Source organism: Canis lupus, chromosome 5, assembly GCF_011100685.1.
Source record: "Canis lupus familiaris isolate Mischka breed German Shepherd chromosome 5, alternate assembly UU_Cfam_GSD_1.0, whole genome shotgun sequence".
Lineage (NCBI taxonomy): Eukaryota > Metazoa > Chordata > Mammalia > Carnivora > Canidae > Canis > Canis lupus.
Window position 1 is genome coordinate 40,656,638 of NC_049226.1, and position 288,358 is coordinate 40,944,995.

General features: G+C 45.6%; 4 protein-coding genes, 2 long non-coding RNA genes and 1 other non-coding gene across 21 annotated transcripts; 3 read left to right on the forward strand and 4 right to left on the reverse strand.

Moving 5' to 3' along the window:
- Positions 1–25,278: 25,278 nt before the first annotated feature.
- On the forward strand, positions 25,279–33,315 carry ALDH3A1 (aldehyde dehydrogenase 3 family member A1). The gene is made up of 11 exons (NM_001082420.1): positions 25,279–25,305; positions 27,007–27,173; positions 28,663–28,894; positions 29,389–29,474; positions 29,683–29,891; positions 30,281–30,398; positions 31,066–31,207; positions 31,835–32,001; positions 32,362–32,461; positions 32,879–33,009; positions 33,110–33,315. The coding sequence occupies exons 2-11, from the start codon at positions 27,012–27,014 to the stop codon at positions 33,122–33,124; spliced, it is 1,362 nt and encodes a 453-aa protein (NP_001075889.1). The 5' UTR covers positions 25,279–25,305; positions 27,007–27,011; the 3' UTR covers positions 33,125–33,315.
- A 17,033-nt stretch (positions 33,316–50,348) lies between these two features.
- On the forward strand, positions 50,349–76,791 carry SLC47A2 (solute carrier family 47 member 2). Of its 10 annotated transcripts, none has more exons than XM_038537041.1 (22): positions 50,349–50,616; positions 50,976–51,030; positions 51,353–51,559; positions 51,727–51,894; positions 52,823–52,883; positions 53,619–53,720; positions 53,997–54,065; positions 54,996–55,144; positions 55,738–55,780; positions 56,190–56,276; positions 58,824–58,868; positions 59,106–59,203; positions 59,647–59,816; positions 60,710–60,823; positions 61,563–61,630; positions 63,166–63,274; positions 64,065–64,140; positions 64,572–64,641; positions 70,239–70,371; positions 70,452–70,546; positions 71,361–71,472; positions 72,908–76,791. In XM_038537041.1, exons 4-22 carry the CDS (start codon positions 51,821–51,823, stop codon positions 73,126–73,128), a joined length of 1,896 nt encoding a protein of 631 aa, XP_038392969.1. In that variant the 5' UTR covers positions 50,349–50,616; positions 50,976–51,030; positions 51,353–51,559; positions 51,727–51,820; the 3' UTR covers positions 73,129–76,791. The 10 variants fall into 10 exon arrangements, with proteins under 10 accessions (XP_038392969.1, XP_038392968.1, XP_038392974.1 ...); XM_038537040.1 differs by having other exon boundaries at positions 51,353–51,470; XM_038537046.1 differs by having other exon boundaries at positions 51,353–51,866.
- Positions 74,809–199,892, reverse strand: ALDH3A2 (aldehyde dehydrogenase 3 family member A2). 4 transcript variants are annotated; one of them, XM_038537035.1, is made up of 28 exons: positions 199,797–199,892; positions 199,534–199,635; positions 191,829–191,897; positions 188,902–189,050; positions 188,013–188,055; positions 187,393–187,437; positions 185,123–185,220; positions 183,380–183,477; positions 171,947–172,060; positions 170,551–170,618; positions 149,944–150,052; positions 149,287–149,362; positions 141,380–141,449; positions 140,107–140,239; positions 132,032–132,126; positions 130,908–130,965; positions 130,337–130,422; positions 97,610–97,771; positions 93,946–94,177; positions 92,638–92,723; positions 90,893–91,101; positions 89,383–89,500; positions 87,336–87,477; positions 84,764–84,930; positions 83,222–83,321; positions 80,073–80,308; positions 78,844–78,964; positions 74,809–76,373 (listed from the first exon to the last, which is right to left on the reverse strand). In XM_038537035.1, the coding sequence occupies exons 2-27, from the start codon at positions 199,618–199,620 to the stop codon at positions 78,887–78,889; spliced, it is 2,928 nt and encodes a 975-aa protein (XP_038392963.1). In that variant the 5' UTR covers positions 199,621–199,635; positions 199,797–199,892; the 3' UTR covers positions 74,809–76,373; positions 78,844–78,886. The 4 variants fall into 4 exon arrangements, with proteins under 4 accessions (XP_038392963.1, XP_038392965.1, XP_038392964.1 ...); XM_038537037.1 differs by lacking the exon at positions 97,610–97,771; XM_038537036.1 differs by lacking the exon at positions 78,844–78,964.
- A 179-nt stretch (positions 199,893–200,071) lies between these two features.
- Positions 200,072–201,373, forward strand: LOC119876296. Its single transcript, XR_005359585.1, has 2 exons — positions 200,072–200,197; positions 201,082–201,373. It is a non-coding gene; the product is annotated as an uncharacterized LOC119876296 (long non-coding RNA).
- A 524-nt stretch (positions 201,374–201,897) lies between these two features.
- SLC47A1 (solute carrier family 47 member 1) lies at positions 201,898–238,418 on the reverse strand. 3 transcript variants are annotated; one of them, XR_005359584.1, is made up of 18 exons: positions 238,273–238,418; positions 231,643–231,744; positions 230,111–230,179; positions 229,070–229,218; positions 227,891–227,933; positions 226,236–226,280; positions 223,133–223,230; positions 222,775–222,872; positions 222,558–222,671; positions 222,407–222,474; positions 218,147–218,255; positions 217,960–218,035; positions 214,672–214,741; positions 214,270–214,402; positions 205,707–205,801; positions 204,759–204,828; positions 203,718–203,790; positions 202,365–202,501 (listed from the first exon to the last, which is right to left on the reverse strand). XR_005359584.1 is itself a non-coding variant. In XM_038537050.1 (17 exons), the coding sequence occupies exons 1-17, from the start codon at positions 238,393–238,395 to the stop codon at positions 202,248–202,250; spliced, it is 1,716 nt and encodes a 571-aa protein (XP_038392978.1). In that variant the 5' UTR covers positions 238,396–238,418; the 3' UTR covers positions 201,898–202,247. The 3 variants fall into 3 exon arrangements, 2 of the variants coding, with proteins under 2 accessions (XP_038392978.1, XP_038392979.1); XM_038537050.1 differs by lacking the exon at positions 203,718–203,790 and having other exon boundaries at positions 201,898–202,501; XM_038537051.1 differs by lacking the exons at positions 202,365–202,501; positions 203,718–203,790; positions 204,759–204,828 and adding an exon at positions 204,858–205,259.
- A 25,341-nt stretch (positions 238,419–263,759) lies between these two features.
- TRNAW-CCA lies at positions 263,760–263,831 on the reverse strand. Its single transcript has one exon. It is a non-coding gene; the product is annotated as a tRNA-Trp (tRNA).
- A 6,614-nt stretch (positions 263,832–270,445) lies between these two features.
- Positions 270,446–271,787, reverse strand: LOC119871863. The gene is made up of 2 exons (XR_005359586.1): positions 271,636–271,787; positions 270,446–270,568 (listed from the first exon to the last, which is right to left on the reverse strand). It is a non-coding gene; the product is annotated as an uncharacterized LOC119871863 (long non-coding RNA).
- Positions 271,788–288,358: the final 16,571 nt, after the last annotated feature.

A 288,358-nucleotide genomic window follows, 5' to 3' on the forward strand; every position in this document is an offset into this window, starting at 1 on the left:
CCAAGTGTCCCCAGATGGTGAGTCCCCCAGCTCAGAAGAGGAAAGTGGATCCCAGAGCCATGGGTGTCCTCTCCCTGGACGCCTGTTTGCGCGCCTCCTTCCCCTGGGTATGCACTGTGACATGGGCCCTGCCTTCCTGGCCTGTAAAATGGACATCATACTAGAACCGGCCCATCGGGCTTATTGTGTAGACGGAGCGTGTAGTCCCCGGGGTGCTCACACCAGTTCCCGACACGTGGCGAGCCCTGAGTAAGGCAGGTTAGGGCTCCCGGCGGGCTCCGTCAGAAGCCACATCTGTTTCTTCCCTCCGTCCGTTGCACGCTGTGTTCTCTTTGGCACATCTGTTTCTGGGAGTCGAGCCTTTCCCCCAAGAATGTGCTGAACTCACACTGTTTAGACAAGCTGGTCTCGGGCACATGTCAGCATTAAGTCGCTAACAAGCCGGCAGCTGGCAGAAAGCAGGTCAGTTCAGAAGATGAAAACTGGCGCATATTTGGGAAACGGGATGCTTCTTGCATAAACAGCTTATTGTGGAGACCAGAGCTTCCTTTCATATGATCACAAAAACACCAGAATCTGGGCCAGGCCAGAGTGGTCGAAGATATTAGGTGCTCACGAACCTTCTGTACATGACCAGATAGTAAGTATTTCAGGCTTTGAGCACCTCGCTGTTTTAACACCGAAAAGCATCCATAGACAATACACAGATGAACTTTATATCCAACAAAATTGGATGTCCAATATCCAATAAAACTTTATATCCAGACATTGAAATTTTAATTTCATGGCATCGTCATGTGTCACGTAATAGTCTTATTTTATTTTTTACTTTTCTATCCATTTAAAAGTGTAAAAAGCACTTTTAAGTTGTACACCTAGTGCACAGGTGGTAGTTTGCTGGCCGCTGGCATGTCGATTCATAACAGAAGAGGTGGGGATGCCTGGGTGGCTCAGCAGTTTAGCGCCTCCCTTTGGCCCAGGGCATGATCCTGGAGTCCCAGGATCAAGTCCTGCATCAGGCTCTCTGCATGGAGCCTGCTTCTCCCTCTGCCTGTGTCTCTGCCTCTCTCACTCTATGTGTGTCTCTCATGAATAAATAAATAAAATCTTTAAAAAAATAGCAGAAGAGGCCAGCATCCAGGATGCAAATGATAATGACAGAGATATGTCCGTGGTGTCCACCGAATGACAAGTTTTCCTTGCGCATCCGTGGCGTCTGCTAGGCCCAGTTAACATGGATGAGAAATAGTGTCGGTGGGTCAGAAGCAAAACTCAGGTCACACTTCTGCTTTATTTTTTATTTTTAAATGGATTTTATAAAAAATAAATAAATAAATGGATTTTTTTTATTTTTTTATTTTTTTATTTTATTTTTATTTTTTGGATTTTTTTTTAATTTTTTAAATTTATTTACGATAGTCACACACACACACACACACAGAGAGAGAGAGAGAGAGAGAGAGAGGCAGAGACATAGGCAGAGGGAGAAGCAGGCTCCATGCACTGGGAGCCTGATGTGGAACTTGATCCCGGGTCTCCAGGATCAGGCCTGAGCCAAAGGCAGGCGCTAAACCGCTGCACCACCCAGGGATCCCCCACACTTCTGCTTTAAAACAATTCACAGGGATGCCTGGGTAGCTCAGTGGTTGAGCGTCTGCCTTCAGCTCAGGTTGTAATCCTAGGGGTCCTGGGATCGAGTCCCGCATTGGGTTTCCACAGGGAACTTGTTTCTCCCTCTACCTGTGTCTCTGCTTCTCTCTGTGTGTCTCTCATGAATAAATAAATAACACCTTTTTTTAATCTTTAAAAAAATAAAATAATTCATGAAACTGTTAGTAAATATACAGAAGGCAAAATTTTCACTATTCTTCATTTTGGAACATTTTGAGGGAGTGACTTTGTTTTTCTTGGTTCTTTGACAAATGGTGCTCTCGGCTGCTTACTCTTGCTGTGTGGCCTTGGGCAAGTCACCTCACCTTCCTGAGCCTCCATTTCTTTTCCTCATCCACGGGAGAAAATCGAAGTAGTACCTGCTAAAACAGCTTCTGTGGGAAAGATGCCCTTTGCACATTGACTGGCACTTAGCAGGTGTTCAATAAATGGTGGTAGCTTTGCCTTTCATTCTAAAAATAGGCAACGCTATGCTCTCTTAGGCTGGGCTGCATACTCTGTTCCTAGAAACTGCTGCCTGGAGTTGTTCTAACTGCTGAAGTTAGCATCCCCTCCAGGACACGTGCCAGGGAGCCTGTCCATGGGCCCCCGCTGCACCTCAGCAGGGTGCCTGGATGTGCCCACTACACAAAACCAAGCCCCCCTGCCTTGTTGCAGGGCTGGACCTCCATAAACAATTTAGTGCTATTTTTTGGACGTGTTTACAATATGAAATAAGTGTGTGTATGTAAATTGTAACAAATAATTCCCTCTCAAGTCATGTGTCTATGGACCCCCGCAGCCCACGCTGTGTCAGCCACAGCAGAGGGTTCCACCTCAGGCCTTCTCTGGCCTTGGAGAAGGGACTTGTGACACAGCCAGAGCCCCCTAGCCCACCTGTCCCCCCGGCGGCCCTCCCTCCCCAGCCCAGGGCTGAGAGCCACCCCCCCAATGAATCCTGTCCCCAGCTGACAGAGGGCACCCAGCCACAGGAATGATGAGGCTTCCTGGGCGCCCATGGGACCCTGGGATGGGTCTGGGTTCCTCAATGCACCCTGAGAGAGGACAAAGTACTCACGGCGGGGGTGGGGTGGGTGGAGCATAGGGGAAGGTAAGGGAGGCCTGGTAGATGGGAGCAGATGGCAAGGTGACGCCTCACAAGGGGCCGCTGTCAAGGCCCTGTTGAGAGCGCAGGGAGGACCTTAGAGAAGGTGCACTAGCTTGCAAGGACGGCGCTCAGAGAAGTCCCCTGGCGCTCTCCAGAAGCCCAGCTCCCTTCCTCAGGGGGGCAGTGAGGTGAGTCCTTAGCCAACCCCCTTTCCCCCAAGGAAACTTTTTTTAAAAAGATTTTTTTATTTATTCATGAGCAACACACAGAGAGAGGCAGAGACACAGGCAGAGGGAGAAGCAGGATCCCCACAGGGAGCCCAACGCAGGATTCGATCCCAGGACCCTGGGGTCACGCCCTGAGCCAAAGGCAGATGCTCAACCGCTGAACCACCCAGGGGTCCCAGAAACTCTTGCCCCCAAAGATTCAACTGCCTCCTGGGGTTGGCCCCAAAAGAGAGACGGAAAGCCCCAGGGGGCGGGGGTGGCCCTCGCTTGTCCCTCTGACTTCTGCTTCCCGGGCTCCTCCATCGCAGCCGGGCAGCGGAGGCAGCTGGGAGAGGACAGCCCGGAATAAGGAGACAAACAGACGCCCTGTCTGGGCTCAGCCTGGCTGGTGCTTTGTGTGGCTCAGGTGGCCTGGTCGTTTGTGTAGGTTCGCCTGATGGTGAGCTGGGGCAGCAAGGATGATTTGGCCACCTGTCGGTCATCACCCGCGGGGCGGGCCAGCCCTGACTGTGTCCCAGGACACCTGCCCTCCTCGAGCCCCTGCCGAGCCATCTCTGCTAATGTCCCATCGGCCAAGACCCGATTCATGGAATTACAGCAATGACATATCGCGAAACCACCTGCACACAGGGGTGGGGAGGACTCCTCTGGCCATCGCTGTCATCTACCGTAAGCCGAAAGGACTCTGGCCGATTTAAGCAAAAAGGAATTTGGAGGTGGGGGCGGGGACAAAAAAAGACCATGCAAAGAATTTGGGAGAAGGCCAGGAGAGCTGGGAACAAAATCAGAAATCTGGTCACGCAGAACCGGTATCAGAAGGACATCCTTGCGGTGCTGTACGCCTGCATCCGCCGCTGCTCTGGGCGTTTGAGCCGGTGACAACCACGGCTGGTGGCTGGTGTCGGAGAGGAGGCTCCCGGGGCAGGGGGGGCCCACTTCGCTCCTGCTTTAGGATCCAGACTGGTTCTGTCCGACAGGTGGAGCCAGATCACACGCAAGACCCTGTTTGCCGGGTGGCCAGAGGCCTCAGGAAGCGGGCCTGCTCCGTGCGGAGGGCGCCGAGGCCAGAGGCGAGGACACACGCAAACCCCCGGTCAAGGGCTCTGCGGAGGGGCTGAGGGTCCCGAACCAGCGCGAGGTGGGGCAGGGGCCGCTGGATGACCCAGGACGCGCGCACACGTGTTGTAGTTCGCGGCAGTGGCCACCAGAGGGGGCCCTAAGCAAGCCGGGTGGGCGGGGTGACCCGCCCCAGGCCCGGGCTGACCGCGCGCCGCTCCCCTGAGACCGGCCGGGCTGCCCCCGCGCGTTTCGTGGAGGCCGGTCCTCCGAGCTCCTGCAGGAGCACCTCGGCAGCACCTCGAGCCGTTGCCCCTCCGTCCCCGCCTCACTCGGGCTCCCCTGGAACCACACACCCCGGTGAAGGCCCCGCATGCAGCAGGAGCTTTATCTCCGGCCCTGCGTTTTGGGGTGCCCAGGCCGACACGGCGCTTTGAGCACTGCCCGAAGACGGGGCGCGGCGGGCTGCTCGCGAGTCCCTCCAGCAGGGCCTGTGGGAGAAACTTTCACACGTCTCTTCCGAAACTTAGGGAACATTCTGGAAAGGTGTCTGACCCCTGAAACATCAAACGGCCAAGAGTCCATCTGGCCAGCAGCTCTCAAACACGCGGTAGGGCTAAAGGATGAGCCGGGCTGCCGTGGAGGAGGCCCGGGGGCCTGACAGCAAGAGCCCGGGCCTGTCCGGGTCCGCGGAAGGGGACGCTGGGGCAAAAACTAGAGGTTTTCCACCCGGCCGGCTCAGTGAGGGGCCGCCTTCGGCCCAGGGCGTGACCCCGGGGCAGGATCGAGTCCCACATTGAGCTCCGCGTGGGGAGCCTGCTTCTCCCTCTGCCTGTGTCTCTGCCTCTCTCTGTGTCTCTCTCATGAATAAATAAATAAAATATTTTTTAAAAAATAAAATAAAATGGAAAAGAATGAGGTTTTCCATCAGAGGCTAAGGGCAGGGGGACAGATGGAGTCTCCGGTGTCACGGGGAGCCAGGGGTGGATGGAGTGTGGGAAGCTCTCCAACATCTTAGCTTGGAAGAAAGAGAAAGCTTTTGGCTCCTCCCTCAGCTTTCCCTGATCCCTTCCCTGTCTTCACTCCTCAACCCTGGCAAGGCCGGAGGTCACCAGGTGTCGGGGAGGGAGGGTGGCTGAGAAGTGACCCCTTCCCACCGGGAGATCTGTAGTTGAGGGCCAGTGCGGGCACCGGGTGGGGTGGGGTGCCCAGCCTGGCATGGCTGTCACCCACAGACAGCTAAGAGGTTCTGATGATCACCGGGGCCTGGTATTTTCTGCCTCAACTGAAACTGGATAGTGGGCATCATCAGTGGGGAAAGAAAGCGGGTTTTCCGGAGCGCACCCTGACACCCACCGGCCCGCTGTGGTGAGTGAGTCACCTGCTTGAGGGAGTGTCGGTGGGAATTCGAGAAACCATAGCCCCGATGCTAGCTGGTAGGAACGCAAACCAGCATGGCAGGTGCTCAGCAAACTAGCCACAGAATTACCCTACGACCCAGCAATTCCAGTTCCGGGTATAGCCCCCCAAAGAACCGAAAGCAGAGATGTGAGCAGATCCTTGCAGGCCTGTGTTTGCAGCAGCCTTAATCATGAGAGCTGACATGGAAGCACCGCAAGTGTCCATCGATGGACGGATGGACAGAATGTGGTACGTGCATTCAAGGCATATTATTCAGTCTTCGAAAGCAAAGAAATTCTGGCTACGACGTGGGTCAGCCATGAACACTTCACATCACGCTGGGTGAAAAAGTACTGTATATCTCCCGTACGAGGTGGCTTGAGTTGTCAAGTTCGCAGAAACAGAAGGTAGGCCGTGGTTGCTGGGGGCTGGGGAGTTAGTGGGTTTCAGTTTCTCAGGATGAAGAGTTCTGGAGGTGGATGGGGGTGATGGCTGCACATCAGCATGAACGGGCTTGATGCCTCAGGATGCACACACTTGAAATGGTGAAGCTGGTAAAGTTTGTCAGGTGCACCCACCTCTCTCTCTCTCTCTCTCTCTCTCTCTCCCCCCCTCTCTCTCTCTCTCTCTCACACACACACACACACACACACATCAGTGGGACGAGGGGGCCTGTTTGCCAGCATTGGCCCCTTAGTTCCCGCCTGGACCCTCCCACTCCCAGGCAGGAATCATCATCAGTTGCCAGAATAAAGCATATCTTTTCTTATTGTCCTAGTTTTCACAGTGAAAACAATAAATACGTAAAAGTCCAATGTAGTTGCGTGATAGGGGGAGGCAAAGATGGAGCGGAAGGAAGGCAATGAGGTCCAAGAACAGAAAGGCCCTGGGGCTGAGTAGTGAGTGACCACAGTGAGGGGCACTGAGTGGATCCCCACGTGGTGGCTGTGGTGCTGTCAGTGGCCCAGGGTCTTGGAAACATCAGGAAGGGGAGGGAGAGATAAAAGTGCTGACCTGGTCTGGAACCCTGAGGTCAGGGACTCAGGAGGGAGGGGGCCATAGGAACCACGTTCCTTGTCCTTGTCCCTGTCCTTAGGGGCAAATTGGATTTCCAGTTCAGCCAGGGAGGGTGGAGTGGGACTGTGCTTTCCAGAAGGCCCAGGGGAGGGATTCGGGAGGATGCAGAGGGCAGAGGGGTGGGCAGGGCTGACCAGGTGCAGTGACAGTGGGTCGTGATGGGATCTGTACAAGAGCAGCTCAAGTGGTATGTGTCTTGCTTTTGATGGTAAGAGGATCTGAGAGCAAATGCCTGGTGTAATGGAGAGCGAGGGAAGGAGGGAGGAACAAAGGGAAGCTAGTCCCTCCACAGGGGTGCCCGGGTCCTGGCCCCAAGCCTGAAGCTGGTCCCCAGATCTCTCCCACAGGTCCACTGGGCCCCTCCCAGTTGGGAAAAGTACCGTCCTCTTTTTTCTCTCGAGGTCAGCTGTGAGTTGTCCTTTGTACTACAGCTCCTGCCAACATGTGTCCTCCTCAACATTCTGTGGCTCCCCATTGCACACGGCCCCGCCCAGCTCACCAAACTGGTACATCTGGGCTCCCTGAACAGACTTGGTCAGTAGTGCCTTGCCCCTGACTTTGTCCCTTGAAATGCCCTCGCTGTCTGGAGCCCCTTCCCTGCCACTCACTCCACTCCTCCCAGCCTGCGCCTGCCCTCTCCTGCCCGACAGGGTTGCTCCTCCAGCCCCCAGCGCTGCCCAGGGCCCTTTAGTTTCCCCTCCCCAGATACTCTTCTCCCAACTGCCCTGAATTCTTGACCCAAGCACCCAGGCCCTGCTGCTTGTGGAGGACTGGTGCATAGTGGGGGCTTGTGGGGAACTGGTACGTGGTGGGGGCCTGGGAAATACTTGCTGCCCTTCAGGGGGTGCACAGGCCCCTGCCCCTCTCAGCAGCTTCTCTCTCTCAATGTTACAAATGGAGGGAACCCAGAAGAACTCACTTCCCTGTGGAAGACCCCTCTCCTCTTTATAAGTGTTTTGTCTTCAATGCAGAAACCTCTTTTTTTTTTTTTTTTAAGAGAGGGAGAGGAGAGGAGGGGCAGAGGATGAGGGCAAGAGAGAGAAAAATCTTACAGACTCCTTGCTAAGGAGAGCCCCATGTGGGCCTCAAACTCAGGACCCTGAGATCATGATCAGAGGGGAAATCAAGAGTCAGACGGTCAATCGACTGAGCCACTAGAAACATCTTAAAATATAAATAAGCAAAAAGAGAACAAGTCTCCCATAAACCAGAGAGTAACATTCTAGTTTGTCCTGCCCAGGTTAGTTTTTCTCCTCCTACACAAAATCTTTTACCAAAACGAGATGATAGAAAATATACAATTTTAAGACTTGCTTCTCTTATGTGTGAGTATATTATGAACATCTCCCCCTTCTAAGGATCTGAAGACTTTCATCAAATGGTCGCCCCATCACTTATGTAGCTGGTACCATCTTGTCTGGTCCAAGGCTGCTCCAATTCTATGCTTATCACAAGTGATGCTGAAGTGAGTACTAAGTAGGTCATCACTCACTCCTTTGGTTCGTCTGATGACTGGCTCTGTCGGCTGCTCTCCCAGCGGCCACCATGCACCAAAGTCCACGGCACTGCCGGCTGGCCCTGGTGTGCCTGTCCCCCTCCACGGCCTCTCACCCTGCTCTACCTCAAGAAGCTTTCTATCTCTGCTTCTGTGATTCTTTTCTGTTTTCCCAGGACCTCAAGCTGCCCCTCCTTGGCTTCACTCCACAGTGTAGACCATGTCACTCAGCAAACACTTCGAATACTATTTCCAGACAGTTGGGTTTGGATGTGCCCCAGAGACCTGGAAATCTACATTTGTGTTCTTTAAGGTCGTGAAAACACCCTGCGTGAGACTACAGTGAGTGGAATCGTGTCGTAATTCATCCAGACCCGTAGAATGGACACCATCAAGAGTGAACTCTAATATAACCTATGGGCTTTGGGTGATGATGATGGGCTTTGGGTGGTGATGATGACTCCAACAGTGTGGAGTCACTGTTGTTATCAAATACTCCATTTCACTGGGGGATGTTGATAGTTGGGGAGGCCACATATGTCAGGGTTTGGGGAGATCTGGGCAACCTCTGCACTTCCTGTTCAATTTTGCTGTTCCTGAAACGGCTCTAAAAACTAGTCTTAATTTTAAAAATGAAATGTTTCAACTGTGCAAAAATGTGTAATAACTACATCTGTATTCCCTCTACCCAGCTTTAGAAATTAAATAAATAATAAATAAAAAGCCTGCTGTGCTCCATCTAGTCCTCTCACTGCCCCGTAGATGTTTTCACTGTCCTGATTTGGCTTTAGCGTTCTCCAGGGAGGTCTTTCGGCAAGTGCAACCTTACACACGCAAGTCTGGGACTGGATCAACCAACCTCAGTGCATCCCTCCCATCTTGGGTTTCTGTAATTAAGCTCACTGGCCATGTGGTTCTGGTTGTCCATTCAGTCCCCATGAACCTCTGTGCTTGTTACCCCAGCCACTGTGCCTTTTCTGCTGGGTGGGAGCTCTGAGACAGCAGGGGCCACCTCTCTCTCTCTCTCTCTCTCTCTCTCTCTCTTTAACCAGTATGGCTATAGCACCTGGAACCCAGGAAAGTTAGTTAGTAAAACGTGTTGACGGGTTGCTGTATTCCTGGGTCCATGTGGACGGGTCTTTAAAGATTTTATTTAGTTAGTTATTTTGAGAGAGAGAATGAGAGTGCGAGGGGCAGAGAGGGAAGGAGAGGAAAAGGGAATCCCAAGCAGACTCCCCACTGAGCGGGGCCTGGGATCTATCTCACGACCCCGAGATCATGAGCCAAAACCAAGAGTTGGAGGCATCATTGACTGAGGCACCCAGGTGCCCTCTTGAGGACTTTTTTTTTTTTTCAAGATTTTATTTATGTATTTGAGAGAGAGGAGGCGGAGAGAGGAAGAAGCGACCTCCTCACTAATCAAGGAGCCTGACTCAGCTCCATCGGATGTGTCCTGTGACCGGCTTATTTCACCCAGAAGAATGTGCTGACGGCTCATGGGTGTCACTCATGGGTCAGATCTCCTTCCTTTTTCAGGCTTAATACTATTCTGGTGTATGTTCATTGTGCACATAGTTGGAACAGGGCCAGGCACTGTGCATCTCAATGGTCCCGAGAGCAGCTGTCGGCCCCTCCTCGGTGTCACCAAGGGTGGACACAGCTGGACACGGCGTGAGCTCCAAGCTGGGGATCACCTGGGGGACACCCTGGAGATCCCATCCCCGGGGCTCTGTGCTTCCTTTGTGCTTTGGTCCTCTGTCCCCGTGGGGGCCTCCCTCACCGGGGAGGGGTAGAGCTGCCTCCACAATCTCCTCCACCATCTCTTTGCCAACAGAAACAAGAGATTGGACCATTGGTAAGAGTCAGGGAGCCTAAAAGGAGGTGTTCTTTCCAACCAGACACCCCTCAAAAGATGGACTCCCTGCCTCTCCAAGCCAACCAAGTGGGGCCCCAGGAGAATCACCGATAGAGCTCAGGGTGTCTGCAACAAGGAGGGTGGCGATTCATTGTCCCTTGGGGTGCATCCTCCTGCAGGAGACTTGCTGAGCTAGCCTGTGTGAAATGTGAGCTGGCTGAAATAGAGAAAAAGGAGCAGAGGGGCACCTGGGTGGCTCGGTGGTTGAGCATCTTCCTTTAGCTCAGGGTGTGACCCTGGGTTCCTGGGTTCGAGTCCCACATCGGGCTCCCTGGAGGGAGCCTGCTTCTCCCTCTGCCTATGTCTCTGCCTCTCCCTCTGTATCTCTCACAAATAAATAAATAAAATTAAAAAAAAAAAAGGAGCAGAGAGAGGTGTCTGGGCAAAGGGAGGCAACCTCAGGGTGGGGACATGTGAAGATGTGTGGTTTCCTCTGTGCTAACTGCTTGTTGGGTGAACTGTCTTGCCGATACCAGGGGAGCTGCTGGCGAGAGTAGGGGACCCCTGTGGGAGGTGCTGGGTGGTGTGTCCAGGAGCCATGAGGAGGCAGGAACGGTCTCTCCCTTTCCTGGGAACTGTACCGCGGGCAGGTGCGGGCCAGTGTGGACATCTGCCCACAGAGGGCATCGGGAGCCCAGCTGAGTAAAAAGACCCTGCCCTTTGTCCAGTTGCTCCCTGCCAGCCCCAGCGACCAGGGGTAAAGGGGCTCAGGAGACGTGGGGTGGCAGAGGGAGTGAGACCGCCACCCCTTCCTTGGGGCCACAGGCCAGTCCTGAGCCAGGAGGAAGAACATTCGCTGGGATCAAAGTGTTAAATTAGCCTGCACCGAGCTTTTGATACAGGAAATTAACCAGGAAGTGAGAGGAGCTGTTCGGAATGTTGGAAGAGGTGGGGGAAATGAAGATTTGACGGAGCACAGTTGGAGGCAGTAATTGAAAACAAACTTGAAAAGCCATTTTGTATTCATACTCACTTGGTCCAAACGCTGGTCTAAAATCTAAAGTACACAAGTCTCCAAGGGGAGAGGAAAACCGAAGGGTACAGATGCTGGGGAGGTGGAAAGTAAGACCAACGTACATGGCACAACCAAGGCCTGGGGGTCCACGGAGAGAAGAGAGGAAGTGAAAGGATCCAGAGTGCCTGTCTTGGGGCAGGAGAGGGACAGAGCAGCTTAGAGGGGGAAACAGTTGGAATTTTGCTTTCAAATAATTGTAGAAAAATATGCATCTGATGATGAGAGTAGGGAGAGAGCAGGGGGCCATCAGTGCCACGGGAAGGTGGAGAAGAGCTTGCAAATTAACAAGGAGAATGGAAATGAATAGTAACCATCTGAGAGGAAAGAACATTGTAAATCGTGAGCATGAAGGAAGTGGAAAGAATAATATCGAGTATTTCGGTCATTATAGGAAGTCAGAATGGTATAGAAAACAAACCCTAGCTAGATGTTACTCACAAGAAATGCATGCAAAACATCCAGATAAAGAAGGGCTGGAAAGAATTAGGTGTGCAGACACAAAAAAGTAAGGCAGGACCAGTGATATTAACATCAGATAAGGTGAATGTTAAAGTGAAAACATAAATAAAATAAAATAAAATAAAGTGAAAAGTGTGAAAATGAAAAGCAAAAAGTAAAAGGAAGATCATAAACCTATGCTCACTTTAGCAGCACATTACAAAGTGTTGTAAACCCATACGAACTAAGCAAAATGTGATTAAACACACAAAGCAAAAGTACCAGAATTGTAAGGAGACTTGGATAACAATGAGTTTACAGTGAGAGATTTCATTCTTTTTTAAAGATTTTATTTATTTATTCGTGAGAGACACAGAGACAGAGGCAGAGACACAGGCAGAAGGAGAAGCAGACTCCATGCAGGGAGCCCGATGTGGGATTCGATCCTAGGACCCTGGGATCACACCCTGAGCCAAAGGCAGATGCTCAACCTCTGAGCCACCCAGGCGTCCCTATAATTCTCAGCATTTGGCCCGGTAAATAAAAAAGGAACAATATTCAGGAATACTCAATAAATTTGATTTAATTGTAAGGATTCTTACCTCTATGAACAGAAAACATACATCCTATTCATAGGTCACTGGAACTGTTGCAAAAATGGATCTATTTGACCACAAAGAAAACGTGAACCAGTGCAGAAAAACAGGAAAAGGCCATATATTTTTAAAGATTTACTTATTTGTGTTAAGGAGAGAGAAAGAGACACAGAGAGAGAGAGCATGTGCATGCGAATACCTGGGGTAAGGGGCCCAGGGAGAAAACCTCCAAGCAGACTCACTGCTGAGTGCAGAGCACCATGCAGGTCTTGATCCCAAGACCCATGAGATCATGACCTGAGCCCAAACCAAGAGAGATGCTCAACCAACTGAGCCACCCAGCTGCCCCCCGAAAGGCCATATTTTTATCATAATCGAATGAAATTGGTAGTAATAAAGGCATGATGACTATATTATTAACTATTTTGATATTAAGAAGCACACTTCTAGAAAATATTTAGAGTAAAAAGGACATAAGAGGGAAATTGAGGGATGCCTGGGTGGCTCAGTGGTTGAGTGTCTGCCTTCAGCTCAGGGCATGATCCCAGGGTCTGAGATTGAGTCCTGCATTGGACTCCCTGTGAGAAGCCTGCTTCTCCCTCTGCCTGTGTCTCTGCCTCTCTTTCTCTGTGTCTCTCATGAATAAATAAATAAATAAATATTTTTTTAAAAAGAGGGAAATTGAATTAAAGACCATTGGAAAGCAAAGGAGATTAGGATACTCCATTCCCAAATTTCTGGGACACAGCAAAACCACATTCAGTGGAAAATTAAAACTTAAATGCCTTCGGTCTTAACATAAGAAGACAAAAATGCACCTTTTTACCAAGTTTAAGTACCAAAAGAAATTAGGAAGTTGGAATTGATTAAGATAAAAGCAGAAATTAATGAATTAAGAAAGCAAATCTGCAGTCACATTCATATTTCTACTGGAGAAGATAAGCGTGCATTAATTGGTTTTTGCAAGCTCCAATGCACAGAAAAATCCGAGCTCACCATGACTTGCACTTTGTGCAAATGAGGTCGGAATATACAAGGGCAACAGGGAGAAAGGAGACATAAGTACAGATTCAGGAGACAGCAAAAGAATTTGGAGGAAACCGTATTCGACACTGTGGCAACAGGTTTGAAAACCTGGAGGACAGAGATGAAGTAGAAGTGCATGAACCTCTGAACGGGGGGGGGACACTGAAGATGCTCTCGGTGACACCTGGACCTGTCATTTACTACCTGTGTGACCTTAGGCCAATCGCTTAACCTCTCTGTGCTTTAGTTTCCTCATCTATAAAATGGAGGTAATAGTAGTTCCTACTTCTTGGGTGGTCATGAGAATTAATGAGCTAACACAGGGAAATGCACATGGTAAATCAGTAAGTGCTGTTGTTATTGTTGGTGGCAGGTGTTTTTTGTTTGCTTTTTTGGGAAGTCTTTTAGATCTACATATTATTTGAGAGAGCGCGACAGAGAATGTGAGCAGGGGGAGGAGCAGAGGGAGGGGAAGAGAGAATCCCCAAGCAGACTCCCCGTTGAGCAGAGCTTGACTCAGAGCTGATCCCAGGACCCTGAGATCACAACCTGAGCTAAAATCAAGAGTCAGATGTTTAACTGACTGGGCCACCCAGGCGCTCCACTGTTGGTGGTGTTTTTATTAAATGGTGTTGGCACAACAGGCTATCCATCTGAAAGAAAATAAACATAGATTTCCATCTTCTTATGTAGAATAATTTCTTGGTGGCTCAGATTAAACAATAATAAAAATATTACTAGAACATCTACAGAATTAGATGAACAAGCTAGGACTGGGGGATGGGGGCAGGGACACCTTCCTCATCCAAACTAAAATGGAAACATTCTAGTTGGCCATATAAAAATGTTTGAATAGCAGGGGTTGGCTCAGTGGTTGAGCATCTGCCTTTGGCTCAGGTTGTGATCCCGGGGTTCTGGGATCGAGTCCCACATCAGGCTCCCCATAGGGAGCCTGCTTCTCCCTCTGCCTGTATCTCTGCCTCTCTCTCTATGTCTCTCATCGATAAATAAATAAAATCTTAAAAAAAGAAAAACTTTTGGTTAACAAAAGTCCCTCTAAATAAAGCCCACATACAAATGACAGATTGAGGAAAATACTAGTAACTCAGATGACTATAACACACAGAGCTCTTAAACATTGACCGGGAAAGCATGAAGCAGGGCAGAAGAAATGAGCCAAGGAGGCCAGGTCCCAGGGCATGAACACAACTTGCCAGTGCATGTGTAAAAAATGCCCCAGCTCACCTGCGGTCAGGAAATATGGATCCACAGATAAAGCACTTTGCACCCATCAAGCTGGCTGAACCTACAACCCTCTCTGACAGTTTCGCTGGCCCGGAACAGGGCTGCCTTTGTAGAAAACCATCTGGCAACACCTCTGCAATTGAAGAGGCAAATATTCCTGGGAATCTATTACAAAGAAATAAAAAACAGCAGTGATCAAAAACTGGAAGCAGGGGGACCGGGTGGCTCAGTAGGTGAGCATCTGCCTTCAGCTCAGGGTGTTATCCTGGGGTCCTGGGATCGAATCCCACATCGGGCTCCCTGCATGGAGCCTGCTTCTCCCTCTGCCTGTGTCTCTGCCTCTCTCTCTGTGTCTCTCGTGAATAAATAGATAAAATCTTAAAAAAAAAAAAAGGAATCAAAGTGGTTTCCCATCAACAGGGAGCATTATGGCCAAATGCATATTAAACATGATCAATATGAATATTAAACACCACAGGAGTGTACAGGGGCCTGGAAGGATGGATTCGGGCTGGGCCAGGTGCGTTGGATGGATTGTGTCCACACACCACTGAGTGAGAGGCAGAAACATGTGTTTGAGAAGACCCTAGTTTTTGAAACAGTGGCAACTCCCTTTGTGTCATGTACATTTAATTTTATCGTATATTATATCGGTGTTGAGAAAAATACCCGCAATGTTATGGGGTGCTGATATTGAGGGTGAGGTAAGCCCGGGAAGTATGAAAGAAAAAGATTACTCTAAAATATATATATTCATCTCCTTTATGCACATTTGTAGAATTTTGTTGTGTCATTATTGCGCAGAAATAAAACAGAAGATTTGCTTGCCATTTTTTGAGTGGATGTTGTACTTCCTGTGTGATGGGGTGCCCTCGGTCTGTTTGTTGGTTATTGGGTGTGGTTTCCCAGATGCAGAGAGGCAGGAGCTGGGAGCCAGCATGTCCTGGCGAGCCCTCCCGAGCGCGCAGGTGTCTCCCTTCCGATCATGGGGGGTGGGATGGGGGGAGGCAGGTCCAGCTCACCGTGACCTGCACTTGGCGGCCCCCTCCAGCCGCAACGCTCCCCCCCGCCCCGCTGTGCTGTACCACCCTGGCCCTGACTCCCTAGAGGCTCCCCGGGAGCCCTGATGCCAGGGAAGCAGGATGAGAGGAGGGGGCCTCTCAGCACCCTCAGGGGTCCCCCTCTGCTCCCACTGACTCCCTGGGCTGCAAACCCGCAGCTTCTCCCACCCAAGGCATAGCGATGAGCAGCAGATAGAGAGGTGAAGAGACCCCGGATCCTTTTCCACCTTTTCCGGGGAGGTGCTTTGCAGCTGGGGAGGGTCCCCAGACAGGGCCGCTTCTCATTTCATCCAACCCCAAGGAGAGGCTCTGCAAACAGTAGCCGACTGATAAAAACCAGTGTCCTCTCGTGGCTCACCATGGAGCATTTAAGACTTGCTGACCAGGAACATGCCTTGGCCAGTACAGGGACTGGAGGGGAGTCAGGAAGAAGGACCCCTAGGTCAAAAATTATGTGCAGGTGCCGGGAAGCCAAGTTCAGCCTGGCGTACTCCACCCCTCATCATCCTCACTCCAGCCAAATCCTGGCAGTCAGCCCTCTAGGTCAGCAAACCCCACTGTTGGTGCCTCATCCTGAGTTTACCTTCCTGCCTGCCAGCTTGGAGGGATGCTACAGACCCATCTCAGTGGGGAGGTGACATCCATGGATGCTGGGGGGGCATCCACCAGGCAAAGTGGAGAGCCGACTGCAGGGAGAGCCACTGCAGGCATTGAGGGGGAAGGCTGTGTGTATGGGTGCGGAGGGAGAGAGAGACCCAGCCCCCAGAGGCTGAAGGGTCTATACTAAGGTGGCCAGAGGCAAAGACCTAATGATCTACCATTGACCCTTTTGGATAACGGGAGGGGTGGGGGAGTGGGGGCACCGTCCACTTTCCACCTCTGCGGTGGAAAATCCCTGTACAACTTGACTCTCCAAATACTTGACTAACAGCCCGCTGCTGACCTGAAGCCCTACAGATAATATAAACCGTCAACTAGCACGTATCTTGTACATGTATTATATACTGTATTCTTACAATAAAGTAAGCTAGAGAAGAGAAATTGTTATTAAGAAAAATCATAAGGAGGAGCACCTGGCCCAGTCAGTTAAGCGTCTGCCTTTGGCTCAGGGCATGATCCCCGGGGTCCTGGGATCGAGCCCCACGTGGGGCTCCCTGCTTGGTAGGGAGTCTGCTTCTCTCTCTCCCTCTGCCCCTCCTCCTTTCTCGTGCTCTCTTGCACAGTGCTCTCTATCTCAAATAAATAGATAAAAATTTTTTTTAAAGAAAATCATAAGGAAGAAAGAAAAACACAGTACTGCAATATATCAAAAGAAAAGAAAAGAAAAAGCCTGTGTAAGTGGACCTGAGCAGTTCAAACCTGTGTTATTCAAGAGTCTGCTGTATATTAAGTTAGGAAAGCAGAATGTTTAGAGAATAAAATGTCTACCATGAGTAGATTTTGTAGCTAACGGAAGCTTACCCTTGCAGGTGGGTTATTCTGGAAGAAATTTCACCTTCCAGAGTTCTTCCGTGTATGTTACCAAGTTAGGATCCTACAACTGTTGGAGATTTGGACACAATTATTTTAACTGTTGGGGAGATCAGGCCCAGAGAGGGTAAATATCTTTCCTAGGTCACCCAGCTAGAGAGCTGTGAAGCTAGAGCTCATTTCACCCTGCATGCTACCTCCCAATGAGTTTTTCAAATAAACCTTTTACTTTAGTGAATTTTCTATTTACAGACAACTCTCAAAGATAGTTGTAGAGAGTTCCTATAGAACCTGCACTCTGATCACCTTTATTAACATGTTTCATTAGTGTGACTCTTTTGTCACAAGTAATGAACCAATGTTGGTGTGTTATTATTAATGGCAGTCTGTGCTTTATTTGGATCTCTTGAGTCTTTACCTATGTCCTTTCCTGTCCCACGATCCCATCCAGAAGACCATCTTATTATACTCATTGTCATGTGTCCTTAGACCCTTCTTGGCTCAGACTTTCCTCGCTTTTGATGACCTTGACGGTGTTGAGGAGTACCGGTCAGGTATTTTGTAGAAGTCCCTTCATTTGGGTTTGTCTTGTGTTTTCCTCATGGTGAGACTGGGGTTCTGAGTTTCTCTAGGGAAGACCACCGAGGTGGAGTGGTCATTATCATTATGCCATATCCAGGGGACATGCTGCTACCGGAGCTCTTCGCTGGTAACAGTGACCTTGACCGCCTGCTGAGGTGGTGTTCGTTGGGTTCTCCAACTAAAGCCACTCTCCCGACCTGTCCACACTGTCCTCTTTGGAAGGAAGTCACCACACACATCCCACACTTAAAGAGATGGGGGTTATGTGCCACCTCCTTCAGAGGGCATTACCTATATATGTTATTGTGAATCCTTCTATAAAGAAGATTCCCAAAGGGATTCAATTCACTTTCCTTTTTCATAGAGTGAAGATACTGAATGTAATAGAAATGTTTTAATAGCTTTATTGAGACACAACTACATCATATCATTCACCCATTTAAGTGTACAATTCAGTGTTTTTCAGGGTTTTTGTGTGTGTGTGCACCCATCATCACAATCTAATCAGGAACATTTTTGGTCCCCCTAAGAGAAATTCTCACTCCCATAACCCCCAATCCCCTTCCTCAGCCCTAGGCTGCTCCTAATCTACTTTTTGTCTATAAAGTTGTCTTTCCTGGATGTGTCATATGAGTGGAATCATATACTACGTAGTCTCATGTAACTGGCTTCTTTCACTTGGCATAATGTTTGTAAGACGCATCCGTGTTGTAAGGTGTATCAGAACTTCATTGTTTTTTATGGCTGAATATTATTCCACCGTATGGCTAGACCACGTTTTGTTTCTCCATTCATCAGTTGATGGACAATTGATTCAGTTCCATCTTTTGGCTATTATGAAACATGCTGGTGTAAGCATTCACAAAGAAGTGTTTCTATGCACATACATTCTCATTTCTCCTGCGTATATACCTAGGAGTAGAATTGTCGGGTCTTTTGGAAACCCTATGTTTACCTGTTTGAGAACCTGCCAGACTGTTCTCCAAGAGGCTCTGCAATTTTACATTGCTGCCAGCAATACAGGAGGGTTCCTATTTCTCCACATCCTCATCAACATTTGTTATTGTCTGTCTTTGCTGTTTTTTAGGTTTTTAATTAAACTCCAATTAGTTAACATACAGTGTAATATTAGTTTTAGGTGTACAATATGGTCACTCAACACTTCCATACATCACCCTGTGCTCATCATGACAAGTGCCCTCCTTAATTCCCATCACCCATTTAGCCCATCCTCTGCCCACCTACCCTCTGGCAGCCCTCAGTTTATCCTCTATAGTTAAGAATATATTATGGTTTGCCTCTTTCTTTCCCCGCCCCCTGTTCATTTGTTTTATTTCTTAAATTCCATATATGAGTGAAATCACATGATATTTGTCTTTCTCTGGCTGACTTACCTTGCTTAGCATTATAGTGTCTAGCTCCATCCATGTTGTTGCAAATGGCAAGATTTCCTTCTTTTTGGTGGCTGAGTAATATTCCATTATATATGTATATATATTTATATATATATCTATAAATATAAAATATGCCACCTCTTCTTTATCCATTCATCCATTGATGGACATTTGGGCTGCTTCCATAATTTGGCTGTCATTGATAATGTGCTGTAAACACAGAGGGCATGTATCCCTTAGAATTTGTATTTTTGTATTCTTTGGTTAAGTATCTGATAATGCAATTGCTGGATTGTAGTGTAGTTCTGTTTTTAACTTTTTGAGGAACTTCCATACTGTTTTCCACAATGGCTGCACCAGCTTGTTATTGTCTGTCTTTGAAAAAAGAAAAAAAAAAAGCCATCCTAGTAGGTATAAAATGTCATTTCGTTGTACTTTTCTTTGCCTGTCCTTAATGACTAATGATGTAAGCATCTTTTCATGTGTTTATTGGTTATTTTTATAACCTTTTGGAGAAATGCCTGTTCAAACCCTTTGCCTATTTTTAAGTTGGATAATTTATGTTTTTGTTATTGAGTTGTACTAGTTCTTTATATACTCTGATAGAAGTCCTTACCAGTATATGATTTGCAAATATATTCTCCCATTCTGTGAGTTTTCTCTTTACTTTCTTGATGGTATAACCTATGACACAGAAGTCTTTAATTTTGATATAATCCAATTATCTTTTTTTCCCCCTTTGGTCATTTGTCCTTTTGGTGCTGTATCTGAGAAATCATGCATAGCCTAACCTAAGAACATGAAGATTTGCTCCTATGTTTTCTTGTAGAAGTTTTATATTAGTAGCTTACCTTTAAGTTGGTGATCCATTCAGAGTTAATTTTTGCATATGGCTTGAGGTAAGGGTTCAATTTCATTCTTTTCATTTGGATATCCAGTCATCCCAGCACCATTTCTCAGAAGCCTCTCTTTTTCTCATTGAATTGTCTTGGCATCCTTGTTAAAAAGCAATTGACCATACACATAAGGGTTTATTTCTGGACTCGTGGTTCTATTCCATAGATCTATATGTCTATGATTCAGTGCCTGTCAAGCATGAGTTCAAATCCTGGTTCTTCCACCTATGAGCTGTGAGAGCCTCATAAGAGCCTCTGTTTCCCCTCCTATAAAGTGGAGGTTATAACATCTTTTTTTAAAAAATATTTTTATTTATATATTAGAGATGGGGGGGCAGCGCAGAGACACAGGCAGAGGGAGAAGCAGGCTCTGTGCGGGGAGCCCGATGTGGGACTTGATCCTGGGTCTCCAGGATCACATCCTTTGGATGGCGCCAAACCGCTAAGCCACCCGGGCTGCCCTAATAACATCTTTTTTTGTAGAATTATGGTTAAAGGACCATGCTTTCAGTTCATGGCATACACTAAACACACATTAAAGGGTGGCCATGACAACATGACACTGGCCATTATCTGATAGCTTCACGTTTGCCACTAAAACATTTTATTTGCCTCTTAGAACAGTTTCTTATAAGGTTTTTAGGCTGTCACCCTAGCTCCTGGCTACTTGAAAAATATAAACTGAATTCTGTGTCATGTACCAATATGGAATCTCTTACATTCACGTGATTGCCATGAATCTTCCTGGCTTTATTTAATTATAAAATATAATTGTGTAAATACATATATGTACAAATATACGTAACACATAGCAGATGCTAAACAGTAAAATGTGATTTTCTCACTGCAATTTCTTAAAGGAATAAACACACAGATCAGATGGAACTCTTGCCACTGGACTGTAATTAGTAACTGTTTAAATTAGTGGTTCTCAAGCTACCTGGAGGCATCAGAGTCACCCGGATGACTTGTTACAGCACCAATTGCTGGGCCTCACCCCAGAGTTTCTGCTTGAGTAGCAAGGGGCAGGGGGCCGGGGCCTGAGAATCTGCATTTATAACAGGTTCCCAGGTGATGCTGAGGCTTCCGGTCCCGGGGCTACAGTGGGGAGAGCCACTGACTTTAGTCTTGTACATTTTAAGAAGGTGATGTTGAAGCCTGAGGCCATCAGATAGGTTCCGAGGAGGTGGCATTTATTTGCATCAGCAGGATGAGAGCTGATGTCACCTTCTTGGGCAAGGTAGATGGTACCTCAGCCCAAAGAGATGACCCCAGAGCCCACTGCATTGGGTTCACAGGTGAGACGCTGTTCACCAGGTGAGTCAGCCTAACAGTGGGTTCTACACGTGTGGACAACCTCGGGGGCCGCGGACAGATGATCAGACACGACACCTGTCTGCTCCAGGGCTCTACTGTCCCAACCTGGGCAGAGAGGGCTCTCCCCACCCTGGCCTCTGAGGTGCTCAGAGCCCCTTTTGGTCATGTGGTCTTTCTCCAAACAAGCGCTTAACCACATTTCCCCTTCTCAGGGTCACCTGTCAGGCCTGCATTCACAGAGAGAGAGCTCTATTTGAGCTGGAGCTTGAGGTGTTCCAGAAGGATCCTGTCCCTTCACAAGAGGCACCATGCATGGGTTCATGGTACAGCTTGCAGTTTCAAGTTTCCGGAGGGGACCTCAGGATCTTGTCACAGAGTTTTCTTCAAGGTTCTCAACCCAGGTGGCTTTCCTACCTCCCTCAGAGTACACCTCTCGTACACGAGTGTGCAGCCTTGGCACAGCCAAGTGTCAGAACCCCTGGTGACACTTTGTTCTCAACCTGCCTGTGACCTCAGCTGCATGCAAGGTCTTCTTGTGGTTCCCAGGCTGCTCCAGGTCAGAAACAAAGCCAGGACTGTTTCCTCCATGGTCTGTGCATGCAGAATTCCGCAGGCCCGAGCGCCCATGGCTCTCCTTCCTTCCCAGGAAGACATAACAGCCCCACATAGTCACTGCCTAACTATTGCTCATCTGCTCTTTTTTTTTCTTTCTAAGATTGTATTTATTTATTCATGAGAGACACACAGAGAAGCAGAGACACAGGCAGAGGGAGAAGCAGGCTCCCTGAGAGGAGCCCAATATGGGACTCAACCGCAGGACCCCAGGATCACAACCTGAGCCGAAGGCAGACAGTCAACCACTGAGCCACCCAGTCACCCCGCCTATCTGCTCTTAAAAAGAAAGTGGTCTTTCCCTCCCAACAGCTGTTCTAACCTATGGTGTTCCATAAAATTTAAGCAAAGTACCTCTTTTTTAAAATGCACTTCCCACTAAGCCAAGTAACTTTTTTTAAAATAAAGATTTTATTTATTTATTTGAGAGAGAGAGAGAGAGAGAGATAGCGAGAGAAGGCACAAACAGGTGGGGGGTGGCATATGGAGAAGCAAGCTCTCCGCTGAGCAGGGAGCAGATGTGGGGCTGAATCCTGGACCCCAGAATCATGACCTGAGCTGAAGGCAGATGCTAACTGACTGAGTCACCGGGCATCCCTCAAAGTGACTTTAAGGCCAATTTTTTCATTCATCCAAAAATGTTTTGCTAGCTTTAGGTGAATTTGCTGAAAATCATCTTGTGAAGTGATTGACAATTTCTCTCTGTCTTAGCTTGGACCCCGCCCAGCCCCATCTGCTGATTTGGGATAGTTTGGTACATTGGCCTCTCCATTATTCTCAGAGGTCTTCTTATATGCCACACGCTAGGGATGTGGTGTTGAACAAAAGCTGAGTTCACTACTTTTATGGAAATGTGAGTCTAGGTGCAGAGCGACTGGGGGAAGGTGGATAAGAAGCAAAGAAAAATAATCCACAAATAATCACACAAACAAGTATATGATTGCAAGTTGTAGCAGGTTCCTGGGAGTAGGGAAGGTGTTATTTAGGGGTGAGGGTGGGTCAGAGAAGCTGAAATCAAAACAGGAGTGAGAGTTACCCTGGTAATCAATGTACCACAGAGGAAGAGGAAGTGTTCCAGGGAGTAAGACTTAGCATGTGCAAAGGCCCTGAGGTGGGAAATCACCTGGCGCATTTAGGACTGCCGGTGGACTGGAATCCAGTGAAAATGTTGGAAAGTGGTACAAAATGAGGCTGACAAAGCAGCCAGGAACCAGACCATGCAGGTCTTAAAGGTACCACAGAGACGTGAGCAGGGACTCAGGAGAGCAGGCAGGTGGTAGGGGATCCAGAGAGAGAACGTGACAATCTGGGCATTGGGATGGAGTAGCAGGGAAAAGATTAAAATCAAACCCATGCACCTGCAACTCTGTGATAACTCAAGCTCATGCCAGAATTGCATCTCTTTACCAACAAAACTCTAAAGATTTTTCCATCATTTAAACAAGTTTCAAGGCTCCTTGCTCTGTTACCAGGTGAAGGCTGCTACTTCTAACAAGAGCAATAGCACCCAGCATTTGCTCCAAACTTTCTGTGTGCCGGGCACTGTTTGTCATTGTTGCCTGTGCTTGCTTTTTCCAGTTGCTTCCATGGTTCTCCTCAGGGAGGTCAACTTCATGCTAAGAGATGAGAGAGGAAATGAGACGGATGAAGGCAGCTTAGAGCCATGAAAGCCGCAGAGGAGTCTCACGAAAGGCGGGTGGACCCAGGGGGCTCATCTCTCCATTTCTTTCCACCTCGTTTTTCAGATAGGGAAACTGAGGCCCAGAAAGACTAAATAGTTTGTCTAAGGACAGCAGCAGGCAGTGTTCAGCAGTCCATGAACATTTCCACTGAACTCATTAAACAGTGGAGCTGACGATCAGACCTCGGCAGGTGGGTTGGGCAACTGGCTCCAGGGAACTGCAGTCATGATGAGCCAGCACCAGAGGCCTTGCAGCCTGCCCTCCACTCAATGTCCAGTTCCCGGGAGAGCGTGGGGGCCCACGATCCCCCTGGTTAGGCTGCAGCTGGCGATTGCACCGAGTCTATGAGCAGAGGGCAAGGGGTCATCTGCAAAGATAATCAGGTGCCAGCACCCAAGAAGCAAGGGGGAGGGTTCCAGGTCAGGCACAAGAGGCCTGGTGCTCCCACCTGGTCACTTCCCATCTCAGAGCCCCCTCCCCTCACCTTCCACCCACCACCCTGCGCAGGCACCCTGGGCACCAGATCAAGCCTATGTTCCTCCTGCTATTCTGGAAGGTCAGTCTGGCTTGGAGGTCTTGTAATTCCTGGCCTGCATTCCTGCAAGCTGCAGCTTCCAAACTGGACCTCATCAGGACTGTGCCCTATCCAGAGGCATTCTGGAAAAAAACAAGGTCTGATTTGGATGAGCTATGATAAGCTCCCTCATGCCCACCCAAACCCACAGCCTGCGCAGCCCCTGGGCCTCCATGAGCCCGTGGCCCCTGGAGCCTCATCCATCCCCTCACCTCCTGCTGGCAACAGGGTACACACCACAGCTGCTGATTAACTGCAGCGGATGCATGACCTTGTTCACTGCCTTTGTGCCTTTGCTTTTGCTGTTCTAAGCCCTCCTTGCTTGGATACCGCTCACTAGGCACAGGCGCTGTCTCTCTCCCGTTCCCCCAACCCCATCCGAATCCCTGTACCATCCTGTGCACATTCCAGCTGCCACAGTTTTCATATTGTTTTGAAATTTTCTGCTTATGCCATCATTCAGGAGATATTTATTGAGCAGCTACTGCATGCCAGACACTGTTCTAGGTGTGAGGATTACGGCAGCGAGCAAACCCAATTCTAGCTGGAGGGCAGCAGGTCGCAAACAAAATTAGGAGACAAATAGCATGTCTGGGGCAATGAATGCTCTGGAGAAGAGCCTGCAGGTGGGGAAAAGTGGCAGCAGTAGGGTAGGAGGAGGCCAGGAGTCTGCGGCCCCAGGACAAATATGAGAAGTGACAGCAAGTAACATCTGCTGCCTTGGGCTGGCACAGAGGAGGTGTCCAGCAAACATCTGGTAAGGAGCAGAGGAGGGGCTTCCAGATTCCTTCCTTCCCAAGCATCTCTGCCTTCCTGGGTGACCACATGGAGGAAGATTCTAGGCAGTCATTACTGGTCCTTGGCCTGTCTCTGCCATTCAACAGGAGGGCAAAGCCACACACAGAAAGCGCCCAGCCTCTAGTTCCCCGGGTTGGACATGTCCACCTCGGTGGACCCCTGACACCTGTGCGCCTGGCGGAGAATGTGCCCATGCCCGTCCTGCACTTTGGGGGAGCTGTGTGCACACTCATCATGACTCGTACCTCACCCTCTGCTGACCTTACATAACAGGGAAATTGGGAGAACAGCCTCGGGCGATTGAACTTCGGAAATCTGGAAGAGTTACACGCCAGGCTGAATCAATCAGGGCCCCCTTGCCCAGCCCAAACACAGAGGCTCCTTTTGAAGATTGGCTGGGAGCCCCACCCAAGCCTTCACAGACGCATTCTTGCATTTCAGAATAAGAAAAAAAATAAACAACCCAAGGCCTAATCCCCAAAGCTGGGGCTCAGAGGAAGTGGAGGTCCGTTAGCTAGAACCCATATTTGAACACTGTTTTGTTCTTGTTACACGAACTTCCTGGGCAGGGACTCCCAGGCCAAGTGGGCGGGAAGAAGGGTCCTTAAATGTATCCCCTCTAGGCTGCTCATTCCAGAAGTTCAAGCTGCTGAGAAAGACTGTGTCAAAGGTAATCCTCTCCCCCATCCCTCCATATACCCCCGACCCCGTTCTTTTTTTTTTTTTTCCTAGGTGGGAATATCGAGCATCTTTTGGCCTCACCTTGCTCATCTGTAAAATGGACTCCTAACAGTTCCTTCTTCGTGGGCACTGCCATGGAGTTTTTGTGAGGATCCAAGGGAATGATGGAGGGGGAGTCGTCCACGGGGACACCTGGGGGCAAAGTCGGCACAGGTGAGGCAGGTGGGATGCAGAGGTGTGGAAAGGCGGACCAGTCCCGGGAAAGGAATTTCATCGGCTTGCTCCCCTTGGGGTGCCAAGTGCAATGTTAGATGCTTTCCAGCCCCATTAATGTCTGTGATAACTGAGAGGCGATGCCTTTATTAATGCCATCCATAGAGGGGGCTCCTTCCCAGATACCACATGGTTCTGAGTGCTGGACCTGGGGTCACACCAGACTCTTCCACCCTGAGCCGCCCAGCCTTGGTGGCCACTGGCCAGCGGCTGCGGCCCTGGGTTGACCACCCAGATCTGGGGAGGGAGGCAGAACCTTCCAGTAGAGCTGTGTGGCTGGGGTTGTGGCCAGCTGGGGTGCCCTGGATTCCAGCAGCGCAGCGCCTCTCCTGTCTGTGCAGAAGGCCTGAGATGGGGGTCAGCACCAAGGACAGGGTAGGCAATGGAAGGTCCCAGAAACCACTCGCTGGAATTTGAAAAGGATTACACACACACACACACACACACACACACGCACAGACCTATTTCCATTTTGAAAAAATATATATATATATACACACATCATATATACATAAATTTATGTATATATATAATATATACAGTATATACAATTTTTTGCAAGGTAGAAATAGCCTTATTGTTTTTTTTTTCTGATATTAGTTCTGCAGTGTCTGAAAGTGGTAGGATATCTCTGGGAGGGACAGTAAGGAATTCCTGAGGGAAAAGGGAGAAGGGAGACTTTTCCCTGTGCCCCTTTTGTCTCTTTTACTTCTTCTATCATGAGTGTGTGTTACCTATTCAAAAAGTTACAAACATTTTTTAAAAATGCAAGCTCTGTTGCAAAAGAAGTCAAACATCACAGAAGACGAAAGCAAAGATCACTACTAATTCCACCCCTGCCCGTTGTCACCATGTTGGGGGTTATCCTTCTGGTCTTTTCTGGCAGTGTGTAAGAGAGCACACACACACACGCACATGCACACACCTCCAGGTGCATGCCTAGTGTTCCTGCTGTTCTGTAACTTCTTTTCTTTTTTATGTGTCATGCTATGCCTTGTGCCCGGGACACATCTGGCACAGAAAGCAAGGGAGCTCTACCTCCCTCCTAAATCCTGCACAATCATTCACTGCATAAGTGCTATATTCATTTTGATTGCTGATGGACATTTAGGATGTTTCCAGTATTTCTGTGTTATATACAACCTCGATAAACTTTCTTAGCCACGAATGTTTAGGAGCACTGTAATTTCTGTAAGCTCCTGAAGGTTGAGTTTATCATCAGCTCAGGGGGTATTCAGAGAGTCTGAGGGTGCAGGCATCTGGGTTAGGGAACCGAGAAGGCAAAAGAATGCTATTTCCCTGTGCTCCTGGAGACATCTTCTTCCTATAAAATTAACGCGGTGGAGGAGCAGTGAGGGTGCTGCCCCTGCAGCGCCCAGGTCGTCCTCCCCTGCTCCAAGGTGCTGTCTCCCCCCAGGCACCATGAGCAAAATCAGCGAGGTCGTGCAGCGGGCCAGGGCCGCCTTCAACTCGGGCAAGACTCGCCCGCTGCAGTTCCGGATCCAGCAGCTGGAGGCGCTGCGGCGCATGATCAAGGAGCACGAGAAGGACCTGGCGGGCGCGCTGACCGCGGACCTGCACAAGGTGCGCCCCCCACAGTCCCCCTCTCCCCGCACACCCCCCCCCCCGGAGGCGAGGGGCAACAGAAAGGGTCGCTGCTCGCCTGTGGGACATCCGCTGCGCGCCTGCGCTCTGTGCCCAGCTCTTTGCATGGAACCGCAGCTAGTCCTCGCAGCACTGTGCCAGTGGCAGGACCCTTTCTAGAGGAGGAAAAGTGGAGCTCAAGCCATCAGACGCTGCGATGCCGCGCTCAGGCCACTCCTCCCAACCCATTCCGAGCCCCACGATCCCCCGCAGCCCAGCGCAGGGCCCGGCAGCTCCTTTCCCCCATGTGCCTGCCATGCCCTCCTGGCTTCACTTCCTTCTCCATGCAGCCGGGAGCACGAGGCCACCCTTTTTAGCCATGTGCTGCGGACCCGACACCCTGGACTTCTGATCTGCTCGTTCCCCCAGGCCTCAGCCCCATGCAGGCCACCTGATTCCCGCCCCGCCCTCCTGCGGCCCCACCAGAGAACATCACAGCTTGGCATCCCAAAGGGGTCCCCGCTCTGCGGTATCCTCCCTCCCTCCCCATCCATCCTTTACCCTGAGCAAAATCAGACCCCTCCCAATTCTCAAATCCTTCACCTTGCTGCCCTCAAGTCCCCCAGCCTTGCTTCCCCTGTTGGGTTTTGCCCTGGAGAAGAGCAGAGGGGCTTTGGAGCTCATCCTCCTCCTGTTTCCAGGCTAAATCCAAACAACAACTTCACAAGTTCTGTTGTGCTCTTCACAGCCAGAGTTCCTGGAAGAGTGGTGTATTCCACGGCCTGCTCCTCCTTTCTCCTCACCCCTGCACAATGGCTTCCTCCCCACCCACTCCAGGAGGATCCCTTGAGCCCTCTGCCCACGCCCTCCTTCTCCAGCTGAGGTTCTCCTGGATTTTGTCTTCTCTTTGGCAGTCATTTTCCTGTACCTCCTCAAAGGGGCCTTCTTAGGGCTCCATCCTGGGTTCAAATCTTATTTTAATCTGTATGCGTTCCTGGACACACCTCTGCTCTGTTCTCCCCTTGAATGACCTACAGATCACTGCCCAGGTCTGAGGTCTCCTCAGGCAGCATGAACTTGACCTTTCCAAATCTCCCTGGTCCTCCAACACTGTCAGAGAGGGACCCTCACAGACCTACCACCCCAGCGGCAAAGCCTCAGCTCCGCCAGCACCCCCACCACGTGACTTCTCTAGCTCAGGCCCCGGGGAGCCCCCACTGAACACTCTCCCATCACCCTGGCAGCTGAACATGCTGGGCTGTGGCCAACATGCCCACCGGCAGTCCTGCGAGGTCCAGATCATGCTCCGATTATTTAGATCAGGAAGCTGAGGTTAGGAGAGGGTAGGCAGCTCATTCAAGGTCACAAATCTAGGGAACAGTGAGCCAGGACAGCCAGCCCTGGTGACTCCCTGATCAGAGCTCCAGCTGCACGGCTGGCCCTGGATCTCCCAGCAGCGAGCTCACACGGAGCCCTGTTGCCACCACAGAATGAGTGGAACGCCTACTACGAGGAGGTGGTGTATGTCCTGGAGGAGATCGAGTACATGATCAAGAAACTCCCCGAGTGGGCTGCAGACGAGCCCGTGGAGAAGACTCCCCAGACCCAGCAGGACGAGTGTTACATCCACTCAGAGCCCCTCGGCGTGGTCCTCATCATCGGCACCTGGAACTACCCCTTCACTGTCACCATCCAGCCCATGGTGGGTGCCATTGCTGCAGGTATGTGAGCTCCGTTTCAGGAGGGAGTCACCGAGGATCAAGGTCCCAGCCCTGCTGAGTGTGGCCAGAGATGAGGGGCAGGGCAGAGCTCAGCGAAGATGGGGAGAAGATGGGGCCTGGGGTCAGATCGTGGTCTGATGGATCTTTCTTCCACCAGAGGCTGTAGGGACCAAACTATGTAGCCAGACCCCTGGTGCCCAAGGCCCAGTTGGGCTCAGATGCCCCTGCAGCCTGCGTCTCCCCACTTGCAGTGTGTGCCGGGCTGGGGTGCTCTCGGCTTAGAGACATCTGAGCTCACCGGTCTCGCCAGTCCAGGGCAGAGACTTGTCCCTCTTCTCCCACTCGGAGGCAGCTGCAGGGAGGTGGGGGGCAGCTCCTTCGGGCAGGCATGTGCCCTTGGCTCCTCTGTCCACTCCTCCAAGGACACAGAGAATGGATGGGGCTCTGGGCTTGGTTACTGGCAGGGCAGGGCTCTGACTCTGTGCGCCTCGCAGGGAACGCAGTGGTCATCAAGCCCTCGGAGCTGAGTGAGAACATGGCAAACCTGCTGGCCACCATCATCCCTCAGTACCTGGACAGGGTGAGGTGCTCTCCAAGTCTTTGGGGGGTTGAGAAATAGTGAATCTGTGCAGCAAGTGGCTAAACCTTGGGGCGAGGGCAGCCAGCCTCTCCCATAGGGGTGAATGAGTCCCTGGGTCAGGAGAAGGGGTCTCTTTGATGGTGGCTGGCTGGGCGGGTGAGGAGGGCTTGTGGTCTTTCCTGAGCCGTGGCTCCTCCTTGCACAAAAGGACCTGTACCCGGTGATCAGTGGGGGCATCCCTGAGACCACAGAGCTGCTCAAGGAGAGGTTTGACCACATCCTGTACACGGGGAACACCGCCGTGGGGAAGGTCATCATGATGGCTGCAGCCAAGCACCTGACACCCGTCACGCTGGAGCTGGGGGGAAAGAACCCCTGCTACGTGGACAAAGACTGCGATCTGGACATTGCCTGCAGGTGAGGGGTGCGGCACCTGTCTGCACCGAAGCGGCCGTCCTGGCTGCCTTCCAGCTCTGGGTCCGGGCATGCTGGGAAGGCTCCCACGGGGGAAGATTCTTCCAGAATTCTAGTCTGGCCAGAATTCTTTCATATCCCATGTGTGCAGCCTTCCAGGTGGCGGGGACCCCAAGCAGAGATGATACCTGGCCATGCCTAGAAGCCTGTGGGATGCTTCCACTGGTGGGAAGCTCACAGCCTTTGGCTTCTGTCACCCGAGAGCTCCCCCCAGAGCTCCCCCCCAGAGCTCAGCTCCTGGTGCCTTGATCCAGAGCTAGCAGAGTAAGATGCTTGTCTCCAGGAGCCTCCCGTGCCTTGCAGAATGCAATCTAATCTGCAACTTTTCGCAGACGCATTGCCTGGGGGAAATTCATGAACAGCGGCCAGACCTGTGTGGCCCCTGACTACATCCTCTGTGACCCCTCCATCCAGAACCAAATTGTGGAGAAGCTCAAAAAGGCTCTGAAAGTGAGTGTGGGCCCCTGGGGCTGAGTGGGAGGCTGCGAGGCAGTGAGGTGGGCCTTGTCTTTAGAGAACACTGGATTTTTTTTCCTGATCCTAAAAACAATCTATACTCTCTGTAGATAATTTGGAAAAGATTATAAAACAATAAAGCATAAAGCCAAAAAAGGGGGGGGCATGCCTGAGTGGTTTAGTGGTTGAGCATCTACCTTTGGCTCAGGTCATGATCCCGGGGTCCTAGATGGAGTCCCACATGAGGCTCCCCACAGGGAGCCTGCTTCTCCCTCTGCCTGTTCTCTGCCTCTTTCATAAATAAATAATCTTTAAAAAAGAAAAACAAAAGCTCCACCCAGAAACCCACCACCTCAAGACAATGACTGCTGCCTTGTTGGTATGTTCCCTCCCCGTCCTCTCTGTGATGACACATATTTGATCCTATCGCGATGTCCACACAACAGTGTGTATATTCCTTTCAAATACTGCTGTCTCACAGCTCTCCATCTGCCACGAAAGTTTGGAGTGGCCCAGATGTCACAGCAGCTCGGCAGCCCCCAGTGTCGCTGTGCATCAGCTGGGTGGTGCCCCTGTGCCCCCAGGCCAAGGACACCCCTCAGCCTCTGGCCCTGATGAGGGTCTGCATCCTCACCTGAAGCCTGCCACCTCTTCCCTACAGGAGTTCTATGGGGAGGATGCCAAGAAGTCCCGTGACTACGGAAGGATCATCAACTCCCGGCACTTCCAGAGGGTGATGGGTCTGATGGAGGGCCAGAAGGTCGCCTATGGAGGCACCGGGGATGCGGCCACCCGATACATAGGTATGTGTGCTCACCCTTGGTAAGAGCACTGCCCACCCCACCCCATGCCAGGGGTCCCCGCAAACTGGCGGCAGGTGGGCACTGATCCTTGGAGAGTGGGTGTGGGGTGGGCTCTGGGGCTGCAGGCAGGCAGGGGCTGGGAGTGACTCCTGCAAAGCCCATCCCCAGCCTAGAAGCCTTCTGCCCACAAGGCCCGGGGGACAGCTTCATCTCCTCCCCACTCCTGCGGCATCAGCAAGGGGTATGAGGAGCAAGACCACAAGAGCGGCAAGTGGCCAGCTGGAGGGGTCCCAGTGCCTAGGCTTGAAGGTCACCAGATGCATCCCCACTTTGCCCCCAGTTTGGCAGGGAGTGAAGAGCTCTGGCAGGGGCTCAGGTGGCGGGCAGGGCACAGTGCCTGCCCCCTCGTGATGTGGACCCTGTGTCCCCCAGCCCCATATAGGTTATACATAGTTCTTCCCACAGTCTGCCAGGATGGAGCCCGGCAGGTGGAGGGCTCATCCAAGCCCCACCTGAGCCTCCATGGCCTCACCTGTGCGGGGATTGAAGGACGAAGTTAGATGCCTGCACTGGCCAGGCAGGCGGGGCCCTCGGCACCTGCTGACTCTGGCCTGTTTCCTGCCTCAGCCCCCACCATCCTCATAGACGTGGATACCCAGTCCCAGGTGATGCAGGAGGAGATCTTCGGGCCCGTGATGCCCATCGTGTGCGTGCGCAGCCTGGAGGAGGCCATCCAGTTCATCAACCAACGCGAGAAGCCCCTGGCTCTCTACGTGTTCTCTCTAAATGACAAGGTGGGCCCAAGATCCGCTCTCCCCAGGGTCCTGGGGTCCCTGACACAGCATTATGTGAACAGGATCCAGGGGGCCACAGGCCCTGATTCAAATTCTAGCTTCAGTGCTCACTGCTGTGTGATCTTGGGCAAGTCACTTAACTTTTCTGGCCCCTTTCTCCTGAGCTCCGAAACCAGTTGTTTCCCACAAAGTACTTGACTTGTGGGGAGAATGGGAGACCCTGACTGGGGTTCAGACTGTGGTGCGGCTCTGCCTCTACCAGCTTGGCCCTTGAGGCTCTGGGATGCACCCAGACAGGGTGCGAAGGGGCCTGAGGTGTCCTGGGAAGGAGACTGAGGCAGAGGCTGGGTGCCATTGCAGATGATTAAGAAGATGATTGCAGAGACATCCAGCGGTGGGGTGACAGCCAATGACGTCATCGTCCACGTTTCTGTGCACTCCCTGCCTTACGGGGGTGTGGGTGAGTCTGGGGCTGAGCTCACTGCCCGCTTGCCCCCCTAGAAATGTCCCCCCTCCCCACCCCTGCTTTGGGAGTTCAGGAGCGGCTGGAGCAGCCCTGGGCCTCAGACCCCCACTAACCTCTCCTGTGTGGCTCCTGTCAGCATATTCAGGAGCTGTGTTTGACCTCAAGACCTCAGCGGCCATGAAAGGTCCCCTGGTGCAGCAGGCCTGCTTAGAGGCCCCGAGAGAGGGGACACAAGCCAGAGGTCACATGGCCATCGGGTGGCATAGCTGACACTGAACCCTCCTGAGCACTCTCTATGTCCCCAGGGTGGAATCCCTGGGGGATGCTCCAGGGACTGGCCACCCCTGGGTTGCTGAGGCAGGGGCTGGGGGGTCTCCGGGCACCCGGGGCTGAGCTGGCTCCTCCCTGCAGGCAACAGCGGCATGGGATCCTACCACGGCAAGAAAAGCTTTGAGACCTTCTCCCACTGCCGCTCCTGCCTGGTGAGGCCTCTGCTGAATGACGAGTCTCTCAAGACCAGATACCCCCCGAGCCTGGCCAAGGTGAGAGGCGGGGTGGAGGCTGTCCGGGAGGCTAGGCTGCTGGGAGCCCCTGGGCCACACAGGACCAGGGCCTTCTTGCCCCCTTGTGTCCTCTTCACAGATGACCCGTCACTGAGATGCACCTGGCCTCTCCGCGCTACACCCCTGCCTCTGTCCGGCCCTAGGAGGATTGTTCCTGGGCCCCCCCTTTGCTCCTCTGTGGATCAGCGCATGTCCCCACTCCCATCTGGGCCCTGGGCTTCACTTCCCCAAGTCCCCGCCCCTTTGCTGGACATAGAAAAGACCAATAAAAGTTCATCAGCCGGACAGATGTGTGCGTGTGCATGCTTCCTTTGCAGAACACCCCCCATCCTCTCCAGTCCCATCCACACCCCCACCCCAGCCAGTTCTTATCCTGATTCACAGTGAAGGTCTCCCCAAAGTTCCCCATTGGCCCCTGGGGCCCCGAGGCAGGGGCACTGGTGAGCAGGAGACACTTATCTTGCATCTAGACTGTGGGAGTCAGCTCCATTTGTGGAGTGTACCCAGGGAAGGGGTGACCATCGGGAGGCTGTCTCGAGAGCAAACGGCTCAGAAACTGGAGGCCAGTGTGCTCCTCGCAAATTAGGTTTGACACCTAGGTCAGGGATCCCGTGGTGAGACCGTGCAGTCGTCAATGCGAACCCCCCTGGTGACTTCCGAGGGCAGCCCCTGGGCAGAAGGCCAGGAAGCCAGGTCAGCCCCCTCGGACCCACAGTGCCTGATCACTCTGGGTCAGGCGGCATCCAGGCCCAGGAGTCTGGACTTAGAGACCTGAGGTGCTAGGACAGTGTCTGGGGAGGATGTTCTCAGGTGTCCCTGTTTCCAACAAAGGCCAGGCCCCCACTGGGCCCGGGACCCCTGCCTCTCTCAACCTGGCCTTCTCCTGACCTTGACTCATGTCATTACCCGCCTTCTCCTCCATCCTGAATCTATTCCTAGTCTGTAGTATCTCACATCTTATTTATGCTCCTCCCCCAAACCCTAAATACAACCCCAAATAAAAGCCCTTAAGCTGTTCCTTGTGCTTAGTTCCCTCTAGTGAGGGGAAGGGGTGGGACCAGGTGGAGAGTGGCACAGTTTTGTATTGGCTGGGTGCTTACCCCATTTACTTATTTTGCAAATATCCAAATACTTGAGTAACAACAAAACCAAAACCCTCTCAAAGTCCACCGTCCCTAGATGAGCAAGAGACTCCTCTGGATGGTGGACTATCTGCCCTCGGACAGCACTTTGCTCCCATACACCCTGACCCTGCCAGGTGAGCCTCTATCACCTTCACTCTGCAGACACTATTCCTGCCCGGGCACCGCCAAGGGGCAGACTCCCCAGCCCATCACCCCATGAGCCTCCCCAGCCCCACTGCCTGAACACCCTTCCTCCCAACACTACCTCACCCTCAGGGGTCCTGGGACTCCACACTTCTGTTCTTCTCCTACCCTCTTTCCAAATTAAAGTCTCTGATTCAGGCCCTGAGCTCTTGACTCATAAACCTAACTGCCTACCTGACACATGAACTCGATTCCTACGGAAATGTAGTGCCAGCACGCCCAGGACAGAGCTCTTGTTTTTCCTCTAAGCCAACAGGGCATTATCCCCCAGAGGAGTGCTCAAGCCCAAACCTCGGAGGCACGGTTGACTCCCTGCTTTCATTTAGAACCAAGATCTCAGCATGCCCCCCCAGGGGGGTGCCTCCAGCTGGCACCCAGAGGAGCCCAGCTCTGTATTTTCACCATCACGCCCGCAGGCTCAGAACCACAGAAAGCTTCCTGAGTGGTCTTCATTCTTCCCTGAGCACCCAGATGAGATTCCTAGAACAAAACTCAGATCAGGCCACCAGAGGAGAAAATAATTTTTAAAAGAGGCCTAATCCCCCAGCCCCCGTGAAAAATAAAAGAACAGGTTTTTCTCCCCGTAGTGGAGACTTCCTTCTGAAAATTTGTCATCGTATGTTCTTTCCCTGTCTCTTTGAAACCTGTGTGAATCTTTTTAAAAACTAGAATAGGCTCTAGCCAGCTGAATAAGCCAGGGGCTCTTTCTCAAGGACCTGGGAAAACAGAGGACCTTTTGGAAAGAACATCCGTGGAAGGAGCGCCCCCTGTCGCCTAAGGTGGGACCCACATTTTCCCAGCACTTGGCTTGGAGTTGCCACACGACCTACCTCCTGTGGCACATATAGACGTCTGTCCCCTGGAGGAAGCCAATTAGTTAACACAGACACTGTCCCCAAATGCCAGGTGAAGTTAGGATGAACTCTGTGTGACCAACGGTGCCGCCGGGTCCCATTATTGGGGACTGGTTGTGCTCCACCTGAGAATGTGTGTGTGACCGAATGCTCAGCCTGGCTGGGAAAGGGGGTGGGATTCCTTCTGCCTTTGCCATCTCCCAGTGATTGCCTGGGGGTGTGCACCCCATTCCGCTTTAATGCTTCCTCGATCATAAGACTGTTTCCTTTCTCCACTACCTTTGTGGTGAGATTTCCTGGGTTGTAGGATTCGGGTTTTCATTTTATTGCCGCTATACCACCCTCTGTTTCGTCTTCCTGTGGCTTCCCTGCTGCACTCAGAGAAAGTCTTCAGGTCCATCAATTGCCCTGCAAGGGGCTGTATGATCTGGGCCCCACCTTACTCTCTGACCCTCGCTGGTACCTCAAACTCCCCCCATCCAGCACATACATTGCCCCAAGCTTCATAGTGGGCGCTTCTCAGCACACCTGTCTCTGCCCAAACCTCACCTTCCTCATTCTTTTTCACTCACCCTGCTTTGGGTCTCCAAAGCACATGTTGTCATCTTCCTGCCATCTTCTCACCTGAAATCACCTTACTTTAGATGACTACGGGCTCATGGGCGCCAATTGTTGGGTGAGACAGCCCACAACTTGAAACTGTATGAACTATAAAGATGACATCCTTTTTAAAAATTGTTTTACTTATTTATTCATGAGAGATGCAAGAGAGAGAGAGGCAGAGACACAGGCAGAGGGAGAAGCAGGCTCCCCACAGGGAGCCCAATGCCAACTCAATCCCCAGACTCCAGGATCACAACCTGAGCCAAAAGCAGACGCTCAACAGCTGAGCCACCCAGGCATCCCTAAAGATGATATCCTGATCAAAGACTTCCTGCCCCTTGTCTTCCCGGAGCTGAGGCTTCACAGGCATCGCTCTGCTAAAGTGAGAGAGTGGAGCCCCCTACCCAGGCCAGAGGTGGGAGGAAGGAGAGAGCCTGAACTGGTCCCCACTTCCTATCCTCCTTCACCACCACCCACCTTCACCACCACCCACCTTCACCACCACCCATTCGCAGATTAGGAAACTGAGGTTGGAGAAGTACTGTCATTTGGTCTTAGGTCACTCAATCACAGTACCATGTCCCTGGAGCATCTGCTGTTTCTGATAGCACAGAGATGTCACCCACAGTGATGTTTTGAGTGGCTCTTGAAACCTTTGCAACAAGGAGCTGTTGAGAGAGCTGAAGTACCCAGCTCAGAGAAGGGATGGCCCAGGGTTTCCAGAGACTTGACCTGTGCTATTCCAGAGGGAAAATATAGAGCAGACCTGATTCTCTTTGTCCTTCCTCTTCCTTTCTTTCCTGCCCTCCTTCTCCCTTTCCTCTTTACTTTTTTTTTTTTTTGAAGATTTTATTTATTTATTCATGAGAGACACACAGAGAGGCAGAGACACAGGCAGAGGGAGAAGCAGGCTTCCTGCGGCGAGCCCGATTCAGGACTCGATCCCAGGACCCCCGGATCATGACCTGAGCCGAAGGAAGATGCTCAACCACTGAGCCACCCAGGCGCCCCCTCCTTACTATTATCAAACATACACCTTGCAATGTAACCTGTTTTAGGCCGAACGTCTCCCAACCTTACCTGTTCTGGTCTAACCCTATTTCCAAACTGGATTTGAACTCAAAAGAAAACAACTGCGGGGGAGGGTAAGGAGGAAACAACTTGATCTTGTCCCAACACCGTGATTCAATCTACTGTTTTTCTTTCTACTGTTTTCCTTGGATGAAGAAATGGGCCAAAAAACAATATTTGCACAGTTATGATTCAACCTTTCCAAACAATTGCCATTGTCCCGAACATAAACGGCCAAGAATCGTCACAACTCATGTGTTACCTGGCAAAAGCAGGTGACATTTCCCGGTTGCTTGTTGCAATCCACACCACGCTGGACAGAGTGCACAGAGGACATCTGTCACCTTCCAGTTCACAACACAGTAGCCACATGAGCAAAGCACCCTTCGCTTCCATCGTTTGGTGGCCTCTAGTGTTTATAGATTAGCAGATTAAACAAACAAACAAAACAAAACACAATTTGTGATAGTCATACCTTCTTCCAAATTACAAACTTTTGTTGTTATAAAACAGAAGGGAAGAGACACCTGGGTGGCTCAGCGGTTGAGCATCTCCCTTTGGCTCAGGGTGTGATCCTGGAGCTTCTCCCTTTGCCTGTGTCTCTGCCTCTCTGTGTGTCTCTCATGAATAAGTAAATAAAATCTTAAAAAAAAAAAAACAGAAAGGAAGAGTTCATCTTCAACAAATATTTATTCTGGGTGCTGGAAGAAACGGTAAGGTCTGTGCTTTTGAGGAGCTTATGGCTGATCGGGCGCCGGTGGGGCTCTGCTCCCCAGAGGCAATCAGAGCCACTGCTAACGGAGGCCTCATCTCCGTGCAGGGTGTGGGGTCCACCCCGAAGTCGAGGGAGATTGAGAAGATCACACCACAGATCACCGCACCCCACAATCCGTAGGCCAGAGCCCCACACATGATCCGGGTGCAAGAGCGCTGGGAAATGCGGTGCAGCCTTGCGATGTGTCCAGCAGCAAACGTGTCTGCCACGTGCATGGGGACAGGCAATAAACACATGAATCCACAGACAAGGAAAACACCTGAGAAAGAGCAGTGCTGTGCAGATAAAGGAAGAACCTGCTGGCACATAGCGTGAGCATGCGAGGGGTTGACAGAGGAAAGGCACGTCGTGCACCCCTCCTCATAGATCCCAGAGATCTGACCCTGACCTGTGGGGGCTCTCGAGGCCCTCCCTCCCTCCAGGTTGGCACTGCTGCCATCCCAGGCCGTCCTCCCTCCGCCACCGTTCCTGGGACTCCACTGAGTCTCTGGCCATCTCTGAGGTCAGGCAGTGGGGAAACCCACCACGCATCCCTCCCAGGGTCTGGAGGGATAGCAGGTGGCAGCTGCGGACGCCCAGCTCCAGCTCTGCTCCTGGGGTCCCCTTGGCCCTGCCTTTTCCGTGGGCCCCCATCACCCTCAGGCCAGCCCCTTCTCCGTCCTGCTTCCCCAGAGTTTCTCGGCAGTTTGGACCATGAGGACCTCGGTGACTGTAGCAGATGCATTGTTGCCTGCGCAAAGCCCGTCCCCTCCATCCTTGCTAATAGAATTCCGTGTCATTCAGATGTTCACTCCAGGAAAGGTCACTTTGTCCCCAGCTCAGAGACAAATATCACACAGTTTAAACCAATAGTTCCTCAACTCTGGTGGCATGTTAAATTATTTTAATAGCTTTAGGAAATTAAAAATAAAAAAAAGACTAATGCCTGGGATCCTGATCTTTAAAAAAAAATTTTTTTTAATTCTTTTTTTTTTTTTTTTTTTTAGAGCAGTTGGAGGTTCACAGCAAAATTGAGTGGAACGAGGTGCCTGGTGGCTGCCTTTGGCTCAGGTCATGATCCTGGGGTCCTAGGCTCGAGTCCTGCATCAGGATCCCTGCTCAGCGAGGAGCCTACTTCTCCCTCCCCTCTGCCACTCACCCTGCTTGTGCTCTCTCTCTCAAATAAGTAATAATTTAAAAAACTGAGTGGAAGGTACAGAGAGTTCCCACATACTCACCCCCCCCACCCTTCTACAGCCATCCTGTATCAGCATGTGCCTTTGTTACAGTTGATGAACTTATGCTGACACATCATTATTGTGGATCCTGAGCTTTTGATTCATGTTCCAGGGTAGAACCTAGGCATTTATATATAATAATAGATTTATATAAATTTATATATATTATAAAATATATATTTTATATCATATAAATTGCACATATAAAATTTTATATTAAATTATGTATATTATAATAGACAATATATTTTATATTATATAAATAATATATAATATATATTGTTATATAAAAGTGTAAAATTATATATTATATATAAAAATATAAATGTTGGGGATGCCTGGGTGGCTCAGCAGTTCAGCGTCTGCCTTTGGCCCAGGGTGTGATCCTGGAGACCCAAGATCGAGTCCCACGTCGGGCTCCCAGCAGGGAGCCTGCTTCTCCCTCTGCCTGTGTCTCTGCCTCTCTCTCTCTATGTCTATCATGAATAAATAAATAAAAATCTTTAAAAATTTAAATATAAATGTTATAAGTAAATGTATATATAATCTCTCTATATATTTATATTATAATTTTTGCATATATTATATATATATATAATTTATATAAAAATTTTTAAGTGCTCCAAGTGATTCTCACACTGCCAGAGTTGAGAGCCTCTGACATAAGGCAATAATGAAGTGTGTTTTCCCAGCCAGAGACTGATTAAGGATGAACATGTGACCCAGTTATGAGCAATAAGGTCTGAGAGGAAGTCTACTGGGGGATTCTGGGAAAAGGTTCCTCCCCTGACAAAAACAGAAGCACAAAAGGGATGACTTCTTGTCTTAAAGGTTGTTGTTTCTGGATGTGGCATTTGGAATAGTGCAGCCATCTGGTGACCATGAGAACAGCACCCCGAGGCAAAGCAGACCTACCAAGAAGGGTATGGTAGAGAGATGGAAACAACTCGACCCTTCAAAGACAGTATTGGGTTTATGTAGATGCCCTGTCTTTGGAGTCTTTGTTATATGTGGTAACAAATTGTCCTTAAAAAATTTTTTTGAAGAGTGTTTTCAGTTATTTGCATGTGAAAGCATGGAGGAAGTCAACCATTTACCCCACAACATACTCCACTCTTCCCCACCCCTCAGCTGGTGTCCATCTCTCTCCTCTTGGCTCTCAGTCCACTCCTTGTTCTAGCATCTTCCAAGCAGGGCTGGCTTGTTCCCCTGTCTGAGATCCCTGTTTGTGATTTCCAGCAATTCCTCCCTCCCGGTCTCCCCACCCTAACCCTACAAGCAAGTACCAGCTGGGCCTCCTGATTCTAAACACCCATGGCCATGGGCCCCCCACTCAGGCTCCTGCTGCCCCAAGCTCCGTACTCTGAACCAATGAGAGAGATGGTTGAGAGTGTCTGGGGGCAGGAGACCCTGGTGTGGGCCTCAGCTTTGCCTCTCATTTGCTTTGGGACTGTATCAGCCTAGTCAGAACAGGAAATGAAAGTCCTGGCAGGTATTTTCAACAGACAAAGATTCAATAAAGGGATAAAACAGAGGAAGGGCTAGGGGAGCAGGGTCCAGCTAGGCCTCCAGGGATGGCTCCCGGGGTGCAGGAGAACTGTCCACCAGGAGAGTTTCCTCTCTGCCTTGGAATCAGAGGTCATCTCGGGAACTCACAGCCATGGATTGGGAAGTGGCACCACCATAACTAACTCTGGCCCCCAACGTGGTGAGTGAGCATGGCTCCACGCCCTCGCTCATCCACCCAAACGGCCAACACCTGCACAGGTGTATCTGAAGGAAGGAACCTAATTCTCACCTGGAGCCCTGGCTGCAAGGGAGTCTGGGAGTCAAGTTCTAGCTCTCTGACCACTGCTACACAGAACACTGAGCAGGAAGTAGGCATGCTTGCTGAGAGTCAGCTGAACTTAGGGCAGATTCCTGAGCCCTCCCAGCCTGTTTCTTGATTTCCAAGGGCACTGAGCTCCAAGGATCAGCATTAAATGAGATAAGGCAGATAAAGCACTTGGCATGGTGCCATATGTGGGGCTAATTGACTTTAGTTATTATTTTTGTTACTTTCTCCTATGGTTCCCTGAGCCCGGGCAAGGCCCCTTCCACTGAAGGAGGCACTGGAGGTCACTTGTGTGGTGGAGTTTGCAGGGAGGTTAGAAGGAATGGCCTGAAGAGGGTGGCCCTGGCAATGGCCATGGATGACTTCATTCACCCCCAGCCCTCCTGGACACACTGCCCTCTGGGGTCCTGGTTGGCCCCTCGCCTGGCCAGCAGCTCTTGCCTCTCCAGCCGGGGGTGTGATATGACCTGCATCTTTTACTTTGTTTATAGGAAATCTTGAAAAACACCAATTGGGTGTGGCTCAAAGTGCTTAATTCCTTAGAGGCAATGCAGATTGTTTGGGCAGGCGAGGCAGCCACGTGTAAAGCAGCTGCCCCGGCTCAGAGCCAGTTCTAGCAGGACAGACGCTGGTGGCCTCTCCATCAGCCCCTCCTTTCTGGGAGACTCAGAACCGAGTGCCTAGGGGCAGCCCTGTGCCCTGGGATGTGCTGCTCCTTCCAGGGGTGCTCACCCTCCGACAGGCCTCCAGCTCCCTGCCGGGTCCTGAAGCTCCCACCGGGCGGCAGGCCTCCACTCTGCCACCTGCCAAGTCATGTGGGAGCTCGCTCTAGCTTCTGTCGACTCTTCTGACTGGCTCGGGCCTCTGGGCAAAGCAGGAGGAGAGGGAACTGTGCTGGGCGGGGAGGAAGGACAGGGATCGGTGGTGGGGAGAGGTTTTCACCTCTCTGGTTTGATCCAAGACTTTTAAACAGCTAGATGGGGAGAGAGCTCACATCCTTTGTTCCCTCCCATGACAACAGTGCTGCGCAGGTGCCAAGCTTCCCAAACGCCCACCTTATCCATCCTGGGAATGCTGCCCAAGCCTGGTCCCAGGGCACAACATTCACAGAACATCTTCCCTTTGGGTCAAGACCAGACATGAGCTCACAAGTCCTCATGTGACCTTCTGGTAAATCAATGTTCATGCTGGTAGCTTTTGGGCCTGAGAAAAAAACAACAGCTTTCTGTTCCCCAAAGCTTGTAGGCCTGGTAGGAGTTTACAGGGTTGGGGACTGGAAGAAACAGGTGTGACAACTTCTCTATGTCAGGAAGCCAACCTGTGGCAGACATTGTGAGTTGATCACCACACTCGCTCCTGCCGAACTCTGGATCCCAGTAGGGAAGTGCGCGGCAATGTGCCCAGTGGAGCAGAGCTGGCAGCTGGAGAGAGGCGCTCACCCCAGATGTAGTGGAAAGAGCACGCACTTGGGGTATAATGCAGATCCGGCCTCACACTCTGGCTCTGCCACGTTAGCTGGGCAAGCACTGTGCCTCTCTGGGCTTTACTCCCTCCTTTGTAAAACCGAGATAAGCATGTCTACCTGAAACGGTTGGTAGATCAGATGAGATGACGTGCCTAATGCAGCTTGTTCATCCGCACACGGTCAGAGACACTTGTTTCCACAGACACCCTGGCATCGACACATACACGCCTACACTCCAGGCAAACATATCCTGCGTGAAATCTAGAGGGATGTAAATGCCACAAGCCCAGCTCAAGCTTTCTCCCGAATCTTCTTCTTCAGCTCCTCCTCCTCTTTCTCAAAAGATGTGTGACACCACACAATTTGTTATGCGGGTTATGGAAGCTACTTAAGAAACCCAAGAACTTTGGCCATGTTCACTGACACAAAGGTAAAGTCTGGGCTATATATGAATTAGCCTCCTCGAGTCTATAGTATGTTAGTACAACAGGAGTCAAGGACCAGAATTTGAGGAAGAAAGAAGGAAAAAAGACCCTGACATCTATCCAATGCCTACCATGTTTCAGACACTTCTGAATCAACACCCTCTGTGAGGTTAAAATTTTTTTAAATTTTTAATTGTGGCAAAATACACATAATATAAAATTAATCCTCTCAGGGGCACCTGGGTGACACAGTGGTTGAGTGTCTGCCTTCGGCTCATTTCATGATCCTGGGGTCCTGGGATCAAGTTCCACAGGGAGCCTGCTTCTCCCTCTGTCTGTGTCTCTCATGAATAAATAAATAAAATCTTTTTTAAAAATTAATCATCTTAAACATTTTCAAGTGTGTTGTTGGTTGTTGTGCACCAATCTCCAGAACTTTTTTTCATCTTGCCGAACTGAGACTCTGCTTCCAGTAAACAACAACCTACCCCCCCACCCACTTCCCCTCCCAGCCCTTGGCAACCACCCTTCTACTTTTCTGGCTCTGTGGATTTGACTACTCTAGCTACCTCATTTACGTACCTCATATAATACCTCATTTATCTTTTTGAGACTCACTTATTTCACTTAACACAATGTTTGTTTAATGTTCTCAGGGTTCATGTGTTGTGTGGCATGTGTCAGAATTTCCTTCCTTTTGAAGGATGATCGATTGCTCATTGTATTTGCCACATTTTGTTTATTCGTTCATCCATCAGTAGACATTTGGGTTGCTTCCACCTTCTGGCTATTATGAGTAATGCTGCTATAAACATGAGTGCACAAATGGCTGGAGCGTATGGCAATTCCACTTATGTCACGTTTTGTTACAAAGGAAATACAAGCCAAAGAGAAGAAATGACTTCCCCGACGAGAAAGTGGCAGAATAAGAATTTAACCTACTTTAACGGAGCTTCGCTTAAGCATTTCGTTTCTAACCTATTAAAAGATAAACTGAGACAAATGAAAAATGGTTAAGAGTTTGAGTAGAAATCTGTTCAAATCAGGCAGTGATGAGGAGCACTCCAGCGACAGGGCCAGGGGAAAGGCTTTTTATAGATAAAGAGGCAGACACATGAAGGTTTAAGCCTTTGCTCTATGTGGAAAGGCCTAGTTGACTGGGATTGGGTTGTCCTTAGGTTTTGATTTAACCTTGAAGCATTCACAGGTTGAGGTTTTGATTTGCTTAAATAAGTGACTAATTTGTTTCATTGATTTCACACTCCCTCGAGCAAACAGTTGGGTTCAGCAAACTACCTCAGGACAGGGATACAGGAGTGAGGAAGAGTGGGGATGAACTCTTTCCCCTCAGGCTGGCATGATCTGATAGGTCAGGCTAGGTCTTGCTAAATGGTTTGGGAGCTTCCTCGGCCCTTCCAGCTGGGCCCGCGGCCTCCCCGCCAAGACCCATGTGACGGTGGGCAAGGCCCTGATTTACTCAGGAGGCGTCAGGGGCTGGGGGTGGGGAGCTATAAGTGCAGACCCACAAAAGTCAGGGTTTCAAGGAACAGGCCTCCACTCCAATCATCTCAAGTTAAAAAATAAGGAGGGAAAGATAGGGCATCATCTCACACAGAAAATGAATAGCCAGGCCACACAGTGACCAGAAATGGGAAAATGTTGAGAAAAAAAAGGAGTGAATGGGCCACATTGTGGCCCCTTCCCTCGGGTGGCCACAGGGTCTCCCATCTCTGCCTCTCATTGGGGTCTTCTCTGCTCTCTTCTCCTTCCACATCGGCAGCCTCCGCAGCCTATGCCCCCGGTACCAGCTTAAGCCTGAGATTTCCTAGCAGGTACCAGCCTTGCCACACTGACGCATCTCCTTCCCACCCATCTCTCATGCTCCAGGGCAAAGTCCCAGGAGGGAGAATCTGATTTGGCCAGGCTGATGAGAGGTGACCACGTAGCACACAGGACCTCCCCGTCCAGTCACTGTGCCAGGCATGGGGACCCCACAGGAGGCCTTTCCAGGGCACGGTCCATGTGCTGCCCCTGCCCGCCAGTGTGATCGAGTGACCAGGGCAAGAGTCATCCCCAGCTGGGTGCCCCCGGACTCAGTAATCCAGGCCATCTGCGCACAGGCTGGGCTGAATTATGGCTTGTTTTTAAATAAAGGTGGGTTTATTACCACCATTTGGCCGCCCGGAGCCAGGGCCCAGCTTCCTGTTTGCGCTCCCGGCCTGTCACGCTCCAGCGCCTCGGGCAGGCAGGTGCACTGGCCCAGCCTTGCTTTGACCTCTGAGCGTCCCTTGCTTCAGGCCAGTTGCTCCCTGCCGGGGTGCTGACACTGGGCCCAAGCTTTGGGGTAGCCCTTGGGAGGCACCCCTGCTCCCAGGATGGCCCCTTCTCATCCAGCCAAGCTGGGAAGTCCCTAGGGCTCCCGCCTCCCGCATAAGCAGCTGCCTCCTGCTCATGACCTCCCCCAGGGGAAGCCTTCCTGGGAGCGGAGATCTCCCAGCCCACCATGTGCCTTCCAAATCCACAGCTGGGGGGACCTGGCCAAGTTGGGGGGCAGGCAGTATGGTGTCACTCCCTCCCTCCCTGTTCCAGTAACATGAGACATCTCAAAGGTGTGGCTGCTGGAGTCTGGGTCTTGGCTTTGGTCATTCCTTGAGTTCGAAGCTGTGGAGGGCTCTGGGGCAGAGCAGATAGGTCCTGGTGAAGAGGGCCTCGGCGGGGAGTGAGGAGGAGGCCCAGGGGCCCCATGCCCAGCTCCCTCACCCATGAGGAGCTGCCACTACCTCCACTCCAGCCTCCTTGGGTGGCTCTTCTGGTGCCACAGAACACCAAAGTCCTGATGACATGTCCCAGCCGTGGGGCATGGCCCCTTCAACCTCTTACCTTTTGTCTTCCCACCCCAGGAAGAGGCAGCCTTTGCTTCACCCAAGGCAGCTCCTAGAACAGTCCCTGGTAGGTAGAAGGACTGAAGAACAAATGTGCTTGACAGTGAATGTCCTTCTGCAGGGTCACGGAACAGCTCCTGGGGCTCGTCTCATCGAGTACCTGCTTTCTCTCCATCCTCCGGACCCTCAAGCGCACCTGCTGGTCTTGGTGGCACCAGGTGGAAGGACCTGAGGTTTGACTTAAGTTCAGCCTGGCCCCAGGGTGGGACCTTGCCTGGTTCACACAATGTCTCAGAGCCTCTGGCCTCGGTTTAGCAGTTTAGCGCCGCCTGCAGCCCTGGGCGTGATCCTGGAGACCTGGGATCGAGTCCCACGTCGGGCTCCCTGCATGGAGCCTGCTTCACCCTCTGCCCGTGTCTCTGCCTCTGTGTGTGTGTGTGTGTGTGTGTGTGTGTGTCTATGAATAAATAAATAAAATCTTTTAAAAAAATCTCTGCTCTGGAAAATAGTTGCAAAGAATATTGTACCCACTTAAAAACCCACAGGTAAGGGAGGATGTACCACTTGACCTGCTGGATCTGGAAGCTTCCCTGATGTGGACCTCCATGGGTGGCAGCACAGCTGGAAAACCAGCCAGGAGACCAAGCCCCAGGCATTTTCCTCATGGTAAGGAGCTTACTGTGGCATTCTTTGCCCTCATTTTAAAAGAGCTTTATTGAGATATTACCCACATATCGTATAATTCACCCCATTCAAGTATAGAACTCAATAACTTTTACTATATTCACAGATCTGTGCAACTACTACCACAGACAACTTAAGAACATTGACATCAGCCCTGAACTCCTTAGCTGTTACCTCTACTTTTTCTTACTGCACCCCATCCCCCACCCCTTGAATGCACTAGACTACCTTCTATTTGTATGGATTGGCTGCTTCTGGACATTTCTTATAAGCAGAATCATATACTATGTGGTCTTTTGTGACTGGCTTCTTCACATGTTTCCAAGCTCAGCCACATGGTAGGCTAGATCATTGCTTCATTCCTTTTTATGGCCAAATAAAATTTTGTTGTTGGATAGACCCCACTTTGTTCATCCTTTTATCAAGTTGATGTACACTCGAGTTGTCCCCACTCTTTGGTGGCTGTGAAGAGTGCTACCATTGCATTCTTAAACTGAAGGGACAGGAAGGATCGTGTTTTCCTTATAAATCTCAGTAAAAAATAAATCTTAAAAAAAAAAAAAAAAAAGTGGATCCCTGGGTGGCTCAGCGGTTTAGCGCCTGCCTTTGGCCCAGGGTGCAATCCTGGAGTCCCGGGATCGAGTTCCACGTCGGGCTCCCGGCATGGAGCCTGCTTCTCCCTCCTCCTGTGTCTCTGCCTCTCTCTCTCTCTGTCTATCATAAATAAATAAATAAATAAATAAATAAATAAATAAATAAATAAATAAATAAATATTTTTTAAAAATTAAAAAAATAAACCTCAGTAAAGGAGGTTCCCCTTTATTATGATTTTGTCTACCAGTGTTTTTTTTGACTCTAATATTATTATTAACTAGGCTCCCCAGAGAGCATGGATCCCAATGCTAGGCTTGAACTCATGACCCTGAGATCAAGACCCAAGCTGAGATCAAGAGTAAGATGCTCAACGGCTTGAGCCTCCCAACCATCCCTTCACGGACTTTATTTTTTAGAGCACTTTTTGGTTCGTATAAAGATTGTATAGAAAGTATAGAGAGTTTTATTTCCACTCTCCTCTCCTGCTTTCTACTAATATTAATCCCTTACAAGAGGATGGTACATTGATTATGATGAAGGAACCAATATGGATACAGATTACTAATTAGAGTCCATAGATTTCAACAGGGTCCACTCTTTTTTAAGATTTTTTGTTCAGGGATCCCTGGGTGGCGCAGTGGTTTGGTGCCTGCCTTCGGCCCAGGGCGCGATCCTGGAGACCCGGGATCGAATCCCACGTCGGGCTCCCGGTACATGGAGCCTGCTTCTCCCTCTGCCTATGTCTCTGCCTCTCTCTCTCTCTCTCTGTGTGACTATCATAAATAAATTAAAAAAAAAAAAAGATTTTTTGTTCATTTATTCATGAGAGACAGAGAGAGAGAGGCAGAGACACAGGCAGAGGGAGAAGCTGGCTCCCTGCAGGGAGCCCGATGTGGGACTCGATCGTAGGACCCCAGGATCACACCTTGAGTCAAAAGCAGATGTGTTCAACTGCTGAGCAACTCAGGAATCTCAGAACAAGGTCCACTCTTGATGGCGTATGTTCTAGGGGTTTTGGCAAATATATGGGAATGTGGATCCACATTCTACTATCATACAAGGTAGTTTCACTGCCCTAAAAATCCTCCTTGCCCACCATTCATCCCTCCCTCTGATCCTATTACTGATCCTATTACTGTCTCCAGTAAATATCATATAGTTGGAATCATACAGCATGCAGCCTTTCCAAATTGGCTTCTTCCACTTTGCCATATGCATTTCAGGTGCCTCCCTTTTTAAGGCTCGAGAGCTTGTTTCTTTCTAGTGCTGAGTAATTGTAATCATCCTTATGCCTGCAGACTCATTCCCAGTAGGAAATGCCCCCACCATCTCCGGGGGGCTTTCGGGGCCTTGCCCTTGGCAGGAGTCGCTGTTCCATCTGGCTCTGTCCCTCCCCTCACCCACAGGCCTGGGGGTTCCTTAAGGTTCTGGCAGGATGGAGCTCAGGGCCTTGCTGTGGGGAAGGTGCCCAGTGAAGCCTTGTGGGATGAGGTGGGGAGGAAGGCAGGAAGGGGTGAGGCGTGGAGGAAAGAGGTGCTGGGTGGAGGCAGGGAGAGAAGAAAGCCGCTGCCTTGGGGGTTCTGGGGTGGCCTTGGGCATTTCGGTAGGGGAGATGTTGGTCACCCCTGAGCTGAAGGCCTGGGGACAGGCAGGAGGCTGACACCGTATCTTTCCCAGCTGTCCTCTGTTCTGAAGATGTATGTGTAGCTGAGGGACCAGAAGGCCAGAGTCCTCCCTCCCCAGTGGATAACTGGAAGGTTTTCTAGTCACGGGGCAGTGAGGAGGGGTCATCGAGAGAGAAACTCTGGCCACTCGGCCTGGAACTGCAGGGCTTGGGGGTAGCCAAAGGGCAAATAGTAGGTTCAGGTCTGGTGAAGTGTAACCAAGCAGAAAAAGGTTAACAGAGGTGCAGGCATCCGCTGTGTCTGGCAGGACCCCAGGCAATCAGTTACCTGAGGGCAGGCCCAGGTCCTCCGAGTTCTGCAGGAACTCTGTGTTGGCTTTTGCTCCTGCTGACCTGTGGCAGGGGGGAGCCTGAGGCCTCCCACTGAATTTTCTGAGCCACATGATTTACCTAGGCCAGTGGCTCAGGGTATGGTTCCAAATGTGTCTCCTGACCCCATGATTATGAGCTCTTCCAAGCAGGCTCCAAATGCCTTGTGGCACAGTGAGGCTGCCAGGCACAGGGAATCAACTATCCTGGGGGCGGGGGAGTAGGGGAGAGGCTCCCCCTTCTTGGTTGAAAGCTTCTTTAACCTCAGGATTTGTTGGGGGGTCTTGCAAGGACTCCCCCTTCCTCTTCGCCCTCACCCCACCTCCTACCGTCCCCAAGACTTTGTGGCTTTAGGTCCTTCTTCCGTGTGAAGGTCCCAGGCAGGCCTGAGCCCCCTCACCGCTGTGCACAGGAGCCTTCGCCTGTTCCACCCTTGCTGGGCCGGACAGGGGAGAGCTGCCCAGAGGAGCAGAGAGGGGAGATGGGAGTGTGCCCTTGGGGAGTCACGGAAGCGCAGGTTGCCTGCCACTCTTGCCTTCTGGGAGCAGAAGCTGTTTAGTCCAGGCAAGCCCTGTGATTAGCTCTGGTGCACTGGTGGAAATGACCCGTGTAGCATCCCGGGCCACGTCTTGACACAAACGCAGCTTTCTCTTGCCCTCCTGGAATGTTCTCGCTTCAAGCCAATCCCTTGTGGTGAGAAGCCCAAGTGGCCCAGGGAGACCCCGTGGAGGAAGATCCAGGCACCCCCTTGCCAGGCCTGGCGAACCTTCCAGCCCAGACCGGTCACAGCAATACCCGCTCGCAACCAGAGTGACCAGCTGATCCCAGCCACCCAGACTTGTGACATAAGCGGTGGCTGATTTAAGACACTAAGTTTGGGAGTCTTTTCCTATACAGGACATGTAGGTGTTACCATTTTTTTTCAAGAATTTTTAAAAAAGATTTTTATTTATTCATGAGAGACACAGGGAGAGAGAGGCAGAGACACGTGAACCTCTGGGCACCCTAGTCCTCCGAAGCAGCTGGAGGGTAGGGGGTCGGGACCTGCCCCAGCCCAGGGGTCATGAACGATGTACAGGTGCAGAGCTATGCTCTCCTTTCCTTTCCTTTTATTTTTTTTAAATTTTTATTTATTTATGAGAGTCACACAGAGAGAGAGAGAGAGAGGCAGAGACACAGGCAGAGGGAGAAGCAGGCTCCATGTACCGGGAGCCCGACGTGGGATTCGATCCCGGGTCTCCAGGATCGCGCCCTGGGCCAAAGGCAGGCGCCAAACCGCTGCACCACCCAGGGATCCCTCTCCTTTCCTTTTGGAAGCAAAAAGAAGGAAAAACGTGAAAACAAATTAAAGATTTAAAATTAAAAAAATTTTTTTTTACCTGTGCAGCATTCCATCTTTGGGGGGAACCCACTGCCGCACTCCAGGTGGCCACAGCTCCCTGCTTCCATCCTGCTCCACTTCCCTTCCCAGAAATGACTGGCTCCTGCTCCATCTTCCAAGAATTGGCCTCTGGGATGGAAGATGTTTGGAGCTGAGCCATCTCAGGAGCTTGCTTGTAAAGCTCAGAGTCCAAAGTCCCTGGATCCTCTGTTTTCCAGGCTGGCTGCTCAACTTGCCTCTGCCAATGTTCATCTGCTCATAATTGTTCCCTTCCCCGGCCCCCTTGCTTTTCAGGCATTAATCTCAAGATAGTTTCTACTGTTTCCACCAAGAACAGTGATGGACACAAAACTGGCATAAGGGGAGGAAGGACATTGTAGGTCACAGGATCCCAAGGGGAAGGTCACCCGAGAAGTGAGAGGCTTCAGAAGTCATGGGGATCCATGGTCCTGTTACCAGGAGCTGAACTGATCAACGTGGTATGTGCTGTCTGAGGCCGCAGGGGATGCGGAACAGGAGGGTGGCCAAGCTCCCAGTAGCACTGGGCCGACCCCCGAGCTCTCACCTCCCCGGGGACAGTACCAGGCCTCTGCTGTGCTACCTGACTCCACATTGTCCCAGAACACCAGACCGGGGCTGGACGGGCAAGCTTCGGAACCACGGCCCACAGTGCAGGCCTAACTGCAAAGTACAGTCACCTGGGAGCCCTCGGAGGACTCGAGATCCAGAAACTCCTCACCTGGGGTGGGTGGGGGGGCAGCTCCCAGCACGCCCCATGCCTGCAGCAGCACCCACATGGCCACTGGACCCTAACTAATCCTTTGTTCCTGATCCCCAGGCCTGGATCCCAGAACTCACCTGGGGCCTGAAAGAATAGCTGTCTGTATCCAGAGGTAAATGTAGAAATTATTAGCTTATGCAAAAATCCTGGGGAATATTTGCGGGAATGGTTTTGAGGACTCTCAGGCAAGGGCTTGCCCTCCCGAGGGTGAGCTGATCTTGACCGGCTGCTGCTCAGCACGCCCTTGGGCAGCTTGGATAAACCCTCACTGGAAGCAGACCCCAGTGTGTCGTAGCTGGAAGCAGGCCGTTTGCCTCGTATACCTTCCATCCTGGTGGGGGCGGGTTGGCCTTCATCAAAACGGACCTTGGGTTTAGTTTTACTCATCTGCCCCGCACACCCCCAAACCTCCTCATCGCTGGGGACTCCCACAGAGCATGACTTCTGACCGTGGAAGTCACTCCACTGCCGCAGGAGTGGGACAGTGGGCCTGGGCTGGCTGGACACCACACCTGTTGCAGGGGCCCCACGACTGGAGACAACGGGTGTCAGGTAACAGAGACCCCCTGGGGTCTAGGTGTCCGGGAGTGAAGGACAGGTTTTGGCCACCCTTTCAGGAGAGGAAGCCAAACCAGCCAAAGGTGAGGAGCCCTGGAAAAGGCATTAGAAGAGCCACATGATAGGTACCAGTGAAGGGCTTGTAACCAGAGCGCTGTAGCTTTTATCTGTAGCCCTGCCTTTTTTGGGGTCCTACGGTAATAATTACAATGGTATTAAATGTCTTTTCTTTCCTCTTTGTCGGTGGCAGTTAATTTTACTGTGGAGCGTACAGGTGGTAGAAATTTGCAGTAGGAGCTGTGCAGAATGAGGGCAGGAGTGGTCGTCACCCAGGTCAGCCTCTGATGCCTGGAGCAGCGGAGCAGTTGGGATTCCGCATGAAGCAAGGATGTGCGTGTGCATGTGGGAGGCAGTGCGGGTTCGTTGCTTTCATCCTGACTCTTCTCCTTTGTGGGGGTCCTGCTCCGCTGCCCCCCCGCCCCCTGCAGCTCCCACAGGAACTGGGTCCTGGGGTCCTGCCGGCTGCTCTCTCAGGCAGGGGTGGGTATGGGAAACAGCTAGGTGGATGGGCACAGGCCCTCCCATGGCCTCTGCCCTGCCCGTCCGTGGTGGGTCATAGGCCGCCCCTGTGTGGGGCAGAGTTGAAGGCAGACTGGGCAGGCCACAGAGGAGCCTGGTGGGATGCCCAGTGACAGCTTCACTGGGCAAAATGGACGTGAGGAGGGGTGAGCTGTTTGCCCAGGTGGGGTCACACCTGTTCTCAGGGATGCTGCCGAAAGGGATGGCAGGGAGGGAGGGGGCTGGAGGGTCTCTCCCTCGGTGTCCTGGCTCCAGGCCGCTGCCCCCTCCCACCGTACCCCTCCTGGGGCTCTGGAGGCTGCCCACCTCTCTGTCATCACGGGCACTGTCATGCGGGGGTATACAATGTCCAGCATCTCAGCCCACCCCAGCCAGGCCGTCCTGCCCTTGCCCCCAGAACCAGCACACCCCACGCTACCCCAAACCTTCTCCTCCTGGGGCTTTGCAGCTGACCCCTCTGGGACAGTAGGCACAGACATCAGCCCGGGTGACTCCCAGGTGCCCAGGGCTCCATCCCGTCCTCCCCTGGGCTGGGCAACAGGGCCACGGTGCCAGGAGGCAGGGCACGTCCCATAGGCGGCTGCAGCAGCCCCTCCTCCTGCCCCTTACTCATTAGCCAGGCTGCAAGGTGACATGGGCTTGGCTGGGCAAGGAGGGCTGTAGGAGTGCTCAGGCATGCAGGGTGGACAGCGGCCCAGTCTCGGAATGGACAGCGTTCAGGACACAGTCCCCCGAGACCAAGGGGGCTGTTGCCCTGCCCTCCGCAGGCTGCTCCCCGTTGGCTTTTGGGCCGAGGTGTGGACACTCATCGCCCTTTCTGGACCCCTGGTAAGGAGGTGAAGTTGTGGGGGTGTGGGAGGCAGTAAGGCAGTAAGAGCTACTCATGCCCTTGCCCAGCAAATGTCCATGCTGACCATGTGCAGGCTGTACCAGGGGCCACTGCCCAGAGCAGGTGACAGCAGGAGGACAGCTGTCCCTGGACAGCACCTTATTTATTCATGAGAGACACAGACAGAGGCAGAGACACATGCAGAGGGAGAAGCAGGCTCCCTGTGGGGGAACCTGATGCAAGAATTGATCCCAGTACCCCAGGATCACAACTTGAGCCAAAGGCAGGCGCTCAACCCCTGAGCCACCCAGGTGACCCAGCCATGACTCTTTTGTAGGTGATTCAACCCAAACTGTGTGTGGTCTGACCACATGATTAGAATAGCGTCACTGGGTATGAGATGTTTGAGCTAAGCCCTGTGCACTCCGGGCTCTGTGTGTGCTAGGTGCTTCTGGCATATTCGTGTGCTTTGAGGCAGGGAAACCAGAACCCAGAGGTTGACCCCAGAGGTTAAGGGCAACTGCTCGGGGCAGAATGGGAGCAAGACTCCCGTCTCCTGACTCCCAGCCCTGGCTGCTGTCTGCCTCAGCCCCAAAATGCTCACTCTCCTGGTTGTGGCCCATCGGCCCCGGGGGGCTGTGTTGTTTGTGGGTTCTGGCGTGAGTTCCCGCAGGATGTGGAGAAGCCCCCCTGTGCAGGGCGGGGCGGGGCTTGACCCTGGCTGCATCCTCCAGTACCTGTTCCAGGTGCTCACCTTCATGATCCATTTCGTGAGTTCTGTGTTTTGCGGGCACCTGGGCAAGCTGGAGCTGGCGGCAGTGACCCTCGCGGTGGCCGTGAGTATGGCCCGGCCTGTGGGGACATTCTTCCCGCCCCGCCCCCGCAGCATCCCCAGAGGCACAGCGGGAAGGCTGATAGCTGCATTCACAGCTGGGACCTGGGGGGCTCGCCCAGGGGCACACAGCACATGCAGGCAGGGCCTGGGGAGGGACGGGGGTCTCCGGCTCAGTTGCATATCAGAGCTGCTGTTGGATGGCCTCCCCCAGACACAGGGTTCCCCCTCTGGAGTCCTCCCTGACAACCCCTGTGTTGTCTCCTGTGTGCACCTCCAGTTTGTCAACATCTGTGGAGTTTCCATAGGCTTGGGCTTGTCCTCGGCGTGTGACACCTTGATGTCTCAGGTAGGTGGGCCTCCCAGAGCTGGCCAGGAGACCGTTCGGTGACCCTGGACCTGGGAGCCCATCAAATGGGCCCAGGGGACACCTGCTCCTGGCCCGCCTGCAAGGACCTCATGTTGTCGGGGATCCTTCATTTTTATTTTTTTAAAGATTGTGTTTATTTATTAATGAGACACAGCGAGAGAGAGGCAGAGACATAGGCAGGGGGATGAAGCAGGCTCCCTTCGGGGAGCCCGATGCGGGACTTGATCCCAGGACACCAGGATCATGCCCTGAGCCAAAGGCAGACCCTCCACCCCTGAGCCACCCAGAGGCCCTAGATCCTTCGTTTTAAGAGACTGAGCAGACGGGCAAGAGAGCCATGGAAGGAACGGGGCGGAGGCAGTTCCTTGCCCTCATGTGTCAAATGCTGAGGATGCACATAGGGGACCCTCCTGCCCTCGGGGGCCCACAGTCCGGTGGGGCTCAGCTTTCCTGGGGGGTCTGGACTCACAGTGGACCTGGGGACCCGGGCTTGGTCCTGGCCACCAGTTCTCAGCATGGAGACTTGACAAATGCTCTGGGAGCTTCCCTTGCTTTAGCTGTGATGGGGGAAATAACCCCCTCCTTGTTAGGCGCTTTTAAAGAACTGAGGACAATGGGCAGGCAGGCTGGCGCAGGGCCTGGCGGAGGTAGAGCCCCGTAAATCACTGCTATAATGATTCTATGAGCCGGCTGAGCCCCTGCAGAGGACGCCACCCCCTACTCCAGGCTGTAATCAGGGGGTGCCAAATGCTGGCTACCGAGGCATTGACAGGTACCTGTGGTGCCTGGGGCCATCCCTACAGCACTGGCTCTGCTAGGAGGCTGATGCCCTGGTTAGGCTCACCCAGGGGACAGAGGGAAGGTAATGAAGGTGTGGGCAGCCTGACCCAGGAACGAGCTGTTTTGCAGAGCTTCGGCAGCCCCAACAAGAAGCACGTGGGGGTCATCCTGCAGAGGGGTACCCTGGTGCTGCTCCTCTGCTGCTTCCCCTGCTGGGCGCTCTTCCTCAACACCGAGACTATCCTGCTGCTCTTCAGGCAGGACCCGGCCGTGTCCAGGTACTGCTTGGCTTCTGCAGGGAAGCGGGGATGGGAGCCCCTTCCCTCGCCCCCCCACCCCCCCAAGGAAAACCACTCCCTAGGCCCCATGGCAAGCGCAGCTTCTAGGGGTAAGGTTCCAGGGTTGGGTTTCAGGTTCCTCCCTAGCAGCATGCTGCTCCAGATGCGACCAGCAGGGGGCAGACACGCCAGGTTTAATGCAGGAGAGGAGAAAGAAGGGATCTGTGCCTATAGATGGGGCTTCCCAGATGCTTTTGGAGGAAAGAAGTGTGCACTGTCCCCTCGTGGGAATACTTTGTTCATTCTGTAGTACGTGCACTTCATTTGCTTATTTCTTGATAAGATATAACCTTCCCTGCCCACCCCATCCCTGCACGCACCACCTTTACCCTTGAGTTTAAGTTCCCAGCCATGAGGGGTCCCCCTCCTGCCACCTTCCTAGCACGCAGTAGCGGCACTCCATGACTGCTGGGGTTTCACTCTCCTTGGCCAACGATCTTCAGGGCCTGGCAGAGCCTCTCTTTAAACCTGGGGCCCCCAGAGTGCTCCTCTGGCACAGCCTGGGAGGCTTGGAGCTCCTGCTTCTCTTGTAGGCTAACCCAGGAGTACGTGCTGATTGTCATCCCAATGCTTCCAGTAAGTGCCTCTGTCTGCTGACTAAGGGTGGACTTACACCCCCTTAGGTGCTGGCGATTTGCTTTTCCATGCTCTCGTTGGAGAGGCCCATGAGCCCACAGCCGCCTTCTGCTGTGCCACTGAGTCTGGCAGAAAGGGACATGAGAATTCTAGTTTCATTCCCTGCAGATGGAACTTCTAAGAAGCACTCTAACATGTTTGTTTAAAGATTTTATTTATTTATTCATGAGAGACACACAGAGAGAGGCAGAGACACAGGCAGAGGGAGAAGCAGGCTCCCTGCAGGGGAGCTGATGTGGGTCTTGATCCCGAGACCCTGGGATCACACCCTGAGCCAAAGACAGATGTTCAACCACTGAGCCACCCAGGTGCCCCCTAACATGTTTTTTTTTTTTTTTTTTTTGATGAGAAAACCACTTATGGGAGAACTTGTGGGAAGAGTGGGAAAGAAACATTTTCAATCACCTCTAATCCTGCCACCCAGAGAGAATACAGGGTAATAGCTCTTTCCAGGATTATTTCTGCTTGCGGGTGCGTGTGTTCAAACACACATGCACATATATAGTTGGAAAAAGGGTCAATGTGTGTATATTGTATTATAACCTGCTTTTTTTCCCCCTTTCCAATATGTTGTTAGCCTCTTGATGTGATTTTAAATAGCCTTCTGCAATATCCATTTCAAAGGCTACAGAGTATCCTATAGTGCCACAGTGTATTAACCCATCCCTAATTGGTAGGTATTTCAGTTGTTTCCAGTATTCACTATTACAAGGAAGATTGTGATAAACAGTGGTATAGAAAAATCTTTGTGAACATCTGTAACGGTTTTCATCAGGTGTATTGTTGGAATGCAGTCTTGCTCTCTCAATGGCTTTTGATATGAATTTGTACCAATTCTACCCCCACTAGTAACACTCGTTAGCGCAGAGCATTGTTACTAACATTTTCTCCAATTCAAAATAGTTTTCACATGCATTTTATTGCTAATGAACATTTTTTTCGTGTATTTATTGATCATTTTGTTCTTCTGTGAATGGTCATACCCTTCACTTATTTTAGTGGATTAATCCTTTTTTAAAAAGACTTATTTATTTATTTTAGAGAGAGCGAGAGAGAGCGAGGGAGGGGCAGAGGGAGAGAGAATCTTAAGCAGAGTCCTTTTACTCGTGGAGCCCCAAGTAGGGCCTGATCTCATGATCCTGAGATCATGACCACGAGCCGCAATCAAGAGTCCAACACTTAACCAACTGAGCCACCTAGGCGTCCCTGGGTTAATCGTTTTCTAATTATTATAACTCTTATTAACTAATATCTAAACCCTTTGTCATATATGTCACTTGCCTTTTAATTTTTTTATAATTTTGACCTACAGAATTTTTAATGTATACATAACAGATTCATTAATCCTCTTCTTTATGAAGTCTTTAATAGCTTAAAAACATCCCGTTGCAAGATTATATAAACATGTGCCTGTGTCTTCTTTGAGCCCTCCTATGGTTTTTATTTTTACCTTTAAGACTCTAATCCATCTAACAAACTTTAACTAGGAATAATTGTTGCATATTCTCTCCTTTCTCCATTAATTTATTAAATACCAGCTAAGCAGGTGCATCTAGTCGGGTCAGTTTCTGAGATTCCTAGCCTGATCAGTGGTCTGTATGTCTGCTCAGGAACTTGCTGCTACACAGACTTCATGAGGCTTAGGGATTTGTTGAGGCTTAATGACACATGGTACTACCTGACAGTGTTGCATCAGGGATGGTATCTTTGGAGCCAGAGCACCCCATCCCCCATGACACCACGAAGTAAAGTTCTTGAGGAGGGATCCAGGAAAGGGATGAGTCAGGGCGAATGCAAGGTACTTTAAAGCATGCCAGGCCTGGCGGGAGGTACCCCAGCCACATGCACCTGTCTGAAAACCCATTGCTGTGACATCTCCAGGGCCTGGTCAGGTCCAAATTTCTGCCCTACTATGGAAACCACCTGAAAAGGCCAGTCTTTCGCCTCCAAGTCTGCCCTAGAAACCACACTTTGGCTCTTCAGACCAAGGTGATGATGGTGTCTTGACAAACAAGGCCACTGGGGTTGGGTCAGGGGAAGGCATCTATAAAGTTATCACTATGGTACCTCCTTTATCAAATAAAGCAAGTCCCTCCCATAAAATACTGCTGTAAAATTTGCCAATAAATCCAAAAAGTGACAAATATTATTTACATAATGCTTACCCAATACTTGAAATGCTTACATGTGCTTCAGTGTGCTGTTTTGTAAGCATTTGGCAATGTGAACTTTACATATATATGTAGAGATAAATATGAAGTATACACACACATTATTATCTCCATTGTAGATGAAGACACTAGGCCCAGAGAGGTTAAGCAACTTGCCGAATATCACACAGCTCATAAGAAGTGGAGCCAGCACTTGAACCCAAGGCAGTTGAGCTCCAGCTCCATGCTCATAATCGCTGTGCTATACTGGAGAGAAGCAGAGGGCTAAGGGAAGGGACGGGGTACCTACCAATGAACCTACCGAGCAGAGACTACCACTGCTGAGTCCCCCTCTGCCTCCCCACCCCAGCCTGAGGCCACTCCCTCCAGGTTCTTGGGTGCAGCAGCCAGAGCCAGGCTCAAGGGTGGTCACAATTGTGGCTTTGGGCTCTGATGGGTCCTTCTGTGCACAGACCCCTGGGTGGCCTCCCTGAGTGGAAGGTCCGGGTTGGCAGCCAGGAGCCCTTCCAGGTGCTCTGCTCTTACACAAGCCCACTGACGTGTGCCAGCTGTTGGAGCCGACCTTTCCTGCCTGTCTGCCCTCCCTGTGGCAGAGCAGGAGCCCCGAGGGGGCCTCTCCCTCCTAGGCGGGACCTGGGCACATAGACGGCTCTTCAGGCTTCAGCCTACCTGTGGGGTCCCATTATACTTTAGTGAAGTAATTGATCCATACTCAGGTATCCCAAGAAATAATCTTCTGATATTCACTTCATGTTTTTGGGGTAGTCATTGTTTGTGTTTGTGATTTTTTTTTTCTTTTTTCTTTTACACAGGCATGTTTTCTTTATGTCCTGCTGGCAAAATATCTGCAAAATCAGGTACAGGTCCCTGGCTAGAGGGGCGGCCCCCTGCCCCAGCACACTGCCCTGATCCAGTGGGAAGGGGTGCCTGGGTTTTCCTTTCTGCGTGATCTGCGAGCCTGCTGTGCCATGTCCTGACCAGGGCCCAGCAAGGAGCTATGTGTCCCCAGCCTCCTTCCAACTCCTGGATGTGCCGAGCTTGGCCATACCCCTTGGTCCTGTCCGCCCGCACCCCTCCCCCTTCATTTATTTCAGGGCATCGTCTGGCCCCAAGTCTTCAGTGGCATCGTGGGCAACTGCATCAATGGCTTGGCCAACTACATCCTGGTTTCCATGCTGAGCCTGGGGGTCAAGTGAGCACCGGGACTGGTGGGCTTCAGGGAGCACTGCCCACCGGGCACTCTGTCCCCAACCGGGCGGGTCGGTCACCATCCTTGGCTCACAAGAACAGTGAGGTTTTGCCATCTGGAAGTGCAGTGTCACGAGGAATTGGGGGTTCCTGCTGGTCCCTTGGGTTCTAGGGGATTCCCCACCAAGGAGACAGGGACAGGAGCCCTCCTCATCCCTGCCCCAGCCTGCCAGGAAAGGCCGAGAGTGGGGCCCTGGCAGGGTGACTCCAGGGACACTGTGGTCATGTGCCAATGGCACTAGAGGCTCCTGTGGCCGATCCTGGGATGGGGTGCTGGCTGGCCACCCTTGTCTCCCTTCCCCTCCATACTGGCTGTAGCAGGAGAGCCCCCTACCCCCAGGGCTGGAGTCTGGCACCTACCCAGCCCTGCTCTCTCTCCTTTCCCAGGGGCTCTGCTTATGCCGTCACAGTCTCCTACTTCGTGCAGATCATCTTCCTCTTTCTCTACATTGTGCTGAAGAAGCTTCACCTGGAGACATGGGCAGGTGCAGGGGGCTGCCCTGCCTTTGGGGAGCTGGGCAGACCAGCAGCAGGCAGGACCCCAGCACGGGCACAGGGTGTGCATTCTGCAGGTGGACAGAGACCGGGTGGAGCCCCATTGGAGGAGCCCTGTCTCCCTCCTGCCTCCCGCCTGCCTCTACTTCCCTTCTGGGCCTTCTTCCCCTTTGCTCCACCCCTCAGGACTCCACCCCCAGATGCCCCAGATCCCCCCATCAAATGTGACATGGTGGAGAGCCCTGCTGGGACAGCCTCGGGGAGCGCTCTGGCTGGCTCCCTGATCTCAGGGTGGTGACAGGTGAAATCCTAGGTGTCAGCAGTGGGTCCAGTGCCCAGCATTTCTGGCCTCAATTAAACCCCTTGACACCTTATTATCCCCATTTTTCTTATGCAGAGGAAATGGATACAGAGTGAGGTCAAACAATTTGCCCAAAATGCCAGAGGTGTTGTATGGTGGGGGTGGACTTGAAACTGTGCCCGTCTGAGCCTTTCTGCCTCCTGAAACCAAACTCTGCAGACTGTGGGGTCCTCCTGCGGGCATTTCAGGACCGGCTCTCTGGCCGGGGCCTCAGTCATGACTCGGGGAGTCTTGCAAACTCTGCTCTTCCTGTCTGCACGGTCCTATCCGCCCTGAGCATCCTTTCGGCAACCTCGACCTCATGCCATCCTCCCAAGAACCCTTCGGGAGAGGCAGGGCAGAGATAAGAACTCAGGTTTTCAGAGGGGAATACGGAACCCAGAAAGGGCAGAGTAGTTGCCCCAGATCCTGTGGTGTCGTGGGCAGGTGGGGACTCTCCCCCACATCCAAGGCTCCTGTCCCGGGCGGCCCCGTGAGCAGGTGCCCTGCCCTAAGTGCTGAGCTGAACCTGGGAGTGGGCAGAGCCAGGCCGGCGGGGGCTCCTGGCAGGGGCGGGCTCCCTGCTTGGCTCATGAGCGGGACTTCTGTTCCTAGGCTGGTCCAGACAGTGCCTGCAGGACTGGGGCTCCTTCTTCTCCCTGGCCATTCCCAGCATGCTCATGATCTGCATCGAGTGGTGGGCCTACGAGATTGGGACCTTCCTCATGGGTACGTGGGCGAGCACAGCTCGGGAGAACCTTGTGGGCAGCTCAGAAGCCCCCTCCCTGGACGAGCGGGTCAGCAGCCTGGCCCAGGCTGGGTCTTAGGCTCTCTCATCTCCCCCATCAGGCTGTGGGCTCCTGGAAGGCGGGCCTGGGTCTCTTGTGTCAGGACCCCAGCACCGCCCAGTACAGGCCTGGAACTGAGCAGGTGCCCGGGGCAGGGGGTCGAGTCAGTGAGGGATCAAGGGACTGAACCAACCAGGGTGTGAGCATGTGTGGGCCTGGCAGGTTTGGGGCTCTCACCTGATGCGCACGGAGCACCCAGTGCAGTGTCCACCCAGCCTGAGAATCAGGCCAGTGTGAGAATGGCCCTGGGAGATCTTCTGGTCCAACACTTGCCCCCCATTTACAGATAGGTAAACTGAACCCTGAGAACAAAAGACTGTGCAGAGTGGCACAGAGTTGCACAGTGGCAGGGCTGAGACCCAAACTCGGCTCTCCTAATCTTGGCCCAGGTCTCTTTTCTCTTGTTCATCATGCCTCCTCCAAGGACTTGAAAGTCACACCGTATGGGGAACAAATGGTCTGCAGTCAATTCCACAACTGGGTGGGATCTCCCTGGAAGGCTGAAGGCCACGCAGGAACCTTTTCTATTGCAAATCTGCCCTTGGAAATCACTGTTAGCAGGCCCCAGAGCTGCGTGCTCACCATGTGCCTCCTTCCCACTCACCCCCTCCACCCTGCAGGCCTGATCAGCGTGCTGGACCTCTCCAGCCAGGCCATCATCTACGAGCTAGCCACCATAGTCTACATGGTGAGTCTCTTCTGGGGGTGCCTTCGCCACACCCTCCATGCTGGCCTGGCCCTCCTGATGGCCTGGGGTGGCACAGAAGATGGGCATGCTGTCACTCTATCTATCTGGCATGCCAGCTCTATCTCCTGAGTGACCCTCCTATGTCCCACACCTGCTCCACCAAGGGTAATACTGAACTCGTGTTGTTAGAACCTTGTGAAATAATTAGCACCATTTAAAAATGGGGAGATTCCACATCATAATCTGAATGTTTGCATTTTCTTGAAAAATGGGACATTCCATTTCGTGGTGGGCCCACATTCCTGCACACCCGGGTCAGCGAGAGCTGGGTGACAGTGTCCCCTGCTCGTGTGGGGGACATCACCATCCCCCACCATGGCCCCCGTAGCTCCTTCCTCTTCCCACAGAGATGTGAGTTGTCCCATGTCACTCAGGTATGTGTCTGCCAGCCTTCTGGGGACGTGCAGTCTGCGACCCTGGGCTTAAGGAAATGACTTGCAAACGTCTACACGCAAAACACTAATTTATAAGCTGCTTAATATTATAATATTAAGCCATTATAATATTATAATGGCTTCCACAGAATTTTGGGGTTTTTTTTTTTTAAAGATTTTATTTATTGATTCATGAGAGACACAGAGAAGTAGAGACATAGGCAGAGGGAGAAGCAGGCTCCATGTGGGGAGCCCAATGTGGGACTCAATCCTAGGACCTCAGGATCACGCCCTGAGCTGAAGGCAGATGCTCAACCACTGAGCCACCTAGGCGTCCCAGAACTTTGTTTTTCTTAACAGGGAGCTTTTCTGGCATATTTAAGATCACATTTATCTTTAATTTTTTGAAGACTTTATTTATTGGGTGCCTGGGTGGCTCAGTCAGTTAAGTGTCTGCCTTCGACTCAGGTCATGATCCTGGGGTCCTGGGATCTAGTCCCAAATCGGGCTCCCTGCAGGGACCCTGCTTCTCCCTCTGATTCTCCCCGCTGCTTGTGCTCTTTTTCAAATAAATAAATAAAAATCTATTTGAGAGCAAGAGAGAGAGTGTGTGCATGAGTAGGGCAGAGGGAAAGGGAGAAGCAGGCTCCCCACTGAGCAGGAAGCCTGATGTTGGACTCAATCCCAGGACCCCAGGATCATGACCTGGACTGAAGGCAGATGGTTATACCGACTGAGCCACTCAGCCACCCTAAGATCATGTTCACCTCTTAAAAATGCATTTACTCCTGCGGTTTTGGCAACACACTGGCAGGGCCAGTCCACCTGTGATGTCTGACGGAGTGGGTAGGGGTGGCATTGACCGGCTCACTCGGGGTACCCTCATCCCGTCTCACAGCCACAGCTGCAAATGTTCTATGTCCTCATGCTGTCTCCTTAGGATCCATCCTGTCTTCCTGCTCTTCTCCCTCTTGGCCTGGGGTTGGGGTGTTGGAGGGTGGCTCTACCCCCAGCCCCGGCTTCTTCTTAGCTCAAGACCCACCCCATTCCAGGGGCAGGAGGTTGGTTCCACTGACAGCCCCTTGTCATCTGTGATCCCAGATTCCCCTGGGGCTCAGCAATGCGGTCTGTGTCCGGGTGGGGACCTCCCTGGGAGCTGCAGATACTGTACAAGCTAAGCGTTCAGCCATCTCAGGCATGCTCTGTACAGGTGGGTAGAGTCCTTTGGGGGTCGGGGGGGTGGGTGCTTGGAAAATTGGAGCCTGGGGCAGGAGACACCTGGCCCAGAGCAGCCCCTGCCGAGTTGATACGGCCTTTCCACCCCTTATGTTAGTGTGACCTTGTGAAGTCCCTTCCTCCCCAGGTTCTCCCTCTAGCTGTCCAGATTTTGCAAATTTGCCCTCCCATAATCCCCAGGAGCTTGAGGCCTGCCCATGCCACCCCTCAGGATCAACCAATCTTGTGTCCTCCTCCGTGGCTCTGCTTGCTGAGGCTGATGGATCCAGATCAACTCATCTGTAGAAAGCAGTGGTTCGCAGGCTATAGACTGCATTTTTTAAAAAAAGATTTTATGTATTTATTCATGAGAGACACAGAGAGAGAGGCAGAGACACAGGCAGAGGGAGAAGCAGGCTCCCTGTATGGAGCCTGACCTGGGGCTCGATCCCAGGACCCTGGGATCATGACCTGAGCCAAAGGCAGATGCTCAACCACTGGAGCCACCCAGGTGCCCCTGTAGACTGCATTAGAATCCACTGGAAGGCTATGTCAATACACAGACCCTGGGCCTCCCCCCACGTTTCTAATTCAGGAGGTCTGAGGTGGGGTCTGAGAACCCGCACTTGTAACAAGTGACCAGGTGATGCCGATGCTGCTGGTCTAGGAACCCCACTTTGAGAACCAGAGGAGGAAAGCCATTTCCTATGCTGTCCTGCCTTGCACTGACCTAAGCTGGGCTCCTCCATGGGCTGGGGGCCAAATGCTCTTCCTTTGTCTTCCAGTGGGCACCTCGCTGGTGGTGGGCATGCTGCTGAGCATCCTGAAAAACAAACTGGGGCATATTTTTACAAATGATGAGTAGGTAATCAGTTTTCTTCTCTGACTTCTGGGAAATGTCAGAGTGGCTTGCAACGGGTCCCCCAGGGGCTTGTCACACAGCTGGCTTGGCACTAGGTCCAGAGGAAGCGGGACTAGCCCCGACTTCGCTCTCACCAGGAGGAAGCTAGCATCTCTGCTTCTCTCCCCGGCCCGTGGGCTCCGTCACCAGCTTGTCCATAGAGAGGAAGCTGAGCAAAAGGCAGGACGACACTGGGGGTGCTCTCCTGGAGTTTAAGAAGACCCACAGACACACAGAAGCTCAGTGCTAGGAGTGTCAGGTTTGTGTGGGGCAACGGGCTCTACTCCGATCATTTTTAGGAGGTGCTAGAACAGAGGGGAGCCCCGGGAGTCCCGAGGTCACGGTCATGCTGGCGTGCTGCACATGAATGTTCCTCCTGTCTCTTCCGCAGAGAGGTCATTGCCCTGGTGAACGAGGTCTTGCCGATTTACATCGTCTTTCAGCTGTTTGAGGCCATCTGTGTGAGTACTGCCCTGGTGTGAAGCCTGAGGCCAAGTTCAGGGCCCCCTCCATGGGACGGGAGGGTTGACTCATTAAGTCGTGAGAAGGGCTAACTGCACAGTGAGTGCCCACAGCCTTGCGTGCGTTCATTCTATCATTATTCGAAACGACGACCCCCCTTCCCTTCTACAATTCCCACGAGCCAAAAGATGAAGGGAGAGCAGTATAAAAATGAAAAAAATTACACCAGCACAAACTCACAAATCTTCCTTCCGGATTCCTTGTGAGCTGAGGGCCACGGGCATGGAGCCCTGCCCCCTATTGGTCAGAGGTTCACCAGCAGCCGCACCCTGTGGGTGCACAAAGGGACCCAGGGACCCATTTGAGAGGGAGGGAGTCAACCCAGAGCACAGAGGCACCCGAGTTTTCTGCAAACTATTATCTGCAACCTATCATCCTCCCTCCTGGCTATGTTATTCTTAAGTTCTCCTTGAAGCTATTTAAAAAAAAAAAAAAAAAAGCTTTTTTTTTTTTTAAAAAAAAAACCCTCCCTTTATTGAGTTGCAATTTACATACCATAAAATGCATGCATGTAGAATTGTGCAACCATCATGACAATCCAGTTTTGGAGTATTTCCATCACCCACCCTCCACCTCTGCATTTCCTAGAGCCTGTTTTGTAGTCAATCCAAGCTTCCAGGGCCAGCCGTGGGCAATCCACAGATCTGCTGTCTGGGTGAACTTGGCCTTTCAGGAACATTCCCTATAAAGGGAATCCTGCATGTCATCTTTTGTAACTGGTTACCCTCACTTGGCATACTGTTTCTGAGGCTGTAGCATTTTTCAGGACTTCGTTTCTTTCAAAGACTGAAAAATAGCCCATTGTGCGCACAGAACCCATTTTGTTTCTCCAGTTGATGGACGTTGGGGTTGTTTCTCTTTTTGGCTGTGCTGACCAAGGCCACTGGGGACATTCACACACGAGTCTCTGTGTGGATGACTGTTTTCATTTCCCCTGGTAGAGTCCTGAGTATTCAGTTATTGGAAGTATATGTTTAACTTCCTAAGAAACTGCCAGATTGTTTTCTGCAGTGGCCATACCATCTTCTATTCCCACTGGCAATATATGAGGGGTCTGGTTTTTCTGCTTCCTTGCTAATTCTTGATATTGTCTTTTGAGAAACAAACAAAAATTTTTTTTAAGATTTTATTTATTCATGAGAGACAGAGAGAGAGAGAGACAGAGAGGCAGAGACACAGGCAGAGGGAGAAGCAGGCTCCATGCAGGGAGCCTGATGAGGGACTGGGTCCCAGGACCCCAGGATCACATCCTGAGCCAAAGGCAGGTGCTCAACCACTGAGCCACCCAGGTGTCCTGAGAAACAAAATTAATAGATTTTAATTAGCAGTCTTAGGTTTGCAGAAGTATTGAGCAGGAAATGGAGAGTTCCCATAAATCTCCTCCATTCCCTCAGTTTCCCTTATTATTCACATCTTAGTAGTTATTAATTGTGAGGGAATATCCATATGTTAATAAGGTCCAGAGCTCATAGTAGGGGGTCACTCGTGGTATTGTGGAGTCCATGGGTTTTGACAAATGTTTAAGGATATGTAACCACCATTACAGTATCATATGAATGATTTCACTGCCTTAAAAATCCATGTGCCACCTACTCACTCCTCCCCTTCCCCCTGCTGGGAGTTTTGAAATGAATTGTGTTGAATCTACAGGACAATTGTGGGAGAACTGTCATCTTAACAATAGTGGGGCCTCCAATCCATGGACACTGAATGTCTCTCCAATTATTTCTGTCCTCTTTATCCAATGATGTTTTGTAGTCTCCAGGGGATACATCTGGCACCATTTTTGTGAAATGTATCCCTAAGTATTTGGGGTTTTTTTCTTTTTTGGATGCAGTTGTGAATGGAACTGGTGTCTTAATTTCATTTTTAGGTTATTGTTGCCAGCTTATGGAAATATGATCTTTGTTCATTCATCTTTCATCCTGTGACTTTGTTAAACTCATTCAAGTAGTTTTGTGTGTGTGTGTGGATTCCCTTAAGGTTTTCATATAGGATCAGATCATCTGTGAATAAAGAGTTTTACTTCCCCCTTTCCATGTGGCTAGAACTCCAAGATGATGCTGGATACACGTGGTGAGAGCACAATCTATGCCTTATTCCCAACTTTAGGGCTAAAGTGTTCAGTGTTTCAGCATTAAATGTTAGTTGTAGGGTTTTATAAACACCCTTTATCAGGCTGAAAAAGAGCCCTTTTACTCTTAGTTTGTTAAAACATTTTCTCATGAATGGCATTGGATTTTCTAGAATGCCTTTTCTGTATCTATTGAGATAATCAAGTGGCTTTCATCCCTTATTCTATCAATATGATATAATTACATTAATTGATTTGCAAATGTTATACTCTGCATTCCTGGGGTAAGGCCCTCCTGACCATGGTATAGATCTTATTTATCTACCACTGAATTTGGTTTGCTAACATTTCATTCAAGTTTTTGCGTCTGCAATCATGAAGGATATTCTTCTGCTAATTCTTATCTTTTCTTTGTGATATCTTAATCTGCCTTTGGTATCGGGGTAACACTGGCCTCACAGAATGAGTCTGAAAGTGTCCTCTCCTCCTAGACTTTCTGGGTTTGGGAAGTATCAACATTATTTCTTCTTTAAATACTTGATAGCATTTGCCAGGGAAGCCATCTGGGCTTGGGCTTTGGTTGGAAGATTTCTAAATTAATTCAATTTACTACTGACTTGTTATGGGTCTCTTCACTTTCTATTTCTTGAGTTACTTTTTTAAAAAAAGATATTATTTATTTATTCATGAGAGACACACAGAGAGAGGCAGAGGGAGAAGCAGGCTCCATGCAAAGAGCCTGACTCAGGACTCGATCCCGGGACTCCAGGACCACGCCTTGGGCTGAAGGCAGCACTAAACTGCTGAGCCACCCAGGGATCCCCTTGTTGAGTTACTTTCACTAATCTGTGTCTTTCTAGTTATTTACTCACTTCAGCTGCATTTGCCTAGTTCTCTGGCATGAAGTTGTTCGCAATATTTCCTTACAGTCCTTTCCTTTATGGTCAGTGGTAATGTCCCTTCTTTAATTCCTGATTTTGGTAATACATGTCTTCACTTTCTTATTTTCTTTGTCTTATTTTACCAAAGTCAAATCCTTGGCAAGTGTTCGTCAGTTTTGTGGATCTTATCAAAGAACTAGAACTTGGGATTTTGTTGATTTTCTGTGGCTTTTCTGTTCTCTGTTTCCGTGATTTCCACTCTCATCATTTTTATTCCCATCCTTCTGCATTATTTCAGTATAGTTTGCCCTTCCTAGTTTCTTAGGGTGGAATATTGGGCTATTGATTTGAGGCCTTTCTTCTTTTTGGATCTAGGCATTTCTAAGTACTGCATTAGCAGCATCTAATAAATGTGATATATTATTTTACTTTTCATTCAAAATATTTTAATTTCTCCTGTTCTTGATTCTTTGACCCATGGGTTTAGAAGTATGTTAACTTCTAAATATTGGGTGGTATTCCCAGATTTCTTTCTTGTCCGTGTCTCTAATTTAATTTTGCTCTGTGAGGACACCTGGGTGGCTCAGGGTTGAGCACCTGCCTTTGGCTCAGGTCATGATCCCGAGGTCTTGTGATCAAGTTCCGCATCAGGCTTCCCACAGCGAGCCTGCTTCTTCCTCTGCCTCTGTCTCTGCTTCTCTCTGTGTCTCTCATGAATAAATAAATAAAATCTTAAAAAAAATAATTCTACTGTGTGGTCTAGCACAGACCCATCCCAGAGAATGTTATTCACACACACACACACACACACACACTTTCCCCAAGGCTTGTTGTTTTATTTGGTTATTTGCCCAGACTATTTCCGTGAATCCTGCCTCCTCTATAAACCTGCAGCTGATCTCTCTCCTCAGTTTTGTTGCCGGTTTTTTGGTTTTGGGGTTTTTTTCTCTTTTAGACCTAGCTTGCTAGGGGTCACTGCTTTGTCTGGATTAGCTTGGTGTGCAGGCAATTATTAGCCAGAGGGGATACGTTATGTTTGAACAGCTCTGACAGCTGGTAAGGCTGCCATTCTCTGCTGAAGGATCCAACTGTGGGCTGTTTCCCGGTCTGCCCAGTTCTGACTTTCTCCTGGGTTCTCTTGAGTATCCGTGGGCACAGGCTCCATTGTTGGCACTGTGTGGGAAGCTTGGGCCTGCTCTGGTCTCTGCCGCACATATGCACGGCCTCCAATCAATTTGGAATGTGTGGAGAACTTAGCGAGCCCCCCGCCCCTACAACCCTGCTGTTTCACCTCCCTGTCAAGTCCCTGTCTAGAGCACTGATCCAAACAGGCCCATAATCTTCTCAACCAAAAGGGGTGGGGTGGGGGGGACGGCCCTTCTGGTGTGCTTGCCCCTGGAGATCGTCACTGTAATTCAAAATGCTCTAAAGGGCTTTGCAACCTTGGCACCATAACACTTCAGGATGGATAATTATTATAAGGGAGGCTGCCCTGTGCATGCAGGATGTTTAGCAGCATCCCTGGTCTCAACCCACTAGGGGCCAATAGCAACACCCCTGCCCCCCTCAGTTGTGACCACCTAAATTATCTCCAGATATTGCCAAATGTCCCTTGGAGGGCAAAGTTGAGAAATACTTGTCCAAAGCTCATCAATCACAATTTGGGAGAAGTCTTTTTCTAACTGAAAAATATCATTTATGTGATGATACATAAACACAAGTAACATACACACCACATTTCCAAGTCCAAGAGGCACATGTCTTCTATCCCGAATGCATTACGTCTCTGCTCAAACGTGTGAAAGCAAACCACAACACACTTCACATCCTTCATCTTAAGGAGATAAAAACAATCAAATATCTATTCATCACGAACTGTGGCTGTAGTTCTTCAGTTCATTAGGTCGGAGATCCGGTTAGGAGGAAGAGACCAGTAAAAGAAAGCAGAGTGAGTTCCTGTCTGTGAGCATTCGGGTAACAGCAGTGAGCCAGGGCTGCACGTCTCTCCCGGAACAGATGACACCTCTGCTTGTCATGTGCTGTACCCAGAATAACGGCCCCCAAAGATAGCCACATCCTAATCCCTGGCCCTGTCCATGTCATGTGGCATGAGGGGATTTTGCAGACGTGATTAAAGATCTTGAGCTGGGGAGATGATCTTGGATTATATGCAAGACTTGTCACCTCCAGAACCAGAACACAGTATGCGTGTCTTGTTCTATGTCGCTAATTTACAGTAATTTGCTAGGGCAGCGGTGGGAAAGAAGCGCAACACAACCCTGTGTGACGGGGGTCTAGTCTCCCAGACCAGCTGGTGGGTGGTCGCCAGTGCTACCTTGACTTCTAGAGAGGTAGACTCCACGGCATGGAGGTGAAGAGGGGAGGCAGGGTGCGGCTCTGGGGTTGTGTTCACAACACAGCTATTCTGTGCAACCGTGGCCAGGCGACTCGCCCTGACTCGGTCTCCCCACAGAAGGGGACAGAGGGCTGTCCCGGGGCGGAGTGGAAGGAGGCCTTGCGACACGAGCGGCCTGCTGCCAGCCGCACACCCGCCTCTCCCGCTTTCCGCCTCCCCTCCCAGTGCGTCTACGGCGGAGTCCTGAGGGGAACCGGCAAACAGGCCTTCGGAGCCCTTGCGAACGCAGTCATGTATTACGTCATTGGCCTCCCCCTGGGCATCGTTCTGACCTTTGTGGTCAGAATGGGAATCATGGGTAGGTGCTGCGAGGGCAGGTGGGGAGGGTCCCGGGAGCCCTGGGCCCCGTCCCCACCGTGGCTTGTCTCCCTCCCGCAGGCCTCTGGCTGGGCATGCTGGCTTGTGGCCTCCTGGCAGCCGCCGCCTTCGCTGTCTACACGGCCCGCATGGACTGGAAGCTTGCGGCCGAGGAGGTGAGCGAGCGGCGGGCGCCGGCCTGCTGCCCAGGAGCGCTCGGAGCGGCTCCTCTGCAGCAGGGTCCGTGGGATAAGCTGCGGGGGCACGGAGGGGCCCGTGGTGACCGGCCCCTGGAGGTACGCTCTCCGATTACAAGGAGAAGCAGAGGGACGCCTGGGTGGCTCAGCGGTTGAGCCTCTGCTCTTGGCTCAGGGCGTGATCTGGTGTCCCGGGATCGAGTCCTGCATCAGGTTCCCTGCAGGGAGCCTGCCTCTCTCTCTGTGTCTATGAATAAATGAATAAATCCTTAAAAAAAAATAGGGCAGGCCAGCATTTGCTTCTCAGACACAGTAAAGGCACCCAGCTCAGTCTTAAGGCAGAGCCGGGGGTGGAGGCAGCAGGTGGTGGGGGAAGGTTTCTCGCAAAGATCCCGAATCCCAGCAGGGCATGGCTCTGCCTTCGTGTGGATCAGATCATCTCGGCATCCAAGACAGTGCATAAATACACAGATTTTATACACCACCACCTTGAAGCCCCCACTCCCAAAGACTATATGAACATGCACTGCTTTAGCTTACAATGGTATTTGTTTTAAAATTACTTATTTGAAAGAGAGTGAGAGAGCACAAGCAGGCTCCCCAATGAGCAGGGAGTCAGACACAAGACTCGATCCCAGGACCCTGGCATCATGACCTGGGCAGAAGGCAGACACTTAAGCACTGAGCCACCCAGGTGCCCTGAGCTTATGATGTTTTAAGGCAGGGCATTGATGAGGCCAGTGGTGATCCGGAGGGCTGACAGGCTGACCCAGGCGAGCTCTTGCTCTTGCAGGCTCAGAAGCATGCGGGGCTGCTGCCGCAGAGCCCCAACGGCGCGGTGAGTACGGTGAGCACGGTGAGCACGGCCCCCAGACCCGGGCCTGCGAAGGCTGTCACGTCCTCAGGTAATGTGGTCACGGCACTTCTGCCAGGCACACACCATGCTGGTGACACCCCCGCCCCTGGCTGCCCTGCATGTGGGCCTCGGGCAAAAGTGGGAACAGTGCAAGCCCAAGCTGCTGTTCTTCCTCTTGGCACGGATACAATGTCCTAAGTACCAGGAGGATGGCGCTACTACCTCGGATTTAACAGGCTCTGCACGAAGTACTTCACATCCTTAGCCTTGTGAGGTAGTGAGCTGCAGCCCCATTCTTGGATGAGGAAGGCAGGTTGAGTGCTTCAGTGTCTTCCCCGTGGTCCCACAACCAGAAAGGGTAAGAAGAGTCAGGCCCTGGAGCCCCTTCTCCTCACTGAACACCAGCCCAGGGCAGGAGGCCACATCCTGGCCCATAGCAGCCTGGCTGGACCTGCTGGCTGGGGGGCCCTTCCCCTGCCCTACCTACCTCTCTGTACCCCATAGGACAGGTGGGAACCTCTGGTTTCTATCCAGGGTCTCTCTGATGAAGTGAGGGCCTCGGCTCGAGGCACAGGTGCTCTCCTAGGGCCAGGCAGGTGTGGAGTGCTGGGCTTGCACATACATCACCAAGACACTACACTCACCTCGGTGACCTCACCCTGTCCTGGGCTCTGCCTTCATCAGCACAGTAGGGAGCTAGCTGGTCAAAACTCTGGGAGCTTCGAGTGTCACGAGATGACAGCCAGGTCCGACTAAGCATTTAACGTGTGCTCGTTAGATGTGTGTGAAGGTGACACTTGATGTATCACTTGTCATCACAAGGAGAGGCTCAGGTAGGAACATATTAATGTCAACTTTTTAAAAAAGATTTTTTATTTATTCATGAGAGACACACAGAGAGGGGCAGAGACACAGGCAGAGGGAGAAGCAGGCTCCCTGTGGGGAGCCCAATGTGGGACTCGATCCCAGGACTCCAGTATCAGGACCTGAGCTGAAGGCAGATGATCAACCACTGAGCCACCCAGGTATCCCACATTAATGTCAATTTAGCAGTAACTATTTCTGTGCCAAACTCACGTTTTGAGATGTCTTGCCAAATAATTGCCTCCTCTGATCCTGCTGTGAGTAGATGAGGTTGGTGTTTTTCTCCTGGGCCAGCCTTTTCTGTTGTAAGGCACAGAGGTCTATTCACTGTCACCCAGCATCATGAATGCAGCTGGGTTTTTTTTTTTTTTTTTAAGATTTTATTTATTTATTCATGAGACACAGAGAGAGAAAGAGAAGCAGAGACACAGGCAGAGAGAGAAGCAGGCTCCCCACAGGGAGCCTGACATGGGACTCAATCCTGGGACCCCGGGATCACGCCCTGAGCCGAAGGCAGCCGCTCAACCGCTGAGCCACCTGGGGGGCCTGAGGCTTCCTGATCCTAAGGCCACAGCCCTCTCCCAACCCCCCAGTCCTGCTAAGTTTGCTTCTGTTTGCAGTGGCTACGGGTAGCTCCCCTGGCATCACCCTGATGACGTATTCAAGGCCCGAGTGCCACCTGGACCTCTTCAGGACCCCAGAAGCAGCCCATGCCCTTTCAGCACCGGCCAGCATATTGTCAGCGAAACAGCTGGTCATCCGCCGTGGGGCTGCTCTGGTGGTGGCATCAGCCATGCTGACGGTGGGCCTGGTCATCAGGCTCCTGACCACCAGACACTAGCCACGCAGCTGGGAGACAGAAAGGGGGCCAGGAGTGGCCATCCCCACCTGCGCACACAGTGGGCCCCCTCCAACAGCACCCACGTGATGCAGTGTGGGTGGATACTTTGACCACACTTACGAAAAAGGTCTACAGCCAGCAATTCTTGTGACACACCAGGTCTGTCAAATTGGCTTTTTCGCCTCTGCTCTTTAAGCAGCCGTCAGCTGACCAAGAAGAGTCAGAGAGGCTTCAAACTAGGAGATTGCAAATCAAAACATGAAGACCGAAAACACCCCTACCCAATTAAAAATTATGTATCTCCTAGGAGACTCTGATGCCCAGGTCTGTTCACAAGGCCTTTGTGAGGCTCTGAGAAGGGGGCCAGGGGGCCCTGCCCAGGGAAGCCCAGTGCACCATGACCCCGGGCGCCCCTGCCCCCACAAACCCCTGCAGATCTGGGAGCCATGAAACCCCGAGGCAGATCCACGGATCCTCCTTTGCCTCTCCCCTCACCCTTCATTCCGTCCTCATCGCGCTGATCACAGACCTTGAGAAACACTTGTTCTTCCAGCAGTGATCAGATATAAACAAGGACAGCAAAACCCAGATGGCCTGGCCACAATGGCCTCGGGATGGAAGGCTACGCTAACCCAAATTCTAGGACGCTCTTCCTGGAGGCCTGGGACCTGCCCAATATCCTCAGGCTCTCCACATCAGGCTGTGTGTCACCATCCAGAATGGAGGGCAGCCTGGCCTCCCCTCAGTCCCTTCGGCATCAGTAGCTATAAACACATTCACAAAATGAGTTTCTGCATCAAAGCCCATAGAAAAAATGGATCCATAGAATGTCATCCCGGTTTCAAAGAGTCAACGTGAATCCATGTGGTATTTAGGACCTGGTGATACTTGAAGTCTCCCACTCCCAGGAAGGCGGGTAAACTCGTCTGGGACACACATACCTCACACTGAGCTGCTGGCAACCAAACAGAACGACTGGGAACAGAGCACAGGAAAATAATGTCATTTCCCCAAATGTGTTCTAAGGTTAAAGGGTATTCAGACAAAAGGCTTTCACGGCCAAGTAAGTTTGGGCAACAACCCACACCAGCACTGCAAAGGTTCTATGGCCTTGGATCCTTCAAGATGCTCCAGTGCTTTATGAATCCTGGTAGACAGGATGGGTAGCGGGATCAACTTTTGTGTAAAACCTTATGGGGTTAGTGTTCAGGGAACAGGCTTACAGAAAAGCTTGCTTTAGATGAGCAAATGGAGATAGGAGGGTGTCGTTGAAAAAAACTTATTTACTATATAGGCATTTTAAAAAATAAAAACTCACAGGGGCACCTGGGTGGCTCAGTTAAGCATCTGACTCTTGATTTCGGCTCAAGTCATGATCTCAGGGTCATGAGATGCAGCCCTGTGTGGGCTCTGTGCTCCATGTGGAGTCGGCTGGAGAATCTTTCTTCTACTCCCTCTGCCCCTCCTCCCACCTCTTCCTCTGTTTAAAAAAACACAAATGACAGAGAAATCTTGGCTAAGAATTTAAATGAAAAAGCAAGGTTTAAAGTTGATAAATACCTGTGATAGATTAAGGCAAAAAAATGGATTTGTAGTTGGGGGAAAACTTATAGCCAAAGAATTGTCTCCAACAGGGCATAAAAGGTTCCATGCTAAGAATGTTATTAAACTTCATACCAGTTTTAGCAAATATAGTGTATTTATTTTGAAGCAGAATATGTGAATAGTCGAGGCAATAATTTAGTTTAACTAGAAATTAGAAAATACAATTTAATATACTACATGAAAACTCCATATTGAAGTTCTGAGATATTTTATGACCAATTATCCTGATGAAGTGACAGTGTTAAGCAGCTGTTTCTTAATCTCACCTAGTGATGAATTCTTGATACCTCACCCTGTGATTAAATCACACACTCTCCAAAGGGAATTATACATTCTCTCATCGTGCAGAGGCGGGGAGGGTGGAGCCCTTGCAACCAGGAGTCACCACAGCCTGGCAGGGAGGCTGCATTCCACAGGGCTCTTTCCCACCTGGCTGAAGCACCTGGTCTCAGGTCTGGGCCAGGCTCAGGAGATCCCGTTCCTCTCCTTCCTATGTCCTCCGTCCCCTTCAGCGTGGCCAACTGCTATGGCTTACAAAGTCTGCCTCCAAACGATCCACCATCAGCCCCTCGGAGGCTCTCTAGCTCCAAAGTCCTAAATATCCAAGGCCTCTTGTCCATGACAGGAGGTGGCTTTCCGCATTAAGTCCTGAACGCTGAACTTATTCAGAAAGGGATCCCTCTGAGGTTCAGAAAAGTGAAATTTATTAGCATTGTGCTATGGGACATAAGAAATGTAAAGATTTGTCCTTCAAGATCCACTGACTTGAAACTGTAACATCCCGAGAGAGAATAAGTATTGTTATAAGTCATTTTATTACAGCATAAAATCATACCAGTTAGGTTTTGTAAGATGCAGAATTCTATGCCTACACAGGAAGTGACAGATGATACTTTTGTGAAATTGGCAACGGTCTTCCCTGAAAGCCCTGGGAAATACAAGATGTTTTGCATGGTATTAGTCACAAAAGGCATTTGTAGACAGCCACAAAACAACTGTCCCCAACAAAACACGAGGGTGGAGAACGGATGAGAAAGTAGGGAGACCACTGGTCAGATGGCACTGGCAAGAGGGTTGACTCCTGAATGTCAAATCCTTATGTCCCAATGGATGAGGGACAGGATCAATTCCCACCACCAACCCATATACAATTCCAGTGCATCAAACCCTAAGCAGAGCTGGGAAGATCTAGCTCCACCTCTCTGGAAGCCGAGGGCTGATGGCTCCACAGAGAGATGGCGTAAGGCAGCAGTGGGGGCAGGGTGCCCTGTGTCCCATGAACTGGAATGAAGAAGTCACTCAACAGGTTCGGAGACTCTTTTACATCTCCCAAGGAGTCCGGGTTTAGCATAACACATCTCCTCCCCTAGACTCAAGCTCTAAGGTCTGGGTGACACAACGCCAAATTGGTTCTCCAAGTCACCAAACAGTGGGGGGAGGACTGGAGTTTGGCTGACATGGCAAGTTTTATCCATGGTGAATGGCAATGACTTTTAGGTTTGATTATGGTGCATTTGCAGTTTTCCTTACTATTTTTGGTAGGATTTTAAAACGATTGGTTCATTAACTATTTAATAGAGAAATAACTCAGTAAAGGCATCTAGGAGGTTGAACAGGATCCTTCTTCAGTAGTATCCAACCTAGAGAGAGGAGAAAGAGATTCAGGTCTCGCTGCTGGTGTAAAACCCTGCCCAACCAGCCCTGGAACATGAACCAGTTCCATATCAGGACTCTACCAATGCCTCCCATTTTAAAAGATGCTAAATACACTGAATATAAAAGGTCCCTGCATCCCTAAGAAGCAAAGTGCAGTGTGGGCTGAGGACAAAAGACTATGCCCTCTCGTACAAAACAACAAGGCAGGGAGTGGTGGTGGAGGAGGTGTTCTGTTTAGTGTTGTGAGACAACATCAGAGTTGAACTGGGAATGGAAAATGTTCACCTCCTATCCTCCAGCTGTGAACGGGAGACTGGAGTCCCGACATGAAATCTGAAAACTCATAAACAATTGTGCTTCTAAAATCCAAAGCGAAAAAATAAATAAATAAATAAAATAAAATCCAAAGCGTACTGAACATGATCCGTACCTATTGAGGCCGAAGAAGTTTTGCTACAACCTCAGATTTCTAACATCCTGAATTTTCAAAGGCTTCATGACACCTAATAATTGTAACCTTTCATATTTCTCAACATTTAAAAACCCACAGCCCCCACCATCTTTCTGTGGCTTATATTAAACTCTGTTGGAACTTTACTTTGTGTACATATGTACACACACGCACACACACACACACACACGTTTTAAGTGCATAGAGAACTCCACTCTGAGGTTTTGACATGCTCCCTTTCAACTGATAATTGCTGCTTTCAAATTCCATTTATTTATTTATTTATTTATTTATTTATTTATTTATTTATTTATTTAAGAGAGAGAGAGAGAGAGAGAGAGAGAGAGAGACAGGAGGAGGGAGAAGCAGTTTCCATGCCAGAAGCCCGACGTGGGACTCGATCCCAGGACTCCAGGATTGCGTCCTGGACCAAAGGCAGGCGCTAAACTGCTGAGCCACCCAGGGATCCCCTAAATTCCCATTTAAAAATGTCCCAAGGGATCCCTGGGTGGCGCAGCGGTTTGGCGCCTGCCTTTGGCCCAGGGCGCGATCCTGGAGACCCGGGATCGAATCCCACGTCGGGCTCCCGGTGCATGGAGCCTGCTTCTCCCTCGGCCTATGTCTCTGCCTCTCTCTCTCTCTCTCTCTCTGTGACTATCATAAATAAATAAAAAAAAAATTAAAAAAAAAAAAATGTCCCAAGCCCGTTCTCATTCTAGTGAAGTGAATTAATCAAATCACAACCGAACACATAACAAAATGTCTACTAAAAGTGCAGAAAAGCCATTTCAGAAAAATTACTGCAGTTGCAATGAAGACTGCTCAAATAAATGTACAACGTGGGCTCAGAACCACTTATTTAAAATAAAAGATAGACTTGATAAAGAAAGGACAGGAGCTCAGAGAGAAGAGGAGAGAAGCAGCAAAGAGGAAAAGAAAACCAAACCCTAACTGGTCCCACATGAAATCCAAAAATGTCCGAGCCACTTGGACATCAGCTCACAGGAATGGGAGCTGAGGTCTCCCCGTCGGAGACCACTGCTGGCTGCCCTCATCCTATGGATGAGGAACCTGAGGCCGAAGGGGGGCGCTCAGCAAAGGCCTTGCTCACCATTGTAATTCAGCTGATCTCAGAGCCAGGAATCAAAGCCACATTTTCTTGTCTCCAAACTACGTTTTTATACAGTTTCTCTAGACGTTCACAGAGGAAAGCTTGTCTGCCAAACCTGTTGGGGAGCTGTGGGTGGACTACCTGGCCTGCCCTAGCCTGTCTGCCCCTGCATGCTGCACCCATGGGAGCCTTCCTGGGTTCTATGAGGATCACAGTCAGCCTGGGCCTCTGAATTTTCCATGGTGCTAAGAAGTCCCATCCCCAGCAAGAAGGTGTGTATCAGGCTGGGGACTGGTGCCTTGGGACAAGAGAAGATAATAACCAGAGACCCACGCACACCTCAGACCTCAGGACGATGCAGAGGCAGGAATCAAAAGCCTCTATACTTCACACAAGGTTCTGATTCACTCAGTTTGCCACCAGGAATTCTGAAGTCAAACTTCTTTTGAAGCACCCAAACAACTCAAAGTGACAGAATTTTTTTTTTTTTTTTTTTTAGAAGAGTGGTCTCCAATTATAAAAGAGCTCTTGATGTGCATGTACCTACAGATCTGAGGCAGTCAGCGGGGCGACCTCCAGAAGGGCTGAGTGGAGGGGAGGTGGGAGGGGGAGCACACGTGACTCTCCTTTTTCTAGAAAAGATGAGTGCTTCATCTAGACCCAGCTGAGTCATTACCTCCACACATTTTTTAAGATCCCAGCAAGCCACCCTCGCCCTTCTTAAAGTAGGGCTAAGTCACATTTTAACACTGATAGTCTGGGCCGAGCTCCAAAATGTCTGGAGAGTTTTTCAATGACCGTTAAGCCTCCCACTAGAGGAAAACTAACCACTAGACAGATCAGACCCAAAGTGGCCCGCTTTACATATAGAGAGAAAACAAGCAGCTCCTACCTCACTCTTAACAGAGAGAACTGGTCCTGGAATCTGCTGGCCATCACTGCTTATTGGACAACACAGTCTGAACTCCCAGAAAACTCAACAGGGCCTTTCTCCTCAGCACAGCTTGGTATTTCTGAGAAAACCCAAATGATTTCAAATGCAACTGGTGTCTCCAATTCCACCAAAGCTGTGATACTGCAAGATGAGCTAACCCCCTTTCAAACTTAACACAAGGTCCAGATAGTGAACACAGGTATTTCCATTAAATGCTAGAAACTTGCCTCTCTTCCAAGGCTACTGTTTACGTGTGTTGTCACTGTTTGCAACACAGCTCCTCAGTCACCTAGCTGAGAACTCCAAGGACATGGTGGCCTTGTGCCCACTCCGTCCTAACTTCTGCAGTCTTGGGTCTTCTCCTTCACCCCGAGGAGACACGACCTGCCTTGGGAAGCCAGGTATCGTGGGCCGCCCAGGAGCCCATGTCTCTACAATAACTAATCACCAAAGACATAACTTATATGGTGGTCAACTGTGGAAAAGAAACGCTCGCGCTTCCCTTGCCAAAGCTGCGTCATGACTGCCATCACCCGCCAAAGAATTCTCCTCTCCTGCCCAGCATGCAGATTCTAGACACACTGGAGAACTACACTGAAACCGAGACACCAATACCACAAGGATCAGAGGACTGGACAGCTCAGAATGCTGCAAGCAAGTTCTATGAGGTTTTAAACTTTTTTTTTTTTTTTTTAAAGATTTATTGATTTATTTGAGATAGTGCCAGCAGTGGGGCGGGGGGGGGGGGGGGGGGAGGAAGAGAGAGAATCCCCAGGCAGACTCCTTGCTGAGTGCAGATCCCCAGGCAGGACTCAATCTCATGACCGACCCTGAGATCATGACCTGAGCCGAAACCAAGAATCAGACCCTTTACCGGCTTAGCCACCAGGTACCCCAGGGTTTTAAACTCTTCAGCCAGAGGTCGACACACTTCTTCTATCATCATCTAGGCTCTGCGGGTCGCATAGCCACTATTGCAAATACTCGACTTTGGCCATGCAAAGTCAGCAGGTGGTTATGGCTGACACCCCCATAAGACAGTGGGCAGGCTGCTGTTCACCGACCCGGTCCTGGACTCGGCAAGTTAACCTAACAGACAGAGTTCGTTTGTAAAATGAGAGAGCTCCCACAACAGAAAAGGTGCATCCGATAGCCATCTGGGTGGGACCAGAAAGACCGGTACTCACCTTGACAAGCACAGCCGCCAAAATGCCCAGGAAAGTTAGTACCAGCAGACTGAGTTTTCCTTTGTTGAAGCGTTTCAAAATGAAAAATTTCGCCCAGTCCACTTTTGACTGGCTGTTGGGAGGATACCTGAGCTTGTTAGCACCTTCTCTCTTTAAACTTTTTAGTAAACAGGGACGTTGATGAGAAAAAGTATCAAAGCTGTATTTCCCGTGATAAGCTCCCATCCCGCTAGAACCTGGAACAGAGGGAATAGAAAAACAGGCTCCACTGTAGGTGACACAAGCTGCCTGTTGTGTGAACCCCAACGGAGGAAGCCCACAAGACTCCTTGCTGCCTGGGACACCCCCACCTAACTTCTCACCACAAGTGGCTCTCTTTGCCAAACAGGATGCTTTCCAAGAGTCCAGCGAGGACTTGTGGCTGTCACTTATAGCCAGGACCCTGCTATGTGTTCTCTAAATCCATTCTCACCCCCTGTGTAAAGGCATCACCGCCCCGGATTCCAGGCAGAGAGAGGGAGTTTGGCAGGGTCAGGTAACCTGCCCAAGGTGGAGAATCAAAACCAGACCACGAATCCAGGTTGGCTAGACTCTTAGGTACCGTGTGTTCTTTTCCTGCTGTTCCATGTGGCTTTATTAATCCACATCCCTATACACTTTTTGCTTCCTCTAAGTTCCTAGAGAGCAACAGAGACAGGATGGCAGGGTTATCCAGCTGGGTGATAGTAAGCAAGTATAAATCTCTGTCCTCTTAAAAAGCCATGCTTTGCAACAGTCTTTATTATGGGTGATGGGGAGACAGGGGTGTATGGCACAGTGGCATAAGGCACAGGCAAATGAGGCCAGGAAGGCACTTAATGGTGCTTTCAGGGCTGCTGGCACATTGTTTTGGGGACAAGTGAAGCCACAGGGAAATCTGGCTATATCCATCAAAAGATACACATTTTTTAAGGAAAAATTGAAACTAAACATTAACACATTAACAGTGCTTATGCCGGGGAGGGTATTACGTTCCGTTCTTTGAGCCTTCTGTAATGCTTTATTTGCTCTTTCCCAAAAAAAATCCCTGTACTGCTTTTAGAGATAGGCGAAAAAGCACTTCACTTTGAAAAAAATAAATCTCAGCCTTTTGAACACAATAATTACACTCAGACATTTTTGCTAAGGAAAAGATTCAGAAGGTGCACAAACCCGTATTAGAATCCTAATACCAAAAAATCTGGAATCACAGAAACCTAATGCCAGGAATTAGTTAAAAGCAAATATGCTTCATTTGTAGGATGAGGCAGTACCTGGGGTTTACTAAAATCATGACACACAACTATCCTGATGTGGGAAAATCATCACACTATACTGTCACGTACAGGGTGAAACAACATACAACAGGACACAATTTTGAACAAAATATTCTTGCTTTTATGTGTACATATGTGTACAAATATGTGCAAGGAAAAGGATTTTAAGGACATACCTCAGAGCTTATCTTTCAATAGTGGGGCATGGGTAATCTAAGCTATTTTGTGGGGTCTTCTAACTTTTCCAAGTTTTCGTAAGAAGGCTGTATTCCTTTTGCATTTGGCAGGGGAAAGGTTCATTTTGTTATAAAGAAGAGGGTATTGTTAATGATGCTAAATGCTACGTAGACAAGCAAAATAGGGACCAAACACAAGTCATGCGACTTGCACTCAGGAGGCACCTGGAGCCAGGATCCTGGTGGTTACTGATGAACCAGAGACTAGAATCCAACTGAATCCTTGAAGAATCCAGGCAGTGCTGCTAGAGTAACTGCAAGCTATCTTTCCTTTCATTCATGACCTCTCCTTCCATCAGTAAACCCTGTTGCTTGACTCCTCCAAATAGCCACCCCCTTTCCAACTAGCTCCCCTGCAACCATCTGAGTCCCAACTGCCACCAGCTCCAGTCTGGACCCCTGACCTAGCCTCTCCCTACCTGCCCCCCATGTGTGCCAGGCACTGTGCTGGGTGCCGGCGATGCATTTACATCCCAGGAAGGGACATGAAACATGCATGGGAAGCAGGCTGCGGTCTACTGGCCATGGGATGAGTTGGCCTCGATTGGGAACAGGCAATCCTGATAAATAAAATGAACCACCTCATCCCCATGGACTAATCATGTGATTCCAGAGGAAGAGAACAAAGCAGCAGCTTTTAAGACCATGGCTTTTATTGTTTGCTTTTTATTATAAGAATTTATACACGTTTTGTTAGCTTGAAATTCTTCTGTGAGATATTAGAGAAGCCTACCACCTGGCTCTACTCTTACTTTTCCTTCAGGAGCTAATCATCTCGAGTGTAAAAGAGGCATGTGGGTCACAGACCAAAGGGAACAGCAGGGACCAGACAATGTCCATGGAGCTACGCTGAGCACAAATTTCTGCTCGTCTTCTCTAGAACACGGGGCGTCTCTTGCTCTTTTCAGCAATCCGAGGGGAGGCTACTCCCCACACAGAGGGCTGGGGGGGGCAGGGCAGGTGGACACTGGGGATGATGTTGCCCCACCCTGACCTGAGCAGAGAGGGATACCAGAAACCCCAGACTGAGGCCTGCTTTGGGAATTCTGCACCCCATCATTTACTACCTCATTTTAAGAAAGAGTGGGGGCACCTGGGTGGCTCAGTGGTTGAGTGTCTGCCTTTGACTCAGGTCCTGGGATCAAGTCCAGCATTGGGTTCCCCGCAGGGAGCCTGCTTCTCCCTCTGCCTATGTCTCTGCCTCAGTCTCTTGTGTGTCTCTAGTGAATAAATAAAATCTTAAAAAAAAAAAACAAAAAACCCCACACACAGAGGGATCTTATCAATCAATTTGAGACCTGACTTTCGACCTCCCAAATCCCCTAACTCTAAGAGGAGGACAGTAACCAAGTAATAGCCAATAAATAAGCCAACCAATGTAAGGAACAGAACTGTCACACAGATGGTGCTGGGTGCTAATGATGGAAAGTGAGTGACGGGAGAGTCACCCTTTGGTGGGAGCGCCTGGCAGGGCGGTGGGAAGGCCCCTTTCCATGGGTTGCGGGGAGGCCTCTAAGAAGACAGGGAGGTACAGATCTGCAGGCTGCCTGGACAGGTGATCTGACAAGCAGCAGGACCTTGACAATCTATGCCCCGAATGGCAGAGAGGAATACTCACCCACACCTCCAAAGGGTAAAGAGCTGAGTGTGAAGTGCATGATGACATCATTGGCTGTGACACCACCGCTGGACGTGCCGTTGATCATCTGTCTGACAAGCTGGAGAATGGGACAAAAGCTCCAGGTCAGCAGTGCCCATAGCATGCCGACTCCATGTATTGGCAATGACTAACTCAAGTCTGGCACACTGGGCCAAATACATACATGCTTTCAAGCGTTGTTCAATTTAGCAAACGTGACTCGAATCCTTCTGCTCAGATACACATCTAGTCCTCCGAGGGAGGCGGCACTGAACCGGTCCTGTTCGTTTCACCACTGCCAGGAGCCAGAGTTACCCAAGACGGCCACGGAGATCTTTGTTTATATGGGACAGTCCAGGCTATATTCTGGTTTTTAAATATCGCTAAAATTTCTCCCTCTCTGATCTAGGTTATGGTGTGTGATGAATAGACACCATTTAGTTTTTAGGAACTGCAAAGAATATGTAACTTTTCAGACATGGCATTCTATTTATTTTGAAGAAGTGGTTGGCCTAAGATCAGAAGAGGCATGAGGACATCTGACTGGTAAATGTCATTGCACCCAGTGCCCACAAGCCCTCGGGAGTCCAAGTTATGAGTGTCACAGTGGACTGTGGTCAGACAGTGACCCCATGGCTGGGAAGCATGCCCCTTGGACCTCCACCCTGCCCAGTGACCCGAGGCGTCAAGGTTCTTGTCCACATTACCTCTGGTCATTTAAAATGTCACACCACTGTTAATAATCCATTATTTACAGAGGCCCATGCAGTCAGCATCACTCATGAAGCTGTATCTCCACAACACGGCAGGCTCTAGACGCTGCCATGTTACCACAAGAGGCTCTCCACAAAACACCTGGTTCGTGAACTCCTCAGCCCTTGACCGGTCCTATCTCCCCCAGGGTCTCGCATCTCTCCAGAGGGCTCCTGAGCCTCCTTGCCCACCTTGAGGCCACTGACCCTTGGCAACAGCCAGTCTCCATATGAGGCGAAGGAATGAGCCATGTGGCAGAGTGGCAGAGCCACTCATTCTGTTGTAATACTATGTGACACTCTCTCCTAGCTGGGATGGCTCCATTGCTCTAACAGCAAAGGAACTCGGGAAAATGAAGTCTGAGATTTCACTACCATGTCCACAACTGTGCCAGAGATCTCTGTCCCACATGCCCACCTGAATGGCCACAAATGTCACTGGTTAAGAGGGAGAAAGCCCTGTGGAGTAATGGCAGAGAATCTTCTAATGCTGGTATATGAAAACCTTCCAATTACAGGGGAGATGTTTGTGAGTGCTAACCCTTGTGACCCAGCCCTGAAGACTCCGGTCTGACCCCTGGGAGTGTGGGAAAGGTGAAAGCCATAACCCCAGGGCCTCATTACCCAAGAAGAGCAATCTGTGAGTAGGGCCTCACTTGGCAGACTCCATTACTGTACAAAAGAGACCATCACTGGCTTTGTGGCCAAGGAGGACCACGGCTCTACGATCATGGCTTGTGCCAGCAAGCCGTTCCCCAGAGCGTTTTACCTTATCATTGTGAGAAAATATGTAGAAAGCCAGGGGCTTTTCACGGCTGTTTATGAATTTTATGGCTTCATCAGCATTCTTTACAGGAACTATTGGAAGAATTGGTCCAAAAATTTCTTCTTGCATTACCCTGCTTTCAGGATCAACATCACTAAGTATTGTCGGGGCTGAAAAACAAAGGCGTGAAATGAAATCCTAAAGCAGAAGACAGGAATGGCGAACTCTCACCATGTTTGTTTGGCTGGCTCACTGATCCAATCCCTTCCCACTCCTGCCCAAGGATTAGCTACTAGGGAAACAAAAAAGTCCTGAGGCTTGACATGGGTGAAATGTGCACGTATGTCTCTAAGTATGTGCATCAGGGAAGCCCCACGCGAACCAAGGAAAAGACACACTTGAGTCTATTCCCACTTAACCCTGTTCACAGCCATATTCACATGTACCAAAAGGTTGTTTCCACTTTTTTTTTCAAGATTTTATTTATTTATTCATGAGACACCCAGAGGCAGAGACAGAGGGAGAAGCAGGCTCCCTGTGGGGAGTTCAATGTGGGACTCGATTCCAGGACCCCAGGATAATGCCCTGGGCCAGAGGCAGACACTCAACCACTGAGGTGCCCCTGTTTTCACTTTTCTGTGGATAGGTCTTTCTGAGAACGCAGACAGCTCTTCTGTGGATCAAATCAACACTACTCCTGAATTCAAGTGCTTCTGTGCATATGATCTCTGACCTTTATTTCAACTCTGTTAGGTTAAGAAAATATACATCAATGGTCAGGAATCCCTGAGTTCAGTGTTCCATCCACTATGGGGAAGGCACACAAGAAAGGAAGCGAACATGCCAGGTCAGTCACCAATCAGCTCCCAAAGACCCTATATACAAGCCAGGCCATCAACTAGAAGAGAAGACACCTGTCAATAACAAGTATCCTCTCTTCCTTGTTCCCTAATTTCTTACTTGGTCAACCTGGCCACGTGGCATAAGACAGCTCTCACCAGCACCCTCCAAGGGTGTCTATGCTGCTATCGGGGCTCAAAAAACCATCAGTTTGGGTGTATGCTCTCCACGTAGCCCTGCACTCAAGTAAGGTAACCCTGACTCTAGGTCAGGGGAGGGTTCCTAACTGGATGAGTGAATCACAACAGACCTTTCCTCTCTCTTGCCATTGATTTGCCAAGGAGTGGGCCAAATCAGGCTGATGGAAAAACAAGAAAGATGAAAAACTGGGAGTATGGATGCCATTCCTGAGCTCTGAATGAACAGGTTGGAAGCACCTCAGGAGAGAATACAATTTTTCCTCTTCAAGCTCTTTAGAATTTGGGGTTTTTTTAAGTTGGGTTTTTTGGGGATGTGCAGCATCCCATCTGACAAGAGGGAATAAGTAAAGCTATTTATAACAGTTCTTTTGCTGAGTAATTTTGTGTTACTTCCATCACCTATGTTACTCTAGAACAATGTGTTCAAAATGCAACTGCAGTACATATTCCTGACAAAGAATAAAAGAACACAAAGTAAAAGTAAGCAAATAATGTCAAGCACAACAGAGCAAAACATTATTTCTGGTGGCACCTGGGTGGCGTGGTCAGTTAAGCATGTGCCTCTTGGTTTCGGCTCAGGTCATGACCTCAGGGTCATGAGACTGAGCCCCACCTCAGGCTCTATGCCCAGTGCAGAGTCTACTTAAGATTCTCCCCCTCCTCCTTTTGCCCCTCTGGCCCCTTGCCCTGGAAAGAAAGAAAGAAAGAAAGGAAAGAAAGGAAAGAAAGGAAAGAAAGGAAAGAAAGGAAAGAAAGGAAAGAAAGAAAGAAAGAAAGAAAGAAAGAAAGAAAGAAAGAAAGAAAGAAAGAGAAAGAAGAAAGAAAGAAAAGAAAGAAAGAAAAAGAAAGAAAGAAAAGAAGAAAAGAAAGAAAGAAAGAAAGAAAGAAAAGAAAGAAAAGAAAGAAAAGAAAGAAAGAAAGAAAGAAAGAAAAAAAGAAAAGAAAAGAAAAGAAAAGAAAGAGAAAAAAGAGAATAGAGAGAAGAAAAAAAGAAAGAAAAGAAAAAAAGAAAGAAAGAAAAGAAGAGAAGAGAAGAGAAGAGAAGAGAAGAGAAGAGAAAAGAAAAGAAAAGAAAAGAAAAGAAAAGAAAAGAAAAGAAAACGAAAGAGAGAAAGAAATCCTAAAAAAATAAAATAAAAATGAAACAACAAAACATTATTCTTGGAACAGTACTGCCACTGGCTACTTGTGGTAAAACGACTTCCTCCATGGTCTGTCCTTCCAGCCAGAAACCAGAAAGGATTACACAACACTTGTATTTTGCTTCTCAGGGTGGTTAGGTTACAGGTTGTAGAAGAAAAAAAAAAAAAAAAAAATTCTACGTAAAGGCAAGAAGCCAGTGCAATAAGGGTGGTGTGGTGCTGTTATTTATAAAGACCTAAAACCATCTCTGAGTGATTTATAAGCCCATATACCTAAAAGCAGTGTGTAATTGTTCATTAAACATTATGCATCCAAAGGTTTATTCAGTAAATAGCATTGATGACAACTGTCATGCTGCGGTGTCCCCAGAGCAAAAGGTGAATTTCCATTACCTATGTAGCGTGTGGCCTCATCGGTCTCCCCACCGAAAGCTATTTTCTGTCCTTCAAGCAAACTTAGTATCCTCTTAAAATGACGAAGATTGATGATCCTCTCATAATCAGGAGATTCTTTTATATTTTCACCATAAAATTCCTATTTAAAACAATAGTATTTAATTGCCACAAAAGACTCATATTTCAGTTTCTTGAATAAATACAAACCCCACTCGTGCCCCCAAAGCCATCTGGTTTTAGATCACTGCCCACATTCCTCAAGTCACTGAATAGCATTTCTACCTTTTGGCAGTTGAGGGACAAGAACTCAAGCAGATGCACACACTGAGGACTCTTCATAGTATCCAGGGTTCATGTGGATCTCTTGCAGACTGCCCAGGCGCTATCCCGGGGTGAATGTGGGTGCTGGGGGTAGTCTGGCTCTGAGTCAGGGCCACCCCTCCATGCACACTGCAGCTGTGGCTGCTTCCCTGCTAGGAGCTGCGTGTTGTGGCAGAGACTGTGTGGCCTGTAAAGCCAAGTATTTTTACTCTACAGCCCTTCCCAGAAAAAAGTCTGAGCTTTGTGCTATTTCACTGTTTTACATCCTCTCTGGACTGGTCTTCCCAGCAGTGACAGGAAGACCACTTCAAGAATCAAAGTTTTGGTAAATTAATCTCAAAAATCATTTCGTCAGAATTTATTACATGAAACAAATACAAAATTCCTAAATTGCCCTATTGCTTCAAAGCCTTATGGGGGCTCTCCATTTACTCTCAAGTCAAAAGGGTGCCCACCCACCCTCCAAGCAAGGCCCTCAGACCTAGGCACTAAGAATCACCCAGGCAGCTGGCTGACGCGTGCTCCTGGGCCCAACTCCAGAGCCACCAATGGTGCTTTGCAATGCTACTTGCACCTTAGAATCACCAGGAGACCCCAGACCAACTGAATCAGTCTTTGGAAAGTGAGGACTGGAAACGTTTCATTAATGGCTCCCTGGTAGGAACTCCACTGAGAACCGCTATCCTAAGGACAGAAATGCCTCGAAGGAAGGCAGAGGGGATCTTATTCCTTTGACACTGAGTCCTCCCCATACTCAGTGAAGCACACCTTCTCCAACCCCCAATGGTTTTCCGTCTCACAGACACCTTTAAGACCTGCTGTCCCACATTCTTCAAGTCTGGCTAATACCCCTTTTCATGTTCTCCTTGTCGGGCCCCATCTCCAGTCCTATCCCTTAGATTCCAGTCCTAGATCGAGACCCTCAGCCCCTTGTGTCTGAGTGACCCTGCCTGGGTCCCTGCTTTTCTCTCAACTTCCAGGACACACTCTTCATCCTCTCATCACAATGTGACTCTTTGGTGTTCCTGATCCTTCCTTTTAGTGCTCAGTTAGCATCTGTCCAGTGAACCATGACTGTTCCAGTAATTTCTCCCACCCAGGGGGCTTAATGAACCACCCCCAAACCAGTGAGGCCAATCACACTGGTCTACCCCTTTCCTTTCTTCCAATCTAAATGCTACATTTCTTTGAGGCTTAGTGCAGGCTGCTACCACAGTATTTCTCGATTCCTTCTAGAGAGATCTTTACTATGAACACCCTGGAAGACTGATAAGCAGGTCGAGTATAGTATCCAAGGTATTTGATTAACTCCCTCCTCCAAACTACTGGCCTTCCTAGCCCTCTGCATACACAAGAGCAGATCACCTTAAGCAATGCCCAACAAGCCAAAGGGCCTCTGACTGCATTTAAAAGGATTGGCAACATCCTCTCAAACCCACAGAACATAGTTAATTTTTTTTTTCCAAAGCATATGCCACAGCTAACCAGTTGTTTTTACACACCAACTAGGCAGCTGAAGTGGGTTAAACACCAAACTAATCTTGCTCCTAGACATTCTGTGAAAGGTGCCCAGAGCATTTTTAAGGCCATAAATGAATTCAGTCATATATGCTAATAGAATTCTCCCAGGCGGGAGGAGAGAACAAGGATGCTGTCTGCACACAGCTAAATTAGACCCGTATCTTAACAAAACCAGTGGAGATCAGATGTGTTAAACACAAACCTTCACAGTTTCCTTAATCTTCTGCACAATTTGATTCTGGAGGGACGGTTCGCAGAGAACGTAGTCAGGAGCAATGCAGGTCTGACCACAATTCATGTACTTCCCCCAAGTTATACGCCTGAGGTGGGAGAAACCAAAATAGCCACAGAATTCAGTCTACTATTCATCTGCTACCGACTTTTGTGTTCTTGGAATATTTTGCAACTATCATGTATTCATAGTTTTACTTAGGAGTCTTTGTAATCTTTATAAAGAATAAAAATGTTTTAAAAACTCATCTCTAATAAATCAGTTGATTAGAACTTAGAACGCATTTTCCTACCAACATAGGATATGCTAAGGAGCAGGGAAATTTTCATGCCAGCTTATGGGAAACAGTACTTTGTAAGCAGTGAAGCCATTACCTACTTTGAGATTTGAGAAAAGCAGCAAGCTCCCCAGCCCCTCTACTCCTCCCCCTCTAGCCAAGAGGAGACCTGGGGTGTCAGGAGCTCCATACAGTCTTCAATTCTCCTGACTGTGGCTCTTGGTCCTGCTGACAAGATGTTCAGGGGTATAGAGCAAGACAGCTAGCCCAGCTGCTAGTCCACTCTCTTCCCTATGGACCTCTTCCCCACCCTGGAAAGCCACAGCCACATATGGAGCAAAGCCTGCGCTCTGAACCCTTACTGCAGGACTCATGTTCTGACAAGGAGACAACCTGGACACAGCCTACATGCCCACAGACCCTCTTTGCCCATCTCTGAAGGGGAGAGAAAAGCCAGACCACCCCAGGCACACAGTCAGTTCTGGGTTTTGGCACTTCCTGGTTGCTAAACCTGATTCACAGAGAACCTGAAACCTTTTGTTTTCTGGTTCCCAGCTGCAAGATATTATTCAAAGTAAAAATATGAGTACTACTGATTTTGTCAACAAAGGGACTCGTTAGAAGAGGTTAGCATAAAACCTTTCTGTTGGAAATCGAAAGGTTTTATTTTATTTTTTAAGATTTTATTCATTTATTCATGATGCACAGAGAGAGAGAGAGAGAGAGAGAGAGAGAGAGAAGCAGAGACACAGCCAGAGGGAGAAGCAGGTTCCATGCCGGGAACCTGACGTGGGACTCGATCCCGGGACTCCAGGATCACACCCCAGGCCAACAGCAGGCACTAAACCGCCAAGCCACCCAGGGATCCCCCTGGAAAATCAAAAGATTTTAATTAAGCACACGCCATGCTTTACCTACTTCCTGGATCGTCTACCAGCAGAACAGTTAAATTTCTTGCCAGGTCTATAATCCCAGAAAAAGAAAACTTTTTGTAGCTCCTAAGGGCAACCATGCAATGTCAAGACCCACTGCTAATTTCTTCTGGCAGTGGCACAAAGGGACAGTTTATGAAAGAGTTCTAACACCCCTAGGGACGGCAACCATCCAAGCCTCATGACGTCTCTCACAGCCAGGAGGCCCAGCACCCTGGTGCCAAGAGGATCCACCATGTCAGTCAAGAAACCCTCAGGTAACCAGTCTCACCTGCAGGCAATGTCCAGGTCACAATCTTTGTCGACATAACACGGGCTCTTCCCTCCTAGTTCCAGAGTAACAGGGGTCAGATGCTTAGCAGCAGCTTCCATGACAATTTTTCCAACTGCTGTGTTCCCCGTATAGAGAATGTGGTCGAATCGCTGCTTCAGGAGCTCTGTGGTTTCTTCGACGCCACCATTGATAACAACATACAAGTCCTTGAAGAAGAAACAGAAGCATAGATGTTGCCCCCGTTAATCCTACCACCTAACAAGCAATTTCTTAGACATAAACCTGTAGTTTTCGGGAATATCAGAAAAATATAGGACCGGCGCCAGTAGGCACACTGGAGGGAATTGACAGAGGATAAGTAGACAACACAGTCTGATGGCGTCTGAGACCCATCTCAACCTGCGGTGGCACTGACCAGAAAATCCGCAGGTTCCCATTATCAGCTCGGCAGTGAAGAAAGCATTTCTTTTCTTCCCTGGTTGGATTTGACCAGGGAAATGCATGAGATGGGGCCATGTGAGCTGAAAGTTTTTTTGTTGTGGTTGTTTTTAAGATTTTATTTATTCATGAGAGACAGAGAGATGCAGAGACACAGGCAGAGGGAGCCTGATGTGGGACTCGATCCCGTGACTCCGGGATGATAACCTGAACCAAAAGCAAACACTCAACCACTAAGCCACCCAGACGTCCCTAAGCTGAAGGTTTTGATGAAGTTTGCTGTCAGTGACCACAGACAGGTCCCAGATGAGTGTCTCAAGCTGAAGGACCTCACCCTACACGACAATGCAGGGCTTAGCCCATGCCAGGAACCGGTAAATAAATGCTGAACGATCAGTACTTGAAGCAGCACAGGTGAGACCACTCATTTTTGAAGCCAGATCTGGGCTCAATCTGGGCTCCGTCATTTGGTAGCTAGGGGATCTTCAGCAATCCTACTGAACACCTGTAAGTCTGTTTCCTTATGTAGGACTGAGGAGAGGCCACATAGCTTTGGACTGAGCCCTTATGAGCTTTGAACTCAGCCTACTGCGTTCTTATTAACAGCTACCATGGAAAAACATCTTGTGTAGCAGCAGCCTGAGAAGCAATGACAGGGAACAGAAGAAAGGAAGGGACAGAGCCAAGTGTTCATAAGACTCGGAGACAGCAAAAAAAAAAAAAAAAAAAAAAAAGACTCGGAGACAGCAGCATGAGATGCTCATGCTTCCATCTGATCTACTAATCTACTAGGGGTGCTCATCAGTTCTCACTCCACAGCTCAACTGTCCAGCATATGTTTCAAGTTTTAACTTGCATAGGTTAATCTACAGAACGTATGTGATCGGGCCCCCGATCTGACTCCCCATGGAGTCAGACAGTGAAGAATTTGCCCCCGGTGAGAGGCAAAGCAGGAACCCTCAAACTCTATCTTCTGGTTCCAAATCCCGCTCAACCCATGACATTTCCCAGTCTTCATCACCCTTTTGAACTGGATAACCATAGCTATTAGGACAATTAGTTCTGCGGCTGCTGTAGCAGTGATAAGATAGCAATGAGAACCCACGGTTAGCCTCCAGCATTAGAGTAATATGTACAACTCCAGCTATGACATTTTAAAGTTGCCTTTCAATGAGAACAAAATTAGGACTCTTCCTACGGCAATTCCCTGTAGACAGCCATCCATGGCACACACTAGTAGAAGATCAGATGTGTATCCCCCGACTATAAACACCCATGGTGAAGACGGGTGAAGACATGATTACCTGGTCTAAATACCGTGGGAGGAGTTCAGCCAAGATCTTAGCTGTTTTTTCACTTAGTTCAGAAGGCTTGATGATGACAGCATTTCCTAAACAAAGACAACAGAACAGCATCTTTTAATACTTGAGTGACTTTAATACCTACCAAAATGATGTTCATGGTGGGAATATAGGCTAGGTTCTCACATTACTTTTGCAGCTTTGAATTCTCTTCCTCAACAAGCGTAAGAGCTTTTTTTTTTTTTTTTTTTAAAGATTTTGAGAGAGAGCACGTGCACATGCATGCCTAGGCAACTGGGGGGAGGGGCAAAGGGAGGGGGTGAGGCAGACTCCCTACTGAGCAGTCTAACATGGAGCCCAAAGTGGGGCTCAATTCCAGAATCCCCAAATCATGACCTGAGTAGAAGGCAGAAACTTAACTGACTGAGCCACCCAGGCACCCCAAGAGCTAGTCTTATGCCCTTAAATTCCAACTGCTTGGTTCTCATTAGCTTCACATCTCTGACAACTGGCTCAAAAATCCTCCTCCACTCCTCCCATTTCCACCACTGGACTTTCCTGTTTGCCTTGGAATTATTGGACAAACAAGCCTTGTCAACATAAAGTTGTTGATCAGGATCCAGCAGAAGTGTGGAATTAATCTGGCATTTGCTGTACACACAAGCTACCATAACTCCCACCACCCACAGCCGAAGGAAGAAACTGGTCAGACAAAACCAAAAGCTTCATCCAGGACCACAGCTGGCAACTAAAACCACACTAGAACATGGATGGCTGACTCCAAATGCCTGGACCTGTCAACTCATGCTTTTAGACCCTCATAGGTTCATTTTCTGGGTTATCTCAAAAAACAATTACTGTGTAAGTCTCTGGAGCCCATTTAAAAAAATAATAATAAAGGGGTACCTGCCTGGCTCAGTCAGTAGAGCATGTGACTCTTAATCTTGGGATTATGAGTTTGAACCCCACACTGGATGTAGAGATTACTTAAAAAAAAAAAATCTCTTTGTACATCATAGCTCCTCCCAGTCCAGAGAGACCCAATAATATCCAACCCCAAAACCAGCTTTGACCAGTTCCACCTCGTGGAACTTTCTCTCTCACCCATCTTGAGAGTGTACTTTCACTTTAATATACTTTGTACTTGTTAAAAATATATAGGTATGATGACAATACTTTTGCATTCTCAGTACACTGCTGGTGTAAGCCACCAAAGCAAATGCATTTAATTAGCCACTGTCCTAAATTTACAACCAAAGTGAGAGAATAAGCCCTTCCAAAGAGTTACAAAGACAGAGGCTGACACCAGACCTGCAGCAATGGCTCCAATCAGAGGCTGAATGGTGAGAACAAAGGGGTAGTTCCAAGCTCCAATAATCAGTACGACTCCCAGGGGCTCCGGTTGAACATAGGCCTCATCCAGCATGGTGAGCAGGTTCTTCTTAGCTGGTTTAGCAGCAACCCATTCAGGAAGATTCTCCAGCACAAGATCAAGTTCCCCAAGAACGGTAATGACTTCCTGACTGTATGCATTGAGTTCACTCTGTTATAAGAGAATCATAGTTAACCTTGCATGAGTCTGGGACACTCAGCCCTGAAAGCCAAAAACTAGGTCAGGTACACCTGCAGTGACAAGTGGCATTATGAGACAAGCTGGGTTGCCATGCAGATTCCTTTTGCACCCTTCTTGCCCTGAACAGCAGCTTGCTACCTTCCACTCTTAACATTGTCAACCCCTCAATCCTTCTTTACTGACCCAAGCCTTTTAAAGTCAGGACTAGGGGCCCCTGGGTGCGTCTGCCTTTAGTTCAGGTTGTGATCCCGGGGTCCTGGGATTGAGTCCTGCATCAGGCTCCCCTCAGGGAGCCTGCTTCTGCCTCTGCCTCTGCCTTTCACTGTCTCTCATGAATGAATAAATAAAATCTTTAAAAATAAAGTCAGGACTAAACATTACCTCTTTCAGAAAGGAAGATTTCCCTGATTAATATTAGTCTGTTTTGATCACACTTTATAAACGACAGCAATTCTGCTTCTGATGTGTACCTTAACATTTCACCCTTACACAGATTTATAACTGTACTCACATTCTATCTGTGGATGTTTTGTTTCCCAAATTTAAATCCCTCAAGGGCAAGGAACTTCCTGTTTTTCTTTAGTAATCACAGATGTACTTACACAAATACCTGTAGAATGACTGATTTGTCCTTTCTGAAATCTTAACTACGTCACCTTATTTATTTGGTATCACAGCTTCTCTCTACCAAATGTACTAGAAAAGAAGGTTTATAGTTACTTTTGTTCCTATTACTACTGGCATTACTACCCTTCAAAATAATCTTTGAAAGGGGGAAGTGAGACTCACAGAGCCAGAGCAACGCTTTGTTACCGCTGGAATAAAATGTAAAAACAAGACAACAATATTATTAGAAAATAGAGAGTAATATTCCCTAAATACTACCCCAAACTCTGCTACTCAAAAAGTGGTTCCAGGATTTTTTGGGACGATGGTGGAGGAGGAGGATTCTGAGCTCACCTCCTCCCATGGACACTCCAAGGGTACAAGTGCACAGAGTGACTCTGTCGGAGAAAGACCTAAAGACCCACAGAAACCTCTTCCACAACTAAGGACAAGGCTACTTGGAGAAGGGTGGGAGGGGCAGAGACCCGGTCTAGTCCAAACACACACCTCTGGCATGGGGACCCACAAACAGCAGTAATATCCTGCATGGAGATCCTCCCCGGAGAGGGAGGGGTTCAAGCCCCACCATCAGGTGTCCCAGCCCTGGGGACCTGCACCAAGGAGCCTGGCTTTGAAAATCAGCAGGCTTAACCGGGATGCAGATGGGGTTAATTAAGAACCGGAGGGCTTGGGATCCCTGGGTGGCGCAGCAGTTTGGCGCCTGCCTTTGGCCCAGGGCGCGATCCTGGAGACCCGGGATCGAATCCCACGTCGGGCTTCCGGTGCATGGAGCCTGCTTCTCCCTCTGCCTGTGTCTCTGCCTCTCTCTCTCTCTCACTGTGTGCCTATCATAAATAAATAAAAAAAAAAAAATTAAAAAAAAAATTAAAAAAAAAATTAAAAAAAAAAAAAAAAAGAACCGGAGGGCTTTAGGACACCAAGACTCTGCTCTTAAACTGCCTATACGCAAACTCACACACTCAAAGACCCAGCACAGAAGTAGCAGTTTGAAAAGTGCCTGGGCAGCTCAGTCAGTTAAGCATCTGCCTTCAGCTCAGGTCATGATCCTGGGGTCCTGGGATCAAGTTCCGAGTCTGGATCCCTGCTCAGCAAGAAACTTGCTTCTCCCTCTCCCTCTGATCCTCTCGCCCTGCTTGTCGTCTCTCTTTAACAAATCTTTCAAAAAAATTTTTTTTATTTAAAAAATTTTTTTTAAAAAGTGCCTGGGCCATAAGTGAAGGAGATTTACTGACTAGTTTTAGGGTGTATACCATATTAAAAATTGAAATACCACACAATCCGGCAATTTCACTTCTGAATATTTATCCAAAGAAAATGAAAACGCTAATTAAGAGGAACCCGGCTTGCTCAGTCGGTAGAGCACGAAACTCTTGATCTCGGGAGTGTGAGCTCAAGCCCCACGTTGGGTGCAGAGATTATTCTAAAAAATAAAATCTTGGGGCACCTGGGTGGCTCAGTGGTTGAACGTCTGCCTATAGCTCAGGGCGTGATCCCAGGTCCTGGAATCGAGTCCCACATCGGGCTCCCTGCAGGGAGCCTGCTTCTCCCTCTGCCTATGTCTCTGTCTGTCTCTGTGTGTCTCTCATGAATAAATAAAATATTTTAAAAAATAAAATCTTAAAAGAAAAACACTATTTTAAAAAGATGTATGTATCCCTACGTTCACTGCAGCATTATTTACAATCGCCAAAATATGGAAGCAACCTAAGTGATACATGAACAGATAACAAAAATGTAGTACATACACATACATCTATGTACCTATAGACGTATATAATGAAATACTCCTCTGTCCTAAAAAGGCATGAAATCTTGCCATATAGGACAAGAGGGGGACCTAAAGAGGGTGAAATAAGTGGAATAAACCATACTGCAGACCTACGTTTTACATCTGAAACTAACGTCTCAACTATACTTCAATTAAAAAAAAAATGGAGTAATAATTTTTAATAGGTGTCGTTCCAAAACAGCATGGGATCACCTGGGAGCTTGTTAGAAACTTCCAATCTCAGATGCCCTCCAAGACCTACTGAACCATAACTGGCATTTTAACAAGATCCCCAGGTGATTCACCAAGACACTCTTGAGTTTGCGGAGCACCGGCCTAAAACACAGAGTCAAGGAGGAAAACTTCAGTACAATAATGACAACCAAAAAAAACCTCAGTCTACAAAGGAAACCACAAAAAAAAAAGGGCAGCCCGGGGGGCTCAGCGGTTTGGCGCCGCCTTCGGCCCAGGGCGTGATCCTGGGGACTCAGGATCGAGTCCCACGTCGGGCTCCCTCCTCCTGTGTCTCTGCCTCTCTCACTCAATGTGTATCTCTCATGAATAAACAAACAAAATCTTAAAAAAAAAAAAAAAAAAAAGAAAAAAAAAAGAAACCACAAGAAAAGCAAGAAACAGATTCGGAGAAAAATACAGAGCTGACAAACTACGGAAACAATCCCTACAAAAAATAAAGGGCCACAAATGCAACAGGAAAACAGGCAGGCTATACAAGGCACACATTCACAAAAAGAATTTTGTGAATTCTCAAAAGAGGAAGAGAGGCCAGAAGACAGTTGGGTCTATTTCTCTGTGGTCTTGCAATCCCGCGTCAGAGCACTCAGCGAGGTAAGAGGATCGGGAAAGGCAAAGGAAACTTGCTTTGTATCAGGACGGCTGGAGAAAACAAGCCCACGGGCCTTGAGTAATGCAAAACAAAGCAAAAAAAAAAAAAAGCAAAAGCCCGGGCGGAATGCGGCCCCCAAGTGGGACGGCGGAAGCGCGCGTACCTTGCACAGGTCGCCGGCGATGGCCTCCAGGATGTCCTTCTCGCGCTCCTGCACCATCCTGCGCAGGGCTTCGAGCTGCTGGAGACGGAACCTAACGGGGCGCGAGCGGCCGGACGCAAACGCCGCGCGAACCCGCTGGATTCGGCTCTCCATGGCCCGGTCCTAAGGAGAGAGGGGAGCTCGGGGAGCGCCGCGGTGGCGGGTCCGAGGGATGCCGCCGCCCCTTCCCTCCCGTCCCCTCCCCGCGCGGGCCCCGGAGCCGGACGGGCCTCACCCGCCCGCTCCCTCGCTCGCTGCGCCGCGTCCTCGGCGCCCGTCCGGCTCGCGCTGCCCGGCGGCGCTGGGTGTGACCCTCAGCCGCGCACTGATTGGCAGGCGCGGGCCACGTGACGTCGGCGGACTCCGCCCCCGCGACCTGGCCGCAGGGGGGGGGCGGGGCGCTGCGGCCGCTCGCGTGGCGGGGGCGGGGGGCCGGAGGTGGCGCGGGGAGCGCGGGGCGGGAAGCGCGCCGAGCGCCGGCGGAACGAGGCCGCGCGCAGGGGTTCCCGTCCCTCCATCTTGTGGCTCTGCGAGGCGGGAGGCCCGGCGTCGCCCAACGCCGCGTCCGTAGCTCCCGGGGGCCCGAGGCCGCCGCCCGCCCTGATGCTCGCAGCGGGCACGGCTTCCACGGCTTCCCACGGCCGCCGAGGTTAGCCCCCGGAGGGCAGCGCGCCAGGCCCTCCTCGGCTGTGCTGCCGCGGGCCATCCCCGCGCTGCCTGCCCCCCGCTGGCCACCCACCGTGTGCTCTGTTCCTCTTTGCAGCACGAGCCCTGCAGAGAGGGGACCCACGCCGCTCAGAGCTCCCTCCGCTGCTGCGGGCCAGACCCACCGGGTCCCCCTCGGTTCCCGTCTGGCTCCGCTCCCCGGCGGTTGGCACAGCTGAGCATTGCCACCTTCTGGAGCCCTGGTCTTGGCTTGTCTTTCATATCCACCCCCCCCCCCCCCCACGCTTCGGGTTCCTTTTTGCCCCCCTGGCTGAGGCCCCTGGCTTCTCCTTTGCTGAACCGGCCCTGGGACCTCTTCTCTTTTCACAGGTCCCCCCGTGGATGGTGGTCAGAGAGGGATTTAAATTCCGTTTCTAGACACCCCCCCCCCTTTTCTCCAGACTCCAAGGGCTGTGTTCAACTACATCCTGTTCATCTGTTTGAATGTATAATAGGCTTCTTTTTTTTTTTTTTTTTAAGATTTTATTTATCTATTCAGGAGAGATCCAGAGAGACAGGCAGAGACACAGGCAGAGGGAGAAGCAGGCTCCAGGCAGGGAGCCCGACTTCGGACTAGATTCCGAGACTCCAGGATCATGCCCCGGGCTGAAGGCAGACGCTCAGCCTCTGAGCCACCCAGGAGCCCCTGAATGTGTAATGAGCTTCTTAACTTTAGAACTTTTGATTTACCCTCATCCACCAGACATACACACCTCCTCCAGTGTTCCCTCTTTCGGTAAACGGTATGCCCTTTGTCCTGTTTACACAGGCCAAAATCCTTGAAATCACCCTTGACTCTTTGATCCTATCTTAAAAAAATACATTGAATTCCAACTACTTTTACCCTAGTTCAAGCCAAATCATTTCACCTGCACCTTCTATAAATAACACTAGGATCCAACTGGTTTCCCTGCTTCTACTCTGGATTCTATGGAGGATATTACATATATATGTATACACACACATATATATGCATTTCTGCACCTGCCCTTGTATGCAACTGTGCGGCAGGGGCCCAGAGTATGTAAGCTACTGCCCCCAGGTTCTCATGCCAGAGGCTTCCAATGAACTTCTTCCATTGGGAGGCATGAGCAGGAAATAAGGTAGGATGAAACTAACCTCTAGATTCAGTAGTGTAATCGTTGCTGGCCACTTCTACAGTGAAAGTAGGTACACTACCTACAGTGAGGTAGGATCATTCCTGACTCCCCAGCAGTTACTTCCTCAGTCCCGGCGACACTTCTGCAGCAAACAGGATGACGGTGACAGCATCTTTCTGAATGGCACCAGAGTTGGTGCAGCACCCGTGGGTTTCGCCAAGGCTGTTTTTAGCAGCCTCTCATCTTTGCTGTCACTCCATTCTTCCTTTTGATATCTATGACTCCTAAAATTCCCTCTGCCTGAAATAACTAGAATAGTTTCTCTTTCCATGGCTAGACTCTGATGGACACACCACCTTCCTGTGCTATTTAGAATAAAATCCAAACCCATTATATTCCATCATCTCTGTACGTTCTGGTCTCTGGCTTCCTCTCCAACCTCATTTTGTGTGATTCTCCCACTTAATGGGAGTGGTTTCCTTAGTCTTCTCTGAACACTAAGCACATTCCCACCCCAGGGCTTTTGTAGTTTGCTGTTTACTTTACTTGCTGTGGTGAGCTAACTTTCTTCCTTAATGTAATCTCTGATTAAATGTTACCTCCTTAAAGTAGCCTTCACTAAGGGGCACCTGGGTGGCTCTGTGGTTGAACATCTGCCTTTGGCCCAGGTCGTGATCCCGGGATCCTGGGATCGAGTTCTGCATCGGGCTCCCTGTGGGGAGCTTCTCCCTCTCAGTCTCTGCGTCTCTTTCTCTGTCTCTCATAAATAAATAAGTAAAATCTTAAAAAAAAAAAAAATAGCCTTCACTAGCCACCGTGTCTAAAACAGATTTTGTTCCTTACCCTGATTTTGTTTATGTCTTGTCTTCCCCACTGGGAGGTCAGCCTTATAAAGTCAAGGACTTTCACTTTCATGTTCGCTCTAAGATTAGCATTTAGTGTAGAACGTGGCCATTAGTTGGTATTCAATAAAGATTTATTGAAGGAACAAATGATATGCTGCCAAATACTCTAGTCTCAATGTCTTGGCAACATCCACACTTGTGACTTTCTTGAAAGCTTGTAAAAATTGAGGTTTATTTAAAGAGATTCTTAGGGGAAAAGTTGGCATGATCATCAAACTCTTCTCTACCTCTTCCTTGCCTTCTTTTGGCAAAAAGAAAGGGGGGGGGAGGGGCCAGCCCACCTGGAGATACCATGGTTAAAGGGGAGAGATTGCAGGTGAGCAGGCTTCTTACATTTAGGGAAAAGGTATAGTCTCTAACACATACCAAGTCTTTAAGCCAACTCCCTAATTAGCAGAGTTGCCTGTGAACAGCAGGCCAGCCATCTAATGTCAATATTTAGAATTGTAGAGCAATGTTTGAATTAGCTCAAAGTTCATTGCAGAATATACCCAATTATCTTTATGATCTGATCTGAGTGTCCATTTTTAAACTCTTAGCTAGTAATCATTATGTAAAAGACTAGGTAAATTGAGGTACAAATCTTGGCACAATTTAAAAAAGAAGTAAGTGATGAACATAATTCCACAGTGAAATAGAACAGGAATCAGTATCATCCAAGGCAAGTCTCTAAGTGGCAAACTGCTGCTTCTACTGAGGATAAAGTGTGAGGATTTCTTTAAAAGAATCTATTGTGATTCTAATGGCACAGTCACCAAGACTGACTCTTTACCAATTCTGAACCATTTATTAGTTGGAGAAATTGATGGCATTTTGTTGGGCACAATTTAAAATCACACCCAAATACTTTCACAGAACAAAGTGATATATGTATGGAGCCAATGAGAGACTGGGAATTCCTTTACCACACTCCCAAGGTGAAATATTCTCCCTTTCAGCCTTTGAGTATTATAAACTCATTGGTTCAAGTAGCTGTGGGCCAATGAAATCACCCCTGCAGGATCCAGAACTAAGAGGTGAGGGCTTACAAGCTATTTCTTCCAAGAAATGTAGTAGACCGGTGATTTTAGTATGCCTGCTCACCATACTTTTCCTCCCTCCCTCCCTTTTTGTTGGGGATGAAAGTTGTGGGTGATCCACTCCATGACCCTTCCTCATCACCTCAGGGTTTCCATATGACTCATGCCTGTCTGGTCGGAGTATCAAATCTTCCTAGCTACAGTGATTGATTCAGGAATATCCAGATGACCCACAGACTTTTGCTGGAACAATCATAAAGAGACATGCTTTTCTTATTTTGTTTTTATTTATTTACTTAAGTACCCTCTACACCCAATGTGGGGTTCTAACTCACAACCTTGAGATCAAAAGCCACATGGTCTACTGAGCCAGCCAGGTACCCACTCCTTCCTGCCAACCACCCCAGGAGCATACTTTTCCCTATGGGATCACCAGCTAATTTTTTGGAGAGAAATGACTTGCTGAGAAGAATGCTGATACAGAGGAAGGCAGAGCTCAGAGACAGTGTCTTTTTTTAAAAGATTTTTTAAAAAATTAATTTGAAAGAGAGAGAGAGAGAGACCACAAGCCAAGGGAGGGGCAGAAGCAGACTCCTTGCTGAGCAGGGAGCCCGATGTGGGGCTCGATCCAGGACCCTGAGATCGTGATCTACGCTGAAGGCAGATGGTCAACTGACTGAGCCATCCAGGTGCCCCAGAGATGGTGTCTTAATGAGATTAGTTGTATCTAGCAAGGCTTGAAGCTAAAGGTGTATCTGTGAAGTATATCTTCATGTTCATAAGCCACTAAATTTCCAAATGTTAGGGACCTGAAATTTGAATTGAATTTTTGCCACTTGCTACCCAAAGAGACTTGATAATTATAGACATACTTGCTACACTTCACTTAATTCTGTTGTCCATGTCATTCAATAAATTCTATACTGGGGTAAAAGGAGTTAAAAGATCTTAAAAGTGTGAGAATATCCATAAAAAGTCAATATACTCCTTACACGGTAGCATAAGGTATGAGCAAATCATCCAACTTCCTAGGAATCCAAATTAGGGCCAGAAGGTGGAAAGTAGTCCTGGGCATATGCTCACAACCTTGGTCCTCTGAGGTGGAGAGAGTTCAGGGTGTCTATTTCATCTTTGCCTTAGGAAAACTCTCCCTGCTGATAATGGAGGAGATCAAATATTTGTCTAAACTTTGCATACAGGCTACAATTTTATAAAATAATAAACATTACATTTTTTTTTTACAAATATTTCATTTATTTGTTCATGAGAGACACAGAGAAGCAGAAACACAGGCAGAGGGAGAAGCAGGCTCCCTGCAGGGAGCCCAATGCGGGACTCGATCCCAAGACCCCGGGATCATGACCTCAGCCAAAAGCAGATGCTCAACCACTGGGCCACACAGGTGCCCCATAAACAATACATTTTTATTTGCTATGACATACATGAAAAACAGCGAATCAATTAGAAATGTATACAATGAATTCTTACAGCGTCAACTCACCTATATGTCCACCACCCAGAACATTACCAGCGTCCCTGTTACGCCCCTACCCTATCTCTGCTACAGAATTTCTAGGTGAAAGCAAACAAGTGTCTAAGATGGTTAACTTTCAATAATTTTCCAACATGCTTACACCAGTTTATATTGCTGACCAGTAACATATGACAGCCTAGTAGCTTTACAGCCGCTCCAGTGCCTCATAATGTCAATTTTGAAAAATAACCTCTTCTGGTGGGTGTGTAGTGGTGTCTCGTTGTGATATTACCTTGCATTTTTCTGCTGGCTAATGATGCTGGGCACCTTTTCCTATGGTTATTGGATATTTTCATATTTTTCCATGGGAGGGAATAACAGATTTTCTGAGAGGTATTTAAGCCAACAAATCTGAACTGAAGCTTCACTATCCTACCTGTCCTAACACCACACACTTTTTCTGCTAATGCTTGCCTAGATACAATCTATGCCCACAGGTCAGTCATAGGAAAGAATGAACGTAGGACTCATGCATAGGCATGACACACATGTGCTCCCATGCACACACACCCACCTCTAAGAAGGGGGGATAAAAACCTTATACAAAAGAAGTATCCAGACGTATAGTTCTCAGAATCTCTTGAGAAATAGAAACAATCTTTGAAAAGAAAAAAGAGCCAGAAGAAATAGTTTAAGAATTAGATTAGAGAGACACCTGGGTGGCTCAGTGGTTGAGTGTCTCCCTTCAGCTTAGGTCATGATCCTGTGGTCCTGGGATCGAGTCCTACATCTGGCTCCCCACAGGGAGCCAGTTCTCCCTGTGCCTATGTCTCTGCCTCTCTCTCTCTCTCTCTCTCATGAATGAAAACCTTAAAAAAAAAGAAATAGGTTAGAAATAGATTAAATAGAAATAAATAGATAAGACAATAGGAGAGGACTAACAGGTAATTAAAACTCAGGAAAAAAATGGAAGAGAAAAAGAATGCTTTTTAATTCAAAACAATAGAAGGTAGAATAAGCAAGAGATTAAAAGGGAAGTTTGATCAAATTACATAAAATGAAATAGAGACAAATATTGTATGATTGCACTTCACACCAGTTATCTAGGGTAGTCAAATTCACAGAAGCAGAAATAGAGTAGTGTTACCAAGGGCTGGAGAGTGGTTGGTGATGGGGAGTTACTGTTTAATACGTACACTATTTCCACTTGGAATGACGATAAAGTTCTAGAGATGGATGGTGGTGAACACACTTGATACCACTGAATTATAATAATATAATATATATAATAATATATATAATAATTATAATACCACTTTAAAATGGTTAAAATGGCGAATCTAAGTTATGTACACTTTGCCACAATTTAAAAAATTAAATGAGAGAGGAAAGGTTGTAAAAGTTCTTAAAAGAAGATGAAAAATTCTTCAACACGATAAAGGTCATTTATGAAAAGCTGACAGGGGCTCCTGGATGGCTCCGTAGGTTGAATATCTGACTCCTGGCTTTGGCTCAGGTCGTGATCTCAAGGTCCTGGGATAGAGCCCTGCATCAGGCTCTGCACTTGGCAGGGAGTCCTTCTCTGCTCCTCCCCCTGCTTGCTCTCCCTCTCTAAACAAGTAAATCTTAAAAAACAAAACAATACAGGGCAGCCCCGGTGGTGCAACAGTTTAGTGCCTCCTGCAGCCTGGGGTATGATCCTGAGGACCCGGGATCGAGTCCCATGTTGGGATTCCTGCAAGGAGCCTGCTTCTCCCTCTGCCTGTGTCTCTGCCTCTCTCGCTCTCTCAGAATAAATAAATCTTAAAACAAAAACAAACAAACAAAAAAAACCTGACAGCTAACATTGTATTCAGCTGTGAAAGACAAAGCTTTCCCCCTAAGATTAGGAACAAGATGAAATCTCAATTTTTGCTACTTGTATTCTATGTTTTTTCCTTTTTGTATGCCCTAGTACAATTTGCATAGATTAGGAGTGGTGTGTTTTATAAAGGATTGGTGGAGTTTTTTTTTTTTTTTTTTTTTTAAGATTTTTATTTATTTGTTTGAGAGAGAGAGCACAAGCAGGGTACAGGGCAGAGGGAGAGGGAGTAGGCCCCTTGCTGAGCAGGGTGCCCAATGTGGGGCTCGATCTCAGGATCCTGGGATCATGACAAGAGCCGAAGGCAGATGCTTAATCGACTGAGCCACCCAGGGACCCCTGTTTATAATAGTTTCATAAAAGAATTCCACCAAACTGGGACATTTAAATTGCCTCTCTTTATAAATCAGATTTGATGAGCATCCTAGGTGTATGAATTACTAACATCCCTGAATCTTTCCCCAGGATGGATTCCTAGGCATAGAGTCACCCCATCAAAGGGTGTGAACAGTCAGTCTACCTACTTCCCAACTGAAAAGAAGCTTTGTTTAATTATCAGGAGTTTTGTTTCATTACCCGGAGTCCACAGAGGACCAGCCTCAGTGTCCCTTGTCAGTGGGGGGCCCCACACATGGGATGAATGAATGGATGGACTAATTCTCACTTTATGCCACATTCCATCTCTAACCAAAGCAGCCTGTTTTGTGGTGAAATTGTTGATATGCCAGTGGATATTTTATATCCACTTTGGCCTATAATGGATATTTAACTAGTTTAAATAGTTTCTTCTCAGTAGATAGGCATTGTTTATATATATATATATATTTTTTTTTTTGACAGATTCCTTTATAATCTCAGTAACCTTTCCCACACAGGGGTTGTTTCCCGTTGGCTGGGACCCACCCTTCCCTCTCCTCCAGCCCCTGTCCTGGAGCTGTCACAGCTGGTTCCTCCCCTCCTCCACTGGGGAAAGCCACCTGCCCTTCTTGCTGACTCTGGGCTGTAGGTCACCATCACAGCGTTTAGTGACTTTCGTGACCCTTGGCGCCCTTCCAGCTAAAACGTTGGCTGCCTTGTTTGGTGTCTGTTCCCCCAGGAGCATGTAAGCTCCATGATGGCACCGATTTTGCCGCCTGTCCGGTTCTGTGTTCTAGCACTTACAGCGATGCCTAGTGCAAACAAAGCCGATACATAATTGTGAAATCAACATATAAGCAGCAGAGAGTTTAGTGGTGTTTTTACTGTTCATTGGCAGGTTAATTGCCGCTGATCGATCAATGGTAAACTGGAGTCTAATTCTGATCCATAACTATGTACATTTTTAACTGAAATTATTTTATTTTAACTGAAGTTAATTTAACTCTATGGATACAGTAATTTTGGAAGAATATTAACCATGAGAGGAACAGCATTGAAGAACATCTAAGAATCTAACGTGATTCTCGTTCTGCATCCCTAGGTCTCTGGTCTGGATTGATACTCTGTGTTCTTTCAAGCCCTTTTCTTTCTTTCTTTCTTTCTTTCTTTCTTTCTTTCTTTCTTTCTTTCTTTCTTTCTTTCTTTCTTTCTTTTTAAGATTATTTATTTATTTATTCATGAAAGATGTAGAGAGAGGCAGAGACACAGGCAGAGGGAGAAGAAAACCCCTCACAGGCAGCCCGATGCGGGACTCGATCCCAGGACTCCGGGATCACACCCTGAACCGAAGACAGCCACTCAACCTCTGAGCCACCCAAATGTCCCTCAAGCCCTTTTCTATTTGGTGCTCATCTGGAGGACAAACTGGGAGAGAGTTGCCGAGCAGGTAACCACGTGTCCTTCTGGAAGCCTGGCTCTTTCTTGGTCCCATGACACTGGAAGGAATCGGCGAGGGTCGAAATGCTAAGGATACCATTGGCAGCATGATCTGCTTGGATTCATGCAAAGTGTCTGATTTGAGAGCTAGGGGCAGAAGAACATCATATGTCAGCACATTTTCTTAGCACAGAGTTTGTTCAGAGTCTATGCACTTGAGCTCAATCACAGCAGGCATGAGCTTAGAAAATATTTTGCTGTTTTAGTATAAAAATGGGGGGGTTTCCTCATTATATTGATTTATCTGTTTTTAGGCCTCTTTTTAAAAAACATTTTGGGGGGCACCTGGGTGGCTCACTGGTTGAGCATCTGCCTTTGACTCAGGTTGTGTGATCCTGGGGTCCTGCGATCAAGTCCTGCATCCAGCTCCCCACAGGGAGCCTGCTTGCTTCTCCCTCTGTCTATGTCTCTGCCTCTCTCTGTGTGTCTCTCATAAATAAATAAATAAAATCTTAAAAAAAAATAAAGTAAAATAAAAACATTTTTGGTTCATGTTTTCCTAAGAAGCAGGATGCTAGGGGCACCTGGGTGGCTCAGTTGGTTAAGTGGCTGCTTTCAGCTCAGGTCATGATCTCAGGGTCCTGGGATCAAGTCCTTGGTCAGCTCCTAGCTCAGCCTGCTTCTCCCTCTCCTCCCTGTTCATGCTCTCTCTCTCTCTCTCAATAAATAAATAAAATCTTAAAAAAAAAAAACAGTATCCCAAGTATCTATGATCAAAGGGAAATATTTGGAAGCAGAATCATAACCTCCAGGGAGGGGAACGGGATCTTGACTATGTGGGCATTTCTGTGTGAATGGCGAGCCCTGTTTTTCTGTGGAGATGAGGTGGATGGGAGTTTGGCATTACTGAGGATTTGGGGTGTGTTACTGATAAAGAGACGGGGGAGGAGTTTAGGGCACAAAGCCTCACTGTTTCAGTGTTGTTCCCCCCCTCCCCCGCACCACCAGGTTTCACATGCCCTTGGTTTTCTTAATTGTGATGTATGAGGTCTTTGTATCTTCATGCGATCGATGGAGGGAGTAAATTGTACGGGACGCACAGCTGAGCCATAAACCATCCTGTATGTGATAACATCATTTGTCCTTAGACTTTATTCTTTTTATCAGTGCTTTGGAACACTAAAGTGCACGGTGCATTAAAAAAAAAATGTTAAATTTGCACTATAGCAGCTAATAGTTTTCCTTAATTTTTGCTGTTCTTTTAGCATAAATTCTTTTAAAAAGATTTATTTATTTATTTATATAAGAGAGAGCACGGGGAGGGGGAAAGTGCAGAGGGAGAGGGAGAGAGAGTTCCAGGCATACTCCACCCCCTTGCGGGGCTCGATCCCATGACCCTGAGATCATGACCCGAGCCGAAACCAAGAGTGGTATACTCAACCAACTGGGCCACTCAGGTGCCCCTAGCAGAAATTCTAAGAAGAGTTTTCAAGGACCATGACTAAAACAGAAGAATTATCACCAGCCCACAAACTGGATATTTTAAGTGTGTGCTATATAAAAAAATGGGAACTGACCTTGTTACGGTTTTCTCTCACTCTGGGAGGACAGGATATCAGTGATGTTTTGATTATCTAGAGGATCTGGATTATTCTATTGCAGATCAAGAAGGAAGCTACAATTTTAAGTAAAGTTTTCTCCCAAACATTAATTCTATCATGCATTTTAAATCTATAAATTTGGGATGCCTGGGTAGCTCAGCTATTGAGAGTCTGCCTTTGGTTCAGGGCGTGAACCCAGGTCTTGGGATCAAGTCCCGCATCGGGCTCCCTGCAGAGAGCCTACTTCTTCCTCTGCCTGTGTCTCTGCCTCTCTCTCTGGGTATCTCATGAATAAATAGATAAAATCTTAAAAAAAATTTATAAATTTGATTTATATTTTTGGAGATATAACTATTCAAGTTCTTTGCCCATTTAAAAATCAGATTGGTTTGTTGTAGAGTTTAAGAGTTCTGTACATATTCGGCACATTAGTTCTTTCTAAGATATGTCATTTGCAAACATTTTCTTTCATTCTGTAAATTGCCTTTTTACTCTGTAGATACTGTCTTTTGACACAAAAAGTTTTTGATTTTCACGAAGTCCAATTTGTCTATTTTTTTTTCTTTTATTGCCTGTGCCTTGGTGTCATACCCAAGAAATCACTGCCAAATCCAATGTGATGAAGATTATACTTTATATTTTCTTCTAAGCATTTTATAGTTTAGGTCTTTGATTCACTTTGAGTTAATTTTTGCATACTGTGTGAGGTAAGGGTCCAACTTCATTGTTTTGCATATAGGTATCCAATTTCCCCAGAACCATTTGTTGAGAAGACTGCCATTTTCCCCACTGAATAATCTGGGCATTCTTGTGAAAGATCACATGACCATGGATGCAAGGGCTTATTTTGGGGCCTTCTATTCCAATGGTCTTATATGTCTGTCCTCGTGCCAGTACCACATTGTTTTGATTTACTGTAGCTTTGCAGTAAGTTTTAAAATCAGGAAGTATGATTCTGCAGCTGTGTTCTATTTTCAAGATTGTTTTGGTCATTTGGGGTTCCTGGAGATTCCATTTGAATTTTAAGATGGATGTTTCTATTTCTATGAAGAGTATCATTGAGATTTTTTAAAAACTTATTTATTCATGATAGACACAGAGAGAAAGAGAGAGAGAGAGAGAGAGAGAGAAAGGCAGAAGCAGGCTCCATGCAGGGAGCCCGACGTGGGACTCGATCGTGGGACTCCAGGATCATGCTGTGGGCCAAAGGCAGGTGCTAAACCACTGAGCCACCCAGGGATCCCCTCGTTGAGATTTTTATAGAGATTGCATTGAATTCTCAGATCCCTTTGGGTAATATTGACATCTTAACAATTAAAAGTCATTCAGTAGGGGATGCCTGGGTGGCTCAGTCAGTTAAGCATGTGCTTTTGGCTCAGGTCATGATCCCAGGGTTCTGGGATTGAGCCCTGCATCAGGCTCCCTGCTTTTCCTTCTTCCTCTGCCCTTCCCCCTGCTTGTGCTTTCTCAATAAATAAATAAGATCTTTTTTTAAAAAGTCATCCAGTCCACAAAAGGGGATGTACTTCCATTTCTTTATGTCTTCTTTAATTTCTTTCAGCAATATTTTGTAATTTTCATTGTACAAATCTTTTGCCTCCTTGGCTAAGTTAACTCCTAAGTATTTTATTCTTTTTGATGCTATTGTAAGTGGAAATGTTTTCATAATTTTATTTTCAGATTATTCATTGCTAATCTATAGATGTACAACTGATTGTGTGTGTGTACTTTGTATCCTATTACAGTACTAAATTCATTTATTAGCTCTAACAGATTTTTTTATCTTTATGGTTTTCTGCATATAAAAGATCATATCATCTTTGAACAGATGTAATTATACCTCTTCCTTTCTAATTTAGATGACACATAGCTTTTTATTCGCTAATTACTCTGGCTAAAACTTTGATTACTATGTCAAGTAGAAGTGGCAAAAACAGGCATCCTTACATTGTTCCTGATCTTAGAGGAAAAGCTTTCCATCTTTCACCATTGAGTATGATGTTTACTGTGAATTTTTCTTATGTGGCTCTTATTATGTTGATATAATCTCCTTCTATTCCTATTTTTTTGAGTATTTTTTATCATGAAATGGTGTTGAATTTTGTTGAATGCTTTTCTGCATCAATTGAGATGATCACGATCATATATTGTTTTCCTTTTATTCTGTTAATGTGATACATTACATTGATCAAATTTAATTTGTCGAACCATTCTTCCATTCCAGGAGTAAGTCCCACTTGGTTATGGTGTGTAATCTTTTCAATATGCTGCTGAATTTGATTTGCTAGTATTTTGTTGGAGATTTTTGCATCAATGTTCACAGGGGATATTGGCCTATAGTTTCCTTTTCTTGTGGTGTTTTGTCTAGCTTTGGTATTAGGGAAATGCTGGTCTCATAGAATGAGATAGGACGTCTTCCTTTCTCTTCAGTTTTTGGGAAAGATTTGTGAAGGATTGATTCCTTAAATTTTGGTAGAATTCACAGTGAAGACATTTGGTCCGGGATTTTATCAGGCAACTTTTGATTACTGATTAAATCTCCTTACTAGTAGATTTATTCAGAATTTCTATTTCCTCATAATTTAGTCTTGGTATGTTTTGTGTTTCTAGGAATTTGTCCACTTCATCTACGTTATCCCATTTATTACCATACAGCTGTTATAATATTATCTTATGATCTTATTTGTTTGTTTGTTTGTTTTTTAAGTAAACCATGACCAGTGTGGAGCCCAATGCAGGGCTTAAATTCATGACCCTGAGATCAACACCTGAGCTGATGGAGCACCTGGGTAGCTCAGTTGGTTAAGTGCCTTTGGTTCAGGTTATGATCTGAGGGTCTGGGATTGAGGCCCGCATCAGGCTCACTGATCAGTGAGGAGTCTGCTTCGCCATCTCCCTCTACCCCTCCCCCCACTCATGTTCTCTCTCTCTTTCAAATAAATAAATAAAATCTTTTTTAAGAAGATTATTATTATTTATTTATTTATTCATGAGAGACACAGAGAGAGGCAGAAACATAGGCAGAGGGAAGCAGGCTATGTAGGAGCCTGATGCAGGACTCGATCCCAGGACCCCGGGATCACGACCTGAGCCAAAGGCAGACACTCAACCACTGAGCCACCCTGGTGCCCCATAAATAAAATCTTAAAAACAAAAACAAACCCAAGCTGAGACCAAGAGTCAGGCATTTAATAGGCTGAGCCACCCATACACCCCTGATCTTTTTTATTTCTGTAGAATAAGTAGTAATGTCCCCATTTTCATTTCTGATTTTAGTTATTTTAGTCTTGTTTTTTCTTATTCCATCTAACTAAAAGTTTGTCAATTTTGTTGATAGTTTCAAAAAAACCAAGTTTTGGTTTCATTAATTTGTTTTATTATATGCTTATTTAATAATTTTAATTTATTTATTAGTTTACTATATTTTGTCACAGCCATCCTACTGGGTGTGAAATAGTGTTTCACTGAGGGTGGATTCCCCTCTCCTTGAGGTCTCCAATATAACGTTAGGTTCCTGGGCCTGCCAGGAAGTGATCATCCTTACTCATCTGTAAGGCTGGGATTTCTGTAAGCAAGGTATCAGGCCAGTATTTCAAGGACTTTATAAATATTGGTTCCATAAAGTCAACATTAGCTCCTTAAATCTTTCTGATCATATCTGATTCGATGTCCATCAGCGTCAAATAGGACATTCCAGTCAAAGCCTTGGTAATAAACCAACGTTTCCAATTGTGTCCTGTTACAAGAATGATAGACTCTTATTGAAACTACATAATAACTATATTGCATGAAAATAAGAATAAAAATATTCACTAAGAGCTTCTGAATTCTGGAGGGATTAGGTAGAGATATATATTTTAAATTTTGTTTAAAAAAGTATAATTTATAGGCAGCCCAGGTGGCCCAGTGGTTTAGCACTGCCTTCAGCCCAGCCCAGGATCTCCAGGTGTGATCCTGGAGACCCGGAATCTGAGATCCAGTCCCACATCAGACTCCCTGCATGGAGCCTGCTTCACCCTCTGCCTGTGTCTCTGCCTCTCTCTCTCTCTCTCTGTCTCTCATGAATAAAATTTAAAAAATATTAAAAAAAATAAAAAGGTATAATTTATTAAATTGCTATAAATTATAGACAGCTTTAAAAAAAAAGAGAAAAGTTTCCTCAAATCTGGGAAACAAAACTTAACCAATAATGCTTCAAACAAAAAGTATACAAATTATAATCATCTTCATTAGTTCATTCAGTCACAGGTATTAATTCTTGCTTTACTATATCTTGGGTTGGCAGCCTTATAAATCAATCAGTTTCTCCATTTGAGTTTTAGAAATTCCTATTCAGTTCAGTGTCATAATCTTAAAATCATTAGAAACTTGTATTCTAAGAACGCTTGGGTGGCTCAGTGGTTGAGTATCTGCCTTTGGCTCAGGTCATGATCCCAGAGTCCCAGGATCCAGTCCTGCATTGGGCTCCCCGCAAGGAGCCTGCTTCTCCTTCTGCCCATGTCTCTGTGTCTCTCATGAATAAATAAATAGATCTTTAAAAAAAAAGATATTTCATACAAATTATAACAAAAGAGAATGGAGTGGCTATACTGATATCCGTATATTACAATATACTTCAAAATAGACAAATAGTCAAATTGCTAGACGAATCAATGAAAGACATTATATATTGATAAAAGGGCCAATCAATCAGGAAGATATAGTGATTATGAACATATACTCATCTAATGACAAAAACCCAATATGCACTAATCAAAATAGAAAAAATCGGAGACAGAACTATTTCTCCAATAATAGGTGGAGACTGCAAAACCCCACTTCCTATAATGGATAGACTGCAATACCCTACTTCCACAACTAAATGGAAGATCAATAAGGAAATCGAGAATTTGAAAATGCTATAAGCCTTATATATTGACAGACATACTGAGCATGCCACCTGAATATATATTTTCAAGTTAAGGTAAACTATTCTACGTAGACAGAAAGCCATTCTTAATAAATATAAATAAATGTGAAATTGTAGAACATGTATTCCGTGACCACAATGAAATGCGCCTAGAAAAACAATAGCAGAAGGAAAATTTGAAAATTCACCAATATGCAGAAATTAAAATTCTCTTAAAAAGGTGAGTCACAAGGGAAATCAGAAAATAGCTTAAGACAGATTAAACAACATACCGAAACTTCTGGTATGCAGTGGAAGCAGTTCTCAGAAGGAACTTTGTAGCTATAAGTATTTATATTAGAAATATGCAAGAACGTGGGGCACCTGCGTAGTTCTGTCAGTTAATCACCCAACTCTTGAATTCGGGTCAGGTCATGATCTCAAGGCTGTGAGATCAGCCTTCACTTTGGGCTCTGCACTGGGGGTGGAGCCTGCTTATGAGTCTCTCTCCCTCTGTCCCTGCCCCTGCCCCTACCCCCACCTGTCACTCCTCCTCTTAAAATAAATAGATAAATAAATAAACAAACAAATAAGTAAATAAATAAAGTACGCAAGACCTCAAATCAACAATCTAACTTTACATTTTAAGGAATCAGAAATGAAAAGCAAACTGAATCCAAAGCCAGTAGCAGGAAGGAAATAATAAAGCCTGAAGCCAACACAGACAATGAATAGAAACAACAGTAGAGAGTCAACCACACCCAAAGTTGGTTCTTTGAAAAGATCGATAAAATTGACAAACCTTGGGATCCCTGGGTGGCGCAGCGGTTTAGCGCCTGCCTTTGGCCCAGGGCGTGATCCTGGAGACCCGGGATCGAATCCCACGTCAGGCTCCCGGTGCATGGAGCCTGCTTCTCCCTCTGCCTATGTCTCTGCCTCTCTCTCTCACTGTGTGCCTATCATAAATAAATAAAATAAATTAAAAAAAAATTGACAAACCTTTAGGTAGACTGACAAAAAAAGAGAAAAGATGCAAATTAATAAAATCAGATATGAACATGGGAACATAGCTGTTGACCTGACACAAATAAAAGGGATTATAAGGGAATACTATGAACATATGCCAGCAAACTATATAACCTAGATGAAATGGAAAAATTCTTTGAAACAGAGCAAGTACCAAAACAGACTGAAGAAGAAATAGAAAACCTGAAAAGACCTATTACAATAAAGAGATTGAGTCAGTAATAAAACAAACTTCACATCCGGGGAGAATAAAGCAAGACTAGATGGCTTCACTGGCAAATTCTATCAACATTTTAAAAATTGGCACCAATCCTCCTCAAAGTCTTTCAAAAGAATAGAAGAGGATAGAACCCTTCCTAACTCACTCTATGAGGGCAGCATTACCCTGATATCAAAACCAGACAAAGACATCACAAGAAAACTATAGAACAATATTCCTTATGAATATCAATGCAAAAGTTCTCAACAAAATTCTAGCAAACCAAATCCAGTAGCATGTGGGACACATATACACAGTTACCAAGTGAGATTTATCTCAGACATGCAATATAAAAAAATCACCTGGGTGGCTTAGTCAGTTAAGCGTCTGCCTTTGGCTCAGGTCATGATCTCAGGGTCCTGGGATCAAGCTTAAGTGGGCTCCTTGCTCAGCGGGGAGCCTGCTTCTCCCTCTCCCTCTGTCCCTCCCCATCCTCCACTGCCCCTGCTCATGCTCTCTCACTCTCCCTCTCAAATACATAAATGAAATCTTTTAAAAATCAATTGATATAATACACCACATTAATTGAAGGGGAAAAATACCCATGCGATGCAGAAAATGCATTTGTCAGAATCCAATGTGCTTTTATGATAAAAAACATTTGCCAAATTGGGAATAGAAGGGAACTTCCTCAATCTGATTAAAGACTTCTATGAAAACCCTCAAGGAATATCACAGTCAATGTTGAAAGACTAAAAGTTTTCACCTTAAGGTCAGAAATAAGACAAGGATGCCTGCTTTTGCTACTTCTGTTTAACGTTGTGCTGGAACTTCTAGCTTTTGCTAGGGTCCTCCAGGGACACAGAGAGACAGAAACATTTAAGGAATTGGCAGGCTGGAAAGCCAGGAAAGAGATGAAGTTTTGGTCTCAACTCTGAAAGTGATTGAGCCATGCTCACTGACATTATGGAAGGTGATTGGTTTTCTCAAAGTTGGCTGATTTTTTTTTTTAAGGAGAGAGACACAGAGGCAGAGACACAGGCAGAGGGAGAAGTGGGCTCCCTGTGGGGAGCCCAATGCGGGACTCGATTCCAGGACACCAGGACCACAACCAGAGCTGAAGTCAGATGCTTAACCATCTGAGCCACCCAGGCACCCCACTTTTTTTTAATTAAAATTTCTGATTGGTAATTGACAATGACAATTGAAAGCTGACTCTGTATCTTACAAGTCCTCTAATTCCTCTTCATTCCAATAATTTTCAGCTTTTCTGTATTTTCTAGGCCAGTGATCTTACCATGTGCAAGAAATTGCATTCTTGTCTCTTGCCTTCCAACACCTGTGCCTTACCTATTTTACCTGTCTTATTGCCCTGGTTTGGCTGAAAAGTAGGAGTGCCAGCAGGCTTCCTCATTATTTCCAGAGTCAACTGTGAGCTTTTTTTTTTTTTTTTTTTTTTTTTTTTTTTTATTGGTGTTCAATTTACTAACATACAGAATAACACCCAGTGCCCGTCACCCATTCACTCCCACCCCCCTCAACTGTGAGCTTTGCTCTTCTGCCATTTCCAGTCCTGGCACTTAATTCTGTGAGCTCTCCTCTGGCAGAGTGTTTATTTAGAAATAGTTTTCAGGGCTTTAGCCTAGGGCAAATGTGGCTGCCACCAGCAACTCAGCAGGGAGGAGGAAGAGGCCTGTTTGTCCCAGACAAGGACAGACAGCCTACCTGAGTGATCCCGGTGATGCCCGGGAGCCCCCTGCTGTTCCTTGCGCTGAACTCTAAGCCTGGGGACTCCGGTGTTTTGTTGGAAACTGCTATTATAGTACCCTGCTACTAAGGATTTGGGCTGTTTTCTCCTAATTTTCCGTAAGTCTGATCCCATCAGCTTTTTATCACCTAGATATGCCCCCAAATATCTAGTTCAGAAATAGTGTTTTTACCATTTCGAGAGGATTTAGAGCAGGAGGAAGAGTGATGTTGAGTGTTTCGTCTGTATTGTAACCTAATCTCCCCTGCTGCTAAATTTTTAACCTTTCTCCTTTATTTCAAGTGTTTCTTTGAAAGCAGCATATTGTTTTTTGAACCATATCTGAGATAGGAGAAGAAGCCAAAGCTCCCACCCCAACCCCACCCTTTCTTCTGGCTCTTCACCAAGAGGAATTGTAATCTCAAGTGGGTTGGATCCCAGGGCCCTGGTGAAGCCATATTTATTAGTGGATTAAGAGCTTTTATTTTATTTTTATTTTTAAAAAAATTTTTTAAAGATTTCATTTATTTATTCATAGAGATGCAGAGAGAGAGAGAGAGAGAGAGGCAGAGACACAGGCAGAGGGAGAAGCAGGCTCCATGCAGAGAGCCTGACGTGGGACTTGATCCAGGGTCTCCAGATCACGCCCTGGGCTGCAGGCGGCGCTAAACCACTGTGCCACCGGGGCTGCCCTATTTTTATTTTTTTTTTTGAAGATTTATTTTTATTTATTTATTTATTTATTTATTTATTTATTTATTTATTTTAGACAGAGAGAGAGAGAGAGAGAGAGAGAGAGGCAGAGACACAGGCAGAGGGAGAAGCAGGCTCCATGCCGGGAGTCCGACATGGGACTCGATCCTGGGACTCCAGGATCGTGCCCTGGGCCAAAGGCAGGCGCCAAACCGCTGAGCCACCCAGGGATCCTCCAGAATTAAGAGCTTTTAAAACTTAAGGAGAAAAAAGAAAGCAAGACCAGCAATCTACTAGAAAAAATGGGCAAAGGACACAGGTTATAGAAAAAAATTCAAATGGCCCTTGAACGTATAAAATGATACTCAATGTCACTCCTAATAAGACACATGCAAATTAAAAGCACTCTGATGTCACTTCTTCCTATCAAATCAGTGAAAATCCAGGTTTCTAGACATATTCTTTTGGCAAGGTTATGGGGATATAATGATTCTTATACATTGCTGGTAGAGCAATACCCCCTTACAAACAGGTATTTTGGCAATATTATGAAAATACCAATTCAATTTGTCCCTGCAAGTCCTGTTTATGAGGATTATATCTCTATGTGCCCACCTGTGTAATACCACATAGGACATGAAATGTGTGACACTGTTTATATGTGAGAAACAGAATTTATCAGACTTGCCTATCCCTTGCTTCATTAAGGGCAGTACCATCCATCCTTCTGACTCAAATCACAAGCAGTGGAGAAATCCAGAAGAGTAGGTAATGCAAGGAGTGCAGTATTGGAGGGTGTTACACATTCCCTTCTGGGGCATGCAGCAGTAACTGCTGCTATTATGTGCCTACTGTATATCAGGCTCTTCTAGGCTTTCGAGTTGGAATAGTGACTAGGACAGTCAAGTGTCTTGCCCTGAAGAGCCATTTTAATGAGGCAAACAATAAACCAATAAATATATAATGTCAGCCCTATTTACAGTAGCAAAAGATTATAAATAATCCAACTGTTTACCTCTAGGGTGCTGGCTAAATAAACTGTAAGGTACACTGTGGAATGCCATGTGGCTCTAAAATTTGAAAAAAAAAAAAAAGAAGAAGAAGAAGGGGAGGTGGCTCAGTCGGTTAAGTGTCTGCCTTCAGCTCAGGTCATGATTCCAGGGTCCTGGGATCAAGCCCCATGTCGGCTCCCTGCTCAGTGGGGAGTCTGCTTTTCCCTCTGCCCTTCCCTTGCATGTGCTTTCCCTCACTCTCTCGCTCTCATAATAAATAAAATCTTAAAAAAAAAAAAAAGGAAAAAGAGGAAAGCTCTCACTTAAGGATATGGAAATATCTCTAGAGTATATTGTTAAATGAAAAAAGCAAGATGATGCACAGTGTATGCTACCATTTGTGTAAGAAATGGTAGCATATTTCCTTATCGTTGCTTAAAAAAAAAAAAAAAACCCTGCAAGGCTACAGAAGAAATCAGTGAGAGTTTCCTCTGGGTCAGTGTGGTTGGGGGCAAAGGGTGCTGACAAGACGAGTGGAAGCCTGGTTTAGTGCTGTTCAACTTTTCATGAAGGGTTGCTTTTTTTAATTTTAAATTTTTATTATTTTTTTAAAGATTTTATTTATTTATTCATGAGAGACACAGAGAGGCAGAGACACAGGCAGAGGGAGAAGCAGGCTCCCTCTGGGGAGCCCGATGTGGGACTCGATCCCGGGACCCCAGGATCACAACCTGAGCTGAAGGAGATGCTCAACCACTGAGCCACCCAGGTGCCCCTTGCTTTGTTTTTAGTTTCCATATACTACCTATTTTGTATTTTGGTTTTTCATGTACTCTACTCTTTGTTAAATGGAGGCAGTCTTATATATTCTTTTGTTCCTTTGTTCAGCTTAGCTTCACATCAGTCATGAATTAGTAATTCAATCCTTGCTCCATCTGTGTAATATCTCATTGAACACATACACTGCAATTACCTGCTCCATAGCCAAGCACTGGATTATTTTTATCTGGAGCTATTACAAACAGTGCTGCAATGAATATTCTTGCACATGCACCATGGCACATATGTGGACTCTTTTCTCTAGAGTTTATAACTAATAATGGAATTCAATAGGCTTTATTCACTTGTCTTCGATTTTACTAGATAATACAAATTTTTTTCCAAAGTGATTGTGCAAGTTGACATTCTCACTAGTTAGTAAGAGTTCCCATTATTTCAAGTCCTTGACAACACCTGATAGTCCTTTAAATTTGGGAATCTGCCTAATTAATTTTTTGCTTCTCCTGATTGTAAAAGTAATGCAACTTCACTATCATTTTTTAAGGAAATATAGAAAAGTATAGAGAAGTAAAAACTATCTGTAATAACCATCTCTTGGAAGCATCTACTGTTAATCTAGTGTATATCTTCACCTTTTTTTGTACACCCATGGTCCCTGAACCCTGGGCCACGATGCCTTGGGGAACAACGGTGAATTCGCAGGCATATTTCAAGATATCTTCAGTTTTCAAGGGAAACAGAATGATGCTCGACATCTGTCAGACACTGTGCGGGCTATTAGTTGAAGGTACTTTGCAGTGACATTAGATTGCATTATATATATTTTTGATGATGTCACATCCTTGCAAAACTGGGTTTTCAGTAGTTGCATTGTTACTGTGTGAAAATCAAGGCGAAATAAGTAAACAGAGTGGCAGTGTCCAGCACCTCCCAAGTGTTTGGGAAGTTGTGTGGTGCCCAGCAGGTGCAAATATCCTATTAGTAAGTAATAGCAGTTATTTAATAATGAAACAAAAAAAATCCCATTATTTTTTCAATTTACATGTATTATTTTCTTTAAATAGCTACTAAATTGTTAGGATATAAGTAATTATTAAGTTGCTTAGAACTAACTAATTAGTAAGAACTATTAGTTTAATACATAATTTAATATTTCTTTTGGACTAGAGAGTGACATGAAAATATTATTGAAAGAGTGCCATGAGCCAAAAAAGTTTGGGAACCTCTGTCACATACACTTAAAAAAAGAAAATTGGAATCACACTGTGACAATCTGGTTATCTTTCTTTCTTTTTTCTTTCTCTTCCTTCCTTCTTTCTTTCCTTCCTTCCTTCCTTTTTTGAGAAAGAAAGAGAGATCATGGGCGAGAATGGGGAGGAGGAGCAGAGGGAGAATCTTAAGCAGGCTCCATACTCAGTATGGAGCCCAACATGGGGCTCGACTTCACGACCCTGAGATCATGACTTGAGCCAAAATCAAAAGTCAGAGGTTTAAACTACTAAGCCACCCAGGCACCCCGTGACACTCTGGCTTTCTAAGTGTTAAGGAAACTTCATTAAGCTGTGAGTGAAACCTTTACTGAGGAGTCAACAGAAGATAGAGAATGCCTCTATACCACCGAATGCTGGTATAATCTTTGGTTTCGTCTAAATTCATGTTTCTATTACAATTTTTTTCATTTCTTTTTGTTTACTACAATTTCTACCTTGAAAAATTCTTCAATACTTCATGGTCTTCTCCTATATCCTCTTAGTGCAAGGAGGGGTCAGTTTTGTTTATAAAGAAATAACTTTATTGTTGTTTTTGTTTTGTTTTTAAAGATTTTATTTATTCATGAGACACAGGCAGAGGGAGTAGCAGGCTCCATGGAGGCAGCCTGATGTGGGACTCGATCCTGGGACTCCAGGATCACGCCCTGAGCCGAAGGCAGATGCTCAACCACTGAGCCACCCAGGCATCCCTTTATGGTTGTTTTATAAAAATGACATGAATAATTTAAAATTTTTAAGTAATATAGAATTGTATGAAGAGAAAAAAATCTAGATTCTTCATCTCAGAAATAACTGTATTTACTGCCAGACGTCTCTCATACATACATACATGGATAGAAAGTAAATAAATCTATTAAAAAGTATGGATTAGGGGATCCCTGGGTGGCTCAGTGGTTTAGCGCCTGCCTTTGGCCCAGGGCGTGATCCTGGAGTCCCGGGATCGAGTCCCACATTGGGCTCCCTGCATGGAGCCTGCTTCTCCCTCCTCCTGTGTCTCTGCCTCTCTCTCTCTCTCTCTATGTCTATCATGACTAAAATAAATAAATAAATAAATAAATAAATAAATAAATAAATAAATAAATAAATAAAAGTATGGATTATCTATAGTGCTAGTTTTTATTTTATTTTTTATAGTGCTTTTTTTAAAAAGCAAATTTAATTTTACTTAAATTCAATGAAAGAGAAAGACCAAAGTGAAACTGAATTACTGAATTTCAAGTGAGGTTTCATCACAAAAGGTACTATTGAATTAAAATATACCTTAAAATAAAACATCTTTTTAAAAAGTTATTTAAGAAGAGAAGTTGGAGGCTTATTTATACCATATATTTCAACCTTATGCAGAATCTACTGATAGGAAAATTCAGGAAATTAAAGAATTTGCACTTTCTCCCACCTCCCAATTTTTATTTAATTTCATTTTTCTTTTTGCAACTCATAATCCCTTTTATCTATTTCACCCATCCCCCCACCAACCTTCCCACTGGCAACTATCAGTTTGTTCTCTGTATTTCTGGATTTTTGTTGTTGTTGTTGTTCATTTTGTTTGTTTTATAGATGCCACATATAAGTGAAATCATATGGTAATTGTCTTTCTCTGACTTATTTCACTTAGCATTACACCCTCTATGTCCATTTGTGGTGTTGCTGCAAGTGGTAGGATCTCATTCTTTTTTATGGATGAGTAATATTCCATCATATATATATATATATATATATATCATATATATATATCTCATATATATATATCTCATATATATATATCACATCTCTATCCATTCATCTATTGATAGACACGTAGGTTGTTTCCATACCTTGGCTATTGTAGATAATGTAAATAATGCTTCTATAAACATAGGTGTGCATATATCTTTTCAAATTAGTGTTTTGTTCTGAGTAAATACCTAGCAGTGGTATTACTAGATCATATGGTATTTCTATTTTTAATTTTTTGAGAAACCTCCATATTGTTTTCCACAGTGGTTGCACTAGTTTGCATTCCCACCAACAGTGCATGAGTGTTCCTTTTTCTTCACATCCTCACCAATACTTGTTACCTCTTTTTTTATTCTAACCATTATGACAGGTGTCATGTAATCTCATTGTGGTTTTGATTTGCATTTCCTTGATGATTAGTGATGCTGAGGACCTTTTCATTGTCTGTTGGCCATCTGGTTATCTTCTTTGGAAAAATATCTATCCAGGTCTTCTGCCTATCTTTGGCTTTTTTGGTTGTTGTATAAACTCTTCATATATTTTAATTCCTTATTGGATATATCATTTACAAATATCTTCTCCCCTTCAGTAGGCTGCCTTTTTATCTTGTTGATCATTTCCTTTGCTGTGCAAAAGCTTTTTATTTTGATATAGTCCCAGTAGCTTATCCTTGCTTTTGTTTCCCTTGCTCAAGGAGACATATCCATAAATATGTTGCTAAGGCTGATGCCAAGGAGATAACTTTCTATGTTTTCTTCTGGGATTTTTATGGTTTCAAGTTTCACATTCAGGTCTTTAACCTATTTTGAGTTTATTTTTGTCTGTGGCATAAGAAAGTGGTCCTTTTAACATACGGCTTATTTCCCTTAGAATCATGTTATCAAGGTTCATTCAAGTTAGAACATATATCAAAATTTCATTCCTTATTAAGGCTGATTAATATTCCATTGTATGTACATACAACATTTATTTATCTGCTTACCTGTTGATAGATGTTTGGGTTGCTTCTACTTGGCTATTGTAAATAATGCTGCTATGAGCAGTGGAGTACAAGTCTCTGATTCCCTGCTTTCAATTCTTTTGGGGTATATAACTAGAAGTGGAATTGTTGCATCATGTGGTAATTTATATTTCATTGATAAAGACCGCACATACTATCTGCCACAGTGGCCACACCATTTTATATTCTATCAGTAACGCACAAGATTTCCGTCCTGTCTACAGGACAGAAAACTTGCCAACACTTGTTTTTTTCCCGTTACGTTTTTATAATGGTCTTTGTAAATGGTGTAAAGTCTTGTGGTTTTAATTCGCCTTTTTCTAATGACTAGTGATGTAAAAAGAATGTTCTCTTGTGTTGACTGGCCATTTGCTTATCTTTCACAGAGAAATGTCTATTCAACTCTTTTGACCATTTTTTAATTGGGCCGTTTGTTTCTTGTTGCTGTTGAGTTGTATAAGTTCTTCATATATTCTGGACACTAATCCCCTTGATCCATAGGATTTTTTTTAATCCATAGGATTTACAAATATTTCCTTCTATTCAGTGGGTTGCCTTTTTATACTCTTGAAAATATCTTTTGATGTAAAAAAGTATTTAATTTTGATGAAACCCATTTATCTTTTGTTGCTTATCCCTTTGGTATCATATCTAAGAAATCGTTGCCTAAACCAGTGTTATAAAGATTTTCATATATATATATATATATATATATATATATATATATATATATATTTACAGTTTGAATTCTAGTCCAATTTTGTTCTTTTTCATGCAGATTTCTGAGCTTTCCAGCACCATTTATTCAAGACCATTGAATGGTCTTGGCAGTCTTGTTGAAAATCATTTGACCATATTTGGGGTCTCAGTTCTGTCCATTGGTGTATATATGGCATTTTGTCAGTACCACATAGTTTTGCTTACTGTATCTTTGTAGTTAAGTTTTGAAGTCAGGAAGTGTAAGACTTCCAACTTCGTTTTCTTTCAAGATGTTCTGGCTGCTTGGATCCCTTGAGATTCCATGTGAATTTTATGATGGTTTTTTTTTTAATAATAATTTTTTATTGGTGTTCAATTTGCCAACATACAGAATAACACCTAGTGCACATCCCGTCAAGTGCCCCCCTCAGTGCCTGTCACCCATTCACCCCCACCCCCTGCCCTCCTCCCCTTCCACCACCACTAGAGTTAGGAGTCTTTAGGTTTTTCTATTTCTGCAAAATGTCTTTGGGATCTTGATAGAAACTACGTCATACCTGTAGATCACTTCCAGTACTATGGCTATCTTAATAATATTAAGTTTTCCAATCCATGAACACAAGATATCTTTTCTATTTTTGTCTTAACATTTTATAGTCCTTGGTGAAGAAGATTTTTTGCCTCCTTGGTTAATTTACTCCTAAATATTTTATCCTTTTTGATGCAATCATATAGTGGGATTGTTTTCCTACTTTCCTTTTCAGATTACTCATTGCTAGCATATAGATAAAGGACTGATTACATGGGTTTATTTGTATCTGGCAACTTTGCTGAATTCATTTAATAGGTGTAACAGTTTCAGGGAATCTCAGGTTTTCTACATATAAGATCATTGTCACTAATGAAGGTACATAATTTTACTTCTTCCTTTGTAGTTTGGGTACCTTTTCATTTCTTTTTCTTGCCTAATGCTGTGGCTAGACTTTGTAGTATTGTGCTGAGGAGAACTGATGAAAATGTGCATCCTTGTCCTGTCCCTGATCTTAGGGGAAAAGCTTTGAGTTTTTCACTCTTGACTTTGGTTGTGAATTTTTCACATAAGGCTTTTATCATGTTGAGGATGTGTCCTTTTATGCTGTTTGTTTTTATAGTCAGGGTGTGAATATTCATATAATGGGATTAATTATCTATCTTGTTACTTTTTCTACTTTCTGCCCTTGTAGTTTCATTTTTCTCCTTCACTTTATTTTTGCCTTTCCTGATTTTAATTATTTTATATGATTCTATTTTCTTCCCTCTGCTAGCGTAACAATTCTACTTTTTCTTAAATATTTTTAGTGGTTACCCTAGTGTTTGTGGTATTTACACAATGAATCTAATTCCTCTTGTTTTCTTTTGTGGGGGGAGGGCAGGCTCCATGCCCAGCACAGGGCTTGATCTCACAACTGAGAGTCAGATGCTTACTTAACTGAGCCACCCAGGCAACCCCTCTAATTCCTCTTTAAAATAACACTTCAAGGATAGTGCAAATGCCTTATAACAGAGTATTCCCAATACCTCCCTCCCAATCCTTGTAACACTGCTGATACTCATTTAGTTATCCTTAAGCTAAAATAGCCAAATGCACTGTTGTTCTTATTATTTTCAACAAACTTTTCCTCCATTAGATCAATTAAGAATATGAGAAGAAAAACATTTAATTTTCCCTTCATTTCTTTTCTAAGGCTCTTCTTTATGTATATCCAAGTTTCTGATGTAGATCATGTTTCTTCTCTCTTAAGAACTAAGATTTCTTGCAAGGCAGGTGTACTGATGATAAATTTCCTCAACTTTTATTTTTCTGAGAAAGTTTCTATTTCCTTTTCATTTTTGAAGGATAATTTCCCTAGATACAGATTTCTAGGTTGATGGTTTTTTACTTTCAATACTTTAAATATTCCACTCCACTCTCTTCTTGTTTACCTAGTTTCTGCAGAGAAGTCTGATCTAATTCTTCTGCTTGCTCTATTATGGGTAGTGTTTTCCCCCTCTGGCTTTTCAAGATTTTCTCTTATATTCAACTTTCTGCAGCTTTTTTTTTTTAAGATTTTATTTATTTATTCATGATAGACATAGAGAGAGAGAGAGAGGCAGAGACACACGCAGAGGGAGAAGCAGGCTCCATGCCGGGAGCCCGATGTGGGACTCGATCCCGGGACTCCAGGATCACGCCCTGAGCCAAAGGCAGGCGCTAAACCACTGAGCCACCCAGGGATCCCCTGCAGCTTAAATATAATATACTTAGGTGTAGAGTTTGGGGCATTTATCTTACTCGGTATTCTTTAAGTTTCCTGGATCTGTAGTTTGGTGTTTGTCATTATTTTGGAAAATTTGTGGTTGTTAATGTCAACTATTTCTTCTGTTCTTTTTCTTCTTCTGATATTACCATTAACTGCACGTTACACCTTTTCTATTTGTCCCATGGTTCTTGGATGTTGTTTCCCCATTCTTTTTCTCTTTGCATTTTGTGTGTGTGTGTGTGATATAGCCTATTTATTTTTTACATTTTTAAAAAATTCAATTTGCCAACATGTAGTATAACACCCAGTGCTCATCCCATCAAGTGCCTTCCTCATTGCCTGTCACCCAGTTACCCCATCCACCCCCCACCTCTCCTTCCACAACCCATTGTTTCCCAGTTAGAAGTCTCTCATGGTTTGTCTCCCTAATTTTTCCCACTCAGTTCTCCTCCTTTCCCTTACAATCCCTATCGCTATTTCTTATATTTCACATATGAGTGAAATCATATGATGACTGTCCTTCTCCAATTGACTTATTTCACTCAGCATAGTAAATCTCCCCAAAATTCATGTTTAACCCTAATCGCCAAGAATGATGAGATTAAGAAGTAGGGCCTTTGGGAAGAGAATGGATGAGATCAGTGTTCTAAAAGAGGCCCCAGAGGTATCCTTTGTCCCTTCTACCATGTGAGGATCCAGGAAGAGGGCCCTCAATGGGATGAAACCATGCTTGCAACTTGACCTTGGACTTCCCAGACTCCAGGACTGTATGCAGTAAATGTCTGTTGCTTATAAGCTACTCAGTCTGTGGTACTTGCTAGAGCCCTCTGAACAGGCTAAGACAGGAAGTTTCTATTGATATCTCTAAAAACTCACTGATTTTTTCCTTGATCATATCTAGTCTACTAAAAAGCCCATAAAAGGCATTTTTGTTTTGTTAGTGTTTCTTATTTCTAACTCTTCGTTTTGATACTTTCTTAGAATTTCTCTCTAGTTTACGTTACTCATCTCTTCTTGCATGTTGTTCACTTTTTCCAATAGACCCTTAGCAATTAATCCCATTTAAAATTTCCAGTCTGATAATTCCAAAATCTCTTCCATATCTGAGTTTGGTTTGATGCTTACTTTCTCTCTTCAAACTTTGTTTTGCCTTTAAGCATGCCTTACAATTACTCATTGAAAGCTGGGCCTGATGAACTGGATAAAAGGAACTAAGGTCAATAGGTCTTTGATGTGAGGTTTTAGGTTTATCTGCCTGGGAGATACACTATGTCTATTGTTTTTGTGACCATAGCTGCCAGGGGCTAAAATTACCCCCGGCCCATTGATGTTGTCTCTCCAATTGTCTTTGGGCTTTCCTAGAGAGTTCCGAAGTAAGGTCTGAGACGTCATTCTTTCAGCTGTAATCTCTTGGTATTATACAGGAGCTCCATGGATGTGATGCTAAGGTGTGGGGGAAGGAAGTGTTCTATAGTTGAATGATAAGGTCTCAGTCTTTTTAAAGAGCATGTGTCTCTCTGGACTGTTCCCTTCATACTTTTACTGAATGCTTCTCAGTTTCACTCTATCCCCTACAAAGAGAGAAGAAGGGTAGAGAGGGTGAAGTTGGGTATTTTGCTTCACTTTGTGGAAGGCTGTTGGGGCTAAAGTCTAGTATTTCCCTTCCATCAGGTTAGATTCTGATAAAACCCATGGTAGTTGGCCTCTGGTAAAATAGTTTCCCTTGAGTGTAGGCTTTGGTTAAAAAGCACAGAATGCTCTGGGAATATTTTTATTTTTTTAAATATTTTATTTATTTATTCATGAGAGAACAGAGAGAAAGGCAGAGACACAGGCAGAGGGAGAAGGATCCCTTCGAAGGGCCTGATGTGGGGCTTGATCCCAGGACCGTGGGATTACAATTTAAGCCAAAGGCAGATGCTCAACCACTGAGCCACCCAGGTGCCCCTATGGGCATATTTTTAAATGGTTCCATTTCCCTTATCTCCTATAGAAGCATGAAAGGATTTTTCTCCCTGAGAACATGAAGACAAAATTCATGGAATTTTATGGGGCCCACCTAAGACAAAACCCCCATAAGCTTGAGGACATTAAGCCTCCAGCAATTTGTCAATTACAATTTAAGTTTCAATATCTCTTACTGGCTCCATCTGCCTCTGCTCTAATAAGCTGTATCTGCCTGTCTCTTCAATTTGGAAGGAAGAAGTTATCCTTGTGACCTTAGTTCTCTGATGGATCTAACAAGAGTGGTTGATACTTAGTTTGTTCAGCTATTCTTCTTTTGATATTGTGATATCCGTGTCCACAGTTTCTGATACAACAGCTTCTAAATTCCTTGGGATTTCTTCAGTGACGGGGTGAGAGGGGCATCTTTTCTTATTCATGATGAGCCCCTTTCAACCTTACCTGAGCTTATCCTAATAAAGTTATTCTTGATGGGCTCCATAGATGACTTCAGGACTTGGAATGGTCAACAGAAAGACCAACAGATGATCCGAGGGATGGAACTTGCAGCCCTGTACCCCAGACTCCAGCAAGGGGAGAGTGGCTGGAGATGAGTCTAATCACCAATGGTCAGTGACTTATTCAATCACACCTATGTAATAGAACCTTTATAAAAACCTCTAAACAACAGGATTTGTAGAACTTCTGGATTGGTGAACACATTGAGGTGCCGGAAGGGTGACATGCCCAGAAAGGGCATGGAACCTCTGAGCACTGTCACCCCTGTGCATCTCTTGCATTTAGCTGTTCCTGAGTTGTGTCCTTTATAATAAACCAGTAGCCATATGTAAAGCATCCTCCTGAGTCCTGTGAACTGCTCTAGCAAATTATCAAATCTAAGAAGTGGGTCATGAAAACCCCCAAATGACAGCTGGTCAGTAAGAAAAAGTTTGGTTGGCCTGGACTTGCAATTGCCTTCTGAAACTGGGGTCAGTCTTGTGGGTCTGAGCCCTTAGTTTATGGAGTCTGACACTGACTCTGGGTACTTAGTGTCAGAATTAAATTGAATCATTGGACCTCCAGTTGGTGTTGGGAGATTGGAGAATTGGTTGTTGGTGTAGAAAAATCACACACATTTGGAGTCACAGGTGACAGACTAGAAATAAGTTCTAGAATTCTTGGTTGAGGGCAGGGGTGAGGACCTCCAACCTCCCAACATAGCACACTGGAAACACAATCTTCTGTTTTGTTTTTAAATTCTTCTATAACATTTTGAGATTCCAAGAGTACTTACATTTTTTTTTCTTATCATGTGGCAATTGATTCTTATGATGATAAAAGCAGAAGCAACAAAAGAAAAAATAGATATGCTGAGCTTCATCAAAATTACACTTTCAAAAAAAATTACAAACTTTCTGTGCAACAGAGGACACTGTCAGGAAAATGAAAGGATAGCCTACAGAATGAGAGAAAATATTTGCAAACTTTACTTCTGACAAGGGTCTAGTATCTAGAATATACATTATGTGTGTATGTATGTATGTATTACACTATATATATTTATATGTCTTAATATCAAGATATATCTTAGTATATTATTAAGAGTATATATACTATATAGTATATTATTAATATATCTTAATATCTTAGATATATCTTAATAATATACTAAGGTATATCTTAATATATTAAGACACACATATATATAAAACAATAGAAAAAACAATTTAAAAATGGGCAAAGGACTTGAATAGACATTTCTCAAAAAAAGATATACAGATGGACAACAAACCAATGAAAAGATGCTCAACATCGTTTGTAATTGAAATTAAATTAAAATAAAAATCAAGGGGTGCCTGAGTGGTTCAGTTGGGTAAGCAGCTCACTTTGGTTCAGGTCATGATCTCAGGGTCCTGGGATTGAACCCCCAGGCTGGCTCTCTACTTAGTGAGAGTCTTCTTCTCCCTCTCCTTCCACCCCTCCCCCAGCTTGTGTTTAAGTTTTTCTCTCAAATAAATAAATAAAACCTTTTTTAAAAAAGAAATGGAGGATACCTGGGTGGCTCAGCGGTTGAGTGTCTGTCTTTAGCTCAGGGCATGACACCCGGGTCCCGAGATTGAGTCCCGCATTGGGTTCCCCCCAGGGAGCCTGTTTCTCCCTCTGCCTCTGTGTCTTTCATGAATAAATCAATAAAATCTTTTAAAGATAAAAAACAAAGTAAAAATCTACTGGGAGGGGGCAACATTTGGGGAGCTGAGCCACAGAAGAAAACCGAGCTTGATTTTTTAATATGGAAGTTGCCACAAAAATGTGCTCAGAGGCCCAAAACTAAAAGTTTGGTTTAGATAGATGTCATACCCTCAAATATTAGTAGCAAACATTTTTAATTTTAAAATGTTTATTTTATAAAAGCTTATATGGCTATACCTGAGATGGGATTTGAACAGGCACTTAATACATACCCACTGATAAAATACATTAACAGAGAAATACAAACAAAACTGGATCAGCAATCAATTTTAGAGGACAATGAACTTTCCTGAAAGAAGGAAGATATTCAACAAAAGAGTACAGAATACTTCCAGCAGGGAAAATCAAATGTACAGATTTAAAAACCATGATAGGGTTAACATCTGGGAGAAATGTAAGAATTCTAACTCCTTTCTTGATCTCAAATAGGATAGTGCAGATTCTTGGGATAACTAAGAAAGCATCACTGATATCCTTTCCACCCGCAACTGGGGGCAAAACCGCTGTCCACGTGACAGGGTCACCTCCCAGGCTTCATATATCATGTAGGTTTATCATGTCTGGTTTGTGGGCTGTTGATAATTCTTCTATTTTAGCCACGGTCATTGAAAACCCTTATTAAAATTCCTGCTAAAAAAACAGCAACAGCAAGAGCTAGAGCTATTCCACGATAGAAAACCAACTGGCTCACTGTCAAAACATCCCCAATGGTGGGCACAACATACTGGTTGTTTTCTTCTATTACCATTAATTGGAGGGTCTGGCTCTCGGGTGTGATGATATCAGGTAAAATGACTCCATCGGTTACTTCTTTCTCCAAGACAGGCAGATCTGATTGCAGAGAAGAGTGGAGTACGTACTTATGTACAGGGTTCAACAGAGGGATATCATGGAAAGTTACATAAGAATACATTGTAAACAATGACTATCAATTATCGGCTGGTATAAGTGAAATTACATTAAGAATATCTGGGCAGCCCCAGTGGTGCAGCGGTTTAGCGCTGCCTGCAGCCTGGGGTGTGATCCTGGAGACCCGGGATCGAGTCCCACATCGGACTCTCTGCATGGAGCCTGCTCCTCCCTCTGCCTGTGTCTCTGCCTCTCTCTCTCTCTCTGCATCTCTATGAATAAATAAATAAAATCTTAAAAAAAAAAAAAAAGAATATTTCAGGAGAACCTTGAGCTTATCTCCCAGTTGTTTGGGCAGAGACAAGATTTATCGTGCCAGAGGCGGGATCTCATAAACTAAGCAACTCTGGCTACACTGGGTTTCTGCCTCATGAGGCACAAGGGCCATAGACTACGTCGTCTGTTACCTGCTGGTGACGGCGTGGTCTCTCTGATGATCCCCTTCAGCCCAGCTCGGACCTGTGCCTGAGAACAAGCATCACTAAGTAAACAAAGGGTAAGTCAAGTTAGGTGAGTAGTCTCTTGTTAAAACTTCACTGGAGCTACTGATGAAACCACTGCTAAAGAGCTCTAACATCTAACACAGTCTTTTCTGGTCCTGAAACGCCAACAAGAACACAACAGAACACTGGTCAACTGCTATTCTCCCCTGTGCTCAGCTCACAACAATGATGTAAAAAACTACCTGTCCCTACAGTTGCAAATTTAACATATATATATATATTTTCCCCCCCCACCATGCACTTCAGTGTTCCTAAGCACTGATATAGAGAAAAAGTCTAAGGACAAATGGTGTTATTACATACAGGATGGTTTATGGCCCAACTGTGTGTCCTATAAAATTTATCTCTCCATCAATTACACCAGGATTGGAAAGACCTCATACATCGCAATTAAGAAAACCGAGGGCATGTGAAACCTGGTAGGGTGGGGGAGGGGAGGACAACACTGAAACAGTGAGGCTTTGTGCACTAAGCTCCTCCTCCATCTCTTTATCAATAACACCCCTCCCCCCAATCCTCAGTAATGCCAAACTCCCATCCATCTCATCTCCACAGAACAAAAAGGGTTCGCTATTCACACAGAGATGCCCACAGAGTCAAGATCCCATTCCCCTCCCTGGAGGTTTTGGCTCCACTTCCAAATACTTCCCTCTGATCATAGATATTTAGCATACTGCTTTTTAGGAAAATATGGACCAAAAACATTTCTAGGAAGAGGCCTGAAAACAGACAACAAATCAGTATAATTAGGAAACCCCCCTCCCCTATTTTAATACTAAAAAGGCAAAATATTTTCTAAGCTCACGCCTGCCATGGCTGACTCTAGTGCATAGACCCTGAATGAACTCTGTACTAAGAAGAAAATGTGCTAACATACGATGTCCTTCTGCCCCTAGCTCTCAGACACTTTGCACGAATCCAAGCAGGTCATGCTGCCAATGGCATCCTTAGCATGTCAACCCTCGCAGATTCCTTCCAGTGTCACAGGAACAAGGAAGAGCCAGACTTCCAGAAGGACACGTGGTTACCTGCTCGGCAACTCTCTCCCAGTTTGTCTTCCAGATGAGCACCAAATAGAAAAGGGCTTGAAAGAAAACACAGACTATCAATCCAGACCAGAGACCTAGGGATGCAGAACGAGAACCACAGCTTAGATGTTCTTCAATGCTGTTCCTCTCATGTTAACATTCTTCCAAAATTACTGTATCCAGAGTTAAATTAACTTCAGTTAAAATAAAATAATTTCAGTTAAAAATGTACATAGTTATGGACCAGAATTAGACTCCAGTTTACCATTGATTGATCAGCGGCAATCAACCTGCCGATGAACAGTTAAAAACACCACTCAACTCTCTGCTGCTTATATGTTGATTTCACAATTATGTATTGGCTTTGTTTGCACTAGGCATCGCTGTAAGTGCTAGAACACAGAACCAGACAGGCGGCAAAATCGGTGCCATCATGGAGTTTACATGCTCCTGGGGGAACAGACACCAAACAAGGCAGCCAACGTGATAGCTGGAAGGGCACCAAGAGTCACGAAAGTCACTGAACACTGTGATGGTGACCTACAGCCCAGAGTCAGCAAGAAGGGCAGGTGGCTCTCCCCACTGGAAGAGGGGAGGAACCAGTTGTGACAGCTCTAGGACAGGGGCTGAAGGAGAGGGAAGGGTGGGTCCCAGCCAATGGGAAACAACCTCTGTGTGGTTACTGAGATTATAAAGGGATCAGTCAAAAAAAAAAAAAAAAAAAAAAAAAACAGATATAAACAATGCCTATCTACTGAGAAGAAACTATTTAAACTAGTTAAATATCCATTATAGGCCAAAGTGGATATAAAATATCCACTGGCATATCAACAATTTCACCACAAAGCAGGCTGCTTTGGTTAGAGATGGAATGTGGCATAAAGTGAGAATTAGTCCATCCATTCATTCATTCCACGTGTGTCCCCCCACTGACAAGGGACACTGAGGCTGGTCCTCTGTGGACTCCAGGTAATGAAACAAGATTCCTGATAATTAAACAAAGCTTCTTTTCAGTTGAGAAGTAGGTAGACTGACTGTTCACACCCTTTGATGGGGTGACTCTATGCCTAGGAATCCATCCTGGGGAAAGATTCAGGGATGTTAGTAATTCATACACCTAGGATGCTCATCAAATCTGATTTATAAAGAGAAGCAATTTAAATTCCACAATCAGGGAAGTATTAAAGAAATGATACAAGAAAATATTACAGAGGTACTAAAAACCACGTGTCTAATGTGGTATAGAAGGCGATTACATATTCAGCATTTATGAAAAATAGAACATACTGGAATAAAAGCAATTTTATAATAATGGAATAAAATACACTGAATGCCTCCAATGTTAGTGCTCAGCAGTGTAATTAAAGGCAATTTAATTTTCTTTACATTTTATGAATTTTCCCTAAATTTCCATACTATTAAATTTCAATAATTTAAAGGTACTTTTTAACAAACCCAAGCACCTACCAAGTACAATAATAAAAAGCATCTTAGTGAACAAAGAGAGGGAGATCTTATTTTAAAGGAGTGTTAGATTCTAATAAGAGAGAGGTTTCTGTGTTTTTTTTGCACAGTTTTTAAATTTAAGTTAAATTTATGTACATATAGTATAACACTCAGTGCTCATCACATCACGTGCCCTCCTTGATACCCATCACCCAATGACCTCTTTCCCTTGGACCTCCCCTTCAGCAACCCTCAGTTTGTTTCCCAGAGTTAAGAGTCTCTCATGGTTCGTCTTCCTCTCTGATTTTTCCCCATTCAGGTTCCTCTCCTTCCTTATGGTCTCTTGCACTATTTTTATATTCCACATATGAATGAAACCATATGATAATTGTCTTTCTCCAATTAACTTATTTCACTCAGCATAATATCCTCCAGTTCCATCCACATCGATGTGAATGTTACGTATTCATCCTTTTGGATGGCTGAGTAATATTCCATTTTATATAGTCACTTCTTCTTTACCCATTCATCTGTCAGAGGACATCCTGGTTCCTTCCATAGTTTGCCTATTGTGGACATTGTTCCTATGAATATTGTAGTGAAACAGGTGCCGCTCTGTTTCACTACATCTGCAACTTTGGGGTAAATACCAAGTCGTGCAATTGCTGTGGTTTGTTTTTTAAGTAAACTTGAATTGTAAAAACTCAGCAGCTTATTAAGAACAGGGGTTCTTAAATTTAGGTAAATTCTCCTTCTCCAGTGTTTAGGGCAGTGCTTGGTAGCACTATGAGACAATAATAAGTATCTGGCAGTTGTGCATCCCAAATAGAGAATGACGAAGCCCAGCCTGACATCAATCAGATGCCCCATAGGCTCTCAGCCTCCACCAGTCTTTAAAAAGAGAGATGACATTGAAGAAAGTTATTCATTAAGCCACCAAGTAACATTTCCAAAAATTCAAGATCAGAAACTAAGCACATGTTTGTGTGGACATAGAGGGACTCTTATGACAGCTCCAAGATTAAAATTTCACAGAGAAATGGGGGCTGATGCAAAATTTTTACATTTAAAAAAATGTACTGACTGGATACAGAACAAAAGAACCTATTTGAGGGGCACCTGGGTGGCTGAGTCGGTTAAACAAATCCACCTTTCACTCAGGTCATGATCTTGGGGTCCTGGGACAAGCTCCATGGAGGCCTCCCTGCTCGGCAGGGAGTCTGCTTCTTCCTCTCCTTCTATCCCCAACTTGTGCTTGCTCTCTTTCTCTCTCTCAAATAAAATAAAAATAAAAGCTTTACAGAACCTATTTGAATACATACTACAGCATTTAGTCAGTCTTCTAATTAGACAATTTTTTCACTAAAGAAAATAAAATTCACTGTTACTGAAGTCTAGAGTACAGATGTGTATATATATATGCAGAACACATGTATAACAACTTACCCTAAAAGCACATGATAGATTATTTTGCACAATTCTGTACACTTAGAATCTGGATAATGAATAACTTTCTAAAAAATTAATTTGCTAAAGTGACCTCAAAAAGAAAAAAATCTAAACAGACTGATTTTTCAAAGACAAAATGGAAAAAGCTGTAAAAAGGATAAACTCCTCCAAAAGATGAGGTCATAACAGTTTCATAGAAGAATTCCATGTTTCATAGAAGAATTCCACCAAACCTTTCTAAAACAAATCATTCCTATACTATGTAAATTGTTCCAAGGCTACAAAAAGAAATATAATTCTTTTTATGAAAGGAATAGAACTTAATTTTTTAAAAGGTTTTTATTTATTTATTCATAAGAGACAGAGAGAGAAAGAGAGAGAGAGGCAGAGACACAAGCAGAGGGAGAAGCAGACTCCCTGCAGAAAGCCTGATGTGGGACATGATCCTGGATCTGGGATCACACCCTGAACCAAAGGCAGATGCTTAACTGCTGAGCCACCCAGGCATCCCACGAATGTAACGTTCATTAATACCAAACCCCAATAAAGATTACACAAAAAATATAACTACAGACTAATCTTATTATATCATTGCAAAAAATTCTTAAATAAGATATTAATAAAATCCAGCAGCCCAATAAATTAGCACATAATAACCAGGATTGTTCAATATAAAGAAAGCAATTAATATCATTTATCATAATATACCTAAGGAGAAAAATTATAGGCTCATTTCCATATGCCCTAAAAAGTTACTTTTTAAACTAAAAGTAAAAATAAAGTAAGAGAATTTAGAAATAATGTTAAATCCTATTGTAGAAGTTCTTGCAGAATAGGCACAAAAAATAAAAATAAAAGGCACAAAAATTGGAAAAGAAGAAGTAAAATTATTTTTTAACCTATGACATATAATTGTATTTGAGAAAATACCCAACCATTCTTGTTGGAAATATCTAAAAAAATAGACTTAATGTATATTTCCTAAACATGATTTAAAAAGCATGTACACACATATTTACTTATGTGTGTTTGTGTGTGTGTATGTTAGCCCCAAATCCTTCATGATATTTATTATAGAAACACTGGAAGCATTATTTATAAAAGTCCTGAAAAGGACAAGCATTTCTACAACTACTACAATAATTTAGTATATTACTAGAGGCAGAAAAAAAAGAAAGAAAGAAAGAAAGAAAGAAAGAAAGAAAGAAAGAAAGAAAGAAAGAAAGAAAGAAAGAAGAAAGAAATCAGTAGTATAAAATCTGGTAAAGACAATATAAAATTATTTGTAGATGATAGGACTGTATACCTGAAAAAGCCATGATAATCAACAGAAGGCTATTATAATTAAGAAGAATTCCAAATTGTATCAAAATACAAAATTCACAAATAGTAACTAATAGCCTTCCTACATACAAACAACAACCACTTAGATTACATAGTGGAAGGGAAAGCCTCAATAGCAACAAAAGGATAAGATGTCCAGGGCTAATCTTTTTTTTTAAAGATTTTTATTTATTTTTTATTATTTTTATTTTTTAAAAAGATTTTATTTTTATTTATTTATGAGAGTGAGAGAGAGAGAGAGAGGCAGAGACACAGGCAGAGGGAGAAGCAGGCTCCATGTTGGGAGCCCGAAGCGGGACTCGATCCCGGGACTCCAGGATCAGGCCCCGGGCCAAAGGCGGGCGCCAAACCGCTGAGCCACTCAGGGATCCTTTTAAGATTTTTAAATTTATTTATTCATGAGAGACACAGAGAGAGAGAGGCAGAGATACAGGTGGAGAGAGAAGCAGGCTTCATGCAGGGAGCCCGATGTGGGCCTTGATCCCAGGACCCCAGGATCAAGTCCTGGGCCGTAGGCATGTGCCAAACTGCTGAGCCATCCCGGCGTACCTGCCCAGGGCTAAAATTAACAAGAAATGTGTAAAAAGCTATCAAGGAAAATGATTTTAAAAAATGCTTGAACTAAAGCTAACATTTCCTTTTATTTTTCAAAGATGTTATTTATTTGACAGAGAGCACAAAGCAGGGGGAACAGCATGCAGTGTGTGAGAGAGAAGCAGACTCCCCACTGAGCAGGAAGCCTGATGCGGGGCTTGGTCCCAGGACCCTGGGATCATGACCTGAGCTGAAGGCAGACGCTTAAACTGACTAAGCCACCCAGGTGCCCCCAGAAACTTAACATTTCCAAAATGTTCATCAGATATTTGAACATAAACTATGAAGAGTGTCACTAATGCACCCAATTCATGAAAACACAAACAGCCTCCAGGTCTTGAACTAACAGGTGGCTGGATGTTAGAGTTGCCTCCCTTTTGACATGAGTGGATTTATTGCCTAGGGACAAAAATCTACAGGTACTGTTTTGAGATTAAACCCAGGAAAGAATTTTTCTGAGGAAGAAAGGAGATGTCTGAAAAATAGAAGCCACCCCATGTACCACTTTGTTTACTTGCACTTCAGGAAAACTGATGCTGAATGGTAATGCCTTAATAAGAGTAATAAATATCTGGGTTAGGTATGTAGTTTATGGAGATAATAAATGCTATAATGCCATAGCTATTATAAACTCTCAACTCTTCTCTGAAATCAGGATAAATCTCTCACAGATATGAAAGATTATAGAGACAGAACTGGTAAGACTTGGCAGCATCATTGGGGCAGAGTTCTTGAGCCTGGATGACTAGATCAGAAAGGGAATCAGGAGGCAGAGATGTTTGCAAGGCCACTGTGAATATGTGGGGCAGCTGAAATACCAGAGTAGGACCTCAGGCATGAAGTCAGGCCCAGAGATTGAGATCCAAGAGCCAAAGACACCAAAGACTGAGGCCCTGAGACTTTTGAGGAAGAGAAGGGAGAATAAGAAAAGCAAAAGAATCATCTCCTAGCCCTTGGTGAAGGCCTACATTCAAAGAGCATAAGATATAAAAAGTGCCAGAGAACACAACAGAAATAAATACTAAAAACATGTAGTGTGAACTCATAAGATAGGGATCATAAGGCAATCTACTGAATGGGAGAAGATATCTGCAAATGATTTATCTGATAAGGGGTTAGTATTCAAAATATATAAAGAAGTTATATAATCGACACCAAAAAAGCCAATCTGATTAAAAAATGGTCAGAGAACCTGAACAGAGATTTTCCCAAGGAAGACATACCGATAGTCAACAGACATGTGAAAAGATTACTAATCACCAGGGAAATGCAAATCAAAACTACAAGATATCACCTCACACCAGTCCGAATGGCTAGTACAAAAAAAAGACAAGAAATAAAAAAGTGTTAGCAAGGATGTGAAGAAAAGGGAACCTCATACACTGTTGCTGAGAATCTGAATTTGTGCAGCCACTTAGGGAAAGAGTATGAAGGTTCCTTAAAAAAGAAAAATAGAACTACCATATGACCTCACAATTCCACTTTTGGGTATTTACCCAAAGAAATGAAAAACATTAATTCAAAGAGCTATATTTATCCCTATGTTTATTACTGAATTATTTTTAATAGCCAAGATATGGAATATCTTGTCCATCAATAGGTGGATGGATAAAGAAAATACACACACACACACGCGCGCACACACACACACACACACACACACTGGAATATTATTCAGCCATTAAGAGAATGAAATCTGGCCATTTTCAATAGCATGGATAGAGCTAGAGAGTATAATGCTAAGCAAGATATAAAGTCAGCCAAAGAAAGGCAAATATCATATGATCTAATTCATATGTAGAACTTAAGAAACAAAACAAATGAGCATAGGAAAGATAGACAAACTAAGAAACACTTAACTACAGAGAATAAACTGATTATCAGAGGGGAGGTGAGTTGGGGAAAAGGAGGAAATAGGTGATGGGGATTAAAGAATACACTTATCATGATGAAAAAAAAAATATTTAGGGACACCTGAGTGGCTCATCGGTTGAGCGTCTACCTTAGGCTCAGGGCATGATCCCAGAGTTCCGGGATCAAGTCCTACATTGGGCTCCCTGCATGGAGCCGGTTTCTCCCTCCGTCCATGTCTTTGCCTCTCTCTCTCTCTCTCTCTCTCTCTCTCTCTCTCTGTGTCTCCCATGAATAAATGAATAAAATCTTTTTTAAAAAATTAGAAAAAGTAAAATTATTTTTATTTACATATGACATGATCCTATATATACAGAATCTTAAAAATCCACACACAAAAAAATACAACAGCTAATAAATTCAGTAAACTTACAAGATCAACACACAAAAATCAATTGTGTTTTAATATACCATCAAGGGACAATATGAAAAGGAAATTAAAAATTCTATTCACAATAGTTCCAAAAGAATAAAATATCTAGGAATAAATTTAACCAAGGAAGTAAGGAACACTAAGAACTACAAAACACTGCTGTAAGAAATAAAAGGCCTAAATAAATGGATAGACATCCTGTATTCATGGACTGGAAGACTTGGTATTATTAAGATGGCAATATTCTCTCCAAAGCAGCCTACAGGTTCAATGCAGATAAAATTTCTAATGGCTTTTTTTTTTTTTTTTGCAAAAATGGAAAACCTGACCCTCAAATTCATGTGGAATTCCAAGGATCCCCAAATAGCCAAAACAAAATTTAAAAAGAACAAAGTTGGAAGGCTTACACTTCCTGATTTCCAAACTTACTACACAGCTACAGTAATCAAAACAGAGTGGTACTGGTATAAGCCAGACAGAGAGACTAATGGAGTAGAATAGAGAATCCAGAAATAAACTCATCCATCTGTGACCAACTAATTTTCAACAAGCGTGCCAAGATCACTTAGTGGGAAAAGAACAGTTTTTCAATATGGTGTTCACTTCACCTAGGTAATTCATCATGTTTCAGGTCTGAGGCTAATCCATTACGGAGGAGGGCAAGTCCATCCACCGACCCATGACAGGTGCTCACAGGACTAAGCTATTCTCTCTTGTAGTACTGAAGCTAATGTAATTACTGCGCAATTAATTAATCCTGGCCTCATCCTGAGGGCACAGATTATGCCTATTTTGTTCGAGACTGTACTTCCAGTGTTTTTGTACAGACAAGGCACTGACTGGGTAGAAAATAATGCCACAGGGACTACTTTTCAGTTAACTGCTTTATATCTCAAGCAGTTTATCTTAATATGACAAATGATATTTGAGGTTGATCATTGAAGAATCAAAAACATACCTATTATCCCAAGTTTAGCAGCAAACATCAGAGATACTCCAATGGGAAAACCAAAAACATAATAACCAATGGCATTCAAGATAGCACCAATCTTTTGTTTTCCTGTACCTCGTAGGACTCCCCCACAGGTGCCCTAAAGAGAGAAATACCAAAACCAACACTGCAATAATTTACCTGTCATCACATCAAGTTTGGAATACTACATTAACACATCACAAGTTTTAGATATGGTCAAACAGTTCAATCTCAAAACAGGAATTGCACATTATGTAAGAGATAAAGAAAAATATTTTCCTTCTAAGGTGATGTTAACAACAATACACTATAGCAACTTCATTAGAAACCCCTCAGGTAACATTATTTAAACCTCTATTTTAAAAATACTTTGTGGGGTGCCTGGGTGGCTCAGTCAGTTAAATGTCTGATTCTTGATTTTAGCTTGGGTTATGATCTCAGGATCGTGAGATTAAGCCCTGCAATGGGTTCTGCACTCAGCAAGGAGTCTGATTAAGTTTTTCTCTTCCTCTCCCTCTGCCTCTCTTCTGCTAAAATAAATCCTAATTTTTTTTTTTGTAAAAGCATATGTTAAAAAAAGAGATTCACTGATGGAAATCTCTGCAGAAACTAGTCTGATGATCTCATGGCTGAAAAAAGTACTAATGGGATCAAGGGTTTCAAAAATGCCCAGAACCTGAGTGGTGATAATCATCTTCTTCTCTTCCACATTATTTTTAACAAAGCCAGTGTTCAATAGGTACCACATCTTCAGAGTGACATTAACAAATAGAGAAATTCCTTGGGGGAAAAAGCAACATGGCAAATGTACCTAGAAATCATGCCATGAAGGCTAATTGCTGAAATTGGGACTAAGCCTCAAGGCATCAATTCCAGGGTACAGAAGAGTCTTCAAATACCTTTAAATCTATAGAAAATCATCAGCCTAGGGAAAGACTTTTTAGTGGTCAGAGTTAACTCCAAGGTGGCCTGGCCTGCCTTGGACAGCACAGCAGAGATCACCGGGATCACTTGGCTAGAATGTCACACAGGGCATTCAGGCCCCAGATAAAGAAGAGGCGGCTAGATAACTCTGGTTTCTTCCACCTTGAGATGCAGTACTCTAGAGCAATCTATATTTCCCACAAATGGCTAAGAATGCTCGAAGCAAGAGCATTGATGAAATCATAGACTTTTAATTCAAAAGTTAGAAACACAAAGCAAATTTTGCCATGAATATTAGACAGAGTAAAATCGTAAAATCACCCCAAATACTCACTGCAAGTGCATCAAATAGATGAAAGGGAGCAAAAATAGGCATCACTTGGCTCACAAGGTAAATAATATCTCTGTTGGAGGAAAAGAAAGCAGTCAGTGACTCAAAAATCACATGTGAGTGGAGTACTAATTAACTATTGTTCTGACAAACTTAACAAATTGATCAGGTAATTCAGTGAAACCCGACTTTTCTATTGGACAAAATGAGTACACAATAAAGCTTCACTAATTTAACTTTTATTTTTTTAAGATTTTATTTATTTATTCATGGGAGACACAGAGAGAGAGGCAGAGACACACATAGGCAGAGGGAGAAGCAGGCTCCATGCAGGGAGTCCGATGTGGGACTCGATCCCGGGATTCCAGGATCACACCCTGAGCCAAAGGCAGATGCTCAACCACTGAGCAACCCAGGCATCCCTAAATTTTATTAGTTAGAATTTAGGGTAAAAGGTATGTGGTCTAAGCTGCTATTATAGAGGATTGTTCTTTTTTTTTTTTTTTTTTTTGCATGAGCGCAAGTGGGGGGTAGGGGCAGAGGGAGAAGGAGACATGCAGACTCCCCATTCAGCGGGGAGCCTGACGTGGGGTTCAATTCTAGGACCCTGAGATCATGACCTGAGCCAAAATCAGGAGTCAGATACTTAACCAACTGAGCCGCCCAGGCATCCCAAGGATAACTCTTAAAGTTTTGTGTATGAGTATAAAAATGTGCAGGTTGGAAAAAAAGAAGGTTTCAGCCTATATAGGGTAATCTTTCTCTGTGAATAGGAGTCTTCCTCAAAAATGGAGCTGAAAGTCGGCGTTCATATCGGAAGCATATGCCTCCTCATGAATCCTCTAAACTCTGATTATGGTGGAAGATCTGCCTGAGGGGAAACTACAGTAGGGGTACTGGGATTTTGGAGAGACACAGCAGAGCTAGGGGTGACTAAAGTCCTGCACAATGGAGCCAATGTGGTCATAATATGTAAAATAGGCTATCATACTGTCCCCAAAGGAAGCCTTCTGCATCCCTACAATTCACCCTAAAGGGGAAGACTGCTGGTCAACAGATACCACCAATACAGCCTGCAGGCAGCCATCTCACAGAGGAGTGACATCCTTGAACTTATTCATAGGACCATAAAGTGACCTACCGTGTACATTATCTCTAAACAAAATGACAATATGGTCTTTATTCAAATAAAGGCATTAACCCAGTGTTTAACAGACACTGAAGAAAATCAACAGAAAAAAAAAAAAAAAAAGGAAAGACCAAAATGAGCGTGCAGAAAAGCCAACACAAACAGCTGACATTTCTGTAGCAAATACAGCATGCAAGGAAAAAATAGCAAATGGGAAAAAATGAAATGAAACATACAAACACTAAACTAAAACATCCTATTTAAGGACTAGATAATGAAATAGGACAAAATAGTAAATTTTAATTTGAAAGACAAAGCTGAGGAAACATGCCAAAACAGAGACAGAAAGTGAGAGAAAAGAGACAAACAAATTAACCCATTAAGTCTACCATTTATATAAATTTCCTAGAGCTAAAGAAAAATCCAGTGCTTCAGACTGGAAGTCTATAAAGTGCCATACTGAATAAAAGAAAAAAGATTCACTTTTACCTAAGCACATCCAAGGACAAAAAGAATATCTGAAAGATTTCCAGAAAAAAATTCTCCTTCAAAAGAATAAGTGTCAAATTAGCATGAAAAGTCTATACCCAGGTGACATCATGGAAGATGGTGGAATAAGAAGCTCCAAGGATCAATCCTTTTACCCAAACAATTTTTGAACTGTTAAGAAATGTCAAAAGCAACCATTTCAGAACTCTGGAGTCTAGCTGAAAGCTTGCAGCAATTGTGCATGATGAGGAAAGAGGCTAGTAAGTATAGATGAATTTTGGTGTTCTGCATAGTAGCTACTACCATTTCCCATCCCCTGGTCTCATGACAGGCAGCTACAGGGATGGCTGCCTGCATTCCTGATGTGGCTTACTGCGGCATGCTGGACAATAAAGATCTTTTCCTCCAAAAACCAGAGTTGTATGTTTTGCTCTCTTTGGCAGTTCACTAAGGAACTGGCACAGAGGCCGGCCACTGTCCTCAACCCCTTTGGGCCGAAGTGCCTTCCAATGCAGTGCTTGTCACAGACAGAACTTTTAAAAAATAGTCTTTTCTTATTGGATCAATACATTTACAGATGCCTGGGTGGCTCAGTGGTTGAGCATCTGCTTTCAGCTCAGGGTGTGATCCCAGGGTCCTGGGATTGAGTCCCACATCAGGCTCCCTGCAGGGAGCCTGCTTCTCCTTCTGCCTGTGTGTCTGCTTCTCTGCATATGTCTCTCATGAATAAATAAAATCTTTTTAAAATTTTATTTTAAAGACATTTAAGGAAATCTGCTAGGCTACTGGCTGAATGATAATAGACACCATACACAACAAGGAACACAGTCTTTGCAAAAAAAAAAAAAAGTGGTTTGGAAAACCACAAATGGACAACTGCAGAACAGCAATGAGAACAAGCAAAACAGCAATGGACAAGGAAGAAGGAGAACATGATTTCCAGTTATCTCATTACAATATTCAAAATGTAATTTCAACAGCAACAACAACAAAATCACAAGCATACAAAGAAAGAGGAAAGAATGGCCCATTCACAGGTGAAAGATAAATTGTCAGAAACTAGCAAATATTGTCAGAATCAATTTTTTCAGAACTCTTAACCAAAGACTTGCAGTGACCTGGGGAATGCTTCTTCAAGAAAATCTGCTGAGTCTTGGTAATAATTGGGAGCTCTGTGGTGTTCTCACTGACCTTAGTACTATCCCCTGCTCCCAGATCAGCAGTAACCTTGAAAAATAACAGCCCAGGGGCACCTGGGTGGCCTAGTCAGTTAAGCATCTGCCTTCAGCTCAGGTCATGATCCTAGGGTTCGAGGATCGAGCCTTGCATTGGGCTCCCTGCTCACAGGGAGTCTGCTTCTCCCTCTGTCCCGCCCCTCTCCCAACCCCGCACCCGATGCTACTATTCTCTCTCTTGCTCACTCACTCTCAAATAAATAAAACCTTTTGAAAAAAAGAAAAATAACAGCCTATATTTTCAAGATTGGAGGAGGAAGTGTCAGCTGAACTTTTTCAAACTTCATTCTCAAAGAATAATTATTTTGTAGATAGATCAATTATCTGGTTGTTCCTCAGAAGAACAGGTTTTTCATTTCATTTGACTCACACTTGCCCAGTGTTAACATTGATCTCTGAGAGATGTTTGTCAAAAATATTTATGGGGAAATGGTTTAGCTGCTGCTGTCTGAAGAAAAAAGATAAGAGTTGGCATAGACAATGGACAAACTAACAAGTCTGGTTAGGAAAATCTGGGTGATGCGATAGAAACAGCAGCTCTGAAAACTCTGACATATTCCTGGGAATCTAGAAGGCCATATGCACACATATGTCTGTGCACATGCTCAAGAAAGACCAGAGAAGGCCCTAATCTCTCACCTCTGGCTGAACTTGAGGCTCTGCACAAGCAGGAAATGAGGGGTTAAGGCCAAATTGTATCGGCCTGAGTGTTGAAGATATGCCCTGACACATGCACAGAGAGCCCCCCCCCAGCCAAGAGTGGGAGATGTCTGGGATGCAAGTATCCAAGGAAATCTTTGTCCAATAATTAGCTGATCACTAAACTAATGCAAGAGACTTTAGTGGCCACATTTGACCAAACAAACAAAACAGATCTTACTAAACTAATTCATAAAAGTCACTCAGCGACAACAACAACAAAAAACCTTGGGGAGGCAGAATTCTGGTTTCCAGAACTGCCATATTATAATATAAAAAATGTCCAGTTTCAAAAAAAATTAATAAAGAAATAAGAAAGTATGGCAGATATATGGGGGGTGGGGGGAAGGGGACGCAATTACTAAAACTTATCTTTGAAGAAGCCCAGACTTTGGACTCACAAAAAAACCCTTAAATCAGCTATTTTAAATATGTTCAAAGAGTTTTTTTTTAAACTGTATGTAAAGAACTAAAGGAAAATACAAGAATGATGTCTCATCAAATAGATAATATCAATGAAGAGAAAGATATTATAAGAGAAACATAAACTGTGGAGTTGAAAAGTACAAAAACTAAAATAAATAATTCAGTAGAGAGTCTCCACCTGGCAGAAGGAAGAATGAGTGAACCTGAAGATAGGATAATTGAGATTATTCCATATGAGAAATAGAAAGAAAAGTAAATGAAGAGAAATGAACAGAGGTGCAGAGACCTGTTGGCACACCAAGTACACACACACACACCGGTTGTCCCAGGAGGTGAGGAGACAGAAAGAGGCAGAAATAAAAGGTTTTAAAAAAAGAATGGCTACAAACTTTGATGAAATACGTGAATCTACATATCCAAGACACTCAAAAGACACCAAGCTGGATAAACTCAAGGGAAAGGCAAGGTCATTTGCTGAGAGTGATGGCCAAAGATAGTCGGGAGGGATCAGTGGTTTGAGGAGAGCAGAGAAGGTCTAATATGGATTATAGAGATGGACAATGAGATGACCAAAGAGATGGAGGATAGGCAGTGCTGAGGGTATATTTGGGGTTGGTAGTCCTAAATTTCTAGGCAACCAATGTGTCCTAGAAATGGATCATGGCTTTTCCAAAATGATCAGTTATTAGCACAGAAAATGTGCAATTGGATTCCTCCAGGGTGGGGGGATCTGCCATACAGGAGGGCGAAAGGAATTTAGGTTACTAGCAAGAGTTACTAAAATAACGCACTATGGCATCTAAGTTATAGATGTAGAGAAGGAATGGCAGGGATGTCATGACAGACTGAGAATAAATGCAAAGTCAGAGGTGTCAACATATTAGAGGGCCCATGTGGTTGAAGAATCTTTTTAAGCACACACGTTTGAGAATCTTTAAAAGCATGTTTGAAGGACTGGAGTTGTGGCCAACTGCAGGACTGGAGATGAACAGTTCTATGTGATGACAAAAAGCAAAGAATGACCATGGGACAGTGCACCTGAAGCAGGGAGAGAGAGTTCCTGGGGTGAGGACTAGGGCACTGGAGTGAGGGACTGGGACAATGGATGGCTCATCCATGCAGATGCTAAGTTTACCCAGGATGCTGGTAGGACTTGGGGATAAAGAGGAAGACTACAATGAAGATGCCAGAGCTTTAGATCAAAGAGGAGAAAATGGAAATATAAAAGTATATATCACGTGTACAGATGCCAGCAGCTGAAAAAGATAGGAAATACTGTCACTAACAGAACTGAGAAGCAAAAATGTCAGAATGTGCCAAAAAATATTAAAGATCAATAGGTACAAATGTAGGATGCTGCACGTGGACACAAGAAGACACCCACATGGAGGAAGGGTGGGGATGCAGCCATCAAAAATTATATTTCTCTAGCAGTCTGTCAGGAAGAATGAGCTAGAATGGAAATAGCTCGGCTCTAAATGGTGGTGACCAAGAGTACTATCTTCAGGTGTGTGTGAATTCAAGAGGGTGGAACTCAAAATAATATTCCACAAGGAATTACATGTATCTATCATGGAGAAGACTCTGCAGAGCATGAGAGCCACCTTCAGAGAGCTGTAAGGCTGTAACTCAGAAATGGACTTTCTCAGAAACATAGAATTGAAAGAAGTGGGTGAAAGTTAGTGGTGGGGAAGGGGAGGTTTTAACTCAAAATAAGGGTGTCTCAAGACCCAAAGCTGCCTCAGGAGACAGCAAGTTCCCTGTTGCTGAGGCCATAAAAATGTAAGCTGGACCACTTGGCACAGATGTATTGGAGGAATCCCAATGTCAGAAGGGTGATTACACCAAATAGCCCTTTAGATGCATTTAATCCCAAAATTTGCTAAATTTGGAAAGTTTTTTTGCCATTATGCCTCCTAGTATTTTTTTTTTTCACTCCCGATTCTCTCTCCTCTACATTGGGAACCCTTAATTACATTTAGGTCAGTTATGGCTTGCTGATGCTCCATTCCTCTTTTTCTAGTCTTTCTTTCCTCTCCACATTTCATTTAGGATATGTGCCATTGCTCTGTCTTCAAGTTCACCTATCTCCTACAGTATCCAATCTGCTGTTAATCTCATCCAAAATATTTTCATCTCATTTTTTTCCCCAGATCTATAAATTCAACTTGTTGCTTTAAAAATCTTTGATGGCTTACTTTAACATGCTCATGTTTTCCTCCAACTTCTCCAAAATACAAAACAAGGTTATAAAAACTTTCATTATCCCTGTGCACTAACTATCGTTTATTTCATTTCTGGGTCAATTTCCTTGATTGTCTTCTCATTATGGATTTGTTTCTCACTTCTTTTCATGCCTGGTCACTTTTAATTGTGAGCAGGCATTGTGAGTTTTACTTCCTTGGGTACTACACAGTCTTGTATTATTTTAGACACTCCTGAGGTGTGATGCAGTTAAGTTCTGGAATGCAGTTAAATTTCTTAGAAATGGTTTGATCCTTTCAGATTTGCTTTTATGTTTTGTTAGGAGGCACCAGAGCAGCCTTCATTCTAGGGATGATTTTCCTCCACTGTTGAGGCAAGATGAGAACTCCAATTATGAGAACTCCACTAGCTGCCCCACACCTCACGAGGTTGGTTTGTTCTGGCTGGTGGGAACACAAATTCTTCCCAGCCCTGGTGAGCTTCAGAGATTGTTCTTCCTGCTACTTTCAGGTGATTTTCCCATAGCTTCAATTACTATCCTCATGGAAATAAGTTGAAGATGCAATGGAGACCTTCTCCAAACTCTCTCTGGAAGCTCTCTCCCGCTAGTGCTCTGCTTTGTGGACTCCAGTCACAGGCCTCCCCAAACTTCTAATTCCCTTCCTTCAACCCAAGAGATGAAAGGGCTTTGCCAGGTCCCCATCTGGGCTGTGGCCTGGAAATGCCCTCCTGGTGAGCTGGAGCAATCACAGGGTTTGCTGTTTCCTCTCTCATAGATTACTAATCCATGCTGCCTATTGTCTAGTGTCTGAAAAACATTTGAAAATATAGATTTTTGTCCAATTTTTTAGTTATTTAAAGCAGTAGAGTAAGTCCAGTCCCTATAATTCCATTGGACAATCTCCCCAGTCCTAAGATTTTATAAGAATATGTCGGGGTGCCTGGATGGCTCAGTTGGCTAAGCGTCTGCTCAGGTCCTGGGATCGAGCTCCACCTTGGGCTCCCTGCTCAGCAGAGTCTGCTTGTCCCTCTCCCTCTGCCCTACCCAACTTGTGACTTCTCTGTCAAATAAATAAGTACAATCTTTTAAAAAATATGTTTAAACATTCATCTAAAACCAGTGAGGTCATAGAAAAGAAGAAAAAAAAACAGTGAGGTCATATGAAAATAGAGCATACTTAAAAGTAATAAAACTGAATTTCTTCAGAATAGTAATCTGAGGCAACCAATGCAGATTACTGAAGCTTTTTCATCAGGAGGATCTGGTTTATTCAAAAGGCACTTCATTATATCTAAATAATTACAGAGTTGCAGAAAATGCAATAAAATTCAACATAAGACTGACTTAATGATTAATACCAATTCTGCCCTTTTGATTCAGGCATGCATGGTGTCAGTGTGCTTTGGACTGGGAGATGCCTTTCTGGGGATGAAGATGTTCCACATGTTTTTCTGTGTCTCTTTGAGCAAAACTAGCACTGAGCACAAGAGAAACCCTACTCAGGTTTGATAAATAAAGAAACTGGATATTGGAGGAATAGGGGATGGTTATCAGGGGCTTCCTTCACCCAAATTCATTCAAAGTTGGTACTCTGGTTCTCATTCCTGGCTGCACTATGGATTTTCCTATGCAGGAAAATAGTACTCACCTCATCAAACCATAAAAGTACACTGAATAAAAGAAAGTATAAAACAGAAAACATTTTTTTAAGAAGGTGAGTACATACTTGTCACTGGTAAATATGTAGGCAACGACATCCTTCAAAGCTGCAAGTAAAACGCCCACTACGAGTGCGCAAACACCTGAAATATACAGAAGAAGCAACTGGAAATGAGAATTCTCCAGCGTGTAATAAATCCTAGGACTGGATGCTCATGAGATATTTCTGTCAATGGTGTAAGAAATGTGATAATTTAAAGTGCTTCTTCTTACTGTCTATGAAAAGAACAACGAAGATCAGATGATTCTGATTCCTTTTCCTAAGGCGGATGCCTAGAAAAGATGTCAGTAAGATATCAATACAATCAGAATCTTCTCTAACTGCTCAGATCCCAAAATATTAAAACTGCTAGAGGAGGCAGCGATCCAGGATTGTGGCAAATCAGTCGTCACACAGACTTTGGTCAGAAAATAAGCCTGCAGATGCTAACAATATGAAAAAATTTTCAACAGTACCGAGAGTAACATTAGATCATCGGTACCTAATAACAGAAAATCATAATTAGAAGTTTTCTTTAACTGAGTAAAGTGGAAAGAGCTTCAAGGATATTTAAGCTGAGTACATCTCCATAAGTCAATTCCCTAGAGAAATTGATTATGTGTATTTTAACTCAACACACAGAACTCAGTATGGACACCAGAGAGTGGAACTGCTTTAACTTACCCGCACACAGAAGAACAGTGACGCTAGAGTGCCAAGCCTGCTCAGCATTCCCTGCACCCAGAGCATTACCCACTCGGACACTGGCCGCCACACCAAAGCCCAGGGGCACCTGAGAATGAACAATCACAAATCATAGTAAGTCCGAGGGCCTGAAAGTTAGAATGTTAGTGCCCTCAGGTCCAATCACGTGAGAAGCCTAGAGAGACTGGAATCTGTGTTCTAGAACTGGTTCTATTACATCTGAGCTGCGTGCCCATAATCAAATTGCTCAGTCCCACTAACACCCAATTTCTTCATTGCTACAGAAATACAGTGGCTGCCCTGACCACTCACATATATCAGAGCAGAATTCCTTAATGAAGCGGGACTTGAGGGTAAAGCACCTCCTTTATTGGCTAAACACATACACCATCAAGATTTAATTTAATCTTGCTACATTCTACAAGAGAAGATTTAATATATTATAAATGTATAAATAATTTGTAAAAATTAAATGAACTATGAGAAAAAGCACTTAGAACAAAGCCTGGCACACTGTAGGAACTCAATAAATGTTGATGAAATCTGACTCTGTAACTCCCATCATGTCAAACATCCCATATATTGAATTATGCAGGACACTGAAATATGTCCCTTCAAAATAGCAAAAATCTATTTTTCATCATTCATTACAGAAATCTGAAACTATAAGTTTTCTTGCTTCTTGAATAGACCATTATTCAACCTTCAGGGTCATGTTTTTCACCTCCTTTTATTGTCCTGTAATACAGTGTTGCCCTCAGGATCTATTCAGGTAACATGGATTGTTACTGAATACTCTGGTTTTAGCTGTCATGTCTGCTGACAATTTATATATCAGCTTTAACTTTTCATTCCTACTAAAAACAGCATTCTCCCAACAATCTCTGTTACTATTTTGAGAATCAGCATGAGTTGGTAAAAAAAAATGTATATATACATATATTCAATTAAAAACTTTGAAAAACAATGGACTTGACTATATAAAACATTTTAAGACTTGTCTGCCCAGGGTACGCCTAATTGTCCTCTGGTTCAAGATGAGTGACTGGCTCACATGTTCAACTCTCTTCCCTCCCATATCCCATTAAAATGTCAGTAAAGATGCTTAGCAGAAACATAGTACATTCACAACACTGAGAATAAGAGAGCAGACTGGCTTCTAGAAGAGGGAAAGCACATTTCATAATCCTGGGGTAGAACCACAGGAAGCCACAATCCCAAATACAAACAGGCAGAGGCCAGATCCTGCTAGTTCTTCCCAGTGCAGCCTCAGAAGGCTTGAAACTTCAAGTACATCAGCGAGGCAGTGATGAGCACTACACAGGGAGATTTGGTACCAACAGCACATCCAGACCCCATGGCCTATCTGGATCTCACTCTGAGACTCACAACACTCAGAAAGACTAGGCGAAAATAGAAAAAGCAAAGCAGGAGAGCTCCTTGTATGATGTGAGCACCTCAGAACCAAGCCCTTCTTTTTTTTTAATATTTTATTTATTTATTCATGAAAGACACAGAGGAGAGAGAGAGGCAGAGACATACACAGAGGAAGAAGCAGGCTCCATGCAGGGAGCCCGATGTGGGACTCGATCCCGGGTCTTCAGGATCATGCCCTGGGTCGAAGGCAGGCGCTAAACCACTGATCGCTGAGCCACCCAGGGATCCCCAGAACCAAGCCCTTCTTGTTTTGTCTTGGGGGTGGGTGGGTCATGGGAAGTGGGGTAGAGCAGAGGTTGAGGAGGTCAGGCTGCTTGCTCCTCACCCATAAACCCTAAAATGAAGATCCCACTTGATAGATGCTACCTTTGTACTCAGCTCCCTGCTGGTCCTTCCCATTCAAGGGAAAGGTCTGTCAGAAAAATCTGACAGTTTCCAATTGTTACTGTCAGAAAAATCCCCAAGTAACAACGTCGGAAAAGCCATGCCAGCCATTTATTTTATAAATCAATGTATTCATGCTTTCATAAGTACAAAGGGACTAATAAAGATCACCAGATCTTTGAGGAAAACCAAAGAACACATCCCCTCAAAAGACTAAGATAAATAAAAGACCAACTGAGCTCAGAAGAAACAAAGAGGTGACTCAAAGCATGGAAGAGAACGTCTGATAAGATACTTAAAAGATAATGCAGCATAAAACAAGAACAGGTTCCCATAAAGCAGGGACTATAAGGGAAAAAGAAAGGGTTCTTAGAAAATAAAAACAAAAGTGAAAAGATTTAATAGCAAAAAGACAAAGAGATTCTTTCTAATGGATGGAAAAAAAAAATAAGTTCAATATTGGAGGTCAACCTCCACCTCATAGGAAATTAAAAAGAGAAGAGACTAGAGTGTCTGGGTGGCTCAATTGGTTAAGCGTCTGCCTTTGGCTCAGGGCATGATCCCAGGATGCGGGATCAAGTCCCACATCAGGCTCCCTGCTCAGTGGGAAGTCTGCTTCTCCCTCTGCCCCTCTACCCAGCTTGTGCTCTCTCAAATCAATAAAATCTTTAAAAAGAGAAAGAAAGAGAAAGAGAAAGAGAAAGAGAAAGAGAAAGAGAAAGAGAAAGAGAAAGAGAAAGAGAGATGCCTGGGTGGCTCAGTGGTTGAGTCTCTCCCTTTGGTTCAGGGCATGATCCCTGAACCTGGGATCGAGTTCCACACTGGGCTTCTGCAGGGAGCCTGCTTTTCCCTCTGCCTATGTCTCTGCCTCTCTCTGTCTCTCTCATGAATAAATAAATCTTTAAAAAAGAGAGAGGGAAAAGGTACAGAAAAGGGAGAAAGAATAATATTTTTGAAACTTCATAGAGTTGAAGAAAGGGCATACCAAGCACTAATAATAAGCAGGGTAAGCAAAGTACTACCTTCAGGAGAACATACTTGAGAAACTTCAGAACTACATGGACAAAGAAATAAATGCTACAACCTTCAAAGAGAGAAACCATGTTGTCACAAAGGAATAAGAACCAGATTAAGATCAGACTTCACTTGAGTACCTCAATGCTAGATGACCATACAGTAATGCCTTAAAAATTCTGAGGGAAGATTGTTTTGAACCTACAATTCTATACTCAGCCAAATTACTGAACAAGTGTATGGGGAAATAAAGACTCTTTCAAATGTGTATGGCTCACAGTTTAACCTCCATATAATCTTAGGAAAAAGTTCTTTGACTAAATCATCCAATTTTTTAAGAGGGTGGAAGGAGCAGTGGGAAAGGGAGAGAGAGAATCTTAAGTAGGCTCCACACTCAGTGCGGAGCCCAACGTGGGGTTTGAACTCACAATCCTGAGATAACGACCTCAGCTGAAATCAAGAGTTGGATATTTAACCAACTGAGCTACCCAGGCGCCTCAATAATCCAAATGTTTTTTCAAAGGAATATAATAAAGTAGAAGAAGTGAGATACAAGAAACTGTAGACTTAATTCACGAGGAAAGTAAAAAATTAACTGTGGTGTGACAGCTGTGGGGCACCCCAGGAAAAAGTCTAGGACTCAGAGATTCGAATTAAAGCAGGGAATCGAAGAGCCCTAAGCTCTTCAAGAAGAAAATGGAATTATACTGAATGATCTGGTCAAACACTGCATGACTTTAGTAGAAGGGTGAAGGTATATGCTGCTCTCAATAGGAAATAAATATACTCTATGAAAAAGGCCTCTGGGGCACCTGGGTGGCTCAGTTGGTTAAGGGTCTGGCTTTGGCTTGGGTTATGATCCTGAGGTCCTGGGATCAAGTCCCACGTCAGACTGCCAGCTCTCCCTCTGCCACTCTCCCTGCTCGTGTGTGCACTCTCTCTCTCTCTCAAATAGTCTTTTAAAAAATAAATCTTTGGGATGCCTGGGTGGCTCAACGGTTGAACATATATGTACGCCTTTGGCCCAGGGTGATGCTGGAGACCCGGGATTGAGTCCCACATCTGGCTCCCTACATGGAGTCTGCTTCTCCCTCTGCCTGTGTCTCTGCCTCTGTCTCTCATGAATAAATGAAATCTTTTAAAAAAAAATAAATATTTAACTGGGTGTTAAACTATATGTTGGCAAATCAAACTTCAACAAAAATTAAAAAATAAAAAATAAATCTTTAAATTAATAAAATAATTTTCAAGTATAAAGAGGTCAGACAAATTGATAAGAAAAAGAATCTCACTAGAGCCCAAACTGATAAATGGACAAAGGATATAAACAGGTAATGAAAAGAAAATATAAAGATAGTCAACCTCACTAATTTGAAAAAATTAAAATAATGTATGTTGGATTAACAAAAATTTTCAGAAGGAATACTCATTTCTAACAAAATTTTCTTCATTTGAGATTATGTTCTCAAGGATAAAATTCCACATGTTAGAAGATATTCAGTCCATTTTCAGTGAAGTGATGAAGTGAACAGGGCTATATTCAAGTGCTGATCACACAGAGGCAAATCGGTTTAACTATTTTTTTGAAAAGTCTTTAAAAAATGAAAAATGTGCCCTTTCACAAAGATGGCACTGAAGGCGAAGAAGGAAGCCCCTGCCCCTCCCAAAGCCGAAGCCAAAGCAAAGGCTTTGAAAGCTACCAAAGCGGTGCTGAGGGACTCCTGGGTGGCTCAGTGGTTGAGTGTCTGCCTTTGGCTCAGGGCGTGATCCTGGTCCAGGGATCCAGTCCTGCATCAGGCTTCCTACATGGAGCCTGCTTCTCCCTCTTCCTGTGTCTCTGCTTCTCTCACTGTATCTCTCATGAATCAATAAATAAAAATCTAGGAAGGAAGGAAGGAAGGAAGGAAGGAAGGAAGGAAGGAAGGAAGGAAGGAAGGAAGGAAGGAAGGAAGGAAGGAAGGAAGGAAGGAAGGAAGGAAGGAAGGAAGGAGTGCTGAAAGGTGTGCACAGTCACAAAAAAAAAAAAAAAAAAAAAAAAAGATCCGTATGCCACCTACATTCCAACGACCCAAGACCCTGCGTCTCTGAAGGCAGACCAAATATCCTTAAAAGAGCGCCCCCAGGAGAAACAAGCTTGATTACTAGGCCATCATCAAGGTCCCCCTGACTACTGAGTCAGCCATGAAGAAAACAGAAAACAACACACTTGTGTTCATTATGGATGTCAAGGCCAATAAGCACCAGATCAAACAGGCTGTGAAGAAGCTCTATGACATTGATGTGTCCAAGGTCAACACCTTGATCATGCCTGATGGAGAGAAGAAAGCATATGTTCGACTGGCTCCCGACTATGATGCTTTGGATGTTGCCAACAAAATTAACATCATCTAAACCGAGTTCAGTTGGCTATAAATCTAAATATAAACTTTTTCACCATAAAAAAAAAAGAAAAAGGTTGATGTGATGATGTCTGTTGAAAAAAAGGCAGCATAGCACTGGGGGAAAAATTACCCTTTTATTCCCCCTCAAACTTACTGCTCATAGCCTCCTGTTAACTGGAACCTTACCAATAACTTAAACTGTCGGGATCCCTGGGTGGCGCAGCGGTTTGGCGCCTGCCTTTGGCCCAGGGCGCGATCCTGGAGACCCGGGATCGAATCCCACGTCAGGCTCCCGGTGCATGGAGCCTGCTTCTCCCTCTGCCTGTGTCTCTGCCTCATTCTCTCTCTCTCTCTCTGTGACTATCACAAATAAAAAAAAAAAAAAAACTTAAACTGTCAATTAACACATATTTTATACGTCTTATGTATTATGTACTGCCTTTTTACAATAAAGCTAGGAAAAAAGTCATAAAGAAAATACACTGATAGTACCATTCTATAAAAACTCCACATACAAATGGACCCATGCAGTTCAAACCTGTGTTGTTCATGGGTCGACTGTATTTGGATTTAATTCTACCATTTTATTATGTATGAATTATAATGCTTTCTTTTTTGCTTATTTATCTTCATTACTTTCACTGCCTTATGTTGGATTGATCATGTTTTTTTTTTAAGATTTTATTTATTTATTCATGAGACACACACACACACACAGAGAGAGAGAGAGAGAGAGAGAGAGAGAGAGGCAGAGACACAGGCAGAAGGAGAAGCAGGCTCCATGCAGGGAGCCCGATGTGGGACTCGATCCCGGGACTCCAGGATCAGGCCTGGACTGAAGGTGGTGCTAAACTGCTGAGCCACCCGGGCTGCCCAGATCATGTTTTTTTTTCTTAATTCCCTTTTGTATCCCTGCTACTGGCTTGGAAACACATCCTATTTCCCCTCTCTTGGATAGTCCCCTTAAACTAGTTTGTCAACATGCATAGACTTTAAAACTTTTAACTTAATCAACTATTTCCCACCTTCTTCCTATGTCTAGATTGTTTTAACTAAGAAAATGCTCTCCCAATTTCTTATTACTAGTAAGGATTTTATTTCTACCTAATTTTGCACTGTGCAAATTAGTTGAATTTTTCTTTATAGTCCGTGCTGGTTTCGATACATCCATATTTATCAATTTCTTTGCTTACCATTGTTTTGACACCAATGTTTCTTTCAGTGATACTCTGTGATGTCTCTCAGTGTTTTAATCTGTTCCTTCTCGAGCCCTAGCTTAGTTGGATAAGGACTGACATGGACCTCCAAATATTTTGATTATATCATTTCATGGTCTTCAGGTTTTTATTGCAATTGTTGAAGGATGACTCATCCAACCTTGTTCATTTTCCAAGCTTGTTTTGATTATTTGGGGTCCCTTGCATCTCTGTATGAATTTTAGGATCAGTTTATCCAATCTGCAAGAAAGACCAGTTCACACTTTGAAAGAGATTACACTGAAAGTGTAGATCACCTTTGGTGGTAGTGGTGGGGTGTGTGATGCCAATAGACAATACTGAGTTTTCTAATCCATGAACATGGGAAATCTTTTCATTTACTCAAGTATTCTTTCATTTCTTTCAATAATGTTTTGTAGCTTTCAGTGCACAGGTTTCACCTTTCTTTGGCTGAATTTACTACTGACTATTCTTTTTGATGGCGGGGCTAATGGAACCATTTTCTTAATTCCATTTTCAGATTGCTCATTGCTAGTGTTATGTAAATACAACTGATTTTTGTGTACTGATGTGGCATTCTGCAATGTGGCATTCAGAACTCATTTATTAGCTCTAGTAGTTTCAGTGTGTGTGTGTGTGTGTACACTACTTTGGGTTTTCTATAGATAAAATAATGTCATCTGCAAATACAGATAATTGTACTTCCTCCTTTCCAATCTGGATGCCTAATATTTTTTCTTCCTAATTGCCCAGGCTAGAATCTCCAATACCATGTTCATTATGATTTCTGAACACTGAGATTATGTCTCACTTCAAGGGTCTATCTCTGTCTCTTATTTTTTTTTTTTTTATTTATGATAGTCACAGAGAGAGGGAGAGAAAGAGAGACAGGCAGAGGAAGAAGCAGGCTCCATGCACCGGGAGCCCGATGTGGGATTCGATCCCGGATCTCCAGGATCGCGCCCTGGGCCAAAGGCAGGCGCCAAACCGCTGCGCCACCCAGGGATCCCATCTCTGTCTCTTATTAAATGGCTCTGAATACTGCATCTTTTATTGTCTGTGAAATTCCTACTGGATGCACATAAGGATCTATACCTTTCATATATTCTATCTCTACTTTTTCCCATTTTTATTTATTGTGGTTAAAAAACACATAAAATACATAACTTAAGTATTTCCTATTACTCCAATTATGTTTTTTAACCATATAGTCATTTTTAATGTACAGTTTAATATACTAAATAGACTCATAATGTTGTGCAACTATCACCACCATCCACCTCCAGAACTTTCTTCATCTTATGAAACTGAAACTCTATTATAAATAAACAATAAACAGCTCCTCCCCAATTCCCCTCCCAACCTCTGGCAACCACCATTCTACTTGTGGCTATGATTTTCACTATGCTGAGGACCTCATAAAAGTGGAATCACACAATAAAGGCATACCTTGTTTTACTGTGCTTTGCTCTAGTGCACTTTGCAGATACTGCGATATTTAAAAATTAAAATCTGTGGCAATCCTGCATCAAGCAGTCTATTGCCACCATTCCTTCATGTCTCTGCATCACATTTGGTGATTCTTGTAATATTTCAAACTTTTTCATGATTATTACATTTATTATGATGATCTGTAATCAGTGATCTTTGATGTTACTGATGCTATTGTTTTGGGGTGCCACAAGCTGCATCTATTTAAGACAACAAACCTAACTGATAAATGTTATGTGTATTATGACTGTTCCACAACTGGACATTCCCCCATCTCTCTCCCTCTTCCTAGTCCTCCCCCTTCCCTGAGACCAAAAATATTAAAATTGGGGCAATAATCCTATAATGACCCATGAGTGTTCAAGGGCAAAGAAGAGTCACACGTCTCTTAATTTGTATCAAAAGCTAGACATGATTGGGCTTAGTGAGGAAGGGATCTCAGAAGCTGAGACAGGCTGAAAGCGAGGCCTCTCGCACCAAACAGCCAAGCTGGGAAGGCAGAGGAGAAGTTCTTGAAGGAAAGGGTAAGTGTCACTCCAGGGAGCACAAGGATGAGAACAAAGCACTCTTGGATGTGGAGAAAGGTTTAGTGTTCTGGAGAGAAGGCCTAACCAACCCCAACACTCCCTGAAGCCAAAGCCTAACCCAGAGCCAGGCCCTGACTCCCTTCCCTTCTGTGAAGGCTGGGAGGTGAGGAAGCTGCAGGAGAAAGTCTGAAGCTAGCAGAGGTTGGTTCCAGAGGTTTAAGGAAAGAAGCCATCTCCATACCATCAAAGTGAAAAGTCAAGCAGCAAGTGCTGATGCAGAAGCTGCAGCAAGTTCTCCAGAAGATGGAGCTCAGATAACGAATGAAGGTTATGAGAAGGCACTCAACAACAGATTTTCAATGCACATGAAATGGCCTTATATCAGAAGATACCATCTAGGACTTTCACAGCTAGAGACAAATCAGTGTCTGGCTTCAAACGTTCAAAGGAAAGGCTTTACTCTCTTGTTAGGGCCTAATGACTAAGTTGAAGCCAATGCTGACTTACCAGTTTAGAAATCCTAGGGCCCGTTAGAATTATGCTAAATCAGGGTGCCTGAGTGGCTCAGTGGTTGAGTGCCTGCCTTTGGCTCAAGTCATGATCCCAGGGGTCCTGGGATCGAGTCCTGCATTGGGCTCCCCATGGGGAACCTGCTTCTCCCTCTGCCTCTCTCTCTGTGTCTCTCATGAATAAATAAATAAAATCTTAAAAAAAAAACTTTAAAAGAATTATGCTAAATCTACTCTCCTGTGCTCTATAAATGGAATAACAAAAACTGGATGATAGTACATATATTTACAACACAGTTCTCTGAATAGTTTAAGCCCACTGTTGAGAACTACTTCTCAGAAAAAAAGATTCCTTTCAAAATATTACTGCTGATTGACAATGCACCTGGGTCATCCAAAAGCTCCAATGCAGATGCACAGTGGGATTTCTGTTGTTTCTGGGCTTGCCAACAGAGTGTCAAATCTGCAACCTACGGATCAAGGAGTAATTTTAACTTTCAAGTCTTACTATTTAAGAAATACATTTCATAAGGCTATTCCTGTCATAGAGAGTTATGCTTCTGATGGATGTGGGCAAAGTAAATTGGAAACCATCTGGAAATGATTCACCATTCTAGATGCCATTAAGAACATTCATCATTAATGGGAAGAAGTCAAAATATCAACAATAGGAGTTTAGAGGAAGCTGATTTCAACCCTATGGATGACTCTGAGGAGTTCAAGACTTCAGTGGAGGAAGTAACTGCAGATATGGTAGAAATAGCAAGAGAACTAGAAACAGAAAGGGAGTCTGAACATGGGACTGAACGGCTGCAATCTCATGACAAAACTTCAGTAGATGAGGAGTTGTTTCTTATGGATGAGGAAAGAAAATGGTTTCTTATGATGGCAACCACTCCTAGTGAAGACACTGTGAAGACTGTTGAAATGACAAAACAAAGGATTTAGAATATCTCACGAACTTACTTGATTAAAGCAGGAGCAGGGTTTGAGAGGATTGACTCCAATTTTGAAAGAAGTTCTGAGATGGATAAAATGCCATCAAACAGCATTCAGTGCTACAGAGAATTCATTCATGAAAGAAGAGTCCATCAATGCGGCAAACTTTAGTGTTCTCATTTTTAAAAATTGCCGTGGCCACCCCAACCTGCAGCAGCCACCACCCTGATCAGTCAGCAGCCAGCAACATCAAGACAGGACCCTCAAAAAAAAAAAAAAAAGACAGGACCCTCCACCAGCAAAAAGATCCCAACTTCCTAAAAACTCAGATGATGGTTAGTATTCTTTAGCAATGAACTATTTTAAGTAGGATATGTACATTTTTTAGACATGTTATTATACACTTAACAGACTGTATAGTATAAACATGACTTGCATATGTACTGTAAAACAAAAAAACTTTTCATTCACTTTATTGTGACATTCACTTTGTGGTGGTGGCCTGGAACCAAACCTGCAATACCTCTGAGGTTTGCCTGTATTTGTCTTTTTGTGACTGCCTTACTTCACTTAGTATATTGTCCCAAGGTTCATCCATTTTGTAGCATGTGACTCTCCTTCCTTTTTATGGCTGAATAGTACTCCATTGTGTGGAGATATATATATATCATGTTTGCTTATCCACTTATCTGTAAAGCAAAAAAGAAATAGCATTTGTGCATGAGGCACACAGAGAACCTACTTAATGATTCCTTGCACTGTGGTCTTATTCACACTCAGTCCTTTCAGATAATACACAGTAAGAATTTGAAAATCTTCTGTACTTTAACTCCACATGTTGGTGGACATGTGGGTTGCTTCCATTGTTGGCTCCTGTGAATAACGCAGCTATGAACAAGGTTGTACAGTAGTTCTTGAAGATCCTGCTTTTAATTTTCGTGTATACCCCAAAATGACATTGCTGGATCATATCATACTTTTATTTTTAATTTTTTGAAGAACCACAACATTTTCTTTTCATAGTGAGTGCACCATTGGTGGTTGGTCCCACCACCAGCAGTGTACAAGGGTCTCAATTTTTCTGTACTTTCACCAACTTCTATTAGTTGTTTTTATTTTTTTAATAATAGCCATCCTAAAAAAAAAATAATAGCCATCCTAACAGGTATGAGATGATATCCCAATGTGTTTTTTCATAAATATTTCCTAATGATCAGTGATGGTGGGCATCTTTTCATGTGCTTACTGTCCATATGCGTATCTTCCTTGGAGAAATACCTATTCAAGTCCTTTGCTCACTTTTTAATCCAGTTGATTTTTTGCTACTGAGTTTTAGGAGTTCTGACTATATTCTGGGGTATATAGACAGAGAATTTGTGAATATTTTCCCATAGGATTTGTGAATATTTTCTCATTTTGTGGGTTGCCTTTTTACTCTGTGGATCTTGTCTTTGGATGCATGCACATAATTTTTCAATTTTCATAAATTCCAGCTTGTCTGGTTTTCTTGTTGTTGTTGCCTGAGCCTTTGGTGTCACATGCAAGAAACCATTGCCAAATCCAATGCTGTGAAGCTTCTGCCTTATGTCATCTTCTGTAAGTTTTATTGTTTAGGGCTTACACTTAGGTCTTCGATCCACTTTGAGTAAGAGTTAAGAGTGCAACTTCATTCTTCTGTATGTGAGATATCCAGTTTTTCAGTACTCGTTATTGAAAAGACTGTCCTTTCCCCATTGAATGGTCTCATCATCTTTGTTAAAAATCATCTGATCAAAAAAAAAATCATCTGATCACATATGCATGGGTTGGTCTTTGTACCTAATTCCATCTATTTACATGTCTTTGTTTTCTTTTCTTTTTTTTAAATTTATTTTTTATTGTTGTTCAATTTACCAACATACAGAATAACCCCCAGTGCCCGTCACCCATTCACTCCCGCCCCCCACCCTCCTCCCCTTCTACCACCCCTAGTTCGTTTCCCAGAGTTTGCATGTCTTTACGTTCTGTCTCCCTTTCTGATATTTCCCACACATTTCTTCCCCCTTCCCTTATATTCCCTTTCACTATTATTTATATTCCCCAAATGAATGAGAACATATAATGTTTGTCCTTCTCCGACTGACTTACTTCACTCAGCATAATACCCTCCAGTTCCATCCACGTTGAAACAAATGGTGGGTATTTGTCATTTCTAATAGCTGAGTAACATTCCATTGTATACATAAACCACATCTTCTTTATCCACTCATCTTTTGATGGACACCGAGGCTCCTTCCACAGTTTGGCTATTGTGGCCATTGCTGCTAGAAACATCGGGGTGCAGGTGTCCCGGCGTTTCATTGCATCTGTATCTTTGGGGTAAATCCCCAGCAGTGCAATTGCTGGGTCGTAGGGCAGGTCTATTTTTAACTCTTTGAGGAACCTCCACACAGTTTTCCAGAGTGGCTGCATCAGTTCACATTCCCACCAACAGTGTAAGAGGGTTCCCTTTTCTCCGCATCCTCTCCAACATTTGTGGTTTCCTGCCTTCTTAATTTTCCCCATTCTCACTGGTGTGAGGTGATATCTCATTGTGGTTTTGATTTGTATTTCCCTGATGGCAAGTGATGCGGGGCATTTTCTCATGTGCATGTTGGCCATGTCTATGTCTTCCTCTGTGAGATCTCTCTTCATGTCTTTTGCCCATTTCATGATTGGATTGTTTGTTTCTTTGGTGTTGAGTTTAAGAAGTTCTTTATAGATCTTGGAAACTAGCCCTTTATCTGATACGTCATTTGCAAATATCTTCTCCCATTCTGTAGGTTGTCTTTTAGTTTTGTTGACTGTATCCTTTGCTGTGCAAAAGCTTCTTATCTTGATGAAGTCCCAATAGTTCATTTTTGCTTTTGTTTCTTTTGCCTTCGTGGATGTATCTTGCAAGAAGTTACTGTGGCCGAGTTCAAAAAGGGTGTTGCCTGTGTTCTTCTCTAAGATTTTGATGGAATCTTGTCTCACATTTAGATCTTTCATCCATTTTGAGTTTATCTTTGTGTATGGTGAAAGAGAGTGGTCTAGTTTCATTCTTCTGCATGTGGATGTCCAATTTTCCCAGCACCATTTATTGAAGAGACTGTCTTTCTGCCAATGGATAGTCTTTCCTCCTTTATCGAATATTAGTTGACCATAAAGTTCAGGGTCCACTTCTGGGTTCTCTATTCTGTTCCATTGATCTATGTGTCTGTTTTTGTGCCAGTACCACACTGTCTTGATGACCACAGCTTTGTAGTACAACCTGAAATCTGGCATTGTGATGCCCCCAGATATGGTTTTCTTTTTTAAAATTCCCCTGGCTATTCGGGGTCTTTTCTGATTCCACACAAATCTTAAAATAATTTGTTCTAACTCTCCGAAGAAAATCCATGGTATTTTGACAGGGATTGCATTAAACGTGTATATTGCCTTGGGTAACATTGACATTTTCACAATATTAATTCTGCCAATCCATAAGCATGGAATATTTTTCCATCTCTTTGTGTCTTCCTCAATTTCTTTCAGAAGTGTTCTATAGTTTTTAGGGTATAGATCCTTTACATCTTTGGTTAGGTTTATTCCTAGGTATCTTATGCTTTTGGGTGCAATTGTAAATGGGATTGACTCCTTAATTTCTCTTTCTTCAGTCTCATTGTTAGTGTATAGAAATGCCACTGATTTCTGGGCATTGATTTTGTATCCTGCCACGCTACCAAATTGCTGTATGAGTTCTAGCAATCTTGGGGTGGAGACTTTTGGGTTTTCTATGTAGAGTATCATGTCATTGGCGAAGAGGGAGAGTTTGACTTCTTCTTTGCCAATTTGAATGCCTTTAATGTCTTTTTGTTGTCTGATTGCTGAGGCTAGGACTTCCAGTACTATGTTGAATAGCAGTGGTGAGAGTGGACATCCCTATCTTGTTCCTGATCTTAGGGGAAAGGCTCCCAGTGTTTCCCCATTGAGAATGATATTTGCTGTGGGCTTTTCGTAGATGGCTTTTAAGATGTTGAGGAATGTTCCCTCTATCCCTACACTCTGAAGAGTTTTGATCAGGAATCGATGCTGTATTTTGTCAAATGCTTTCTCTGCATCTAATGAGAGGATCATATGGTTCTTGGTTTTTCTCTTGCTGATATGATGAATCACATTGATTGTTTTACGGGTGTTGAACCAGCTTTGTGTCCCAGGGATAAATCCTACTTGGTCATGGTGAATAATTTTCTTAATGTATTGTTGGATCCTATTGGCCAGTATCTTGTTGAGAATTTTTGCATCCATGTTCATCAGGGATATTGGTCTGTAATTCTCCTTTTTGGTTGGGTCTTTGTCTGGTTTTGGAATTAAGGTGATGCTGGCCTCATAGAACGAATTTGGAAGTACTCCATCTCTTTCTATCTTTCCAAACAGCTTTAGGAGAATAGGTATGGTTTCTTCTTTAAACGTTTGATAGAATTCCCCTGGGAAGCCATCTGGCCCTGGACTCTTGTGTCTTGGGAGGTTTTTGATGACTGCTTCAATTTCCTCCCTGGTTATTGGCCTGTTCAGGTTTTCTATTTCTTCCTGTTCCAGTTTTGGTAGTTTGTGGCTTTCCAGGAATGCGTCCATTTCTTCTAGATTGCCTAATTTATTGGTGTATAGCTGTTCATAATATGTTTTTAAAATCGTTTGTATTTCCTTGGTATTGGTAGTGATCTCTCCTTTCTCATTCATAATTTTATTAATTTGAGTCTTCTCTCTCTTCTTTTTAATAAGGCTGGCTAATGGTTTATCTATCTTATTAATTCTTTCAAAGAACCAACTCCTGGTTCTGTTGATCTGTTCCACAGTTCTTCTGGTCTCGATTTCGTTGAGTTCTGCTCGAATCTTTATTAACTCTCTTCTTCTCCTGGGTGTAGGATCTATTTGCTGTTTTTTCTCTAGCTCCTTTATGTGTAAGGTTAGCTTTTGTATTTGAGTTCTTTCCAGTTTTTGAATGGATGCTTGTATTGCAATGTATTTCCCCCTTAAGACTGCTTTTGCTGCATCCCAAAGATTTTGAACGGTTGTATCTTCATTCTCATTAGTTTCCATGAATCTTTTTAATTCTTCCTTAATTTCCTGGTTGACCCTTTCATCTTTTAGCAGGATGGTCCTTAACCTCCACGTGTTTGAGGTCCTTCCAAACTTCTTCTTGTGATTTAGTTCTAATTTCAAGGCATTATGGTCTGAGAATATGCAGGGGACAATCCCAATCTTTTGGTATCGGTTCAGACCCGATTTGTGACCCAGTATGTGGTCTATTCTGGAGAAAGTTCCATGTGCACTTGAGAAGAATGTGTATTCAGTAGAGTTTGGATGTAAAGTTCTGTAGATATCTGTGAAATCCATCTGGTCCAATGTATCATTTAAAGCTCTCATTTCTTTGGAGATGTTGTGTTTAGAAGACCTATCAAGTATAGAAAGAGCTAGATTGAAGTCACCAAGTATAAGTGTATTATTATCTAAGTATTTCTTCACTTTGGTTATTAATTGATTTATATATTTGGCAGCTCCCACATTCGGGGCATATATATTGAGGATTGTTAAGTCCTCTTGTTGGATAGATCCTTTAAGTATGATATAGTGTCCCTCTTCATCTCTCACTACAGTCTTCGGGGTAAATTTTAGTTTATCTGATATAAGGATGGCTACCCCTGCTTTCTTTTGAGGACCATTCGAATGGTAAATGGTTCTCCAACCTTTTATTTTCAGGCTGTAGGTGTCCTTCTATCTACAATGAGTCTCTTGTAGACAGCAAATAGATGGGTCCTGCTTTTTATCCAGTCTGAAACCCTGCGCCTTTTGATGGGGTCATTAAGCCCGTTCACGTTCAGAGTTACTATTGAGATATGAGTTTAGTGTCATGATATCTATTCAGTCCTTGTTTTTGTGGATTGTTGCACTGAACTTCTTCTTAAAGGGGAATTTTAAGAGTCCCCCTTAAAATTTCTTGCGGAGCTGGTTTGGAGGTCACATATTCTTTCAGTTCCTGCCTGTCTTGGAAGCTCTTTATCTCTCCTTCCATTTTGAATGAGAGCCTTGCTGGATAAAGTATTCTTGGTTGCATGTTCTTCTCATTTAGGACCCTGAATATATCCTGCCAGCCCTTTCTGGCCTGCCAGGTCTCTGTGGAGAGGTCTGCTGTTACCCTAATACTCCTCCCCATAAAAGTCAGGGATTTCTTGTCTCTTGCTGCTTTAAGGATCTTCTCTTTATCTTTGGAATTTGCAAGCTTCACTATTAAATGTCGAGGTGTTGAACGGTTTTTATTGATTTTAGGGGGGGAATCTCTCTATTTCCTGGATCTGAATGCCTGTTTCCCTTCCCAGACTAGGAAAGTTTTCAGCTAGAATTTGTTCAAATACATATTCTGGACCTCTGTCCCTTTCGGCGCCCTCGGGAACACCAATTAAACGTAGGTTTTTCTTCCTCAGGCTGTCGTTTATTCCCCTTAATCTATCTTCATGGTCTTTTAATTGTTTGTCTCTTTTTTCCTCAGTTTCCCTCTTTGCCATCAACTTGTCTTCTATGTCACTCACTCGTTCTTCCACCTCGTTAACCCTCGTCGTTAGGACTTCTAGTTTGGATTGCATCTCATTCAATTGACTTTTAATTTCTGCCTGATTAGCTCTAAATTCTGCAGTCATGAAGTCTCTTGAGTCCTTTATGCTTTTTTCTAGAGCCACCAGTAGCTGTATAATAGTGCTTCTGAGTTGGCTTTCTGACATTGAATTGTAATCCAGATTTTGTAACTCTGTGGGAGAGAGGACTGTTTCTGATTCTTTCTTTTGAGGTGAGGTTTTCCTTCTAGTCATTTTGCTCAGTGCAGAGTGGCCAAAAGCAAGTTGTATTGGGAAAAGGAGAAAAAGAGAGGAGAGAAAGAAGGAAAGAAAAGAGAAAGAGGAAAAAAAAGGAAGAAAAAAAGAAAAAAAAGAAGAAAAATAGAAAGAAAAAGAAAGGAAAAAAGGGTGGGGGAAGGAAACAAATCAAAAAGCAAAACAAACCAAAAAAAAAAAAACAAAAAAAAAGAAAGAAAAAAAAAAAAGAACCACGGGGGAGTATCTTCTGATTCTGTGTCTTTAAGTCCCTTGACTTCCCCTGGAACTTGTCTGTCTAGCTGGTCTTCTGGGGAAGGGGCCTGTTGTGCTGATTTTCAGGTGTTAGCAGTTGGGGGAGCTGCTGTGCCCCTGCCTGGTGCAGGGCTCAGTGGGGGTTGTTTACCCCGTGAGGCCGCAGGAGGAACAGCCCCAGTGGCGGGGCCAGCTCTGGAAACCTGGATTCAGCCCCCGCAGGAACTCCGGAGCTCTCCGTCTGCAGGGCCTGGAGGCTCCGGGCGGGGCCGCTGATCTGCTCAGCTCGGGGCAGGAGCGTCCTTGCTGTCCTGGGCCCTCCCGGCCTCTGCCTGTCCCGGGGGAGGCGGGATCCTGGGCTGTGTCCCGGCGCTCTGTGCTCCGGAGCCTGCGGTGTTGGATTCGCGCTCCCGGGCCGCAGCCCCCTCCGCGGAGCAGCCCCCGAGCCCCTCCGAGCTGCTCCGGGTCCCGGCTCCCGCTGTGTGCGCTGCAGTCCTTAGGGAGCGCAGTTCCTCTGTTAGTGTCCCAGGGAGCCCGAGGGCATCCCCGCCCTCCTGGGTCCTGCTCCAACTCCCTGGGAGCCCCTCTCCGCCCGGGAAGGTCGGTGCAGCTCCTGCTCCTCCGGGACGGGGCTCTCCTGTCCTGGGGACACTCGCCCCGGCCTCAGCCCGGCTCCTCGCGGGGCCCCTCCCCCTTGGAGGCCTTTGTTTCTTTCTTTCTTTTTCCCCGTCTTCCTACCTTGATAGAAGCGCGAACTCTTCTCACTGTTGCATTCCAGCTGTTCTCTCTTTAATTCTCAGGCCGAATTCGTAGATTTTCAGGATAATTTGAAGGTTTTCTAGGTAATTTGGTGGGGACAGGTGATTTGGGGACCCTACTCTTCCCCTATCTTGCCCCTCCCCATGTCTTTGTTTTCTTCTGGAATTTCCACTGATCAATCTTCAAGTTTATGATTTGCTTCTCCTGATTTAACATATCTGTTTATCCCATTAAGTATTATATCTGTATAGCTATAATCTGTGATTTAAAAATTCCTATCTGGTTCTTTTCCAAATATTGTGCTTTTTGGTTTCAGCTCCTTCTTTTATGTTTATTGACTTTAAGCATAATACTTTCCTATTCCCCGATTATGATTATTACTCCATCATCTTAAGTTCTGAACTCTAATTTTTCTGTTTGTTGTGTCTGTTCAAACTCTTGCTCATGGTGGTTATTTCTTTGTATTCTGTAATTTTGACTGTAAGCTCACTCCTGCAGGGACTTGTTTTTTTTCTTCCATAGGAATAATGAAGAATTATTGCCTTACTGCCTCTAACAAAGGAAAGTGCATGACAAAAAACAGGAAGTGGAATAGTTGCTGCCAGAGGCTGAGGGCAGGGGGAGCGGGTAATTGCTGAATGGGTAGAGTTTCAGTCTTATGGGATGAAAAGGTTCTGGAGTTTGGCTGCACAACAATGTTAACACGACTGAACTGCACAGTTAAACCTGGTTAAGATGGTAAATTTTGGGGGACCTGGGTGGCTCAGTTCGGCTCAGGTTATGACCTCAGGGTCTTAGGATCAAGCCCGTCAGGCTCCCTGAACAGTAGAGAGTTGCTTCTCCTTCTCCCTCTGCCCCGTCCTTCCTGCTTGTGCTCTCTCATATGTGTTCTCTCTCTAATAAATAAATTAAAAGATGGTAAATTTTGTTATGTGGTTTTTAGCACAATTTAAAATAAAAACAAAAGGAAGGCTAGGACAGAACAGGTAGAAAAACATGAAGATCTGAAGATGATAGAGGCAGAAGACCGGTACTGTTGATCACATACCTATGCACAAGCTCTAGCATCCACATTTAAATAGAGAAGCCACACCAAAACCCTCCCTTGATGGGATTATTTCCCACCATCAACTACCAAACCTCCAGACAGAATGGTCTACCTCAGTAGCCTCTGCTCCTTTGCCAACCCCGAAAGTCAGTGTTTGCTGGAATATGGCTCTTGCTCCCCATCTAAGGTCTCCGATGACCTGAAATCTTAGGGACACTTTCCAACCTCACCTTATGCTACGCCCCTCCTGCCCAGAAGCCCTCCACTCAACTGTCATTCCTTCTGTGACTCATTCTTCATAGCTGGCTTCCTCCACAACATGTTCTCCTGATTTTCTTCATTCCACATTGGCCTGTCCTCCTTTTTGGCTGAGCTGTCCTATTCTCAACTTCTACATCTACATGGGGTTTGCTCCTAGACATTTTCCCTTTTTCTTCCTAAATGTCAGCATCAATCCCCACTAAAAAAACCTTTGTTTTGGGGACGCCTGGGTGGCTCAGCGGTTGAGCACCTCCTTCGGCCCAGGGCGTGATCCTGGAGTCCTGGATCAACTGCCATTATTGGGCTCCCTCCATGGAGCCTGCTTCTCTCTCTGCCTATGTCTCTGCCTCTCTCTCGGTGTCTCTCATGAATAAATAAATAAAATCTTAAAAACAAAAACAAAACCTTGTTTTTGAGAATAAAAAAATAATACATGGAAACAAAAATGGCCCATATCCCACTGCCCAGAGGGGCTTTGTTGATCTTTAACAAAAAAAAGGGAATACTTGTACAGGTTTGGAATATTCCAAAAGAATCAAGAGGTAAGAGGCACAATTATTCAAGCCAGAAACTTGGGGGTCATTTGTGATTCTTCCTATTCATCGCCTTGCCTTCCACATCCAAACCCTGGTCACATTCTATCAACTCTGCCCTAGAACACAACTAACCCACTTTTCTACCCGCCCACCAGCAGCCTCCTATGTGTTCACCTAATGATTCCAGTAGCCTCCTTCCAGAACCCCTCAAATGTCTGTTCTCCCCTAAGCCAGCTTCTACATGTCACCCCCTTCTTTCCTCACTAACCCCTTCAACCAGGTTCCCATTTCGGGTCCCTGAACGCGTCATGTGTTCCTTCCCATCACATAGCCTTCGCCCACACTGGGCATCAGCTCTCAGCCTTGGGCTTCCGGGGCTGGCTCTCCCTCACCTTTCCAAGCTCAGCTTACCTAGTGGCTCAGAAGGACTGTTTCTGACTGCCCTCCCTAAAAAGGTATCCATCTCTATTTTTATGCATCTAGGACTTTTTTTTGCTTCTCCTGTGGTACATGTCATATATATTTGTAATCCTCTCATGTATCCGTTTGTCTCTGTCTCCCCACCAGCCCACAGGCCACGAGAGGGCAGAGACTATCTCCGTCTCACTCTCCATCATGTCCTAGCACCAACTTCATATGTGAATAAACATGCCAGGCGTTGTGCTAAGTGCTGTGATACATTATTGTATTTAGTCTTCACTTGCTACATACGTATTATTTTTTTCCATTTTGTATATGGGACAACTGAAGCTCAGAAAGGTTAAGTAATGAGCCCACGGCTGCACAATGGGAGGAGCAGCATGGCAGAACTCAAACCCAGGATCTGGCCCCCAAATCTACACTCCCTCCAGTATGCTTGGCTCACCCTCCTGCTGTCTGGTTTTTCCTCTCTCCCCAGCACACAGCACAGTGGGTTGAATGAATGCAATGATGGCCCAGCAGAGTTTATACAGAGAAGGTGCTGGGTCTTACCCCAAGGTTCTTACCATGTAGGCTGCAGAGGCCAGTTCGTAAATGATGGCCTGGGCCCCAAGCTCTGTCACACTAATCAGTCCTGAAATGTTGGCACAGACACACACAAAACACATCTTAGGAGGTGGATTAAAGCAAACATTTTCCTTATGAAACTAAAACATATCTTAATTTAAAAGAAGCTTGGGTGGTACCTGAGTGGCTCAGTCAGGTAAGTGTCTACCTCTTGGTTTCAGCTCAGATTATGATCTCATGGGTCATGACATTGGGCCTCACAGGCTCCGCACTCGGCAGAGAGTCTCTGAAAATTCTCTCCCCTTCTCCCCAACTCATGCATACACGCACAATCTTTCTCACTCTCTCAAATAAATAAATCTTTTAAAAAAAGAATTTTAAAAGAAGCCAGGACTGCTCCCAGAAGGAAGCAAAACCAAAGGCAGAATTCACTATCTGTGCTGAGGAGAGCCCCAGAGGTCCACTCCTAGGAAGCTTCCAAGAACTAGAGCAGCTAAGACCTGAAACGAGTTCAATCTGCAAGCTCCTGTTCTACCAAGGAACAAAACATCAGGTTTAAAGTAGAAAACAACAAGGCTCCTAAAGTTGCAGGTCATTCCTTGGGGAGACGTAGGATCCCAATGTGGGAAGAAAAGGATGGAAAGCAGTGGGACTCTGTATAGACATGGTGGGACTACTGGAGTATCCAAATGTCCCCCAGGAACTTTAACATCAATTATTTATCATCCTCTGTCTCTATTATTTCCTCTATAACTTTACTGGCAATAAGATGGCTAAGGTGAGGGGCATCTTGGTGGCTCAGTGGATGAGTGTCTGCCTTCGGCTCAGGTTGTGATCCTGGGGTCTTGGGATTGAGTCCTGCATTGGGCTCCCCGTGGGGAGCCTGCTTCTCCCTCTGCCTATGTCTCTGCCTCTCTCTCGATCTCAGTCTCTCATAAATAAATAAATAAAATCTTTAAAAAATAGATGAGTAGGGTAAATACCTATGACCAAAATTAATACAGCTCTGATAGAAATAAAGATCACATCAAAAACAGAGCCAACAAGCCACTATGTTTGAAAATGGCTTAAAAACTTGCACAATGCCTAGCAAAAGTCAGTGGAAATAGAAGGTCTGAGAAGTCACGAGACCCATAATTGGGTTTCTGTTCTCCCTCTCCATGACCCTGGCAAACCTTTTAGATGTGTCCTCCCTTTCTGAATGTATAAAGCCTCACTCAACTGGAATACGCTTATGGTCAGGCAAGGATTTACACCTTAGCTTCCCTAGTTGGAAACTTCCCTGAGCACTTGACATAAGGGAAAGGAAGGAGAAGTAAGGCCTACATCTCTTAAAAAGCTCTGGAAACAAGAGTAGCCAGGCTGTTCTTGATTTCTACTGAACTGCTGACAAACCTGCAAGGAAGGTTCCAATCTCAAAGGTCCACCACTCGATGCACACCATGAACATACTGGGAATAGCCAGCTGGATGTAGGAGTTCCATTCTTGGAAACAGTCCCTAGTCCAACCTAGAGAACAGGGAAGAGAGAAAACAGCTTTTACTTTTCAACAGTCTCTGATACCAACAATTCTATATAACATGCCTGCTTCCTCCAAATGGCCAGGGACTGGGAGTAATCACAGTTGCCCACAAAAATAATATACTTTTTAAAGATGTCAAACAAGACCACAGTTTGAGATGGTGGAAACAGGGCTGGCAATACTTCGTGAAACTGAAGTATGTATATGCCCTCCCACCCACACATTTCATGACTGGGTATAAATGGCAGAGACGCTTTCATAGACCTCCATAAGAACACATGTAGGATATTCACTAAGGCAGGTTGTGGCTGTAGGCTAATGGGGGCATCAAGGAGATCATCACTAGGAAACTAAATCCATGTGAAAATATACCGCTCACATGCAATGATTGTAAAAATAGATCTTTTCAACTCTCAAAATTTAAAACTTCTGTGCATCAAAAAACACCATCAACAGAACAGAATCTGGCGATGCCTGGGTGGCTCAGTGGTTGAGCATCTGCCTTGGGCTCAGGGCATGGTCCCAGGATTGAGTCCCACATCGGGCTCCCTATGAGGGAGGATTCTACTTCTCCCTCTGCCTAAGTCTCTGCCTCTCTCTCTCAGTCTCTCTCATGAATAAATAAATAAATCTTTAAAAAAATTAAATAAGATATACAAATAGCCATAAGCACAAGAAAGAATGCTCAACATCCCTAATCATTAGGAAAATGCAAATCAAAATCACAATAAGATGATACCTCACAAGGATGTGTGAGATGTCATCATTAAAATGCCTTCTTTAAAAAAGAAACAGAAAATGGTATGTCTTGGTAAGGATGTAGATAACGTTGTAACCATTGTGTACTATTGGTGGGAATCTAAAACAGTGCAACCACTATGGAAAGTAAAGTGATGTGGTTCCTCAAAAAAATTAAAAATAAAAGTATCATATTATCCAAAGTATCACCTCTGAAGATACATAAAAAGAATTGAAAGCATGACCTCTAGGAGCTATCTGCACACCTATGTTCATAGCAGCATTATTCACAAGAGCCAAATGGTGGAAGCAACCCAAATGTTCATCGACAGATGAGTGAATAAGCAGAATGTGAAATACAAACATACAAACATACACACACACACAATGGGGTATTACTGAGCCTTAAAAGGGAAAGAGAGTCTGACACATGCTACAACATGGATGAACCCTGAGGACACTATGCTAAGACACAAAAAGAGGAATACTGTAAGATTCCACTTACATGAGGTATCAAAGGGACTCAAACTCGGAGACTGAAGGTGGAATGATGAAACAGTGGTCAACAGAGGACAGAAAGAGGGGCAGCAGGAGTTACTCCTTCATGGGAACAGAGTTCCAGTTTTGCGAGATGAAAAAGTTCTGGAGATGAGTGGTGGTGATGGTTGCCCTACAATGTGAATGTGCTTCACACTACTTAACTATACACTTAAAAATGTTTAAGACAGCAAACTTTATGTTATATATACTTCACTACAATTTAAATCAAAACAATAAAATATTGTGCTAAGTCAGCGAGGTCAGTAACATTTTTCATAAAGGGCCAAATAGTAAATATTTTCAACGTCATGGGCCAAATGGTCTCTGTCGCCACTGCTCAACTCTGCTGTAGCAGCACAAGAACAGCCACGGGCATGTGCAAATGATTAGGTGTGGCTGTGTTCCAATCAAATTCTAGTTACAAAAACAAGCTATGGCTGGATTTGCTTTGTAGGGTGGTCTGCCAATCTCCAGGCCAAGTGAAAAAAAAAGAAATTTAAACTATCATACTATTAGGTAAATATAAACATCCACACAGCCAAAAAATAAAACCACTTTGCATTTCTTGAAGATGCAAAGCAAAAGACATACACTAAACACAGAGAGGGTGCCTCAAGGGAGGAGAGTGGGAATTGTAAAACGGAGAGAGAAATAGTCTAAAACAGGAGAGAGGGGCTGCCTGCAAGAAATGATACCAGCGTGCCATGAATTTGAGCACGAGAAATTCAATGCTTTGGATCTGAGGTCTAGGACACAAAAGGGATAGAAGGGGCAGGGGAGGAAGGCACTGAAAAACACAGGAATTTCTGTAACATAAGAACAAAGAACCTTACCTTACTGGCCACAAGGGAAGAGAGAGGGTCTGAGACCCCACCCCATATTCCCAAATTTGGAAGTGAAGCCATCAAGAACCAATGCAGAATGTTTCACATCAATTACATGATAGCTGGGGCTGGTAAGAAGTGAAAAGGGATCAAGGCATAAGCCCCAGTGAGCAGGGAGCATTAGGAACCATGAAAGCACTGTCCCCTCCTCTGTCCCCCATCAAAAGACCAGAAAACCTGCCTGCCAACCTGCAGCCATGGGTACGAACAAGCCATGAGCAGAAAGGGTCACCATGTGTAAAAGAGGGCTTGAACCTGAGGTGCAGTCATGCTCAGGAAACCTAAGATGAGACACGGGGACTGGAGCAGGTGTACTTTATTTGATCTGAGCAGACACAGAACCTTCACAAAATGGACAGGGCATATATGGGACTCACAGGGGAAACAACCTCCTTGGGGAATAAGCTCACAGATAAAATCATAAACAGGCCAGTCAAAACCACAATCTGAGATAGCAGGCATAAATCAGACAAAGCTTCATGAAATTAAGTGTGGTTTTCTTTTTTTTTTTAAGATTGTATTTATTTATTCATGAGAGACACAGAGCGAGAGAGAGGCAGAGACACAGTCAGAGGGAGAAGCAGGCTGGTTGCAGGGAGCCTGATGCGGGATTCGATCCCGGGACTCCAGGATCACACCCTGGGCCGAAGACAGGTGCTAAACTGCTGAGCAACCCAGGGGTCCCCTTAAGTGTGGTTTTCAACACATTTAAGATATGTGCCATAACGAATCTGCCAATTAAACTATAACATGGTATTTTAGCACATCAAATCAAACAGAAGTTCCAACTTTAGAGTATTAAAATGCAAAAAAAATATGAGTCCTAGAATTAACAAAATGGGTAGAGGTATGGCCCAGAAATAAACATAAAAAAATCTAGTCTTTTAAGCTAAGTAAATGTTATGAAGAGGAAAAAAACGCTTAGGACAAGTATTTTGGGGGTAGGAAAAAAACTCATCTCCGTGGTCACAAACAGTACTTTGGAAATCCTACTGTAATGGAAAAAGTCTACCCGCAGAGAGGGGAGGGCCTCTCACACTAGGTAACAGATGCAGGACACCATCTGGAAAGGCACATCCAAGTCGGCACCCTGAACCACTGCCTGCCACCACTATCCTTAAACACAGTCAGAGAAGGTAACCTTGCCCACTAGACAAGCAGGCTAAGATAATCCCTTGAGGAGGAATAAAAGTAAGAAAAAAGAGATTAAAAAAACAAATTGACATTTTTTTATATTAAGACTGTGTGAATGAGTATGGTGTGAGAAAACTGAAAGAGTTTTGTAATTAAACCTTTTTTTTTTTTAAAGATTCTATTTATTTATTTATTTGGTACAGAGAAAGAGTGCACAACCATGAGTGTTGAGGGTGGGGTGGCCAGAGGGAGAAGGAGAAGCAGACTCCTTGCTGAGCAGGGAACCTGATGTGGGGCTCAATCCCAGGACCTGGAGATCATAACCTGAGCTGAAGGCAGACGCTTAACCAACTGAGCCACCCAGGCACCCCAAACATTTTGTACATAATCTTAAAACTGCTTTTAAGGTGGTTAAAGGCATTTATGGAATTGATGTATTAGACCTAAGATTTTAATTAAACGTGTAAAAGTGACAAATTTACAGTTAAGTGTTTAAATGATTGGGAAATCTAAATTGTTAATTCTAAGTTTTGGGGTCTTAGTTATGTAAGTATTGAGTGAATATTTAGAGAAATGTTGATTATTTAAATAATATTAAATAGTTATTAATTTCACAGCAGGTAAATCAATCCACACCAAAATCTTATCCTGCCCCCCCCCAACATTAAAGATCTACCAACCAGGTATAAGGAACGAGATCCACAGTTCTAGGGTCCCAAATATGCATTTGTGTTTATAAAAAACTATTTAGATATGGCCCTTTTCCTACATCATTAGAATTGAGGGGTGGGGAGGAGATAAAAACAAAGACATTGGGGATCCCTGGGTGGTTCAGCAGTTTGGTGCCTGCCTTTGGCCCAGGGTGTGATCCTGGAGACCCGGGATCGAGTACCATTTTGGGCTCCCTGCATGGAGCCTGCTTCTCCCTCTGCCTGTGTCTCTGCCTCTCTCTCTCTCTCTGTGTGTGTCTCTCATGAATAAATAAAATATTTTAAAAAATAAAAGACATAAATTGAGCAAGGAGCTAAGAATCACTTTGCATAATATATATGAGATCTCCTTTGTCACCTGATTTATTCATCGTTGGTAATTAGCCACCTCTGCAGAGGCCCTTAGTTTGTCTCATAACCAGATGATTGACGTACAATATAAAATACTTATGATGGTCCGAAAAAAGGCCACACTACAGAGATTGAGAGAGCAGATTAGTGGTTGCCTGGGGCTCATGATGACGTCAGGAACCAACCAGGGTCATGAGGAATCATTTTGGGTGATGGAAATGTCCTAAAACTGTATCATATACAGTTCTGCATGTAATATAAATGTAACTATTAACATACAGGCACCTGTATTATATATCCCAACAAAGCTGTTACAAAACAGGCAAAACAGTTCAACTTTGAAACCTAAAGATACGAAATGATTAAGAACTGTGATCTGACGAGAGGAAATGACTGAACACCATGTGCGTTTAGATGTGGAGGCTGGGCAGAATGGCAGATGTTTTCTAAGATTTCATTCCTGCTTTTAAAAATGAAAAGAAAAATGAAGGGAGGTTGATTGTAAGAAAGGGTTAAGGTATAAGGGCCTAAGCTCGCACTTCTTTTATCATTTTTAACAGGTTAGTTTTGTTTTTAAATGTGCATAAAGTATGTTTATTGTGGGCAAACCCTGATCTCGAGTCTGTGGCATTTCTACAAATATACTGGGACCCAGTAGATTGAAATAATTTTCCCACATGTGACACAATTTCAGTTTATTTATCTAAGAAGTAATTACACCCATTAGTAGAATGATAAATAACTTTCCTGGGGAACATCTTTGTCAGGTAGGAGCACGCATGGAATCTAGCAAGGTAAGAGTATCCAGGGTGATTGCAGGAGAAGAGCCACAGCTGTTTACATACCCTGAGCACTTTCATGGCTCCCAGCTGTGGCAGAGACCACGACCTACCTACCTAAATCCATGTCCTTACTTTCACAGAAATAAACTTACAAAAAGTTTGGGGGCCACGTGTACATTTCTTTCAGCTTAACAGGACTGTGTGGCTAGGTACTGGCCAACAGGACAAATCAGAATTGGGTGTGGGCAACTTTCAGAAAATTTAACACATTTAAAGGGAGAATGTCCCGTTCTTCGCCCTCCTCCTTCCTACAAACTTGATAGCAATGTTGTAGCCATTATGATCTGTGGAGTGACCTTGGGAATGGAAACTATATACTGCAAAGAAATAAGGTAAATAGAGCTTGGAACCAGGACCTCTATTAACCTACTTAATGCCCCTTATGGTTGGATACAATGCTATGGCATATAGCTTAGGCAGCAGATCCACCTCTGTGCTCAGAAAAGGACACTGAAGGCATATGCTAGGATACATGGTGAGTGAAGCCCAGGGGGGGTTCCAGCCCTCCCTCCAAGTGGCAACCTGTGTGAGCTCAACTAGCAGTGATGGCCCTGGACATGATCGTGACACTATAGACAGACATAACATCCCTAGACACCTACCTCAGAATTTTTTGCAAGTGAGAGAAAAATAAACCCCAATTTTTCTAAAGAAATTGTTATCCATAGCAGAATGAAATCCTAACTAATACAAACACTATCTGTAATCTTTATTTTTTAAGTGGAAGAAACAAAATGTTAACATCTATTAAATCTGGTATTGTAAATTATGAGTGTTGTGTTATTCTCTACTTCCCTGTGACTTTTAAATATTCAGTAATTTGTAACTGCAATGCTATATACACAGGGCCAAAAACACAGGATACAGAATCCAATCAGATGCCATTAAAATCTGTGTTCCAGTTATCAGGAAGGACATCAAAAGACTACAAAATCTAATCAGGTGAGAAAGGTGGAGGACAAGATAACAGAATTACATAAAGATGCAAATCATCTGATGGAATGGCATGATATAAAGCATCCTTACAGCCAGAGAGCTGAAAAAATGTAGAGAGAAGGAAATACAAAAGCCAAGCAAGCCATTAAAACACAAGCTACTCAATATCAACCACCATCAGGGAAATGAAAGTCAAATCACAGGATAGCTTTTCCTACCTAACAGGATACCTTGAATGAATGAATAAAACAAAGAAGAAAAAGAAAAGAGAAAGAGAAAGAAAGAAAAGAAGAAAAGAAAGAGAAAAGAAAAGAAAAGAAAGAAAAAAGAAAAGAAAAGAAAAAAGTTAAGTTGGTGCAGATGTGGTGGGAATGTAAAATCATGTAGCCAGTTTGGAAAAGTCTGACAATTCTTCAAATGGCTAATCATAGAATTGCCATATGACTTATCAATCCTACTCCTAGTTATTTACCCCAAAGAACTGAAAGATATATCCACACAAAAACTTGTACGTGAATGTTGACAGCAGCATTATTCATAATAGCAGAAAAGTGAAAACCAAATATCCATTAACTGTTGAATGGATAAGTTAAACATGGTATATCCATATGATGGAATATTACTCTGTTGTAAAAAGAAATGAAGTACCGATATACACTACAGCATGGATGAACCTTGAAAATATTATGCTAAGTAAAATAAACCACTTGCAAAGGATCACATATTGTAAGGTTAAATTTTGTGAAATGTTCAGAATAGCAAATTCACAGGCAGGAAGTAGGTTAACGGCTGCCAGAAAGATATGAAAATATATCAAAGAAGCTCAACAAACTGCAAAGCAATGAGATCCACAGCAAGACATATTATAACCAAATTAAAAAACCAAGAATTTTTTAGGCAGCAGGAGAGAAGTGACTCATCACATACAAGAAATCTACAGTAAGATTAATAGCCAGTTTCTCATCAGAAACCATGGAGGCCATAAAGCAGTAGAATGACACAAATAAATTGCTGAAAGAAAAAAGCTGTCAGCCAAGAATTTTGTATCTGATGAAAGTATCCTTAAAAAATGAGGGAGAGGGCAGCCCTGGTGGCGCAGCGGTTTAGCGCCACCTGCAGCCCGGGGTGTGATCCTGGAGACCCGGCATCGAGTCCTACATCAGGCTTCCTGCATGGAGCCTGCTTCTCCCTCTGCCTGTGTCTCTGCCTCTCTCTCTCTCTCTCTCTGAATAAATAAATAAATAATATTTTTAAAAAATGAGGGAGAAATTTAGGACACCTGGGTGGCTCAGTCAGTGAAACATCTGTCTCTAGCTCAGGTTATGATCTCGGGGCCCTGGGATTGAGTCCCACATCAGGCTCCCTGCTCAGTGAGGAGTTGGCTTTCCCCTCTCCCTCTGCCCCCACCCCCTGCTCATGCTCACATTCTCAATCTCTCTCCCCCAAATAAATAAATAAGATCTTTTTTAAAGTGAGGGAGAAATTAAAACATACCTAGCTAAACAAAAGCTGAGGGATTTTTGTTACTACCAGACCTGCCCTAAAGGAAATGTTAAAGGGAGCCCTTCAGGTTGAAAGGATGCCAGAGATAACTCAAAGTTGTGTAAACAAATAAAGACAGTGAAGGTAACTATATGGGCAAATATAAAAGACAGTATTATTGTATCTTTGGTTTGTAACTCCATGTTTTATTGCCTCCATAATTCAAAAGACAAATGCACAGAGAAGAATTACAAATCTTCATTACTAGACACACATGAATAAAGATGTGATCAGTAACAACAAAAAGGGATGTGGGAGAAAGCGGTATGTATAGAAGCACCATTTTTGGATGCTATTGAAGTTAATTTGGTATCTATTCAAACAGAATTGTTATAATTTTTTTAAAAGATTTTATTTATTCATGAGAGACACACACAGAGAGAGATAAGAGGCAGAGACACAGGCAGAGGGAGAAGCAAGCTCCATGCAGGGAGCCCGATGTGGGACTCGATCCCGGGTCTCCAGGATCAGACCCTGGGCTGAAGGCAGGCGCTAAACCGCTGAGCCACCCGGACTGCCCCAATTGTTATAAATTTAAGATGTTCAATATAATCCCCACAGTAACTATGAAGAACGAATCTAAATTATCTATACAAAGGAAATGGGAGTGGAATCAAAACAGTTCACTACAAAAAAAAATCAACTAAACAAAAAAGAAGGCAGTGGAGGAGGGAATAAAACACAAAAAAAAGTATAAAACATACAGAAATCAAATAGTAAAATGGCAAAGAAAGTCTGCCCTCATCAGTAACTACTTTAAATGTAAGTGGATTAAATTCTCCAATCAAAAGGCAGATGCTGATGGAATGCACCAAAAAAAAAAAAAAAACCATGATCTAACTATATGCTGTCTACCAGAGACTCACTTCAAAGACAGTGACTTACCAAGCAACAAATAGGCTGAAAAGGAGAAAAATATATCTCATCCAAATAGTAATCAAAAAAACAAAACAAAACAAAACAAACAAACAAAACAAATAGTAACCAAAAGAGAGTTGGGGTGGCTATACTAATGTGAAACAAAAAAAAATTTTTAAGTCAAAATCTGTTACAAAGAACAAAAAAATAAAATAGTTCATAAAGAAGACATAATTTTAAACAGGTATGTACCAAACAACAGAGCCCCCCAAAATATGAAGCAAACATTGATAGAACTGGAGAATTAGTTCCACAAAATAGCTGGAGACACCAGTACACTATTTTCAGTAATGAATGGAACATATGGACAGATGATCATTAAGGAAATATAGAGGGCTTAAAACAATACTATACACCAAGCCCTACCAGACATCTACAGAACACTCCACTCTATATCAGCAATATTCTCGAATGCACATGGGGCATTGTCCAGGACAGACCATACTTTAGGCCACAAAAAAAGTTTAAATTCATTTAAAAAGACTGAGATGATACAAAGTATCTTCCCCAACCACAAGAGAAGAAGGAAAGAAACCAATAATAGAAGGAAATCTGAAAAACTCACATACATGTAAAAATTAAACATGTTCTTAAATAAAACACAGGGAAATCAGAAAATACTCTGAAACAAAAGAAAACAAATACACAACATGTCACATGAGGAGCAGAAAAGGAGAACTCCAAGGTAAATTTATAGATTAAAAAAAGAGAAAAGCTCTCAAATCGATAAAACTAATTTTACACACTGGATTTCGAAAAAGAAAAAGAGCAAATGAAACCTAAAGCTAGAACGATATAAATACTGAAAATTAAAGCAAACATAAATGAAATAAAGGAAAGAAAAATAATAGAAGAAAGCAAAAACTGATTCTTTGGGGGAAAAAAACAGATCAACAAAATTGACAACACTTTAGCTAAACTGACCAAGAGAAAAAGAGCAAAGATTCATAACTAAAATAAAAAATAACAGGAATGCCTAGGTGGCTCAGTGGTTAAGCATCTGCCTTCAGTTCAGGGCGTGATCCCAGGGTCCTGGGATCGAGTCCCACATCAGGCTCCCTACAGGGAGCCTGCTTCTTCCTCCGCCTGTGTCTTTGCCTCTCTCATGAATAAATAAATTAAATCTTTTTTTTCTTAATTTTTATTTATTTATGATAGTCACACAGGAAGAGAGAGAGAGAGGCAGAGACACAGGCAGAGGGAGAAGCAGGCTCCATGCACCGGGAGCCCGACGTGGGACTTGATCCCGGGTCTCCAGGATGGCACCCTGGGCCAAAGGCAGGCGCCAAACCACTGCGCCACCCAGGGATCCCCACCCCTTTTTTTTAAACCATTGGATAGTACACTTTATTTTATTTATTTATTTTTTTATTTTATGATAGTCAGAGAGAGAGAGAGAGAGAGAGAGAGAGGCAGAGACATAGGCAGAGGGAGAAGCAGGCTCCATGCACCGGGAGCCCGATGTGGGATTTGATCCCGGGTCTCCAGGATCGCGCCCTGGGCCAAAGGCAGGCGCCAAACCTCTGCTCCACCCAGGGATCCCAAATAAATTAAATCTTAAAAAAAAAAAAAATCCTTAACAAAATACTGACAAAACACACCCAGCTGCATATTAAAAGGATGGTAACACTGTGACCAAATGGAATTTATCCCAGGAATGCAAGCAATGATTAACACCAATCAATGTGATGCATCATATTAATAAAACGAAGAGGGGAAAAACAAATAGTGCTCATCTCAGTTAATGCAGAAAAAAAAAAATCCAACACCACTTTAGGAACAAAAACACTCGACAAAATAGGAATAGAGGAAATTTTCTCAATCTGATGAAGGGTTTCTATGAAAATGCCACAGGTATCATATTGATGGTTAAAGGCTAAAAATTCTAACCCTGAAATCAGAAACAAGACAAAGATAACTCGCTTTTGCTACTTCTATTCAACATTGCACTGGAAGTTCCATCAGATCAATTAATCAAGAATAGGAAAGAAGAAGTAAAATCCTCTCTATTCACACATAGCGTGATCCCACATGTAGAAACGCCCTAAGAACCTACAGGAAAGGTGCTAGGGCTACAGAAAATAGATGGAGGTACTGGGGGCTTGAGCGAGGGAAAATGAGAGGAGTTTTGCTTAATTGATACAAAGTTTCTTTTTGGGGGGCGATAAAAATGGTTTTGAAATAGATGGTGGTGACAGTTACGCATCATGAATGTACTAAATGGTTAAGACAGCAAATTTTACATGATATTTTTCACAATTTTAAAGATTAGAAAAAATCTATTTTACTAAATTTACAAATGCATGTTAAACTATTTAAGGGAATTTAGATAACCTGTAAGTGGTACTGATTGTTTAAGAGAGTTCAATCTGTTCACCTGAGTTAAGACACTGATCCAACTTCACTTGTATTGCAAAGAACAATTAGGATTTTCTACCTGCAATTTTAATTAAGTATCAATTCTTATAACCCAACAGCTGCCAACAGTTCTCTATGACCAAAAGCTGCCTTCATGGACATAAAATTTTTTAAAAATCTCATAGTGACCTATCACTTTTATATTTTCACTGATTTAAATATTTTCTATAATTTTCAAATTTCCCAAAAGATCTAAAAAACAAAACTCTCTTGGGGAAAAAAAATTCCCAAACCCAGAATTATATCCTTCTGAATAACAAATAACATAATGTAAGAAATGAAAGTCCTCGTACCTCCCCAGGTGTCGACATGGAGTTTTCTCCACCAGACGTACAGGAAAAGAAGAGCAGACAGGAGGAACTGGGAAGTGGTGTTTGCCCAGGCAGATCCTCTGAAGGAGAGAACGTGAGCATTCCCTGTGAGTGCATTCCATCCAAGTACAAAGAAACAGGCTACCCCTCACAAGCTTTGGTTCCATTAAAGAATCACAGTCTTCAGAAAAGCCTAGAACCTGTGGGGTATCTTTTAATGATTTAAATGCAGTACCCACGTAGAGCAGACTTGCTTTCTTTCCACCAACACTGAATTTTGTGGAAGAGCCCAATGTGACTATTCATCAACCAAAGAGACAAAAGAACATAAACATTTGTCACCATTTCTCTGCTCACAGCCTGAAATAACCCATCAGATAAATTCATACACATGATTAAACAGAGTATCAAAACACAGCTACCATGTTCAAAATACTGGCCTACGGTTCATAGTGGTTTTATTTCCCAGGATTATAATAAATTTGTTTGCTATTATTACAAGGTAACCTTAAGAGCATCTTCAACAGATGACATTTTACACCACAAATAAAACGATCATCCTGGCACAGAGAGCCCGGGACTCTGCTTGCTTTCTACTTGTTCATTTCATTCTTCTGACCAATCCTCAAATTTTATTCTTATTAATCCATTATGGGTTCTTCTCTTACCCAACTACCCCCAAACTGTCCTTTGTAGATCTGTTCAAGAAACCTTTTTTTAAAGATTTTTATTTATTTAGTTAGTTCAAGGAACTTCTAAGAGAGGGTCTGCAAGGTGCACCTGCAGAGGAAACCCAGACCCCCACTCAGGTGTTTACATGGGTTGATGTCACCAGCTGATTCTTACCTCCCCCACGGCCAAAGCCTCTTTCAGTTTTCTGGCATAAGGAAGACGTCACAAACCTTTTTTTCATTAATTATCTTATATTCCACCTCTCCACTGTCATTCACTTAATGGCTTTTATATATATTTCCTACTGCAACTAATAGTAAGAAATAAATTTTCTATCGCCACCTGGTACACTATGTGTGCACACATTCATGCACACACACAATCAAAAGCCTCATAAAAAAAAAAAACCATACCTTCTCATATTTTCTATTCTATTTCATTTTATCTTATTCATAATATACTTCATTTTTTAAAGTGTCAATCATGACCCACTAAACCAGGCTTGGTCAACAAGTGCTGGTGTGACCACACCTGCCACGTGGGAGGGAGGTGGCTCTGGGCCGGCACATTAGAAGGTTCAAGTGAGGCATGGTCTGAGAGCATGGCACCTCCAGCAGGAGGTCCAAACTGACACTGCTTTCTATGTGGGATCCTCATATCCTCAAGCATCATAGAGATGGAAACGGCTCGATTTATTACGACTCAGAGATAGCAAGAGAATCCCTACAGTCCTCTGCCCCCTCCTGCCTTTGCTCCCGTCACCCATCTCAGTCTTCACAGGCTCCTCGGGCTAACTCCACGCCGACATGCAGGTGTCAGCTCATTCTCCTTCATCTCCTCCAACTGAGCCCCACAGGCCTCCCTTCCCACAGCCTGGGCGGGCTGCCCTTCCAGGTGCTCCAGAGCACCAGCACCATCCCTCCCCACCCCCACCCCATCATACTGAGCATCTCCCAGGAACCCCTCTCAGGCTTCTCCACTCCCCAGTCTCCCAGCCTCTGGGACTGGAGCCAGCACGCAGCAGACACTCAGTGCCTGTGGGTCACGACTTACACTACTCCGAGATCCAGGGCATAGAGCAGGAGGGCATTCATGCCCACATTGATCACATTTGCTGCAATCCCAGTGATCACTTGCGGCATGATGATCCCCTAAAGCCCCCAGACAAATAAGAAAACAAATAGCATTTTCAAAAGTTAATCAATTAGGTGGTATGAAATAATGGAAAATACACGTACTGGTCTCTGCCCCCACCCCACTGCCGGTCTCCAGCACAGAGCTCGTAAATCCCTTGCAATATCCCCAGTGATAAGGGTACTAGGTGGCTCCTTTGTTCTAATATTGGTCTCATATTGGTCTTGACATGGAGTTCCTTAACCCTTTGGAATCTCTTGGGTGACAAGGGTGCCTTTTGTCCTCAGAGGTGACTCTGAGTGAGCTGCCAGATGGGAACTGGTCACCAGAAGAACCAAGCCATGATGAGAAGGTTGATTTTTTCAGTCCATCTCTCATGTGCCAGAAGGGGAGAGGGGCTAGGAACAGAGTACATGATCGATCCTGCCGACACAAGGAAGCCTCCATAAAAATCTCCAAAGCACAGGGTTCAGAGCTTCCAGGTTGGTGAACACGAGGACCTGCTGGGAAAAAGGCACCTCTTCCCACACACCTCGCCCTCTGGGTGTTCATCTGCATTCTCTGTCATATTCTTTTATAATAAACTGGTAAATCATATGCAAATGTGCCCTAAGTTCTGTAAGTCGCTCTAACAAATGAATGAACCCCTGAGGAGGGGTCGTGGAAACTTGTGATGTGAAGCTGATCAGTGGAACAGGGGCAACCTACAGCCACAACCATCTGGAGGTAGGGAGGTCATGATGGGGACCGAACCTCCGCCAAGTGGAGGTCCATGTAACTTCAGGCAAACAGTGCCTGAATCAAGCTGAGAGGGAGAGAGCCACATGGCATCCAAACACCCCCGAAAGCCCCAGTAGAAGGAGAACGTGTGAGAGCCACGGGACTCGAAGGAGGGAGAGGAGGTGTACAGAGGGTCATCTCCACACTCACAGTTACTCGGGCAGGGACTTTTTTTTTTTTAAGACTTTATCTATTTATTTATGAGAGACACGGGTGGGGAGGGGTGGGGCAGAGGCAGAGGGAGAAGCAGACTCCATGCAGGGAACCTGACACGGGGACTCGATCCCAGGTCTCCAGGATCACGCCCTGGGCCGAAGGTGGCGCTAAACGGCTGAGCCACCCAGGCTGCCCGGGCAGGGACTTTATTTTTTTGTTTGTTTGTTTTGTTTTCCCGGCAGGGACTTTAAAGGACAGCATAGCCACAATGGGACCACACCAGCCAGGGTCCAAGCCACCAGGCCCGTCTCCTCCTTGGGCACCGCTGTGAGCACAACCAACCAGAAGTCTGTTGATGCTTCTGAATGACCCGCTGGGCCACAGCTGGTATCACAGAGAGGAGAGAAGGAACTGCCTAGACAGCAAATCACTTCCCAGCAGGCAGCATCACGGGAAGACCACCTGGGAGACACCTGGGCCAAGTGACTTCAGTTCTCCACCAGGGCCACAGGGAGGGCTCTCTGTGACGTTCTCTCACACAGAACACCCGCGAGGCCTGGCCCCGGCAGGTGCACGCTGAGCGTTCACCTCCGTGTTTTACGATGCCACCGTTCCTTGCTTCTTTTGGGTCTGTGCCCTACTCCACACTGGTCCTCAAATAAACATTTTCTGTAGGACTCTCCATTTTTTTAAAAATCGAGCTGACCACCATCAAGAGAGAGGGCCTTCCGTGGACAGAAGTCGCAGGAAGGCAAGCAGGTAGCTCACAGAAGAAGGACTTGGGGAGGTGGCAGGGTGAAGCAGAGCTCATCCTCAGCCTTCTCGTCCATGTCCCTTCTCCTTCTGGGGTACTGGGCACTGTGAACCCCGGGTACTTCTGGGGATGTGGGCGGAGGTACCCTGGGGCCTCTTCCCCTCCAACAGAGGCACCAGAGCCAGGCCTGGGCCAGACGCAAAGCAGGCAGGCAGCCCACAGAAGAGGTGAGGGGTGGAGTGTGTGGACTGTGGGGTAAAACAAGAGGTAGGCGCAGGAATCAGACAGATTGAAACAGGCCCCTCTCCTGTTTCAATCCTGTTTCGTCCAGATTTCCTGGACGAAATCTATCTAACAAGACTTCACGTCTCCCAGACAAGGAGCTCTGGGTAGGATTCCAGGGGGGGAAAATATGAATTACTTTTATGGGGAAACTCCCTAAGAATATTTACTCTATGTTTCCAGTACCATGGAGTAAAAACATAAAAAAAATCTGTACCTGACTTTGTAAATATCTCGTCTGCAGCTGGAACAGGAATGCTGCCTATAATATAAAACAGAACAATACCTCCTGTTATGATGAAAGTGTAATTCCAACGGTTTCTATCAGCTTGGTTTTTCAAGAAGATACTTCCTCTTGATGTGACCTCATAATCGGAGAACCGGAGCCACACTAATCAATGCTAGGATGCTGAGTGTTTGAAATTTTCCAGAAAGGACTCCCTGATGAACTGACAAGTCAACCTCTAACTGGCTGACGCTGAAACCGCTCACGACCTTGACATCTGAATGGCTCCAACTGAGGGTGCCAGCTGGGGATATGTCCCCAAATCCCAGGGGAGCCCCTGGGAAACATCCTGATTAATTTCCAATTGAAAGTAAACCATGACATAAGGAAGGATCCTTCTTCCTCTGACCAGTGTGTCTATTTCATTTAAGCTGCCAGACCTCAAAGTGGTACAAGCTCTGAGAATCAGTAAGGGAAGGATGGCAGGTCCCAGAGATACATGCTGAACACGGAGAGGAATAGCACTGTGATAAATGAGTGGGGAGGCGCACGCATGACCACGTTCATGAGCTGTTTCACATAACACAATGCAAAGTATCCTTGACACTTACAGGAAGAGCGGGAATAAAAATCATCACGTAAATCTGGGCTATCCTGAAATAAATACAAACAGCCTTTGGTTAATACTCCAATAATTGATGGTCATGCTTCCTCACATTGAATCCATACATTATCTTCTAAAAAACTAAAGCTAAGCATAACTTATGTGGGGATATTTAATAACATTTCTAAGAGGCTTTATCTAACAACCCAAATTAACACTATATCAGCCCTGCTGAGTGTCCGCTTTCTAAAGGGGAGTTGGACTTTACATCTCTTAGCTCATTCTTAGCAGAAGCAGTGGAATGAACACAGCAAAATGAACTAAAATGTGGGTGAGAATCAGAAACTTTTTTTTTTTTTTTCAGAAACATTTTAGAGTGAGGACCATAGGTGTATCTCACATGGAAGCAAGACGAACAGTCTTCTCGAAAGGAGAGATGCCTCCTTGCATCCTACATACCCTGGAAACAATCCCAGAGAGCTTGCTGGAATTGTAGAGTTAAAAAAACAAAAACAAAAACACAAAAAAACCAACTGTGAAAACCAACATGAAGGCAAGTGTGTTGCTATTCTGCTTCCAGGGAGAAATACTCTGTGCATTTGCAAAACACCAGAACTGAACAACCCAGGAAAAGGCAGACCCAGGCCAAGGGTATTACCTTCTCGTCCTGTGTTTTTGCTCTGGGCAGGGCATCGGGTCACCAAGTTACACGGTGTCCCTGTGTGTCAGGGGGTCCCTGCCAGCCCTATATCCTGTGATCCACAAGTCCCAGCTCCCATTTGCCACGGGGCTCAAGTCCAGGTAACTGGCCGAGAATGTCAACACGAACAAAGGTAGGAGGACCAGACGGTCCCTTACTATGGATCTGGGGTTCTGACATGACAGACACTGCTGACCTGGAGACTTCGGGGTCCTGTTTCAAGAGCAAGAGGATACGCTCCGTGTTGATGAAGATGGCCCAGCACGGAAAGCAACACAGCATCAGGATGAGGATTCCTCTTTGCAGTATGATCCCCACGCGTTTCAGGTTCTTGCCTCCAAAGGACTTGAGATAGAAACATACAGTGAGGAAGAATGCCCCCTCGTGCTGGGCAGGCCAAGGCCGGGGCCCCTGCCCTCCAAACAGCTCCCCACAGGCCAGCGCCCCACCCCGCCTGCCATGCCTGCAGCCGGGCGGCCGCGTCTCCCACACCCCGGCGTCCGGGCCAAGCTGTTGGGGAGCTACTGGCACCTGTGGCACTTTGAACATGCCCTGGGATGACAAGGGCCCTGCTCCTGGGAAGAGGGACAGTTAGAAACAAGGGCACTGGTAGCAGAGAGCAGAGCTTAAATGGGGCAGGAAGAACTGGGTCCAGGTTAGGGCCTAGAAGATTCGTTCAGAAAACATGTCCTGAATTCCTCCTGCATGCCAGACGCATTCGGGACCCAGGATCTAACTCTGCAGTGAACAGAGCGGTCAGAGACCCTGGGGTCATGGAGCGGACTTTCTGGAAGGAAAAGGAGACAGACAGTGAACAGAGAAATACCTAAGATCCAGAGTGCTTTCCCTAGGACGTGGCAGTGATGTTTGGGGAAAAATAAAGCAGGGTGACAGGGGGAGTGTTGAGGGCCAGCACAGTTTTCACACTGGTGACGGGCGGCCTCCCTGGGAAGGTGATGTCAGCAGCTGATGGAATGAGCCAGGCAGACACATCTAGGAGAAGCAGGGCGGGGTGGCACTGGGTGGGGCACGGCTGCAGGCCCAGCAGCCTCGGCAGGGGCATGGGGTCACCGGACAGTTCCCAGCAGAGACACGACATAACCAGCTGAAGTTTTAGAGTGACGAGGGCACAGAAGCCAGAAGTGAGCAGCTGCTGGGTGGCCAGAGCACGGAGCAGAGAGCAGGCTGGGGTGGGGACACAGGCCAGGCCCAGACAGAAGCAGCCCCGATGGAGGCAGAGGGGCCCTGTGCCCCACAGTGCCTTTGGCCAAGTCTAGGCTTCTCGGGAGCCCTGCCCACACTCCTTTTCCTCCAAGGAACCTGAATTACTATCTCCTTCTACAACCAAAAAGGGGTCTAACTTAAACCACAGAACAAGAGTCAGTAGAAACAACAAATTAAATTAAAATAATGGCATATAAATGACACAGAATATTGTACAAATATCAAACGGAATGTGTATATCTACTTCTTTCCATGCATTCTCCAAAACATATGGTTTAATGGGAGGAAAACATAATAAAATCAAGTAGGTTTTAGAGTGGTGTGGGTGTACAGAGATGGAAACATCTGGAGGATACTGACCAAAAAGTTAATAGAAATAACTCCGAACGATTAAATATTAGTGATTTTTTTCCCCATCTTTTTCAAATACTTTTCCAGGTGACCTGCAGTTTCTAGATGTGCTTGATCTTTACAATCTTTTTATTTTATTTTTTAATAATTTTTTGTACAATCTTTTCATTTATTTGTTTTTTAAAGATTTTTTTTTTTTTAAGATTTTATTTATTCATGAGAGACACAGAGAGAGAGGCAGAGACATAGGCAGAGGTTCTCAAGAAGCAAGCATGGGGACACAGGGAGCCTGATACGGGACTCAAACTCAGGACCCCAGGATCATGACCTGAGCTGAAGGGAGACGCTTAACCGCTGAGCCACCCAGACATCCCCTACATTAAGTCCTTTAGAGCCATATTTAGCTTAGCCTTTAAAAACTATCCCAGGATATCTTCATGCACAAACTGCTGGGGAGCCGAGTGCAATGGCTCAGGAGACACACCTATGCTCAGTGCTCCTCTTTCCTTAGGACAGAACCCTGTCCTCTCTGTTCCAGGCAGTGGGTTTGAAGGCAGGGCTCATCCATCACACATCCACCCATCATCCGTGCATCACCCATCTATTTAACCATTCACCACCATCTACCGAACCATCTATCCACCTGTCCATTTATTATCTATCTACCCAATCATCCACCCAACCATCTGTTTATCCATCTGTCTATCCCTCTACTCACCCATGTAGCCATCCATCATCCATCTATCCAACCATCTATCCACCCATCTACCCATTTCTGCTTGCTTCTCTGCCTTCATCTCACTCATTCAATAAACTTCCAGGGTACCCACTACATAACAAGCACAATGCTGAACCATAGGGATTCAAAGACTGAATGGGATAAAGCCTTTCTCCCCAAGCATCTCAGATCCTAGTAGGGAAACTGCTATGGCTGTAAAGTTGGTGGGTGAGATGGAAGACAGCACTAGGAATGAAAGGCCTGAACCAGAATCTGACTCTCCATCGATTATGCTAGCACACCAATCCGGAGTTCCCAATCCCACAAAAAGCAATGAGGATAGAGACAAATAAGCAGATTGTCTGCCATATGAAGATGGGAGATACAGGATTTGGACTTGAGCAGAAGGTGGTATATTCTTGTAAGAGACAATCCTAGAGAAGAAACAGTTCAGGTGGAAAAGCCAGATGAGTTTAGTCTGGTCGAGGTGAGGCTGAGATATCATGATGGACATTCAAGCCTGGCCCTCAGGAGACATGTGGGCAGGTGATGGAGATGTGAGTCTTAAACATCAGGTGAGGGTGTACAGTTCTACAATAGGAGAGATCACAACAGGGAAGAAAATGGAAAACCCAACCCCACCTGAGCACATGGACCCTGAGGACACAATTAGGAAAGCTGGCTGTGCTTGCATCTACAGCCACCAGCAGCATGGTATTTGACAAATAAAAGGCAACAGAAGCCATAAAGGGGATGGTCTCTTCTATCATCTCCCACAAGATAGGTAACCGACCAAAACAGGTGTGTGGGGGAGGGTGATTGGTACTCACCTGAGACATCAGTGTATCACAAGCGGAGGCCAAGCCAGTTCCAACGGAAATCCCAGTAACGTTTACAACCTGCAAGGAACAGCACAGAGCTTCAGCCAGCATCCAGGGGACTAGTGGGGGCAGAGTCACTGCCAACAGCTCCCTCTCGAAGGAGTAACCCATGATTTTATTTCACGTCAAACAGGTGACTGCTATTGTAAACAAAAATATAGCCTCTAAGAATCACAATCACTTTGCATCAACCAGAGTGGCTTACAACTGAGTTTTTCTCAACACAATGCACATTACAATGTCTATATTAAAAGGCTGAATTATGATTAATATCTAAAACCAATGCCCCTGGGGGCACCTGGGTGGCTCAGTCCATTAACCATCTGACTCCTCACTTCAGCTTCGGTTGTGATCTTAGCATCCTGGGATCAAGCACGGAGTTGGGCTCTGTGCTTGGCTGGGAGTGTGCTTTGGGATTCTCTCTCTCCCTCTGCCCCTGCCTCCCTCCCCTGCTCACATACTACTCTCTCTCTAAAATAAATAAAATCTTCCAATAAATAAACTTAATTACTTAATTAAATACGTGAATGAATGAATGGATGAATGCCCCTGGTCTGCGATGTGCATTTAATAATAATGACGGCAAACCCATTCTGAGCAAATGCTACATGCAGGTCCTGTCCCAAGCCCCTGTCAGGGCTGTCATGAGCACTATTCCCATTTTATGGATCACTTGAGCAAGTCACAGAAAGCTTCGGTCATTCGGATGGTGGCCTGAAGCTGGCAAGTCTGGCCTCAGGCTTTAACCCTCCCGTGAGAAACAGGGACTAATTCTGTGTCACCCTCTCGCCTTAACCTCACCCCAGGGCCCCTGACCATTAAGGGCGCAGACAGTAACCTGGAGGTAAGGGTCAGAGCCCAATGTGCTGTTCTGCGATGGCAAGGGTTGGGGAGAACTGGAGACCCTATTTTCATCCCCAGTCTCACATTTAGCAGTGAGGTCAACCCCAGGTGAGTTAACTTCTTGGCTGACCAACGTCACAGACTCTAGCCCCTGGGAGTCAGTGACAGGCCACCACAGAGTAAGGCCCCAGGCCAGTCTAGCGAGCAGCAGGAGGCACCCCCTGCCAGAGGCCTTGTGCTCTGCATGCCCAGCCCAGTGTCAGGGCTAAAACTCAGCCTTCCAGAAAAAGCACGGGGGAAGCACAGCTATTACTCTGCCTCTATGGCTTCAAGCGTCTTCCCAGGTCAAGTCCATTGTCAGAGCTGATTCCCGTCAAGGGCGTCTAACACTGAGCTCTGATGTCATCCTCTCCCCATACAATGACTGCATGGATACTCAGAGGGTCCAAGACTCACAACCGTATTTCTTGGGGCAAGTTGTCCAGAACACTATCTTCCACATCAGAGTGTCTATTTCACCAAAGGCTGCAAGAAACACTCCTCTGACTAGTTATCAGGAAAGGCCCTCCTTCCCCGCAAGTAGCTGGCTCAGTAACCTCTTGGGCGTGCTGGGAATTTCTGGAAACTACCAGGGCAGGGAGCTCAGAGTGCAATTTGTAGCTTCTCCAATCCTAACCACTCCCAGCTGAATCTTTTTCTATCCATGTTTCTCTAACCCTATTCTACCAGCTAAGTGTTTATCTTTCTGTCTTGAAAGTATTTTTATAAACTGACTCAAATTCTTCATGAAACAAGATGGGGATATAAATAAATGTTCTTGGGGAGTGCCTGGCTGGCTCAGCCAGTGGAGCACATCACTCTTGGTCTCGGGGTCGTGAGTTTGAGGCCCACGTCGGTAGGAGGGATTACTTTAAAAAAATTAAATCTTTTTTAAAAATGCTCTTTTATTTAAAACACAAACACTGGGATCCCTGGGTGGCGCAGTGGTTTAGCGCCTGCCTTTGGCCCAGGGCGCGATCCTGGAGACCCGGGATCGAGTCCCACGTCGGGCTCCCGGTGCATGGAGCCTGCTTCTCCCTCTGCCTGTGTCTCTGCCTCTCTCTCTCTCTGTGACTATCATAAATAAATAAAAAAAAATTTTAAAAAATAAAAAATAAAAAATATATAAAACACAAACACTTTGGGGCACCTGGATGGCTCAGTCAGCTACCTGCTTTCAGCTCAGGTCATGATCCTGGGGTCCTGGGATCCAGCCCCAGGTCCAGGTCGGGGCTCCCTGCTCAGCGGGGAGCCTGCTTCTCTCTTGCCCCTCTTGAGCCCCTCTTGCTCATTCTTCCTCTTTCTGCAAAAATCTTTTTTTAAATCTTTAAAAAATAGAAGAAACAAACACTTTTGTAAATTATTTCATTCCACAAACTGAATTTTTCCTAAGGCAAAAGATTTTTAAATATATCTAGCTTTCATAAATAGTTTTGATATTGGGCCTATTGTCTTCTCAGCAATTAATTACAATTTAATAGCTGGTTAAAAACATAGTCTAACCAACTACTCACTGCTCCAGGAAGGACAGGCACAGACCTTACCTCAGACTTTAGCTACAAAAGTTCTTCTCTTTGGAATATACCAGCCTTCCCACACTCCCTTTTGAGGTCTAACGACAGAATTTTAAAATTCTATTTACTCTGTACCTATTAATTTTTTCTTCAAAGCATGGAAATAGGGATGCCTGGATGGGTCAACAGTTGAGTGTCTGCCTTCTGCTCAGGGCGTGATCCTGGAGTCCCAGGATCAAGTCCCACATCGGGCTCCCTGCATGGAGCCTGCTTCTCCCTCTACCTATGTCTCTAATGAATGAATCAATAAAATCTTAAAAAAAAAAAAAAAGTGTTCTTATGCTCTTACCATTGGGTGATCTGGGATAGAAGAGTATAAAGGAGCAGCACTGGAAGGGAGATCATCGGGAGGTGCCCAGGTGAGGCCCGGCTCACAGTTCCCCCAAGCTACTTATTTCTCTGAAACATTCACTTGGGCCAGATCTGTGCCAGCAGCCAGGCTCAGCAAAATTTAACATCAGCAGGAGGGCACACAGAGCAGAGGATGTGGCACAGCAGGGGAAGGATAGGCCCTGTTGGGGCTTTTGGGAAGGCTTTTTGCAGATGCCCCTAAGCCATGTCTAGAAGGAATGCCCCAGGCTCATGTGCAAGCCACAGAATGCAGTGGGCACCCACAGGCAGGACACCCAAGGCCTGGATTTCACTGTCTGGTGAAGGGAGCACTGAAGGGTATTAACCCAGGGAATGGCTTGATTTTTCTTTTTTTTTTAAGATTTTATTTGTTTATTCATGAAAGACACAGAGAGAGGCAGAGACCGTCAGAGAAGCAGGCTCCTTGCAAGTAGCCTGATGTGGGACTCGATCCCTATACTGGGATCACACCCTGAGCCAAAGGCAGATGCTCAATCGCTGAGCCACCCAGGTGTCCTGATTTTTATTTAGTATTATTTTTTTAATGGCTGAGACTGGAGAAAGGTGAGATGGAGTCAGGCCTAGAGGAGGTGGTCCAGGCTGGCAGGAAGGAAGGGTGAAAGCTGGGCCAGGAGACTGGTGGCAGGAAACAGAAGAAAAGAAGTAATTTTAAGAAAGATGGGAAATGAAGTTATTAGCAGGGCTTGCAGCCCGATGGAGATGTAGGACAGAGGGGAGTGCCAAGGGTACTCCCAGGAAGGATGCTCACACATCCTGAGTGTGAGGTGTTCCTGGAGGGTTCAAGCCAGTATGTCCTGAGGCGGGCAAACCCAGGAGGGCACCTCGGTGGGTGACATAAATTTGAGAGGCACCAAGGAAGAGGAGGAGAAGGGGAAGGGAAAGATGTACAACAGCTAGAGGTAGCAGAAGCAGCAGTGGAAGCACAAGGACACTGGGTCCCCCGGGAGGCCAGGAGTGGCAGAGAGGCCAGAGGGGGATGTCACCGACAGCATTAGCCAGATCAGGTTCGACGGCAAGGTGGAGAGACAAAGGCCAGCTTGCAATGGGGAGAAGAGGACATGAAGACATAGACTTTCTGGCAAAGAGCATAAGCGGCCGGACAGGGGGCTGGGCAGGGAGACAGGCAAATGGGAGATGTTACAGAAAAGGAGAGACTTGCATTGCATAGGTTTATCATAGTGGCCGAGGCATCAATTAAATAGAAGAAATGGGGGATGCCTGGGTGGCTCAGTGGTTGAGTGTCTGCCTTTGGCTCAGGGCATGATCCTAGGGTCCTGGAATCGAGTACTGCATCCCTGCAAGGAGCCTGCTTCTCCCTCTGCCTATGTCTCTGCCTCTTTCTCTGTGTCTCTTATGAATAAATAAGAAGAAGAAGAAGAAGAAGAAGAAGAAGAAGAAGAAGAAGAAGAAGAAGAAGAAGAAGAAGAAGGAGGAGGAGGAGGAGGAGGAGGAGGAGGAGGAGGAGGAGGAGGAGGAGGAGGAGGAGGAGGAGGAGGAGGAGGAGAGGAGGAGGAGGAGGAGGAGGGGAGGAGGAGGAGGAGGAGGAAGAAGAAATAATGGAAAGAATGGTTCTGAAACATAGGCAGAAGGCTGGTCTTGAAGAGGGGAGTTAACAGAGGTCTGGTGTTGATGGGCAGATGAGGGAATGTCAGGAACTGACCACCTGGCTCACAATCCTGAAAGTGGGGCCCAACAGGGCTGCAGAGGGAGAGAAGACGGGGGAACCACAGCACGGGACGACCCCATGAGGTCAGATAACAGGTAGGGGGTGCGGGAACTCAACAGGACAAGGATAAAAGGTTGCCAGCAGGGAAAATAAAGTTTAAAACATCTACAATGAGTCCATGCTGAGGGATGAAAATGTGTAGAGCATGAGTCCTGAAATGGATAGGGCGGAGGGGAGGGTGGTCCTGGAAGCCAGTGAGATGGAGGGAAGTGGGGCCCATACACCCAAAAAGATGAGCACTCAGGTGCTGGGGTGTTGATGAGCACAGGAGAGGTGCTGTACTAGCCACCAGCTATCACTGACAGGGAAAAAAAGTACAGGATGGCATACATGGAGGGTCCATCCCTCAAAAGTGGGCACGGCGAAAAGACAGTCTATTCAATAAAGAGTGTTGGGAAGGGGATCCCTGGGTGGATCGGCGGTTTGGCGCCTGCCTTTGGCCCAGGGCGCGATCCCAGGGTCCCAGGATCGAGTCCCGCATCGGGCTCCCTGCGTGGGGTTGGCTTCTCCCTCTGCCTGTGTCTCTGCCTCTCTCTCTCTCTTTCTCTCTCTCTCTCTCTGTCTATCATGAATGCATAAATAAAATCTTAATAAAAAAGAGTGTTGGGAAAATTGGACAGCTACAGGTCAAAGAATGGGACTGGACCTCTTTCTTTCTTCTTTTCTTCCCTTCTTTCGATTTTATTTATTCATTCATGACACACAAAGAGAGAGGCAGAGACACAGGGAGAGGGAGAAGCAGGCTCTCTGTGGGGCACCCGATACAGAACTCGACCCCAGGACCCCAGGATCACACCCTGAGCCGAAGGCAGATGCTCAACCCTGAGCGACCCTGGGAAATGCAAATTAAAACCACAATGAACTATCACCGCACACCTGCGAAGAGTATGCGACAGAAAATAAAAAGTGTTAGAGAAGATGGGATATCCTCATGCACCATTGGAGGGGATGCAAACTGGCACAGCCACTCTGGAAAGTGGTATGGATGACCCTCAAAAACTTAAAAAGAGAACTACCATATCATCCCACAATCTTACTTCTGGGTATTTAACCAAAGAAAACAAAAACAGTAAGTCAAAAAGATACCTGTACACCCATGATCACTGCAGCATTATTCATAAGCCAAGATATGGAAACAACCTAATGTCCACTGAAGGATGCAAGAATAAAGAAAACATGGTGCATGTACACACCGTAGAATATTATTCAACCATAAAAAATAAAGAAATCTTGCAATTTGTAACAACATGGATGGGCAATGAGAGCATTATGCTAAGTGAAATAAGTCCATCACAGACAAATGCCCTCTAATCTCACTTACACGTGGTATCTAAACTGAGAAAAACTGAACTCATACGTACAGAGAGCAGACTGGTGATTCCGAGACTGGGAGGGTGCCGAGGAGCTAGATAAGGCAGTCAAAAGGTACAAAGCTAGTTCCAGTTACAAAATATATAAAGGGTGGGATGCAATGGACAGCCTGGTGACTATACTTAATATTACCATATTGCACTGCACGTTTGAAAGTTGCTAAGAGAGTAACTCTCGGATTTCATCACGTGGAAAAAAATCTTTTCTGTATAGGGACAGAACTATAAATTTATTATAGTGATTATGCCACAATACACACAAATATCGCATTGTTACATTATATACCTGTATGTCAATTATATCTCAGTAAAAAAGTTAATTTTAACAATTTTTAAGAAAGGATGCTGGGAAAGAAAGGCCTGGGAAAGAAAGCCGTGATAGGAAAAAGTAGACCACCAACTGTGGGCCCTGTGGAGAAAGAGAGAAAGTGTCCTTCAAGTTTCCAATAATAACCCTCTGTTAATATCTGTTCCCAGCCAACAGAAGGACCAGGAGGACAAGGTGTGCCCTCTGCGGGGGAGGGGTCAAGTTCATCCTCTCCAGGGGACACAGTTAACAGCCTGTAATATAAAAAGCTTCTCTGCTTTTTTGACTTTCTAGAGGCCCCATCTAAACTTTCAAAGGAAGCAGAAATATCCCTGAACCAGCTCGCTTAACAACAGACCTGTAAATAAAACGTCTGATTCCACACCAAGGTCATCCCAACTGTAAAGCTGAAAGGAGAAACTTCTGTGGTCCCACCAGGATCTTAGGGCATATTCCCACCTCCTGTGGGGACGGAGGGGACATCTTCTAAGACTGGCAGAGACCACCTTGCCGCCACCACTGGAAGAGTTTTCCACCTTCTCTGAATGCCTGGGTGAAATGCAAGAGCGAGGCAACTTTCCACCACCTCACAAACATAAACAAAAGACTTCAAAGTCCTTGTAATTTCAACCCATGGCCCAAGGGAGATACTTTATTAAGAGTGTGAAACCGGAAAGAAAAACCGGTGTGAAACCCTGGAGCATCCTGGGTGGCTCGGCTGAGTGTCTGCCTTCGGCCCAGGGCTGATCCCGGGGGCCTGGGATGGAGTCCCACATAGGGTCCCCGCAGGGAGCCTGCTTCTCTCTCTGTGCCTCTGCCCCTCTCTCGTTAATAAATAAAATCTTTTTTTTTTAAGTGTGTGAAACACTACACCCATAATGAACTATGTAATTCCAACTAAAAGCAGACAACCTACATTACCTTTAAGGTTTTTTTAAGATTTTTTATTTATTTATTCATGGGAGACACAGAGAGAGGCAGAGACACAGGCAGAGGGAGAAGCAGGCTGCACGCAGGGAGCCCGACGTGGGACTGGATCGCAGACCGGGATCACGCCCTGGGCCAAGGGCAGACGCTCAGCCGTCGAGCCGCCCAGGCGTCCCTACGTTTAAGCTCTTCGTGGGATCTTAGAACAGGGGGGAAATGCAGCTCCGATCGCTTCACCAGCACAACTTTCTCCCTTGCGATACATTCCCTGCGCCCCTGGGCCGCTCGGTAATTCAAGCTCGGCCCCCACGGGACGGTTGCAGAGACGGAAACACTCCTCCCCAGGCGGCCCACACAGCCTCCCTCCACATCTAAAGACAAAGCAAAGGCACCCCTGGGTCAAAGCCCGACTCCTCGAGGGAAGAGACACGACCCAGGAGACGGTGCACATTCCGCGTCGACCCCAGAGACAAGATTCAAAACACGTGACACCTACCGACACGGCGAGCGTAACGGCATCCAGCTCCACTTTGCCCAGGTGCCCGCAGAAGATGGAACTGACCACGCCAATGAGGAAGATCATCAGCTGCGCCAGGAACTGCGGAGCGAGAGCGGGAGAGCGCGAGCTGACCCCCAGCCGCCCGCCGGGGAGGCTCCGGGAGCGCGGGGGCGCGGGAAGGGGGGGCGGGGGCCGTCGGGGGCGCGGGGGAGGGGCGGGGGCCGTCGGGGGCCGTCGGGGGCGCGGGGCCGCGCACTCACCACCGGGCCCGCGAGCGCCCCCAGCGCGGCCGCCTCGCGTCGCACGTCGGGCGGCAGCGCGCCCCGCAGGCCCCGCAGGCAGCCGCGCCAGCGGGGGGCGTCGGGCCACCGGGTGCTGTCCGGGGCGGCGGGGGCGGCGGGGGCGGCGGGAGCGGCGGCGGGGGCCTCCATGCCGGCGCGGGCTCTGAGCGCGGGAGGCGGCGGTGAGCTGGGGGCGGCCCGGGCCCGCCCCGCCCCGCCCCACGCGGCCCGCCCCCCCTGCGGCCGGGGGCGGGGGTGAGGATGCGGAGGTGGGGGAAGCAGGCGGGTCGCGCCTTCGGACCCAGGACGCCCCCTGCCAACCGTCGCCGTCCGCAGATCCCCAGGAGTTGGGGGCGGGTCGCGGAACCCCCGAGGAGGTGGTAGGTGAGGGGTCGCAGTCCGGCGGGGGCGGGGGGTACCGGACGCGGTCGAGGGAGTGGGAGGTCGCCCTGCGATGACAAAGGAGACTAGTCGTTAGAGTGAACTGTGCTGGGGGCGGGGGGGTGGAGAGGGCGAATTCGTAATTCCACCCTCCCACCGCCGGAGCCCTTTGCTGGCTTTTCAGGTGACCGCTTCCTCTGCCTCGAGTTACAGGTGTGTTACAGAAAGTATTCCCGGCGCTGGCGGGGGGGGGGGGGGGGGGGGGGGGGGTGCGCTCCTCGGCCTGCAGTGTGGGCCCAGAGATAAGCCCTCCGCATCCCCATCCCCCATCCCCCATCCGGATCCCCGGGCCTCCTGATGAAAAAGGGCAGATACGCTTAGAAGTCTCTGGAAGGCTAGGGTACCTGTCCGGGACAGAACGGAGAGAATGTGTGTGGACTTCCTAACAGCTGCGAGAGGGGATGTTGCTGGGGCCCAACCCAACCTTCAGGGCAGGCCTTTACCACGGTCCCTGCAAAATGACCCTCCAAGAAGCAGGCACTGAGGGTGGAAATGCCTGAAGGTGGCCTTGGGTGTTTTTTCACACGTGTTAGCTAACTCTTCTGACCTGGTCCATTATCTGTTCTTTCGGGGCAAAAGCCACGCCTAGCTTTGTAGCTTTGTGCCATCCAAGCACCCAGTGTACTTCACGCTGAGGCTTGCGGAGTTAAGAGTGTGGCCCTGGGGCGTGGGCGGAGGGGGTGGGGGAGGGGGGGGAGGCTGAGTCCAAGTACTATACTACTTTGTTGCTACTTAATCCAAGGCCACTATACTGAAGTCTTGTGCTCTGACCCCCCACCCCCCACCCAAAATGAATTAACAATGGCTGTTTGGGCTTTCACAGCTCTAGAAAGTTCCCTAACTGTTCTTCGAGGCCAGCGGAGAAGGAAGCATTCATCAAAACCTCATCCTTTTGAGACACAACCACACAAAACCTCCTGGAAACACCATGTTTGCCACCTAAAGCTGGGATGCCTTCTTAAAGACAAAGACGATACCCCTTCTGTTTGGACAGAAAATGAACGGGGCCAGCTAGGACCCCAGCCTCCCTCTCCTAGCCCCCCCTTGTCAATTCCTCTGCCTTCCAACTTTGTAACGCCCTCCTTCTATCAACAGAGGAAAAGGGCTAGGGCCCCTGGTGGCTCAGTGGTTGAGTGTCTGCCTTTGGCTCAGGTCATGATCCAAGGGTGTTGGGATCGAGTCCCACATCAGGTTCACTGCAGGGAGCCTGCTTCTCCCTCTGCCTCCGCTTTTCTCGGTTTTTCTCATGAATAAATAGATTTTTTTTTTCTAAAAAAGTATAGAAAAGGGTCTGACTTCCTTTCCCTGGGTTAGCTCTTCAAACCATTTACTCCTCTCTGTGGGATGCCCACCACTCTAGAAAAATGAAGTGCTGGTTCTCAGCAAGGCGCACAGCTTCCTCTCTCTTCTCTGACAATCCATGGCACCCTCAACAGATTAAGACAGGTCCTTAACAGGAAGCATGCTCCTCAATGCCATCCGACTCCTTTTGCCTAACCTAAGTCTTCTCCCTTTTGGTTTCTCAAGCCCCTCTACTGCCCACAGTGCCTGCAATTTGGACCCCAAATGAATGTTGACAAATGCCATTTGCCCACTGAATAATCATCAAAGGCACAAGGAAAAGATATATTGCAAAATATATTTTAAATAATTCAAAATCCTTAAGCACTGAATACATGGGTTTCTATCTAAACAGTAAACACAACTAGCAAAACCATAGGTGAATGCAACCAGTACACAATGGTCCTTGGTTGAGACAATGCTGGATGAGCTGAATGATCATCCCTCTATCTTTCAGACACTGCCTTAGACAAGAACATAATTTGTACCTAAGTTTCTTCATTAGAAAACATAACTTTGAATTCAATTCTTGAAACCCACAGGTGCTATTTAACTACCTTAACTGAAAAACATTCACTGTTTGGCCTATGAATTATTTGTAAGCTCAAAAGTATCACTTGACCTGACACACACTTCTCTTTCTCTGGCCTACCACTTAATTTTTATATATACTCTCACTAAAATCCCCATGAGCAAGACTGAAAAGACGCCCACGAGCAGGAGCCCACGCCGCAGCAACAACTGACTCCCAGTCAAGGTAGCGGTGCCTGTGGGCTGGACGCAAAGATGTTCTTCTCCGTGCATCGGCTGGTGCGTTGGCTGGCACACCTGCTGGCCCACCGGAGCCCTGACTTTTCTTCGAACATCTTGCATTGAAATACCTCCACGGTTCTCAGGGCCCACTGAAGGCAAAAAGGAACTTAGTTAGCAGTATAAAAGGATATTTTTTCCTTTGTATCAATGATCCCATACATGTGTGTCACTCGCCAGGGGGAAAGTTTGTTCAGGAAGCAGTTGCTACCTTGGATCAATAAAAGAAATTCTGGGGCACCTGGGTGGTTCAGTGGTTGCGTGTCTGCCTTTGGCTCAGGTGGTGATCCCGGGGTCCTGGCATCAAGGCCTACATCGGGCTCCCTGCAGAGAGCCCGCTTCTCCCTCTGCCTATGTCTCTGCCTCTCTCACGAATAAATAAAATTTTGAAAAAAAAATCTATCTCAGAGTGCCTCTCCATTCGCTCATTCACAAACTGACTGGATCCTACAGTTGCCAGCATGGGTCTTCTGGAGAGCTCCATGACACCAAAAGAACCAGAGAAATACAGGGGTTCTGAGTTAAGGTTCGTAGGGTGAGTTTTCAAGGGGCCAATACTCATCTAATCAGCAGTTTGGAAGGTGAACTGACTCAGATGTACATCCAGTCTTACAACCCTTCCCGAGGGAAAATGAAGGCTTAATGGAACAAGAATAAATAAGATGGGCATCCAACTTCTCAGTAAGCATTGTGGATATTAGGAATGTTACAATGCCCTTGGAGTTGTGAGAGGAAAGAATTTCACACAGTAATATTAGCTCACTCTTACAACATGTTTTCTCCTCAGCGGGGAGTCTGCTTCGCTCTCCCCTTCGGCCCCTCCCCAGCTCCTACTCACTCACTCTCAAATAAATAAATAATCTTGGGGCACTGGGGTGGCTCAGTGGTTGAGCATCTGCCTTTGGCTCAGGTCATGATCCCAGAGTTCCAGGATCAGGATCGAGTCCCACATCGGGCTCCCTGCAGGGAGCCTGCTTCTCTCTCTGCCTCTGCCTCTCTCTCACACATGAATAAATAAATAAAATCTTTAAAAACAAATGTTTTTTTGAAAATGCACTTCACACATAAGCAGCTCACTTGATGCTCACAACAGTAGCATGAGGTAAGGAATTATCCCCCTGCTTTTACAAGTGGTAGATGGTAGAAAACTTGATGAACACAATGATGAAAGCCGAGTAACATAAATGAAAAATACCATCTTGAAGGTGCCAGAGTGCTACCAATGTAAACTCCTCTGTATACTTCAGGCTGGAACTCAAGGGCTGCATCCAAGAATTAAGGATGAACCAAAAGTAAACCAGCCCTCACCCTGGTTGCCTCCAGGTCTGCTGGGTGATCCAAGAAGCTCAAGTGCAGACATTGCCCTAGATTGCTGGTAACCCTAAGGGGTTGACAGAAGCAAAGGAAAATCCTCTCTGAAAATAGATATATCATTAGCCTCAAATTACTTCTCCAGACGATGTTCAAATACAAGATCTGGAACAATCAAAGACAACCACGCATACACACAGGGGACCAGACCAGATAAATGAGAACTAGCAGGAGGAACAAGAGAATTGGTGGCCAGCTGTAATTCAGTCAGCCTGTGAGCTCAAAGGGTTTTGGTTATAAAGAAGGGATGAATACGAGTAGGTCACTAACTGCTTGAGAAACTGGGAATCTTGGTGGGGTGCTGGGGTCAGGATTGCTAATTGGGCAGAAGAAAAATGATACACACATTCTCATGATGCTTCCCAGAAGCAACAGTTAAAAACAATCTGGGGCACCTGGGTAGCTCAGCAGTTCAGAGTCTGCCTTCAGCTCAGGGCATGATCCAGAGGTCCTGGGATCGAGTCCCACATTAGGCTCCCTGCAGGGAGCCCGTTTCTCCCTCTGCCTGTCTCTGCCTCTCTCTGTGTCTCTCATGAATAAATAAAATCTTTTTTTTTTATTTAAAAACTAAAAAATAATAATCTGTGTAAAGCCCACCTGCATGCTTGCCTGGGGAGCAGGGGAACCCCATTAACACAAAAATACTGAAGTCAATTTCCAAGATTAAGCTCACCGCACAAGATCACCCAGCCTGTGGAATGCTTACACGAGTACCATAAATCAGCCAAGGAACTGGCGACCTGCAATTGTCTATAATCATCGATAGTAGTCTATTAATATCTGGAATCCAAGCAAACAAACTTGCAATTCTGTTTATGTCACATTTGTGTTACTTTATCATTTGTTTCTGAAACTTTATTGCCTGAGTACTTCAGCAGGAGCTCACAGCAGCAAATCTAGTTGTATCTCACCGACAGCCCCTCCAGGACCAGCGGGACAGGCCTGTGCGCAGAGCTGAGGCCATTAGTTATTCCATACCTGGGTCCTGACAGGCAGCAGAAGTCCCATCCTGGGTGGTATTTAGTCTCAGATTGGCATGTACCTGGGCCTAGAAGACGAAACTCAAAGTAAATACACGAGGATTTATTTACCATAATGTTAATAAAATACCTGATTTGACCACCCAGTTTAGGAAAAAACCAAGCCAGTATCTTTAACTGACGTGTGATTGGAGCTTCTCCAGTTTACCAGTATGGAGTCATCTTTCTGAAAGATTGACAGGGGGTCAGTGGGTAGGGAAGGATGGATGGAAAAGCACAGATAAGGGGGAAGGCAGGTCCCAAGATCATATAGGCCCTTCTTTCCCCTTCATCTCCTTTATCTGCCATCTATTTTCAGACCCCACACTGACCCTAGCAAGTTGGAGACACAGATGCACACAGGTATCTTCGTAACATATTTGAGGATCATAAAATACAGTTATCAGGATAAACTGCTGGCATCCTTTCTCTCCAGTTCCAAAGCTTGTCCTGAAATTGACTTTTCAGACACGAGGGTGATAACTTAGTATGGGATACAAGGAAGAAAAGAACCCCTATTTTTCTATTCAATGGATAAATCCAGGGTCATCTGGCCCTTCACATCTGAATTAGATGCAGCTAAAACAGCAACAACAAAGTAGCATTGGTGATAAAAAGAGAAAGACCCTTCAAAAAGGAGACAGCGAGAGAGAAAGAACACCTGAGCCGATTGTTTTCTAGGACAGAAACTTTTTTTTAAGGTTTCATTTATTTATTCATGACAGAGAGAGAGAGGCAGAGACACAGGCAGAGGGAGAAGCAGGCTCCATGCAGGAAGCCCAACGTGGGACTTGATCCTGGGACTCCAGGATCACACCCCGGGCCGAAGGCAGGCGCTCAAACCGCTGAGCCACCCAGGCTGCCCTAGGACAGGAACTTTTAACTGGCCAGCAGTGAGCATAGTTACCTCTTCGCAGGCTTTTTTCCAATTTAGCCGAAGAATAAAGCCTAGAAAACACAGAGACTGTGTGATCGCACAGATGATGATCCCTGACCACAGACCTAGAAATGGAAATATTTAACAGAGGTTAATTCCATGGAAAACCGGCAGCCCCTAAGTAAGTTCTTCCCAACTCACTTCTGAGAATCTGCATTCATGGCTGAGGTAGAGCCCACAGTGAGCCAGAGACCTCTCACATTCTCTCTCCTTTGGTTTCCAAAAGGTCCTGGGAGGCCCAGGGCAAGTCACTGCCCAGTGTTGTGGATCTCAGAGGCTATTTTTGGCCATTGTGATCCTCACTATTAAGAGAAGTGCCAGTTCTAAGGAAATGAAGTTCCCAAGACTATTTCCTGTTTCTAAGAGTACTATACTTCCAAACTGCTATGTCCTATTTTCCTCAAAAAAGGGGGGTGACCATCTCAAAATGCAAAAGTTAGCAGGCTTGTAAGTTCTATCCCCTGGTGCTTCCTGCAGGCTCTCACTGGCTTTGGGCACAGACTTCTAGAGCTCCCAGGACAGGGTTATCAGCAGACAGATGACCACACAAATGGAGAGGCTGAGTGGGAATGGAGGACCAGAAGAGCCTTGTCGATCTCTAGGTACCATCACACTCCACCTGGTAAGCCCACACAGGACACAGAGGACGGCCCCAAGAGAGGAAGATTTCTTTGGTCAATTCAGAAGAGCTGAATATATAAATGGGCAATGGTCAGATCTTATATAAAACAGAATTCTAATCCACAGCCTCCGACAACCTGTCCTGAAAACCAACCCCTTATCTACAATAAGCAGCCAGCCTGGGACATCAGGAAGCTAAATAATAATTTCTGCAATAATTGACCCAAAATGGCCACAACTTATCAACAATTGACACCTTCCCTAATTTTTGTCCCTGCTTCCAACTTAGGACCCAACCAGAGAGAAGCAAACGGAGCACCCCTGGCCAATCACACAGGGTGCCCCAGTTCTACTTAGCTCTATTCCAGCTTCCCCAGGACATGGGGCACACCTCAGCCCTCCCTTTATTCCACTGCAAAGCTTTCCCACCCCTCTGCCAGCCTCTGGATCTCTGCCAAAATTCAAGTGATGGTGGCAGACTCCTTGCTAAACCAAGCTCAAAACAAATGGCCTTTGCCTTTTCAAATTTGGTTGGTCTTTATTTCCACAGCTCATCACGGAGGCCTCACAAGACCTGGCCTACACAACCTCACACCATGGACCCCCACCTCCAACCAGATGTGGTACCCACAGAGGGCTCCTGTGCCTTTCTGCTCATGGTGTGTGCAGTCCAAGAGGACACGGTTAAGTGGGGGCCAGGTCTCCATCTCTTTATAATGAGCTCCTTGGCTATTTCTTCTTTGGTTTGGTAGCCAGGTCTTGTCATTGATTTCCATTTGTTTGGCATCCTTGGTGGAATCAGGCCATTCCTTTTCATCCTTTTTGCTGTGTTTTGTGCTGGTTTGTTTTTTTGTTTTGTTTTGTTTTGTTTTGGGGGGGGGGGTGTTTGTTGTGCTCTATAAAGTGTTGTCTGTCACAGAGGAAGAAATCAGAGACCAGGACACAGGCACGGGCCCTAGAAACCTGTTGTGTCCACTAATCCCACAGACCCATGAGTTTGTGGTTCTCCCCCAACTGGCATCCACATGGACCAACTTCGCAGCAGGTTACCACTAAAACCAGATGAGGTTCTCCTGTGTCTCCAAAGACCAGCTTTGATCCAGAGAGCATTCCCCCTTTTCCCCCATCCTAACTGCCATTCAGGAGTCAGAGAAGGTGCTGATATCACAGCCGCCCTTTTGTCTCCTTATGTCAGTGGGAAAATTAAAGCTGATATTGGAGCCTGGGTGGCTCAGTTGGTTAAGCATCTGCCTTCAGCTCAGGTCGTGATCTCAGGGTCCTGGGATCGAGCCCCACATCAGGCTCCCTGCTCAGCAGGGATTTTGCTTCTCCCTCTTCCTCTTCCCCAACTTGTGCTCTCTTTCTCTCTCAAATAAATAAATAATAAAATCTTAAAAAAATAAAAACTTGAAATTGGAGACCTCCTATGATAACAGAACTTGGTATGAAAAATAGCCTTTTCACTGAACAGCAGTGCCCAGCAACAGTTTGAAAGGAATTTGGGACAAAAATGAGACCAGACCCAAAGTAAATGTGGGGCTCTGCAGAGAGACAGCTGGAGGGAGCCCCCCCACCCCCAGCCAACCACCTACTACAAGCATGCTTGCAGATATTGTACACAGAAGGGACACCTAGGAAAGAAAAACCAGGAAAAAGAAAAGTCATTTGAAATCACCGAGTGCTCAAGGATGGCAAAGGCACTCAATATCCTGCCAGGCCGTCAAACACTCTAGGTGAATGAACTTTAAATAGAGATGGTCCTCATCAATGCCTGCTGGACGCGAGCCACTCTCCACATGCAGCCCTGCCCCCTGTGCCCAGCCTCTGCCTCAGGCTAAACACACCACACAGGTGGTTGGTATTTCAAAGAAGCATAGGTTTTCCCAGTCTCCCAGTCTTTTTTTTTTTTTTTTTTTTTTTTTTATGATAGTTGCACAGAGAGATTGAGAGAGGCAGAGACACAGAGGGAGAAGCAGGCTCCATGCACCGGGAGCCCGATGTGGGATTCGATCCCGGGTCTCCAGGACCGCGCCCTGGGCCAAAGGCAGGCGCTAAACTGCTGCGCCACCCAGGGATCCCCCAGTCTCCCAGTCTTTACCTATAACCCTTGAGCCCTTGACTAAGAAACACACCTTCCTGCTCTGTGATACCACTCCTGCAAAATGTCATAGGCAGAGGGAATTGTGATACCAGAGGGACTACCACCTCTTTTGAGGTTCCAGAGGACTCCTCTATTCAGTCACAGAGGATCTGCTCTGCATATACCTTGCCCTCCTGTATTATACTGGATGCGGATCCCAGGCAAGGATCTTGACACTGTACCTGATAATATTCTACTCACAGAGGAACACCTGTGAACACCTGGGTGGCTCAGTGGTTGTGAACCCTGCCTTTGGCTCAGGGCGGGATCCCAGGGTTCTGGGATTGAGTCCCATATCGGGCTCCCCACAGAGAGCCTGCTGCTCCCTCTGCCTGTGTCTCTGCCTTTCTGGGTCTCTCATAAATAAATAAATAACATCTTTTTTTTTTTTTTTTTTTTTTTTTTTTACAAAAAGATGTTATTTATTTGAGAGAGAGAGGGACAGGGGGAGGGGGTGAGAGAACCCCAAGCAGACTCCACAGAGTGCAGAGCCCAATATGGAGCTCGACCCTGAAGCCACAAACTGAGACCAAGAGTTGGGAGGCTTAACCAACTATGCCACCCAGGTGCCCTAAGGAAATTTTATTTATTATTTTTTTAAAGATTTTATCCTTAAAATCTTTTATCTTTAAAACCTCAGGGATCCCTGGGTGGCGCAGCGGTTTGGCACCTGCCTTTGGCCCAGGGCGCGATCCTGGAGACCCGGGATCGAATCCCACGTCGGGCTCTCGGGGCATGGAGCCTGCTTCTCCCTCTGCCTAGGTCTCTCTCTCTCTCTCTCTCTCTCTCTCTCTCTGTGACTATCATAAAAAAATAAAATAAATAAAAATGATTTTATTTAAAAAAAAAAATCTCAGCGCATAATCACTCCCTGAGCCGAAGGCAGACCTGCAACCAATGAGCCACTCAGGTGTCTCCCCAAGCAACTTTTAAATGCACTTCTATTTCCCAGACAGGTGGCTAAAAGATTGTGGCCCACATCAAACAAGAAAATGTAGAAGCCAAAGGAGAAGCTCACATATCATTATGTCAGATAAGCTGCTTTAACCATATTCTGATCTTATCTTAGGCCTCAAAAGTTCCATCTCTGGAGGGTTCAAAGAAGCCATTATAAAACATCAATGTTAAGCCTCTGATTTTGAAAAAGATGAACAGAAAGAATGTCTGGTTGTACCCTTCACTCAGGTAACCTGTAGCATCATCAAGATGGCCATGTCTTGGTAGCAGGAAAGGATTTCAAATGGATATTAGCTAAGTTTCTCCATGAAACTATTAATCATGATAGGTTGGTTAGTATTTTAAATCAACATTGGTGGGAAAACTTTACTTATTTTTAAATATTTTATTTATTTATTAATGAGAGACACACAGAGAGGCAGAGGGAGAAGCAGGCTCCCCACAGGGAGCCCGATATGGGACTCGATCCTGGGACTCCATGATCACGCCCTGAGCTGAAGGCAGGTGCTAAACCACTGAACCACTCCAGCATCCCTTGATGGGAAAACTTTTAAAAAGAGAGCTGAGGTTGTTTTAAGGTCATGTGTCACCTGTCAGCAAAATAACCCTTGAGAGACCATGATGGCTGACATGGCCAGGAGTCAGGCCTCAAGGGCCTTTCGAACACCTTCAGATGGATTTTCTGCCACTGGCATCTTTCATGAGATTTAAATACGTTTCAGAATACTATACCTAGTTTCCAGATAGACTGAAGCATTTCCTTGCTGAAAAACTATAGCCCTTACCATCCCTAAAAAGCTGCTTGATTTTGCATTTCCAACCTGAGACATCCTAAATTTTACATCAAGTGACTGAGACCCACGCTTTATGGGAACCATATAAAAGAACCCTGTAGAATACTACCGCTTACTCAAAAACTATACTATACTGTCCTCATCACCCACAATCTTCTGGAAAAGTAGAAAGGTGCTCCCTTGGCCAAACGTACTCCCTACAGTCTTTGCGCACACTGGATACAACATATGGTTGGCTCCCTTGGGGATACATTGGTTATACCCTATGAACTAGGAACTTGAAAGGCTGTGTCTAGGGATTTCACCCCCATTACTGGACTGACCAGTGTGCAAAAGGTCACCAGGGTCCGACCACTAGCAGCTTAAGGCTGCCTTCCCACAACATCTTCGTAAATAGCTTCTTCACAATCTTTAGCCAGGAGATTTTATCTAGTGGAAAAGACAGCAGAGAAAAACTGCTCCTGAACTTCGTGGGAAGGGATTCTATCAGGAGGTATGGTGCTGGTTGGTTACATGTTACCCCAACTCTTGAAATGCTTCTGCACAGCCGCTTTCCCAGCGATGACTGCCATGATGGCCAACATCAAGAAACTCAAGATCTTGCAATATGATTGACTATGAAGATGATTTTATAATCCCAAGTGGTGAAGATCTGGCCCCTCTAGTTTTTCCTGAATTCCCTGAGTCTCTAGGTTTCCCTGAAAAAGAGACCGAGACACTGAATAGAGAAACAATGGCCACACCGTATGTGAAAATAGAACTATGACTCACTGCCTGCAGCAACATACCCAGGAAACCCCCTACCTATGATAAACAACCCAAAAGCCAGCCTGCTACACATCAGACTTGCCAGAAGCCAGACTATCTCTAGGGATACTCCAGGGAGCTCAATAATAACTTCTGTAACAGTTGAACCAGAATGGGCAGGACATGATCAAGGACAAACAGCTTCCTTAATTTTTGTGCCTGCTTCCAACTTAGGGCCAAGCAGAGAAAACCAAACCTGTACCCCTGACCAATCACACAAGATGCCCTGACTTCCTGCCCACCTCTTTCCTAGGCCACCAGTGTCCTCCAGGGTGCTCAAAACTCTTCCCTTGTCCCCACCACAAAGTTCTCCTACTCTTCTGCCTGCCCTGGGTCTCTGCCAAAACTCCAGCGATGTGGGGGCCACATCCCTTGTTGGAGCAAGCTCAAAATAAATGGCCTTTGCTTTTCCAACTTGGCTGGGTTTTGTTCATTTTCTCAGCTCATCTAGATCTGGGCAAGGGCAACGTAGCTAGACCAGACTTGTGCTTTAAGATGCAGGTAGACAGATTTGGTGCAAAGTTTACAGATCTGCTTCTTGATACCATTCGCCCCCATCACATGTTTCCAGAGAGATCAGCCCAACATTTAGATGAGTAAAGTTAATGGCCACTGGCCATTTCCATGAAAAACAAAAGCAAAAATATGTATTTTTATATATACATAAATGTATACGTATATGTATATATACATTTGTATATGTGTGTATATATGTACACAAATGTAAATATATATATAAATATATATATGGAGGCTTTCTGGACTTGAGAGAGAAAGCCTCCATTTACATAAATCCAGTGTTCCCAATCCATAGAAACTACAAGCTTATCCTAACCACCCTAAACAGAAAATAACCAGCTATCCCCAGGTGTAATTCTTAGATTTCCAGCAATTTCACTAGATACCATTTAAAAGATTTCTGTTCAACTCAACCTAGGAACCCCAAAACAGTAGGAGTAGGAGAATCTCGTAGGCAAGACCTAGGAATGTATTTGAAAAAGCCTCCCAGGGAATTAGGATGACCTTTATGATTTGCTGGAGCTGCCCATGAGAGCCTGTAGCATACTGATGCTCCTCTGAGCATCCTGGGTAGGTATACTGCATCCCCTGCCAATGGTGCCACAATATTAAAAACCAGTTAGTATTATGCACCTTTTTTTTCCTGGGAGAGGTGGGTGGCAGGGATTAACTACAATGTTCTCACAGAACCCTCATCGACTCAGAGTTCCCAACATTTTAAAAATTGAGATATAAGGCATGCCTGGGTGGCTCAGTGGTTGAGCCCCCTGCCTTAGGCTCAGGTCGCGATCCCAAGTCCAGGGATTGAGTCCAACATCGGGCTCCCTGCAGGAAGCCTGCTTCTCCCTCTGCCTGTGTCTCTGCCTCTCTCTCTCTCTCTCTGTGTGTCTCTCGTTAATAAATAAATAAAATCTTTAAATAATAAACTAAAACTGAGATACAACTGATATACTAGTTTCAAGTGTGTAACATCATGATTCAATATTTGTATATTCTATAAAATGATCACAGTAAATCTTGGTATCTTTCACCACAGACTTACAAGGTTCTTTTTCTGAGGATGAAGACTTTTAAGATCTACTCCCTTAGTAACCTTCAAACATGTGATATAGTATTATTAACTATAACCACTGTGCTGCACATTACACTCCCAAGACTTACTTTATAACTAGAAGTTTGTATCAGAGCATTTTTTAAAAAATTAATTTATTTAAGAGAGAGAGAGCATGACTAGAGGGGAGGGACAGAGAGAGAGGGAGAAGCAGGTTCCCCACTGAGCAGGGGCTCAATCCCAGGACCCTGGGATCATGACCTGAGCTAAAGGCAGACCTTAACTGACTGAACTACCCAGGCGTGGCATCTCCACAGCACTTCTTTTAAGTGATTCTTAACTCCCTCTACTTTGTACAAATCAGGTTTGCTTTTGTCAAATGAACAAGTGGGCCGGGCCTCATACAGCACTGGGACCACAGACAGATCCATATTTTTAAGTGGATTCCTCCAATATTTTTCTTAGCTATGCCAATGGCAAATCCAAAATATGAGTAATGCCAGAGACTCAGCTAAGTAATTTTCTGCACATGATTGATGAAAGTCCAGTGAACTTTGCATTGGCAACTCCATCCTTTGAACATCTCCAATATTTTTCATAAAATATTATTGAACTTGAGAACAACATGCAGCCTAATGGGATGGGAAGTTCACTCTAGGTATCAGATGACTTCTCACCACTCCGAGCCTGCCAAGTACTGATGGATAAAAATGAGCCACACTCAAGTCCATCACTACTTCACCCAAAGATAATGTATTTAGGTTTTAAGATAATCATTTATGAACTGCCCATGTATTCCAAATTATTATTTTAGAAACCAAAACTGGGCAGTCATTTGTTTCCGTACTTTCTCTTTGAAAGATTAGCTCTGTTAATTCCAGATCCTGTGGATTGAGTTCTTTCTTCCAAAGGTGGTAAGGTGATAAAGGGTCTCCCCCAGTACCCCTGTGCCTTCCTTCTGTGATGTTTATACACATCACACCCATACCCTTGTGGGGAGACCTGCAAGACACATGGCTTAAAAGGTCATAGCAGGAGGGCAGTAGAGGGTACAGAATGGCAATGAAGGTGATATCAAGAGCACAGCTCTAGGTGTTGTGTGGGCTCAGCCACAGGGCGTGGATGCTCTAGGATGTATACAGCCAGCATGCTACGTATGCTGTCAGAGGTTCTGAAGGATCACACCAAGGCTGACCCAGGGCTTCTTCTGACTCTCCCCGAATACTCCAGTATGGCCAGTTTATAATGGCCTCAACTAGTCCTAAAGCCTCACTCTCAGGGTCTCACCATCAAAGGGCTGTCACCAATGGACAGAACTACACCCCTGCTGTCACCAACTTCGAAGAAGTGACAACTTGATGACACAAGACAGGGAGAGGAGTAGAAAGGTCATCCTGCTCTGCTTGAGTAGGTCAGTGTAGAAGAGGGCTTGGCAGGGTAAAAGAGGCATGAACCTAGAGCCTTGGGCCCTGGCTACATCCTGCCCACTCCACTCCCTGCTCTTTCTGACAGGCAAGTACATAATGAATGTGCACAAGTTCCAAAGTTTCAGAGCCAAGTCACCAGAAGAAGCCTGCAGGTGCCAACAGTCATTTCTGGGGCCCAGGAGTAAAACAGATATGCCTTCCCCTGGGTAATACTTACCAATCACTCCCAGTTTGGTTGCAAACATCAGCGAAATCCCAACAGGGAGACCAATCACATAATACCCAATGGCATTGACAATGGCCCCAACCTTCTGGTTGCCAGTTCCCCGCAGAATGCCACCACTTGTGCACTGTAGGTAGATAACATTTATCAGTGAGAACACTGCTGAGGCTTCTCAAAGATTCCCAACCCTGAGCACTCCCCATCCCAGGGGACTCAGACTTAAAGTCCATCATCACATCATGTGCCAGTGTATTCTTGTCAAGCAAATATGCTAAAAATATTCAGCCTCACCTACCTGCCCCACCCCAATTGCTCTTTTCTCTTTTAATTTACCACCATCAGAAGAAACACACAGATCATAAAGGTGCTTGAAGGGAATAATTCCACCATACTTACAGCAAGACTTTCAAACAGATGGGAAACAGCAGAGATTGGAATCACCTGAGCCACTAGAACAATGATTTCTCTGTTAGGAAAAGAAAACACATAGTGATCAGGAGACAGACATGTGGGGGGAAAAAGCAGACTCTGATGCAGGGGATGGCATTTGGCTCAGGCATTCCAGCCAACAAGCCCAATTTGGGGACAATCCTCCCGTTGCTTGGCCCATAGGGAAAAACAACCCTACAATGCATCTCATGACTTTCAGAAGAAATATTCAGTCCATTTGGTCGATGGAGATAGTTAAATCAAATGATTAGGTGCTCCACTGCCCCCATAAAAAAATAAAACTTGGATTATAACACCATCCTTCTTTTAACATGATTCCACACCTTTCTCTCCGTGTGTCTGGATGAAGCATGCACAGCGGAGTGGTTAAGGTTCTCTGTGGAAGCAAGGTGGGCAAATTACAAAGGCCATAGATAACAGTTTACAGAATTCTCCTTGGTGCCTAAAAATAGTCCCTAACCTCTACAGCTAGAGACTTCGATTATGACGCCTACACTTGAAGAGAAATGAGAAAATGCTGCCACTAACCCAGTGAGGCAAAAATAAATAATAATAATAATAAAAATTCCATAATACTCCTGAGTGATTAACAAATGAAACCCAGAACATTGTCTGGCAATAAGTATTTGTTGAGTGAATTAAAAAAACAAGAAGTCCAGCACTGAACAAGATGATCTGTCCCCTCCCCTCTCCAAAAAAAAAAAAAAAAAAAAGACAGAACCACAGTTCTTCTTCAAATTCAATTTTATTTTTTGAATAGGTAACATATGCAATGGTTAACAGAAATCCAACAACATGAAAAAGATAACGAGAAAAATCTGACTTCCTCTCTGTTCCCAGCCCACCCATTACCACCTCCCCCAGATAAGGCAACAACCATTAGTATTGTCCATACTTACTTGTCCAGGACAGATACAAATGCATTCTCTTATCTTCTTCTAGTTTCTGTCATTTCATGTCCTGGCATTCTCTACATGATGTTCCGCAACTTGACTTTTCCACCTGATATATTATCTTCACTTTTATATTCTATCAAAAGGTGTTATCTTCTATATGCTGCTGAATTCTTTCCACTAATACCTTATTTTGGATTTTAAGATTGGTATTAATAAGTGAGACTGTTCTGCAACTTTTTTATGGTACAAACTTTGTCAGATTTTCGGTACAGATTTTCGGTTGTATTTTCTTTTTTCTGGTCTCTGCAACAGTTTGACAACACTGAATTATATTTTAAAGGTTTTATAAAATTCTCCTTTGAAGCTCCCAGGGATTAGTGCTTTTTGAGATTTTAAAATACATTTTTATTTCTTCTAAGGAAATCGTTTTCCAAGGTACATTTTGGTACATTATTTTCCTAGAAGATTTTTTATTCCTTCCAGATTTTTTTTTAATTTCCTCACAAGGGACGCCTGGGTGGTTCAGTGGTTGAGTGCCTGCCTTTGGCTCAGGGAGTGATCCTGGAGTCCCTGGATTGAGTCCCGCATCGGGCTCCCTGCATGGAGCCTGTGTCTCTGCCTCTCTCTCTCTCTCTGTGTCTCTCATGAATAAATGAATAAAATATTTTAAAATTTTTATTAAAATAATAATAATAATAATACTTTACTCACAAGTCATGCAAACTAGTCTCTCATGGCTTAAAAAAAATTGTTTCTTTTTCAAATATTCCCCTCCTCTTACTTTGTGTTGAGGAGCTCTCTCCGCTTTTTCCTCTTTGATTAGGTTAGGTGTCTGTGTGTTGTTAGAATTTGCATCACCAATTCTACCAGTTTTAGCTGATCCCGACCAGCTCATAAATAATTTGATATTGTGATTATTCTGTCCCCCTAATATCATCAAAGATATGGTTTGCGGGCCTTTTGTTTTTCCAAGCGTTTGCCTGCCTTGCATGGTTTCTGGAAGGAGACAGACTCAGGATCAAACACCTGCCATGTTCCTACTAACACCATCAGCACGGGATACAAGCCTGATGATGTTAATTCTGATTCCTTTGCAAGAAAACCAGAATGATTTCTGGTTGCCTTTCCACTCACTCTGAAGTGAGAAACACTTAGACATTGTATTTCCCCACAGTGAAATGGCTGAGGCTGAAAGAGGACAACCCAACACCAGAAGTCAAAAGACAGGGGCGCCTAGGTGGCTCAGCTGGTTGAGCATCAGAGTCTTGGTTTCGGCTCAGGTTGTGATGTCAAGGTTGTGAGATCGAGCCCTGTGTTGGGCTCAGTGCTAAATACAGAGTGCTGGAGATTCTCTCTCCCTCTCTCTCTGCCCCTCCCACTCATTCTCTCTCTCAAATAAATATGTACACTTTTAAACAAAAGAAAAGGTCAAAAGACAAATACCTAAAGAGTGGACTATGAGGCAGTTCTGTCCACCACTTGCTTTTTAAATCCATGAAGGAAAAGTTAATTTTACATTTTATAATTGTTGATAAAAGAATCCCAAATCAGAGGTTTCCTTGCAATATATGCACATAGCCAAAACACACCAGCCATCCTCACTGATGAAAGCAACCAATCCCAGGCACCTGGGTAGCTCAGCGGTTGAGGTCTGCCTTTGGCTCATGTCATGATCCTGGAGTCCTGGGGTCAAGTCCCACATCAAGCTCCCTACAGGGAGCCTGCTTCTCCCTCTACCTGTCTCTGCCCCTCTCTCTGTGTCTCTCATGAAAAAATAAATAAAATCTTAAAAAAAAAAAAAAAAAGGCAACCAATCAATCCAAACCCGCAAACCACAGAGCGGACCGGACCCATCCCTTACAAGAGTTCTTCTCAATAATCAGCCTGATAATGTGAATTTTTGAGACAACTCATTAGGGAGAGCTTAACTTCAATTTGATTTGATGAGTGTATTACACAACTTGTACACGCCAGGCACTTAGGCAGATTCTGAGATACTAAATAATTCTTGTCATTGGAAACAAAATCATTAACTGGAAATGTAATTAATGGTACCCAAAAAGGGTTTCCTTAAGATACACGTATATCCTGATCACTAGTAGCATATATTACTCCCTGTGCCCAATACACTGGCATTCTAGATGATAAATTGCCTCCTATAGCTAATCAGTTCTTCCCAGGTAACATCAGTGGGTTTCTCTGTTCTCCATGTTCACATCTTGCAAATGGCTTGGTGACCCTCCACAGTGCAGCACTCCCAGGAAGCCCAGCGCGAAATCACCTACCTAACCATTTCATTACCGTAGATTTCACATTTCAAGAAAATCTCTGCACTCACCGGTCGGTAGTGAAAATGAACCCCACGAGATCCTTACAGCCTAACATCACGACACAAAAGGTTACAGCAAAGAATCCTAGAGGTAAAAATGGCAGAGAGACAGCACAGTGAGAAAGGAGGGGACGGGAAGCTGGGCTTCCCATGCCAAGACCGCTCAGGTGAGTCACAGACTGGAGAGTCTAAGCACCTGTGACCAGCAGGGCGACAGCTGAGGACTTCTTGGCCTGCTCGATGTTTCCAGCACCCAATGCATTCCCTACTCGGACGCTGGCGGCCATGCTGAAACCTGAAGGTATCTAAAATGAAAAGAGAAAAAATAATGAAAAAAGAAGCATACAATAATGAAAAGGAAAGAAAGAGCAGAAGCCGAGAAGCAGCCCTGCCTCTTGGCTCAACCTAGTAGATCCTGCAGCACACCTTGGTAAAACTCAGCACTACAAGTTCTAATTGCTAATCCGCAATTGCTAATCTCCAATATTCCTTCTGTTGAGCTGGGTGCCCCCAAGGCTAATGTGAGACTGCATTACTCACTGGGCTTTTGTGCATGGCTTCTGAAATGGGAGGATCCTGTATGACCACATTCTTCCTTCAGCATATGTGAAGATGAATGGACTGCCAGGAGTCCAAGCTAAGTCTGTTCTGAAAGACCATCAATGGATCAAGTTTAAAAGTCAGAATCCTAGGGGCACCTGGGTGGCTCAGTGGTTGAGCATCTGCCTTCGGCTCAAATCATGATCCCGGGTCCTGGGATAGAGTCCTGCCATCAGGCTCCCTGCAAGGAGCCTGATTCTCCCTCTGCCTATGTCTTTGCCTCTGTGTCTTTCATTAATAAATAAATAAAATCTTACAAAAAAAAAATCCTAAAACGGTGGCCTCCCCGCTCCTTCCCCAAAATGTTGGGTTAAAGGAACTTAAGAACAGAAAGATATGTATCAGGCTGATAGCAGGCTAGCTCGCGGCGGGGGGGGCGGGGGGCAAGGAGGGGCAGGATTAGAAACATGGTGCTAAAGCAGATCCAGAAAGGCAAAATGGCATTGTGGTTAGGAATGGGAATTTTGAAGCTCCACCGCCTGGGTTCAAGTCCTGGCTAAGCCACTTATCAGCTGTATGACCCTCAGCAAATTACTCACCCTCTCTTGCCCACAGTTATTTTGTCAGTGAATAGGAACTTGTAACAGAGCCTACCTCCTAGGGTTACAGTGGGGATTTGATGAGTCCATATATGCTAGCTGCTGAGAACAATGCCTCACGTGTAGTAATTATTCAATAGAAATCAGTCACTACTAGTAGCTATAAATTTACCACTTGAGAAATTAGTATTAATTTAAAAAAAAAAGTCATCACCCTTTGAAACATGAATCTTGCCTTATGGGCAGGACTACAGAAATCTCACCGATCTGAGACCCTACAAGACTGAGTCCCTGCCTGGAAACTCACCAGTGGGAGCCAACAGCTCCCCAACCAATTATTTATCAATTACAAAGGGCTTTAAAGAGAGTAACTCAGTGATGGAGAAACCCAGGAGACACCACCTCAACCAAGAAATCAGTTAATATCACCAGTCATGGAACAAATCCGTATCACCTGCCTCCTGACCGAACTTGCCAGAAGCACACAGGGACCCATCTGTAGTATTCCTGCCAAAAATGCATGCAGATTCAAACTACTCACAAGGAAGTGTCAGCTATGACAACTCGAGGGAAGTCTGTGTAAAGTGGCCCCTGTACTTCAAAAACGTCAAGGTCAAGAAAGAATGGCTGGGGATATGTTCCAGATTAAAGGGCACTAAAGAAGCGTAACACGTTAGGAGCGCCTGGGTGGCTCAGGTGGTGGAGCCTCAGAATCTTAGTTTTAGCTCAGGTCATGGGATGGGGCGGGGAACCCAGCCCACCCCCCTACCACTGTCGGCTCTGCACCCAGCATTGAGTTTGCTGGAGGTTCTCTTCCTCTGCCCCTCCCCTTGCTTACACACATTCTCTCTCAAATAATTAAATCTTTAAAAAAACAAAGCAGCTGCATAACACTTTAGTTCCAGGAGAAAAATCATTTTAAAGGACATTATCAGAACAGATAATATTTGAATAGAGATTATAGAGGTAATGGATACATAGATTAATCAATAGCACAAGGGAATGGGGCAAAATATAAACAGCTGAGGAAGAGAAGTAAAGGGTATAAATCCCTCCTCTGATTAAAAAAATACAAATGTAGGGATCCCTGGGTGGCACAGCAGTTTGGCGCCTGCCTTTGGCCCAGGGCGCGATCCTGGAGACCCGGGATCGAATCCCACGTCGGGCTCCCAGTGCATGGAGCCTGCTTCTCCCTCTGCCTGTGTCTCTGCCTCTCTATCTCTCTCTGTGACTATCATAAATAAATAAAAATTAAAAAAAATACAAATGTAAATTCTCATAAGCCTATTGGAAAGCATATATCAATATATGCAAAAGACTTAAAACTGAGGGCATCTAGGTGGCTCAGCTGGCTAAGTATCTGCCTTTGGCTCGGGTCATGACCCCAGGGTCCTGGGATCAGACTCCCACAGGGAGTCTGCTTCTCCCTCTCCCTCTCCCTCTCCCCCTGCTTGTGCTCTTTCTCTCTCAAATAACTAAATAAAATCTTTAAAAAACAAAGACTTAATAACTGTAATTAAATTTCCATTTTAGGAATTTATCCTAAAGAAACAATCAGGTAGGGATGAATGCCTGAGTGGCTCAATGGTTGAGCGTCTGCCTTTAACCCAGGACGTGATCCTGGGGTCCTGGGATTGAGTCCCGCATCAGGCTCCCCTCAGGAAGCCTGCTTCTCCCTCTGCCTGTGTCTCTGCCTCTCTCTGTCTCTCTCATGAATAAATAAATAGAATCTTAAAAAAGAAAGAAAGAAACAAGTATATAAAGATACTTTGTCCTCAAGCATCTCTGAAGTAGTGTTCATAATTTTGAAACATTAGAAAATAAATATTCTCCAAGAGACTGAAAAATTATGTGCGCAGTGATACAACTGGTAAGCATTTTGATTCGGATATAGTTACTGAACTTACTGGAATTTAAAAAGGATATAAAATATCAAGTGTTGAAGTGACAAATATAGGTTTAAAAATTCTGCTGAGAACAGAATGAAAGCAAAAACAAAAAGCATAGGTCCTCAAGAGAATGATTCTTAAAAAAAAAAAAAAAAAAAAGGAAATACGGGGGTGCCTGGACAGCACAGTTCAGCATCTGACTCTTAGTTTTGGATCTGGCCTGATCTTGAGGTCTTGAGATTGAGCCCCATGCTCAGCATGGAGTCTGCCTGAGATTCTCTCTCCCTCTTCCCCACCCCTCTCACCACCACCCCCAACCCCACGTTCTCTAAAATCAATCTTTTAAAAAATAGGAAAGACATGTTTTATATAAATTTTTAACATAACCAACCTCAAGGCAGGGCAGGGGGATTCTAAGCATTAACACCACAAACCATGACAAAGCACATATGCCAGCTTCTGTCCCCTTCGGCTTACAATTTTCCCTTTCTGAAGTGGCACTTGCTAGAGATGAAAGCCCTTCAGAATTTCCAGTTGCTGCTTTCAATGAAACAAAGTTAAAGGAAAGCCTCTAACAACTGGGATTCTTCTCTGGCACATCAAAATCTGCTTCTTTTCCAAGGCTGGATAATATTCCATCGTACACACAGACCACCAGCTGCTTTTCCGTCTGTTGATGGTCACTTGAGTTCTTTCACCTTTTGGCTATCACGAATAACGCTGCTGTGGGCTTGGATACAAGTATCTGCTAGAGACCCTGCTTCCCTGTCTTTGGGGTCTAACCTAGGAGTGATCGATCACATTGAGCTTAAGAACCATCAGACCCAGGCAGGAATAGAACTTGGGGAGACATGAGGAGCTAGGCTCCTCTTGCCATGCGCCCAGGGCCATCGCCCTTTGTGCCCCCACCTGTCCCCAAGGCCTTTGTGTTTGACAACTGGAAAAGCTTCTTCATGTTTGGCCAGTGTGGCAATCAAAGCCAATCATTCAGATCTGAATCGCGCTAAGACGTGTATGACCAGCGCTGAACAATTCATTCTTCCCAACTCCCCTCAGCTCACAGGCAAGACCCCATCATTCCAAATGGACCCTCCCTGGTTCTGGGATGAAATTTTATTTTCACAAATCATTTTAAAAACTACTCACATGGGATGCCTGGGTGGCTTAGCAGTTGAGCATCTGCCTTCGGCTCAGGGCATGATCCCGGTCTGGGGATCAAGTCCCACATTGGGCTCCCATGAGGAGCCTGCTTCTCCATCTACCTATGTCTCTTCCTGTCTCTGTGTGTCTCATGAATAAATAAATAAAATCTTTACAAAAAAAAAAAAAACCCTACTCATGTGATAAATGCCTATGGTCATTCCTGGGACTTTTTTTTTTCAAGGGGAACACCTAGCACCTCCCCATGACTGGCTCCCACTCACTCACCATGTATAAAATGACAGTCAGTTCATACACGACAGACTGGGCTCCCAGCTCCACCATGCCGAGGATACCTGGTAGAGAGAGGCAGCTGACACTGTGTTCCTGGAAGGGGCCCATGTTCACAGCAGCCATCACCACCTGTCCCCACACTGACCACTCAGTAAGCTCCCAATCTCGTAGGCCCACCACTCCATGCACAGCATGAGCATGCTGGGGATGGCCAGGTTGAAAAAGGAGGCCCAGTCCTGTAGACACTCAAGGGACCACCCTGCAGTGGGGACACAGAAGTATTAACACCATGAGTGGTTGGGTTGGACGTCAACCCAACACAAAACCCATGTCCAACATGGAAGACAGATGGCAGTCTTTACCTCCCCACGTAGCTTCATGCAGTTTCCCCGAAATGATGTAATGGAAGAGGACCAGTGCCAGGGTGAACTGGGAAATCATATTTGCCAGCGCTGACCCCCTGGGAAGAACGGTCCCAGTGAGGGGAGGACCCCGTCTTCCATCCTGCTGGGAACTCTGCAGAAGCCCTAAACACATCTTCTTCCCGGAGCAGCCTCACTCTCCACCCCAGACAGTATATTCCAGTGTGGCCCAGGGAGAGGACCACATATGGATGCCTCACCAGGTCTAGGTCTCCCCCACCCCAACCCTCCCATCCCTCTCTGGAAAAGCCACATGCAGGTCATTCCTTTCCCCATCCCAAGAATCAGCTGGACTCACATCACCCCAAGATACAGCTGATAAATAAACAGATAGTTGATGACGGCATTGACAAGGTTGGCTGCTACTCCGGTTAGGATCTGGGGCAGGACAATTCCCTGAAATGAGAGACCACACCCCACGCTGGAGACCAAGCAGCAGGACTGCTGCCTTCTCCCCATACACGCATGCGTGGCAAGCCGCCGTTGACGACCTACCTGGATGTCCATGTCACTGCTCCTACCTTCCTGCCTCCTACCCTCTCCTCCTCCCAGGGGCGTGAAGCACGCAGCTCTGGCCACGGGGACACAGGCAGGAGATGAGAAGGCAGCGGAGAGGCAGGAAGACAGGTGGCTCACCTCCCAGAGTGCAAGGACTGGTGGGGACAGGGTATAAACCAGTCCCCTTCCACACGGGACAGTGGGTGAAAAGCTCAGCACTTTCTCGACCGAACGGAAAGTTCAGTGACCTAAGAAAATCTAAGATGACCTCACGAGGCTGGAGTGGGAGGACGACTCCATCACACCTGGCTCTGCTCAGACGTACAGAGCAGAACAGTCCAGGCCGCCTGGCATCTCAGCCTAAGACGGCAGGCGGAGGACACAAATGACCCGGGCTGGGGAGGCACCAAGCTGCCCACTGGGCATCCTCAACCATCAAGCATCAGGGACAGAGGTGCAGATGTGACAAAGCCAGCTGTGACGCTCACAGGAAGTGCTCCTACTTCTCCCAGCTGCCAACTGTCACCCCGGCCCCATCTCTGAACGACTGCTGCTTTTTCACTCTCTGAGAAAGCCGGCTCTCTGAAATCAGACCATGTGACATCTTGCTGTTTGCAGTCGTATCAACAAACACAAAAGCTCCCTCTCATCTGGGGGACTGCCGACACTTTCTCACTCACACACACACACACACACACACACCCCAAAAGCAGCCTCAATTTCTGACCTGGGGACAGAGCTTCCCGTGGATTTCTGGACACGGCAATCTACATCTATCTGAGCTCCCCAAGGAAGGAAGACTTGGTCCACGTGGCAGGGCAGACCTGGCACTGATCCCTTTCCTGCTTTGCCCTGAGCCGATGCTGAAACAAGCCTTCCCCTGGCTTGTCTGCCTGCTTGTTATACCCGAACTCCATCCTTCATGGTCATATGCTAACTCTTCCCTATGTCAGGTGAGAACCAGACTACTCTAATCTCCGCCATGCTCCGGCTGGCACACCTGCCATGCTGTGCGTCTGTCTGATGGTCTCGGTAGTCCTGGGCTCAGGATATCGGCCGAACCGCTTATGTGGGTCACTTGACCCTGCTTCGTTTTTACCCACAAAGGTAGGTGACCACCCATTCCTTTTGGGTAGAAGGTAAAAGCAGCAGTGTGGGGTTGGCCCAGGTAAGGATGGGCAGCGGGGAGACTCCATAAGAAGCTACTGAGGCATCGAAGAAGTAGGAGAAAGAATGAGAGAGGAAATGAGGTAAGGGGGATGGAGGGAGGACAAGCAGGACCTACAGGACTATCACTGATGGGCTGGGGGAGCAAAGGAAAAGATCGAGACCCACGTGAGAACAGGTTACCTAAAGAGGAGATGTGCGAGGCTGCTAACAGGGAACAGAGGCAAGTGGAGACGCAGGCCTGGGGGATGAGAAGGTCAAGTGTGCAACGTTCACAGGCCTCCCACAGGCAGCAGGGCAAGACCGGTGGTTAGAGCTGTAAATCAGGAGCTATGCACACACACATGATTGAAACCAAAAATATGCAAGAGATGGCTTCCTGCAGAGGAAAGTCAGCAGAAGCCGGATGGGGTCACCTTCTCTAACCCCCCCCCCACTAAAAGTCTAGGCAGCACCCTGCCCATTTCATCAGGGCCCTTCCCACCCTCTCCAATTGTGGTAATGGTGCCCCCACACCAGCCGCTTCCCTTGTGCCCCACATTCACAACTGGGCCGGGCCCCAAGACGAAGCTGGGTTACATGCAATGCCTCACTCTCCCACCCATCCCTCCGGTCACTGGGTTCATTTCATTCTATAGGATCCACTCTGGCATTGTGTCTCCCGTTGCTCCTATAGGACATCCTCTCCTGGCACAGAACTGCAGCATCTTTTGTTTAGACCAGCTCCGAAAGGCCCCTCTCCTCCCCTGGCCATCCACTGGTTTCCCACCAACTGAAATCTGCAGCAGAGAACAAATGCAAGGTCCCTGCACATGCAGAACCTGGGCTGGCCCATCCCCCTGATTCTGTCCTCAGCTGGGTCCCTCTACCCACATCATGGCCTCCGCGTTCCCACCCCTTGGTGACCAAAACACTTCGGTTTGCTGTGTGTTCTCTCAAACCCAGGTCATGCTTCTTGGCCTCTCTGAGCTCCAGGCTCCTCCTTCTAGGTCTTTCCTTGTCCCTCAGAGAATAAGAGAGAGGGATGAAGATTTAAAATGTTCCACACACAGGGTAGTATCTTAAACTTAATAACACTATATAGATGATGGAAAATCTCCTTCTCTTGTTCCCTCCCTGTGCCCCGGAGAGCCTGCCTGTGCGGCCATGACCCACTGCCCGGAACCCTCATTTACCTGGATTCATCTGGAAGAAAGTCCATAGTTCTACAAACTCTAACACCTAATTCCATACCTGAGCCAGGGCAGCTGTCTCAGGTTTTTTGGCTGTTGCTGTTAAGTCACGTGTGGAGTTCTAACTGACATGAGGTATCATCACAACATGGGCCTTCACACCCCACGGAGGAGAGTCGGGCCTTTCAGACCCATCTGAGCTCAGAGGTTGGCTCCCTGGAGCCTGACAGGCACTTTCTGCGGGGCACACAGGCACACACCCTTCTTTCCAGGGAGCTAGGTAACACCACAGTGCTAACTCTGTCCTGCCAATGACAATATTTCCGAGGAGGAACAGGATAAGAATTTTCCAGAGCCAATAATAATGTATCCTTTCCTTGATTTCACTTCATAAACCTGTCCACACCAAAGTCCTATGCGTACAACCCAGGGAAATGTAACTTCAGTGGCTCCTGGGAGGTGACCTTCTCCACCCTGTGTATTTTCAGGGCCCCCCATCACCAGAAGGCATCGACTCCCATGAGCACTTCACCCCCTCAAAAGAAAAAAGAGAGTCTGCATTACCTGGTTGAGCAAATATTTAGCTTGTAATGCATAAAGAAAAGTTGCCTAGAAGAGAACAAGAGATGAATGTTAACATTTTGGCCTTGCCACATAGCAGTGAGCTGGGAGCCACGGCTTGGCTGCCCTCTGCTCCCATATAGGGCTGCAGAGGCATGCCATCTCGGGGGGGGGGGGGGGGGCGGCGAAGGGCAAGTTGTCTGGGGCCAGAGTGTTCCAAACATCTCTTTTATGGACAAGCGTGATCCAAGTGACCCTAGGGTCTGAGAGAGCGGTTTCCTTGAGTGCATGGCAAAGATTCTTCTGGGGCTTGGCTGTAAAGGAGGTCCCTGGGCAAACCCTAGGGGAAGCACCCCTCTTACAGACTAGGCAACTGTCCTACTTGGAAGAATAATAAAAGAATATTCAACTTTAAAGGCTTCAGGATAAGGATGCCTGAGTGGCTGAGTGGTTGAGCATCTGCCCTCGGCTCAGGGCATGATCCCCGGGTCCCGGGATCGAGTTCCACATTGGACTCCCCGCAAAGAGCCTGCTTCTCCCTTTGCTTATGTCTTTGCCTCTCTCTGTGTCTCATGAATAAAAAAATAAAATCTTTAAAAAAATTTTCAGGATAAATTAAGACCACAATGCCAATTAGGAGAGTACATGGCTATTTTTAAGAACTCAATTTTATCCATCTAAATTCATATGTTGAAGCCATAACCCTCAACATGACTAGTATTTGGTGAAAGTTTTTAAAGAGGTGATTAAGGGGTGGCCTAGGGAGCTCAGTCAGTTAAACATCTGCCTTCAGCTCAGAGTTCCTGGGATTGAGCCCCACATCAGGCTCCCTGCTCAGTGGGGAGCCTACTCCCTTGTCCCTCCCCCTGCTCATGTGCTCTCTCTCATAAGTAAATAAAATCTTTTTAAAAGTAAGTTATTTAAATAAAGTGGTGATTAAATTAAAATGAGGCCATCAGGGTGGGCCCTAATCCAATAGGATTGGTGTCATTATAAGACAAGACACACCAGGGCTGCACACACTCAGAGAGAGGCAGCAAGGAGGCGACCATCTACAAGCCATAGAGAAAGGTCTCCCAAGGATAACAACCCTACCACATTCTGAGTTTGACTTTCCAGATTCCCCTAGTGTGAGAAAAATCGATTTCTGTTGCTTGAGCCACCCAATCTGTGGTATTTTGTTACGGCAGCTCACCATCCAACTGAATAAAATGAGCTTTAATTGTTCATTGACCACGCACTACTGTGTCCACCATGAACACACATGGAAGGCTCTGTGTGGTCATGCTTAACAAGGAAAAAAACTAGAAGTTCAGAGTGAGGCCCTAAGGCGTTCTGAGATGGGGAAGAATTTACCACCATACAAAAAAAAGTCTGAACTTCTTTTTTGTGGATGATCCCAGAGGTCCCTCCAGCTGTAGGAGTTCAGGACAGTGGCCTCCTAGACTTGCCTTGTGACACGGGTGTTTCTTGAGGGGGACAGATGTTCATGTCTCTCGTGGGCATAATTAAAGCCACACTTCTTGAAGGAGCCAACATCACATGATCACATGTGTGAGTCATAGAAGACTGACCCAACGCCCTGAGCTTACAGGTATCTCAACTGCCTTCTACCAGTGAATCTCAAGAGAGGGACCTTGTAACCCTTCAAAACTTACGGGAAGAGCTGGAATGAAGACCATGACATAATCCTGGGTAAGCCTATATAATAAAAAGAAAAAAAAAAGGTGGCAGGGGTCTCCATTTCTTTTTTTGGGGGGAGGGGGTCTCCATTTCAAGGGAAGGGAAGGGAGGATAAACTAACACCGCCTTGCCTGTTCTGCCTCTTTCTGGATTCATTGGGATAAAGTGCTGGAGCAAATGTGAGACAGGACACATAGATCTTATCATCTCATAACCCAGATTACCTCCCTTGGTTCTTCCAAACCTTTAGGTCTAGGACACGGTTTTTCAAACTCAGCTCTACAGCCAGATAGTGCTCTGCTGTGCATCGAAAGATGCTTCACAGTATCTCTGGCTGCTCCCAGCAGCAAAGCTCCCATACTAGTTCTGATAACCAGAAATGCCTCCCAACATTGCCAAACATCCCCTAGATTCACAGCCACTGCTCTGGGAACAAGAACTGATTTTAAGCGTCTTTGTTAACCAAACCAGCAGATCTCAAACTTGGCAGCACATTAGAATCACCTAGGGGAACTCTGAAATGCATGGATGCTCATGCCGCACCCCAGGCCAATTAAAGCAGAATGCTGAGAGTGGAGAGGGACCAGTTATGGGTGGGTTTTAAGACCACCCAGGTGATTTTAAGGTCAACCAGGACCAAGAACCACAATACCACGAACAAACACAAGAAGCAGGATCCCTAGGTGGCTCAGTGGTTTAGCGCCTGCCTTTGGCCCAGGGTGCAATCCTGGAGTCCTGGGATCGAGTCCCGTGTGGGGGACCCTGCATGGAGCCTGCTTCTCCCTCTGCCTGTGTCTCTGCCTCTCTCTCTCTCTCTCTCTCTCTCTCTCTCTCTCTAGGTCTATCATGAATAAATCAATCTTAAAAAACATACACACACACACACTAAGCTACTATCTCAAGTGGAAGGTGTTTGCAAATCTTGTTTCTCTCAAAACTTTCTACCCTGAAGTCACTCAAATGAGGAGGGGACCAGATCTTAGGTGCCAGGGGTGGAAAGCCTTATGGCCTGCCAGAAAGCAGCTAGGGAACACCTGACCCCTTCTCTGGTGTGTGGCCTTGTCCCTGGCCTTTGAAATTCCCAGAGGCTGAAACTGGATGGGACTTTTCTGCCAAGATAGATGCAATCCCACCACAGCATGGGCCCATCTTACTTGGACACGGCCGGGTCCTGCCTGAAGAGCAGCAGGATAGTCTCGGTGTTGAGGAAGAGCGCCCAGCAGGGGAAACAGCAGAGGAGCAGCACCAGTATGCCCCTCTGCAGGATGACCCCCACATGCTTCAAGTTCTGGCTCCCGTACGTCTGGGTGCACACAGACGAGACAGATCCGTTAGCAGAGAAATGGCACCCCCTTCTCTAGGTGAAATGGCCACCCCAAAGCCTTCAATAACAATTCATAAAGATGGTCCTAGGACTTTGCCACATTCTTTAGGTACCAGTGGTTGTCAGACAAGGCTGCCTGTTAGGATCACCTGAAGGACATTTTTAAAACACTGATGCCACACAAATATAATCTGGATTTAACAGGTCCAGGTTGGGTGCCCAGATACCAGTCAGTTTTAAAATCTCCTCATGAGACCCCTGGGACCTCATGAGACCTCTGCAGGATCTTGGGCCCCACCCCCAACCCAGTGAAGCAGAAACTCTGGGGTAGGGCTAGCAGTGTGCCCAAGCCAGCTCCTACAGGCTTCCAAAAGCCAAACCCTACATGTCTGTCCCCAGGGCCATGTTCAGGGACATCTGAGTGGTTAACTTGAGACTAGCCATAAGAGAAAGTAGTTACCTGGTCATTCAATGTTTACCAGCATGCCACTGGCAGGAGTCCACCAGACTGTTTTAACAAGCCCCCCGCCCCGGGTGCTCAGATGGGCACTCAAGTTGGAAAGGCACGGAACTGTGCCAAACTCAACGATATGAAAAGCGGAGAGAGGGGCCTGTACAAAATGTCCCGTTTGGTCAAAAGGTAGCATAAGGCAGCTATACAGATAAACACTGCTTCACAAGCCTGCAAGGCATCCGGCCACCTTTCAAATAAGTGGAAATGATGGCTGACAAAATGACAGCAGGGCTTGCTGTCGGGGATTCCTCCCTCTGGGTGCAAAACCCTCCCTTGCAGCTGGTGGGGACCTCCCAGCTCCACTCACGAGAAGATGTCCAGGGTCACTTGTGAGGGTCACCTGGAGCTTCCATTTACCTGGGACATGAGGGTGTCACAAGCAGAAGATAAGCCGAAGCCCACCGAGACACCAGTGACATTGATAATCTGAAAGAAACACAAGAAGGCAAAATGGAGTGAAACGAAGACAGGAAGACAATTCTCTGTCCGCACTGATCAGAGGCAGCTGCGTGCCTCCGGCAAGCCTCCCAAATCAGCCTACTCAACTCTTGTTCTCCCCTGGAACCCCTGCACAAATCCACTGGGCCTGTTTAATCAAAGGATGTGCACAAGTTTAAAGACAAAAAATATTTCACCAGAGATTATAACCAAACCTTTTTCTTTCACAAGTCCTAAGCATTTTGATCCCATTTCAGAGGAACTTGAATCTTCCTTAAGGGGAATGCAACATAGCACAGTAGCAGTTCTAGATAAATCCACTTGCTGAAGACCCAGGATGGCCTGTTACAGTATCTCGAAGGACTCTAGGGGCTCTGAATCAGGCCTCTGAAGTCAAGGCCAGAGCGCTTCCAAGTGTAGTTCTCTTGACCAGGGTCACCAACTAAACCCTTGGGTTCCTGAAACTTTGGGGAGCCCAGGGCAGCATCCCCAACACCAGGGTATGGCATCATAGGATGTCTGGAACCTGCTATGTCCACCTGAGTCTGCAGGGACTAGGCTCACCCTAAAGCACTAACTTTCCTACACTTCCTTGGCTCTCTTAAAGAGAATCTGCCAGAGGCTTGCTGAATGCATTTCTTCCCCCAGATTTCCAAACATTAAAGCCCCAAAAGGAATGAAGCCTGGGGTTGCCCATGTTGCTCCCTGAAAGCAACACAATCCATATATACCTGGAGCCAATTCAAGGTAGTCTAGCACAGCTCATAGATAGCAAACGCCAATGGCTAGAGGGCCCAGGCAGGTAAGAATGTGTGCCTTAGTAGGGCAGCAGTAAGGAGGGATGGGAGAGGCTGAAAAGAACAGGGACACACACCTGCTGAAAGCTGCTGCCTCCATCTTCCCCGAAACACCTAGCTGGCCACCCCAAACAAGCTGGCAGGGCCAGTTAGCCATGCATAGCCAGTCAGCCCCTGGCGGAGGTCAATGACAGCTCTCTTTGGTTTGGAGGATTCACACCTAGGATACAGAGAGGATCTGGGGATCCTCCCAATTTTAGGTTTAGACACTAGGATCCAGGATTTCATCTTCTAGTTCTATATCATGGAGATGGAACTGAGGGGGCAAGGGCCAGAGCTCCATGGATTACAAATTCACTGATGTGAGAGACAGAATAAGCATCCTCCAAAGAGGTCCCGCCTTAATCCCCGGAACCTGGAAAATGTGGGGTTACCTAGCAGAGGGGAATTACTGTTGCAAACAGAAATAAGGTGACAGCCCAACGCACACCTTGTTTTTTAGCCCAGCGAAACCCACTTGAGACTTCTGACCTCCAGCGCCGTAAGTTAACAAATTGTGCTGTTTTAAGCCATTAAAGAGTGGTACTTTTTAAGAGCAGCCCGAGGAAACTCAGACAGCTTTCAGAAATGTGTGTTAGCAAGTCCCATACGTACCGCAATCGCAAGGGTGACAGAGTCCAGCTCCAGCTTCCCCAGGTGGCCACAGAACACAGAGCTTACGAAACTGATCAGAAACACCATCAACTGGGCCAAGAACTTGGAAGAGACAGAAAAGGAACTTCAGGTAAGTGCCAACCCTCACAATGGGAGGACAGCGCAAGGCCGGGGGTGGGAGGGGGCAAATCTACTCCACAGTCAGAAGTAAAGAAACCAGGGGTGCCAGGGTGGTGCAGTTGGTTGGAGTGTCAAGACTCCTGGTTTCAGATTGTGATCTTAGGGTCGTGAGATCGAGCCCTGCGTCGGGCCCCAGGCTCAGTACAGAGATTCCCTCTCCCTCTGTGCCTTCCACTCATGCTCTTTTTCTCTTTCAAATAAACAGATAAATCTTTCAAAAAAAAAAAAGTAAAGAAAAATCCATTAGTGAGCCTCTGCCAACTTTCACAGGCAAATGTGCAACTTCTGGTAGGCTTCTTAGAGAATATTAATTAAAATGTTCATTTGCAACCATTATCAGCATCCCATTTTTTAAGGCTTTATTTATTTATTCATGAGACATACAGAGAGAAAGAAAGGCAGGCACACACACAGGCAGAGGGAGAAGCAGGCTCCACGCAGGGAGCCCGATATGGGACTTGATCCTGGGTCTCCAGGATCACGCCCTGGGCCGAAGGCAGGCGCTAAACCGCTGAGCCACCCAGGCTGTCCCAGCGTCCCATTTTTGAGAACTTCCCAGCTTTTTTCACTTTAGATTCTCAGGCCATAGATCACAGGTATATCTTCCCCTTGAAATTCTCAGCTGTCTTCTGAGATCATCGCCTTGTTATCTCAAATTCCCAGTGAGGCCTGGAGGGAATACAGCCTTCAAAAGCCAGCAAATTCCACAGACAGGAGTACCTGAGGTGAAAATGGGGAAATCCAACTGCAAGGGCAGTGAGCTCCGGAACCTTGGGATAAGACATCCCCTCATCTGCCAAGTACGTTTCATTCTTAAACCCTAGGAAGGCTCAGGAGAGGAGGGCAACGTCAAGAAGGAACACTGAGCTATTTTTCTTCATGGTTCCAGAAACTACCATGAGTTGCTCCACCAATATGTTTGGACACTTACCTTAATTCCTTAGGGTGATTTCCAACCACTTCACACCCTACCACCACCACCTGCCAGACATAAGCAGTACAGTACCTCTCGGCAAAGCGGAGGCTCACGTGGTCCAAGAAGGGGTTTCCTCCAACTCCCACTCCCCAGAAAACAGAACAGGTGCCTCAAGACACACTGCTGCTGGTGTCTGCCTCATGGGCCACTTTCAAAGCTGGGGCATGAGGGATCCCTGGGTGGCGCAGCGGTTTGGCGCCTGCCTTTGGCCCAGGGCACGATCCTGGAGACCCGGGATCGAATCCCACATCGGGCTCCCGGTGCATGGAGCCTGCTTCTCCCTCTGCCTGTGTCTCTGCCTCTCTCTCTCTCTCTCTGTGACTATCATAAATAAATTTAAAAAATTAAAAAAAAAAAAAAAAAGCTGGGGCATGAGATGCTTATACTGGTCCAATCAGCAATGCTAATGCTACCTCTGACCATCTTTCAAGGGAAACAGATTCCTCTGCTCTGAGCTCAAAGTTCCGCCGCTCTTTGGCCCCCAGTGACACAGCTTCTCATCCAACAGAACCTTCTGCCACTGAGTGGAAAGGATGCTTTTGGAATGTATTGCAAAAGCAAGCAAACAATGAAAAGCTGGAGGCAGGAGTGAAAATCAAAAAGTGAGTGTGAAGGGTGCCCAGGTGGCTCAGGCAATGAAACATCTGCCTTCAGTTCAGTCATGATCCCAGGGTCCTGGGAACAAGCCCCATGTTGGGCTCTCCACACGGCAGGGAGCCTGCTTCTCCCTCTGCCTGTCGCTCCCCCTGCTTGTGCTCTCCCTCTCTCAAATAAATAAATAAAATCTTAAAAAAAAGTTAGTATGGAAAATGAAATTGTATAGAACCTACGAACCCACCCCCCTACCCCCCACCCCCGCCAAAGGCCTGTCCCAAGGGATGGCCACTATCTAGGCCCTGTCACTACCCTTATGGATGTTCTCTGAGAAGCTTGGGGTCTGAGAACTTTTATAACTTTAAAGGTCACAGGATCTTTTTTTTTTTTTTTTGTAAACTCATTATCAACTTGAAATATTTTCAAGTCATCATCCTCTCAACCTTTATGCATGTAAGCTATTGCAAATGGGTATGTCATGGAATCCGTTTTCTCCTTTCCCATGAAATGTCCTATTTCTGCTACACAGTCCCCTGGTCCCCCTGCAGGTCCCCCTGCAGGCCATGTGTAAGCTGTTTCTCATGGCTTCCTATAAAAACTAAGTCTTCTCAAGGATCAGGCCTTTGGGCCACTTCTCTGATTTTGCTATGACTAACTGTACTAAACACAACACCTTTTGTACTTGGGTGGGGAACAAGGCATTTTCTTAGGGCAAGTGCCCAGTCCAAGGGTGGGAACAGTTATGTTTCCTAGACAAAACGCCAGAAGCCCAACTAAGTTAAGCTCATCCATGTGAGATGCTAAAACTATTTCTTTGTCAGAGCTGCCATAGTCTTGCTAGGGTGGTGGCAGGAACATGGGGTTGAGGTTGCCCAACACAGAAACCTTTTCTGACCTTCAGTCCCAAGAACAGCTTGGCTCCAGAGTGGATATTTGCTAACCACATACTTGTTCCTAAATCCTGGTTTCAAGCTGTTCAGGTGAGCTCTTGGCCACAGCTGTGGTTCATGTGGGTGAGCATCACCTGGAGATATTGTTCAGTGGGCTATGACCCACTGTAGCTCGAGAGACTGATCCGGACGTTGGTGGGGCTGTAGGATCTGCCTTTCAACACCCCCATACCCATCCTACCCACACCAGTCAAGACATGGTGGTCAAGGACAAGACTCTCCTGAACTGCCCACCCCCAATCATGGGGCACACACTGCTATCTAAAGAAGGAGCCACTTCTGTTCCCTGAAGGCATTGGAAGGGTGCTCTCCAGGGCCAGATGACAGAGGCAACAAGTATAATAAGCCTGCCCAGTGTGCTGTGTGAACACACTTCTGGAAGCCCTGGTCTTCTCTCCCCTTCCTAGGGATGCCTGAACACTCACTCCTGGCATCAAGAGGTCAGCCCTGGAAGGAGCTGCCAAGTCAGAAGAGGCACAGCCTCTTCTATGACACATGGGGAAATTCACACAGGTGGGCCAAGCCGCCAGCCCAGAGTCACAGAGTTGGCTGGTAACAGAGGTGCAATGAGGACCCAAGTCCCTTGACTTGCAGATGGTCAGCATCTTTGGAGCACAAAGCTCATGCCAAGCACCAGGGATATGGAGAGAAGTAAGATGAACACCACTGCTCCACTCCTACCCCCATGGAACCCACCAAACAGCAGGGAAAAATGCTCAACATGGGATAACACGACCAATTACACATATGATGGCCACTACCAAGAAGACAAGCTCTAAGAGAACAGCAGCCTGGGAGTCAGAGAAGGTTCTGGGAGAAATGAAGTTCTGCAGAAACCTGTATGGTGACTAGGCAGGTGAAAGTGGGCTGTCTGGGGAGAAGATTCCAGGCAGAGGAAATGAAGCAGAAAGGTGGGAGGTCTGAGGCAAGGCTGGGTGAAGGACCACTAAGAGACAGAGAAATGAGAGGAGACCCGAAGGACTGATGGGAGTCAAACCCCAGAGGATCTCCCAAAACCAGCGAAAAGACAGTGACAAGCTCACATGCACATCCGAAGAGGACTTTGGTGGCTGACTCCAAGTGGAGGAGCATTTGGGGCAGCATGACCTGAAGAGGAAAGAGGACAGTTAGAGGCTGCCATGGTCCAGGCTTGGAACATGATGGAAGGCAGGTGAAGACATGCATACAGCTGAGAGACAGGAAACCTGGGACAGGATGGGAAGGAGCGAGAGAGGGTCCTGGACCAACCCCAGGCCTCCTGTGCACACCTGCCCCCACACCCATCACCTTTTGAAATGCCTCTCATTCTTTCAGACTTTTATCACCTCAGCCTAGACTGTCTTCTGCCTCTGGCAACCTGCTCCTACTGCATCTTACAGATGTCACCAAGTGCTCTCTTCAGATTACTTCCCCACTGTCCATTGGATAAAAATCAAACCAGTACCCTCCATGTCTTGTGTGTAGTCTGGCCAGTCCATCCAGATGTCCCCCACCCTGTGGGGGCCTACTCTGCTCATTCTGCCCTGCAGCCTTAGAAGGTAAGGTTCTCCAGCTCCCTCTCCCCTCTCCGGGTCATCCTTCCTCCACACAACTCCCTTGGGTTCGGCCCAGAATATTCCACTTCTTTTACATCCTCACTAATGCTGCTCATACCCTGTGCTCCTAAACAGCGGGCAATCCCTCGCTGGAATTAGTTTTTAGGACTCTGGCTGAGCCTGGCAATAAAAATAAAATACTTAGAAGAACAAAGAGAGATACAATCCTACTGACAAAAAGCAAACATGGTTGAAACGCCCAAGGCTAAATAGCATCAGATAAGCCTCCAACTATGCTTCCTGCAAAATAAATGGACATGTAATGACATGTATTCTGATACACACCTCTTTCCCTTGTGTCGTGAATATTTTCTTTACAGGCTTCATTTAAAGCTCAATGGGATGGGCACCTGGGTGGCTCAGTTGGTTAAGCATCTGCCTTCAGCTCGGGTCATGATCTGAGGGTCCTGAAGTCAAGCCCCAGCATCAGGCTGGGAGCCTGCTTCTCCCACTCCCACAACCCCTGATTGTGCTGTCAGACAAATAAAATCTTTTTAAAAAATTAAGTAAAATGAAGCTCAGGAGAGAAGTAAGGTAAATCCGAACACCTGAGCCTGAAGCCTATATTGGATCCTCAAGGGTCAATGTTCATGAGAGACCTGGAAGGGAGATGGTGAATGGGAAAGACACAGAGGAGATTCAGACCAGGCATCCTACCCAACTGATGGTAGATCCTTGGGAGAGCATGGGAAAAGGAGGAGGCATCTCCTCTTTTGTCAAGCTCCTCAGAAAATAGAAAACTCACAGCAGATGGAATAGACTTATAGAAAGACCAAGAGAAGCTCCATATACAATTCCTAAAGACCAAACAGGTGAAGAACTCTAAGATGTCATTGGGTAAAACAGTTACAAATGCATACATAAAAAATTGGAAGGAAATTACCCAAATGATCTCTTGGTGTTGTCTTGGTTTCTAGTCCTTTCTACAAGGACAAATATTAACTACATTTGTAATTAACACAGTCACACACATCTTCATACAAGTGTACCTACAAACATGAAGGGCCCAGCATGTCGGTCCAGTGCTCAACCCTAGAGACCTGGAAGGTTCCCTACATCAAGGGGGATCAAGTTACTACGGGGACCAGCAGAGATGAAGGATGGATCCTCCTGGGAGACACTGGGTCTCATAAAACTTCCTTGTGGTGTTTGTCACATTATTAAAACAATAACAGCCCTATAGAGATCTTTCTCACAGCAACCCTGCTAGAGAATTTGGGTGGGGGGGGATTAATACCCTATTACGGATGAAGAAGCAGAGTCTAGAATACGTTAGGGAACTACTCAAGTCCACACATCTTTTTCCTAACCTGCCTTCTGAGATCAGAGCAGGGAACTGGGCCCCAGGTACAGAGATTGCAAACCACACATTCTTTCCATTTTGCAAGAGATCTTCAAAAACACCTTCTTGCTGGATACGTTTTCGTGTCCTGGCTTTGTCCCTGGTATTATTCTTGCCCCCATGGACACCACAGCGGGTATCACATGATTCCAGAAACAGTGATGTCACCATGCCAGGAAGACGCACCTGCCCACCTTAGGCTTCCCAGGTGCAGAATGTCTACTTAAAGGCCAAAAACTTAATCACACCTTAAAATCACAACGAGTTCTTCTTATCCAATGAAATGATTCGTACTCTGTTGACTTGAAAATCACCCAAACTGGCAAGAGAACAGGGATGAGATTTTATTTTTTGTGGTTTTTAAAACCCATATTACTTTTAAGCAGATCATGCAGAAAGAACCCTAAGGTAGTGATAAGCAACCTCAACCCCAAAGAGAACCACATTTTAAAAATCAAAAAATTAAAAAAAAAAAAAACACACACACACACACACAACAACGGAGAAAGCCAGTGTGGGACAGGGTGCCTCTGGTTTCCTCGTGCAGAGTTGACTTGAGCACGTAGGAAGAATTTGGAGATCTTGATGTGAGACACAGAATTACACCTTCAACCCCCAGCCTCAAGGTTGAAGTCCCCCACTCGACAGCTAGTATTCAAACAAGTCTCCCGTGGTTCCAAAAAGTTGCTTCGGTCGGATTCCCACCCAGGGAAGGCACCCAGGAGAGCCTTTAGAAGGGCAAGTCCCGGCTCCGTGGGGGGCTTCGGGTGCCCGGGCGCCCCCCCCCCCCCCCCGCCAGCTGTGCCAGCTGCGCCAGCCGCGCCAGCCGCGCCGGAGAGACGGTGCAGAGCGCGGCCAGGGACGCACGCGGAGGCACCCGGAGGGCCGCGCCCGCCCGCCCGCCGCCAGCTCGCTCAGCCCCCACCCGCGCCCCAGGTCCCCGGGCCCCCCCGACTCGCGGGCCCGACCTCCGACGGAGGCCGCCTTACTCACCGCGGGGCCCGCCAGAACCAGCAGCGCTCGCAGCTCCTCGCGGAAGCCAGACAGCAGCGGGCAGCGCGGCCCCGGGCTCTCGGGGGCTCCTCGGGGCCCGGACTCCTCGACGGCCCCCTCCATGCGCCTGGCGCTCTGCGGCAGGAGCGGGCTGAGGCGGCGGACGGCAGGGAGCTCCACCGCCCCCGCTGCAGTCTCCGCCCCGGGCGGGCCGCGCCTGACGAGCTGGCCCGTGGCCGCGGGGTCCAGCAGCGCGCGCCGCCTGCCCGGGGGCGAGCGCGGGCGCACCTCGTGCACCGCCGCCGCAGTGTGGGCGCTCGCGGGCCTCGCGGGCCGGGAATCCGCAGTGGCCATGAGCTCTGAAAACCGACGGAGAGCCGTCTGGGAACCGGGGACCTCTGTGCCGGGACGCCAGATCCGCCCCGGCTCCGCGCCTCCCTCTATCCCCCGGCCCCCGCCCGGACCCCGCCCGGACCCCCGGCCCCTCCCGCCCCTGCGACCCTGTGCCTCCCTCCACGCCCCGCCCCCTTCCACCCCCCCAACCCCGGACCCCGTCCTGGTGCCTCGCTCCACCCCCCGCCCCTCCCCCGGCCTGTGCCTCCCATCACCCCCACCCCACCCGCGGTCAGTCCTCCCTGCACCCCCCCTCCCTGGCCCCGTGCCTCCCATCACCCCCCACACACGCACACACCTGACCCCCAGCTCCGCGCCTACCCCCCAGGGATTTCAGGCGCGGGTGCACCGCGCACACCTGGGCTTTGCGGGTACCGGGCTCTGCTCGGCCCTCTGCTCGGCACGTGCCGGGAGCTGAGGCTACGCTGGGAATTTGCGTGCTCCTTTTCTCCCGCCAACTGCATTAAAGAACTCAGACTCTACCAAAATAGAGCAACAAGCCCGCATCTTCCAAATAGAACAAATCCGGTTCGCCAGTCTTCCCGGAGTATCTATCCATCAGTCTGAAGTGGGAGAACAAGAGCTTGTGAGTGTCAACAAACTCGAGGCAAGAGACACCTGCCACGTTCTCCCTGGGAGAGCGCAGCAACTTCCTTGCCTCCTAGATCCTCAGTTCCCTCATCTGTAAAATTGAGGTAGTGTCTCCATCACTGGTTTTGGTGAGAATTGAACGAGCTTGTGTAGGTGGACCACTTGCCTTCAGCCGGCTACACAATAATTGCCTAACAAACGTTAGTCACTAGGACGGGATGGTTTCTGTAATAGTCAAAACGCCTTGTATAAGCAAAAAAAAGGGGGGGGAGGGAAACATACATTTTGGGACTCACATAACCAGAAAGTTTGGATTCAGGGATTTTTTTTTTTTTTTGGTATTTATTTGAGAGAGAAACAGAGTGAGCATGAGGGAGGAAAGGGGGAAGCAGGCTCCTTAGCAGGGAGCCCTGGGCCCTGGGGTGAGGGTTGAGGGGCGGGGGGACTAGGAGGCATGGAGGATCTGAGCTCAAGGTAGAAACTTAAAAGAGTGAGCCACCCAGGCATTCCATGATTCAGGGATTTTTTTTTTAATTTTTACTTATTATATGATAGTCACACAGAGAGAGAGGCAGAGACATAGGCAGAGGGAGAAGCAGGCTCCATGCACCGGGAGCCCGACGTGGGACTCCGGGATCGCGCCCTGGGCCAAAGGCAGGCGCTAAACCGCTGCGCCACCCAGGGATCCCTGATTCAGGGATTTTAAAACAAGATCTCTAGTGTTTTCCCTCTCTTCACATTCCCACTGTTTTTTAATTCTCTCCTTGGTTTCATACTCTCTCTGTAGGCAGAGTTTTTTCCTCTGTATGGGGCACCGTAGCCTCCAGGAATCCTTATCTCTTTTTTCACCCTTGCCCAAGCCAGCTAATAAGACTCTCCCCCTCTTCTAGCTCCAAACAAGTAAACAGACAAAAAACAGCAAGGAAACTTGGTGGGCCATATGCAGATTTCTTCCCCACTCTGGAACAATCATCCTGGGCAGGGAAAGAGTCTTATATTCGGCTGGACCTGCAGCAGTGCTCAGCTCTGTCCCTGAAGGGCTAGGTGCTGTTTTTGAGAGAAACAAAGGCAAGAGAAATGTAGCTGAAATTAAATTTCTTTACAGCTTGCCCCCCACCGATAGATACCTGAAACATACAGAGGTGACCTTCCTCAAGGAATTCAGGGCTGCCTTCCAGCCTTAATGTTTCTCTTTTATTAAAGACTTCTAAAAGTAACCTTAACCCATCAAGGTCCTGAAAGCTTTGCTTCCAAATTCCTTAGAGACTTCTGCTATTTCCTAACCCCCACTAATTAAAAAATAGATAAATCAGTCACTTCTCACAATTCCAGTGCAGCTCTTCTGTCTATGGCTCTTGCCCTTGTGCTATAATGAAATCACCTTTTTGCACCAAAAACATAACTGGAATTCTCAGGGTGACTCAATCAGTTAAGCATCTGCTTTTGGCTCAGGTCATGATCCCAGGGTCCTGGGACTGAACCCCTGTCAGGATCCCTGTTCCACAGGGAGTCTGCTCTTTCTCCCTCTGTCCCTGCTCGTGCTCTCTATCTCGTTCCATATCTCTCTCTCTCTCTCTCTCTCCCTCTCATAAAAAATCTTTTTAAAAAATTCTCTTAGCCATTTGGTCACAAACCCAAAAACTTCCAATTTTTCATCACTGTGACTGGTAAGAAACCCACCAGACCCACCAGAATTACATGTAGGGAGTAAAGGGGAAGCCGTGAGTCCCAAAAGACAAAAGTCCTAAGCTGGACACTAGATCTGCAACCACGGCCGTTCTTCAAGTCTCCTGGAGTCCTGGCCAATGCAATAAGACCTAGGACAGAAATATAAGATACAAACACGGAGAAAAAAGAGGTAAGAGCATTACTTGCAATTACAATTACACGCAATCCAAATAAAGCAAATGGTAAATCTAATAGTATTAATAAAGGGGTTTAACAAAGTTGCTACACACAATTTCTTCAGGAGGCAGTATCAGTCTTTAAATTGGTAATAAATACCGCATGAAAATATGGTAGAAATCTCACAGTAGCAACAAACAAACCCTCCTTGTGCTGCAGAATGTAATTCTCTGCTGAAAGGGGCTGTGTACAGTGACCTTCCGAAGAGCACAGTATGCAGAGGGGCAAATAATACGTGTAGAGGGGAGAAAACCGGTAAACACTACCTCAGCCAGACGATTAAGGTCACGATCAAAATCATACGGATAGATGGAACTGTCTTAGTTTTCTCTGGCTGCTGAAACAAGTTACCACAGACTGGATGGCTTCAAACAACAGAAGTTTATTCATTTTAGTTCTGGAAGCAAGATGTTTAAAATCAAGGACTTAGGGGTGCTTGGGTGGCTCAGTCGATTAAGAGCCCAACTCTTGATTTTGGCTCCTGATCTCAGGGTCCTGGGATCGAGCCCCATGTCAGCCTCCATGCTCAGCACAGAGTCTGCTTGAGATTCTCTCTCCCTCACCCTCTGCCTTCTCTTCCCCCCACTTGCTTTCTCTTTCAAATATATTTTTTTTAATTTTTAAATAAATAAAATCAAGACTTGGCAGAGTTGGTTCCTCTTGGGGGCTCAGAGACAGAATCTGTTCCATACTTCTGTCCTAGCTTCTGGTTGCCTGCAATTTTTGGCATTCCTTGTTTTGTGGCCACATAATTTCAATCTCTGTCTCTGCCACTACACGGAATTCTCCTCGTATGATGTCTACGTCTATGTTTTCTTATAAGGACACCAGCCATCACATCAGGACTCATTCTAATTACGACCTCATCCTAACTTCTTCACATCTGCAAAGACCCTCTTTTCAGAATAAGGTCACATTCTGAGGGTCCAAGTGGACAGGCCTTTGGAGGAGATACTATTTAACCAACCATAGTACCTTTGAGGTGGTATGAAAATGGAGCTTAGGGCAGCCCCGGTGGCTCAGCGGTTTAGCGCCGCCTGCAGCCCGGGGTGTGATCCTGGAGTCCAGGGATCGAGTCCCACGTCGGGCTCCCTGCATGTAGCCCACTTCTCCCTCTGCCTGTGCCTGTGCCTCTCTCTCTCTCTCTCTCTCTCTCTCTCTCTTAATAAATAAATAATCTTAAAAAAAGAAAATGGAGCTTAACCTCTGGTCTTCTCACCGAAACCCACAAGCCCTCCCACCCCCAGTCTAACTTTAGAAAAACATAAGGCAAATCTCAATTGAGGCATAGTCTATAAAATACCTGACCAGCGCTCCTCAACATGGTCAAAGTCAATAACAAAATAAAACAAGGGCATTCTGAAAAACTGTCACAGCCAAGAGGAGCCTAAGGGACATGACAGCAAAATATAAAGTAGTATCTTGGGAATTGTGGAACAGAAAAAAGAACATTAAGTAAAGAACCAAGGAAGTCTAAGTGAAGCATGGACCACAGTTAGTAATAATGTGTCAGCATCAGTCCAGCTCCTGAAAGTTATTGTTTAAATAGAACCAGAGCCACTCCTCCAACTTCTGGAACAAATAAATCGAACTCTTAACACCAGGCAAAACTAACATGGAATTGAGAATTTGGGGAACAGGTGGAAGTTTTCCCCTTTGCAGAGAACTGCAAACAACTCTTGTAGCTTTTAAGTATCTTTCTTTGGCAATAAATAACAAGCTATGAAACTGTTTGACTTGCTTGTTTCTGTGGCAGGTCAAATTTCAGATTTTATCCCACTGGGATGAAAAACACCAAAGCTCAATGCAATGTGGCCAAAGCACAAGCATTTCCGTGCTGTGGGAGGCCCTCAAAAACAATGCTTAAGAATAATTTTGATATGCCATTGATACGACATTTATTTGTGAATTTTAGAAAAAACTTGAATCCATTAGAAACAGGTGATGTTCTTGAAGACCTTTTCCAAGACCTTTCCAAGATCTTTCCAAGATCTTTTCCAAGTTATGTAAAAGACTAAAACCTTTTAGTCTACTCCAATGTATTTCATACTTTAAAAAATCTAATAGTGACTCAAAAAGCATTTAGGAATAAAAAGAGGCAAAGATAAAGGGGAAATTTATTTTTCTAGAAAAGGAAAGTAAAAAAAAAAAAAGAAAAAGAAAGTAATGTGGGAGGGAGGAGTAGTTCTGTCAGTTGATAATCAGGTTAAACCAATACACAGCAGAAGACTAGACAATTCGATCAAGGGAACAGTAGGCAGCCAAGAAATTGACCTTATTGATTAACCTTTTCTTACATTAATATAATTTTTTATTATTTTAAAGATTTGCTTTATTTGAGAAAGAATGAGCAAGAGAGAGAGAAAGAGAGAGAAGGAGCAGAGGGAGAGGCAGAGGGAGAGGGAAAAGCAGATCCCTGCTGAACAGGGAGCCTGACTCGGGGCTCAACCCAGGGACCCTGGGATCATGACCTGAGCTGAAGAAGGGAGATGTTTAACCAAGTGAGACACCCAGGCGCCCCCTTTTCTTACATTAAAAGTCATATTTCTGAAGGTCCATTGGAGTCCATGAAGAAGTAAAGGATTATTTCATGAATGGTTGTGAAAAAGCAGGCTTACCTTGGACAGTGCTGTTTTGACTGACATTGCATTATATCTGCAGATCTGTTCAGAAAGAATGTACTTCATTAAGATCCTGAGTCTTCCAGGTTAATTATATCCCTACATTAATTCATTTCTTATCCCCCTAGATGAGTAATGTACTGACTTTGCTGCATATGTTTGACAAATTGTCATTATCATGTTCATATGTGGTCTTGATAAGAGATTTTTTTTTTTTTTTTAAGTATGTGTTGAGGGATGCCTGGGTGGCTCAGCGGTTGAGTGTCTGCCTTGGGCCCAGGGTGTGATCCCAGGATCCAGGATCAAGTCCTGCATCTGGCTCCCTGCAGGAAGCCTTCTTCTCCCTCTGCCTGTGTCTTTGCCTCTCTCTCTGTGTCTCTCATGAATAAGTAAATAAATCCTTAAAAAAAAATAAAGCATGTGTTGAAGTTAATTTTATCTACTTTTTTGTCCCAGTATTCACTGAAGTAGTCACATTTTCTTCTTTTAGGATTTTCATGTCAGTTCATCGTAGCTTCACTAATGATTAACCATCACTGATTCCTGGAATAAAATTCCTTTGATTATGGTGTAGTATCGTTGGCATAGGGTGGTGAATTTATTACGAGTGCTTTATTCAGGATTTTTATATGTGCGTGCATTGGTAAGAGTCTTTTGTATATGGGCTCACTGTCCAACTTATGCTATTGACACCATTTAAAACCTTGTAGAGTAAGTTGTGAAGCTTTCTATTTTTATGCTCTATGATTATTAAAATATCATAAGAATTATCTGTTCTTTGAAGGTTTGAAGACATTCATCTAGAAGACCGGCTAGATGCCTTTTAGGAGCTATATTTTGTTTGAAAATAAGATAAAAGGGAAAAGTTTATATTTCTTATGAAATAAGAAATGAGTTGCTGGTCTATTCAGATCTTCTACTTCTTCTTGAATCAATCTTGGCCAGTGATACATGTTTGTAGATTGTGGCTGTAGCAAATAACCACAAACTTAGTGGTTTGAAACAAGAAAATTGGGGCGCCTGGGTGGCGCAGTGGTTGAGCCTCTGCCTTTGGCTCAGCTCATGATCCTGGAGTCCTGGGATCAAGTCCTACATCAGGATCTCCACAGGGAGCCTGCTTCTCCCTCTGCCTATGTCTCTGCCTCTCTCTGTGTGTCTCTTATGATAAATAAATGAAATCTTAAAAAAAATAAAGAAAGAAAAGATACAAGAAAATGTAGCTGGGACCCAGGCGTAACAAACACCCTGGCTCCATGGGTCCCAAACAGACCAGGTCCGGCCACTCCCCACTCACAAAAGCCAAAGGCAGAAAGACAGTGGTGGTGAAACAGGACAGAAATCTATTTCACTGAGGCCAACACCAGGAAGACAAGGGACTAGCTTCTCAAAGTCTCCAAAGTGCTGAAAATACTTCCAGGATTGCATAAAGAAAATGTGGGGCAAAGAGTGATGGGGGGATGCAGGTGTGCAGTAAAGATCAGGTCCATCATTGTCTTGGAGTGGATCACCTGCAGGTGGGGTCTCCCTAGCTTGGGGAAGTTTACTGTCTGATGGGGTAGCTGGGTGCCCAGCACAGGGTGCTTTGTCCACAGGGTCTCTTGCCTGAGGTTAAGAGATAAGCTAGAAAGACCTTAATCATTTAGAAACTGAGTTCAAAATGGGGATTGTTGAGTCCTCTTTCAAAAGCTTTATTGTTTTACGGAGGTCATCAGTCTGAAATGGGGTTTGGGGAACACCTATGTGTTTCAGTGGTTGAGCATATGCCTTTGGCTCAGGGCGTGATTCCCCAGTCCTGGGATCAAGTCCCACATTGGGCTCCCCATAGGAAGCCTGCTTCTCCCTCTGCCTGTCTCTGCTTCTCTGTCTGTGTCTCTCATGAATAAATGAATAAAATCTTAAAGAAAAAAGGAAATCAAGATGTCTTTTGTTCTGTTCATAGTGACTTTTGGACCTCACCTAAGGGTGAGGGCTGTTTGCCAGTTGAGCCAACTATGTGATTAATGGGTTGGACCTTTTTATTTCACCCCCAACCTCCAGGAAGAGGAGAAGCGTCGGAGGTTGAGTTCAATTACCAATGGTAATGATTTAATTAATCATGCCTACTTACTGAAGCCTCCGTAAAAACTCAAAAGGATGGGGTTCAAGGACCTGATGGGTTAGTGAACAGGTGGATATTTGGGGACGGTGGGCCCTGAAGAACACAGAAGCCCCCCATCCTTTCCCACATACCTTGCCCTGGGCATCTTTTCCATCTAGCTGTTTTTGAGTTATATAGTTTATAATAAACCAGTAATCTAGTATATATAAACTAGTAAGTAATATATAAAACCTGTATATATAAAACCAGTAAGTAATTGGCTTATATAATAAACCAGTAAGTAAACTGTTTCTGAGTTATTTGAGCTGCTCTAACAAATTAACTGAGTCTAAAGAAGGGGTCAAAAAAAGAGGGAGTCAAGAGTACATCCTCCAATCTATAGCCTGTTGGTCAGAAGCACAGGTGACAACCTGGACTTGTGATTGGCATTTGAAGTGGTACGGAGGCTTGGGGACAGGAGTGAGGGGACTGTCTTATAGGACTGAGCTTTTTATCTGTGGGATGTGACACTATCTCCAGTTAGATGGTATAAGAATTGACTTGAATTGTAGGATCCTGGGCTAACGTCTAAGAACTGTTTGATGGTGTGGGGAACCGCCCCTTACACACACACACACACACACACACACACACACACACACACTGGAGCTGGGTACAGAATGCTTCTTATAAATTTATACACAGAGAAAGAGAACAAAACACCTGTTTTATCCACTTCACCCACAGGTCAGTAAGTAAAACACCTTGACACTAATGGACTGGTTGAGCTGTAGCTACCATACAGTTTCTCTCCATTCCAAGGAAGAAAAAAAAAACTACTTTTCCTATAAGTGATTTGAGCTCATATTGGTATATGAACAAAAAAATAAATAAATAAATCTAGGTTTCCCAGGAGATCTCAGAATCCCCAAGACAAATGAAGAAGTAAAGTAATGGCTAGAATTCCTATGCTCTGCCATCTGATAATGCTCATCAAATAGTCCAATCATAAATCTCCCCCATCCCCTGCAATGGGACATAAGTAGCTGTATACAGGTCAGAACCAGACCAAAACCAGACTTTGCCAAGACCCAGATGTAACTTGGGATAGAAAGAGAGCCAGAATACACACAGAAAACACAGGATCAATGAGAGCTAGGCTTTATTGCTTCATGAGATTTGGCTCCGGGTAAACGACCCTACTTGTAGAGGCTGCTTTTAGGCAACAGGCTTGCACAAAGAAAGCCTAAGCAAGGGGGCACCTAGGTGGCTCAGTGGTTGAGCATGTGCATTTGGCTCTGGTCATGATCCCAGTGCCACATCAGGCTCCCCACAGGGAGTCTGCTTCTCCCTCTGCCTGTATCTCTGCCTCTCTCTCTCTGTGTGTGTGCCTCTTATGAATAAATAAATAAAATCTGAAAGAAGAAAGAAAGAAAGAAAGAGAGAAAGAGAGAAAGAAAGGAAGAAAGAAAGAAAGAAAGAAAGAAAGAAAGAAAGAAAGAAAGAAAGAAAGAAAGAAAGAAAGAAAACCTGAGCAAGGTACAAGACCCCACAGTAACCACCGAGCTGAATGCAAACAAGCTCATCCAGTGCCCCACATCAAAATAGCCACAGACCCTAACTGACCAATTACAACCAGGCACAGTTCCTAAGATTACCAGAAAAGGAAAAATCCCATATGTTCCCATACTCCTTTGCTTCACCCTGTAACTATAGCCCCTTACCACTGCCTCATGACAGACAATCTCTCCTTTGCTGTCCTGCACACTGCTCCCTTGCAGTGTATTCAATAAATTTCTTTTTCTTTTGTTCTGCCTTGGGTGAATTCTTTCAGGTCCCACACCGCAGGCCCCTACCCAATAGAGATGCCCCCAAAGGGCAGTTTTCTTGGCTCTGATGGGTAAACACTTCTCAGTTGTCTCAGTGGACCCTTCAGTGAGACTGCCAGATAAGGAAACATTACAGGTATTTGAAAAGGAGAAAAAGTCAAGATCTCCAAGGTTACCAAGTCTGTCCAGGATTCAAAAAAAATTTTTTTCACTTGAAAATCATATCCAGGGGTATCAGAGTGGCTCAGCTGGTTAAGCATATGCTCAAGCATCCCAGGATGTTGGGATCAAGCCCCATGTTGGGCTCCCTGCTCAGTGAGGAGCTTGCTTCTCCCTCTCCCTCTGCTGCTCCCCCTACTTGTGCTCTCTTATGCTCTGTCAAACAAATAAATAAAATCTTTTTAAAAATAAAATAAATGGGGGCAGCCTGGGTGGCTCGGTGGTTTGGCACCGCCTTCGGCCCGGGGCCTGATCCTGGGGTCCCGGGATTGAGTCCCACATCGGGCTCCCTGCATGGAGCCTGCTTCTCCCTCTGCCTGTGTCTCTGCCTCTGTGTGTGTGTGTGTGTCTCTCATGAATAAATAAATAAAATCTTAAAAATAAATAAATAAAATAAAATAAATGGTAGAACTTCACCTTGCCTATAGTGGGAAAGTTGACATCCTTCCCAATACTATCTTTTTTTTAAGATTTATTTTTATTTATTTATGAGAGAGAGAGAGAGAGAGGCAGAGACACAGGCAGAGGGAGAAGCAGGCTCCATGCCAGGAGCCCGACGCGGGACTCGATCCCGGGACTCCAGGATCGCGCTGGGCCAAAGGCAGGCGCGAAACCACTGAGCCACCCAGGGATCCCCCCCAATACTATCTTCATAAAGGCTTTTGTGGTAAGACTTGGTGATTGATTTAGGCTAACAAGGGGACACCCCTTGAAATAGGATGGAGTACAGACTGGTAGAGAAAGAGGGATGGGAAATGACCCATTAAAAGCACTGTGGTTCCTGTAGCATAGAATGAAGGCAGAATGGATGTAGAGCAAGCAACTGGAAGTAAGTGTTTGACGTGTGTGTTCAGAGGAAGCCCATGTCCCTGCCCAGGAGAGAAGACTGTTCCGCACTCACCTTGGGTTTGGGGCACTGCACCCCTCAGGTACACCCACATACACCTAGACAGGAATGCCTGCCTGCCCCACCCAGCTCATGCCTTGCTGAGACCTGATGTAGCGCCCTGAGATTTTAAACCTAGTTCTTCAGTGTACAAAGGTGTTGCCACAATCCCTTGTGATCAAAATAAACAAACTCCAGGCAAAGCCAGGAGTTAGCACCTGGGCCAGTTGCTGCCACAATATGAGCTCAAGATGTTGGTCACTCATAGGGCCAAGTCTCGCTCAGCTACAAAGGAGCTCAAGCCCCTAAACTGGCCAGGAGGTCATGGACTCGGGGCTGCCCAGAGGTGCAGGGCAGAACTGGACTGGGCCTGGGTTTGAAGGCTAAAAGGAGAAACCCTAGGGATTATTTGGGACAGTGTAAACCAAACTCACTCATTTCCCCATCAGAGGAGACCTTTGGACTCTCATCAAGGCAGCATCACTGAGTGGAAAGAGCCACCCACCTGTAAATCAGGAGACCTGGGTTCTGGCCTTGCTGCTGCCATTTCCTGGCTGCATGACCACAGACTGGCCACTTCATCTTGAATTTTAACATTCTTGCCCTAAATGATAAGAATAATTACCACTAAAAAAAAAAAAAAAAGAATAATTCCTACTTGGTGGAGCCACTCTAGAAAACAGTATGGGGCTTCCTCAAAAAGTTGAAAATAGAGCTCCCCTACATCCCTACAATTTCACTACTGGGTATTTACCCCAAGGACACAGATGTAGTGATCTAAAGGGGCACCTATACCCCAATGTTTATATCAGCAATGTCCACAATAGCCAAACTATGGAAAGAGCTCAGATGTCCATTGACAGATGAGTGGATAAAGATGTGGTGTATCTGTATAATGGAATATTACCCAGTCACCAAAACCAAAAATGAAATCTTACCATTAGCAACGACATATTTGGAACTAGAGGGTATTACTCTAAGCAAAATAAGTCAATCAGAGAAAGACAATTATCATATGATCTCACTTATATGTGGAACTTAAGAAACAAAAGAGGATCATAGGGGAAGAGAGAAAAAATAAAATGAGATAAAATCAGAGACAAAGAAAGATAAACCATAAGAGACTCTTAATCATAGGAAACAACTGAGGGTTGCTGGAGGGGAAGGGGGTTGGGGGACACATAACTGGGAGATGGGCATTAAGGAGGGGATGTGATGTAAAAAGCACTGGGTGTTATATAAGACTGATAAATCACTGAACTCTACCTCTGAAACCAATAATACATTATATGTTAATTAATTGAATTTAAAAAAATTTTAAAAAGAAAAAAGAGCAATTCCCACTTGGCCTATTTGCATAAACTTTTTTTTTTTTTTAGATATTTATTTTTTTGCTGTAATCTCCACCCCTAACACTGGGCTCAAACTCACGACCTCTGAGATCAAGAGTTGCATGCTTCACCGACAGAGCTAACCAGATGCCCCTCTATTTCTATAAACTTACTCAGAAGATAAAAGGATAACGTGTATAAAAGTGCACCACAAACTCCATTGCAGGATGCAAATATAGCCCTCCTCCTCCTCTCCAAGATATAAGGAGTCCTAGAGATTCTCTAGATTGCTCTTTATGCTTATCACCACAAATTGTCCTCCAGTTCCTCAACACCTTCAGTGATGAGGACCCTGTGATTTGTATCAGTGTCCTGGGGCCACTGTAACTAGCTGCCATCCTGGGGCTGCTGTAACTAGCTGCGTGGCTAGTTAGTGACTTAACAACACAGATGTATTATCTGACTGTTCTGGAGGCCAGAGGTCCAAAGTGGGTGTCACTGGACTACAATCAAGGTATTGGCAGGGCTGCATTCCTCCTGGGAAGCCTTAGGAGAGAATCTATTTCCTTGTCCTTCCTAGCTTCTGAAGGCTGCTCATGTTCCTTGGCTCATGGCTTTTTCCTCCATCTTCAAATCCAGCAGTACCAATTGAGTCTTTGTCATACCACATCACTCTGGCTCTTTCCTCTTCTGTCACCCTCTGCCACTTTTAAGTAGCCTTGTGGTTACATTAGAGCACCCTAGGTACCAAGTATAATTACCCTGTCTACTTATTAACAACTTAATTCCACCTGCATCCTTAATTACCCTTTGCCATATGATGTAACATATTCACGGATTCCGGGTATTCCGCTTACAGTACCACAGAAGTAGAAGACTCTTCATTATGCTGAGACATAATATGAAATCCCCACCTGCCAGACCTAATTCTGTTTTCACACTATGTGTGACTTCTCTGCTTCCCACATGAGAGCTCTGGAATGATCTGAACCAAGTATGCTATTTCTCTCATAACTTTTCTGTCCAAAAAAATAATAATAATTCTGTAGCTTCTTCTGGGGTGTGTGATCTGTCATTGACCCTCTTTATACTGAAGCCCCACATCCTACAAAAGTTGAGGTGTCTGGAACCAATGATGCATCCCTGGGTATGGTCTGATTAGAGAACCCCAAACTCCCTTCATTAGGAGGCTGGGAAGGTTGGCCAAAAGTGGACAATTTTTACCAACCCTTTTGATGAACTCTTTTGAAAAAAGTTTCATTGTAGGGCAGCCCCAGTGGCTCAGTGGTTTAGTGCCGCCTTCGGCCCAGGATGTGATCCTGGAGACCTGGGATCGAGTCTCACATCGGGTTCCCTGCGTGGAGCCTGCTTCTCTCTCTGCCTCTGTGTGTGTGTGTGTCTCGTGAATAAATAAATAAAATCTTTAAAAAAAAAGTATCATTGTAGTTCAACATACATAAATCAAAGTGCACAGATCATAAGTGAATAAGCTTATGATTATATTTATGAAATATATTATATATATTATATTTATATTTATGAAATTAGCTTGGTGAATTTTCTCAGAGTGAACACACCTGGGTAACCAGTAGCCGGATTAAAGACAGAGCATTACCAAGTACCCAAAAGCCCCCTTGTGGCCTTCTAGTCACTAATCTACCCAAATGAAACCACTATCTTGGCTTTTACCTGCATGCTAGTGGGTTGAAATGTGCGTCTTCCACACTCCGCAAAAGATAGGTCCATGTCCTAAACCCTAGAATTCATACATGTGACCTTATTTGGGAAGAATGTCTTTGAAGATGTCATTAAATTAATGATCTGAAGAAGACATCTTTCTGGATTACCTAGGTGAGCTGTAGATCTAATGACAAGTGTACTAATAGGAGACTGAAGAGGAAAAGACACACATGAAGAGGGTATGTGAAGACAGGGGCAGAGACTGCAGTGATGTGGACACAGGCAGAAACACCTAGAACCACCAAAAGGGGTCATGATGGATTCTCCCCTTGAGCCTTTGGAGGGAACAAAGCCAACATCTTGACTTTCAACTTCTTGGCTTCCAAACTGTAACAGAATAAATTTCTTCTGTTTATCATCAAGAGTATAGAGATACGTTATGGCAACCCTAGAAAACTAATACAAATGCAGATTAGCTCTGTTTTCTACTTATGTAAAAAGAATTTAGATGGCACACCTGTTTGTGTCTGACTTCTTTCATCTGACAGTGTCTCAGCTGTGAGCTTCCTCTGTGCTCATTTGCATAGTGGTAGTTGACTAATTCTCATAATTATATTCTTTTTTTTTTAAGATTTAATTTATTTATTCATGAGAAAAAGAGAGAGGCAGAGACACAGGCGGAGGGAGTAGCAGGCTCCCTGTAGGGAGCCTGGTGTGGGACTCGATCCCGGGTCTCCAGGATCACGTCCTGGGACGAAGGCAGGCGCTAAACCACTAAGCCACCCAGGGATCCCTCCTGATTATATTCTAATCCACTGTAAGAAAATACCCTCAGGGGGATCCCTGGGTGGCTCAGCGGATTAGCGCCTGCCTTCATCCCAGGATGTGATCCTGGAGACCTGGGATCGAGCCTGCTTTTCCCTCCGCCTGTGTCTCTGCCTCTCTCTCTCTCTCTCTCTCTCTATGTCTATCATGAATTAATTAATTAATTAATTAAAAAAAAAAAAAAGGAAAATGCCCTTGGCAGTGCAGGACATTTCCATTGGCTGCACTTCCTCACCAACGTGTGGGATTTCTTGTTTTGGCCATCCCAGTGTGTGTAGTAGTAGATTTTTGCTTTCAATTTCCATTCCCCTAGGGATTAATGAGATTTGTCATCTTTTCTTATGTTTTTTGGCCACCCAAGCATCTTTTTGAAATGTATGTTCAAATCTTTTCTGTATCTTCATATTGGGTCTGCTAAACATTGCCTATTTTTCTTACCAAATATGAGAGCTCCTTATATATTTTAAATATGAATCCTTTGTGGAATATGTATATATTACAAGTATGCTCCACTGTTCTCCGAGTTCTTACTCTCTTAATTTCTTTGGATGAACTTGAGGACTTTTTTTAAAAAAAAGATTTTATTTTTTCATGAGAGACACACAGAAAAAGGCAGAGACACAGGCAGAGGGAGAAGCAGACTCCCTGCGGGGAGCTTGATGTGGGACTCCATCCCGGGTCCTGGGGATCAAACCCTGAGCCAAAGGCAGACGCCCAACCACTGAGTGACCTAGGTGCCCCAAACTTGAGGACTTTAAAGGTCAAGAATTGGGGTGCCTTGGGCCTCCTGGGTGGCTCAGCAGTTGAGCATCTGCCTGTGGCTCAGGGCATGATCCCAAGTATGAGGATCAAGTCCTGCATTGGGCTCCCTGCGATGAGCCTGCTTCTCCCTCTCCCTATGTCTCTGCCTCTCTCTCCGTGTCTCTCATGAGTGAATAAAATCTTAAAAAAAAAAAAAAAAGGCGGGGAGGGGGCCAGCCCCGGTGGCGCAGTGGTTTAGCACCGCCTGCAGCCCAGGGCGTGATCCTGGAGACTCTGCATCGAGACCCACGTCAGGCTCTCTGTATAATGCCTGCTTCTTCCTCTGCCTGTGTCTCTGCCTCTCTCTCTCTCTCTCTCTCTGTCTCTATGAATAAATAAATAAATCTTAAAAAAAAAAAAAGAATTGGGGTCCCTCAGTGTTACAGTCGGTTAAGCATGTGACACTTGGTTTTGGCTCAGGTCATGACCCTAGGGTGCTGGGATCAAGCCCCACATTGGGCTCCATGCTTAGCGTGGACTCTGCTGGAGATTCTCCCTCTCCCTCTGCCCCTCCCTCTCGTACTCTATCTCTCTCTCTCTCAAAATAAATATGTCTTTAAAATAAAATAAAATAAAATAAAATAAAGGTCAAGAATTTATGTCTTAAGGGAACTACAATTCTATAAAAGAAAGAAGATGATACTTTCCATATAACATACAATGCCACACCCTTTGGATTTTCAGCACTTGGTTAAAGAGGGCGGAAGACAGCAGACATTTGTGTTAGCTCAGGAGAAGTTCAAAAGAGGATTAAAACACAGCATCAAAGATAGATGAATATCCCGTCCTCCATGCCTCCAGTCCAGAAAGTTCTGTGCAGCTACAAATAGCAGCTTGGAGTCATCTGAAGGACCATGTTTGTAAGAATCAGGAAGACCTTCAAATTCTCTCTTTTTTTTTTTAAAGATTTTATTTATTTATTCATGAAAGACACAGAGAGAGAGAGAGAGAGGCAGAGACACAGGCAGAGGGAGAAACAGGCTCCATACAGGGAGCCTGATGCGGAACTCAATCCCAGGACCCCAGGATCACACCCTGGGAAAAAGGCAGGCGCTAAACCACTGAGCCACCCAGGGATCCCCAGACCCTCAAATTCTTTTTTTTTTTTTTAAATATTTTATTATTTATTCATGAGACACACACACACACACACAGAGAGGCAGAGACACAGGCAGAGGGAGAAGCAGGCTCCATGCAGGGAGCCTGATGTGGGACTCGATCCTGGGTCTCCAGGATCAGGCCCTGGGCTGAAGGCGGCGCTAAACCACTGAGCCCCCCGGGCTGCCCGGAGACCCTCAAATTCTAAGGCATCTTTGTAAAGGGTTGTTTGCTTGGCCATACCTGTGAGGTGCTACTGTGGTCTGAGGATTATTCAGATCAAAAATAACATCGGGCACCTGGGGGCAGGGACTTTCAGGGACCTGGGTGTTACTGAACCACTGAACACCAGGAAGCCAGTAGTTCCATTTGAATCTTTCCTCAAGAATATTAATGACAACTGAATTGTGTCTCCACCCAAATTCACATGCTGTAAACCCCCAATGTGATTGTATCTGGAGATAGGGCTTTTAGGAGGTAATTAAAACTAAGTGATGTCATAAAGGTGGGATCCTAATCTGATAGGACTGATGCCCTTATAAGAAGACCCCCATGAAAAAAAAAAGAAGACCCCCATGCATTAGAGAAAAGGCCATGTGAAGACAGAGCAAGATGGCAGCCATTGAAGAGCCATGAAGAGGGTCCTCAGTAGAAAATGAGTCAGCCGGCACCCTGATCTGGGACTTCTGGCAACAGAAACAGTGAGAAAATTAATGTCTGTTGTTTAAGACTCCCAACCCATGGTATTTTGCTATGGCAGCCTAAGCTGACTGCTACAACAACCATAAAAACATCATATCATTACCCGTAATTTGAAATAATGACATTTTCTTTTTTGTAATAGCATTAGCCACTGCCATATTGCAGGCTGAGTGCTTTCATCCATAATCTCCTAATCTTCACAGCAATCCTTGAGGGGTTCTTAGCTTCTTCAGATGGGTTAGTTTAGCGTTTGAATGGCTAACAATTGCCCGAGGGTAGGTGGCCACTAAGTGGCAGAAGGGGGACTGGAAATGACTTCTGTCCTGATTCCAGAGACAGCAGAAAAATAAAAGGTATAATTTAATATCAGAGAAATAACAGACAGGAATATTCAGCAAATGCATTGTGTGAGCCTGCTGTCCCCAAGCACAAAGCAATAAAAACGAATAAATTCCATATTTTCAGATGTGGAGATTCAGAAAAGGCATCCATCATCTCCATGTTGTCAGAAGCAGCCTCGACCCAAGAGTCTATGAAATGTCTGCATTTATAATGATCCCAGGAGTTTTGTTCTGCAAGGTGCCTCAAGTCTATTTAATCTAGGTCAGAGGACCGTGTGGAAGCAGCGAAGTTGGAGAGAGCTACAAGCAGAGAGTGTTAGTGCTGGAAGATTTGTAACAACACAGCCAGTAAAATTCTTGCATCCAAAACATTGCACAAGGGCGCCTCGGTGGTACAGTCGGTTAAGCATCTGACTCTTGGTTTCGGCTCAGATCATGATCTCAGAATTGTGAGACTGAGCCCCGTGTTAGACTCACGAGCAAAGGAGAGTCTGCTTGAGATTCGCTCCTGCTCCTTCTCTCTCTCTAAAATAAATAAATAAAATCTTAAAATAAAAGAGTAGGCCTTTAAAAACACACACACACACACACACACACACTCACATTGAACAACTAGGTCTCAGAGAGGTTGAAAACTTCTCAACATCATAGGGAATTTAGAGCAAGAACTGGACCTGAAAGTCAGGTCCCTAAGACCAGCTGTAGTATTACATTTTTTTAATTTTATTTATTCATGAGAGATACGGAGAGAGGCAGAGACACAGGCAAGAGGGAGAAGCAGGCTCCCTGTGGGGAGCCCAATGCAGGACTCGATCCCAGGACTCCAGGGTCACGACTTGAGCCGAAGGCAGACGCTCAACCACTGAGGCACCCAGGCGTCCCCAAGCTGTAGTATTAAAATGACATTGTCCAATATCACACACACACACAACCACCCCACACAAAAATGCAATGTAGGCATTATTATTCTTTATTGATATTCACAGATAAGAATACTAAGGCTCATTTAAAAAGCAATGGTCAAACTAGGATTTGAGTGTAAACATGTCTAACTTCAAAGTTTACGCTTTCCACCAAGACACATGCATTTCATCTATTTCAAAATATCAGACATGATCAAAAGAGCAAGGGATTCGAGCTCCATTCAATCACAAACTACCCTTATTCAAAAGTAAAAAAACAGTACAGAACAGTGGGGTGAGTTTCAAATATTGTCATTTTATCACATTCAGATTCTATTTATAGGACTTGCTAAAAGTGGAATTTGAAGATTCTTAAACTATTTCAGTGAGCAAAGTAAGACCATTAGGTAGAATATAGACACACGTGATGCTTCGAATATGTAATATAAACATTTAAAAATGATATAAAACATTTAAAATCGAAATACCACCTGCCTGCTGGGCTGTTATTCCTGGCTCTGAAGTTATGTTGTCATCTGGGAAAATTTCTTTTCATCATCCCTTTGCACAGATGCCACCTGTGAGTCGGTCCTGAGGCTTTCTCTGGGTTGACTTTGATCAGTGCTTTCTGACCCAGCTCTCCTGGGAGCTCTGGACATTAATGAAAGCTTCTTGCAAAGTGCTCTTGCTCCTATTTCATCCACTCTGCTGGGCCACCACCCAGACCAGTGGCCAATGTGCTTGTTTGGCTTTCCTGGTTTCTGAATAATAGGTTTTGACAGCACACCCCAGGATGTTCAAAGACTTTCCAAGGAAATCTGTAACAAGGTCAGGTTTTTTTTTTTTTTCCTTAAGATTTTATTTATTTATTTGAGAGAGCATGAGCAGGTGAGAGAGGCAGGGGGAGAGGGAGAAGCTGACTTCCACTAAGCATGATACCAGGGCCCTGGGATCATGACCTGAGCCAAACGCAGATGCTTAACCGACTGAGCCACCCAGGTGCCCGTGACACGGTCAGTTTTAAGGGACGAATTTTCCAGACTCAATTTCCTTGTTAAAACCACTCTGCCTGAGAAAAACCCTATGGGCTGTTCTTTTTGGTTGCCTTTGCCCTTTCTTTGTTCAGTCTTTGTCACCAGAAAAGCCAGTTTCTCCCTAGAGTGCACTGCCCCAGGGTGTGAAAAACTTGAGAAGTGCCAAATAAAGAGGCAACCTGACAATTTTAAGCCCTGGTATTAAAACTTGTAATACATCTGTGTTGTAATATGAATCATAGTGATAATTCAATCCCAAAGAAAAATTGTTAACGCTTCAACTTCTAAGTTCTCAGGAAATAGGCATTTTACTTTTCAACTTATATTTGCATTTTTGTGAAGTATGACAGGGCCGTAAATAAAAGACATCCAGAATGAAAGTATATCACATACAAAGAGGAGGAAACCTATAAAATTTCTAACTAGTACATAGGAGTTTGTTCTTGTCTTTTTAAAATGCATCATAGTATCAAATCGTGATGGTGTTTATACTTCATGGGCTTTATTTAGGAAATGATGTAACTGCTTACTTTAACATGTTACTATTTATAATAGGCCAGCTCTTGCAACGATTTTAAATTATAATAAAAGTGTTAGGTGCCCACTTGAAAATGTGCAAAGGTCATATCGTTTTCCAGAAAGCTTTTTAGGGATACTCAAACAAGAAACGCTCACAAGTACTCACTGTGTGAAGAAAAAGATGTTCCAGGTTCAAGGCCCAATTTTTCCTGGGTTTGCCCCTTGCGCCCTCTGCTGGTGAGCTGAGTCTCTAAGCAGGCAGCGCGGTCTTCTGTTCGATGCACCCCCAGCTGTGGTCAAAATGCCCCACGTGGGGGGCCTGACAAGAGCCGGGCTGCCTGTGGCGGCTGCTTGGGCCCCACCCATGTAGATTCGCATGATCCCTTCTCAGCACACAGGGCACAGAATCACGGGGTCAGATAGGCAGCAGAACAATCTCTCGTCCAAGTGCTGAACTCATGTGACCTGTCTCTACTGACAGATCTTCGGGAGTTTCCAGAAACAGTAATAATGTTGGAATAATAATAATGTTGGAATATTAATAATAATAATACACAATGCCACTGTCTATGGTGTTTACTATGTGCTCATTGCTATTTGAAACACTCTCCATACATTCACCCACAACCCTATGAGGTAGGAACCTTTTCCCATTCTCCAGATGAGGGTTTTCGGCACTGAGCAGTGAAAAATAGAACAAATTGTCCAAATCACACAACTGATCAGAGATACAGCCAGAGTGTAGACCCAAGCATCCCCCCCGCCCCCACCTTCACCCCATTCAGCATACTCACCACACTGTCCTTGACTCTTCATTGTGGGAAAATGAGAAACACAGGTGCAAAGACAAAGCAAAAATCTGTCATCTCGCCACCCAGAGATAATCACTGTGTGGATCTGTCATTTTATCTGATACAAAAGGAGACCTATCTCTGTAACGTGCTTAGGACACTTAAAAATATATCTGGGTTTCTCTTGGTCGGTCTCCTTTGTCTTTATTCTTTGCTCCTGTCACTTGTGTGTATCAACCCTGGAGATAAACCGGGCAGATGTCGCTCTTTTTCTTTCTGACATTCAGCTTCTAGAGTTCTCTCTGAGTAAGGGCAGCTCAGGGGAATGAGGGGTGCCCCTGGCCTGAGGTCACCACCCTGCTCTTTCTCTGTAGCATCAAGTTCAAATGGGATGCAGGGGAGAAAACAGAACACAGGATCACTGATGAATTCTCGAAGCTTTGGCCACTTGTGCTCTGTCTCCTGTAGCAGATTCTGATGCCCAAGTATATCCTTTCTCTCTGGAGTCAAGGATACAGGATTCAGTCATGAGTCCTCTGGAAAGCCCTACCAGGGTGTTTGAGCCTGGAGCCTGCAGACCTGTGGGGAGGCAGTGCTTACCAGCACCCGGGGACAGAGCGGGCCCTGTGGAGAGGGTCACTTGATGGGATCTGTGAACTTCCACTGAGGCCACAGGTTGCAGTGACCCTGCAAGGAGGCAGCTGGAGGATAAATAGCCTTTGAGAGATTGAATACACGAATGGACAATGGCCAGGCCAAATATAAAAGTAGAGCTGCAGGGACACCTGGCTGGCTCAGTCGGTAGAGCATGCAACTCTTGGTCTTGGGGTTGTGCCTCATGTTGGGCACAGAGATTACTTAAGAAAAAAAAAGTAGACTTCCAATTCACAATCTACACCATTTGGACCAGGAAATCAATCCCTCGTGGCAGTAACCATCCCAGTAAGTGGCACTTGTAGGGAGTCTGAGTGCTATCTCCAGTAACAATCTAGTAAGCCAAACAATACCTCTATAACCATCAGCTCCAAATGGCTCTATTTACTCCATCCATCCCCACACCCCACACAAGCCACCGCCAGGGCCATCCTATCCCAGAGCTCTTAGATATTTATATCAGAGATTTTGTTCTAGAAACCTGCTCTCTGCCTGACCCTTTTTTTTTTTTTAAGATTTTGTTTATTTATTCATGAGAGACACACAGATGCAGAGACACAGGCAGAGGGAGAAGCGGGCTCCATGCAGGGAGCGATGCAGGACTTGATCCCTGGTCTCCAGGATCACAACCTTAGCCAAAGAGACACGCTCAACCACTGAGCCACCCAGGTACCCCTAAATATCCTAATTTTAGTATGCTTTTCCTTGTTGATGTCTAAATGAATGGGGTCAGAGAAATTGACCTGAATGATACCTATGCTTTGGGGTTTGTTGAGATTTCCTTTAAAGTCTAGAAGGTGGTCATGTTTATACAAAATGTATGTAAACTCAACAACAGTGTTATCTAATTGTTATATGCAGAGTTCTCTCTATGCCCATTTGGCCAAAGTTGTTAATTTATTTATTATTCAAATCTTGATATCTTCAGCTGATTTTTTTGTTGTTGTTGTTCTGCATTAGTGATTACCCTACATTTGAAAATACTTAACATGGTATCTGGTTAATAAATATCCTTCCTTTCAAAAAATATAACTACTTTAAAAGGCTTTATTCCCAGATTATGTTTACCCTGGCTTCCATGTTTACCTTTCTTGTCCAGTATTGTAGTTCTATTTTGCAAATTCACACATTCCTGATGTTTCTTTGTTTCCGTATGGTTGAGGTTTGTTAGCTAACGCATATGTTCACCATTTCCTTTACTCACTGAGTCCTTCTTGCATCTCAGACTTTCTGTCTGGGACTGTTTCCTTTCTCCCTAAAGAACACCCCTCAGAGAGTCCTTCAGGGAAGGATGCTGGTGGTTCCATTTGTTAGAAAATATCTCTGGTTGTTGTTGTTGTTGTTTAAGATTTTATTTTTAAGTCATCTCTACACCCAACATGGGGCATGAACTTACAACCCCAAGGTCAAAGATTGCATGTTCTACCAACTGTGCCAGCCAGGTACCTGAAAATATCTCTATTTTTTTTTTATTTTATTTATTTATTCATGAAAGACACACAGAGAGAGGCAGGGACACAGGCAGAGGGAGAAGCAGGGGAGCCTGATGCAGGACTTGATCCCAGGACCCCAGGATCATGACCTGAGCTGAAGGCAGACACTCAACCACTGAGCCACCCAGGCATTCCCAAATATCTCTATTCTTGAAAGATAACTTCCCAGCTCTATAATTCTGGGTTGGCAATTGTTTTCTTTCAGTGCTTTGGAATTAAAGATTTATTTATTTATTTATTTATTTATTTATTTATTTAATTAATTAATTTAGGGGCAGGGAGGGCAGAAGGAGAGGGAAAGAGGGACCCACGCAGACCCTGCACTGAGCATAAGTGGACATGGGATTCAATCTCAGGACCCTGAGACTACGACCTGAGCCAAAACCAAAAGTCCCATGCTTTAACTTCTGGCTTTCCTGTTGCTGATCAGAATTCAGCTTTAGTCCACCTCTTATTTTTTTGTAGAAAAAAAAATTTTTTTTAATCCCCTGGTTGTTTTAAAAATCTTTACTCTCCATACTGGGCAGTTTCCTTATGTTGTATACAGCTATGGATTTCTTTTTCCTTCTCATACTTAGGAGATAGAGTGCTTCTTGCAAGTGAGGACTCATGTCTTCCATCAATTCTGAAAAGTTAGTAGCTACCATTTCTCCAAATACGACCTCTATCTTACCATCTCTTCTCTCTCTCGGGGAACTCCAGCTAGGCTGAGATCAGACATTTTCATTCTATCCACAGTACGGCTACCTTTCTCCCCATATTTTGTATCTCTTTGCCTCTTTTTTTTTTTTTTAATATCTTTCCGTCTTTATTTGCCTGCAGTGTGATTTGATTCTACCTTTGTGTTAGGTATCTATTGCTACGTGGGAAATTAACCCCAAAACTTAGCATCTTAACATTTATTATCTCCCATAGTTTTTGAGGGTCAGGAATTCGGGTGTGTCTTAGCTGATTGGTTCTGATTCAGGGTCTCACATGAAGTTAAGTCAAAATATTGGCTGCGGCTACAGTCATCCAAGAGATTATTCACGAGGCTGTTGGCTGGAGGCTTCAATTCGTCATCAGGTGAAACCCTCTGCAAGATTTCAGAAGTATTCTTGCAACATGACAGCGGGCTTTCCCAGAGCAAGTGATCCAGAGAGAAAGGCCGGAAACCACAGTTCTGCTATGACCAGGCATCCAAAGTCACATACCATAACTTCTACTTTTACTGTGTTTTTTTTTTTTTTTTTTAGATGAAAGGCATTAAATTCAGCCCATACTCAAAGGGAAGAGAATTATGCATCACCTTTTGGAGGGAATGCCAAGATTTACAAACATTTCGAACACTAAAATATTTTATTTCATCCATTATTTTTTTCCAGCTCTAATCTGGTGGATAATATATCCATGTGTTTCTAATATCAAAAATTAAATCTTTCATTTCGAGAATTCTCTTTTTAGTTATTTTAAAAACATACCAAGGCATTCTTATTGTCTCCTGTTCATTCTTTAGTCCCCTTTTTTATTTTTAAAAGAATAAATGCATCCGTTGAGCAACTTGCATCTGAGAATCTCCATATCTGAAGTCTGCAGACCTGATTTTGCTGGTTCTTACACAAAAGGTCTTTCTCTTCATTTATTTTCTTTTAAAGTATGAGTGTATTTTTGACTGGTACTTTAAAACTAGAAGGCCTGGCTTAAGGGTGTCTTTCAGAAAGAATGTACCCCTATCCCTGCTAGCAAGCTATAGGTCCTATTGACCTGGGATATTATTAAATAATTTTTTGACTTGGAGGTTTTGGACTCTTCCAGGTGGAGTGAATTCCGACCTGAAATCCATGTTTCACATTAGATTCTGTGAACCCTGGAACCAGATGTAATTAACGTTAACATTTTGGGTGTATTTACTAAAAAAAAAAAAAAAAAAAAAAAAAAAGTAAGACTGCCTCCATTCCTTCTTCTTCCTCATTCCCCAGAGGTAACCACTATCCTAGAACTGGGGTGAACAATTCCCATCTGTATTTTAACATGGATTTATAGTATCATATACAGTATGTGTTGACATTTTTATGCAATTTGCTTTTTTCCCTATAGATCCCTCTACTGGTGGACAGGCAGCGCTTTTTTGCTTTTGTTTTTTATGTTTTGTTTGTAACTATTAGCAAACAATATTGAGGTGCATACCCAGGCCTTTATGACTGTGGCTAAATCCACACAGCTTCTGCAAGTGGTGTAAAGGATCCAGGTGAGAGGGAACGTTTGGGGCGGAGAGAAAAAAAAAGACTGTTGGGCCAGCCAGGAGACACCACCGCCCCTTCCAGGGGCGAATTCAATCTTCCCGCAGGTGGTGTTCCAAAGCGCCCGATTGCGTGGGGGGAGGATCGGGGCGTGGCCTTGCCGAGGCCAGGAGGCGGGCCGGGGGCGTGGCCTCACGGAGACCGCGGGGGAGGGGGCGTGGCTTTGCGGAGTCCGGGGTGTGGGGGCGAGGGGGCGTGGCCTTGCCGAGGCCCGGGGTGGGGCGGGGGGAGGATGGGGGCCGGTAACCCCGAGGGCCACTGTTGAACTGGCGGGACGGGCGCTGGCGGGGTCGCTCTGCGCTGGCCGCGGCGCCTCCTGTCGGTCGCCAGGAGGAACTTCTGCCTCTCGCAGTCGCAAGTGGAAACCCTGTGCTCGCGATGCGAATCAAAAAGAGTGGGGCTCTTGGCCCGCCGGGAAGTCTCGCAAGGGTCGCCCGAAGCCAGCTTTCTCACGTCACGGCTTTGGCGGCGTTCCTTCCAGCCCTCCGCCGTTGGGGAAGGAAAAAAAGGGAACCGTGACCCCGACGTGACTTGAACACGCAACCTTCTGATCTGGAGTCAGACGCGCTACCATTGCGCCACGAGGTCACAGCGAGCGGACGACTCGGCGTCGCTAAAGACCTCGCTGCGCCGGCACGGTCCCGCGGCTCGGAACACCTAGGCGGGGAGGCGCGGTCCCCCCGGCGCTCCCGCGCGCACCGGAGGGAGGAGCCCGCGCCGCCCGCTCCTCGGCTTCCGGGAGGCCGGCCGCGCGGAGCCCCGGCCCCGAGGACGGCGGGGGAGGCGGGGAGGCCTGCGGCCCCGGGAGCCCCCACCCGCCCGGCCCTCCGCCGGCTCCGCAGACCCTGGCGGCGGCCTCCGCGGCCCGAGGAGGTGGGCGCCCCCACGGCCGCAGGCGGGGCCTCGGTCCACAGGCGGGGAGACGCCGCGGCTTTATTATTTGCACAGCGTGCGTGGAAACATTTGCTTTCCGGAGAATCACAACAGTTCGGGGAGGACAGCTCGAGCCGTTGAAAACCCCTCCAGCCCGAGGTCGCCTGCGACTATCCTCGCGCGCGGCATTTCTTTTTGCAGGAGTTTTACTGCCTGGGTGTAATCCCGAATGCATTTCTGATCTTTGAATTGATTGATCCATAGCACGCCTGCGGAAAAGTACCCTACCTTTACACCAAGTGCAAATACATCTGTGTCCGGCACCCAGATCAAGAAAGAGAACATTAGCACCCCCCTTCTGGTCACTTCACATTCATTTTTGAGGTGGGATTGTGTTGTACATGAACTTTTGTCAGTGTCCTCACTTGCCATTTTATTGCCCACGTATTTTAGTTAATATTTTTTCCCAGCATAATTTTAAGGGGCTCATTGTCCACCTTATGCGAGTCTTAAGTCCGTGCTTTTAGACAGTACTTTTTCATTTAAAAAAATAATAATAAAATTATTAAAGAAATGAAAAAATACACTCTTGCATTTTAAAAAAAGCCGTTAATAACATAGAGCACCGTCTTGGTCTAAGAAAACGAAGCACCAATTAATTCAATAAATAAAACCATATAACCCCCCACAAGGGCCTGATGTTCTTCAGCGAAGGAACGATCTGGAGTGGGCAGGAAAGAGGAACTGTGTCTGGGACTCTCAGTGAAGCCAGTACGGGTTCAGGGCTTTCTCACCATCCTGGTTACTTGAGGGCAGCTAAGACCCCCCCAGAGCTTCTGTGAATCTTCAATCTTCGATAGAAATCTTGGCAATTTTTGTGTTTGTGACCAGGTGTGAGAATAGCAGGATCTCAGGATTAACTGTGAGTCCCGAGGCAGCTGCCCCCAAAGCTGTCAGAGAAGCAGATACCAGAAGGTTTTTATCACTGTCCTCAGGGGAGAAGAGTCATCTAGCCCAAGATTACGGATTGTATCTACAGGTATCCAGACGAGAGTCATTCCTTATCACTTTTGATGGCCCAGAGGTGAATTGGACCCTGATTAGGGGAAGAAGTGGGGAGCTAGGGAGTGGTAGGAATGCTTCTCAGAGGGGCACCTGGGTGACTCAGTGGTTGGGCCTCTGCCTTCCGCTCAGGTCCTGATCCCCAGGTCCCAGGATCGAGTCCTGTAACAGGGTTCCACAGGGAGCCTGCTTTTCCCTCTGCCTATGTCTCTGCCTCTCTCTGTGTGTCTCTCATGAATAAATGAATGAAATCTTTAAAAAAAAGAAAAAAAGATGAAGTGCTTCTTAGACATCTAAGAAGTGAATGAAGTGCTAGAATGCTGAGGTTTGGATTCTCTTTCAGGCTGATCACAAACTTCCTTCCCTGCTCCCCCTGGACGACCTCCAGCATTGGCCATATAGCAAAGTCACTGTGAGGAAAAGCCAGTGCCTTTCCCACAGAGGTCAAGAGTCCAGAATCTACTGCATGGATGCTTCACATCCAAGAAGACACCAGAGACACTTTTGAAATCCCTGCTCAGATTTTTGGGTACACCTGTCATATCCCGCCTGTCATATCCCAGCCCTTCTCCCCAGATGTGGAACCAAAAGCCAATTATTATTCTAAACTACAGTACAGCAATGTCATCAGATGAAAGGATTAAAGAGACTTGTCTGGATAGGTTTAAAGGGTCCCTTTAAGAGTGAGACTCATGCTTTCCAGGGCCGACCAAAGTGGAGGGAATGAGGTAGCCATGCCCATGTGCAGAGCCCAAGCCTCTTATTTACAATTTTGACACTTTGTTCGTCTTGGATAGTTGGCATTCATTTTTTTAAAAACATTGTGTTATTTTTAAATTTATGTTGACTGCTGAGTTTTTTGGTGCCACAGACACTCCTTGAATTTTGCATCCAGGAGAATGCCTCATTGGCCTCACCCTCATTGCAACCTGTGGCTCATTGAAATTCTGTGACTGCCCAGAAATCACAAAGAACTGTTTCTTTATTTTAGAACTACGTTTTGTTAAAAACAAAAAAGAAAAGTACCGCCTCCCCGAAAAACCCCTGTAAAATACAGAAAATTTCAAAATTACATCACAATGTCCAATTAAATACCAAATAAAAAAGGTAATTGCCAACATTGGCGAGGGAGTGAGGAGAGTGAATATCTATGAGAATTCATGCAAGACTGGAAAAGAATGTAAATCGGTACTAGCTGTGTGGATTGTGATGTGACAACTGGTCTTAAAAATGCTCTGTCCAGGCATTCCATCTTCTGGAGAATATGTACTAAAGACACAGTTAAGGATGAATGCAAAGATGTAGCTTCAAGATTGTTCTAATCAATACTGTGTTTGTAATGATGAAGTACCCAGAGCCATCTTGATGGTTCTATGGTACACGTTCCATCTGGGTTTCCAAGGGAGTGAGGCAGAGATGCTGGCCTTGGTGAGTGTATCCTTCAATGTGTGAATATACAGGGACAATTGAATAAAGGGATGTGGTAGTGAGAAGTCCAGAAGTCATTGGTATGGAGAAGGAAGACTGCCCCACCCCTGAGAGAAACACGTTAGCTTTGACTTCTCAGTGTCTGCTTAGTTCAACATGATCTCAGACCCAGGCAATTGCTGTGTTTCTTAGAAAAAGCTTTTACTTGGCTTCTGTTTCCTAACAGGCTGAACATGTGCCAACTCTCCAAAGCCCATCAAAGATATCCTAGATCTTTCTGATTGGTAGACCCCATTCCTTTTCCAGCAAATTCCAACAAGGACCTGAAAACCGAGGCCTGAGAAGGATGGTGCTCTGTGGAGTGGGTTTTCTCTCTATCATGCAGCTCTGGGGAGCAGCCTCATTGCAGGCTGGCTTCCTGCGAGGAGAGCCAAGAATGTATTTTGGAAGGAACACTGGTGAAAGGAGGAAGCATGTATTTTGGGGGGAAGCTGTCAGGTTGTGATGCAGACCTGGCTGCAGCTCTGCCACCCCATGGAGAGCTCAGGACAAAGACTGCCTGTCAGAGGAACAGAAGGCAATGGCCTCGCCCTGTGCCACCACCTTGCTGGGTCACTGGCCGGGACCACTTCTGGAGGAGGGCAAGCTACAGTGGCCAAAGGCTGACAGGGGGAGGCTGTCCATTTACTTCTCCACTCTTCAGAAGGAAAAACACCCTTGGAACTGGTGGAACATTTAGAACTTCATCAGAAATACTCAGTGGGAGCCAGTGTAGCATAATCCAGAGCCCTACGCCAAGGACAGGTCTCCAAACCGCAGGCTCTGGATGAGCTGACAATAAAGGCCCATCATAAATCAATGAGGGGGAGATAGTCGATTCTGGCGGCGGCATAATCACAAAAAAACCTGCAGATTTGGGGAGTTTGTGAACCTTAGACATTTTGATTTTTTTTTTTTTTTTTGCATTTCGATTTTCATGACAATTTTCCTTTATGCCAGGTTTTCATTCTTTGTGCCTTAAAACCTTGATTAGGAAAGAAACCCTCCTTTAAAAGGGGAAAACCCAAAGGGATTACAAGTAGAAATGACTGCTACTTCTTCCCTTTCTGCTTCTCCTGCTTTTAAAACTTCTGTGACCTATTAGGCTTTAGTTTTGCTAAAGAGGTAGTTCAGTTGACACCGGGGAAATTTATTTGGCTGACTAGACAGGGCTTGAATTTTTTTGTTTGTTTTTTTAAGATTTGTGCCCAACGTGAGGCTTGAATTATCCTGAGATCAAGGGTTGCATGCTTTACTGACTGAGCCAGCCAGGCATACCCCTGGGCTTGAATATCTTTCAATGGTTTAATTAGGTTCCCATGTTTGTTCATGACCAGAGGAGATGGGGGCAGCATGGATGTCCTTTACATTGGAGAAATAGAGTTCCAGAAGCCGAAAGTTTTAGGTCTTTTGGGGTATCAGCTGTGGGTCCAGCTAGCAAGAGACAAAGGGTCCTGCCTAGCGAGTCTCTACGTGACAATACATGTGACTTTCTCAGTTTGTCTTTGGCCCATGTGACAATGTTGGCTGAACCGGAGATTTTTTTCAGCTTAGTTTTACATAACCCAAAGGGCATACTTATTAATGCTCACCAAATGCACCTGATGGCAAAGTGGCTTAGGAGCAGGGGCTATATGTAATGTAGAAAAATACTGCGGTTTGCAGCCAATGGCTGTTGTGCTCAAGATTGCGAATCCGAGAAACCACCAAGGAGCCGACACCGATGCAAACACGCGAGGGTTTACTTACAAGCTCGAGCTTGGGTCCAAGTGTACCCAACACAGCAGAGCAGGGACTTGGACCCTGAGACTAAGAGGCGTAGCAGCTTTATAGGGGCCAGTGGCCAATGGGATACACAGAAAGTTGCACAGTCATGTCGGTCCACAAGCAGGTGGCCGATTGAATTACACCTTACCCTAAAGTATCCATTTGAATTGGCCTATTACTTTGGTCAGAATTGGCGCGCAGTTTTGGCGAGCACAAAGCAGGGTTACATTGTTATGGGCCGATTTCCGATTAGGGTGTGCCCAGCGGCTTGACTAGGGTGGGGAGCGCCTTAAGCAATCAGCAGGTTATGTGGGGTCATACAGGAGGTGGCAGGTGTAGCACAAAATGGAGTTAGTCCTGCTCTGCTTGTCCAGGGGTAGGGGATTTTTGTTAAATTTCCTGGGTCCCACAATGGCCAATAAAGAATCCTTGAAATGTCTTTGGTTCAAGAGTGGTTTTATTCAAGCCCGGGGACAGGACCCATGGGCAGAAAGAGCTGCACTGGGGTCCTGAGGGGTGGCTCATTATACACTTTCCAGTTTGGACGGGGTTAGAGATAGTGTAAGTCTCTAAAGAATTTTGGAAGCAAGGCTTCCAGGACTTTGAGGGGGCTAGCTGCTGTTATGAAAAAAGGTTATTTATTACTGTTTAGTAAATCCTGTCATGAGACCCTTCAGATGTATATCAGTGGGTCATATGCTTGGGGGATGATTGGCAGAGGGGGGTAAGAGATAAAGCAAGTTTTCAAAGGAATTTCTGTATGCTAAAAAAGATTCACAAGATCCTGGGGGTTCGGGCTAAGATAGCCCTTGCCCTTAGCAAAGTGTCAACATCGAGGCAGAGGAACTCCCAGAGGAATGTCACTCTGCCTGTTTCAAGGACTTGTCAATGGGCTATTAAGTAGTAAGGAAATTTAATTTTTTTTCCTCCTGCCTTTGTTTCCTACATCACATTCAGAGATTGGCCTCGATGACAGACAAGGCCCTGGAATTCCAGCAATGGCATGAAGATGATGTTGTCTTTTTTGGATTAAAACAGCTGTCTTCCAATATGGTGTATAGTTTCTGACTATAAAGGGGAAAGACTTGTCCCTGTTATCAGAATTTAATAATGGGATTTAAAGTGTCTTCAGCAACATAGACATTGACAAGGGTTACCGTGAGAAGATCCAGTCTGCCAAGGAGGAGGTAGCAAGTATACCAGCGGAGCTGGGTGTCAGGACAGAGGTTGCAGTCCTTGTCTGCTCCACCTACTAGCTGTATGACATTGGACAGCTCACCCAACATTTCCCTTCCATAGATCCCTCAATTCTAAACCGAGTGCAATATAACTTCTCTCAGAGGGTTGTTGTAAGGAGTAAGCAAAGTAATGATCTAAAAATGGATTCCAGAGAGAAGAGCCTCGTTTCCTAGTATTGTGTGTGACTACTAGGCTTCCATGGCCATGTCAGAATTGAGACCCTGGGTGGGTACAGAGCTGACCACGGCTGCAGGAGTAACTGAACCTAATTCATGGGTTCTCTGTAAACATGAGTAGTAACTGAGTTTGCTGTTAATACAGGGGAGTCCTATAAGCCAGAAGGTAGCTATGGTGCTGGCTGGCTCCTTTCCCACTTGACATTCTCAGATTGTTTTTCTCTACCACTGATTGTGGTAGATTAGGCTGTAAGGGACACTAACCGAATCACTTCAATTACAAGTCCGGAACACCAAGAGTGTCAACTTCCTGTGTTACTGGGTGAATATGTAAGTTGAGGAATCATCACAAAATGTTTCATAAACCTACTCCGAGTGGTCTAGAAACTCCCATCTTTGTCATGTTACCAATTACTTTTTCTGAAGACCTATGTCCCTGGTGCCATAGCAGGTATTTGGTATTTTCATTTAATCTTCAAAACCAATCTGCTCTTGAATTCTTCCATTATACAACTTTACCTTCTTTGATGGTTGTTTTTTCCTGTTCTTTCATATATGCGATAACTTCCTTCAAAGAGCCATTCACTGGTTTCCCCACAACCCTAAGAGATTCTCTGCTTTGGGCTTCCATTCATATTTTGACGGCATTATAAAGCCTCTTGAATTTTTATGGAGATGTTTTTGAATATTTAATCCGTGGTTGGGTCAATTGATATCTTCTCTCGCTGAAGGGAAATGCTCCTAAGGAAAAAACAGTAATAATTAGAGGCTCCCAAAACATTCCAAGAAATTCTGGTCCAGGGCTTAGGTCCCCCGTCTCCCTCAAGATAACCATCAGCCAACCAATCTGGGGGTTCCTTAAAAGAACTGTACTGCCTACACCTCTCTATCTCTGGGATGGGGTGGGATTCTTTTAAGCCCTGTTTTGAGATTCTGATGTTTCTTAGCCAGTATGAGGTTAAAAAAACAAAACAAAACAAAACAAAACAAAAACAGCCTGTCTGCATCTGTCGAAACTTTTAGACACTCTTAAGACCTAGTTCCTCATTCTCTCTTTTGATTTTCCTCTACAGGGCGTGATCTTTATTTTAGTTCCTATACTGTCAACTCAAGTTTGTTTGGAAACAAAGGTTAGGTGGGTTTCAGACTGAATTTGTTCTAGCGGCTCTAGAGTTGTCCGGCTGGCCAATGGCCCCCACTGCCCCACAGCATCCATCCTTCCCCTGGCAGTTCTGCTCCCCGAGGCCATGCTCCCTGGCCACGAGCGAGGGGAGCAGCAGGTGCACCAGCGAGGTGCTTGGCGTTGAGGCAGTGGTGGGCCTGGGACATGGGAGCGCAGGACGCAGCAGGGCCAGCTCCTGGGTCCGGATGGGCGACGGCCCAGGCCAGGGCGGGAAACTCGAGGACGGAGGTCAAGACCTCGGAGAAGCCTGCTCAGAGGGCCTCGGCGGAAGCGCCCGGCGGGAGGGGCTGAGAGCTGAGACCCCTGCGGCACCGACGCTGGGGCCCGAACGGCGGCCACCTGGGCTTCTATACCGCCGCCGAGCCAATCGCGGCTGAGGTTGGGCGGACGTCACAGTGGGCGTGTGTGACGTCAGCCCTCGTGACTCTGTCCCCGGAAATCGCTCGCGAAATCCCTCCCCCTCCCTCCACGTCTCAGAGCGACACATCCCCCCGGTGTTCCCCCTTCCAGCTGTTCCCCCGCTCACCCTCTCCCACCCGCCCTTCATCCGTTCAGAATCCGATGTCAGTCACCGGCCGTTCGTCGCGCCACCGCGGGGAGAGGAAAGCCCTCGAACCCGGCTTACCGGCGCTTCCACGAGCGAGGCCCAGGGCGCAGGCTGAACCGGAACCCGGGTTCCGACCTGAATCCGCTAATCCCGGGGCCGAGCGGGGGACTCCGAGACAGCCTCCCGGGGCCCTGACCACGCCCCTCCCCAGGCCCCGCCCAGCGCTTGCGGGAGGTTTCCATGGTGACAGTACACTCGCCTCGGCGCCGGCGCCGTGGTGGCGTCCTCAGGCCTGCTCCCCCGGCCCTCGCTTCTGCAAATAAGGGGATGGAGAGACAGCGCAGATGTAGTGAAGTGAAACACGGAGACACGGGGCCACCGTGGGGCCACCTGGGAGGGCAGACTGTGGAGCGAGGGCCTGCAGCCCTCAGAAGATTGAGGTCTACGGACGAGCAGGTGGAGGAGGATGTGAGCCGGTGCAGGCGGTGTGACCTTGGCCTGGGCAGCAGAGCTGGGAGCTCCTTCTAGCAAGACCTTGCAGTGTTGTGTTTTCCTAGAAAGGACTGGGCAGCCTGCATAGGAGGGGTTCTCCCAAGTAGGAGTATGAGCAGTGCGGACACGTAAGCACTGCGCGCTGGAGGCCACGGGCAGGGGGTCACCGGCAGGGAGGACACGGACAGACTCTTGTGTTCTGCATCCACATAGTGTGTTTATTCAGGAGAGACACAGGCAGAGGGAGAAGCAGGCTCCCCGGGGGGAGCCCGATAGGGGACTCGATCCCAGGACCCCGGATCATGCCCTGAGCCAAAGGCAGACGCTCAATCACTGAACCACCCAGGCATCCCTGTCTTTCTTTAAAAAAAAAAAAAAAAAAAAAAAAAAAAAAAAAGGTATTTATTTATTTGGGGAGGGGCAGAAGGGAGAACAGGAATAGGCAGACTCCTCCTTAGTGGAGCCTGACCTGGGACTGGATTTCACCACTCTGAGTTCATGACCTGAGCTGAAACCCAGTCAGACACTTCACGGACTGAGCCACTCAGGCACCCATTCTGTGTCTTCTTTCATTTCTTTCAACAATGTTTTATAGTTTTCAGTGTACAAATCTTTTGCCTTCTTGGTTAAGTTTATACATTTTGCTGCTTGCTTGCTTATTTATTCATTCATTCATTCATTCATTCATTCACTCATTCATTCATTCATTCATTTATGACACAGAAAAAGAGAAAGGCAGAGACCCAGGCAGATGGAGAAGCAGGCTCCATGCAAGGAGCCCGATGTGGGACTCGATCGTAGGACCCCAGGATCAAACCCTGAGCCAAAGGCAGAGATGCTCAACTGCTGAGCCACCCAGGTGTCCCTTTTGCTGCTATTGTAAAATGGAATTGTTTTCTTAATTTCCTTCTGGGATTGTTCATTTTAAGTATATAGAAATGCAATTGATTTTTGTGTGTTGGTTTTATATCCTGTTAGCTAAATTAATTTATTCTAAGTGCGTGTGTATGTGTGGGTTCTTTTGGATTTTCAACATATAAGATCGTTATCTGTAAACAGATAGTTTTACTTCTTCTTTTCCAATCTGAATGCCCTTATTTCTTTTTCTTGCCCAACTGCATTGGCTAGTATTATGTTGAATAGAAGTAGAGACAGTGGGCATCCTTGCCTTGTTCCTGACTTTAGAGGAAAAGCTTTAATTCTTTCATCATTGAGTATGTTCACTGTGGGTTTTATATATGGCTTTCATATTTTTTAAAGATTTTATTTATTTGACAGAGAGACCAGAAGCAGGGGGAGCAGTTGAGGGAGAGAGGAGAAGCAGGCTCCCTGACATAGGGGCTCAATCCCAGGACCCTGGGATCATGACCTGAGTTGAGGGCAGATGCTTAACCAATTGAGCCACCCAGGCACCCATGGCTTTTTTTTTTTTTTTTTTTTTTTATGATAGTCACACAGAGAGAGAGAGAGAGAGAGGCAGAGACATAGGCAGAGGGAGAAGCAGGCTCCATGCACCGGGAGCCTGACGTGGGACTCGATCCCGGGTCTCCAGGATTGTGCCCTGGGCCAAAGGCAGGCGCCAAACCACTGCACCACCCAGGGATCCCATCCATGGCTTTTATTAAGTTGAAACAGTATTAAATTCATCAGATGCTTACTCTGCATCAATTGAGATGACAGTGTGTTTTTACTCCTTTATCCTGTTAATGTGGCATATTATATTGAATGATTTGTTGGATGTTGAATCACTCCTGCATTCCAGAAATAAGCTCCATTTGAGCATGTTGTATAATACCTTATAAATACTGTAAATTCAGTTTGCTAGTACTTTATTGAAGATTTTTACATCAATTTCATAAGAGATATTGGTCTGTCATTTTCTTATAGTATCATTGTCTGGCTTTGGTATCAGGACAATATTGACCTCATAGAATGAATTAGCATATGTTCCCTCCTCTTCAATTTTTTAAGAGTTGAGAAGGATTGGTGTAAGTACTTTAAATGTTTGGTAGAATTCACCCGTGAGGCCATCAGGTCCTGGGCTTCTCTTTGTTGTGAGATTTTTAAATTTGATTTAATATCCTTACTATTTATACCTTATTCAGATTTTCTATTTTTTTCCTGATTCAATGTTAGTAGATTTCATCAACTAGCAATTTGTCCATTTCTTTTAGGTTATCCAATTTGTTGGTACATAGTTGTTCATAAAACTCTTATTATTTGTTTTATTTCTCTTAGAATTGGCAGTCAATGTCCCAAATTCATTTCTGAATTTTGTTCTTTAAGCAAATCTACTAACAGTTTGTCAATGTTGTTAATCTTTACAAAAGATCTTTCTTTTCAAAGAACCAACTTTTGATTTCATTGATTTCTGCGTTTTCTGTTCTCTCTGTTAAAATCTTCATTATTTCCTTCCATCTGACAGTTTTATGTTTAGTTTTTTTCTTTTTCTAGTTTCTTAATATTTTTCAAGATTTTATTTATTTATTCATGAGAGACACACAGATAGAGGCAGAGACAGAGGCAGAGGGAGAAGCAGGCTCCATGCAGGGAGCCCGAGGTGGGACTTGATCCCCAGACTCCAGGATTACACCCTGAGCCGAATCTCAACCACTGAGCCACTCAGGCGTCCCTAGTTTCTTAAATTATAAAGTTTGTCAGTTTCAGATTTTTCTTCTTTTTTAAGGTAAGCATTCGTAGCTCTAAGTTTACCCCTTAGCACTGTTTTCACTGCATCCTAATACATTTCATAGCCTGTGTTTTCATTTCATCTGAGTATTTTCTAATTTCTCTTATGATTTCTTGTTTGATTCATTGGTTGTTTAAGAGCATGTTGTTTAATTTCAACAAATTTGTGAATTGTGATTCACAAAATTGTAAATCTCCCAATTTTCCTTACGTTTGATTCTTAACTTCATCCTATTGTACTCAGAGAAGACACTTTGTATGATATATATTTTAAGGAATTTATTCATGAGATACACAGAGAAAAAGGCAGAGACACAGGCAGAGGGAGAAGCAGGCTCCCTGCAGAGAGCCTGATGCGGGGACTCAATCGCAGATCCCAGGATCACACCCTGGGCCGGAGGCAGATGCTCAACCGCTGAGCCACCCAGGCGTCCCTGTATGATATATTTTAAAACCTACTGGAACTTAGTCTGTGGCTTAACATATGGTCTATCCTGGAGAACATCACGTGAGCACCTGAGAGGACTGTATGCCGCTATTGTTGGCGGTAGTGTCCTGTATATGTCTGAGATCTGCTAGGTTTATTGTGTTAAGTTTTCTGGTTCCTTACTTCGCTTCTGTCCAGTTGTTCCCTCTCTTTTGATAGAACTGTGTAGTTCTATTCTGTCATTTCGTATATTATGATGGTCTGTATTAGAATTAATGAATTTAAAACTCATTTCTGTAGTTGCAGTAGCCACCTTTCACATAAAACAGATACAAGATCTAAGGTATTTGGAGAAATAATAAAACAAAGACCAGTTCCTCCACCACTCATCTTAAGACATGGAGCAGTATCAGTATCTTTGATACTTTCTCCATGCCCCCCTCATTAGATCTAACAGGCAATTGATAATTACAAAATTAAAGATACCGATCCAAGAAGACTTTGAGGAATTCCTCAAATTGCTGGGTCATAGGGCATGGCCACACACAGATACTAGATCACATCTAAGTGTGTTCCATCATATTTGCCTTCAACCTCGTTATAAGGGAGCCCCCTTAAATTCCTTGCAAACGCTTCCTGTTTTTATGTTTGTTTTTAGGCTTTACTTCTTACCCAGCCAATAGCGAAGAGCAATTACTCCTTTTCCCTAAAGCGGTTTCTGGCATGTATGTCTTGTATCTACAGATTGAGAGTGTGACTCACATTTGTCCCTACTTCCCTTTGTTCTCTTCCCAGGTGCAAGGTCCAGAAATAGTCCCACCCCAGCCTGTGCAACCTGTTGCCATTCTTTTAAGTGAGGAGTTTGGGTTGTGCTTTCAAGACTCTACCCTCCTCTTGGAAAAATGTACTCGGAGGTTGGCCTGAGATGTCTCCCTCTGCATCTTCTCTCCCACTTTGCCCACATATATGTTCAGTCTTTACTGTTTATTTCGTAGATCTGAATTTGTATCTGTTTTCCTTGCTGTTTTCCATGGATTTTGGGAAAAAGTGGGAAATGACCATCTTAAGTCAAAAATACCCTAGGAAGCGTTTAAAATAAAAAAAAAGATCCCTCAATCCAATCCCAGGCCTACCAAGGCAGCATTTCCAAATGGAGCCCCCAAAGCATCTGTATTTTTAGACAAGTATAAAGCCACACTTAACAGCCATTCAGCTACACTGCCTGTATCCTATTAAGTCATTATTTATTTATTTATTTATTTATTTTTATTTTATTTTATTTTATTTTTATTTATTTATGATAGTCACACACACAGAGAGAGAGAGAGAGAGACAGAGACATAGGCAGAGGGAGAAGCAGGCTCCATGCACCGGGAGCCCGACGTGGGATTCGATCCCGGGTCTCCAGGATCGCGCCCTGGGCCAAAGGCAGGCGCCAAACCACTGCGCCACCCAGGGACCCCTCTCTTTATTTATTTTTAAAAAATATTTTATTTATTTATTCATCAGAGACAGAGAAGCAGAGACATAAGCAGAGGGAGCAGCAGGCTCCCTGGAGCCTGATACAGGACTTGATCCCAGGACCTAGGCCAAAGGCACCCTCAACCACTGAGCCACCCAGGTGCCCCTCTTTTATTTTTTAATTGGGAAACATTCCTTTAATCCTTAAAGAGCAGACTGCTGTCCTTAAGTATTTAATGTGCGTATTAGCTTTCTTGTTGCTATTGTAACAAATTAACATGAATTTATTAGACCTGGAGGTCTAAAGTCAAAATCAAAGGGTTGTCGGGGCTACATTCCTTTTGGAGCTTCCAGGGGAGAATCAGTGTCCTGGTCTTTTCCAGATTCTAGAGGTCTCTGCATTCCTTGGTTCATGGCTCTTTCCTCACATCAGTCCATTCTTCTTGCTTCTGTGGTGATGTCTCCTAGATTGTTTCCACTCAGGTAATCCAGGATAATCTCTTCTTAAGACCCTTGACTTACTCATACCTACAGAGTCCCTTTTGCTGTGTAGGGTGACATATTTTGCTTGAGGATTAGATGTGGATATATTTGGATGGCCATTATTCACCTTCCCACATGAGTGAGAAAATCTATTTATATTCTCAAAGTCTACTTCAAGCATTTGTATGTCTGTGAATCTTGCTACTTATTTCCTTAGAGGTTGTGTTTCTGTATTCGGACTCTCAAATAATTGTGCTCATATTTTGAACTCTATCCTATTATAGACTTAAAATATTTTCTTGAGTAATGTGTTTGGTGATGATAGAAATTCTTCTTCACTTGTTTCTTTTTATAGTAAGGGTGGTGGGAAGTGGGGAGAGGAACCAGGAAAACATGCTCCTTCCCTATTCTAGTCCATTTCCCACCAATTTGGATATAATTATGGTTTCTCTAACAATGAATTCTATGGTGGAAGGATGCTGCTTACCTTGTGAAATATGAGCATTTGCAGGATGTGCATTAATATTTTTATTGAATTCTTATCACATGTTAGGTACAGTATAGGTGCTTGATTTGAAGCCTCTCATTTCACTTAATTTTCTCTCACAAAAGCCCTATCAGTAGGTGACAGCAGAATATATAGTGTATGAGTTTTCTAGGGCTGCTATAACAAAGTACCACAGACTGAACAGCAGAAATGCATTTCCTTGCCATTCTGGAGGGTAAAAGTCCGAGATCAAGGTGTCAGCAGGATTGGTTTCTTGTGGGGCCTCTCTCCTTGGCTAGAGGATGGCCACCTTCTCCTGTGTCTCCATAGTCTCTGTGTATGCTATTTAATCTCCCCTTCTTCTTCTTCTTTTTTTTTTTTTTTAAGATTTTATTTATTCATGAGAGACACAGAGAGAGGTAGAGACACAGGCAGAGAGAGAAGCAGGCTCCCTGCAGATATCCCGATGCAAGGGATCATGACCTGAGCCTAAGGCAGATGCTAAACCACTGAGCCACCAAAGAGCCCCTAATCTCCCTTCTTATGAGAACACCAGTCATATTGGAGTCAAGCCTACCTATACAATTCATTGTAATTTAATTACCTCTTTAAAGGCCCTATCTCCAAATACAGTTGATGAGGACTCCAATATATGAATTTTAAGAGAGACATAATTCAGCCAATAACATAGTAAAATGTCTTTTATTTTTTTAATTTTTAATTTTTTTATTTAAATTCAATTAACGTGTATTTTTTAAAATATTTTATTTATTTATTCATGAGACACACACACACACACACACACGCACACACACACAGAGGCAGAGACACAGGCAGAGGGAGAAGCAGTCTCCATGCAGGGAACCTGATGCGGGACTCGATCCTCAGACCCCAGGATCATGCCATGGGCCAAGGGTAGGCACCAAACTAGAGCAACCCAGGGATCCCCTACCATGTAGTGTATTATTAGGTTCAGAGGTAGAATTCAGTGATTCATCAGTCTTATATAACACCCAGTGCTCATTACATCATGTGTCCTCCTTAATGTCCATCAACCCAGTGACCCCATCTCTGTACCCACTTCCCCTCCAGCAACTCTGTTTGTTTCCTCTAGTTAAGAGTCTGTTATGGTTTGTCTCCCTCTCTGATTTTGTCTTATTTTGTTTTCCCTCCCTTCCCCTATGATCCTGTTTTGTTTCTTAAGTTCCACGTACGAGTGAAATCATAGAATTATCTTTCTCTGATTAACTTATTTCACTTAGCATAATACCCTCTAGTTCCGTCCACATTGTTGCAAATGGTAAGATTTTATTTTTTTATATTTCATTTTTTAAAATGATTTTTATTTATTTGAGAGAGAGAGAGAGCACAAGCAGGGGGAAAAGCAGAGAAAGAGGGAGAACAGACTCCTTGTCAAGCAGAGAGCCTGACATGGGGCTCAATCCCAGGACCCTGGGATCATGACCTGAGCAGAAGGCAGATGCTTAACCATCTGAGCCACCCAGGTGACCCAAGATTTCATTTCTTTTGATAGCTGAGTATCCGTATGTATACCACATCTTTTTTATTCATTCATCTGTAGTAAAATGTCTTTTAGCAACTAGATACCAGGATTGGGATTTGAGTTCAAATCCATCTGTGTATAACTCAAGAGCTTCTCTTAACTCCTTTACTTAATTGAATTATTCTTTTTAGTTAAGTTCCTATTTCTTGTGAAAAGGAATCCCTGTGATTTGGGCACTCTTCTGTAAAAGTTAACTTAAACAATAGATAACAAGCCTAGGTCACCCCAGGTGGCTCAGCAGTTTAGTTGCGCCTTCTGCCCAGGGGGTGATCCTGGAGTCCCGGATTGATTCCCACGTCAGGTTCCCTGCGTGGATCCTGCTTCTCCCTCTGCCTGTGTCTCTGCCCCTCTCTCTCTGTGTCTCTCATAAATAAATAAATAAAATTAAAAAAAAAAGTGTTAAGAACAAATATAAAGAAGCATGAATTCATTGTTGAACTTAATGCTGTATAAATAATAAACCACAGCAAATATTAAACACATATTTTTCTTACCTAATGATTCAACTTTAGTATTTTCAGTGATTTTCCCCATTTTGGATTGTTAATATGTTAATATCCGCCTTGTATGCTGTAGTATATTTGCATACTCATTTCATATTTTTGATCCCTCCATTCTAGGGTTTCTTCTCCCCATACCACATACTGAACAGTGATTGTTCCTCTCTGGAGGAAGTTGTCCTGCTCTTTGCCCTGAGCTCATCTTTCCTCCCTCATCCTGGGGAATCACTTCCTCTGGCAGAGTATTGAGAGGGATGGTGGCCAGACCCTGCTCTATATCCAACAATGGAGAGTTCAAGGAATTGGAACTTTTGGGCTGAAAGTACACAGGACGCCACCCCCATCTGTGATCACTCACATTTGGAGCCTTAGACTCTAAGAAACTCTTCAAGTCAGGGCTTCACCTTCAAGCATGTAATGCTGCCGCATTGGGATTACACTGGAGTCCACTGGTCCTGGAGGCCCAGAGAAAAGAGGGAAGTCATGATGGCCTGGGAATGTCAGTTCCTACCTACTGTCCCCAATTCCTCACCTAGCAGGGTTTTTGTGCGCTTGGATGTCACCTCTGATAATACCCGTGTCAGCAGCCTGGACCTTTGCTGCCTATTCCTGCTGTCAGGGTGAGGGACAAACAGTGACTGTCCAATGGCAATGGTTAGGAAAGCCCAGAGCAGAGCTGAAAACACTACATGTTCTCGTAGTTGTAGGAGTCTCCCTGGGGCCCAGGCTGCAGACATCCCACTTCTCCCCCAGCTCCACATACATACAAACATGCACACACCACTGGCCAAACCTGCCCTCCTTCCAGAGGTTTCTCATAATGTGGGTCTGCTGGCTCCTGGTTCCATGTTTTCCACTACAGTTTTTCCACTTCCAGTTTTTCCAGTTTTTGTCAGGGACAGATTTTTTTTTTAATTTTTATTTATTTATGATAGTCACACAGAGAGAGAGAGAGAGAGAGGCAGAGACATAGGCAGAGGGAGAAGCAGGCTCCATGCACCGGGAGCCCGACGTGGGATTCGATCCCGGGTCTCCAGGATCGCACCCTGGGCCAAAGGCAGGCGCCAAACCGCTGTGCCACCCAGGGATCTCCCAGGGACAGATTTTATGGGCAGAGGCAGCTATTTTATCATCATGGCAGGAACCAGACCACCTCTTTGTGCTTTCAATACTATTCAACATAGTGCATATTGTGTGGATGAGCGCTGGGTACTCTATGGCCTTTCCTTAGTACTCCAGATCTCAGCCTCCTGTCCACTTAATGACCAATGACCAGCCTGCCCCTGGAAGCCACATTCTCAGTCTACCTCTCACAGCACTCTTCCCAGGTTCAAGTGGCTTCCAAGGACCCAAATGATTCCAGTCCAGAGCTCAAATACATGTATAAGCCTTGATTTCTCTGCTTGGTTTTCGTGGTCATTCCCTGGTTTCTCCCTCCTCACCCAGCTTTACCTCCACCACTCCCCAACCGTTCCCCTGTGCCCCACCATGCTGGTCCCAATGCACCTCCACTAACCCTATTTTCCTGGCCCTCTTACTGAACTGAAGTTGTGCCTTCCTCCAGCTCTTGGCTTTCAACCTGTCCTTCACTCAAATCCATATTAGGGGAGTTTTCCCAGACTAACTCCAGACCATTAAAATAATAACTTATGATTTTATGAGGGTGGAGGTAGGCTTTTAGAAAATAATTTCTGGGGGCTCCTGAGGGCTCAGTCAGTTAGGTGTCCAACTCTTGGTTTCAGCTCAGGTCCTGATCTCATAGTCATGGGGTCGAGCCCCACATTAGGCTCCATGCTCAGTGTGGAGTCTGCTGTCCCTCTCCTTCTGCTCCTTCCCCCCTGCTCATGCTCTCTCTCTCCATCTATCTTTAAAGTGAATAAATAAATCTTAAAAAAAGAAAATAATTGAAATGATTTCAATATGCAGTCAGTGTTGTGAACTACAAGAATAGTCTCTAACATCCTTCCAGTTTGTACCATCTTCATATCAATATCCTTGTAGGAAGAGGCTGGCTGATCAGAAGGCCTGTGTTTATTTTCAGACAGGCTGAACTTTTGCCCATTGCTAACTCCTGGTAACTGGATGACATAGCACTACACAAATATCAAAATTCCTGTAACATTTCCAACAAAAGAAACAATAATGATTGCATAAGTTTTCTAGGGCCACCATGACAAAGTACCACAGGCTGGGTCTTTTTTTTCTAAAGATTTTATTTATTCATGAGAGATACAGAGAGGCAAAGACATAGGCAGAGGGAGAAGCAGGATCCCTGTGGGGAGCCTGATGTGGGACTCAATCTCAGGATCATGACCTGAGCCAAAGGCAGATGCTCAACCACTGAGCCATCCAGGTGTCCCTGTCTTTAATTAACAGATTTATTTTCTTACAATTCTGAAGGCTAGAAGTCTAAAACTAAGATGTCATCAGGTTTGATTTAATCTGAGGCTTCTCTCCTTGGCTTGTAGATGGCTGCTTTCTCCCGGCACCTTTACAAGATCTTTTCTGTGTGTGTGTCTTTGTCCTAATTTCCTCTTCTTGTAAGGACACCCATCATATTGAATTAAGCCCCACCTAATGACCTTACTTTAGTGCAATTACCTCTTTAAAAAGCCTATCTCCAACTGTGGTCACATTCTGAGGTACTGGGGTTAGGACTTTAACATATGAATGGAGGGAGTATTATAATAACTTAATATTCTTTGTTTCTTTTCTTCCTTTGGTTCCAGGTGCTTAAGTACAGTTAAAAACACTAGCTGGCCATTAAGCTAATAGCCACATGACCCTGAATACAGTCTTTACAGAATCAGTTGAAAAAGTCACTAAACAAGCAAATAACTGCAACCCACAATGAACAGCAACAAGTCCTGGGGAAGTGGGAAAATTGTTTTCCAGTGTTGCCACATTGTAATATTCAGAAGGTCTCATTTTCAACCAAAAACTGAGACATGTCAAGACACAAGAAAATAAGGACAAGTCACTGGAAAGGGGGAATGAACAGACACTTTCTTAGGAAGCCCAGGTATTCTTATTAAACAAAGACTTTAAATCAGCTTCCAAAGAGAAAGAGGAAACCATGGACACAGGATCAAAGAACACCAGAGAAACAATGTTTCACCAAATAGAGAGTATCAATAAAAAGAAATTATAAACCAAACAAATTCTGGGGATGAAAAGTACAACTGAAATTAAAAATTCGCTAAAGGAATCCAACAGACCTGAGGAGGCAGAAGAATCAGTGAAGATAAGCAAACTGATATTATACAATCTGATGAGTAGAAAGAGAAAATAAAGAAAAATTAACAGAACTTAAGACACCATGCATACCAATAGAAATTCCAGAGGGAAAGGAGAAAGCAAGAAAAGAGCACAAAGATGAAAAATTATTACCCAATAATTTCCCAAATTTGATGGAAGACACGAATCTACAATTCAAAAAGCTCAAAAAACTCCAAGAAGGATAGATTCAGAATTATATCAACACATATTAAAGTCAAATCATCAAAAACAAAAGATAGAGAAATTTGAGGCTAACAAGAGAGAAGCAACTTATCACATACAAGTGGTCCTTAATAAGATTAATAGCGAATATCTCTTCAGAAATCATGGAAGCCAGAAGGCAGATGACATACTTCAGTGATAAGATTTTAAAAAGTCAGCCAAGAATTCTTTTTTTTTTTTTTCAGCCAAGAATTCTATATCCTCTAAAACTGGCCTTCAAAAATGAAAGAGAAATGAAGACATTTGCAGATAAAAACTGGATTAGCTTACCACTAGTAGGCCTGCTCCACAAGAAGGGCTAAGAGAGTCAGGACCAAGGCAGGGATATTGACCCTCACAACTTTTATTCACCACAGTACTGGAAATCCTAGCGACAGCAATCAGACAATAAAAATAAATAAAAGCCATCCAAACTGGTAGCAAAGAAGTAAAAATGTCACTATTTGCAGATAACATGATATTATATGTAGAAAACCCTAAAGACTCCACCAAAAAAACCTATTAAAGTAATAAATGAATTCAGTAAAGTTGCAGGATACAAAATTAATATTAAAAAATTGATTACTGGGATCCCTGGGTGGCGCAGCGGTTTGGCGCCTGCCTTTGGCCCAGGGCGCGATCCTGGAGACCCGGGATCGAATCCCACGTCGGGCTCCCGGTGCATGGAGCCTGCTTCTCCCTCTGCCTATGTCTCTGCCTCTCTCTCTCTCTGTGACTATCATAAATAAATAAAAATTTAAAAAAATTTTTTAAAAAATTGATTACATTTCTGTACACTCATAACAAAATACCAGAAAGTGAAATTAAGAAAGCAATCCCATTGACAATTGCACCAAAAAGGAGAAAATACCTAGGAATAAATTTAACCAATGAGCTGAAAGACCTGAATTCTGAAAACTGTAAGACATTGATGAAAAAAAAAGAAGATTACAGAAACACATGGAAAGATATATTATGCTCACGGATTAGAAGAATCAATATTGTTAAATTGTCCATATTACTCAAAGCAATCTACAGATTCAGTGAAATCCTTATCAAAATACCAATTTTTCACAGAATTAAGACAAATAATCCTAAAATTTATATGGAACCACAAAAGACCCTGAATAACGAAAACAATCTTGAGACAGAACAACTAAGTTGGAGGTATTACAATCTCAGGTTTTAATATATATTACAGAGTGGTAGTAATCAAAACAGTATGGTACTGGCACAAAGCTAGATATTTAGCTCAATGGAACAAAATAGCTCATAAATAAACATATGCTTTTTATTAGTCAATTAATTAGTCAATTAATTAGTCAATTAATCTATGGCAAAGATGATAAGAATATACAATGGGGAATTCTTCAATAAATGGTGTTAGGAAAACTGGACAGTGATATGCAAAAGAATGAAACTGGATCACTTTCTTTCACCATACACAAACTCAAAATGGATTAAAGACCTAAATTTAAGACCTGAAATGATAAAACTCTTAAAAGAAAACATAGATAGTAATCTCTTAGACATTGACCTTAGCAAATTTCTCTGGATTTGTCCTCCTCAGGCAAGGGAAACAAAAGCAAAAATAAACCACCGAGACTACATCAAACTGAAAAAACTTTTGCACAGCAAACAAAACCATTAATAAAATCAAAATGCAACCTACTGAATGGGAGAAGGCAAATCACATATTTGACAAGGGGCTAATGTCTAAAATTAAATAACTCATACAAAACACCAAAAGCTCCCAAATGATCTGATTAAAAATGGGCAGAAGACCTGAATAGAAATTTTTCTGAAGAAGATGTAGATTGTCAACAGACATGTGAAAAGATGCTCAGCATCACTGATCATTGAGGAAATGCAAATAAAAATCGCAACAAGATGTTACCTTTTACCAGTCAGAATGGCTAGTATCAAAAAGTCAATATTCTTGTTGGTGGGAATGTAAATTGGTGCAGCCACTGTGGAAAACAGAGGTTCCTCAAAAAAAATTAAAAATAGAAATAAAGGGGCAGCCGGGTGGCTCAGCGGTTTAGCGCCGCATTCAGCCCAGGGCGTGATCCTCGAGACCCGGGATTGAGTCCCATGTCAGGCTTCCTGCATGGAGCCTGCTTCTCCCTCTGCTTGTGCTTCTGCCCACCCCACTCTCTCTCTCATGAATAAATAAATAAATCTTAAAAAAAAAAAAGAAACAAATACAATCCAGTGATACCATTGCCAGGTATTTATCCAAAGAAAATGAAAACACTAATTTGAAAAGATATACACATCTGTATGTTTATTGCAGTGGTATTTATAATAGCCAAGATACAGAAACAACCTAAGTGTCCATCAATAGATGACAGATAAGGAAAATGTGTAACTCAGCCATAAAACAGAATGTCATCTTGCGACTCATGAGAACATAGATGGACCTACAGGCTATGCTAAGTGAAATAAGTCAAAGACAAATACCATATGATTCTACTTATATGTGAAATCTAAAAAACAAAACAAATGAGCACACACATACAGTCTCCTAAATACAAAGAACAACCTGGTGGTTCCTCATGAGGAGGGAAGGATGGGCAAAATCAGTGAAGTGGATTAAGAGGTACAATCTTCTAATTATAAAATAAAGAAGTCACAGGAATGCAAAGTACAGCTTGGGAATATAATCAATAATATAATAACTATGGTAGGGGATGGGGTAATTTGTGATGAGCATTAAGATGTAATGAGCACTGGGTGTTACATGCAACTGATGACTCACTAAATTCTACCCCTAAAATTAAATAATACATTGTATGTTAACTAACTTGAATTCAAATAAAATTAATTACTTTTTTTTAATTAATTACTTAAACCCAGTAAATGCATTGTCTGGAATTTACCTGCAGAGGTATTAGCAAAAGATGTATATTGAGGTAGAGTGTTAATGGTGAACAACCCAACTGGTCATTACAAGATTAACGGCTAAATAAATTTTGATTTCTCCATTTAAAAAAAATCTCTGGGGACGCCTGGGTGGCTCAGTGGTTGAGTGTCTGCCTTCGGCTCAGGGCATGATCCCGGGTCCCGGGATCGAGTACCGCATTTGGCTCCCCTCAGAGACCCTGCTTCTCCCTCTGCCTGTGTCTGCCTCTCTGTGTGTGTCTCATGAATAAATAGAACCTTAAAAAAAAAAATCTCTGTATGGTAGCAGATGGTAACTATACTTATGGTGGGGAGCACTGCATAATGTATAGAATTGTCGAATCACTATGTTGTATTTCTGAAATATAACATTGCATGTCAACTATACTTCAGTTTTAAGAAAAGAAAGTGAAAAGGCAACCCATATAAAGAAAGTACGTATTTGCAAATCCTATATTTGATAAGGAACTTGTATCTAGAATATATAAAGAACAGTTTCAACTCAATAGTAAAAAGAGAGCTCAGTTAAAAAATCTTTCAATTATCTGAATAGACATTCCCCTCACCAAAGATACACAAATGGTCTAAAGCACAGGAAAAGGTGCTTGACATCAATTGTCATCAAAGAGATGAAAATCCAAACCACGTGGAGATACCACTTCATACCCAGTAGGATGACTATAATTAAAAAGATTAAAAAAAAAAAAAAACGTTGGCAGGAATGGAGAAATATTTAAAAATAGGCACTCTCATTTTTTTGAGTGAAGTTATGCAGACCCTTTGGAAAACAGTCTATAGTTCCTCAAATTTAAGCATAGCATTATCATTTGACCCAGAAGATACATATTTACACAAAACTTGTACATGAATGTTTATAGCATCATTTTTCATGACAGGTAAAATGTAGAAACAACCCAAACGTCCATCAGCTGATGAATGGGTCAAGAAAATATGGTATAGCCATATAATAGAATGTTATAGAATATTATTCAGCCATAAAAAAGGAGTAAAGTCCTGATATGTGCTGCAACGTGGTTGAACCCCAAACATATCGGGCAAAGGAAAGAAGGTAGTCACAAAGGACTGCTGGAATAGGCAAATATTCTGAGATGGGAGCTTTGTGATGCCCAGAGTGGCAGCAGAGGTGGGAAATTCAGGAGCAGTAGCTAAAGTTTACAAGGTTTCTTTTTGAGAAATATTTTGTTTTTTGTTTTTTTTTTAAAGATTTATTTATTTATTTATTTATTTATTTATTTATGATAGACACAGAGAGAGAGAGAGAGGCAGAGACACAGGAGGAGGGAGAAGCAGGCTCCATGCCAGGACTCCAGGATCGTGCCCTGGGCCAAAGGCAGGCGCTAAACTGCTGAGCCACCAAGGGATCCTCTTTTTTGATAAATATTTTGAAGAAAATGCTCTATAATTGATCCTGGTGGTGATTGCACCACTCTGGAAATAATAAAAACTATCAAATTGTGTATGCATATGAACGATCTCCTTAAAGCTGTGACCTAAGATGGAACCCCTATAGTTCTGCTACACCAGTCACACACTGTCACATATACTTACTTAAAGCACGCCTGCCTTCCCTCCACTGTCCCTGTCTTCCAGAATTCCATTTGCCCAGACCTCTCTCCATAGTCTTCAGAGATCAATTTACTCCTTCTCCGCCTTCTTCCTGCTTCAGTAGCTCGGATTCAACTCTTTTCCTCCTCTAAACCCTCCTAGAATAAGTTTCTATAAACAAAGTTTAATGTGGTCTTCAAATCCTATATGAATTTTCCTCCTCAGATCACAGGCCGAGTGACATTCCCTTGGGTCCCCTCCTGCTGATGTCCCAGTAAAGTCTTGGCTTCCTGAGTCAATCTTTAGGGCTGGTGGCTGTGGGATTCTAATCACCAGTCAGTGCTCAGCTCAGGGCTGGGGTGTGAGGGGTGCCTGGGTGGGAAGAAGCTTCCAAGAGATGGATGCGGCCAGGTAGGGAAGGAACCTTCTGGAGAGGCACGCAAGACCAGCCACTGAGGCCTCCAGGAGAGGCGCAGTGTCAGGAATGCAAGGATTCAGCCTCCCTGAGAGTGAGGAGCAAGGAGGATGAATGCAAGGACGAGAGGGGAGAGTGAAGAAGGGATTGCCTCCCACTTGCCCTTTCCCTGGAATCCATCCCTCCTCCACTTCTGATCCACTTCTGAAATTCCACTTCTTCAGCCTCAGCTCATACAGCATCTCTCCTGGGAGGCCACCCCTAGCTGCATGGCTGACACTCTGTCCCTTATACCTTTGCTTACACCTTCTCTTGTCCTTGCCAAAGTCTTGCT

Coding starts and splice junctions, on each gene's coding strand:
- SLC47A2 (XM_038537039.1), top strand. CDS start 52,731: ATGCAGGGTGGACAGCGGCCCAGTCTCGGAATGGACAGCGTTCAGGAC. Junction 54,066..54,995: donor GTGACACCTTGATGTCTCAG/GTAGGTGGGCCT, acceptor GCTGTTTTGCAG/AGCTTCGGCAGCCCCAACAA. Junction 63,275..64,064: donor CTCAGGCATGCTCTGTACAG/GTGGGTAGAGTC, acceptor TTTGTCTTCCAG/TGGGCACCTCGCTGGTGGTG.
- SLC47A1 (XM_038537050.1), bottom strand. CDS start 238,395: ATGGAGGGGGCCGTCGAGGAGTCCGGGCCCCGAGGAGCCCCCGAGAGC. Junction 231,745..238,272: donor TGGTTCTGGCGGGCCCCGCG/GTGAGTAAGGCG, acceptor GTCTCTTCCAAG/TTCTTGGCCCAGTTGATGGT. Junction 222,672..222,774: donor GCATGAAGCTACGTGGGGAG/GTAAAGACTGCC, acceptor TCCCCACTGCAG/GGTGGTCCCTTGAGTGTCTA.
- ALDH3A1 (NM_001082420.1), top strand. CDS start 27,012: ATGAGCAAAATCAGCGAGGTCGTGCAGCGGGCCAGGGCCGCCTTCAAC. Junction 30,399..31,065: donor AGCTCAAAAAGGCTCTGAAA/GTGAGTGTGGGC, acceptor TCTTCCCTACAG/GAGTTCTATGGGGAGGATGC. Junction 32,002..32,361: donor TGTTCTCTCTAAATGACAAG/GTGGGCCCAAGA, acceptor GTGCCATTGCAG/ATGATTAAGAAGATGATTGC.
- ALDH3A2 (XM_038537035.1), bottom strand. CDS start 199,620: ATGATCTTCCTCATTGGCGTGGTCAGTTCCATCTTCTGCGGGCACCTG. Junction 187,438..188,012: donor TTTTTATTCCCGCTCTTCCT/GTAAGTGTCAAG, acceptor TTTATATTATAG/GCAGCATTCCTGTTCCAGCT. Junction 87,478..89,382: donor AGATTAAGGAAACTGTGAAG/GTTTGTGTTTAA, acceptor TGTTTTAAATAG/GAATTTTATGGTGAAAATAT.